Source organism: Pleurodeles waltl, chromosome 10, assembly GCF_031143425.1.
Source record: "Pleurodeles waltl isolate 20211129_DDA chromosome 10, aPleWal1.hap1.20221129, whole genome shotgun sequence".
NCBI classification, from domain to species: Eukaryota; Metazoa; Chordata; class Amphibia; order Caudata; family Salamandridae; genus Pleurodeles; species Pleurodeles waltl.
This window is the reverse complement of record NC_090449.1, coordinates 76,311,948-76,580,397: the sequence shown is the minus strand read 5'-3', so window position 1 is coordinate 76,580,397 and position 268,450 is coordinate 76,311,948. Positions and strand designations below refer to the sequence as shown.

The window sequence follows — 268,450 nt, the reverse complement described above, 5'->3', positions numbered from 1 at the left end:
GGAATTGGAGTACAGATCACCCACCTTCAGCATATTTATGTCACGTGTGTTATGATGTGTTGAAATAATTTGGGTGCCCGGTAATTGAAACAGCGGTAGCAAGGGGGAGTAAGGGGGGAAGGGGGTCTTGCCACGGACATACCTATGCCAACAAAAGCGAGCTGCCTCCATCAGTATATATTTCGAGGATAGGGAATGAGGGGTAGATAACAATGTGAGCAGCAGCCCCTGTGGGGCCACGCATGACTGCAGCATTACGCCCTCATTGGAAGGGGCATCACGCAGCCATGCAGTCAGCCACGACAATTGAGCGGCCGCGTAGTATCTTTCAAGGTTAGGCATGCCCAGCCCGCCCATTTCCTGCGGATGTTGTGTTATGGTCAACGCTACTCTACGTCTATCTTTGCCCCAGAGTAAGTCGGTTAACATTGAATGTAATTTACTAAAGAAAGAGCGTGGCAGACACACTGGAAGGGCAGTGAAGTAATATAGGAACCTCGGGAGGATAAGCATCTTGGCGATTGCTACACGGCCCATCGGGGAAAAGGGGAGTGAGCTCCAGAATGGTATCGAGCTGCGGGTGGATCTCACCACTCTGTCGATGTTGCCCTCTTTTAGATCTATAACAGAGTGGTAAATCTGCACCCCGAGGTATTTAATGGTCGTATGCGACCACGGCAGTTTGTACTGCGGTAGTGTCGTATGTGTGTCATCCGGAATGGGGACAAGAGGGAAAATACTGGACTTAGACCAGTTGACGTGTAGTCCAGAGGCGAGGGCAAAGGAGTCCAGCAATGCCAACACCTCTGACATGGAGGTAGAATGATTACGCAGATAAATCAGGGCATCATCTGCATATAAAGATATGACATGATAGGTGTTAGATTCCGGGATGCCCCACTTATGCCCACAGCTACGTAATTTGATTGCCAATGGCTCCATGGCAATGGCAAACAGCAAGGGGGACAATGGGCAGCCTTGCCTGGTGCCTCTGCTTATGGAAAATGCTTCAGAGATAATACGACCATTTTTTACACGTGCTGTGGGCTTAGAATACAGTGTTTTGATCCAGTTTATGAAACCGGGTCCAAAACCGAACGCCCTAAGTGTGCAAAGAAGATAATTCCAGCTTAGAGTGTCAAACGCTTTTTCAATATCTAAGGAGAGGGCGACCGCTTCGGTGTTTGTGCTGTTGTGCATTATATGGAGCAGCCTCCTAATATTTAGGAAGGTGCTCCTACCAGGAATAAAGCCGGACTGGTCTTGATGTATCAGACTCGGTAGGTGAGGGAGGAGCCTGTTCGCTAATATTTTCCCTAATAATTTGCAATCTGTATTTAGGAGGGATAGCGGTCTGTATGATTTAACATCCAAGGGGTCTCGGCCAGCTTTTGGAAGGACCACTATTAAGGCTTCACGCATAGAGTCTGGCAGTTGTAAATTATGGTACGCCTCATTAAACACTTCTACGAGCGGGGGCAGGAGATGACTCGGATAAGAGTTAAAGTATTCTACCGGTAGTCCATCCGACCCGGGGGTTTTACTGCGCGCCATTTGTGCTAGTGCTGAGCGCAGTTCTTCAATGGTAATGGGGCCATCCAGAATAGGGGAATTATCGAGGATAAGTTGGTTTTGAGAGACAAGTTGTAATATATCAGTGAGGTGTGATTCCGACGGAGGAGATGTGTAAAGTGTGCGGTAATATATGAAAAAAGCTTCATTAATGCCTGACTGAGTGTTAACGATATCGTCGGGGTTTAGGCGTATCGCGCCGATAGGCGTTGGTTGTGAGGGCTGTCGAGTCAGCCAGGCTAATAGTCTACTGGATCTATCTCCTTCAGCATGCTGTTTTGTCATATAATGTCTGTAGTCATGTTTGCCCAGCCTAGTATCTGCTTCGTTATGGGCAGCCCTGAGTGAGTTCAGTGTTGTTAGTGTGGACTCGTCTCTGACAACCACATTCTCTGCGTTGCGGATTTTTACCTCTAGTGTTTGAAGCTCTTTAGTAAGTGCTTTTCTCACCCCCACCGTAGCTGCTAGGCAGTGTCCTCGTATCACCACTTTATGGGCATCCCACTCTATAGAGCGGGATGATGACGAGTTTTTATTTAGCAGGAAATAATCAGTTAATTTTTTAGCTATGTCTGTTTGAAAGGGGGGGTCTAAAAGAGCTTCCGGCTGTAAACGCCACGTTGGTATGCGAGTGTGCATATGACCCCAGGCTATTGTTACACATAAAGGATTATGATCTGATATAGTGCGAGCTAAGTATTCAGATCCGCACACTTTCTGAATTACTGCCGTGGATACAAAGACCATATCTATTCTGGTATATAACTTGTGTACAGGGGAATAATAAGAGTATTCCCGTTGGGTGGGATGGGCCGTCCTCCATACCTCACTCAGGCCGTTATTTAAAGCCCAACTTGCTAGTGCTTGAGAGGCGCGGTTGGAAGGAGCTGAGGTAAGCGGGGGGAACGATCGATCTATTTGAGTGTCTAAGACACTGTTGAAGTCTCCCCCCCCAAACGCATTCCGACGTAGGGTCGTTAAGGTTGCCGGTAGAAAGTGTGGATAGGAAATCGCGTTGGTCTGCATTTGGGGAGTACAGTGCAACTAGGGCTAAAGGGGACCCATCCGGTATGCCCTCAACTATCACGTGTCGACCATTTGAGTCACATTGTGTGCGAGATACCGAGAATGGGACCCCGGGGGCGATCCAAATCGCTACCCCACGGGCAAATGATGAAGAAGTTGTGCCATGCAATTGCCCCTTCCATTTCGAACGTGTGTTTTCTAGCGTAATTTTAGAGAGATGTGTCTCTTGCAATAGAGCTATGTGTATCTGATGTCTCTTGAGAAAGGCATAAACCCTTTGACTCTTCCGTGGAGTTGCCATGCCTCTAATATTCCATGTGAGCATCTTGTATTTTACTATGCTCTGATTAGTTTGAGTGGCCATAATATTTTTGTGATTTTCGTATATTCCAGGGAATGGGTGTCCGCTGACCACGGCGCAAAAACATTGTGATATGCACGCGCTAAGATTGGGTAACTTGTACCTACAATATTACGAGCTTCAATCCTGTTACTATAATAACTATGACATATACGTTTGCTGCTGCATTTGCGATTAACTAGCATGTGACAGAACCAACGATTAAATAAAAAGGTGCACTCTAAAACCACACACAATAACAACTGAATCAAAAGATAAAGATCAATTCCAGCAATTGCTGGCACGAGAGAATGGTCCATATGGAGTAGGGGGGTGTCGGGGAGCATTGTTGCAAAGTCTAGGGTTTACCCTGCCCTGTTCGCTTGTGATGTAGAGTGTGCCGCCCAGGGGCACATCCGATTCACGCGGCACAGCAGGGAGATGACGACGGCGCCCAGAAGGAGGTGTGGTAGAATTGTGATGCTATCTTCACTCTGTAAGAACCAGTAGAACCCAACTGCTTAGCAAATATCGTCCGCTGTGCGTGGTGTGAGGGTAGGGCCACGTGTGGATTCCGCTGAGTCAGAGTTTGGATCTTGCTCCTGCTCAGCGTCTGCTTGTGTAGAGGAGAAAGTTGGTGAAGCGTTAACAAATCTGGATGTGGCCCGCAGGAGTCGGGAGCGTTCAGTTTGCGCTTGTTCAGGCGAGGGCTTCGCGCCTTGTTTTTTGCGCTGTCTGCGACCCAACGTGGAGGAGGGTCTATTGACTCCCAGAGCATTTGTATCTAACGGGTCAGCTAAACCCTTGGCATGTAGCCAGGTCCAGGCGTCCTCCGGAGAAGTAAAGAAGAGTGTGCGGGTGTCATCTTGTACTCGAAGTCTGGCAGGGAACAACAGCGCATACTTAATGTGTTTACGGAAACACGCCTTAGCATGGTAGAAAGAGTTGCGTTTCTTCTGTACTTCTGCTGTAAAATCTGGATAGGCTGTAATCACACCATCTTCGAAGTTTACCGGACCAGATTTACGGAATAACTGTAGGATAAGGTCTCTGTCACGGTAGTTGAGGAGTCTTACTATAAGCGGACGTGGTTGTGAGCCAGGAGGGGGAGGCCTGGCGGGAATCCTGTGTACCCTTTCGACAGAAAAAAACTTCGGGATGTTGTCCTTCAGAATGGTATCGGTAAGCCATTTCTCTATAAATAGTTCAGCACTGAGGCCCTCGGCTCGCTCGGGAAAACCTACCATACAGATATTGTTGCGGCGGGATCTGCCTTCTGCATCCTCAGCCCTACGTTTTAAGGAATCCACCTCTGTTGTTAAGTGAGCTAACTGCGATTGAAGATCTTTCACAGAGCGGGGGAGGACCCCAGTGTCTTTTTCAAGTTCTGATACCCTATCAGCTAGTGCGTGTTGGTCAGTGCGAAGTATGTTAAGATCTTCTGTTACCGAACCTATCTTAGCTTCTAGAGTAGTTTTAGTGTCTAGGATGGCTTGTAGTATCTTTTCAAATTGTGATGTGTGTGATTGTAGGGTCAGTTCTAGCTTCTGAAGTGCCACTTGCGTGGTGGCGTAGGGTTCTGAGGAGGATGAGGTGGCATGTTCCATCGTGCCCAACGGTGCACGTGAGGTTTGTGGTTTGACCATTTGGCAAGTGCGGAAACTCTTAGACGTTAGCGTGTTGAGAAAACGCGAGGCAGTGTATACGACCAAGTCAAGTGTCCTGTCAGTTCAACCTGGACGCCGAGGAGGAGCAAGGCGGGGATCAAGCGAAACTGCTAATAGATGATAGCCTGGCGCTTTTGCTATCATATACGGATCTTAATAATTACAGTACTGGTGTTAGCTTGTAAGCCTAGTTGGATAGGGAGCAGCCCGCTGTTTAGTATAATGGATGTTGCAGCCGCACATGGTATCTTGTGTCTCAAAAGAGATGACTCCTGCGTATGCACCCTACAGTTCGGTAACTGTCACCAATAAGCACTCCATTTATAAACGACCAGGACCATTTTACGTTTTCCCCACACTCAGATAGCTGACTACTTGTCACCTCGAACTCTTAAAGATGGAGCACCGGCCAATACAGGGCAAGGAACCGTGCAGCAGGGGCTGTGGCCTCTTATGCTGGTACAACATTTCACATTAATCCAGTGCGTTTAATTGCCCATGATTAATAATCCAGCGCGGCCTGCAATGTTGGAGCTGGTTGATTTGTAAGACCGTTCCCGCAAGCCACTCCATGCAGGGAGCAGGAATGCCACAGGACTGTGCCGCGACTCAACAACGCTCCAGAGTGAGTTTTCAGGGTGTGCGCTCTAATGTATTTCACTGCTGTGTTCGCCTCCAGCGCTCTGATGGGATTTTTATGGCAGAGCTCGGCGCTGTTGTCTGCTAAGGACGCAGCAGTAGAGATCACTGGCCGTTAAGCAGAAGCATGTTATTGTAGTTTTAAAAAGGTAACAGTACTTAACTGCAATGTTTAAATCGGTTTAGACATATTTAAACCTTACCATCTTTCTAAATTAATTGTGAAAAATTCTGAGGGGGGGCCCAATGATTTTTATTTTTCAACTGGGGGGGCGCGGCATTAAAATGTTTGAAGACCACTGGTATAGAGGATCAAAGGGTGATGTATTAGCCTTGTGAGGACTATAGTCAAATTGAACATGGGGGGAGGAGGCACTCTAGCCGGTATAACCCTCTTGACACTCCATGAAGGGCTTAACAACTAAAATTATAAAGAGGGGTTAATGTACCCTATTCTCCGTGTAGGCTGGAAGAATATGCCTTATATGGTAGGGACTATATCTAGCTGCATATTACTTACCTTTGAATTTCCCAGGCGTCAGTTTGAATCCGGAAGCTTTTTGTTAGCGTAAACCCTGCGAGCTGACAGGTGGCATCAAATGGCTCATCGTGCACTGTCGGCATCAGCATCATCTGTGCAGAGTGACGTTGCGGTATCTAAGCGCCACCCGGGGCGCTGACATCAGTTACATTTTTTGACTTTCCACTCTACAGCCATGAAGTGCACTGACCACTTGTGTGAACTAGGGCCCTGATAGGGGTCAGCCCTATCCCTAGAAATACGTACGCAGAGCAGGGAGGATGGGTGGATTGCTAAGAAATCTGCAGCTACCAGATAAGGCCTTCCTGAAGGTAAGTAACTACTTCATCTGACAGACTTCTAGCTGTAAATTCCTTACCTTTCAATAGATATCCAAGCAACACCTTCCCAGAGGTAGGTCTGTGGACCAATTTCAAACAAGGAAGTCCTGCAGGACCAAATGGGCAAAGTGCACATCCCTGTGGTCCTGACTGTCCAAGCAGTAGTGTTTGGTAAACGTATGCAGAGATACCCATGCTGCTACCTGGCAGATTGTCCAGGACCGGAACCCCACATGCTAACACAGTGGTCGCAGTTTTAGCTCTGGTGGTGTGAGCTTGCAAGCCTTCAGGAGGTTGCTTCTTTCCCAGTACGGAGCAAATTTTAATGCAGAGCATGTCCCAAGAGATGGCCCACTGTGCACTGCTTGACCTTTCTTCGGACCAACATATCCCAAGATGAGTTGGTCACCCACCCAGAAATTTTTTGTGCAATCAATGTGTACACCAACACTCTTTTTAGGTCCAGATGGTGGACTCACTCCTATTCTTTAGTGGAGGAGCAAAACATGTAGGCTTTGTGATTGAATGGCCTACATGAAATCGGGTGACAAATTTCAGTATAAAGGAGGCTCTTGTGCAAAGCACCAATTTGTCAGGATAGACAGAGGAGTAAGGCGGCTTAGATGATAAAGCCCACAGCTCACTCTGCGGGCAAATGTAATTGCCACAAGGAAGGATGTTTTCAAAGTTAGAAGCCTGGGCTGGACTATTGTGGAGAGGCTCGAAGGAAGGAAACATTAAGAATGCTAAGATAAGATTGAGATCCCACTAAGGGATTATAAACAGTGAAGGAGGGAAAAGGTTAACAAGATCCTTTAGGAACCTACGTACAATAGGGGACTTGAACAAGGAGGGTTGGGCAAGCAGCTGCAGGAAGGCAGAAAGAGACGATAGTTAGCCCTTAAAAGGGCCCAGAGCTGTGCAAGGGAAAGAATACAGAAAAGGACTTCAGAAAGGGGGCAGAGAGATGATCAACATGTTTCTTTGTAGACCACGCCACAAATGTCTTCCAACGCCTGGCATACACAGTCTTGGTGGAGGGACATCTGGTGGCCAGAATAACATGACAGACTTTGGGAGGAAGGTTGAAAGCTGTCAACTGCCCCTGCTCAATCTTCAGACAATAAGGTGGAGAGTGAACAGGTTCAGGTGAAGCTCCTGCTGCGACAGAAGATCCTCCCAAAGGGACAGTTTGATGGAAGGATCAGTGGTCATGCTCAGTAGCTCGGGGTGCCAGACTCTCAGTGCCCAGTCCAGCACCAAATTGTGACATGCTCGGTGGTCCTGATCTTCTTGAGAACTCTGTGCAGGAGTTGTATGAGTGGAAAGGTGTACAGAAGGCCTGAGCTCCACTTGAGATGAAAAGTGATTCCGAGCAAAAGCTGCCTTGGTACCGCCACCGTGCAAAACTCTGGACATTGTAAGTTATTGGTTGTGGCGAACATATCTAACCAAGGCTCTCCCCACTGCTGAAAGAGACCTTTCATCTCCTCCAGATGGAGATGCCATTCGTGATCCATTCGTGATCCGCTAGGCTGAGTTTGTCTGCCCTGGTGTTCAGAGAGCCCGCTAGGTGTAACCACCAAGGAAATGCCCTGTTGTTCCAGCCAAGTCCAGAGATGCAATGCATCTCAACAAATGGTCCACAACCCCACCTCCCCTGTTTTTTTACGGTACCACATGGTGGAGGTGTTGTCCGTGAATGCCTGCACTAGCCTTCCCATGATGGAGGGTAGAAAGGCTAGTTGGATCACTCGGAGCTCCAGCATACTGATGTGGAGTCCTACTTCCACCAGAGACCGGAGTTCTCTGATCTCCACCTTTCCCAGATGGCTGCCCCATTCCAGGAATGACACATCTGTCACTACTGTGAGATATGGTTGGGGACGGGAGAGGGGTCTGCTTCTGACCCAATCACAGTTTGTTAACCACAGCTATAGGTCTTTTACAGTTCCCCACCAAGATGTGGCCAATGTCTGAGAGATTCCCCTGATGCGGAGAGCCCGCATATGCCAGTGGGCATGTGACACTAGCAGGGTGCAGGAGACGATGAGGCCTGGCAGCCTCAGAGTCCCGCTGTAGAGCCCACATATGTCAGTGGGAATGTAACACTAGCAGGGTGCAGGAGGCCATGAAGCCCAGCATCCTCAGTCTGTCTCACCGAAATACAGGATAGCAGCTCAAACATCAGTATCATACCCTGAATATCCTGGACTCACCATTCGGGAGGATATGCCCGAAAATGCACCGTGTCCAGAACAACTTCAATGAAAGGGAGCATCTGAGAGGGAGCCAGGCGTGACTCTGGCATGTTAATAGTGAACCCCAGCAAATGCAGAAGGTCTGCAGGACTCTGTAGGTGGGAGGCAACATCCAGGGGTAAGCTTGCCTTCAACAGGCAGTCATTGAGATAGGGGAAGACTGGCACCCCTGATTTCTGCAGATGAGCTGCGACCACCGTCATCACCTTGATGAATACCCGAGGGGCACTGGTAAGGCCAAAGGGAAACACGGTGAACTGAAATTGCTCATTGCCAACTGTAAACTGGGAGTAATGTCTGTAGGTAGACAGGATGGAAATGTTGAAATATGCGTCCTGAAAGCCCAACGCTGCCATCCAGTCTCCTAGGTCAGGGGCAGACAAGACCTGAGCCAACATGTGCTTTTTGAATTTCTCCTTTTTTTATATATATATATTTTTATTGGCATTTCAAAGTTACAGACATCATTTGTGTAGGAGGGAAGTGCTACATAATCAACATTAGCAGTAAAGTCTCATCTGCACAGACTACCACCCTACTGTCCGCTCGGCTTCCCCCGAATGTATCCCACTTTATACAATCTCCGCTTAATGTGGTGCCATTCAACAATAGTATAACTAGAACATGTGTATGAAGTTTAACATGTCTCAATACAACTCCCCCTCTTCCCCTTTAGCTTCCGTAGGTTATTGGATGTGACGGAATCATTACGCTTCTGTGCTGAGGGTGTTACACGGCTTTGGTTATGGAGCACATTCTAGTTAAGGTGCCTTTATCCCTCCAATCTGCAGATATGGTTCCAGGTATGGTTGAGCACCTTGTGGGTTAAAGGCTGTTTAACTGAAAGGGTGGATGGTCATCCAGCAACCTCGTCAGGTCTAACACCACTTAGGAGATGAATCACAGATAGAGTGCCTTCCATTCAACAAGACAAATGGAGATACTCCTGTGGATGAATGGGGAGAATTATGGTAACTCCATACTCTGTCTTGAACAACTTTAAAGACATCCATCCCAGATGCCAATGCCACTTCGATATAGTCTTTCAACACCCTATTCACCCTTTCAACCATTCATTTCCTTCTTGGTTGTAAAGAGCTACCGTAAGGTGCCTCAAGCCGTGGGTGTTAAGAAATTCATGCATGCTACACAACTTGAAATGCACCCCATTGTCAGTGACAATCACTTGAGGATAACCTTTTCTGCTAAACAAATAGGTGAGAAAGTCAACAACTACCTCCTTTTTGGCCTCTTTCCAACATTTTCAAATGTGCACTCTACACATTTGGAATGGTAGTCCACTACTACCAAGGCATACCTTTTACATAGCTCCAGTGGCCTAGACAGCTACGACTTCCTTGCAGAGAAGGGACAGATGATACTTTGTCAGCCGGTCATGGGATGGTGGCTTGGAGGGAGAGGTTATCTTCGGACAATCTGCAAAACCCAACTGTCCGATGTTATGGACTGAGAGTGTGGCAAATTATGGTAAACCCTGCTGCAAACTGGGGGCCCATGATGGTTCAGGGGCAGATTAGGAAGGCTTGGAGGATGCCGGGTCGTGGACTGACCAGAGTGTTGGCTACCTGACCCATGAAGCCACACAGCGACTGGGGAGCATGCGTGGCTTGGATATAATTGGCACAGCTGTAAGCCCCTTCCATAGCCGCAAAAGGAGGGAATGGCAGATTGGGCAACATTGGGGTGCCTAGAGGCCCAAGAACTTGGCCATAGTCCGAGAGTCCTTAAAGAGCTCCAGCACCCAATTTGCCTCGTCTCCAAAGACGGGTGCCATCGAAAGGCATGTCTATAAGGGAAGCTTGGACATCTCCCGAAAAGCCAGATGTCCGCAACCAGCCATGGCGCCTCAGGGCCAAGGCCGATGAAACCGCTCTACCCAGTGTGTGTATCATGTGGAGTCAACTTTGCTGCATCTCTCCCATCGGCAACAGCCTGAGAGAGTACAGTCTGGACCTCCTCCAGGACCTGTAGCAGCACTTGAGCAACTGTGTCCCACAGAGCATGCAGCATACACAGACCGCAATACAAGGCTGGCAGAATAATAACACCTCTTCCCCCAAAGAGTCCAGCCCTTTAGATTCCCTATCCCTTTGGAGAAGGGGGGACTGTCGGGAATGCACCTTAGGATGTTGAGGCTTGGACCATCAAGTTCTCGAGGGTAGGGTGTTGGGTGACAAAGTTTGGGTCTCCTGGGGCGGGGAAGTGGGTGATCATCCTATTCACAGGAGCCCCTGCCCACTGTGTTGGTATTTAGCAAGGTCCAGCGACCCCTCACATCGCCCCCGAGGGCTTTCCCCTGGGGAATAGGGACCAGGCTCCGATCTAGGGAGCAAGGTTCCTGCTGGGGTCAGATTCATCCCTCCGGCTCTGTGTCAGAATCGAGGATCACAATGGGGATGGTGCTGCCAGTGGGCGCCGGAAGCATGGACATCGGGACCCGCATTGGGGAAGGTCAAGTTGATACGAACATCGCTGGTCAAGATCAAAGAACGGATCCCTGGGAGCCCACTGGAGCAGAGGCCAAAGCCGCCAGCGTGCAACCAGAGGAGGCCCCACCTGACCCATAAGGGGTCCTAAGGCAGTTCAGATGGGTCGAGCTGCCCAAAAATCAGGAGCATAAAACACCTTCAGTTGGACACAGATCTCTCTGGCTCCCAGAAAGGCAGGGAAGCATGGTGTTGGGCAAGGTGCAGGCCCCGAAGAACCAGGCCGGGAACATCAAAACTCTCTCGCATCTGACAGATAAGACGGAAGACCTCTTCAACTTCTTGTGCCTCAACTTACCTGACGTCCCGAGGACTTGGAGTTGGATGACAACGGCTTAGGGCGCCATGACTGGTCCCGGGACCTTCTTCTCAACCGGGGCCTGGATTTGCAAGGAGTCGCATTCCGGGCCACTATGAGTTTTAGGGACTGCTCCCTCAAAGCCTTTGGTTGCGCAGTGGGGCAATCGGACCACGACTTTGAGTCATGTTCACGCTCCAGACACCACTGGCAGAAAGGTGTGGGTCTGACACAGACATCAGCCAATGACAGGCTTCACAGGGACCGAATCCTGGCTTCCTGGATGACATGATCTGCCGACCAGGAGTCCTAATAAACTCTCGACAAAACATCGAAAAACGCCAGTCAAAAACATAAGTGAGGGTTAGTTCTTCTCCTGATCAGCGCTGGCATGTGCGTAAATAACTGACATTAGCACACCTAGGTGGCAATTGTACAGGTACCACTTGGCATTCAGGCGCGGACGATTGCGACAATGCAAATGGGAGTCGATCAACGCCTCCTGACGGTGCACAGGGGTACTGCTTACGAAAATCTTCTGGGTCCAGACTGATGACTGTGAAAGGTAAGGAATCTGCAACCAGAAGTCTCTATCATATGTTTTGCTAAGAGTAGGCGGATGGAAGTGTAGGCAGGGTCTGCTTTTTTGCAAATGCCAGAGGTACCCAATAACATCCTGGACGGAACGGGCCTAAAAAGGTCAGATTCTTGGAAATAGTGAGTAACAAACCTTTCTCATTTCGCAGCATAACATTTGCTTTATGCCACTGAACATCTTTAAGATAAACATACACTTACGGGTAAGGTTGAAGTAACCAAATTCTAGGAACTCAGGTGCCAGACCGTAAGGTAGAATTTTCTGGGTTCTGGATGACTGATCAACCTTCCCTCATCGTGAGGGCTAACCAACATCTCAAGGAGAGTGTAATAGTAGTATTGTGTTGGCCAGGTTGGAGCAATGAGAATGAGCGTCAAAGATATTTGACACAACTTCCTCATCAAATCATCTGCGCTGGGACAGCAGAGAAAAGTGTGTGCCGGTTTGTTTCGGTAGGTGGTACACGGCAGTCATGGCTGTCTTGATAAGGACTAATTTGCCCTGAATGGCCAGCAGCTCCAGATATTGATGTGGTGACTGTTGAGATGGCCACATTCCCTCCACTAGTGTATTTGTCACAATGTATTATGAAGTGCCTATGGTAATAGCCTGTGAAACACAGTAAGAGGTCTGTGAAATGGCTGCCTTGCAACAAACTGTTGCTGTTCCACAACCGCAGAGAGTAGTGTGCACTGGCCCATACCAATTCTAAATCTTTCCAATGATACTCTGCTTGGGACCACTGAACCGCTAGGCAGTCTTGTAGGGGGGGGGGGATCTATGGTGCATAAGAAGCAATGGTACGCAACAACATCATCACTAGAAGGTGTGTGACAGTGCTTACCATGAGTCGATGATTCGTCTGAAAAAGATGGAACTGCTGTTGAAAGGCTGTCACTCTCTGTTTGGGCTAAGCTTTCCCCATTACTGCATCCAACAAGCAGTCTAGAAATAGTTGGATCTACAGAGGCTGTAGGTAGGGACTTGATAGAGTTTATGGAGACCCGTTGGCTGTGGAGCAGGGATACCTCTGTGTGTTTGGGCTAGAAACTGCAACCTGCTGCTACTATTGATCAGGTAATGATCGAGTTTGGGTAAAATGTGAATGCTCTCCCATTGTACGTGTGCATTAGGCACTGAGAGGCACTGTTGTAACACCCTTGGAGCAATGGGGACCCCAAAAGGAAGTACTCTGAATGGGTATTGTTGTCCACTTACCACAAAGTGAAGTGGTCGCTGATGAGTAGGATGGATAGGTATATGGAAATTGGTGTCCTTGAGTTAATGAAATCTCCCTCTTTTAGGAGGGGGATGATATCCTACAGAGTTGTCATGGCAAAATGTTTTGATAGGATGTAGCAGCTGAGAGACCGGAGGTCAGAGATGTGTCTGAAGGAGCTGACCTTTTCAGGGTTGAGCGATAGCATGCTCTAGCGCATACATCTCACTTACAAGACTTAAGTTAAAAGGGCTTGGAGCCCACCTGCTCTTTATCATTTGTTGCCTTGCATGGCACTCTTCTACGCAGCCTTCTAATTTGTCACAGCCAGTCAAGCATCATATCAGTTCCTGTCTGTGGAGCAGGGACCAAGCACAGATCAATTCAACTTAAACAGTGCCTGTCTGCTGCTCCTGACGTGATTGTTTTTTTTTTATTTTTTTTATTTTTTTACTTCAGGGCCCTGCAAACACAAAGCACGTGACTTGCAAATACATGGCAAGCAGGAACAAGTTGTAACATTTTATTTTCTGTTGTTATCTCTTTTTTCCAAGTTTTCTTTTCCCACTTTGCACTAATGTTGTATTATGTTTTTGCTTCTGGGTGCTCTTTCTCAAAAGATTATTTTTATCCTGTTTTTAATATTGCTAAGAGTCATTGTTTCTTTCTTATGTATAATTTCAGAAATTATGCTTCAAAACATAATCCACACCACTCCAATCCGAACCGCCCACTCCAATCCATGACACCACCCCACCCACACCAATCCACCCCACTCAATCTAATCCATCCCAGTCAATCCAATCCAACCCCTTACCCTACACCTGTTTGCCCCACTCAATCCAAATGACCCCAGACCAATCCACTCCAAACCAAACCACTCACCTCAATCTACTCCAATCTACCACACTCATCTTCTCTCAAAACACCCAACTCCAATCTGCCCCACTCCAATCCAAAACAATCTGCCCGACCCCAATACCAATCTGCCCCTCTCCAATCCAAAACAATATGACCCACTCCAATATGCCCCACTCAAATCTGTCCAACTCCAATCCAAAACAATCTGCCCCTCTCTAATACAAAACTATCTGCCCCACTCTATTTCAAAGCAATCGGTCTCACTCCAATTTATCCCACTCCAATTTGCCCCACTCTAGTCTAACAAAATCTAACTCCAATCCAAAACAAGTCGGCCTCACTCCAATCTGCCACCCCCCTCCAATTCATCCAGCCAAGCCCAGTCTAAGCCACTTAAACTTCTTGTCCTTACAGCACGAACAGTCCATTGACTTAGTTCAAACTTCCCAGAAGACAGTGGTCTGACCCAGGGACAAACCCCGCGACTTTGAATGGTAGCAGTTCCCACTGTTTAGTGAGCATCCAGTCCCAATTTGTGTTCAGTAACATATAGCTGCACCTCCTGCTCCCGGATTGCATTGGGGTCATCAAGGAGCATTTACCATGGCTTTGGGTTCTGCACTAACCCTCAGACATATGTCATGTAGATCCACGACAAACATCTGCTTCCTGCAGTTGTAGCACAGCTTGAAGTCTGCGATTTTTGGAGGGGACATTTCCTTAGCACACTCTGGGGGAAAAATACAATTGTGGTGAAAACAAACAAAAGTGGGAAGCGGCTCTCTTGATACACATCGAAGGGAGGGGAGATCAAATAACTGACGTAATAGAACTGTGTTTGCACCTATGTAGCTCCACACCCCCTCTTCCAAAAGTTGAGCAGGATCGCTGCAGAGTTAATAGCACCTCTAGCAGGCATGCAGGAGCTATAACTACGAAAAAGTTCTGGATTCAGTGTAGAACTTCAGAAAATTCAAACTTTGAGTAATCTGCAGTTATATGTATTCATCCAAATGTTAAACATCCTCTTCCTCTTATACATGCAGATGAACATTATGGTGGGCTGCTACCGTAACTATTACTGGAGGGTAAGCTGAAGTATTATCAGGTGTGGAAGTCTTAACACGGTAGGGTTCAAAGAAAAAGTTGTTCTGAATTTATCTACCCCATAATCATCCCTTGCATCCATTTGTTTCTCCGTGGGTGCTGTTTCCTCATACAGAGATACCTAACCGGACTTTTCTTGCCATATTAAATGAAAAGAGAAAAAGTACTATAGAAACCATACGGAAAACATGGAGCCTTGTATGTTTTCAGTAGTTTACCGGTGCTCTTGAGGAGGGCTAAACACTGGAAAAGGCATGACGTATGCATGCCTTTCACGAATGAAAACAAGTGGATTTTAAAAGGCAAGCCCACAAGCCAATGAAAGTGACTGACGTAACATGGGTGTAGTTAAAATCCCCCTAAACAGAGATTAGAAGTGTGACAGAGCACTTTGCGCTCACCCCGAAAACCAGCTCATAACATTCTGAGCCCAACATGTGGTTACAGGAGAGTTCACAGCGTGTGATCTACAGTCGAATTGGGGGTTGGGAACACATTAAATTCCTAGCTGTGCCACAGAATTTGCATTTCTGGAGATAGTCCAGGAGGAAGTGTATGGGTCTTGTAAGACAAATCCCTGTGGTGTTAGAATATCATACAACAAATCTTAGCCACTTACTCCCAACATTCAAAACGTATGTCTGTTGGCTTTTATTTTGGCCCCTCTTCTATTTGGTGTGCTAAAGTTCAATCTACAATAGTAGGTAGTAGGGAAGAAGAGCAAATGAACACCTTTTCAATGGGTTATATTTTGCTGGAAATGCTGCTCTGGTTGTTCAAAACAAATGGTGTGGCCATGAGGGAAGGAGGAATCCTTGGTCAAGGTAAGGAATCTGATATGGTCTGAAATTGGGCGTTAAGACTTTTTTTTTCCGCAATCCCACAGCTTTTATTGTGGTGGCATCCACCATCCTAAGATATATATTACTTTCAATATGAAAATCAAAATTCCTAAAGCCTGGAAAGGAAAGGCTCACACATTTGGTTTGGTGAACATCTCATCTGCAGACCATTAGCCATAAGAGCGCTAAGACTCCATGTCAGTGATCCCAAGTTCAGAAGTCTGGTACATACAATGCCACCCTAACAATTAGTTTTGCACCAGCACACACTTGTGCACTGAATGCTAAAAGCCAATCTTTGCTCTCTGGAAAGACTAAAAGTTTGAACTGAACTTCATAATGATATTTCACATTCCCCTACAAGTGCAAACACTGCTGCGAATCTCATGAAATGGCGGATGACCAACCTGTACTGGTGCCTCAGTCAATCTTTCTACTTTCCGACACGGTCGAAATGCCGTTTCTTTTTGACTTTGCCTAAATGAAGTGCGAGCAATTCCAAATACTGTCTGTTTGGATGAATTCTTTCCAGACGAGTGATTTGTCAAAATGCTATTTGCGCTCCGTTGGACAGGGTAAAATAAATCACCACACAACCAAAAGATTACAGCAAGGCAATTAAGACTAGGACATGGAGACACACCCCTGCAAGAGCCTTGATAAAGTCCAGAATAGGACGAAACACGTGTCGGCTGGAGTATTTGGCTGTTTTTTCCAAGCAGAGTGAACTATATGGTTACAAATGGAACTACTTCTGATTGAATCTTAGGTTTGGATGGAACTTCTTTGTCACCAACAGGATTTTTTCTGGATGGACTTGTTATGGATACTATCTTCATGTTTGTTTTTGATTCATGTATGTCTAACATAATCATAATCATAAACATTTATAAAGCGCGCTACTCACCCGTGCGGGTCTCAAGGCGCTAGGGAGAGGGGGTTACTGCTGCTCGAAGAGCCAGGTCTTGAGTTGTCTCCATAATGCGGAGTGGTCCTGGGTGGTTCTGAGGTTGGTGGGGAGGGAGTTCCAAGTCTTGGCCGCCAGGTAGGAGAAGGACCCCCCACCCGCTGTGGTGCGGCGGATGCGGGGGACGGCGGCGAGAGCGAGGTTGGTGGAGCGAAGAGGACGGGTGGGTGTGTAGAAACTGAGGCGGCGGTTGAGGTACTCGGGTCCCTTGTTGTGGAGGGCTTTGTGTGCGTGGGTGAGGAGACGGAAGGTGATCCTTTTGTTGACGGGAAGCCAGTGCAGGTGTCTTAGGTGGGCGGAGATGTGGCTGTTGTGGGGTATGTCGAGGATGAGGCGGGCAGAGGTGTTTTGAATTCGCTGCAGACGTTTCTGGAGTTTAGCGGTGGTTCCTGCGTATAAGGTGTTACCGTAATCTAGTCGGCTCGTGACGAGGGCCACGGTCTTTCTGGTGTCACCGGGGATCCAACGGAAGATCTTTCGGAGCATGCGGAGGGTGAGGAAGCAGGAGGATGATACAGCGTTGACTTGTTTGGTCATGGTGACAAGTGGGTCCAGGATGAATCCGAGGTTGCGTGCGTGGTCTGAGGGGGTCGGTGCGGTGCCAAGGGCCGTGGGCCACCAGGAGTCGTCCCAGGCAGTCGGAGTGTTTCCGAGGATGAGGACTTCCGTTTTGTCTGAGTTCAGTTTCAGACGGCCGAGTTTCATCCAGTCTGCGACGTCTTTCATTCCATCTTGCAGGTTGGTCTTGGCGCTGGTGGGGTCCTTGGTGAGGGAAAGTATCAGCTGAGTGTCGTCGGCGTAGGAGGTGATGATGATGCTGTGTTTGCCTATGATGTCGGCGAGGGGGCTCATGTAGACATTGAAGAGAGTCGGGCTGAGCGAGGAGCCTTGTGGGACGCCACAGATGATCTGGGTGGGGTCTGAGCGGAAAGGTGGGAGGTAGATTCTTTGTGAGCGGTTGGAGAGGAAGGAGGTGATCCAGTCCAGGGCTTGTCCTTGGATCCCGATGGAGCGGAGGCGGGTTATTAGGGTGCGGTGGCAGACGGTGTCGAAGGCAGCCGAGAGGTCGAGGAGGATGAGGGTGACTGTTTCTCCGTTGTCCATCAGGGTGCTGATGTCGTCTGTGACTGAGATGAGGGCGGTTTCTGTGCTGTGATTGGCTCGGAATCCGGACTGAGAGGGGTCGAGTAGGTTGTTGTCTTCAAGGAAGTTGGTAAGTTGCTTGTTGACGGTCTTCTCTATGACTTTGGCCGGGAAGGGGAGGAGCGAGATGGGGCGGAAGTTCTTCAGGTCGCTTGGGTCCGCCGTAGGTTTCTTCAGTAGGGCGTTGACTTCAGCGTGTTTCCAGCTCTCGGGGAAGGTAGCAGAAGAAAACGAGCTGTTGATGATGGTCTGGAGGTGCGGGGCGATGATGTCGTCGGCTTTGTTGAAGATGAAGTGTGGGCAGGGGTCCGAGGGGGCACTGGAGTGGATGGAGTTCATGGTTGCTTCGGTCTCTTCCGAGTTGATGTGAGTCCAGGCGTTGAAGGTGATGACTGGGGTTGGAGGTTCTGTGGTGGTTGGCTGGGTCTGGTGTCCGAAGCTGTCGTGAAGGTCGGTGATCTTACGATGGAAGAAGGTGGCGAGGGAGTTGCAGAGGTCTTGTGAGGGCGTGATGGCGTTGGCGTTAGGGTTGGAGAGCTCTTTGACGATGTTGAAGAGTTCTCTGCTGTTGTGGCTGTTTTTGTCCAGTCTGTCTGTGAAGGAATTTCTTTTGGCGGCGCGGATCAGTTGGTGGTGTTCGCGGGTAGCGTTCTTGAGGGCAGTCATGTTATCTGCGGTGTGGTCCTTGCGCCAGGCTTTCTTGAGGGTGCGGCAGGTTTTCTTTGATTCCTTAAGGGTGTCCGTGAACCAGAGAGGTTTTTTGGTGTTGGTTTGTCTTGGGGGGCGTCTGAGGGGAGCGAGGTTGTCTGTGCAGTTGGTGATCCAATTCGTGAGGCTGTGTCGTTGGGGTCGGAGGAGAAGGTGGGTTGGTTGTCGCTGAGAGTGGAGAGAAGCTGTTCCTCTGGGATTTTGTTGCACTGTCGGCGTGGGATGGGTTGTGTGCGGAGGTGGCGAGTCTTGCGTCGGAAGGTGAAGTGGACACATCTGTGGTCGGTCCAGTGGCTGAAGGATACGTGGTTGCTGGTGGAGAAGATGGGGTTGAGCGTGTGTCCGGCGATGTGGGTGGGGGTGTTCACCAGTTGCTTGAGACTGAGGTTGTCGAGCAGGGCGGTGGTGTTGGGGTCGTTGTTCTGTTCCAGGTGGAAGTTGAGGTCACCGAGAAGGGTGTAGTCCGGCGAGGCAAGGGCGTGCGGGGAGATGAAGTCAGTGATAGAGTCGCTGAAGAGGGCGCGTGGTCCAGGGGGTCGGTAGATGAGAGCTCCTCTGAGGGTGGTCCTGGGGTCAGTGTGGATCTGGAAGTGCAGGTGTTCGGCGGCGAGGGGGGTGTCTTTGGTGGAGGTGGTGACGTTGATGGAGTCCTTGAAGACGATGGCGATTCCTCCACCTACTTGGTTGGTGCGGTCTCTCCTGGTGATCTTGTAGCCGTCGGGGATGGCTATGGCGATGTCGGGGGCCGAGGAGGCGTTCATCCAGGTCTCAGTGATGAAGGCGACATCCGGTGGAGTCCAGGATGTCCCATAGTTCGGCGGCGTGCTTGTGGACGGAGCGTGCGTTGATCAGGATGCATTTGAGGTGGTTGTTTGCGCGTTGGCTGGCGGGCGTGGTAGTTTCGCGGTGGAAGGTGAGTTTGCAGGTGCGACATACGAAGGGTCTGTGGGTGCGTTTCGGGTTGGCTTGGAAGCAGGTGCTGGAGCGCCCCGGGTTGAAGGCGTGGAGGGTTTTTGGGGTCGTAGCGGTGCTGCAGGGTTTGGGAGTGCTGGGGGCCAGTGGTCGTGGCGCTGGGCGCAGACGGGCTTGCGGTAGCGGCACGGCCGCCATAAGAGGGAGGAAGGGTCAGCTGGGGGCGGTGACGAATGGGAGCGGGGTGGCGGGGCGAGCAGGAGGTGGCGGCGGGAAAGCGGAGGGTGGGGGGCTCAGGTAGAGGGGAGGGGAGAGAAGATAGGGGAGGCGGGTTAAAGGTGGCGGGGAGTAGGAAGAAAGATAGGAAGATAGGGGAGGGGGAGTTACAGAGGTGGAGGGGAGTGAGGTAGGTCAGAGAGAAGAGTCAGGAGTAGAAGAACCGAAGAGAGAAGAGCCAAGAAGAAGGTAAAGAAAAAGAGGAGCCAGGAGCAGTAGAACCGAAGAGAGAAGAGCCAAGAAGAAGGTAAAGAAGAAGAGGAGCCAGGAGCAGAAGAACCAAAGAGAGAAGAGCCAAGAAGGAGGTAAAGAAGAAGAGGAGCCAGGAGTCGGGAGCAGAAGAGCAGAAGAGAGAAGAGCTGAGAAGAAAGGTAAAGAAGAAGAGGAGTGGAGAGTCAAGGAAGAGGAGAGACCTGAGAAGCAGAGGATACGAAGAACACAGAAGAAGAACACAGATGAAGAAAGAAGAAAGCACACGCAGGTCGTGGTGCAGAAGAGAAGGAAGAAACACAGATGAAATACACAGAAGAAGAGCGCAGAAGAAGAACACAGAAGAAGGACAAAGAAGAAGAGAGAACACGCAGGACGGGGTGCAGGGAAGAAAGAAGAGCACAGAAGAAGAACACAGATGAAGACAGAAGAAAGAACACGCAGGACGGGGTGCAGGGAAGAAAGAAGAACACGGATGAAGAATACAGATGGAGAGCACAGAGGAAGATCAAAGATGAAGAAAGAAGCAGGAGAAGAGGTGAGTAGCACGGGGCAGGGCGAGGGGCTGGGCGGGGGGGGAGTACTTACTGTAGCTTCGCAGGACTTCCTTGGAGGTTTCAGGAGCCTGGCTGGTGGAGCTGCAGCGGCAGAGGGAGCGACCTACCCTTGGGTCAAGGGTCGCTAACTCTGTTGCGCAGCAGCCGCCATAAGAGGGAGGAGGGGGGGAGGAGAGGTCACCTGGGGGCGGGAGGGGGCGACGAATGGGAGCAGGGGGGCAGGGGCGAGCAGGAGGTGGCGGCGGGAAAGCGGAGGGTGGGGGGGTCAGGTAGAGGGGAGGGGAGAGAAGATAGGGGAGGGGGGGTTAAAGGTGGCGGGGAGTAGGAAGAAAGATAGGAAGATAAGGGAGGGGGGGGTTACAGAGGTGGAGGGGAGTGAGGTAGGTCAGAGAGAAGAGTCAGGAGTAGAAGAACCGAAGAGAGAAGAGCCAAGAAGAAGGTAAAGAAGAAGAGGAGCCGGGAGCATAAGAACCGAAGAGAGAAGAGCCAAGAAGGAGGTAAAGAAGAAGAGGAGCCAGGAGTCGGGAGCAGAAGAGAGAAGAGCCAAGAAGAAAGGTAAAGAAGAAGAGGAGCGGAGAGTCAAGGAAGAGGCGAGACCTGAGAAGCAGAGGATACGAAGAACACAGAAGAAGAACACAGATGAAGACAGAAGAAAGAACACGCAGGACGGGGTGCAGGGAAGAAAGAAGAACACGGATGAAGAATACAGATGGAGAGCACAGAGGAAGATCAAAGATGAAGAAAGAAGCAGGAGAAGAGGTGAGTAGCGCGGGGCAGGGCGAACGGCTGGGCGGGGGGAGTACTTACTGTAGTTTCGCAGGACTTGTTTGGAGGTTTCAGGAGCCTGGGCTGGTGGAGCTGCAGCGGCAGGGGGAGCGACCTACCTTTGGGTCAAGGGTCGCTAACTCTGTCTCGCAGCGGTCGCCATAAGAGGGAGGAGGGGTCAGCTGGGGGCGGGAGTGGGGCGACGAATTGGAGCAGGGGGGGCGGGGCGAGCAGGAGGTGGCGGCGGGAAAGCGGAGGTGGGGGGGTCAGGTAGAGGGGAGGGGAGAGAAGATAGGGGAGGGGGGGTTAAAGGTGGCGGGGAGTAGGAAGAAAGATAGGAAGATAGGGGAGGGGGGGTTACAGAGGTGGAGGGGAGTGAGGTAGGTCAGAGAGAAGAGTCAGGAGTACAAGAACCGAAGAGAGAAGAGCCAAGAAGAAGGTAAAGAAGAAGAGGAGCCAGGAGCAGAAGAACCGAAGAGAGAAGAGCCAAGAAGAAGGTAACGAAGAAGAGGAGCCAGGAGCAGAAGAACCGAAGAGATAAGAGCCAAGAAGGAGGTAAAGAAGAGGAGGAGCCAGGAGCAGAAGAGCAGAAATGAGAAGAGCCAAGAAGAAAGGTAAAGAAGAAGAGGAGCGGAGAGTCAAGGAAGAGGAGAGACCCGAGAAGCAGAGGTTCCGAAGAACACAGATGAAGAAAGAAGAAAGCACACGCAGGTCGCGGTGCAGAAGAGAAGGAAGAAACACAGATGAAATACACAGAAGAAGAGCACAGAAGAAGAACACAGATGAAGAATACAGATGAAGAACACAGAAGAAGGACAAAGAAGAAGAGAGAACACGCAGGACGGGGAGCAGGGAAGAAAGAAGAGCACAGAAGAAGAACACAGATGAAGACAGAAGAAAGAACACGCAGGGCGGGGTGCAGGGAAGAAAGAAGAACACGGATGAAGAATACAGATGGAGAGCACAGAGGAAGATCAAAGATGAAGAAAGAAGCAGGAGAAGAGGTGAGTAGCGTGGGGCAGGGCGTGGGGCAGGGCGAGGGGCTGGGTGGGGGGGGGGGGAGTACTTACTGTAGTTTCGCTGGACTTGCTTGGAGGTTTCAGGAGCCTGGGCTGGTGGAGCTGCAGCGGCAGGGGGAGCGACCTACCCTTGGTACTGATGTCCAGTTTGTAATGTTTAGTTTATATGTTAAATGTTGTTCAAACTGTCAGAAATACTGAATTATTAGACTGAAAGTAAACATTTGGTTTCTATATACCGCATCCCCTAATGTGTTCATTTACATTCTTCTAAAAATTGTATATATTTGCTCGATCTTCATATACATGTAATTGCATTGGTTTCTTTTCCATGACTACTTAGAGATGACTTTACTAACTGAATAGGAGTGCCCCACATATTTTCATATTTGATAATCATTTCACTCACCTGGTCTGAAACTTTGAGGACAAAACCCATGAGGGTATCTTTTCCTCACAAGCTGAATGGGTGGGTGTTTGTGTGTCAGAGTCTGCATGCACATACGAGACCTCAAGAAAAGGGGATCTTGCTCTTTGGGCCTCTATTTTTTTGCAAGTGTGGAGGATGAGCCTCTCTGGTTCAAGGTCTTAAGATATTTTGATGGTAGGTGCCCACTATTTAAGAACCAACATCCAGAGCATATCTGAAGTGGGAGTGCGGCATGTAAGGAACACAAAGATCTAATCATCTCTCCTAATGTGAAATGGAAAACAGAATAGGTAATGCTCCTGGTCCACTGTGCTGAAGTCATATTATAATGAGAAACACGTATTATTGGAGGCATTTATACACAAATGTTATCATTAAGTTTATATTACTTAGTTTTAGTTCTTTTGCACATCAAAGCAAATGTTGTTGTGAAGAGCCACCATGTTTTGCAATCGCAACATCGAGTAACTATACCATCAACATATAGATTAAGAATAAATTAGCTCTTACATGCCTCCTAATAGAACCCAGCCTCGCATTTTACCTCGACAGCCATGTGGTTATGCCACACATGTACAAATGTTTATGGAAATATTTGTAAAGATCGTTGTGGCCAATGGATTCTCTCTTGCACCCCTTAAAAATCTATGCACCTCGGCTACAAGCTGTTTTCTCCGTGATAATTAAAGTATATGTTAAAGCCTTTACTGGCAGCGCTCTGAGGTTCACGGTATATAAACTGTAGAACAAAAACAAAAATATATATATATGGAAAATGTCACTTACCCAGTGTACATCTGTTTGTGGTATTAGTCGCTGCAGGTTCACATGCTTTGCCCATCCCGCCATCTAGTGTTGGGCTCGGAGTGTTACAAGTTGTTTTTCTTCTAAGAAGTCTTTTCGAGTCACAAGATCAAGGGACTCCTCCCATTTCGGCTCCATTGCGCATGGGCGTCGAATCCATCTTAGATTGTTTTCCCCGCAGAGGGTGAGGTAGGAGTTGTGTATTATAGTAATAGTGCCCATGCAATGGAGTGAGTATGTATGTACATAATGTAGTTTAAAGTGATATATTTACAAATTTACACATGTTCAAGATCAACTTCGAAACGGCTACAGGCTCCCGGGGAGGCGGGTGGGCGCATGTGAATCTGCAGCGTCTAATGCCACGAACAGATGTACACTGGGTAAGTGACATTTTCCGTTCGATGGCATGTGTAGCTGCAGATACACATGCTTTGCATAGACTAGTAAGCAAAAGCGGCGGTTCAGCCTGTAGGAGTTGAAGTTGTTTGAAACAATGTTCGTAGTACTGCTTGGCCTACTGTGGCTTGTTGTGCCGTTAACACATCCACGCAGTAGTGTTTGGTAAACGTATGAGGCGTAGACCATGTGGCTGCCTTACATATTTCAGTCATTGGAATATTTCCTAAAAAGGCCATGGTAGCACCTTTCTTTCTAGTCGAGTGTGCCTTTGGTGTAATAGGCAGTTCTCTTTTTGCTTTGAGATAACAAGTTTGAATACACTTAACTATCCATCTAGCAATACCTGGTTTTTTAAATTGGATTTCCTGTATGAGGTTTTTGGAAAGCAATAAATAATTGTTTTGTTTTCCGAATTTGTTTTGTTCTGTCAATGTAGTACATTAACGCTCTTTTGATGTCTAATGTATGTAGTGCTCTTTCAGCTACCGAATCTGGCTGTGGAAAGAACACTGGTAGTTCTACTGTTTGATTCAATTGGAACGGTGATATGACTTTTGGTAAGAATTTAGGATTTGTTTGTAGGACTACTTTATGCTTGTGTATCTGAATAAATGGTTCTTGTATGGTAAATGCTTGTATCTCACTTACTCTTCTTAGAGATGTGATAGCAATTAGAAATGCAACTTTCCATGTTAAGTATTGCATTTCACATGAGTGCATAGGTTCGAAAGGTGGACCCATGAGTCGAGTTAAGACAATGTTGAGGTTCCACGAAGGAACTGGTGGTGTTCTTGGTGGTATAATTCTCTTTAGGCCTTCCATAAACGCTTTTATGACTGGAATCCTAAATAATGAAGTTGAGTGCGTAAATTGCAGATAAGCTGAAATTGCGGTAAGATGTATTTTAATGGATGAAAAAGCTAGCTTTGACTTTTGCAAATGTAGTAAGTAGCTTACAATGTCTTTAGCAGATGCGTGTAATGGCTGGATTTGATTATTATGGCAAAAATAAACAAATCTTTTCCACTTATTTGCATAGCAATGTCTAGTGGTTGGTTTCCTAGCTTGTTTTATGACCTCCAAACATTCTTGTGTAAGGTCTAAGTGTCCGAATTCTAAGATTTCAGGAGCCAAATTGCTAGATTCAGCGATGCTGGATTTGGGTGTCTGATCTGTTGTTTGTGCTAAGCTAACATATCTGGTTTGTTTGGTAGTTTGACATGAGGCACTACTGAGAGGTCTAGTAGTGTTGTGTACCAAGGTTGTCTTGCCCAAGTTGGTGCTATTAGTATGAGTTTGAGTTTGCTTTGACTCAATTTGTTTACCAGATATGGAAGGAGTGGGAGAGGGGGAAAAGCGTATGCAAATATCCCTGACCAACTCATCCATAAAGCATTGCCCTGAGACTGATCCTGTGGGTACCTGGATGCGAAGTTTTGGCATTTTGAGTTTTCTTTTGTTGCAAATAGGTCTATTTGTGGTATCCCCCATCTTTGGAAGTAAGTGTTTAGTATTTGGGGGTGAATTTCCTATTCGTGGATCTGTTGATGATCCCGAGAAAGATTGTCTGCTAACTGATTCTGAATCCCTGGAATAAACTGTGCTATTAGGCGAATGTGGTTGTGAATCGCCCAATGCCATATTTTCTGTGCCAGGAGACTCAACTGTGTTGAGTGTGTTCCTCCTTGTTTGTTCAGATAATACATTGTTGTCATGTTGTCTGTTTTGACAAGGATGTGTTTGTGTGTTATTATGCGTTGAAATGCTTTCAACGCTAGAAATACTGCCAGTAGTTCTAAGTGATTTATGTGAAACTGTCTTTGCTGAGTGTCCCATTGTCCCTGGATGCGGTGTTGATTGAGGTGTGCTCCCCACCCTATCATGGAGGCATCTGTAGTTATTACGTATTGAGGCACTGGGTCTTGGAAAGGCCTCCCTTGGTTTAAATTTATATTGTTCCACCACAGAAGCGAGGTGTATGTTTGGCGGTCTATCAACACTAGATCTAGAAGTTGAGCCTGTGCCTGTGACCATTGTGATGCTAGGCACTTTTGTAAGGGCCGCATGTGCAATCTGGCGTTTGGGACAATGGCTATGCATGAGGACATCATGCCTAGTAGTTTCATTACCATCTTGACCTGTATTTTTTGTTTTGGATACATGGTCTGTATTACATTGTGAAATGCTTGTACCCTTTGTGGACTTGGAGTGGCAACCCCTTTTGTTGAGTTGATTGTCACCCCCAAGTATTGCTGTGTTTGACACGGCTGAAGGTGTGACTTTGTGTAGTTGAGTGAGAAACCTAGTTTGTGGAGGGTTTCGATTACATACTTTGTGTGTTGTGAATACAGTTCTTGCGTGTTGGTTTTTATCAACCAATCGTCTAGGTACGGGAACACGTGTATTTGCTGTCTTCTGATATGCGCAGCTACTACTGCCAGGCATTTTGTAAAAACTCTTGGCGCAGTTGTTATCCCAAATGGCAAAACTTTGAATTGGTAATGTACCCCTTGGAATACAAACCTTAGGTACTTTCTGTGTGAAGGATATATCGGTATATGGAAGTATGCGTCCTTTAGGTCTAGTGTTGTCATGTAGTCTTGTTTGAGCAATGGGATTACGTCCTGTAATGTCACCATGTGAAAGTGATCGGATTTGATGTAGGTATTTAACGTTCTGAGATCTAATATAGGTCTTAGAGTTTTGTCCTTTTTGGGTATGAGAAAGTACAGAGAGTAAACTCCTGTTCCTTTCTGATGAATTGGTACTAATTCTATTGCTTCTTTTCGTAACAACGCTTGGACCTCCAGTTGTAGAAGATCCATGTGTTGTTTTGACATATTGTGTGTTTTTGGTGGGACATTTGGAGGGAAATTGAGAAATTCTATGCAATAACCATGCTGGATAATTGCTAGGACCCAAGTATCTGTTGTTATTTCCTCCCATTGTTTGTAGAACTTGGTTAGCCTCCCCCCCACAGGTGTTATGTGTTGGGGATTTGTGACGTGTAAGTCACTGCTTGTTCTGTGGAGTTTGGAACTTCCCTTTACTTTTTTGGAACTGTCCCCCTCTATATTGTCCCCGAAAACTTCCCCGCTGATATTGGCTCTGATAAGTGGGCCTTGTTTGTGAGGTTGTGGGTTCCGTGCTTTGTCCTCGAAACCCCCCTCGAAACTGTGTTTTACGAAATGTGCCTCTGCTCTGTGGGGAGTAGAGTGCGCCCATGGCTTTGGCCATATCAGTGTCCTTTTTAAGCTTTTCGATGGCAGTGTCCACCTCCGGCCCAAACAACTGCTGTCCGTTAAATGGCATATTCAGCACGGCTTGTTGTATTTCCGGCTTGAATCCTGATGTACGCAGCCATGCATGTCTCCTTATTGTCACTGCTGTGTTTACAGTTCTAGCAGCTGTGTCTGCTGCATCCATTACTGACCGTATCTGATTGTTTGAGATACTCTGTCCTTCTTCCACCACTTGCTGTGCTCTCTCTTGGAACTCCTTGGGCAAATGTTCTATAAAGTGTTGCATTTTGTCCCAATGAGCCCTATCGTATCTGGCCAACAAAGCCTGTGAGTTTGCAATACGCCACTGGTTTGCTGCCTGTGCCGCCACCCTTTTCCCTGCTGCGTCGAATTTATGACTCTCTTTATCTGGAGGTGGTGCATTTCCTTAAGTGTGTGAGTTCGCCCTCTTGCGAGCTGCCCCTACTACCACTGAGTCCGGTGTTAACTGTTGTGTGATGTACACTGGTCTGTTGGTGGCGGTTTATATTTTTTCTCTACTCTTGGAGTAATGGCCCTTCCTTTTACAGGCTCCTCAAACACTTGTTTGGAGTGTTTTAGCATTCCAGGTAGCATGGGGAGGCTCTGGTACTGGCTGTGTGTGGACGACAGTGTATTAAATAGAAAGTCGTCTTCAATCACCATCTGTGCGTAGGCTGTACTATCTTCTGGTGGTGACGGTCTAGCTGGATAACAGTCGGGACTGTTATCTGACACTGGCGCATCATAAAGATCCCACGCGTCTGGATCATCCTGACTCATCCCTGTATGAGTTGGAGATAGCATCATTGGTGGAGAGGCTACCGGTGACAGTTGCGGAGAGCGTTGTGGAGACGGTGGCGGGGTTACTTGTTTAGCCACCTTTGCCTGTGGCTGCTTGTCTTTCTCCTGGAAGGCAAGTTTGCGTTTCATTATAATCGGAGGGAGAGTGGTGATCATCCCAGTTTCCTTTTGGATGTGGAGCCTTTTTTGTGTGTAGTCTGGCTCCATTGTCTCCAGTTCCTGTCCAAATCTATGTGTTTTCATTTGTGAGGACAGGCCTTGTTCCTCTGTATAGGAACTTGATTTAGTTTCCGAGGCCGGATGTTTCGGTATCGAAACCTTTTCGGCTGCTTTTTTCGGGTCCGACTACACTTTTTTGCTCTTCGGCGTACAGATTTCTCGGTGCCGACTCGTTTCGGTGCCGCTCTCTCGGTGCCGAGATTACTCTGACCCGGCGTCTCTGGGTCAAGTGTGCTCTGACCCGGTGTTTCGGGCTCGAGTGTGCTCTGTGCCGGTATCTCGACCGGAGTCGGATGACTTTGACACATGCATGCCCTTTTTCGGTGCCAATGCCCGGTCACCTATTTTTCAGGTTAAGCCATGGCCTGTTGGCGGTGGCGTCCCCTGGGCTTTACTGATTTTTACGTGAGTCTTGTGTCTTACTCACGGTTTTCGGTGTCTGTTCAGGATCGCCCTCTTCCGAGTCCGAATCCTCGATGGAGAAGGCTTCCTCTTCTTCCTCCATGTGTTTTAGTCCTGTCGGCACCGACGCCATCTGTAATCTTCTTGCTCTAAGGTCCCTTAAAGTTTTTCTGGACCGAAATGCTTGAAAGGCCTTACAGGTATCCTCTTTGTGTTCTGGCGATAAACACAAATTACAGACCAGATGCTGATCTGTGTAAGGATACTTGTTGTGGCATTCGGGGCAGAAGCGGAATGGGGTCCGTTCCATTAGCCTTGAAGACGCACGCGGTCGGGCTGACCAGGCCCCGGCGGGGAATCGAAAACCCCGAAGGGTCGCCGGAGCTCTTCTGTCGATCTGTTGTAGCTAACCCGATACCGAACGCAAACAATACCGTCGAATTTTCCGAGTTTTTCACTAACTTTCCGAACCGAAGCGCGGAGCGAAAAGGAACACGTCCAAACCCGAAGGCGGAATGAAAACAATCTAAGATGGAGTCGACGCCCACGCGCAATGGAGCCGAAATGGGAGGAGTCCCTCGATCTCGTGACTCGAAAAGACTTCTTCGAAGAAAAACAACTTGTAACACTCCGAGCCCAACACTAGATGGCGGGATGTGCAAAGCATGTGTATCTGCAGCTACACATGCCATTGAACATATATATATATTTAGTGTCTATTAAAGCTTTTACTGCATTCAGATAAAGTGGACAAGCCTTGTAAAGTTGTTGTGCTTTTCTTACCTGAAAAAATGCAAATATCATTCATACGGAACATTCATCGCAGCGTTCATGAATAAAAAGTGAACTCTCCGCAGGGCTCGATTGGTTAACGAAGGCATATGATTGGAATAGAACACATGAAACAGACAAAAAGTAATGCTCCGCAAGGTTTATTGTTTGAATACGCTTTGGGGAAGCCTGTGCCGTCTTAACCTGTGCCACCCTACTGAACAAATGACAGCAGCTCTTTCAAATACATTTCATTGTAATCAATTGTTCTATACAGAAAAGAAATGGCCAAATACTTTACACTACAAGCAGACTGCAGGAAGAATTATGCTAAGCAACAAAAAGGTCAATTTTATTTTTGTGTTATACTGTTTCATCTTGTATTTCTGGGATGGCCACAGTTTAATGTTTTCAGTATTTCTGGATAAATTCTTAAATCAGAAATATAATTTTAAACCCCCTAGCTTTCAAATCTGACTCTTGCTTTAACCCATCTCTGTGCCTCCATGAGGCAGTGTTTAACTGAGCATGGTGGCATAACCAAAGTATTTTTTTTATCTTGTTGAGCACATGACATCCTCCACCCTGCCTCTGCTCGGGGCTCTCTTTTTAAAGGGTCAAGTAGCAGCCTCCTTCTTGGGTGCCCTCTCCTCAGATTATTGATTATTTCTGCGCACCTGGATTCAACATCTTACTAGAATCAAATACTGCTCTTCCTCTCCCCACCAGACACCAACAGGTGTGCCTCTGCTAGAGTGCCAGCATGTGCCTGGGAACAAGTGCAAACATTAGTTTGGTGGCTGCCCTGTGAGGTTAGCTGATGATCCTGCTGATTGCTTGCAAGGATGGAAAGTCATCGTCCTCAAGGTGCAGGGTTTTGTGTGCGGCAGTGTCCTGCTGGGACAGTACTTGCTTACAGGTGGGGCAGGTGTAGCAGTCAAGTTGGTAGGAGGTGGAATTCTTCTGCCACACATTCTTCTTGTTCTTCTTCTGTTTGTTGGATCCTTGTTTTTCTTCGATGAGAAAGTCATGGTGGGCAGACAGCAGCTCTTGTTGTTTGCCATTATCGGGAAGGAGAACCAACAACTCGTTAAAGATTCTCATGAAGTTTTCTCCTAAAAGTTCACGGCAGCACTTGTAATACTTTGGGGCATCAATCAGACCCTAACATATAAGGGAAAAAAAAGCTGTTACGTCCCCACAGTGGCAATTGTTGTAAACACCATCATTTATATTGAGTACAAATTCATTTGAGCCTTTGGCATCTGCCTGAAGACAAAAATATTAACTTTTAAGCTCTAAACATAAATCGACTGGCACTTGCACTAGCATGCCCCTTGTACACAGACACTTAATACTGTAAGATAATTGGGATATTCTAAATTAAAGTGTGATTACCTGGCTAGAATTCAATATCCCTTTCTGTTAGTCATTTATGCTGTAGCTAGCATTTCCAATTGTTAATATCTTCCACAATCCGAAGTCAACACTTCCTAGTTACCCTGACATTCACACACTAAAACACCTGCTCCATATCCAACAACTTCTAGGCTAGACTCGCTAGGCTTTTGGAGATTTATGTCTTGTAAAGATACAAGAAACTAAACATCAAAAAGGATTGTTACCCTGTAAGCGTCTGTTCGTGGTAGTGCTGGAGATTCACATGCTCTGCATACGCTTGCCATCTCATGTTGAACCCGGATGTGTGCAAGTTCTTTTTCTTTGAAGAAGTCTCGAGTCATGAGGCAAAAAGACTGCTCCTCTCAGTGATAATGACCATGGGCATAGACTCCATTGTTAGATTGTTTCCCTGCAGTTGGGTGAGAAAGGAGGGCAAGTGTTGGTAAAGAGATGTCCATGCATATGAAAGTATAAGAAGGTATAAGAAGGTACTGCAACGATCACAGGTGTCTGGGGAGGAGGGCAGGCATGTGTGAATCCATAGCACTACATGCCAGGAACAGATGCTTACAGGGTAAGTAACATAATCCGTTCGATGGCATATGTGGCTGGAGATGCACACACACTGCATAGACTGTAGTGCCTTCCAGGAAATGGTGGCTTACCTGTAGGTGTTGCAGTTGTTTGAAAAAGTGTACGAAGCACTGCCTGTCCTAATTTGCTTGTTGGCGTGATAAAACATCCACACAATAATGATTAGTGAAAGTGTGTGGAGTAGACCATGCAGCTGCTCTACAAAACTCAGCTACAGGTATACTGCCCAGGAACGCCATAGAAGTTCCTATCTTATGGGTAGAATGTGCTCTAGGAAGTGTGGGTAAAGTTCTTTTAGCTTTGGCGTAACAGGTTTGAACCCATTTAATTATCCATCTGGAGATACCCGATTTAAAAATAGGCTTTCCTTTGTGAGGGGCTGAAAAGGCAACAAAGCGTTGCTTAATTTTACAAAACTCTTTAGTTCTGTCAATATAGTATATTAAAGTTATTTTTACATTTAGCGCATGAAGGGCCCTTTCTGCAACTGAATCAGGTTGCAGTAAAAATAGGCAATTCAACTGACTGCTGGAGGTCGAAAGCGGAAACCACTTTTGAAGGAATTTTGGGTTAATTCGAATGACCACCCTATCTCTGAGTAGTTGGAAGAAAATATCTTCCAAAGTTAGTGCCTGGAACTCACAGACACGTCTAACTGAAGGGATTGCTCCTAAAAAGGCTACCTTCATAAATAGAAAATGAAGAAGGCAGTTATGCAAAGGTTCAAATGGGGACCCATAAGTCTGGTAAGTATAAAGTTAAGATTCGAAGCAGGTGCAGGGAGAACCCTGGGTGGAATTACTCTTTTAAAGACTTCCATGAATGCCTTAACAACTAGTACTTTAAACAATGATAAATGTCTGGTTTGCAGGTAGGCAGCTACTGCAGCTAAATGCAGGCGTATTGAAGTGTACACTAGGCCAGAGGTCTGCAAATTAAGTAAATAGCAGATAATGTTTTGAACGGTTGCACTGAAGAGGTCAATGTGATTATCATAGCAGTGAAATAAAACTAATCTTTTCCACTTAGCAGCTGGTTGAGGGTTTATGTGCTTCCTTGAGAATGGTCATACATTCTGGTGGGAGATTCAAATAGCAGAATTCTAGAACTTCAGGAGCCAAATCACAAGGTTGAGTTCCTTTGGATTTGGGTGCCCGATTTCTCTATGATTCGGAGGGAGAAGATCCAGGTTGAGGGGAAGTTTCTTGTGCTGCAATACGGAGAGCTTCAATAGTGTGGTGGACCATGGCTGTTGAGCCCAAGAGGGAGCCAGCAGAATGAAGTCGAGAGAGGTTTGCCTCAGCTTCAGAACCACAAATGGAAGAAGTGGGAGAGGAGGAAAAGCATAGGCAAATATCCCTGACTGATTCATTCACAGTGCATTGCCTTGGATAGTGGGTGTGAGAGCCGTATGGGAAGTCTCAACATTTTGCATTGTCTGCTGTTGCAAACAGGTCTACTTTGGAAACCCCCACCTGTGGAAGTATGGGAGGACAACTTAGGGGTAGAGTTCCCACTTGTGGACTTGTTGCTGCATCCAGCTGAGGAGGTTGGCCAAGTTGTTGTTTGTCTCTGGGAGGCGTTCCCCTAGTAGGTCAATGTTGTGATGTATTGCACAACGTAAAATTGTCTGAGATAGGCGTGATAACTGTCGAAAGCGTGTCCTCCCCCACTGTTTTTGTAAATAGAAAATAGCTATTGTGGTGTCTGTCTGAATCAAGACAACCTTGCCTTTTAGGTGAACTAGAAATGCTTTCAATGGTAAGTGAACTGCTTAAAGCTCTAGGTAGTTGATATGGAAACTTTGATGTTTGGTGTCCCGGAGACCCGGAACTGTGAGATCTTGTATGTTCCAACACTGCAGAGAGTTATGTGTGCAGTAGTCTACCAACACCAGATCCTGTAACTGAGCCAGTGGCTGACACCAGTGACTTGCCAGACATTCTTGCAACGGACCCATACGTAGTCAAGCATATGGCACTAATGAAATATAAAATGCCATTATGACTAAAAGTCTTTGAACTGTTCTGACGGTTGTGTTGATAGGGGTGAAACTGATGTAGCAGCGTGGTGATGTTGTGAATCCTGGGCTGCATTTGGGTGGGTTAGACCCAACTGTGTGTTGAAAATAGCCCCTACATAAGGCTGAATCTGTGAGGGATGAAGGTGTGACTTTAGTATGTTGATTGTGAACCTCAGTTTATGAAGAAGTTGTAAAGTTGCCTGAGTGTGTTGCAGACACAACTGATGCATACTAGCTTTGATGAGCTAATCGTCCAGATACAGGAAGACATGAAGGCTCTGTGTAGATGTGATGTGACTACCGCTAGACATTTGGTGAATGCACAGGGTGAGGTAGTGACTCCAAATGGGAGCACTTTGAACTGATAATGTGTTCCTGTTATCACAAACCTGAGGTATTTGTGTTGAGCTGGATGTATTGGGTTGTGAAAATAAGAATCCTTTAGTTCCAATGCAGACATAAAATCACCCTGTTTTAGTAGAGGAATTAGATCCTGAAGAGTTACCATGTGGAAGTGCCCTGATAGGATGCAAAAATTTAACGGCCTGAGGTCTAAAAATGGGCCGAAGTGAACAGTCTTTTTTGGGAATGAGGAAGTATAGTGAATCTTCTTGTTCTACAGGAACAGGCTCTATGTCCCCCTCCCCTTTTGGAAGAGAGCCTGTAATTCTTATTTGAGAGTTTGTGTCTGCGAGGTGGGATGTTTGGAGGAGTTTAAAAGAGCTCCAGTCAATAACCATGTTGGATACAATCCAACAACTACTGGTCTGTTACGTTTTTCCATGCAGGGAATTAAAGTTGAGAGCCGACAGGTGTTAAATGGTTGGGGGGTTGAGATTTGAGTCAGTGTTTAGAGGTGGAGGGTGTGGTGCGGGTGTAAGCACTTTTCCACTGCCTCTGGAATTATTCCCTCTGTATGTATCTCTATAATATCTTGTTGTGGAGGAGGTGGGATGCCACTATAGGAAGAGTTTGAGGCATTTGATGATGTTTTGGTGCCCTGTTTCAATGTGGGACGCCAAGAGGAAAAAAGAGAAGTGGGTATTTGAAGCATCCCCTTTGATATGGCAACTTCTGGATCATTTTTTCTAATGTTTGTTTCACCTGAGGACCAAAAAGATATTTTTGTTCAAAAGAAGCATTCTGCTGTACCATTGGCTTAAAAACAGATGTGTAGCCAAGCGTGTCTGTGCAACGGTATGCTTATAGTTTATGACCCTAGCAGCTGTGTCCGCTGCATCAAGGGTGCATCTGATCAAGTTATTTGAGATTAGCTTCCCCTACTGGACAATCAGATGGCCTCTTTTCTTGCACTCCTCAGAGATATGTTGGAGTAGTTCCTTCATTTCATCCCAGTGGGACCTACTGTACCTTGCCAGCAACGCTTGGATGTTGGCAATTCGCCAATGGTTGGCTGCTTGTGCCGACACCCTTTTTTTTCCTGAGATATCAATGAGTTTATACTCCTTATCAGGTGGAGGGGCTTCTGCTGATGTCTGAGAATTAGCCTTCTTATGGGTATTGGATACCACCGGCAAGTCTGCAGGGAGTTGGGCCTTGATGTAGGGTGGGTCTGAGGGTGAAGATTTGTATTTCATTCTACTCTTGGTGTAATAATACATGCGTACACTGGATCTTTAAAGATCTCATCTATGTGGCAAAGCATCCCCTTTAACGTGGGCAGTTATTGACATGTTCTAAGGTAGATTAAAGTGTCTCAAAGAGAAAGTCATCCTCCATGGGGTTTTTGTGCAAGGGGACCTCGTGATGCAGCTGCCCTAGCTATAAGCTCCTGGAAGGATGTAGCCTCATCTTGGGGTAATGGCTAAGCTGGATATCAGTCTGGGTTGTTATACCTGTGGGGCTGGTCAATATCGTAGCTGTCCCATGGATCTGAGGGTTACTGATCATTAGCATCCCCTTCCCCTTGATCCCCTGCATAGGATTGTGGGGAGCCCTGTGGAGTAATGTCCCCTAAATCACTGAGAGTGATGTGGTGATGAAGGAGGTGGAGGATGCAAAGGTGGCTGTAGAGGACTGGTTGTATTGTTCTTTTTCTTAAGAGGTACAGGCAGGTTGATAACCTTGTCAAAAGACAGTTGGTGCTTGGGTGGAGTAGGCGCTGACTGGACTGCTTTTGCCAAAATTGGGCCAGTAGAAGGTTGGATATGTGTCATCATCTGCTTCGGATTGAGCCATTTCCTTTGGCATCTCAAGGACTGGTTCTGGTGCTGAAATGGAAGGTTTCGGTGCCGAACTTTGTTCTTGAATGGGTGCAGAGGTGGTCGGAATCAAAGCGGCTGAAGCCAGAGTGCTTAGCGCCGATAAGGCAGATGGTCAGCTCGGAGGCAGGAGGTTTTGGCATGGCTTTTGGTGCCAGGCCAGAGGGCAGGGCATCCCTTGTAAATGTTAGGTGTCTACCATGACCTGTCAGTAGTGGTGGCCCGGGAACCAAAGTTTAGGTTAGAACTAAGTGCTGTCCTGAAGGAAGACCCTGCACCTGTAGACTGAATTCTGTGTCTGAATCAACGCTGGAGTCTGGTATGGAAAGGGCCTCCTTCTCAGCTGCCGAGGCCTCATGCAGTTCCTCCTCTGCCTGTTCGACCTCGTGAAGGCCTAAAATGTTGGGTGTCTTCCAGTTCTTTTTGTTGCATTTCTTTCCGAAGCGTCCATAGTCCTGCAATGTTTTCTTTGCTCAGAAAGATCAACAGGCCTCACAGTTTTCTTTGTTGTGGTCAGGAGAAAGACAAAGGGTGCAAATCTGATGGAGGTATTTCGCGTGGCATCTGGGACAGAATTGAAAAGGAGTTTGGTCTATTAGCAGCAGATTGTTGGTCAGAGACGCTGATACGAAAAAGAAGGGCTGAAGGTCACGACCAGATAACGTCTGATCGACAATCGAAGGACTGCTTAGGTTTTCAAAATATGACAGTGGAACACAAACAAAAACAAAACAGTTAGGTATAAAGAATAACAATAAACCGAAGGGGAACCAAAACAGTTTGGAACAGGAGCTCCGAAAACAACCCCGACTCCGATGGCGAAATAAAACTATCTAACAATGGAGATGATGCGCATGTGTATAATCACTGCGAGGAGGAGTCACTTAGCCTTGTGACTCGAGAGACTTCTTGGAAGAAAAACAACTTGCACACAACCAGAGAAACACTTGATGACAGTCCTTATTTTCACAGAGCTATTCACTGATTAATGCTAAGGTGAATACCAGGCACTGGTTTAACATATGCAGTCGGCACTCAGGAGTTTCGTTAAGCTTATTGCAACAAGCACTTGAGAATAGAAAACTGCACGCAGGGTAGCAAGTTCAAAATGTTTTTTTTTAAAACATACACAGAGACAATGCACCATGCAGGGCACACATTCAAACCAACTACAACATGCACACTCCACCTTCTACCACTAATTTCACATCAGGTGCAAACCCTCACACCATCTGCGTTTGACAAACACACAAACAGGAATCTCACACCACACAAACGCACATGCAAACGTGTAGAACATAGACATACATCAAGTGTGCTTTAAGTGTACGAATGCGAATCACACATCACATTACCATATCGGGCAAAGCTACCTGTCTGAACTTTCCAGAGTGTGTTTTGAACTCATTGAATTTAGACTCATCGCTCTGTAGGAACTCCTTAATTGATTGAATCAGCTGAATGTTCCTCTGCTGGAAATGATCAGGAACAAGGTAAGATCCTGTAGTAAAAAGTGGCCTGAAAGGGAAGAAGGAAATACATTTTATTGATTAGAACTGGTCTCATGTCTTTTTCAAATGTGTGAGCAAGCTGTCGCACTAACCGCCAACAAAATTCCAAGTCTGAACTGTGCTTCCACATATCACCAAAACCTCCAAAGCCATTACTTTGTCAATGATCCATGACATTCCAAAATAAAGCCAACTCAACTTATGGCACAACCAGACCCAGGCACTTATCACTATACATACCTGGTATTTGGCTACAAGTACCATCTATCCCACCATACTTACAATACTGGGAGATTTGGGGACTTGCGTACAGACTGCGTGAGAATCAACTGATGCCAGGGTAAGACTTTGAAGCATACCACCATTCCTTTTCTCTAATACTAAGATACTTTTTGTACTGCTAACAGAAAATGCTCTCACTTGGAGAGTAAAATGTGGTTATAAGATTTGCAACTGAGCAGGAACTTGTCTCTCCTGGAATGGTAAGAACAAGAGTAGCCTTGAAAGGCTGGAGGCTCTCTTTTAACTCCTGGTTTTGCTCACACCTACTGCTGGATCTATATAACTGCTGTTATTCACATTCTTGCAAATATACCTGTTCATCTTAAGCTGCTATAACATGTATAAGCAATACAAATGTGAGTGTATGAAATGTGTTAGGGTAAGCTTTGGAAGGGCTGTAACTTATAAGTTCCTGAGGGTCTGTATGACTTCTGTCATTGTAAACCATAAGTAGGATGCAACAGTTCACCCCTGGCTAATCAAGGGCACTGAGATTTATTTAATCAGTCTGAGTGTATGAGTGTAGGGCTTTTATTACTGTATGCCCTGCAATGTAAACTGATTACACTTTCCTCTGAACTTTATGAGTTATGTTAGCATGTGCAGGTGGCTCACCCACTCTTCAGGCACGCCTGAGCACTACCTGCCTTTATCATCAACCGAATGCCTGACACAAATACATGTAAAGCTAGTGCTGTTCAATCTTATGTTATTGTTTATTGGAAATCACAATAAAAACACTTGGTTAAAAAAAAAAAAAGAGTTTTCTTAGTATACACACTACAATGGTTTTACTCGATGCTTGTGGTAGTCTACGTTTTAGGTAAAGGCCTCCGTCCACAGGTGCAAGAAACTGGTTACTGACCTGTAACAATAGTTTTGCTACTTGACGTTCCTCCATATTTACAAGCTGTGTATCATTTCACCATGTAGTGAATGGATCTGGAAACAACTTGTATACCAGTTGTCCTTTGGGCATCGATCTTAGGAAGAGTTGCGATGAATCACTAAGATGTTGCGCTTAAGACCACAATGCCATAGCACAGCGATCATCTTCAGATTTTTTTATTGCTTTGATCAGTTTGTTTCACCTGGGGTATACTTTGCAATATTTAAATTTATTAACCGCTTAGGAAAGACTCTTTTTTTAATTTTTATTTCAAGAGGGTGGTAGAAGGATCACATGTGAATCGCCTCTACAATTACGTACAGCAATTACACAGAAGTGTTAACTGTTGTTGAAGGAACAATGTGAAAGTGATTTGTTGAAAACATCATCTCCTATCCCACTAAGATCTCCCTTCTTGAGTGTACATCCACACAGTATTGTTTGGTAAAATGTGCACTCGTGAACAGAGTTGCAGTCATACGTATGTAGTGTAATAAGGCATTGCCAATGTATGCTAACTGTGACTCCTTTTTCCTTGTATAATGTGCCCTTAAGCTTCCCTTCGAATGTTCATCCTGCTAGGGAGTAGCACAATTTTATTGCTTTGCTATCCATTTGATATATCTCCCTTGGAGACGGATAACCTTCTTGATTGTGCAACACAGATCTGATCTGTCTTTCTTAATGTCTTACTCATCTGTATGTAGAGCACAGCTGCCCTAACATTTAGTGGGTGGCATGCTCTTTCAGCCTGCTTCTCTGGTTGCTGAAAAGACATGAAACGACCTGGGTAGATTAACAGAGTGGTCTACACAAAAAAGGTGAAAAACACAATGGAGAAATGCATGGGTTGGTTTGAGTTACCACCTTATCCCTGGGAAATTGTAGGCATGATTCTTGAATGATTGAACTACAGGCTTTAATCACACAGTGTAGGGATCTGATTGCTTTGAAGAAGGCTGTTAGTACGAGTTGCGTTATTCTGACTGAGGTCTGGGTCAAAGGATTTTTCCATCCTTTGGGGGTGTAAGTGACTGATGGGGATATACTCTTTGTTCCTTCGAAAATTGATTGCTTGCCTGAGCAGTAGAAAGATTTCTCGGAATAGTTTTCCCCAATGTATGTTACTATGGTTAATAGACGCATTCTTGCGTACGACAGTTAATAGTTTAGCAAATGCATTAGATATCTGTTATAAGCATAAACAGCGAAATGCAGGAACGAGAGAGAAAGGATTTATTCGGTAAATAACAACCCAACAAGAACACATCTGCTACTCAGTTGCCCAACCATCTAACTGAAACAGAATCCAACATCGTCAGTGCCTGGAACATCGGCATCAACCAGGCTCCAGAACGTGAGTCTTGATGTCACCGAGGTTCCATGCCTAGCGTATGCATGCAAGGAATAGAAGTAGGAAACATTTAACATCGCAACACATCCCCCTCCCACACAATAATCCATTAAACAAAACTATGTAAAAATAGAGTCAAGTAATATAGTCCTTCATCCAGAGTGGTTTTGAACGTAACCTGGATGAAAACTCTGAGTGTGGTGATGAATCCTTGGATGTTTCCATGAAATCTCTACTTTGATCTTGCAAAGTGGGAAAATTTGAGTCTTTCACCAGACCTTTCCACCTCACAATTCTAGACATGCTCCAAGCATCTCCATTATCAAGAATCACAATGTTTCCCTTTATTTCTTTAATACAAAATGGGCCCTTGAAGACAGATTTTCCCTTGGTCGTAAAACAGGGATTCTTCACTAACACCAAATCACCAACCTTCCACCTAACACCAGAAACACCATGTTTAGTATCAAATCGCCGCTTGTAGTCACACTGATATTTTTCCCTGCGACTGGGTGCCATATCAAATTTCTCGTGATTGAGGTTGGTCTGTGCTACCTTGTTATTAAACCATACTGGAAATAGTTTAGTGCAACCCAACCTTTCCCTCATGTATTCAAAAGGAGCTATGTTGGTGACACTGTTTGGGGTGTTACGATAAGCCCACCACAGATCCCTTAAGAGGTTAGTTAAAGAAGTTCTAGTCTCAATAGCTTCCTGCACACAAGCCTTGACCATCCTGTTCATGCGCTCAGCTAGACTATTGGCCTGTGGTAGATATAAGGCCGTCTTCAAATGCACAATAGCCAGGGAATCTAAGAAATGTTTCATGTCCTGCGAAGTCAATTGTACATCATTGTCAGTGACCAAATGGCTAGGTATACCTTCCTTAGAGAACTCCTCTTCAAGAAACTCAATTACTGTACGAGTATCGATTGAATTCACACATTTGGTCACCACCCACTTGGACGTATAATCCACCAGAAGCATGACATACTGTTCATTCGCTGGTAAAAGATGGGAAGGACCCATAAAATCAAAACCTAATTTCATCCAAGCTTTCTCTGGCACTTGTACGGGAGACAATGGTGCTTTCGCCACAACCTTGCTTTTGTCATTGCTTGCACAACTCAAACAATCCCTCACAACCGCCTCAGCCTCACGGTCTAACCCTGGTCACCAATAAATAGCCCTAAGTCTAGATTTGGTCAAGCTCCTTCCCAAATGCCCTTCATGAGCCTTTCATGACTAATCCATTGTGCTTTGAACGCGTGGGTTCGGATCCCATCCTCGTTGCCAGTGTTATAAGCATAAACAGCGAAATGCAGGAACGAGAGAGAAAGGATTTATTCGGTAAATAACAACCCAACAAGAACACAGCTGCTACTCAGCTGCCCAACCATCTAACTGAAACAGAATCCAACATCGTCAGTGCCTGGAACATCGGCATCAACCAGGCTCCAGAACGTGAGTCTTGATGTCACCGAGGTTCCAGGCCTAGCGTATGCATGCAAGGAATAGAAGTAGGAAACATTTAACATCGCAACAATATCTAACAATAATAGTTTTTCTTATTAATGCCCCTAGTTTTGTTGACATATAATCCCCATTTCAAAAAGGTGTCCAATCCGTGGCACAGCACTTACACATGGTTAGTATTCTAGCCTCTTTTGATCTCTTGCACTTTAGGCAGAAGAAAATGACCACATTTTGTCTATAGGAGTCAAGAAGGTAGGAGGAGATTTCCCTGCTGCATTGTTGGTGACCAAGAATAATTGTCATGTGGGTCTGTCTGCACTGGTGACTCTCAGCTCGCATCAGCAGCTCTGTCAAGAAAGGTATAAATATTCTGTAGGGGCTTTCGAACAGTGCGTTCATCCTGGACTGGGGGTGTGGCTATTCGAAGGTGAAGTCCAGGGTTTTTTGTTATTGTTCATTAGAAACAGATCTATTTCAGGTGTCCCCAACAAGTCTTGAAGACTATGTTTACCACTTCCTGGTGCAACTCCCATCCCTGCGTTATTCCTTCTTGCCTACTTTGCCTATCCGCTTCTGTGTTTTGTTATCCTGGTAGGTGAATCACCACCCACCATCACGAGTTGGCCAAATGCCAAAGTTTCCTGGGGTAGCTAAAGGAGTGTTTAGGACTTTGTCCCTTCCCACAGATACAGGGAGGTAGACACTGATGTGGTATATCTCGACAGTTTTCTCTGACTGCCATCTGTGGAAAACCTTGGCATCCAGAAATACATGTTTAGATCACCTAGCCTGAGTGTGATGCACGGAGCATATTGGGTCTTTGAACTTTCTATCATCATATCCTCTTGTGACCACCACAACAGTTATTTTGTAATTTGCTAAGGCTAACCATCATGCCCAACATCTTCATTACCATGCTGTCAGATGCTGAGGCATGCACTGTAGGGTGAACCTGTTCCTGTGACGCTAAAGTTCTCTTCTGAATGGGAAAAGCCATTGCTTTGAGTGTGCCCATCTCCAACACATAGAAACACTCTGGTCTGTGATCGATGTGAAAGTATTGATTTTTTCAAGCAGAACATGAAACCTACAGTGAACCAGGTGTGTATGCCTTGGTGCTTGCCATTCTGGCGCTGTTAGAAAGAGTTTCTCTTTAATTTGACAGTTGTTCAAGTACACATGTATCACATGGCGTCTTATGTGTGCCGCCCCCACTGGTACACATTCTGGCAACATCATTAATGCTGGCGTTATCCCAAAAGTTAGCACACTGAATTCACAGTCAGTGTCCACCAGTTCAAAGCGGAGATGCACTGACGAGAGTTGATTTTTGAGTAGGTGACAGGCATGACTTTCCATTCCAGTACCACAGCAGGTCCCTTGTCTTGTATTTCCCTGCTGTGTACTGAAAAACCAACTAAGTCTTGTCCTTTTGCTGCCGCCAATATTTAATGAGGAGTGCATTTCAGTTAGTAATTCTCTACTCTGTTGCTGTTTCCATTCTCATATTGTTACCAATGGCAACTAGCTCCTTGCTGTCATTGAAGGGGGAGGGACAAACTGTGGCTTCAAGCAGATTGCCCTTTTGCGTGCAGTGAGGACGAGTGATCTGGGGGTATGTTAATGTTTTTTTCAACGCTATGAAACAATGCCTTACAATAAGCTGCTTGCCCTAAGGCCTACCCATCCTGCTGGGTTACACTAGATAACACTCGGAAATACTAATTTATCCCCTGTAGAGAATGTAATGTTTCCAGAAGGCAATGGTACTCTTCTGATTATTCTTCTGGCTGTACCCTACAGGAAGAGTTATTATCGCGATAAGGGCAGGGTGCAGGGACTACGACGACGTATGGGGATGCTTTGGAGAGACATGGATAAATACCCTTCTGTAGTGAATCTGCTTCTGTGTCCTGCCATTTGCCCCTTCCTGTTCTGTACGCCCGTGAGAGGGCAGTGATGTGCCTTCCTCAGAGTGGCCCTGCTCCTCCTCCTGTGGCTCAGGAGATGTTGGTAGGATACAGTCTTCCACTTCCTTATCAAACTCTTCCGAAGGTGCTTAAGGATATGCCTTGAAAGGTATTTTGTACAAGCTCAGTATCTAGTCTAACTCTTTTTTTTGTCTCAAAGCACCAAGTTATTGCTTTCTTCTTTTTTTCCAGTCGATTTCCTTCTCTTTTGATTTGAGGTCGACCGTCAGTACACTCCTATCAACATATACAGTTCCTTTTTCATTTCTGCTGCCCTCAACTGCTTATTTTTAACTGTCTGCTTCAAGTGAACCTTTTTTAGCCCTAGAATTTGGTGTCCTACGTTAGCTCTGAAAAGGTTTTTCTGCATCCAGATTATCATTTTCTTAGGCCGATTTACTTAATTTAATCTCGTTCAGTTTTGATTCTTTGATGACACGCCCTACTGTTCTCCTTGAGGCCTCTTCGATGTCCTCATCTACACTGGCGTTCTCGTCCTCTAAAAACCCAAAATCCTTCTGGGAGTATTGCTTGACTTGTGCCATGGCGTAATAATCAAATGTTATGTTTCTCTAACTTTTAGAGTCTTGGTACATGTTCAACACCCTTCAGGCCTATGGTCCTTGGGTAAGAAGAAGTAGCACACTTAGTATGTGTCCTTTCAAGTCACTTAAAGGGTGTGATATCCATTTATTCCTCCCACTAGACAGAAAAGAGACCCAGAAATTTGAGCAGGTTTCGGACTTTATATTTTCCAACCCCCAGGGTCAAACCTAACAAAAAAACATCTTGTTTCCAAGATGTGTTCTTGTCACCAACCTCAAGCACATTTGTGCTTGGCCTTTTTAGTCAACTTCTTGATATCTATTCCAACTTTGTTATCTTCTTTAATATCTTACATCCGAGCCTCAATGCCATCCTGCAACTCCTAAATGTTTTTGACACATATCTCCTAACCCTACTACTGAAACCAACAGTAAAATAAATAATCTAAAGATGGCTACTATGTGCTGGGCACTGCAGACTTGCACTCATGATCATATTGAGCTACATGACTCCTCCTATGGTCGACGCCTGAAAGATAAGTATATTTTTAAGGGATGCAAGAAAGGTTTCTGGTATAAAGAACCTTTGCACATAGGTGGACTGTGAACTTTTAAGGTCTGAGAGGGAGCATGGCCTATTACCTAAAACCACCTTCACAATGCACTTAGAAGTGACTTCACAACTAGCACCTGACGCTTATGTTAAGTGGGACAGGAAACCCCATTACTGCCTCCGACTACTGTAGCTGCAGACTACTCCAAGTCCAACACTTTCCCATTAATAACTATCAAAGGCCACAAGGATGCAGCTTATGAGAGCTGTGCTAGCAAATATCAATGTGCTACTTACTCTTTTGGGCTTGTGACCACTGGTTCTGGGACAACAGTTGCAGGCTGGATGTTAGAGAAACCTGGCGGCGGTTTGCTGACTGGTGCTGATAATCCAGGAGGTGGAGGAGGACGCGATGTTAAGACTGCCACGGTTGAGAATCCTAGAAGAAATAAAAAACTAATCAGAGTTCTACTCTGAGAAAAGCAATCTGTATTAACAACACATTTATTACTGCTGCATCCAATGCAGCCTAAAACATCAACCCCACTGCATCTAAGATGCTACTCTCCTTCAAGAAGATCAGTGGGAACCAGAAACCTATCACTGCTTTATGTATAGAGGAGATTCACATCCCATACAAATAGGTGGCGTGAATTTGAGTACACAACAACAACCTAGAAAAGGCACAAATAGAAGCCACAGCACTAACAGTCGAAATGGAGATAACAAAGCACATGTATTACAAGTTGTTTTTAAAACAAACATCTTTGGACCCTTATAGTGAGAGCTTTCTGCTCTCGGGAGGCCCAGAAAAAAAGCATCTCCAGGAAGATGGTGTAACACTCTCTCCCACAGGATGACCTGCTGATTAACCTTTCTAAGGTGGCAAGCCTCAAAGGGCTGCTGCCTTCGAGATGCGAATCTGGCTCCCCTCACAGGAGGGGATGCCACAACCCCCTGTCTAGAGCCCTTTGGCACTGGGACAGGTGGGAAAATTAGCTAGTCAGGTAGGTGAGCCACCTCCAGGCTAGCAGCACCCCTAAGGTGGGCTACTGCGAAGTGGACACCATTTTTCAGAGGTAGCCATCTTGGAGATGGCATACCTAGGAATTTTAGGACAGGGTTATGTCCAGTGGGTTATGTCCAGTGGTCATAGAGGGGGCTTAGTGACCCCATTGGCTACTACCCTATGCACCCCTAACGCCCCTAAATTCAGTATTTAGTGGATATCCTGGCACCAGCGAAGCAGATTTTGTTGACCTAAAGAAGGACACCCCAGAGACACAAAAGCGAGAACTGAATACCGGTGACGGACTCCCCGCCAACCCTGCCATCCTGCCTACTTCGACAATTGTGCCAAAGCTGCCTTGTCTTCCAACTGCTGAAACTTCCATAAGCCCGGGAAGACTGCCAGCCTTCAACCCAGCACCAGGAAACTTCCATGGAGTAGGTGAGCTGCTCCCCTGCATCCTTGCAGGCACTCAACAACCACTTAAGTGTATTACGAACCGCCAAAACCACAGCCTGACAGCACCACTGCATTCGAGCCTCATAGTCTATGTTGAAGTGGGCCAACGGTACCCATGTGGTCCCAAACCTCTCCAGAGACAAGGTCCATTGTGGGTTTCTCCACTGCGACCTCCACTCTGAAGTCTGCAGTCTCTTTGTGCAGGTCCCCCTCCACCGCCTTCTTTGTCAGCAACCCATATGGTCCACTGCACCTCTGCACATGGACTGAAAAGAAGAGGACCACTGGTGTCGCAACGTCCCCCAGGCTCCTGAGACTTGAGCCCACTTATTGGTTCACCCGGAAGGGTCCCCCAGTCCTCACCTTCAGCCTGTTTCTGTGTGCCCCTCTCCACCGCGAGCGCCACCAGTGACGGACACCCGAAATTCCAAGAACACTCTGTATCCAGCCACCCCAGACAGAGGAGAATAGACCACTGGTGTCCCTCCATCCCTAAGCATTGCAAGACCCGAGTCCACTTGGTGGCTCACCCAAGCCGGACACCTAGTCCTAACCTACAGCCTCTTTTCGCAGTGACTGATCTCCATTGGCACACATTGGGTAGCGGATGTTGTTTTGCACTCTGCATCTGGCCACCTCCATGCCACTGAGGGTGTACTGCTGGTGCTGCCGTGGACCTTGCCCACTACTCACATTTACTCCTGGAGATTGGTCTTGTAAGACACTGTACTTTACCTGTTCGCAGAACTTGTTTTTCACTCCCATAATAAAACACTGCATACACAGAAATTGTACTGTGTCTGCTTTTTAAAGTGAAAAGAATTCCTATTTATCTGAACGGTTTTTCTCTGATGCCTAAACATAATGAAAATGTCACTTACCCAGTGTACATCTGTTCGTGGCATCAGTCGCAGTAGATTCGCATGTTTTGCAATAGCTCGCCATCTGGTGTTGGGCCGGAGTGTTACAAGTTGTTTTTCTTCGAAGAAGTCTTTCGAGTCACGGGACCGAGTGACTCCTCCTTTTGTCTCCATTGCGCATGGGCGTCGACTCCATCTTCGATTGTTTTTCCCCGCAGAGGGTGAGGTAGGAGTTGAATTGTAATAATAGTGCCCATGCAATGGAGTGACTAAGTATGCACCTATTTAAGGTTGAGATGATACATATATAAATAGTTGAAGGTAACTTCCAAACTGCTACAGGCTCCCGGGGAGGCGGGTGGGCACATGCGAATCTACTGCGACTGATGCCACGAACAGATGTACACTGGGTAAGTGACATTTTCAGTTCGATGGCATCTGTCGCTGTAGATACGCATGTTTTGCATAGACTAGTAAGCAGTTATCTCCCCAAAAGCGGTGGATCAGCCTGTAGGAGTGGAAGTAGTCTGAAATAATGTTCTTAATACGGCTTGACCTACTGTGGCTTGTTGTGCGGATAACACGTGTACACAGTAGTGCTTGGTGAATGTGTGAGGCGTAGACCATGTGGCTGCCTTACATATTTCTTGCATTGGGATGTTTCCTAGAAAGGCCATGGTAGCACCTTTCTTTCTGGTTGAGTGTGCCCTTGGTGTAATGGGCAGCTGTCGTTTAGCTTTAAGGTAGCAGATTTGGATGCATTTAACTATCCATCTGGCTATACCTTGTTTTGATATTGGGTTTCCTGCATGAGGTTTTTGAAATGCAATAAATAGTTGTTTAGTCTTTCTGATGTTCTTTGTTCTGTCAATGTAATACATCAATGCTCTTTTGACATCTAATGTATGTAGTGCCCTTTCAGCTACGGTATCTGGCTGTGGAAAGAACACTGGAAGTTCCACTGTTTGATTTAGATGGAACGGTGAAATAACCTTTGGCAAAAATTTAGGATTGGTCCTTAGGACGACCTTATTCTTGTGTAGTTGTATAAAAGGTTCCTGTATTGTAAACGCCTGAATCTCGCTTACTCTTCTTAGGGAAGTAATGGCGATGAGAAATGCCACCTTCCAGGTTAGGAACTGTATTTCGCAGGAGTGCATGGGTTCAAAAGGTGGACCCATAAGTCTAGTTAGGACAACATTTAGGTTCCATGAAGGAACAGGTGGTGTTCTTGGTGGTATAATTCTCCTAAGGCCCTCCATGAATGCTTTAATGACTGATATCTTATATAGGGAAGTTGAATAGGTAGTCTGCAGATATGCAGATATTGCTGCAAGGTGTATTTTAATGGAAGAGAAAGCCAGGTTAGATTTTTGTAAGTGAAGCAAGTAACCCACTACATGTTCTGGAGTTGTGTGTAATGGTTGTATTTGATTAATATGGCAGTAGCAAACAAACCTCTTCCATTTACTTGCATAGCAGTGCCTGGTGGATGGCCTTCTGGCTTGTTTTATGACTTCCATACATTCTTGGGTAAGTTGTAAGTGCCCGAATTCTAGGATTTCAGGAGCCAGATTGCTAGATTCAGCGATGCTGGATCTGGGTGTCTGATCTTTTGGTTGTGTTGTGTCAACAGATCTGGCCTGTTGGGCAATTTGATGCAGGGTACTACTGATAGGTCTAGCAGCGTTGTGTACCAGGGTTGCCTTGCCCAAGTTGGTGCTATTAATATGAGTTTGAGTTTGTTTTGACTGAGTTTGTTTACCAGGTAAGGAAGGAGAGGGAGAGGAGGAAAAGCGTAAGCAAATATCCCTGACCAGTTCATCCATAGGGCATTGCCTTGGGACTGTTTGTGTGGGTATCTGGATGCGAAGTTTTGGCATTTTGCGTTCTCCTTTGTCGCAAACAAGTCTATCTGAGGTGTTCCCCAGAGTTTGAAATAAGTGTTCAGAATTTGGGGGTGAATTTCCCATTCGTGGACCTGTTGGTGATCTCGAGAGAGATTGTCTGCGAGTTGATTTTGGATCCCTGGTATAAATTGTGCTATTAGGCGAATTTGGTTGTGAATTGCCCAACGCCAAATCTTTTGTGCTAGCAGGCTTAACTGCGTGGAGTGCGTCCCCCCTTGCTTGTTTAGATAATACATTGTTGTCATGTTGTCTGTTTTGACGAGAATGTATTTGTGAACTATTATTGGTTGGAAAGCTTTTAGTGCTTGAAAAACTGCTAGAAGTTCTAGGTGATTTATATGCAGTTTTGTTTGATGTACGTTCCATTGTCCTTGTATGCTGTGTTGATCGAGGTGTGCTCCCCACCCTGTCATGGAAGCATCTGTTGTTATTACGCATTGTGGCACTGGGTCTTGGAAAGGCCGCCCTTTGTTTAAATTTATGTTGTTCCACCACAGAAGCGAGAGGTAAGTTTGGCGGTCTATTAACACCAGATCTAGAAGGTGACCCTGTGCTTGTGACCATTGTGATGCTAGGCACTGTTGTAAGGGCCTCATGTGCAGTCTTGCGTTTGGGACAATGGCTATGCATGAAGACATCATGCCTAGGAGTTGTAGTACCATCTTTGCTTGTATCCTTTGTGTTGGATACGTGTGTTGTATGATGGTGTTGAAATTTTGAATTCTTTGTGGACTTGGAGTGGCTACTCCTTTTGATGTGTCTATTATGGCTCCCAGGTATTGTTGTACCTTGCGCGGCAGAATTTTGGATTTTGTGAAATTGACGGTGAACCCTAGTTTGAAGAGGGTTTGTATGATATGATTTGTGTGATTTGAGCACTCTATTAACGAATGGGCCTTGATTAGCCAGTCGTCTAGATATGGGAACACATGTATTTGCTGCCTTCTTATGTGTGCAGCGACTACCGCTAGACATTTGGTAAAGACTCTTGGTGCGGTTGTTAATCCGAAAGGCAGTACCTTGAATTGGTAATGTATTCCCTTGAATACAAACCTTAGGTATTTCCTGTGCGATGGGTGTATTGGTATATGGAAATAAGCATCCTTGAGGTCTAAAGTTGCCATGTAGTCGTGTAGTTTTAGCAATGGCAATACTTCTTGTAGTGTGACCATGTGAAAGTGGTCTGATTTGATGAAAGTGTTCACTACTCTGAGGTCTAGGATTGGTCTCAGCGTTTTGTCCTTCTTTGGTATCAGAAAGTACAGTGAGTAAACTCCTGTGTTTATTTGTGTGTTTGGCACTAATTCGATTGCATTCTTTTGCAATAGTGCCTGCACTTCTATCTCCAGGAGATTGGAATGGTGTGTTGTCAAATTTTGTGCTTTTGGTGGTATGTTTGGAGGGAATTGTAGAAATTCTATGCAATAACCATGTTGGATAATTGCTAGAACCCAAGTGTCTGTAGTGATTTCCTCCCATGCTTTGTAATAATGACTTATTCTTCCCCCCACTGGTGTTGTGTGGAGGGGGTGAGTGACATGTGAGTCACTGTTTAGTAGTAGGGGTTTTGGGGCTCTGAAATCTTCCTCTATTCCTAGGGAATTGCCCTCCTCTATATTGTCCCCGAAAACCTCCTCTATACTGTCCCTGGTAACTGGACGGTGTTGCTTGTGAGGTGCTGGCTTGTGTGCTCTGACCCCGAAACCCCCCTCGAAAGGGTGTTTTACGGAATGTGCTGTAATTCCCTCTGCTCTGCGGGGAGTAGAGTGCGCCCATGGCTTTGGCAGTGTCCGTATCTTTTTTGAGTTTCTCAATCGCTGTGTCCACTTCTGGACCGAACAGTTCTTTTTCGTTAAAAGGCATATTGAGAACTGCTTGTTGAATCTCTGGTTTAAATCCAGACGTTCGGAGCCATGCATGCCTTCTGATAGTTACAGATGTATTAATTGTCCGTGCAGCTGTATCTGCAGCGTCCATGGAGGAGCGGATCTGGTTGTTGGAAATGGTCTGTCCCTCCTCAACCACTTGTTTTGCCCTATTTTGTAAGTCCTTGGGCAGATGTTCAATGAGATGTTGCATCTCGTCCCAGTGGGCTCTGTCATAGCGCGCAAGTAGTGCCTGGGAGTTCGCGATGCGCCACTGGTTTGCAGCTTGTGCTGCGACTCTCTTACCAGCTGCATCGAACTTGCGGCTTTCTTTATCTGGGGGTGGTGCATCTCCAGATGTGTGGGAGTTGGCCCTTTTCCTAGCTGCTCCTACAACGACAGAGTCTGGTGGCAGCTGTGTAGTGATGAAAACCGGGTCTGTAGGAGGCGCCTTATACTTTTTTTCCACCCTTGGTGTGATTGCCCTACTTTTGACCGGCTCCTTAAAGATTTATTTTGCGTGCCGGAGCATACCAGGGAGCATAGGCAGGCTTTGGTATGAGCTGTGGGTGGAGGAGAGTGTGTTGAATAAAAAATCATCCTCGACCTGTTCTGAGTGGAGGCTTACGTTGTGAAATTGTGCTGCTCTAGCCACCACTTGAGAATACGCGGTGCTGTCCTCTGGTGGAGATGGCTTCGTAGGGTATGCCTCCGGACTGTTATCTGACACTGGGGCGTCGTATAGGTCCCATGCGTCTTGATCTTGGTCACCCTGACTTATGGTGGTGTGAGCTGGGGAGTGTGATGGAGTTTGTGCTGGTGAGACGTTAATCACGGGCGGAGGAGAGGGTGGTGGGGTAACTCTTTTCACCACTTTTGGTTGTGGTGTCTGTTCAGTTTGGAACTCCAACCTTCTCTTTCTTCTAATGGGGGGAAGGGTGCTTATTTTTCCTGTCCCCTGCTGTATGAAAATACGCTTTTGCGTATGGTCCACATCAGTTGATTGTAGCTCTTCCTCAAACCTATGCTTTTGCATTTGGGAGGTTAGCGAGTGCTCTTCTGTATAAGAGCCTGAAGCTGGGTCGCTTGCAGTTTGTTTCGGGACCGAAACCCTGTCTGCGTGTTTTTTCGGCTCCGAGGTGACTTTTTTCTTTTTCGGGGCCGAAACCTCTCGGCGGCGATCTTCTTCGGTGCCGCTGTCTCGGCGTCGAGCCGTGTCCACACCGGCATCTCGGTGTCGAGGCTTGTCTCCAGCACTTTCTCGGTCCCGAGAAGGCTGCGTGCCGGTGTCTCGACCGGAGTCGGACGATCTCGGCACTGTTTGGGCCTTTTTCGGTGCCGACGGTCGGTCACCGAATTTATGGGTGGAGCCATGGCCTGATGGCAGTGGCGTCCCCTGGGCCTTGTAAATCTTCCTCTGTGTGGTTTTCGACGTCTTACTCACGGTTTGTGTATCGTCGAATCCTTCGGAGTCCGATTCTTGGATCGAAAAGGATCCCTCCTCTTCTTGTTCCTCGAACTCCCGGTGGGCTGTCGGCGCGGACGCCATCTGAAGTCTTCTGGCTCGACGGTCTCGGAGAGTTTTTCGGGACCGGAACGCACGACAGGCCTCGCAGGTGTCTTCGCTGTGCTCAGGTGACAGGCACAGGTTACAGACCAAGTGTTGGTCTGTATAGGGGTATTTATTGTGGCATTTGGGGCAGAAACGGAACGGGGTCCGTTCCATCGGCGTTCTTCAGCACGTGGTCGGGCCGACCAGGCCCCGACGGGGGATCGAAAAACTACCCCGAAGGGCACCGGAGCTCTTCGATCCTTCGACGCGGTGTTGAATCTAACTACGCCGATCCCGAACGCAACAATACCGACGAAAATCTTCCGAAATTAGCTATCTTTCCGTTCCGAAACTCGGAGCGACAGGAACACGTCCGAACCCGATGGCGGAAAAAAAACAATCGAAGATGGAGTCGACGCCCATGCGCAATGGAGACAAAAGGAGGAGTCACTCGGTCCCGTGACTCGAAAGACTTCTTCGAAGAAAAACAACTTGTAACACTCCGGCCCAACACCAGATGGCGAGCTATTGCAAAACATGCGTATCTACAGCGACAGATGCCATCGAACATATACTTTCTATATTTATACACTGGTGTGAATCTCCTTCTTGAGTTGTGTCTCATTTATTGCCTACTGTGTATTTGTAGGTGTCTTGCACTCCTCTGTGTTAAAGCTACTCGACCACACTATCCCTAAATAGAGCACTTTGAGTTTGCATAGCAAGCCCGGTCCACTCACTGGGGAACCCGTGGACCCTTTACACAGAATTCACAAACCACATAAAGAGCCAGCTTTCTACAAATGCCCTGTCAGAGGGCGCAGCAGGGAAGATGTTGGGGTTGGTTCGGCTAGTGGAAGCTTGCACCACCAGACTTCTCAGGAGAGGAGTACTATGATAAAAAGGCTGGTCGCCTCAAGCAGAACGGTGGCACATGGCAATTTGCAGATTAAGTGGAAGGCTGGTGCAAGGCTTAGCCCAAGCCCAAAGAGGTTATCTATCAAGGCCCGAATGAATGGGAGAAGAGGTTCAGAGGCAGTCTGGTCAGGCTGTAGGACTACCATCAGGACATTCGTTTTCACCTCCACATTGGGGAGGTGAAGGTCAAGGACTTTGGCCAACCTACGCACAAGATGCAGGTTCTTCCATGGCTAGGCCAGGAGGAGAGAAAAGAGCTGCCTCTGGGGAGGTACGTAGGCGACTAGCTTACTGCAAGTCCTCACACCAATTGCCATCAGCAAGGACTGAGCAAACTCATTACGTGGTCATAATAGGTATCAGAGTCTGTTCCGAAAAGAGAATGTAAAGAATGTTATCTGACACAAGAGCTGGAGCAAAGCTACGCAGAACTCTTTGATCTGGTGCAATGTGGCTGAAGCCACAGAAATTCCAGTTGGCCCACAACCAGCTGAAGCTTCGAGAGTGGGAACGGAATCGTTGGTGCCACCCACTCATTTCATCCGGGGAGTGGGAATGGCATGAAGGAGCAGAACTCTGCTTTGACTTTTTATGTTTTTTGTGCTTACTGGAGGGTTAAGAGCATGATGAAGACAGGCCTTGAGTGGCTCATTCACTTCTGGTAGTAGGAGTGGAACTGGAATGGATCTTTGGACTTAGAACGCTTCTGGCGCTGCATCTTCTTGTACTTCGCGATAAAGTTTTGCATTGCGTTTCCTGATTGCACCCTGGTTCATCAACACACAGTCTCTGCAGGTCTTGCAGTTGTGGCTCAACCCCAGTCACTACAGGCAAACCTGGTGGGGGATCGATCTCAGACAACTGTTTGCGAAAGTTCTTACAAGGTTTAAAAACACTAGACTTAGGGGGTGACATCCCCTGAACATTTTGAGAAATCTGGAAAAAAAAAAAAAAAAAAAATCACAAAATGGTCTTTAAGAGAAGGGACACTCAAGGTCTGCATCTAGAGGTGCATAAAGTGAGGAACTGATGTCAAAGCGCAGGAGTAAGCTTTTATAGGGCCTCCACGCAACTTCCGGTGAGGAATGGAATCAGTATAGCGCTGCACAGTGCCGTCTTCCAGTGCGCAGCGGTACTGTGAAAAAGTTACCTAGATCCAGGCTGATGCATAGGTTAATATTCAAAAAGGTGGGGAAACTGCAGCTCGAAGTCTCCATCATGAAAATTGACTGTAGTAGTTTTTCACTGCTACGACACATAAAAGTTAAACACACGTCCTACTTTTTAAGTACAATCTACCCTGCTCTTTCAGCCTTTAGGGTCTACCTTAGGGATGACTCGTATAAAAAGCACACTTCTGGCCTGGTAAACGTTTTAAGTTGCTAGGTTGAGGGGGCAATTTAAAACCGTACTACAGGCTGCAGCGTCAGGCCTGAGAAATGTTTTAAAAGGCTACATTAGTGGGTGGCACAATGTCTAATACTGCCCACAAGTAGTATTTAATTTACAGGCCCTGGGTGCAAGAGTGCCACTTTACTAGGGACTTACAAGTAAATAAAATGTGCTAATTAGGTGCAGTCCAATTTCACTAGGCCTGAAAGGGAGAGCACAAACACTTTTTCACTTGTTAGCAGTGGTGAAGTGCACAGGATCATTGTGCCAAAAAAGCAGATTTAGGAGGGGTGATGGCAAAAAATTTGGATGAATATCATGTCAAGGATGTCCGGTATAATAATTATTTTCCAGGTATCTCTGGTGAGGAACCCTCAATGGTTTGTGTGTGTGTGGTGCACTTGAAAAGCATGACTTGTCATATAGCTCTGGCTTTATGTCATGCACACATTTATTATTTTGAAAATGCTAATAAACAACCACGTAAAAAATAATAATCTAATTTGCAGGATATTGACGGTTGCCGAACATTACTCGCCTTCTATAAGGCATGCAAAAAATTAACATACCTGTTAATTGTATGTAAGGAAATGCCTCCTTGGCATGGTTACCCCCTGACTTTTTGCCTTTGCTGATGCTATGTTTTGAATTGAAAGTGTGCTGAGGCCTGCTAACCAGGCCCCAGCACCAGTGTTCTTTCCCTAACCTGTACTTTTGATTCCACAATTGGCACACCCTGGCACCCAGATAAGTCCCTTGTAACTGGTACCTCTGGTACCAAGGGCTCTGATGCCAGGGAAGGTCTCTAAGGGCTGCAGGATGTATTATGCCACCCTAGAGACCCCTCACCCAGCACAGACACACTGCTTACCAGCTTGTGTGTGCTAGTGAGAACAAAATGAGTAAGTCGACATGGCACTCCCCTCAGGGTGCCATGCCAGCCTCTCACTGCCTATGCAGTATAGGTAAGACACCCCTCTAGCAGGCCTTACAGCCCTAAGGCAGGGTGCACTATACCATAGGTGAGGGTACCAGTGCATGAGCACTGTGCCCCTACAGTGTCTAAGCAAAACCTTAGACATTGTAAGTGCAGGGTAGCCATAAGAGTATATGGTCTGGGAGTCTGTCACACACGAACTCCACAGCACCATAATGGCTACACTGAAAACTGGGAAGTTTGGTATCAAACTTCTCAGCACAATAAATGCACACTGATGCCAGTGTACATTTTATTGTAAAATACACCACAGAGGGCACCTTAGAGGTGCCCCCTGAAACTTAACCGACTATCTGTGTAGGCTGACTGGTTCCAGCAGCCTGCCACACTAGAGACATGTTGCTGGCCCCATGGGGAGAGTGCCTTTGTCACTCTGAGGCCAGTAACAAAGCCTGCACTGTGTGGAGATGCTAACACCTCCCCCAGGCAGGAGCTGTAACACCTGGCGGTGAGCCTCAAAGGCTCACCCCTTTGTCACAGCACCGCAGGACACTCCAGCTAGTGGAGTTGCCCGCCCCCTCCGGCCCCGGCCCCCACTTTTGGCGGCAAGGCCGGAGAAAATAATGAGAATAACAAGGAGGAGTCACTGGCCAGTCAGGACAGCCCCTAAGGTGTCCTGAGCTGAAGTGACTCTAACTTTTAGAAATCCTCCATCTTGCAGATGGAGGATTCCCCCAATAGGATTAGGGATGTGACACCCTCCCCTTGGGAGGAGGCACAAAGAGGGTGTACCCACCCTCAGGGCTAGTAGCCATTGGCTACTAACCCCCCAGACCTAAACACGCCCTTAAACTTAGTATTTAAGGGCTCTCCCTGAACCTAGAGATTAGATTCCTGCAACAACAACAAGAAGGACTGCCTAGCTGAAAACCCCTGCAGAGGAAGACCAGAAGACAACAACTGCCTTGGCTCCAGAAACTCACCGGCCTGTCTCCTGCCTTCCAAAGAACTCTGCTCCAGCGATGCCTTCCAAAGGGACCAGCGACCTCTGAATCCTCTGAGGACTGCCCTGCTTCGACGACGACAAGAAACTCCCGAGGACAGCGGACCTGCTCCAAAAACACTGCACTTTATCCAAAGGAGCAGCTCTAAAGAACCCTGCAATCTCCTCGCAAGAAGCGTGAGACTTGCAACACTGCACCCGGCGACCCCGACTCGGCTGGTGGAGAACCAACACCTCAGGGAGGACCCCCGGACTACTCTACGACCGAGTACCAAAACCTGTCCCCCCTGAGCCCCCACAGCGCCGCCTGCAGAGGGAATCCCGAGGCTTCCCCTGACCGCGTCTCTCTGAAACCTAAGTCACGACGCCTGGAAAAGACCCTGCACCCGCAGCCCCCAGGACCTGAAGGACCGGACTTTCACTGCAGAAGTGACCCCCAGGAGTCCCTCTCCCTTGCCCAAGTGGAGGTTTCCCCGAGGAAGCCCCCCCTTGCCTGCCTGCAGCGCTGAAGAGATCCCTTGATCTCTCATTGACTTCCATTGCGAACCCGACCCTTGTTCTAACACTGCACCCGGCCGCCCCGCGCCGCTGAGGGTGAAATTTCTGTGTGGGCTTGTGTCCCCCCCGGTGCCCTACAAAACCCCCCTGGTCTGCCCTCCGAAGACGCGGGTACTTACCTGCTGGCAGACTGGAACCGGGGCACCCCCTTCTCTCCATTGAAGCCTATGCGTTTTGGGCACCACTTTGAACTCTGCACCTGACCGGCCCGGAGCTGCTGGTGTGGTAACTTTGGGGTTGCTCTGAACCCCCAACGGTGGGCTACCTTGGACCAAGAACTGAACCCTGTAAGTGTCGTACTTACCTGGTAAAACTAACAAAAACTTACCTCCCCCAGGAACTGTGAAAATTGCACTGTGTCCACTTTTAAAATAGCTATTTGTGAATAACTTGAAAAGTATACATGCAATTGAAATGATTCAAAGTTCCTAATGTACTTACCTGCAATACCTTTCAAACAAGATATTACATGTTAAATTTGAACCTGTGGTTCTTAAAATAAACTAAGAAAATATATTTTTCTATAACAAAACCTATTGGCTGGATTTGTCTCTGAGTGTGTGTACCTCATTTATTGTCTATGTGTATGTACAACAAATGCTTAACACTACTCCTTGGATAAGCCTACTGCTCGACCACACTACCACAAAATAGAGCATTAGTATTATCTCTTTTTACCACTATTTTACCTCTAAGGGGAACCCTTGGACTCTGTGCATGCTATTCCTTACTTTGAAATAGCACATACAGAGCCAACTTCCTACATTGTACAATACAATATGCACAAATTAATATACAGTGCAGTTGTTAACCTAAAGTTGGCTTTGGCACTCAACTAAAATCCGTATGAGTCTGCCCTATTATCTCAGTAGACACAAATATTAAACAAGAATTGGCAAAGCCAATAAATTTCAGCTGTACAAGCGCTATTGGCTTTGGCAATGTGGTTTCGCCATGTTGTACACCAGTGTGGCTGCTGTTCAGCATGACTAAAAGTTAGTGGTGTGGAGTGTCAGAGTGGAGTGGTGGTACAGTGCCAGAGCGGATTTGTTGGAGTTTTGTACAGAGAAGTAAGGGGAGTAGAGATCAGTGGCAGAGGGTGTCGTAGAGTGGAGTGGGTTGGAAAGGACTGAGGTAGTGAGGTGGATTAGACTAGAGTGGGGTGTATTGGAGTGGGGTAGAGTGGGTGGATTGGATTAAATTGGATTAGGATGCGTGGATTGGAGTGATAAAACTGGTGTTGGGTGTATTGACTGGGGTGGTGTGGACTGGAGTGGGGTGGAGTGGATTAAATGGAGTCAGTGGATTGGAGAGGAGTGGGATGGATTGGATTTGAGTGCGGTGGGGTAGGGTGGATTGAATTAGGGACGAGTGGGGTGGATTGGAGTAGAATGTGGCATAGTGGGGTAACAGCAGTTGATTGGTTGGGGTGGATTTAACAGGGGTGTGGTGGGATGGACTGGAGTAGGGTGGGGTATAGTGGGTGGAGTTGAGTTAAGGTGGGATGGATGGTAGTGGGGTGGACTGCATTGAGTTGGGATGGACTGGATTGATGTGGGGATGAATTGGATTTAGTGGGGTGGACTAGAGGGGGTGAGTTGGATGGATTGGGGTGGGCTGAACTGGCATCGGGAGAGGTGCACTGGACTGGGATAGGTTGTATTGGAGTGGACTGGATTGGCGTGGGCTAGGCTACATGGGTTGCATTGGAGTGTAGTGGACTGAACCGGGGTGGGTTAGACTGGATTGGGATAGAGTGTGGTGGACTTGAGTGAAGTAGCGTGAGGTGATGTGGGTGGAGTGGACTGAAAGGGGGTGGAGTGGGGTGGATTGGATTGCGGTGGGTTGGACTGGAGTGCATTTGAGTGGGGGGACTGGAGTAGGGTAGATAGATCTGGGGTGGATTGCACTGAGGTGGGGTGAACTGGATTGGTATGGCGCGGACTGGATTGGCACAGGGTAGATCAAATTGGGGGTCATCAGAATGGGGTTGGGTGGACAGGATTGGAGTGAGGTGGACTGGATTGAGTGAGGTGGATTGGATTGAGTGGGGTGGGTTGGACAGAGTGGGGTGGGTTGGACAGAGTGGGGTGGGTTGGACAGAGTGGGGTGGGTTGGACAGAGTGGGGTGGGTTGTGCTGGAGTGGGGTGGGTTGTGCTGGAGTGGGGTGGGTTGTGCTGGAGTGGGGTGGATCGGGGTGGGGTGACTGGTGTCTGGTGTACTGGAAGGGGGTGGATTCAGGTTCACTGGAGTGGGGTGGATTGGACCAGGGAGGATTAAGGTGGACTAGAGTGGATGGATTAAGGTGGATAGTACTGGAGTGGAATGGATTGGGGTGGTGATGGTGGATTGGAGTGGTGTGGAATTGATTTGAGTGGGTGGTTTGAGGTGGGGTGGGTTGGATTGGAGTGGGTTGGAATGACTGGAGTGGAGTGGGGTGAACTGGAGTGGACTGAAGTGGGGTGGTTTGGACTGGAGTGGGGTGGTTTGGATTTTAGGGGATGGGAGAGTGGATTGGATTGGGTTGGGGTGAGGTGTACTGGATTGGAGTATATTGGACTGGACTGAATTGCAGTGGATTGGAGTTGGTTGGACTGGATTAGAGTGGGGTGGATTCTGGTGGCTTGGAGTGGGGTGCGTTAGGATAGAGTGGGTTGGAGTGGATTGGGTGAGGTGGACTGGATTGAAGTGGGGCAGATTATTTTGGATTGGAGTGGGTTGGTTGAGATTAGAGTGGGGCAGACTGGAGTGGGGCAGATTGGGTTGGAGTGGGCAGATTGGGTTGGAGTGGGCAGATTGGGTTGGAGTGGGGCAGATTGGACTGGGTTGGAGTGGGGCAGACTGCTTTGGGTTGGAGAGGGGCGGACTGCTTTGGGTTGGACTGGGGCAGAATAGAGTGGGGCACAAAAGCCAACAAATGTTAAGTAACAAATGGGCTCCAAAGCCCTTTACTGTAGAGAAGCGACTTTATCATTACTGGAACCCAAGAACCCCCCATTAATTATTATTGGAATCCAAGGACCCTCTACTGAGTCATTACTGGAAGCTGGGGACCCAGGCCTAAACATTGTTGATGATTTGAACCACAAAACACAAAAAATGCTCCATTCCATCAAAAACATACACAAATGATAATTAAATAAAATGCTTTTTCACACTTATAAAATAAAAAATAAACATTTTAATAGGAAGTTTTGAGTTTTTCTAAATTCAACTGAAGCTACACATTGTACATACTGTATTTGTTTGATGTACCTGCACTGCTCCCCCTAATCAATCTGAGGATACTTATTACGTTTTTAGCCTCCAATGTAAAATTCATTGACATTTACAGTACATTGTAAAGTATTCAATTGCATATTTAGTAATTAACCTGTTTTTTTTTTAAATATATTTTTATTAACATTTTGTTATACAGCTACATGCTTGTTCGTATTACATTTCCGCATTTGTTACACATGCTTTTCTTTTTTTTTTCCTTTACCTTTTAACATTTCGTTTTTATACCATACTTTGCTTTTTACTCATTGTTTGTTACTTTTATGCTATTAATCTTTCTGTTCCTTATTTAGTAAATTGTGTTCATTTACTTGCTATAGTGTATTTACTTTTTACATTTCACTGTTTTGTATAATTAACAATCAAATAATAAACTTAAACCCCTTCCTTCTTGTAACTTGGGTGGGAGGTGGGGATGTTAAAGGCGAGATGGCAAGAATAGTGAGGGAGTAGGGGAGGGAAGCGGTAGGAGGGGAAAACACGAGGTGGAGGGTATAAAACTACAGAGGACATTGATGTTGGTCTAATTGTAGGTAGGGAAAGGAGGAAAGGGAATAAAGACCCCGAGAGGTCAACTTTACGGCTTTGTGTGAGTGGCTTTTGTAGTTGTTAGTGCTTAAGGTAGGATAGTGTAGCAATTTTTGGGCGGGAGAGGGGGTCAACCCAGGGCGCACCGGCGTGCAGCGGGGACGGCAGGTCACTCACTCTTCTTGCTACTTCTGGTGGTAGAGTGTGGGTCAGCGGGCTAATTTTCTTCGCATCCCCACTCTCGGTGTGATTTATTTGTGACTTGGGCCAGTTTTGGGTGTCTGTTTATGCATTTTCCCCACTTGGTTCTATCCTTGGTGTGGGCTGGATTTCACTGGTTTCTCCGACTGGGTTTGCCAGCCTCTTATTTATACTATATCCCAGTTCATCATTAAATCTTCCCATCCCGGGGCAATGGGAACCTGGCGGATATTCCTGGCTTCTTCAGCTTTTAGGACCTGTAGTTCAGCTCTGGACCATGCTGAGATATCTTTCCCTCTGCAACCACTCGCAGTCTTGCTGGATAGAGCAGCGAGTACTGTATCCCCTCTTTTCGCAAGATTCTTTTAACCGCCAAGAAAGAGGCGCGCTTGTTCTGGACTTCCAGGGTGAAGTCAGGGAACAGTGTCGCTTCGCCATTGGCTACCTTCAATGGGCCCGTTTCCCTGGCTTTCTGCAAGAGGATGTCTCTGTCTCTATAGTGCAGGAGTTTAGCAATTACTGCCCGCGGGGCCTGCCAGGAGCCAGTGGTCTAGATGGCACACGATGTGCTCGCTCCAGTGAGTAGAAGGGGGTCAGACATCCTGGTGCGACGACCGTGCTTAGCCATTTCTCCAGAAATTCCACCATATTCGACCCCCTCAGGGAGGCCCACCACGCGCACATTATTCCTCCTGTTTCTACCCTCTGCGTCCTCGGCTCGCTGTTCAAGATTTGCCACTCTGCTAGCCAAGGAGGTCACCTCTGCTGACACAACATTTTGTTTTGGGACGACTTCCGCCAATATTGCTTCCGTTTCCTTTACTCTGTCCGCCAATTTATGATGATCAGCTCTCAGGAGGCCCACCTCTATCGCCACTTGATTGATGTCACGCTGTAATGTTGATTTGGTGTCTTTGATGGCACCCAGTATCTTGTCTAGGGTGTCTTGCACTTTGATTTGTGACTGGTTCAGTATGGTCGACTCATTATCCCCCGGTGGTGTTGTCGGGTCCATGGCTTTGTTCTTATGTCTGCCCTTGGGGGGCATTGGTCAGGCAGGGATAGGCGTCCCAATGGGCCCGGTACGTAGTCCAGGCGCCTATGCTGTTCGCTGCTGATTTGTCCACTGATCTAGGCCTCGGTTGTCTCAGTCACTGAACCCGGGTGCTCCAGGGTGAGCCCTAGGTGTTCCGCCAACCGCTCCCAGCGCGTTAAATGGCAGGGCCGTAGGTCCCCGTCAGCGCTGTGCAGTCCGATCCCGCCGAAAGTCCGCGCCGGGTCCACAGCCGCGTCCCAGCGGTTCCGCTCGTCCATGCGGGTCACCGCGTCTGCCCCCCGGTAAATGGTCACTCGATCCAGCGCGTCCGGCACTAGGTTTACTGTCGGCCCTTTCAGGGCTGAGCGATTAAGCGTGTGTCGTGTTCAGCTCCATGGTCGCGTCCCATCTGCTCTTTGCATGAAGAAATAATTTGAGTTGATCCGGAGTAGCTGGGTTTCATGAATTGAGCTGTGATGTGTTTAAGAGGCGGGTGCAGTAGACCCCCGAGCCGGTGGTGACCCTGCCGGCCAGGGGGAGCCCCGCGCCTGACGAAATGGGCACCCAACCTTCAACTTCGATGGGACGTGTTGGTTGGTGCGGGCAGACTCTATGCTACTCTGCTTCCCAAAGGACGAACAGTTTTCAATTGGAGCTGCTTAGGATAGAGAGAGTTCCGTTGTCTATGACCGAGGGCCCCTGGGCAGCAGCCACGGCAACGCCGGTTATGTGTCCCCATGGGGGATGTGCTTGAAGTTGTCTCCTCGTTGGATAGCCCCGGGGGATTCCCCACGTTCGTACAGCTGTAGCGCCGGTGGTCCCACAGTCGGTGGGCACCAGGCTCCGCCCCCAGCGAGAGAGGCCGGCCCGCCACCGGGAGGTATTTTCCCCGCTGCTGTTGGTTATTAATCCTTGTGGCGTTTCTCTCGCACCCAGCCCCGGGCACAGCCCGCGGCCCCGGCCTCTGTTTGGCGGTAAGCCCGCGGGCCCCCACCAGCGCCGGGCAGCCTGAGTCCACCGGGGGCCCGCGTCCCAGTGGCCCCGTCCGCTCGCGCCGGTCGTCTCGTCCGCCTCAGAGTGGGAGATCGCCCAGTCCGGCACGCCCTGCCCTCGATTAGCCGCAGGGCCGCGGCTCCTCACCAGCGCCGGGCAACCCGAGCCCGCCGGAGGCCCGCGCCGGGGCCGCGACCGCACTCCAGCAGCTCTGCCCGTTCGCACAGGTCGTCGTGTCCGTCCCGGATGCGTGACCGCTCGGTCCGGCGCCTCCAGGATACAAAATAGTGTTGTCCCCTCCGGAGCTGAACGGCGAAGCGTGCGCCATGTTCAGCTCCGTGGCCACGCCCCCTTAGTAATTAACCTGTTAATATTTATTTAATTTTCTAAGTCATGGACTCCCTGAGGAGGCTTTGTGGTCCCCCAGGGGTCCCTGGACCACAGGTGGAGAAACAATGCTGTAGACAACAGTCTCACAAGTAAGACGTATGAGCTACCATAAGCACTTGCAGACTCGACTCTAAAAATAACAATGTAAATAAAGTGAGGAATACGTTACTTGACCCTTAAAGCACCTGCAAACGGCATGTAGTGCTGTAACTAAAGAGATATCTATGTGTACACAAAGTAAACTACAAGGGCCACAGGAGTCCAGGGAGGAGGATGGGCGAATATGGATCTAGAGCACTACATGCCACGAACACATGCTTACAAGTTAAGTAACAAATTCCGTTCGATGCATATGTGGCTGTAGATGCTTTACATAGACTAAGCAGTGATTAACCAGTGGGTGTGGCGTTGTTTGGGAAAGTGTACGCAGTACTGCCTGAACCTACATTAGCTTGTTGGCGTGCTAGCACATCCACACAATAGTCTTTAGTGAGCGTGGGTGATGTAGACCATGTAGCTGCTTTGCATATATCAGCTATTGGAATGTTTCAAAGGAAAACCATGGATGTTCATTTCTTCAGAGTAAAGTGCGCTCTAGGAGGTGTAGGTAGAGTTATTTTGGCTTTAGCATAACATGTTCGAATGCACTTAACTATCCAACTTGAAATACCGAATTTGGATATTGGTTTTCCTTTATGAGTTGGTGAAAAGACAACAAATAGTTGTTTAGTGTTTCTAAAAGATATGGTTCTATCAATGTAGAACATAAGAGCTCTTTTGACATCTAATGTGTGACAAGCCCTCTCCACAACTGATTCTGGTTGAGGGAAAAAAAGGCAACTCAATTGACTGAGGTGACAGTCAGACAACTTTTGGGAGGAATTTAGGGTTGGTGTGGAGGACCACCCTGACTGTGGAGCTGGAAGTAAAGTTCTTCCAAGGTTAATACATGGAGCACCCTAACATGTCTAAGTGAGGTAATATCAAATTAGATACTGAAGGGGGCAGGAATGCACAAATGGAGGGCCCATGGGCTTAGTAGGTAAATAATTCTGAACAATTCATCCATACATGTGGGAGCCACTAGTATTAGTGTGCAAGACGATTGCCTGAGCTTCTGAAATAGAAGGGGGGGGGGGGAGGGGGTGAGGGAAAGCTGGTTAATAACTCTGATCAACTCATCCATAGGACGTTGCCCTTCGATAGAGGGTGTGGGAACCTAGACTCAAAGTCTGGGCATTTGGTATTGTCCACAGTTGCAAAGAGATCTATTTAAGGGAACCCCCATCCGTGAAAGTATGGAAGGAGGACTTGGAGGTGGAGTTCCCACTCCTGGACTTGCTGCTTTATCCTGCTGAGGAGGCCTGCAAAATCGTTGTCTTTTCCCAGAAAGTATTCCGGTAACAGGTGAATGTTGTGATGTACAGCCCATCTCCAAATGGTCTGAGATTGGTTTGATAATTGTGGAGAAGGTGAACACCCCCACGCCCCACGTTTTTGTAGATCATACATGGCTGTCATATTGTCCATCCAGACTAGGACAAACTTGGCAATTAGGTGTCATAGGAATTCTTCAATGCTAGGTGAACAGCTTGAAGCTCTAGGTAGTTGATGTGGAGACCCTGGTGTTTGGTGTACTGTGATATCCTGCAAGTGTGCACCCCATCCAGCAAGTGATGCATCCGTTGTGACAGTGATGTGGGGAACAGGGTCGAGAAAAGGCCGTCCTTAAAATAGGGGTTTGGTGTTCTGCCACTGCAGAGTGATGGGTGCGGTGGTCTATCAACACTAGATCTTGTAACTGACCCTGTGACTGAGACCACTGTTGAGCTAAGCATTTCTGTAAAAGACACAAGTAGTCGTGCATTGGGTACCATGGATGCATCATTCCTAAGGAATGCATCAGTGCCCTCACTTTAAGTTGTTGATTAGTCTGGAATTGGGTTAACAACTCTTCCAAATTCTAGATTTTTAAAAGACTGGAGAGGCTAAACCTATTTGTGTGTTTAGAATAGCCCATAGATATGGTTGAACCTACAGAGGTTGAATGTGAGCTTTTGTGATATTGATGGTGCACCCTAAGCGATGGTGCAGCTCTACTGTAACCTAAGTGTGTTGTTGACACTGTTAAAGCGTGTTGGCTTTAATAAGCCAATCGTCCAGATAAGGAACTACAAGGACATGCGTAGATGGACTGCTACAACAGCTAGGCATTTGTTGAGTACACAATGAGCAGTAGTCACCCTGAAAGGGTGGACTTTGCACTGACAGCCATCCCTCACAAACCTGAGATATTTGCGATGTGCTGGGTGGATTGGTATGTGTAAATAGGCATCCTTTAGGTCTAGTGTATCCATAAAGTCACCTTGCTGGAGAAGGCGGATCAAGGCTTGTAAGGTGACCATGTTGAAATTCTCTGGCAGGATTTACTCATTTGAGGGCCCAAGGTCTAGAATTGGCCATAAAGACCATCCTTTTTGGGTATTAGGAAAGATAGAGAGAATATCCCTGAACCCCGATGACGTAGATGGGACAGGTTCTATAGCTTCTTTAAGAAGGTTTGATGGTTCAGTGATAGCCTGTGAACGCAAGGTAAAATGTTGGGACGTGTGGTAATGAGATCTAGCCACGATGGATAACGTCCAACACCCACTAGTCTGACCTGATAGCCACGTAGGTAAAAAATCCTGTAAACCCGTTTCCACAGGGGCTATAATGTTTCCCTCTGCAAAGAGACTGAACACATGAAAACAAAAAAATCAACAGTAAGCGTGTTGTTTTTTAAGCAACAATAAAGTATTGTATACTATCACATTATTAAAGAACATATCAATAAATTTGAAAGGCAGTGCACAGAAATAAATCATACAAGGCGCACTTATGTCCTTTATGATTCCCTATACACTTTCACAGGGGACCATTAGGTGGACTACTTCCTCCTAAATAAAAATATATAACTTTCACAGTCCTTAAATAAATTTCAAATGTTTGAAGGTAAACTGACCCAATGTTATATAGTAAATTCTATCATAGAGGACATGAAGTTCATGTTACGGTCTAAAACAGAACTCCACAAGACAATCATCACGACAGTTTCGAGATGGAATCAAACCTCCAAGCACTGCACATAAGAACGTCACAAAATCAATTCAGTGATCTTATTCAGCCGGCACCATATAAAGATATGAGGCAAACTTCAAAGTCAGATGTGTCAATTTGAACCGTCGGCACTGAATCAATCAGAGTCTTTTCCTCTGCTAATTATCCAACTAGGGAAGGGAATGTCACACAATCAATGACAAAGTTCCTATAATTATCAAAAGCGCCGACACGTGACTAAATCAACTTCTGCCACTTTGCACTTATTGCCGTCCACCAGAAATCTGAGATATCTGCGATATGCTGGGTCTACTGGTATGTGAAAACAGGCGTCCTTTAGGTCTAGTGTAGCCATAAAGTTTCCTTGTTGGAGAAGAGGGATCAGAGCTTTTAAGGTGACCATGTTGAAATTCTCTGGCAGGATTTACTCATTTAAGGGCCTGAGGTCTAGAGTTGGATTAATACCCAAAATCACTGTCCTTTTGGGGTATTAGGAAGTATGGAGCATATACCCCTGAAACCTGGTGACGTAGAGTGATAGGTTCTATAGGTCCTTTGTGAAGAAGAGCTTGGGCCTCCGGTTTGAGCAATGTTTGATGTTTCAGTGATAGCCTGTGACAGCGAGGTGGAATGTTGGAAGGTGTGGTAATGAGATCCAGACAATAGCCATGTTGGATATTGTCCAACACCCACTGGTCGGATGTAATTTTAGCCATGCAGGTAACAAATCCTGTAAATGCCCGCCAACAGGTGTCAAATGGTCGGAGATAGAAAAGGGAATTCACTGCTTGGTGGTGGGTGCTGTTATATTTTGATAAGCACCCTTACCTCTGCCTTTGGCATTTTTAGCACTGTGGGAGCCTCTGAAGTAACCTTTCGGAGAGCTATGTTGACCCTGATTATGGTGGTAGGAGGTGGAGGCGTGGGAAGAGGCCTACTTGGAACCTCTAAGATGGTTAGGCTGCGAAAAGAGCCACATGGAGTAGATGTCTAAAGGGTCCCCATTGCTTTTGCTGACCATGTTTTTTTATTTTTTATAGTGTTTGATCTACTTGGGGACCAAACAGATGTTCCTTATCAAGAGGCATATTAAGGGCATTTTGCTGTACTGCTGGTTTGAAAGCAGAAATCCGATGCGATGCATTACGCCAGATCAAGATGCTGGTGTTGATACCTCTAGCTGCAGTGTCAGCAGTGTCCAACGCACAGCGTATTGAGGTATTTGATATAAGTTTGCCTTCAGAGACAAGTTCTTGTCCTTGCTTTTTGTGTTCTTTTGGGAGTTACTGGAGCAGATCCTCCATTTCATTAAAGTAAGCATGATCGTAATGAGCAAGTAGGACCACTGAATTGGCAATATGCCAGTGATTGTTGGGCCCTCTTCCCTGCCACATCAATATGCTTGCTTTATTTGTCTGACGGCGGAGCATCTACACTAGCCTCGAGTTGGCACACTTGCAAGCAGTGGTAATGACAAGAGAGTCTGGTGGTAAGTAGCCCCGGATGTAAATTGAATCAGATGGGGAGGGCTTATATCTTTTGTGTACTCTTGCAGTTATAACCCTAACCCTAATAGGGTCTTTAAAGATGCCCTCTGTGTGTATTAACATGCTCTTTAGTATGGGAAGACACTGTGTAGCCCTATGATTAGTGGAAAGTGTTTCAAAGAGGAAGTCCTCTTCTTAAGGCTCTTTATGGAGCTATAGGACATGAAATGCAGCAGCTGCACCTATAAGCTCCAGACACAATGTTGAGTCATGACAAGGTGAGGGACGGGTGGAATACAGATCTGGGTCTGTTTCTCCTGGTGGGTCAATATCATAAGTGTCCTAGGGGATGACATGTGGTGGTGTTCCAAAAGTGTCTTGTCCCTCACCCTGCCAACCTGTATAATAATGTGGAGAGCCCGGAGATGAAATATCTAGTGGGTCTTCTACAGACTGTGGTGGAAAAGGTGTGGCTGGTGGTGGGGGTGGAGGTGGTGAAGCGGGTGAGGGTGGCAGATGAGGCAAAGGGCTGCTGGCCTTGCCAACCTTTTCCGGTGTTTTGGTGGTACCGGTAAGTCTTAAGTCTCCTGGAAAGACAGCAGTCTTTTGGGTGGTAGAGGACTCGGAGCTGAATATTTGGCAAGGATATATCCGGTGTGAGGATGGATCAGTTGCTCTTGGGAGTCTGTGGAGAATGGGCTCCAGTGGCCTCCCAGAATAAGGCTTTGAAGTCTGTTTCGAAGATTTCGGGTCCGCCCCAGGTTTCAGTACCGAAGCTCCTTCAACATCAAAGCAGCGGATGTCGCTGACGATATTTGGCTCAGCACCGAGGGTCAGGTAGTCGTAGCGTTCCAGGCCCAAAGTGCTCAAAGCTGAAGGATTTGGTTGGTGTTTTGGTGCAGCGGAGGAGGACAGGGGGTCTGAACCAGTCACTGGGTGCCTGAAGGCAGTGGTGGACAGAGGGCCTCAGTATGTTGTTTGTGAAGGGCAAAGTGTCTTTTGGTGGGTTCAAAACAGGGATAACCATACTCGCAAATTGTTGAGCCGGTTAACTTACTCCATCTCCAAGTCGACCTCAAGATACGAGCCAGAACTGCTCTCAATCGACAACGCCTCTTCTTTTGTAGCTGATAGCTGAGGATGTTTTTCATTTCCTTCAACATCTTCTGGACCAAACATTTCTGGAGTATCCTCGATTTTCCTGAGCGATATTTTGGGGCGACTTGTTTAACGGTACTGAAGGGTTTTCTTCAAGCAGAAGGAGCGGCAGGTGTTGCAATCCACTTCACTGTGCTCTGGTGACAAACACAGATTACAGACCAGGTGTTCATCGGTTCGTGGATACTTCCTTTGGCAAAGAGCAGTAACAGAATGGCATCTGTTCCATCACGGGCAAACCATTCTCTGAAGAAGGTGATGGAGACCAAAAAAAGGTCCAGACGGGGCTGCGGCTGAAGCAACTGGACAACTGATGGAGAAATAACTTGATACGCAGCATGGCAAATGCGATTGAAAGGATACCGGCGAGGGGAATATTGTTGCACAAACCGAAAGGAGAACCGTGACGGTGTCAAACCGGAGCACAGACACACACATCTGAACTCGACAGCGGAAAGAAAACAATCTAACAATGGAGTCGATGCCCATGCACATTATCACCAAGAGGAGGAGTCACTCTGCCTTGTGAGTCAAAGGAGTTCTTCAAACAAAAAACAACTTGCACACATCCGGACCCAACACTAGATGGCAGGGGTATGTAAAGCATGTGTATCTACATCCACATTCCTCGAACATCTGGGTTAAAACATTTTAGGCTTCTGACAACTGCCCCATTTAAAAGTACACACACTCTATGATCCTCTGGCTTCCTTTATCTAGGTTCCATTAGACCCTTTAAATTTATAGCACATTTGTTACGATTCTGCTGCACTAGAAATGTTCTCTGAAAATCACCACAATATTCCCTACTCTGTGCTACATCAAATATGTTAAAATGGAAAATCCCAACTCCAATTTTCTTTTGTTTATTATGAAAGTGGGCGTTTTGAGCAGCTCAACTACCGGTTAAAACTCTCTTCGTACAATGGAAATGTTTAGGGCAATATCTTACCTGGAGGAGGCATTCGAGGTGTGACATAATTTCCCAAAGCTGGGAAGTCTTCATCAGCCAACGTACACAAACTTGGCATGGATGGCTTTTTAAGACCAGGTGGTTCCTTGGGCACACTGGTCTTCTCAGAAGATTCTCTCTTTGTATGCCCATTCACTACCATATTTGAAGCATCACTCAAGACTGAATTTGCAGGCGCGGTAGGTGTATGCTCAACATGTGTAGTGTTTTCCTTTACAGAAGAGTTTGTGACCTCTTTGTTGGAGGTGGGCACTGGGGAGGGTATGCCTTGGCGGTCAGAACCCATACGCTTTTTCTTGCCCACTTTGGCAACAGTGTGAGAAGAAGGTGCTGCAAGAAGTGAGGATATGTCCATCATCGTTGGTGCATTTCGGAATTCTTGTGCAGTCATTCCACCACTATCATCTTCTTCATCAGAAAAGGATGCTTTGCTACTAGCCTTATTGCTTGTTTTGCTACTGGGCATACTGGCCTTTTTGGCTGGTGGATTTGATTGTGTACTGCTCGCTATTTTGGGTTTTACTCCCTTTTTCGTGGAGCTACTGGCCCACGCAGAAGGAGCAGATGTAACAGTTTTACTAAAAGGGTTCGATTTTGAAACAAGAGCCGGAAAGTCCTCCTCTTCAAACTTAGAGGTTTTTCTTGCATTTACAAAGGTAGGTAGGGGTTTTGCAGAGACCGGTGCTCCAGAGGTTGTAGTAGCTGGTGTTAGGCTTGGAAAGTCTTCTTCCTTGAGCTTTGCTGCCACCGGCTTACCACAACTGTGAGTATAAAGAGAATAAGAACATGTAATTAGGGTTAAAACAGCCAAATGTGCCAACACACATTTCTGAGTAAATATGCTGCTGTGTAACTTGTATGTTTAATTGCCTATAAATGAGACTAACATAAGACATAAACCAAAAAGTTGTTCCATTTTTTTAGGAATGTGACACATCCTCTCTGGCTGTATCAATCAAAAAAAGGCCAATCACCTGAAGGGAAAGCTTATACATGAAATCGTATTTACCTGGAACAATAATGTCTTCCATAAGGAATATTCAGTTTTTGTGTTAGGCAGATATTTATAAGATAGCTGTCTTTCCGGTTCTGCGTATTGACGCTTGAAGTAAAGTGCCCCTTTTGACATTGTCACTCCCACTTTTTCTTGAAACCGGTACGGAGGTTGACTGAAGGGGTACTGGGTTCCTACTAAACAGGTCCCCAGTGCTATTACTCATTCCCTAAAATTAGGTAAGGGTTAATTGGCATACACTCTAGTACCTCTGTAAACCCCCAGTAAATGGTCCCCCTGGTAACTAGGGACTGGGTACTAGAGAAAGTCCTTAAAGGCTGCAGTATGCATTGTGTCACCCTAAGGGACCCTCCTCAAAATTGCACACAGATTGCCTGTCATATGCAAGCCATGAGTGAAAACATGACACGGCACACTCACTGTGTGCCATGCCCAGGCCACTGCATCTAACATATGTAAGTCGCCCCTACAGCAGACCTTACAGCCCTAATGCAGGGCGTATTACATCTGATGTGAGGCCATATCTGCATGAACAGTTAAGCCTCTGTGATGTCTAGTTCACTTACTAAAAATTGCAAGTGAAAAGAGAAGCCAGTATGTACTGGGCACTGGTAAATAAGCGTTACCCAGCTACATAATGGCTGCACTAAAACCGATGGTGTTTGGTATCAAACACTTCGTTTTAATAAGCTGAAACTGATGCCAGTATTGGATTTATTAAGACATGCACCTAGAGGGGACCTGAAAGGGGCCCCCTAAAAACCTACTAGTCCTCTAATGTGCTGGCTGACTGATATCGACCAACCTGCCACCACAGGCAAATGTATGACCCGTAGAGGTGAGAGTCCATGCTCTCAGAGGCCAGAAACAATGCCTCCTCCAGCAGGATGGCTAGCGAATCTGCATACCAAGCCCGGGGACTTCAAAGTCCCTTCCGCCATTAATATGCAACCACGGCTTCCCCCAGGCCAGCATGCAGGCAACAACCACAACGTCTGGCTCACCGTTCTACTGACCACTGGGCCCACCAACACAGCAGTCACCCTGACGGAGGTCACCGTGCTTCAGGACAGACCTGTCTCCCCACTAAGGGAAAAGATGCCAGGATCCACCGGAGCTGTCCTTCTCCAATACCCTGGCTACCGAATTCCTTGTAGCAACCAAAGCTTGTTTGAGCCCAAGCAGGAATCCAACGTCGCAAAGATCAACCAGCTGTCGAGGATGTCAGCAACAAAGAGGCCAGCACTGAGAGTGACCCAGCAGTCATGCTTTGTCCCCCTCTTGCAGGTCTAACCAAGAACTGTGGGAGCCTTTGATGCAGGAGCACCTGTCGACCAAAACACTTGCCATGCAAGCTCTCCGGCCCAGGTCCACAACAGCTGACAGTGTTCCCCTACTCAAAGGACCCCCACCGACTGAGCCCTCCATTGGGAGCCCCCGGACTTGTCCCCAAGTAACGGCTCACCCACACTACCACAAAAGAGAACATTTAGGGCTATAAATTAAAGCATCTGTCTACCAGTAAGGATTGTCTGGCCTATCTGTACCCCTAAACTGGTACACTGCATAGATAGCAAGCTTTCTACAATGCTCTAGATTCTACTCCAAAAATAATGCTGCATTAAATTTATGGCCTGTATCAGGTTTTACAATCTGAAAGCAACAGATAGTCTTTAGTTGTTCTAGAGAAAGATATGACAGGGGGCAATGCAGTCTCAAGAAATTCTATGAGCCTTCTCTTTCTGGTTAACAAAACTGTATAATAAAATAATGGGCTAAAATGTTTTATGCACATGAAAGGCTGTACACAAATTTGAGGAGCAGGATTCCAAAGGATACAGTTGCAACACTCCATCAATATGTTTCATTGTGTTAGGCTTCAGTGATGGATAAAACACATGGAGGAGGCTTTGGTGGATTCATATTATTTTCAAAAGGACCAGGATAACTTTGCGGGGAATAGTGCACTTCACAAATACACATGACATTAGCATTTACTTTATAGTGTTTCAGGTGGAATTATTCCCAGCAGTGCAGCCTATGGCAGCATTTCTTTTAACTTGCTCACCTGGGCATATACCAGTTTTTAGAGAGCCAAGAAACCAACTTAAGTAATGTTAGGGAGGGACAAGCAATCAGCCCTCCCTGTTGAAAGAGGAGATGTAGAACCTGAGGACATTTCCGGCAGTTGCTATGCACTAAGACAGGGTTCCACAAATAAACTGTTTAGGCAAGAAAGGAGGAATAAACATCAACTGAGTCACTAAAACTCTTTATTTTCTGGAAAGTTAAATGTATGAGAATTGGTGGAAAGCGTACAGATGGTGAACATGTGGTGGAAAACATCCTTTAATGAAATTCCCCACCTCCAAGTAAATGTAAATGTAAATTAGCACTTGTATAGCGCACTACTCACCCGTTAGGGTCTCAAGGCGCTGTACTCATACTGCTATGGAACCCCTCCTGGCTTTTCCCTGTGAGGCGCCCACTCCTGAGCACCCCCAGGGTGAAGCCAGGCATCCAAGCACTGTTGGGGCCGTTGTGGAGATTAAGCAAGCTATTGCCCAGAGTTGCAGAGTGGGACCCATGAATTAGATTAGGCACCGAGGCGAGAATTATCTGGTCAAGGGGAATTGAGCCCAAGACCTGCCGAAGCAGGACTTGAACCCTGGTCTTGAGCCAGATCTCTGCTTCAGGGTCTGCCGCTCTAACCATTGAGCCACACTTCTCCACTGATGCAGTAGGAACCAAGCTCGGAGTAATGACTGCTACCCTGAGTGACAGAACAATGCTTGGGATGGCCCATATCTTGGAAACTGTTAGTACACTCAATGATTGCTTTCTGGACATGACTGCAAAAGAGGATTTCCAAGGTGACATTCCAAGAGAACTAGTCCTCACAATTTATTGGCGGCATTAAAAGTGCCCTACGACGGACACTTGGAATTTGAACAACCCTTCCACATATGCCAGATAGAAGGATTTGAGGTTCAGTGCATTGGCCCCAAGTTGTAGGTGATTGATAAGAATCGTGCTGCACTCAACACAACTTCATTCCAACAGTTTAGACAATATATAGCACCACCCCTCAAAATGAAATTATCTTTATAACCACTGTGATGTGAGGTAGTGGAACCTGTAAGCAGAATTCTTTAGTAGGAATCTATCCAGAGCTGGAAACTGTATAAACCAAGGCCAGGGAAACAATCTTGTGTAACTGAAGCATTAGTGACTGATCGCAGCTTACAGCTAGAAGTTGTGATAAGAGTCCTCATTACAAATTTTGCTCAGCCAGAATATGAATGCCTAAGGCCACACAGCATAGCTGACTCTGGAACTACCAGGTGTTCCTTATTCTATGTGTGGAGAAAAGTTAAACTGCTCAACTCAAAAGCCCAAGCGTCTGATTTGGTGCTTGGCGGAAGCGTTAATCAGTCACAAACATGACGGATATCCTGCACAACTTATTTTATGTGCCATAGGATATTATGAAATTGTAATAAGGCAGACAGGACATCCGTAACGTTTGTGATGGTGTAATCCATTCAGATACATCTAAATCAGGCCAAAATTTTCACTGGGTGAAAAATCATCAGCCCTGAAGATAAGTAGACTAATGTCCATATGAATGGACTTTTTTTCCAATATTTTTTTTTTTTTTTTTTTTTACAGGGAATGAAATAGGACATCTGCTGACAGATGCAGAGTGTAGATCCTGAAGGAATTTTTCTGGAGAATGAACCACTTCTAGGGAAAGATAGATGGGGATGGACATTGCTTAGATGATTTCATAATCCTTCTGGGAACCTGATTAGTCCCAAAAGACCAGTATCTCTATTAACGTCATTAACCGTCAATGGCAAACCATTGTTCTTAAACTTCCTCTGAGTCAGGCTCGAGCTTTCACTATTATGTCAGGAATTTGAGCATCTACAGTAGTTCTCACTACATCATCCGGGTCCTTTTCCCTCCTCCCCAAATACCTAGGTCTCCGCTGCAAAATACTGAACCAACGCTCAAGGGTTACAATAGAGAGGAAGAGGCCTACTATTACCGCTTTAGAGAAAGTTCTTATCGGCAGGGATGGAGTAAATATTGGCTGCCATGTGTCTACAAAGGAAGGCCATGTTTAATGTGTGCCAGCCACTGAGATTTCTGAATCTTGGAGGGAACTATGCAACTCGCCGGTATTACAGTTATACCTAGTAAGTACCATCCAGTTACAGCGAAAGACTTTCCCTGAAAACAAAACCAATTCCAAAACATCCTGAAGCCTCACAGAGAAGCAACTTTCAGCAAAAGGATGAGCAACACTAAGTTACCTGGTAGAAGCATTGAACAATCTGATCTGGGATCAGGTGGCGGTAGCAGCAAAGGCATCTCATTTAGCTGTATTATCTTGGTGTAGAATTTACCCTGACTTTTTCCCCCCCAAAAGGACTGCTTTGTGAAGACAATACGGACCTCATGGTGACAGTGAGCAGCTTAAAAGCTAAGTTTCCCACATAGATAGTGAGGGATTTCAGTTTGGTAATTTCATTAATTAGAATTGAACATTGTCTTACAGCATTGTGCAATTCCGATCCAACTTTTCACCAAATCAAATCCCCACATCGTTACTCCCACCTGATACCGACAGACTCAAAGTTCCAGTCTGGCTACCTAGTTAACCACAGATGCACAAAACATAGCTCTCCGTTCCCTCGCCCTTACATCAGTATAACAACCCCTGCCCCGACCGACTCTTCAACCTCAGAACCATCTGCATCAGCACCAAACTCACCAGCATCAACACCTCCATCTCCATGGCAGCCTTCCCTGCAGATGGAAACACGTAAAGGTCAGACCCCTCCTAAAGAAACCCTCTGCCGACCACAGTGATCTAAAAAAATTATCGACTGATTTCCAACTCACCGAATACCTGGAACAAAACCACCTGCTTGACACCTCACAAGCAGGTTTCTGCGCCGGCCACAGCACTGACAGTTGCCACAGACAACATTAGATCTCTGCTTGACCGTGGAGAAACTGTGGCCAAGATCCACCTCGACCTCTCTGCTGCATTCAACACCGTCTCCCACCACAACCTCATTGACAGAGACTACAACATAAGCATACAGCAAAACACCCCCAAGTGAATTGCTTCTTTCTTACAAGTTGCACACAGAGCATGCGGCTGCCTCCCTTCACCTTCAAACCTATGGACATCATATGCGGTGTACCCCAAGGATCTGGTGAATATTCGAGGTGCTGAGTGAGTCTTAAAGAAAGTTCCTTGAACTGATATTGCTGACCCACAACTGAAAATCAAAGGTACTTTTGCTGAATGGGTTTGGGAAGTATGCATCCCAAAAGGTCCAGGGAGTTCATAAAATCCCCTTCCTGAATCATCAGGAGGACATATTGTAAAGTAATCAAGGAGTCGAATTCAGAGTCTTATATTTTTTCTCTAGACTAGGTATCACCACTGGAACTGTAGAAGTGTCTTCATTAATTTGAATCCATCCGACCAGACAGTCAAGAACGGGTATGGTTTTAACAGCCATGCGAGGTTGTTCTTTAAAATCATAAGGAAAACATGGTGGATCTACAGACATTATTGATTGGCAGGTTTCATTTCTTGGCAGCTCTAGTAATTAATGATATTTAGAGATAACATCTGCAGAAACCTGCGGATTCGGTCAATCATCATTTCCACTTGGGACAATGAATTCCACTCTCCATCATCTTCTGAAAGTTTAGCCTCCTTCCCATCCATATCTAAATATACTGGAACCATTAGCGCTAACAGCATCCATGTCCTCTAAGAGAACACATCTGGAAGATGGGTCTCTTGGATGTGGAGGAGGAGGTAGCAGTAACGGTTTCTAAGGAGATGAAACCAGCAAAGAAGCAGATGGAGAGGATGGCAGAATGGGTGTAGCAGGTAACACCATTTTAGGATTATTTGCTGCATATGAGGTAATAACTTGGTGAAAGTATCCATCATCTGTTTCAAAGTTGATAAAAAGGTGATCAGCACTTGAACCATAGCTGGCTTCCTACAATATTTTGGCAGTTTCTCTCTCATATCAATTTGATAGCCATAGTGACGGTTGTCAAGATAAAAGGCCTCCTTGAGCTAGAAAATAGTAATCTTCCCTAAAAACAACACACAGTACATCTCTGCTGAAGTCAGGGCTGGCTCAAACCCAGGGCAGACCAAAATAATAACTGCAGGTTTACTGAAAGGTCAGAGCAGAGCTCTGCAAGGGGACTCACCCACATATGATATGCGGAGATGATACATGGTGGCCTATAGGGGGAGTAGGAGAGCTTAAGCTTCCACCTTACTGGTTGAGGTTTTGGTTCTTTTAAAGGAGGTGGATGTGCTACTAAAGAACCTGGGGGTCAGACCTATGGCCTGTTTTGGAATGTATTTGATATGCTTAAAGTTTTTATACTGTTTACTGCTGCATTAATATACTGGGATTCCCAGCCTAACGACCGGGAATGATTCAAAATGTGAATATATGAAGGAACCAATGTTGGAGAAGTGTAGGAACTGGTTCAACTGTAGGTTTGATTATTAGCAAAGACGTTAACTTCTAAGTGATGGATAGCTGGAAATTTGGAGCTAGATTTGAGAGAACAGGCAGTGGAGAAGCCTTGAAACGTTGTACTATCCATCTCCTACCATGGTCAGCATACAGTTATCCTTTGTGACCATTCTCCACTCTTTCAGAAATCACGATGTTGCTCCCTCCATTGGAATGGCTAATGGAGGGGAAAGGAGAGAGTCCTCGTTGACAACCATTTAAGAGCTGTCACATCCTAAAGTACCCTAAAGTGCTGGCTAGCTGAGTTTGTGCCGATTTTCCCTTAGATCCACTACTTTGCTAAAGGTTTGCTGTCCTTCATGTGAATGATGATGCTGATGTGGCTACAAGGGTATTGAACCCTTTGAGGACAATAATGGCAGTCTCTAGGCCTATACTGTGATGTGACTTGAAGAGTTTCCTCTTTTCTTCAAGACCCACTGTTTGTAGGGTCTCAGCTTCATTCATTATCCTCACAATTTCTTATTCTGTGTGTTAATCATACAATGCAAATGGAAGGTTGCTAATTTTCAGTTGCACATCCGGTTTCAAAGTAGTCAAGCCCTACCAGGTAAAACAGCAAAAGCAGTGGCAATTGGCACATGCTGTCAACTCAGCTGAATGAACAGTGGCAGTCATAAGAGAACTTTGCTGGTTTCCCTTCAAAGCTGAAAGAAAGGGAACTGACATCAGGCCAAAGGGGTGGCCCTACATTGCTCTGATGTAATGCTTGGGCTAATACCCCACATAGAGAAAGAGCTGAATGCCATCTCTCACCGTAGGAGAGCTATTGCAAAGTTTACAGATCCAGTCTGGCAACTGAGTAAAATCAAAAGGTGAGGAATTTGCAGGCAGACTTATCCTTCAAAAGCTGCCTTTACAATGGCCAGTGTTTGGCCTCTGCAATTGCCAGGTAGCAGTGAAAGAAGGGGTTTTGGAGATGCTAGAGGCTGTAGTCTCTCGCCATCATAACCAACACTTCTGTTTATGTGACTCCAGTAGAATGTTTAATTTAGATGTATCGCTCACAAAACATGAAATGTGGTGATGTCATTCACTCCTAAGGTCCTCGACTGTGAACCTCTTAGAGAGATGGATTTATATGAGGATCACAAGTCCATTAAGTGAGAAGGAGACGATGAACAGACTCTACTACACTTCCTTGGTGTGCATGAAGACTCTGAACCACTCAATAGAGACTGAGTGGTCTTAGGATGAAAAATGCCATATGAAAAAGCAGTTGGCAGAGGCAATTTGCTAGTGCAAGTCAAAGTGCAGGGGGCCAAGGCTAGTCAAAGTGCAGTGACCCAGAATAAGCAGAGCATAATATGGCCCAAAGTATTCACAGCTACAACCAGTAGAGTGTATAGAGGAGGAGCCCTGAATTTGACACTCTTACTTTGTTGTTCAGAATCTTATTTAAACTACACAACTCACACATCCTTACATACTTGATAATAGACATGTTAAATTATAAAAACTAGTTTTAAATTACGAATGCAGTCAGTTGTGAACAAGCACCTGATTAACAACTGACACACTGCAACAAGTTCTCCATTTACCTTAAATTTCCTCAATTTCAGTTAAAACATTAAAAACGGTTTAATCAGTGCACGTATCAATGAAGTTCATGTTTGGATCCTTCTTAGGAATTACAACATCAGTAGAAACCTATCAATACGTTGTGGCTTAAAGAATTTATCAGCCACTGGATTTCTGCTCATTACATACCACTGAACAGGAACAGCAGTGGAAGAGCCGAAGGCTGGAAAATCCTCTAGGTTTAGGGCATCAATTTCAACTGCCAGCTTTGTCACTTCCTTTAAAACTTGCACTGGAAAAAATGAAAATATCTTTGGTTGTGCTATCACAGAAAACATTCTAATCTTGCTATTAAGTTCAGCCCTCCCTTTGACAAGGTTTACATTTTAGTAATAAACATCACCAATGACCACCAGTCAGATGTATAAGATTTCTACTTCAAATGCTGACAAGAAACCCACGTCAAACTTCAACCATACTGACGGACAGCAATGAAATCACACATTCTGCAAAGCAATAACATACCAGTTATCTATGAAAATTTTGTAAAGCACGCAATACACAATAAGTCAACTTTTTACTTACATACGTGGATAGTCGTAAATGGCACTAAGCTTAGTTCTATGATACGGTAAACTTCAGCCTAGTAGTGTTTAGAAGATTACTTCAACGGTAAGATACTTAGACACAAACCAATGGAGAGAAATGACACAAGGTGCCACAGCGAGGATGAGTAAAACAGTCTGGCTTTGTTTGAAACAGAGGTGACCACTGCTAACCGCCATAATATGAGGGAGACTCTCAATTACTAAGTTGATTCTGGACACTAGACAGGCAACCATCAGCAAGGTGTTAGGAATGTTTTGTTTTTAAGAGATGGAAGGTTTAACAGCATTTTGAAATTTCAAGAGCAAGGAAAAATATATTTCTGTGATGTTAATTTCCAGTGCAGTACAGTAGTTGAAATTGCCAAATTCCAGAAGCCAAAGTTAATAACTTGGGACAAAAAGGGAAAAAATAAATGTTTATCTACTACATTATTTTCAATCTCAGTCAATTTGGAATGTGCCTTTGTCCAAAACTAGAGTGTTCAGACTTAGAGAAGATGTGATGGATAATGAAAGACCATGATTAATTCTGCAGGCTGTCCAAGCTCAATTTAAATAGAAATGTAACTAATTTCGTCCTGAGAATGGATGCATAGATTTAAATGTGTAGCAGTCAAACACTATTAATTACACAATTGAAAGTTTAACTACTAGGATTGTCAATCCTAAACAGAGTGTTATGAGGGCTCACTTTCCAGGAGCACCTGGTGGTGCTAAACATAAGCCATTTCGAACTAGTCCAAATAAATACAAAGTGATGGGTTTCATTTCCTAAACAAAACTAACTTATCTCTAGGTTCTTCAAAAGAACTTAAAATACAAACTTTAACTAGTAATCCATGTGGGAGCACAGCCACAGTGAACTGTGGGTCATTGCTATTTATCAGTTAACATTCTCCAGGAAGCGGACTGTGTGGACTCTAGAAAGCGCAGTGTTCCTACTGTTATCAATTCTCATCTTAAAAATTCAATGGAGAAGCTTTCTGGCGAGAGCCGAACCTTTGGCGATTTTGCATTTGACTGTTGGTTAAAAAAAAAAAAAAAGCACAATCCAGATTATTAATTTCATGATTTAGTAATTGTCTGATTTTAAGACCTTTTTTTAACTTGTGTCAGATCATACCACAGGGCAGCTTTAAAAACAAATTAAAACTAAAACCTTTTGCTGTATATAAATAAAATACAAATCTTACATAGTAGTTTCCCATTCTGTCAAATGTGGATTTATGAGAAGGTGCATGCATGCTAAGTAGCACCATGATCACAGAAGGCAGCTCATGGTCACTGGAAAATATCAGATAGTTGGGTGGCACCTTGAGCTCCCACTCCCCAGATCTTATATTTACGGCCTATGTTGTGAATGTTTTCTGTAGTGAATTAAACTGTGGGAAAGGTGAACAACTGTTATCCTGTGAGTTTTTCTGTGTGCCGTTTTTCTAAATCAAAAAAATATTTTTCGATTTGTTAGGTTGTGATAGGTTTGTAACTAGTTTACAGTCCTGTGTGGGTTTATGGTTGTTGTCTTTTATACTGTAGCACTTGACTATGTTAAAATGATCCCAATTGGAATTTGATCCAAGCTCCTTAATCAGTTGTGTGATTAGCAAAATAATCATTTGTTTTCTGAGAGGAGACAAAGGCTTAAACTATGGTAATCCAATTTTGTTTTCAAGATGTTCCAATCGTGCACATTGGTGCTTACCTTTTACCGATTTCCTCAAAATCTTCCTCTCGCTCTATTATACATGTCAAAAGCAGCAAGGCAGGAGCCTCTTATTTCATTTACCTGGCATTTGGAGGTCCAGCATCCTTGTGGCTAAATAAGATTTCTAAAGGTAATCACTTACTAGTGACACCTTTGACTTCAATTCAGCCTCTGTTATTTTGGTTTCTTCCTCATTGCCTTTCTTCTAACAATAGCACAATCAGTGAGTGCACATAAAAGTAGATTGTTTTGCATCAACTTTAGATTGGAACAACATTCTAATAAGCGTTAATGTGGTAGCCAGAAAAGAGGTCTTCATCAGCTTTGGTGGTCGCTGTATTAGGGTATCTCTTGGCAACAGCAGCTGGTGAAACTGTGGTCTTCATTACTGAAATTGAGCCAGCAGAAAAGCACCAAATGCAGTACTGTATACACTAACAGACAACTCATAGTTTTTGTGTGTGAGGGTGGGGACTTTATGCTGAAGAGTGCAGGAGCCAGAGCGGATAGGCTCAGCTAGGCCATGTCCCCAAAATCGCCATTAGTCGACATCTAGCATAGTGGTGGCCATCTTTGGTATGTTGAGGAGATCTGTGGCAAGGCCGTGCTCATCCCAGACATAACATCCTTAAATAAAGCAGGCATTTCTGGTATTCTGAAACTCATTGCGGATGCAGAACTTGGCATCACATAAAAGAGATCTTCCCTCACATACTGTGGTCATCTGAGGCACAAAAGTGGTATATTTTGGTAAGAATGTCCCGCCCCTCCCCAATTAGCCATTAACCTAATCATAATCCTTGGAATATTGTAGTGTTCACTGGAATTATGAGGAGAATCCTTGGCAATAATGGTGGATCTTACATAATGGTGCGTACCCTGTACTGACATAACTATGGTCTTCCCTGGTATGATAATTACTGGCTGGTGATGAACAACCCTTGCATTTGAATGTGACACAATAACACCTGAAGCAGAATCTGTACATATATAACAGCAGCATAAGCTAATAATAGGGAAAACGACAAGTGTAAGCTTAGGGGAAAGTGCGTCTTTTACTAAAAAAGAAACAGCTTGAGATTTAAAGATAATGTTTCATGAAAATGGTAAACTTCTGGTTGTCAGAACTTACTTTATTTATCCAAAATAAACATTTATTTGAAAGCATGTGGCAAGTTGACATTTATGGTCCAAATGGTCAGATTTCCAAATCTATACATAAAAACCTGTTAATCAAGTTCAGGAGGGGATGCTGTTTTTGGAAATTTAAACAAGATCAAACCTAAGCTCTCTGCAACTTAGTTTAACCTAGAAACTGAATGGCATCAAAAGGTATATCTGCAGTCTTCTAAAACAAAAATGACATCAATCCAGCACACCTTATTGTCCTCAAAAGGACACACCTAAACTCAGTTAAAAGATTGTAATTAGTAGCCATCCTTAAAGGCTGCAAAGTATCCCCACTGCTGAGAGCCAAAAATACATTATTCCATGCATCACAAAATGCTCCAACCCCTTATCCCTCCTTTCCAGTGCTTACACTGTACAGAAACAAACCCACATAAATGAGTACAGATTTTTTAAAAAGACAAATCAAGACTCATTACTGTTAAATCCAAAACCACTGATCTCCGACCCTGCTTTGAGCAGGCAGGGCGCTCCCTTCGCTCCTCGCTACTGCCAGCTGCCTCCATTTGCTGCCAGACTCCTGGTATTTTATTTCTTTTGGCTTCTCTCCCATGCCGCAGCCGCTTCGTCCCTGCGGCCCGCCCCCCTCCCTCCTCGTAGCCTTGCCTTCCCGCCCTTGCTCCTCTGCTGGCTGTCCCCCCCACCCTGCCATTGGTTACCGCCACCCAACCTCCCAGCTGACCCAACCTCCCTCCTCCCCTGTTATGCCGGCCGCAGCGCGGCGATGACAGCGACCTCCGACCCTGCTTTGAGCAGGTAGGGTGCTCCCTACGCTCCCCACTGCTGTCAGCTGCCTCCATTTGCTGCCAGACTCCCGGAATTTTATTTTTTGGGGCTTCTCTCCCATCCCGCAGCCGCTTCGTCCCCGCGGCTCGCCCCCCTCCCTCCTCGTAACCTTGCCTTCCCGCCCTTGCTCCTCTGCTGGCCCGCCCCCGCCCTGCCATTGGTTACCGCCACCCCACCTCCCAGCTGACACACCCTCCCTCCTCCCCTCTTATACCGGCCGCAGCACGGACACGCTGCTGGCACGCCAAAGGCAAGCCCGTCTGCGCCAAGACAGCGCCTAGCGCCAGACCCCCTGGCCAACATGCCCCCCCCACACTACCTTTCAACATTATACTGCCGATGAACCCCACGCCATAAACCCAGGTCGTTCCTCCGCCTGCTGCTAGTCCACACCAACGCGCACCAGAGGACCCTTCTCTTGCAATGGCTGCAACTTCACCTGCAAGCCAACCCCGAGCACCATACCAAAACAACAGACTGCCACCTAAAATGCATCCTGCTGAACACCCGCTCCCGTCCACAAACACCCAATTGAACTCTGGGACTTACTGACCACTCACTCGCCGGACATCGCATTCCTCACCGAAACATGGATGGACCCTGCCTCGGAACCAGACATAGCAATAGCTATTCCAGATAATTACAAAATCACCAGAAGAGACCGCAACAACAAACTAGGAGGAGGAATCGCAATAGTCCATAAAAAAAACACCATAAAAATCTCCATCACCTCAGACGACATCATCAAGTCCGCCGAGCACCTCCACTTCACAATCTACGTAAATGCCAACAACACACTCAGAGGAACACTGGTCTACAGACCCCCCCGGCCCGAGACCACAGTTCTGTGACGATATCGCGACACCATCAGCTCCCAAGCCCTCGCCTCAACGGACTACATCCTCCTAGGCGACCTGAACTTCCACCTGGAAAATAACAACGATACCAACACCACCACCCTAATCCACAACCTCGCCAACCTCGGCCTCAAGTAACTTGTCACCTCACCAACCCACTCCGCAGGCCACTTACTCGATCCCATCTTCACAACCAGCAACCACGTCGCCTTCAGCCACACCACCGAACTCTACAGGACAGACTACCGCTGCATCCGTTTTTCCTACCAGAAACCAGTCACTCACCACCACCGCACACAGCCGCCCCGACGCAACTGGAGCAAAATATCCACGGACCAACTTATCTCCACCCTCACCCAGACACCACCCCCCACCCCCCAGGGCCTCAGACCCCAACACAGCCACCACCAACCTGCACCACTGGTTAGAAGACTGCACCAACACCCTCGCACCGCTCAAAAAACACCCAAATACCCCGGCGCAGAATCAAGGCCAGCTGGTTCACCCCAGATTTACAGGAATCCAAACGACGCTGCTGCAGAATTGAAAAAACTGGCGCCGTGACCCCACCACCTCCAATCGCTTCACCTTCAAGGAGGCCCTATGCAGACATCACCAATTGATACGCACCGCCAAAAGGACCCACTTCAAAAACCGCATAGACACCAACGCTCACAACATCAAAGAACTCTTCGGCATCATCCATGAGCTATCCACCTCGAAGGTATAATCCAACGAACCCCGCCATCACAAGAGCTCTGCAACGCACTCGCATCCAACTTCCGGCGAAAGATAGAAGAAATCCACAACAGCTTCAACTCCAAATCCCACCAGCTAACTACAAACCCCCTTGAACCCTATGCTCCAAGAAACACCCACCTCCTCCACACCTGGATCCCGGTCAACACAGAAGACACTGCGAACACCATGGCCACCATCCACTCCGGATCTCCATCGGACCCCTGTTCACACCACATCTTCAACAAAGCCAACACCATCATCGCCCCCATCTCTGCCACACCAACAGTTCCTTCGAATCAGCCACCTTCCCAGAGAGATGGAAGCACGCAGAAATCAACACCTTGCTAAAGAAACCTAAGGCAGACCCTGATGACCCCAAGAACTACCGACCGATCTCCCTCCCCCCCTTCCCAACCAAGGTCATCGAAAAAATCATGAACAATCAACTATCCTGGTTCCTGGAAGACAACAAGGCACTCGACACCTCCCAATCCGCATTCCGCAAAAACCACAGTACCGAGACCACACTCATTGCTGCACCAGACGACATCAGGACCATGCTAGACAAAGGAGAACCAGCAGCACTCATCCTCCTGGACCTATCCGCAGCTTTCGACACGGTATGCCATCACACACTCTGCACACGCCTCCACGACGCTGGAATCCGCGACAAAGCCCTGGACTGGCTCTCGTCATTTCTCACGGGCAGGACCCAAAGAGTTTGCCTCCCGCCTTTCCTATCAGAAGCCTCCAATATTACCTGTGGCGTCCCTCAAGGATCTTTACTCAGTCCCACACTTTTCAATGTATACATGGCCCCCCTCGGCAACATCGCACGAACACACCACATCAACATAATCTCCTACGCAGACGACACTCAGCTCATCATCTCCCTCACGAAAAATCCCACCATTGCAAAGGACAACCTCCACAACGGACTCTACGCCATAGCCAGCTGGATGGAATCAAGCCACCACAGGCTAAACACAGACAAGACAGAACTACTCATCTTAGGCACCAACCAGTCAGCCTGGAAAGACTCCTGGTGCCCCACCTCCCTAGGATTTGCACCCTCACCCACCACGCACGCACGCAACTTGGGCTTCATCTTGGATTCCACACTCAGCAGGTAAATGCCATCTCTTCTTCCTGCTACAACACCCTCCACCTGCTCCACAGAATCTTCAAATGGATTCCCATCGAAACCAGGAAAACCGTCACACACGCCTTGGTCAGAAGCCGATTGGATTACAGAAACGCCCTATATGCAGGAATAACAAACAGAACTGCAAAGAATCCAGAACGCATCCGCCCACCTCATTCTGGACACCCCACGTAGCGACCACATCCCACCCCACCTCAGAGACCTACACTGGCTACCAGTATCAAAGAGGATCACCTTCAAAATCCTCATCCACGCACACAAGGCCCTCCACAACACAGGTCCCACATACCTCAATGACAGACTCACCTTTCACACCCCCACTCGCAACCTTCGCTCCGCCAACCACGCCCTCGCCTACGTTCCTCACATCCGCCGCACGACCGCCGGAGGAAGATCATTCTCCCACCTTGCCGCAAAGACCTGGAACTCCCCACCATTCCTCCTCCGCCTGACCAATGACCTTCCATCTTTCAGGAAACACCTCAAGACTTGGCTTGTCAACCAGTAGCTCCACCCCGCCCCCCCAGCGCCTTGAGACCCATCGGGTGAGTAGTGCGCTTTACAAATCCCTGATTGATTGATTGATCACACAAAGACCCCAAGAAAAATGTTATAACCCACTAAACCCACCTCTGGATGCTGCCCCCTCCTCCAAACTTGCACTGCACAAACCTCCCACTCCCTAGAAGGTATCCTCCTTAACACCCACACATCTATACATCCTTACTACTCGCATAGGCTCCCCCTAACCCATGCATAAATACACTTAGTCCCTCCTCTCCCTTATGTTCACCCCCTGCAACATCACATACATCACTAGCCATCTCCTAGGTTTTATCTCCCTCAAACACCTGTCCCCAATCTTTCCTGCAAGAATCCCCCAACCACACCAAGCAGCTTTTGCCTTAAAAACCCCTGCTAGGCCTCTTGAACTCTTTCGTGTTCATCACCTCAACCCCCATGTTCATCTCTCTGTAAACCCTGAATATAGATTAATCATCTAGAAAGCATTATGTGCAATGCTGAATCCTCTATCAAACACAGTGTCTAGCACAAATAGCTTGCATTCCACAGAAAAGGAAAAAACCAACCTGTAGCTTCATCCTCCGTTTTATGGGCTTTCTTTGTGATACGACCCTCCTCAGTTTCCATAACATCAGCTCTTCTGAGCTTGATGGCATTTTTATCCTCCATTGTTTTTCTCTCCTCTTGTCGCCTTCCTCCCAATACTCGCTCATCATTCTCTTCCAGTAGCCTTCTCTCCTCCTGTTTCCGTGATCCTCGCACATCTTTGTCATTTATTAGCCTTCTCTCTTCTTGATGGTTCAATGGTTTGATATCTTTATTGTCATTCGGGATCCTATCTTCTGCCCGTTTTGAAGTTCGAGCTTCTTTATCTTCTACCATTCTTCTGTCTTCTGGTCTTCTAAATGTCCTTTCATCTTTATCTTCCTGAGTTCTCCTCTCTTCTTGCCGCCGTGTAGGCCTTCCATTTTTATCATCCACAGGCCTCCTCTCCTCTTGCCTACTCGCTGCTATTGATGCCCTGACAGCAGCTGCAATATCTGGATTCTCTTCTTCCCTGTGGAAAGACAAATAAACTGTTTAAGTTGCTTATGATTTTGAAACAGTAATGGTTCTCGCTCTCTTTGGACTACTGAATGAAAACTCTAACAACAAAGTTACAGTTGTTAAAGCTGGTAAAAGTATGTTAAAGAAACTAACTCAGATCACAAGGCTAAAGCCTGCCTCGCTTCATAAGTCACAATTCTTTAATTCCATACACTAAATAAAAAAACAAATATTTAATGCTATCACATACTAGATTTTTGGAAATTCCCACTTTGCAGAGTTGTTTTGAAAAGTTCAGTTTGAGTATCCATACTGAGTATTTGAAACTTAAAGCTTCAAGAGTCGTCATTCACACAAATGTCACATACCGAACAAGATGAAACAAGTTATCAACATATAGGGGCTCATTCCGAGTCCGGCGGGCGCCGCCCAAAGCGGAAACCGCCCAAAGACCGCACCGCGGTCAAATGACCGCGGGGGTCATTTTGACTTTCCCGCTGGGCCGGCGGGCGATCTCCAGAAGATCGCACGCCGGCCCAGCGGGAAAGCCCCTGCAACGAGGAAGCCGGTTCCGAATGGAGCTGGCGGAGTTTCAGGGGTGCGACGGGTGCAGTAGCACCCGTCGCGATTGAAAATCATGGTGGGGCCCTGTTAGGGGGCCTCACGACACCCGTTCCTGCCATCCTGTTCCTGGCGGGTCTTACCGCCAGGAACAGGCTGGCGGGAAGGGGGTCGGAATCCCCATGGCCATGGAGGATTCCCTGGGCCAGGGGAAAACCGCCGGTTCCCCTTTTCTGACCGCGGCTTTACCGCCGCGGTCAGAATAGCCCTGGAAGCACCGCCAGCCTGTTGGCGGTGCTTCCGTTGCCCTCCACCCTGGCGGTTTGAAACCGCCAGGGTCGGAATGAGGGCCATAGTGTAGTAATGCTAACCATTAGATGACATTATCTTGTACAGCTTATGAATTTACAATTTCACACATCAAAACAATTGTATTCTATTTTTTCAAAGCTTGTCCAGCACACAACAGTCAGCCGTCCACAAATTTGTCTTTCTGAGGCTCTCACCTCTTAGATTCGTGAAACGGTTTCTCATTTTACATTTAAACTCTTTATTTTTATTACACCAACATTAATAAAGTAAAAAAAAGGTTGCTCAGCAATTTAACTGCACTTTGTATGGTTGCATATGAGTGACCTGAAACTGAAGCAGTTCTCTATACAATGGAGGCAGTGGGCTCCATTCCCCCCTTTTTACAGTACAGCTATTATTACAGAGCTTTGCATTGCTGCATTTCTAAATCTACACTAGTTTTATTAAATAAATATTCTCCGAGTCTTTTCTATATAGAAATTCTGCATCTCTTCCAGTCTTCAGATAGGTTTTATGGTATTTTATATTGAATATGTCTCTTGAAAATGAAACTATTTTATGATTTAAATTGCTCTGCCGCATCCCTATGTTGACAAGCTGGTATACAGGAGGAAGGAAAATGAAAATGTCACTTACCCAGTGTACATCTGTTCGTGGCATTAGTCGCTGCAGATTCACATGTTGTGCATAGTCCGCCGTCTGGTGTTGGGTCGGAGTGTTACAAGTTGTTTTTGTTCGAAGAAGTGTTTTCGAGTCCCGAGACCGAGGGACTCCTCCTCCTTTGTTCCATTGCGCATGGGCGTCGACTCCATGTTAGATTGTTTTCCCCGCAGAGGGTGAGGTAGGAGTTGTGTATGTTAGTAATAGTGCCCATGCAATGGAATGAATAAGTATGTACCAACTAAGGTTTAAGTAATATATTTACAAATGTACAAATGTTGAAGATAACTTCCAAACGGCTACAGGCTCCCGGGGAGGTGGGTGGGCACATGTGAATCTGCAGCGACTAATGCCACGAACAGATGTACACTGGGTAAGTGACATTTTCAGTTCGATGGCATGTGTAGCTGCAGATACACATGTTCTGCATAGACTAGTAAGCAGTTATCTCCCCAAAAGCGGTGGCTCAGCCTGTAGGAGTGGAAGTAGTCTGAAATAAAGTTATTAGTACAGCTTGACCTACTGTGGCTTGTTGTGCGGATAGCACGTCTACACAGTAGTGCTTAGTAAATGTGTGAGGCGTAGACCATGTGGCTGCCTTACATATCTCGTTCATTGGAATGTTTCCTAGGAAGGCCATGGTAGCGCCTTTCTTTCTGGTTGAATGTGCCCTTGGTGTAATGGGCAGTTCTCTCTTTGCTTTAAGGTAGCAGGTTTGGATGCACTTAACTATCCATCTGGCTATACCCTGTTTTGATATTGGGTTTCCTGTATGAGGTTTTTGAAATGCAATAAACAGTTGTTTTGTTTTCCTAATTTCTTTTGTTCTGTCAATGTAGTACATTAGTGCTCTTCTGATGTCTAATGTATGTAGTGCCCTTTCAGCTACTGAGTCTGGCTGTGGGAAGAACACTGGTAGTTCTACCGTTTGATTTAAGTGGAACGGTGAAATAACTTTTGGTAAAAATTTTGGATTGGTTCTTAGGACCACCTTATTTTTGTGTATTTGAATAAAAGGTTCTTGTATAGTAAACGCCTGAATTTCACTTACTCTTCTTAGAGATGTGATGGCAATGAGAAATGCAACCTTCCACGTTAAGAATTGCATTTCGCAAGAGTGTATGGGTTCAAAAGGTGGGCCCATGAGTCTTGTTAAGACGATGTTGAGGTTCCATGAAGGAACAGGTGGTGTTCTTGGTGGTATAATTCTTTTTAGGCCTTCCATAAACGCTTTAATGACAGGTATCCTAAATAGTGAAGTTGAATGGGTAATTTGCAGGTATGCAGATATTGCTGCGAGGTGTATCTTTATGGAAGAGAAGGCTAGATTTGATTTTTGTAAATGTAGCAAGTATCCCACTATATCCTTTGGACATGCATGTAATGGTTTAACTTGATTATTATGGCAGTAGCAAACAAACCTTTTCCAATTGCTTGCATAGCAGTGTCTAACGGATGGTCTTCTAGCTTGTTTTATGACTTCCATACATTCTTGGGTGAGGTTTAAATGTCCGAATTCTAGGATCTCAGGAGCCAGATTGCTAGATTCAGCGATGCTGGGTTTGGATGCCTGATCTGTTGTTTGTGTTGTGTTAACAGATCTGGTCTGTTGGGCAACCTGACATGGGGTACTACTGACAGGTCTAGTAGTGTTGTGTACCAAGGTTGTCTTGCCCATGTTGGTGCTATTAGTATGAGTTTGAGTTTGTTTTGACTCAATTTGTTTACTAGATATGGAAGGAGAGGGAGAGGGGGAAAAGCGTACGCAAATATCCCTGACCAGTTCATCCATAGAGCATTGCCTTGAGACTGCCTGTGTGGGTACCTGGATGCGAAGTTTTGGCATTTTGCGTTCTCCTTTGTTGCAAATACTTCAAAATTTGGGGGACACCTCAAATAGACCTAAGTGTTTAGAATTTGGGGGTGAATCTCCCATTCGTGGACCGGTTGGTGATCTCGAGAGAGATTGTCTGCTAGTTGATTTTGGATCCCTGGAATAAATTGTGCTATTAGGCGAATGTGGTTGTGAATTGCCCATTGCCATATCTTTTGTGCCAGGAGGCACAGCTGTGTCGAGTGTGTTCCACCCTGTTTGTTTAGATAATACATTGTTGTCATGTTGTCTGTTTTGACAAGAATGTATTTGTGGGTTATGATGGGTTGAAATGCTTTCAACGCTAGGAATACTGCTAACAATTCGAGGTGATTTATATGCAGCTATGTTTGATGTACGTCCCATTGTCCTTGGATGCTGTGTTGATTGAGGTGTGCTCCCCACCCTGTCATGGAAGCATCTGTTGTTATCACGTATTGTGGCACTGGGTCTTGGAAAGGCCGCCCTTTGTTTAAATTTATACTGTTCCACCATAGAAGCGAGATGTATGTTTGGCGGTCTATCAACACCAGATCTAGGAGGTGACCGTGTGCATGTGACCACTGTGATGCTAGGCACTGTTGTAAGGGCCTCATGTGCAGTCTTGCGTTTGGGACAATGGCTATGCATGAGGACATCATGCCTAGGAGTTTTAATACCGTCTTTGCCTGTATCTTTTGTGTTGGATACATGGCTTGTATAACCTTGTGAACATTATGAACCCTTTGTAGACTTGGAGTGGCTATTCCCTTTGTTGTGTTGATTGTCGCTCCTAAGTATTGCTGTGTTTTGCACGGCAGAATGTGAGATTTTGTATAGTTGATGGAGAAACCGAGTTTGTAGATGGTAAGTATGACATAATCCGTGTGGTGTGAACACTTTGTTAGGGAGTTGGTCTTGATTAGCCAATCGTCTAGGTACGGGAATACGTGTATTTGCTGCCTTTGATGTGTGCAGCTACTACTGCCAGGCATTTTGTAAATACTCTTGGTGCGGTTGTTATACCGAACGGCAACACTTTGAATTGATAATGTATTCCTTTGAATACGAACCTTAGGTATTTCCTGTGCGAGGGATGTATCGGTATATGGAAATACGCATCTTTTAGATCTAACGTTGTCATGTAGTCTTGTTGCTTTAGCAGTGGTAACACGTCTTGTAGCGTGACCATGTGAAAGTGGTCTGATTTGATGTAGGTGTTTAGTGTTCTGAGATCTAGGATTGGTCTCAGTGTTTAGTCCTTTTTTGGTATTAGAAAGTACAGTGAGTAAACTCCCGTGTTTTCTTGTGTACATGGTACCAATTCTATTGCGTCCTTTTGCAGTAATGCTTGAACTTCTAGTTCTAGAAGGTCTAGATGTTGTTTTGACATATTCTGTGTTTTTGGTGGGACATTTGGAGGGAGTTGGAGAAATTCTATGCAATAACCATGTCGGATAATTGCTAAGACCCAAGTGTCTGTTGTTATCTCCTCCCAAGATTTGTAAAACTGACTTAGTCTTCCCCCCACTGGTGTTGTGTGAAGGGGTTGAGTGACTTGTGAGTCACTGTTTGGTTGGAGGGGTTTTTGGACTTTGAAATTTTCCCCGGTTTCTAGGGAATTGTCCTCCTCTGTACTGGCCCCGAAAGCCTCCCCTTTGGTACTGTCCCTGGTATGTAGACGGTGTTGATTGTGAGGTGCTGGCTTGTGTGGCTTGACCCCGAAACCCCCCTCTGAAGGTTGTTTTGCGGAAGGTGCCGAAAGTGCCTCTGCCCTGCGGGGAATAGAGTGCGCCCATGGCCTTGGCTGTGTCAGTGTCCTTTTTCAATTTCTCAATTGCCGTGTCGACTTCGGGTCCAAACAATTGTTGTTCATTGAACGGCATATTGAGCACCGCTTGCTGTATTTCCGGTTTAAAGCCAGATGTGCGCAACCATGCGTGCCTTCTTATGGTTACTGCGGTATTTATTGTTCTTGCAGCTGTGTCCGCTGCGTCCATAGAGGAGCGTATTTGGTTATTGGAGATGTTTTGTCCTTCCTCAACCACTTGTTTTGCCCGTTTTTGAAATTCCTTGGGTAGATGCTCGATGAGATGCTGCATCTCGTCCCAATGGGCTCTATCATATCGCGCTAGGAGCGCCTGAGAGTTGGCGATGCGCCACTGGTTTGCAGCTTGTACTGCGACCCTTTTCCCAGCTGCGTCGAACTTGCGGCTCTCCTTATCCGGAGGTGGTGCCTCGCCTGATGTGTGCGAGTTGGCTCTCTTGCGAGCTGCCCCTACCACGACTGAATCTGGTGGCAGCTGTGAGGTGATAAAAGTAGGGTCCGTGGGCGGTGCTTTATATTTTTTTCTCCACCCTTGCAGTTATCGCTCTACTCTTGACAGGTTCTTTGAAGATCTGTTTTGCATGCCTTAGCATTCCTGGAAGCATAGGTAGGCTTTGGTAGGAGCTATGGGTGGAGGAGAGGGTGTTGAAAAGGAAGTCATCCTCGACAGGTTCTGCGTGTAACGACACGTTATGGAATTCTGCTGCCCTAGCTACCACCTGTGCATACACTGTGCTGTCCTCAGGTGGTGAGGGCTTGGTAGGGTACGACTCAGGACTATTGTCTGATACTGGGGCGTCGTATAGGTCCCAAGCGTCCTGGTCGTCTTGGCTCATGGTGGTATGAGCCGGTGAATGTGACGGAGTCTGTGCCGGTGATGTGTGAGTTACAGGTGGAGGAGAGGGTGGCGGAGTTACCTTCTTCACCATTTTTTGTGGTGTTTGTTCTTGTGTTTGGAACTCGAGTCTCCTTTTTCTCCTGATTGGGGGAAGAGTGCTGATCTTCCCTGTCCCACTTTGTATGAAGATCCGCTTTTGTGTGTGGTCTACATCAGTGGTCTGTAACTCTTCTTCAAATCTGTGTTTGCGCATTTGAGAGGACAGTGATTGTTCCTCTGTATATGAGCTGGCAGTTGGTTCAGTTGCTGGTCGTTTTGGCACCGAAACTGTGTCTCTGCTTTTTTTCGGCTCCGAGGAGAATTTTTTCTTTTTCGGCGTCGAGCTTTCTCGGCGTCGATCTTCCTCAGTGCCGCTGTCTCTGCGTCGAGCAGCTTCGGTTCCACTGTCTCGGCGTCGATCTTTTTCGGCAGCACTTTCTCGGTCCCGAGATGGCTGCGTGCCTGTGTCTCGACCCGAGTCGGACGATCTCGGCACCAGTTCGGCCTTTTTCGGTGCCGATGGACGGTCACCTACTTTATGGGTTGAGCCATGGCCTGTTGGCAGTGGCGTCCCCTGGGCCTTGTCTGTTTTCTTGTGTGGTGCTTGCTTCGACGTCTTACTCACGGTTTCTTCTACGTCGAATTCCTCCGAGTCCGATTCATGGATGGAGAAGGCTTCCTCTTCTTCTCCTTGTCCCTCGAACTCTCGGTGTCCTGTCGGCGTGGACGCCATCTGCAATCTTCTGGCTCGCCGGTCACGGAGCGTTTTTCGGGACCGAAACGCACGACAGGCCTCACACGTTTTTCTTGTGCTCGGGCGACAGGCACAAGTTACAGACCAAATGTTGGTCTGTATATGGATATTTATTGTGGCATTTAGGACAGAATCGGAACGGGGTCCGTTCCATCAGTGTCGATGTTACACGCGGTCGGGCTGACCAGGCCCCGACGGGGGATCGAAATTACCCCAAAGGGTTACCGGAGCTCTTCACGATTCGGTGTCGATTCTATTCTTACCCAATACCGACGTAGTTTTCCGAAGTTAAGACTATCTTTCCGTCCCGAAACCCGGAGCGAAAAGGAACACGTCCGAACCCGATGGCGGAAAAAAAACAATCTAACATGGAGTCGACGCCCATGCGCAATGGAACAAAGGAGGAGGAGTCCCTCGGTCTCGGGACTCGAAAACACTTCTTCGAACAAAAACAACTTGTAACACTCCGACCCAACACCAGACGGCGGACTATGCACAACATGTGTATCTGCAGCTACACATGCCATCGAACACATTGTTTCTCCAAAGGTTTCTTGCTTACCTTTTGTACCTCCAGCTCCCTCTTTTGTTGGGTTGTCCACCTCTGCTTCCTCCACGAGCAGACCTCCCACCAGGTCTGTTAAACCGATCAACTTCATCGTAATCTTCCCCGCCTACAACACCTGAAAGAGATGTACTTTTTTTAACTAAAAATATACAATTGCATCTACACATATCTCCAAGCAAGCAAAGACAGAAAGACCCTTCCCTCTTGAAACACATAAATAATGATGCAAGTTACTGGAGTATAGTAAAGTCCTTTCAGGTGCATAATTGGGTCTATGCTACAGCGACACAGTCTACGTGAGGAATTTTAGTAAAATGGGTTTGCTTGAAGAGAGAAAATGTTGTGTATTTTGATACTAAAAATTATTATTGTCTATTTTTAGCAACTTAAGATACATCAGCACTAAAAAGCCGAATTGGAAAACAGTTGAAAAGAATGGCAAAATATTAAAAGTTACCAGAAGTTGCAAACAATCACCAATAGGACCACATGAACAAAATCTTATAGGAAAGGGATTATGGTATTTAAACTTATGCTTATCTACAAAATGTAAAATTATCCTAGTTATTTATTCAAGATGAACTTACTCTGGGCAAATTCCAACAACAGTAATTGCAGGTACCTCAGGGCCCCAAATTTCTGGGTCTGCAAATCCCAAACCAATGATTCTGGGCTCTGAAACACTGAACCTCTCTTTCATACTTTGGGTGCAGGCAGCATTGTTTTTAGCCAAAACACTGCATGTGACAGAGTGGATAATGCTCCCCTTGTTCAAGTTTAAATCAGAGAAGGTTTAAGCCTTCCCTGAGTTAAGTTTGTCACCAACGTGCTGACAAGCCTTTTTTCGACACAGCACTCCAGGCTCAGGAGTCACTACCCTGACTAAATAGAACTCCCATTGGGGGTATATAACCACAATTTGGAGAGGACTTAATGACGAAGCATGCCACACAGCATGGATGACAGTCCAGCGTTTTTAGAAAAAGTATATCATACTACTATAATAAGGTAAAACGTAGATTAAAATACACTTGAAACCTAGTTTTGAGCTACAGGACCAGGTAACTGTTGAGTTTATTCACTGTCCATCAGCACCATCTCTATGTACACTCTTTTAAACACAACACTTACCTTTGTCTTTTGAACAACAAGGATCTTACCTTCGTTCCGTCGCTGGTGCCGGGAGGCGTAGTTGAACTGAAGATCAATCTGTCTATTCTGCCGGGCCTCAGCGCGATTCTTGCTGTGGCAGCTGGTTTTGTGTGCTTTGTAGTCTATTTCGCTCCTGAAGGCATGTGTAAACTGTTCAGTGCTGCAGCTGCCCTCCTCACACAGAAAATGAGATTCTCTGAAATGTTCGCGAAGGTAATCGTAGTCGCTGCAAAAGGACAAATTCAACCATTATTTTATAATAACCTCTGGTTCAAAGATGTTTCTAACACATGCAAGGAAATAATAGAATGAAAAAAGATACTTCCTTCTAAATAAAGGTTTGTAGTTGTCATCTATCCTAGATTCACCTACTGTGTTGAGGTTTACATAGCTTCCACCTGGAATGTCAGGTTTTTTACTTTAAGGTTTTTAAACATAAGCTAAAAAGGAACATCCTTAGCCAAAGATAGGTCACTATACATTTAGCTTTGCAGATCTCTCAAAGGTCTTTAACAGACACATTTTGAGTTTAGGCCTATTTATGGCAGCACCCAGGCCAATACATCCATATAAAGTAAAAAAACAACAACAGTATGACGCCTCTTGCTACCTTGAAATGGGACTGAGAAAAAGGAAAGGGAGAGGGGGTCACTGGCTGCCAAATTTCAGGTGTTCGAGTTGGAAAATATGTTACAGAAAGTGCAGTAAAAATATAAAAGAACTGGATGATACAGAGATCTTATGTTGTGGGCCAGTCACTGGCCAAATATCTGGTGATTGGAACTTCATCTGTGATATACTGTACTGCCTTTTACGAGACAGAATGTTCCAAACACAGGATCACAAAATAACTTGTCAGCAAGTTATTATTAGAGCAACTTGCCATATATTATTTTTTAAAGATCACATTCCAAAATGAACCCTTTCCTTTGCCACCCATCACTTAATATCCAGAGAAGCAAAGATTTAGAAAAGACTGCATTATTCTGTAACATGTTCAACAAGGTGTATATTGTATGCTATGGCTTGAGGTCAGAGTATGCATTTCTATTTCCAGTTTAATTTTCTCAGCAGCTTAATACATATAACTATCAACATGGCTAGACTACATGTACCATGAGTCTTTTAGAACTTGTAACACCATCACCAATAAAAATGCTTCATGCTCTTTAAAGCATTATTATATGAAAATTCTGCAAATTACAAATATGAGAACCAATTAATCTGAGTTTGTTAAAAAGTAAATTGTAGACACTGCCCTAAGCTCTGATTTATTTGTTCTGTTGGACTTTTTTGCTTATGCAGGGTCAACCCCAATCATTTTGCCTCCTACCTCCTATTTTTTTCTGACCTGTTGCTGTTGGCTTTTGAGCTCTGAGCACTTTACCACTGCTAACTAGTGCTAAAGTGCATATGCTCTCTGTGTAAATTGTATGTAATTGGTTTATCCATGATTGTCATATTTGATTTACTAGTAAGTCCCTAGTAAAGTGCATTAGAGGTGCCAGGGCCTGTACATCAAATGCTACTAATAGGCCTGAAGCACTGGTTGTGCCACCCACATAAGTAGCTCTGTAATCATGTCTCAGACCTGCCACTGCAGTGTCTGTGTGTGCAGTTTTAACTGTAAATTTGACTTGGCAAGTGTACCCACTTGCCAGGCGTAAACCTTCCCTTTTCTTACATGTCAAGACACCCCTAAGGTAGGCCCTAGGTAGCCTCAAGGGCAGGGTGCAGCGTATGGTTAAGGTAGGACATATAGTAATGTGGTTTATATGTCCTGACAGTGAAATATTGTTAAATTCAATTTTCACTGTTGCAAGGCCTGTCCCTCTCATAGGTTAACATGGGGGCTACCTTTAAATCTGATTAAAGTGTAGATTCCCTTTGGGAGCGGATGGACAAGTGGAGTTTAGGGTCTCTGAGCTCACAATTTAAAAATACATCTTTTAGTAAAGTTGATTTTAAGATTGTATGTTTGAAAATGCCACTTTTAGAAAGTAGGCATTTTCTTGCTTATACTATTTCTGTGACTCTGCCTGTTTGTGGATTCCCTGTCTGGGTCAGTTTGACAGTTGGGCTTGTTGCACATCACACTAGACAGTGACACAAAGGGAGCTGGGGTGTAGCCTACATATCCTGATGAGCCATCTGTGCTAGCAGGGAGGGGAGGAGTGGTCACTCACACCTGAAAGGGCTATGCCTGCCCTCACACAATGCAGTCTCCAACCCCCTGGTGAGTGTCTGGGGCCTGGCCTGGGCAAGACAGGATTTCACATTCAAAAGAAACTTTACTTTGAAGTAGGCCTACTTCAAAGGAGAAATTGGGTATAAGAAGGGCACCCAAAACCACAGACTTTAGAAACACTTCTGGAACCAAGAGGAACCTCTGTCTGGAGAACAGCTGAATAGCTGAGGAAGAAGAGCTGCCCTGCCTGTGACTGTGCTTTGTGGAGCTATCCTGCAGTTGCTGATTCTGCCAGAGTAAGAGGGCAAAGACTGGACTTTGTGTGCCTTCCATCTTGTGAAGAAATCTCCAAGGGCTTGAGTTAGAGCTTGCCTCCTGTTGTTAGAAGTCTCAGGGACAGCAAAGACTTCTCTCTGTCAGCACCTGGAGTCTCTGGAGAGACTCCCTGTGGTGCCCATCCAGTTCCAGGGACCCTGAAAGGAGAAGCTGCCAGCCTAAAGACAAGAAAATGCACGCACAGAGCGCCGTGCGGGGAAAAGATTGGCGCGACTCCGATCTGCGGCTGAAAAAATGACACTCGCAGGAAACGCAACCGAAGAATCGACACACTGAGCAGGCGAATCGACGCAAGGAGCAGTAGAAACGACGCGCAGCTTCGCTGTCGGACGCTGGGAGATCACAACCTGTGCTGCAGGGTTTTCAGATCATTGTGGGGCTGCATTTCTGACTCACGTACCACTGTGCAGAGTTATTTTTGACGCACACCAGGTACAAGTTCACGCTAGCAGCGCTAGTGTGTGTTTAAAACTACTTAAATACTCTTTTTGCATTTTTATTGATAACTTGACTTGTGGATTTTTGTCGTTTTGGTCTTGTTTTGTTTGGATAAATATTTCCTATTTTTCTAGACCTCTGTTGTGTCATTTTGTAGTGTTTTCATTAAGGTACTGTGTGTGTTGGTACAGGTACTTTACACCTAGCACTCTGAAGTTAAGCCTACTGCTCTGCCAAGTTACCAAGGGGGTAAGCAGGGGTTAGCGGAGGGTGATTTCTGTTTTACCCTGACTAGGGTGAGGATCCTTGCTTGAACAGGGGGTAACCTGACTGTCAACCAAAGACCCCATTTCGAACATGTTCATTTTGCCCATATAGCTGGAGAAGATAACCATAGGAAAGCGCATATTGAATTCCCAATTCTTTACGCAAAGCTCTCCAAAACTTGTGAGATATTTAATTTCTATCAAAATCAGAAAGACATAACACATCAGTCAAGAAACACTTAGCCACTTCTTCACGTTGGCTCAGTTGATTAAAGGTGAATATTGGGGCATCTCTGAAAAAGTATCTACTATAACAATGGTCACACAATAGTCTTCTGAAAGTGGAAAATCTACAGAAATCATATGCCGCAGTTCAGGGGCTACCGTTAATGACTGCAGGTATCAGAATATACAGATTTATGCTGAGCACACACTGGAAAGCCCAGAAAAAAAGTGCTGAAAATCAGAATGCACAGTGAGCCACCCAAAAAGTTATAAGAGAGCATCCATAACTAGTCTCCATTCTTCTATGAAGAGAAATGGCCAGGTCATGGCACATTTTTGTCACAACCAACTGCAATACGTGGGCCGGAACAAAAATAGGTTTAAGGTTAAAATACAATTCATATTGTTAAACTACAGAGGTCTTTATATAAAAATAATCTTCAGTACCTTCATATCCATCTGATTTTCAATCATCTTACCTTTGTCTAAACCACTGGCTTATAGGAAATTAGAGGATGATCATAAGTGAGTGATGGTTTAGGTCAGTGACACAATACAGTATCTCCAAACATTTTCTTTATATCAGGAAATAAGAAGATAGAGAATCATACTGGACAAAAAAAACGACATGCCAATGAGGTTTGGTGACTACTTCTGCAATTATGTTTTGCCTGATGGCCTGTTCAAACTGCAAATGGTTCTCTAGTATGCCTCTCCACTAACTGCAAGCCATGTTTGTAGCTGAATGTTCTCTTTCAAATACTGAACAGTTATGTTCAGATTCAGACACTACATGGCATAAGTAAGAGACTGGCTGTTTTTGTTAATCACATTCTAGATCTTGTAGTAGATCTGCTCCAACAGCTCAGCCAGCGGTGTTTAAGGAAATTTCTTTGAAATAAGAGGATGACATAAATGGGTGCTTGATTACACCTTTAAATGTAATAAAGCCTTCCCAGCTTGACACTTGCAGTTAAAACCCTTTGTCATATTCTTTTTCAAAACACGACTGTTATCACTAGTTAACTCAGCAAAGTTCATGATGAATGGATGGTAGAACTTTGTAAATATAAGGAACTCTTGGTCTCCTTAATGTTTGTAGGCGAAGGGCAACCACAAATTGCCTTACCTTTTCTAGATCTACTGATAAGTTGGAGACATTCAATCGGAACACAAGAGACTAAACTACTTTCTTAAACTTACACTTCTCAGGTTTGCAAGATAAATTATATTGCTGAACACCAAGTCATGTGTGTTTGATGTTGATCATCAGTCTTTCGGAACACAGCAATGCCACTCTAATATAGAAATAAACTGAATCAAGATTATCTACGAATACTGAGCAACCGATGTGCTGAAAGAAGGCAGGAGCACATCACAATTCAAATGCATTACACAATATCTAGTAAGCAAAAGAACATTTTCCACTCATTGCATTTTTTTATTCCCAGCAGAGGGGCGCTTCTTAAATTAAATTGTATGCTCCACAGATGGGCTTCCGAAATTTCCTTAATAAGAGGCACTGAATCATATTGTGTTTTAAGTCTTTATAATCAATATAATGTTGAACAATGTGGTCTTTTGTAGATGCAACAAATAATGGTTCTCAGCAGATGAACGTGGTACAATTAAACTATCCTTTACATTCATATGAACATAAGCTGCTGAAGATCTCAGTTTCCACCATCAAGGAATAAATACTTCCAAAAGGAACAATGGCTCAAGAATCAGTTCATATTCTACAATCATACTCCCTGTGAGGATAAACAAACTTCAGGCCATGTAAACACTGGACAAAAAGTATGGTACTGCAGTGTTACTAACAAAAAGGCGCTGAAGATGTATATTAGAAGTGAAGTCTCCCAGTTGAAATATACATTGTGCCTCTTGAATCAAGGAGTTCCAAAAATAACACCATAATAAGCAGCGGCAATAATGTCAAAATATAGTATGGCTAAATGATCTCCAAATGAGACTTGTAATGAAACAGAATTCTAGTATATTGCAGCAATAGGTTAATTCACTTCAGGAGTCTACTTAACTCTCTTACGTAAGGGTATTATTTGTGGCTCATTCATGATCAATAAAACATTCCACATCCACCACAATCGAACAAAGCAAAAGTGTTACAAAACCTTTGTTCTTGTGTTCTTATAATAATTGCTTCAAGGAACAGATGTTGATCAGTATTATTCACAGAGGAGTCAATACAAGGGAATTCATCTTCTGCTCAGAAGGTGACAGAGTGTCTGCATAGTTATACTGAGGGCAATTAATACAGGCTTAAATCGGGTTCTGCTTTGCCATAATATAAACACAGTCCTGTGTTACATCAATGATCTCTTTCTCAGCAAAGGAACATTCAAATTGTAACTGTACAGGCTCTTCTTGAAAAAAGCCCCCAGAAATTTCCATCCTTCCAGATATAAAAACTCTAGGAAAATCAACATGGCCTTCTGAGACTTCCTTCTTTCCTGCAATCCTTGTACAATCTGCAAGATTAAAATCAGTAAGTTAAAAAAAAAAAAAAAAAAAAAAGAAAAGACAGCTGCACAAATCAAATGCATTTGTCCCCAATTTCTTTCCTCAGACCATATCAAGAGAGCATCATCTAAGGCATTTCAACCCAAGTAGTTTCAGCTGCCAACTAACTAAAAAGAGACACACAAAGTCACTACATACAATCCACTTAGCTGGGTATAACAAACTTCAGCAGAATCCTCCAAGTCACAACATTCAAGCATCTAATTAAATGCTAGCAAGAAAGTACTATAAGAGTGTAGATAAGTATTCAAATTAGTTACTAACAGAGTATCTCAAATTAATGCTGACCCAGTAAGGCAATTACAGAAGGCACCTCCTTTGACTTGGGCTTGTCAAAACTGTGGGATGAAAGGCAAAATGCCCATAATAAAAAACAATAATTATCTTAACTTCACTGGATCCCCACAAACACAGGGGGCACTAGAAGGGTCGACTGGGATGTTGGTAGCCCATGACAACTGGGTCTGCTTTAACACTGAATTCTCATGGTACAATTGTTGTAACTCCATGCTAAGTCCTGGAAAGGAGCCACAGTGTTAGGTCTTGTGCTAGGTTCTGTGAAAGATACACAAAATTACCAAACAAATGGAGTGTGTCACAATTTGTCAAGGATACAACTTGGAGGTATGTAAAGTTGTTTCCTTGACCACCCTAGGAAAGGGCAAACCAACAGAGGAGCAAATGTGTCCATATTTACAGAATAGTAAATGTGGAAGGTGTCAAGTCTACTTAGAAGGGTCCAATTTAGGAGGAAAACCTACAAAGGGGAATATTATTGGGAAACAAGTAGCTCTTGATTGAAGATTTGTATTAGAGAAATCAGCAACGGACATCCTCCTCCTGACATCATGAAGGATGAGAAAGCCAAAAAGAATCCAGACAAAGGAGAGAAAGTCAAAAAGGTAGAAGCAAAACTCTGGGGAACAAATAGTAGCAAAGGGCAATAAACATGGCAAAAAAAACAAGGAAAGTAATGTGTAGTGCCACATCTAGAACTTGCGTAAACCTCCTTTATATCATCACAGGAAAACCTATGTTCTGCCCCGGGTTTGAAAGCTCTGTTAACCGTTTATAAGCAACCCACCAGCTTTGAGAGGGGTGTGTAAACGGCTTAACCATGCCTCCTTTCTGAAAATAATGCAGTTGTACTAGGGACACAGAAAAAAATCCAGAGTTTGATATCTCGGTCTGCTATTCAGACTGGGGCTCCTGCTAACTCACAGAAAACCCCTCTGGGTTGCCATGACCATTGGGACCCAAGTGTTGTTCAGGCAGTGTGGTCACTCAGCATAAATATATTTGCGGTATCTCCGACCACGCTACCTGTAAATACAGAGCACGACCCATCCAGAACCCCCTCTGGGTTGCCATGAGCATGGAGACCCAAGGGTGGTTCAGGCAGTGTGGTAACTCGGCATACGACATTTGCAGTATCTCAGATCACACTACCTGTCAATACAGACTAAGACCCACCTCCTTCGGCCAGTGAAGGTCCTGTTGTAAATTCCCAGTTCTTTCTCCGCACAGTTAAAATAATACAATTAACAGGTCTGATCTATTTAGTGTGAAAAACATACTAAAAGCTAATCATCCTTTAATGGTGTATTTTTATTACACTATCTTACAGTCTTTAGACAGGTAGGTTGTTACTAGAAATCTCAGATTACGTATTAGGAAAGCGCTCCTGTGTAGGTTTCATCATCTGCCAACTTTAGGTGAGAAGATTGACAATGCAATAATCCTTAACAGAACATCTTACAAGAGGTACATTATTTAGCCAACTATAATTTTGCGAATATTTATAATCTGAGTATTGTTTAGCTGTGTGTGTTGTAAGGTAGTTTTAATTGTCTGACAGGCAAACAATGTTGTCTGCCTGCCTCTTGTAATAATAATAATTAAAAAAATGTTAGAATATACATACATGGAGAACTGTGCAGTGCCATTCACTAGCTGCTTCTGCCAATGACAACCCAAAGCATTGGGCAATGGAGTAGACCACTTTAGCAACTGACTCTATTGCATTGTTAGTGATGGCATTTTGCCTTTTCGCATATATATTTAACCTGCTCTGCAGCAGGACAAAGGGAAGTTGCCTCCAGTAACTAGTTTTCTACCCAAGGATCAAGGTCAACTACATCCATGAACTTTAAAAGCAACCAAGTAGCTGAAAGCAGTTGCAATGGAAGAACTGAAAATTGGAAAGGACAGTTCCACATAGAGAATCAAAGAAGCTTTCTGTGGCACTGAAAGGGAGTAAGCCTCGTCCAAGGTGCCATAAAATAAGGGAAATCATTTCTGTTTTAAAGAACTCCACTGGGTCCCTCTCAAAACCCAAATAAACTTCAAAATTGCCTGCAGCAGATACAATACACTTCACCTAAAATATAAACGCTAACCTATGGGATGGAAAGGAAAGACACTTTATACAAAACAAAAATCGTAACCGAAATCCACACTCTGCCCCACTGAAAAGGAAAAGAAGAAAAAAAAAACTTTAAGAGACTTCTCAATTTTTCTGCCCCACATCCACTCAGCAAAAAGCTCAGAATCAATTCAAAGTTGCAAGCCTGAACCACGAGGGTCTAAAACTCCCTTGCTTACACTACACCTACAGACCAAAGAATGATCTCCATGTAGCTTCACCAGTTCAGCTGTCATTCTAGTTTGCTGTACACTGTTACATGTTGTCCATGTCACTAAATCTGCACTATATTGTTATCGGTACAACACAAATAATAAAATACAATTTTCTGATGTCTTAGCACACTATCAAAATTCTTTGTGACAATATCCTCTAAAATTTGCTTTGTATTCTTTGGGTGTTTCCTCAGTGGCCTGAGCTGTAGAGGTCCATAAGCTCACAGTCTAAAAGTATCATTTTATTTATTGAAACTCCCTCCCAGCAGGTAAAGAGCTAACTTCACCATAACACCCCTCAGTACATGTGGGTAAATCCCTCACCTCCAGTCAGCACATTCAACCTAAATCACTCAACTACATTCAGGCATCTGCATGCAACACCTTCCCCACAATACAAAACCAGAGGACTGTAAGAATAACATTTAACATCCAGTTACCCCTAGCATATGAAAATCAAATCCCTTCTAACTTTGGTCTCCTGGTGCTCTGGAAAAGTAGAATGCACTAAATCAGTCATTTCCAGCTTGCGCACATTAAGCCTAACAAATCTCTTTTAGAACAAAACAATACTGACTAACCCAGCAGAACACTCTCCTTTAAAGTGTCTGCAGATTACGTCACAGCACTTAACCCAACCCGAACAGACTACAAAATAAATCATTACCTGTTCTTAAGTACAACGTAAGGCCATCAGAACCTAAACTGAACCACTCCATCATAACAGATGACATTTAAATCTCACTATCCTCCTGGAGAATAGGCTTCATCATGCAAATGAAACACTAGGCACTCCTATCAAATACAAGATACATCGTACCACTCTATTGTTGAAACACAAAAACTGTCCAAATTATGCAGGCTTATTTCCTTCACCGCAGCGCAAGCACAGATTAAACATCACTGAAAAATCCCATGACATACAGTTTATTACCTCCCTTCTCTCAGTTGATGGAAACTTATCCCAATCAGTCCCCCTTCCTGCAAGAAAAACAGCCTTGCCGCCTAAAAGACTTCATGCTAAAAGTTATTCCTCTCTTCACCACATTCTGATTAAATCTGGGTAATCCCCCTAAGACTTCAACTGCCACCACATCCTCTGAGGACTCACACAATCAAATGCTTACTCTTCACTAAACGCATGCAGATTAAACAGCAACTGACTGGAGGACAAATTCCAGAAATTAAATTATATTGCATAATATCCGTTCCCCTGCACGAAGCCCCATCCCAGTATAACAAGTAAAAGCAAACCAAGTGTATTGTTCAGCTTGTAATTTGTCAGTCACCCAAAGTGAACAGTGGTTAATAGAATAAGATGAACACTGCTAGTTGAGATACTCAATCTGCCCCACAGCAACCACAGTCTGTGGTAGTTATTGTCTTATAATTAAAAGACTGCCAGGTATTGTATATAGAACTATCAATACAAATCCAAAAAGCTGTAAATAATGAAGACACAGTAAGACAATATATGTTGCACTAGCCTGACTAAAGAAGGTAGAGAAACACTAAAAAGGGGCGTAGGGCATGTGGTCCATCATTTGGTACAAAATCTACCAGGGAAGCTCACAACCAATCTACTAAATGTTCTGGAAACAAAAGAAAACTGTCATTTTGAGGAAATTATTTGGCAGCAAGTATTGTACAGGTGCTCAAAAAAACAGGGACTACGTGCCCGTCACCCAATATAATATAATATAAAACTTTCCTTACTTTCGTTATAGAAAGTTTCAATTTTATTAAGGGCACAGGGCGAGGATTATGCTGTCCTTCTTTGCTTTAATTCTAACAGCAGCTATCACAGAAAAACACAACTAGAACTCCCATGAACATCGGGATAGATTTCATACAAATGCACCAATCAGCACGTTCCCAGTCCATAAAGGTTGCTGTCCTTTTGTTTTGTTCCTTTTTCTCCAAACTACGAGCAGCCAGAGTCATCCACTACTCCCGTTTGCCCGAATCGTTACCTAAGAAACAAAAGAGGAACTAAGCAGTCCGACCAAAACTGGAACTACTGCATGAGATAAGTAACCCAAGAGGACATATACACATTACCAATTTCAAGCAATACATTGGAAATTTCGATATGGAGCTTTACTTATACGAGGGATGGTTGCTCCCCGACCCCAGGTGGGAAAATCCTTACCTCCGTGTCCTTAATAGGATTTAAACTTTCCGTTATGAAAGCTACAAAATATTATATTCTATGTCAGGACCGGAGGCGAGGATTATGCTGTTCAAAGCTTACATGCCACCAAAGATGCCATAGAATGGAGCGGCTTAAAGTAAAAATGCTTAATGAGAGTCTGAAGACCAATCAGCTGCACTTCCAGGCGAGAATCCCAACGTAAATGCTTTAGAGGCCATGGCCCGTCTGGTGGAGTGGGTGCCAAAATACAGGGTGTTGATACCAGTCTCTTGCATGGCCCACCTCAACTAACGGGTGATTGTCGGGGAAGAGACTGTCTTGTGAGGCTTAGTGAGAGCAATGTGAAGTTGACCTTCCACTGGGGGACGAAAGTCTTCTGTCATGGCCTTGTAAGACTTAACACACTTAACGACAAAAAGCTTCGGAGAACTCCGAAAAGCCGGATAAGAGATTGCCCTGGAATCTGTGTTCGTACCCCTTGACAGGTAGAAGGTAGGAGTGAAAATCCTGCCTGTGATATTCAGGGCTCGGACATCCGAAACCCTGCAGCAAAATATCAAGCATAGGAGTGATGCCAGCTTGGCACGAAAGTCGCTAACGTGAGAAATATATATTATTCAGCCAAGAGAGAAAAAGGTTCAGTAAGATGTTTACGTCCCAAAGAGATGAATAATGTGGAGCTGGGGAGATGAGCCCATCAGAGACGTTTTCGAGTAAGTTGGTGTTCTCCCACCAGGTAACCATCAATGGGAGGGGGCTGCCAAAAGTGCGGAACGGAAAGAGTTGACTGTTCTCTAGGCCATGCCGTCAGAGGCTAAAAAGGCAAGAAGGTTCAAGATATGAACGATTGAACCTCCCCGCCCCCCCCCAATCGGATCCACGTGTCATTGACGACACCAACACAGCCATCAGGACCAAGCTGATGGATACTACTTAACAGCGGAACCTGCCCACGCTTCGGAGAGGAGATCTGCAGCCTGGCATGAAAGGCCTGGGACATGCCAACATCCATCAACGATAGGGACCCGCCCAGAAATTATGGGGATTCCGGAGGGATCTCGGAGCAGGTGAGAAAATCGGGGTAGGTGGATGCGAGAATCCCAAGAAAGTTCCATCAGAACTGGAAACCACTCCTGAGATCTCCAAAGATCACTATGACCGCCGCGCGATGGTGGAGCACCTGGGCCAATAGTCTCATTATCATCGGAAATGGAGGGAAGGCATTACCTTTCTCTTTACCCCAAAACTGTTGAACACCTCCATCGCCAAGGCTAACGGGTCTGATCTCCAGTTGAAGAACCTGTCCAACTGATGGCTCAGGCAAGAGGCAAAGAGATACATTGAGAATGGGCCCCATCTGCTGTTCAGCTCCTGGAAGACGGAGGGGTCCAGTTTCCAGAGAGTGAGGTCCTGTAGGTATACACATCCACATCCCTGATTGTCGAACCCGGAAGATGTTCTGCCATGACAAAGATCTGGTTCTCCAGGCAGTATTCCTAAAGGCTTCTGGCTAGATCCGACAGGGGTTTGGAGCCTAACCCCCTCCCCCGTCCCCCCACCATCAACTTACGTAACGACCACTGCAAAATTGTCCATCTTGAGGGGGACGCGACAACAAACTCGGTCCTTCCCCCAACATTGGACCGCAAAGGAACCGGACAGAAGCTCCAAGCAATTGATGGGCAGCGAGCCCTCAACATCGGACCGCTGGCATCAGACTCTGTGATGAGGTCAGAATGGGATGGCGGGGCCGTTCCACGCCTCTAGATGTGTTAACCACCAGAAGAGCTCCGCCCTTCACCTCGTCCGTAAGTGGAGTGCACTGAGAGTAAGTCAGCCCCTTGTGGGGGTGTGCGAAATCTTCAGACACTGAAGGGCCCGATAGTGTAAGGGACTAGGGAAGATAGTTTGGATGGAGGATGAGAGTAAGCCCACTACTCGGGTGATCTGCCCCACTACCCGGGCAATCTGCTGGAGAGATGTCTTTGGTTTGGCCAGAACGTGGGTAATCTTGTGTCAAATCTTGGGGACCTTTCTGCAAGCCAGGCTGAGGGAGCCAAGGACCGAATTGACCATGAACCCTAGAAACACCAGGGATTGAGAGGGGGATAGCACAGACTTCTGTACATTGATATGAAACCCCAGAGACTGGAGGAAGGTTATGGCGCACTGAAGGTGAAGGATCACAGTCCGCCTCTTGTGATGCATCAGGAGGATATCTGCCAAGTCCATTATCAGACAGATGCCCCGGGACCTGAGAAGCTCCACGACTGGGCAGAGAAGCTTGGTGAAGCACCACGGGGCAGAGGACAAGTCGAAAGGAAGTGTTGTGAACTAACGGGTGACGCAGCACCACTGGAACTGGAGGAAGTGCCGGTGGGGTGGAAAAATAGTGACCGACAGGGAGGCGTCCTTTGTATCGAAGCAAGCCAATCAATCGTTTAGTAAGAGGGTCACGCAAGAGGTGCTTGCACTCCATTTTGATGTGGCAATACACCATCCACTCTTTGATGTGTTTCAGATTGATAACTGGGCACTTTCTCCCATGCCTGATGTCCACTCCAAAGAAGTTGTTGGTAATCCCATGAGGGTGAAGGAGTGATGGCTCCCTTGAACAGGCGCTCCCGAACCTTAGCTTGGACTAGAGAGGATTCCTCTGTGGAAAAAAGAAGTGGAAGAGAAAACCTTACCTGGGCAGGGGAGTCATAGGACTCTTTCCAAAACCCACAGACCGCCTGCAGAACTCAAACATCTGAGGTAAAGGCCTGCCAATTGTGAATAAAATGCGCAATTCTGCCTCTAACCGTACTCCCAAAAAAGGAATTACACTCACAGTGCCAGGCTCCTGGCTGGTATCTGCCGCAGGAGCCCCCTCTGGCACCTCTCGGTCTACGGTACCCTCGTGTCGGATAGAAGCCTCCGAAGCTGGATGAGTCTTGGTAGTATCCAAGTTGGAGAGTTGAGCCTCTGGAAGAAGCACGTTGCTGCCCGCGGACAGCCGAGCGCCCCCTTCCTCGATAGGGCCTGGAGAAAACCAGAGGAGTAAAAATCTTCTTTATGGAGGATTGAGCCTTATCCAGGGATTTAAAGGCGGCTAGACATTTGCTGAGTTCCTTAATGAAAGGCTCAACAAACAGTCCTCCCTGTGCCATGGGGCCCGCCTCCGAGGTGGCCAGAGCTCCCTATTTGGGGTCTAGCTTTATCAATTGGGATCTCCTCCATTCCGAGGAGAGGGCACAATTGGCATTGCCAAGAAATATAACGGCCCTTTATGCCCAACCCGAAAGAGGCTCAGGAGATATCTACGCCTCAGAGGTCTTGGAATCCTCCACCATATCCAGAATCTTTCTAAGTGGCCCGATAAGCCCAACAGTTTAGCCTGGCAGAAGTGGCAGGACCTGTTGATCCCTTTTGGGGGGGGGGGGGTGGGGGGGGGGGGGGGGTCTTTGATGTATTTCGCTAGGAAGGTTGCCATGCGCGTATCTATGTCCAGAGTCATGGACACTTTGTCTGGGAGAGAGAGATGGGGGCACTCCACCCTGAGGCGGTTGCGAACCTCCTTGTCAAGAGGTTTCTGCAAACGCTCCGATACGTAAGCGGCCACCTTATTCAGAAGGGACCCAGTCCGAAGATCGCAGGTGTAAGAGCTGATCAGGGTCCAGCATGTCAGCATCAGGCGTTGAATTTTGGGCACCATCTGGAGAGAAAGGGAAAGGTCAGACTGAGGGTACCAGGGCCGGTCTGGCTCTTGCTCTCTATCCGAGGCTGGGAAATCACAGGCATCTGAGAAGTGGGGAGGGGGACAAGGCAGGTTAAGAGTAGGCAATGGGCGTGAGATGGCTGCCTTATCGGAGGGAGGCTGCTCTAGAAAAGCACGTTCAAGGTGGGCAAAATCGTTGAGGTACACGCCAGTGCTCTTCCGGGAAGACGTCTTGGGTAAGCCCTAGAGGCTGAAGGGGAATGAGCCCCTTTAGGTCTGCCCTCAGATCAAGAGGTGTAAGGCACTGTGCCGTCAGGTTAATCAATTTTTTCTCCAACGGTGCCATAGCTTCCAAGACTGCATTATGGATGGAGGCATCCATAATGTCACAAGTGTTCGTCGATGGGGACGTAGGTGATGGCCTCCTGCGAAAAGGAGTCATGAATCTCCAGCAAAATGCAGGCGTTATGGCAGTGGCAGAGCCAAATATGGGGGCCCAAGGCACCAATTACTATGGGGACACTACTACCTTAATATTGCAGTGCTTAGTATCTCCTGTAGGCAAACCAGGCTGGCAGTCTTGTATAGGGGCGCCTGGGTGGTGTCCCCGGCTAGTAAAACCACTCAAGCATTAATGCACGTCAGAGGCAGGGTAGAGGCCTCACTTAAACCTGCCTGTTGGGTTTAACAGAGTATGGCCAGGCTCAAGGCTCCTTAATTCCCCTGCGTGAGGCCGCAAAGGCTCCTGTATTGACCCCGGGAGGGGCGTATTTCACATAAACAGGGTCTTTGACCCATTATATTGACCCCTATGGGTGTCTGTGGGAGCACTTTCACTTTGAGGTGAGTCCACACAGGCCGATACTGACCCCTGAGGGCATCGCACTCCAGGTCGGGGCGTAGAAGAGGTTGCCCACGGGCATCGGTGCGTGCAAGTCTGAAACTGGCTCGTTGCGCGCGAGGCTCCGCGACCACCGGAGCCGAGATAGACTCCACAATACATGCAGGTGAAACGCAGCGGTGGGGAGACCACACCGCACAGCCCCACACACAGCAAAGGACGCTTTTGCTGCATATAAGCGAAGCACACTTCTGCGGCGGTAGAAGGCCCGAACAGGGCTTCAGCAAGTCAACAAATCACAAAACTGTAATAAAAATAGTACCATTATACAAGATTACACATTAGAACAAAAGAGCAGTACTTATCTCAAGGCTGCGAGGAGCAGCAAAGAAAGAGGAAAGAAACGGAAGGATGACTACCTTTATGGACTGGGAACATGCTGATTGGTGCATTTGTTTGAGGAAATCTATCTTAATGTTCATGGGAGTTGTAGTTTTGTTTTTCTGTGGTGGCTACTGTTACAACTAAAGCGAAGAAAGAAAGCATAATCCTCACCTCCGGTCGTGACATAGAACACAATACTCAAGCTTAAACAAGAGCTTTACCAAAATCTGCTAATTGCTCCAAACTGAAGAGACCGCAACCAAAAAAAATTACTTGTATGGACCCAACATGTAGTCATCACTTTTACACACTTGATTTTGAAATGCTGACAACCATAGCTCTTACAAAGAGCATGTGCTTGTATGATGCAGCTTGTTAAACACTGTACTTAATTCTTAAAGGAATTAGAAAATTAAGGCACCCCTACCAACACACAGTCTTGGATGAATTAATTCTATTCCTTTTACGAAATACATCAAATCAAAAAGGTTTGTTGCAGATCTCAGTAAACATGGTTTGAAAACAAAAGAAAAAACCTGATAAAAATCTTACTTTTATTACATCAGGTGAGGCCCACTTTCGAAAACAGGGATATTAAAACCAGTTAAGCTGGCCTAACATAATCCTTTTCTGACAAAAGAGGGACGTTTCGCTTCAGAAAAACAGTGAGTTTCACATACCTGTAATACTCCTGAGCACCATCCGAATCACAGAAGTGACAGAAATAGTGGTCCCTTCGCAGGTGTTTTAACAGCTCATCATTGTCCAAGTAACGTTCGTCACAGAATTTGCATAGGGGGTGACCTCTGTGGGAAGTGTCATCGGGGTCACCAGCTATCCGATGTCGAGCAAGGTCTTTGCGGGAATACCACTTTCGCTCGTATGTGAAGTTCTATGGAAGAGGATGGTGCAAAGGTGATTTTAAGTGGTGAAGAAAAATATTCACAACATACAAACTACACAGAAACCAGGGAAAACAAATTATTTAAATAGTGATGCAGTTTAAGGCTCGTCAACTTTGCTTTGTTCAAAAAACTATACATCAATGCATTTTTCGTCTAGAATGCATCTACCTGACATTTCTAACTATTTAGCACAACTAACCTTGGAATTTCAAGCATAAATAAGTTACTTATGAAAAGCTGGTTTGCAATAAATGATCAGCAAGATAAATGCAAAATATTGACACCGTCTAGACTTTACATCCGAGGCGCGTATTTTAGCATTCTTTCGATTTTATGAGATGTCTATTTGAGCTTAATTTTAACTAAGAGTGGAAAAGATTTGTATATCTGGAGGCAGGTACATTCCAGTTGAGGAGACCTTGAAGGTGAAGAGATTGGAATCTGGATTCAGTGCAAGGTGATTTTGGTGTGACAAGCAAATTGGTTGGCAAATTGCAAATTACTGAACATATGTAACTGGTCAAATCAGCAAGAGAATGTGGTTAGATTCCATCAACCACAGTGAAAACAACTGTCAATAGCTTATACAGTGCCCCGTTATCGAAGAGCTGCAACTATGAACAGGGGGAAAATGGAATACTGAAAAAGGTTCACAAGTGGGTGATTACAATAATGTAATGCATTTAGTAGCAGAGAATTATCTGGAGCATTAGCATTATGGAATGGTCGACAAATATATTCTTCACCCATTCAGTATTGTGCCAGTGTGTTAGTGGTAAAAGTGAGAGCAGGTGAAGATCCTGATTTGTGGGGGAAGAGGATCAAGGTAAGTAAATAGATGGGAGCAGAGGAAAAGAAACAGTAGAGAGTCTATATTTAGGAACAGTTCAAAATAAAAGCCATCCAATATTGAATTGACCTGAGACTATTAGAAATGCGTTATTGGAGGTAGTGAGCGAATGTGGGAATACAGAAGATAGGTGTGTTGTGTGCAATGTAGAGGAGGAAGGAGAAACCATAGGAGATGTTAACATTTTGAGATGGTATAGAAAGAGAATATGAGAGGTCCTTGATAGGTTTCTTGTAGGATTTAAACAAGAAGAATGGATGAGGAGATGTCTAGCAGTTATAGTCCACTGCGGAACAGAGAACAGACACAAATAAGGAAAACCAGCTGTAGGAAGCGGACTCTTTATATAATATATCAAAATGAGATATATTGTGCAAAGAGTCCAGGGGTTTCCTTACATGTTGAGAGGGGCTTGCTCTAGCAATCCCAAGGTGCTCTTTTAGGGGGTAATGAGGTTGAGCAACCAGAGGCTTATCAGAGAGGAATGTTAGACATCTGCAAAGACGCACACAGTCACTAAATGAGACACACAAGGAGGAGATCCACACCAATTTACAAAAATAACAAGTATCTTTACATATGTTTAGGCACCAGAATCAATACGATCAGGTATGTTTTGCAAGAAAAATACTTTGAGGCTTCAAAAGTTGACAGTGCAATTTTCAGAACCGGCAATGTTATCTTATGGAGAGAAAAACAAGTACTGCATTCAGGTATAGTACAGCGCCTTACAGGACCAAGCTCCTGGACCTAAGTGGGCATGGGTAAAGTCCACACCAACAGGTCACACTGGACTCCCCTAGGGCGGCTGGGGGCAGAGGTGCAGTATGCGTCAGGCATCCAATGTTAGTCAGTGGGGATCAGTCTGGTTGAAAAGATGCTGCAGGTTAGGATCAGGGATGCAATCAGGGTGAACAAACGGGTGTGTTCAAATCTTGAGGTGCTGGGGAAACCTTAGGTCCTCTTTTCCATGGGCCAGGGACAATGTGTGCAGAGGTGTCTTGAGGCATCTGGTTTTCTCCACCGTAGCACTGACGGTTGAGGGGGCATTCGGGCAGAGGCTGCAGCCAACATTAGTGAGTCCACAATGGGCAAGCCCTCCAGCTGCGGGACCACGCTGGCACAGTTGGTCCACTTCACCTTGGTCTGTGTGGTACGGGTGCAGTGGGGCTCTCAAGTGTCTGGTTCCCAGCAGACCGGAGGTCTTGCAGTTCTCCTGGGGTGCCTGCAAGATGCAGGGAAGCAGGTCCACTGCTCCACATGAGTTCCTGGGTCTTTGTTGAAGGCTGGCAGACCTCCCAGGCCTTGAGGCACAGCAGCTTGCAGGACGAGTCAACTTTGGTGCAAATCAGCAGAAAAAACAGACAGGCCAGTAGGACTGGGGCCAAGTCAGGTGCTTCTTGGGCTTTGCTGTTGAGTGTCCTTTTTCGTAGGTCAGCAGAAATCTGATTTTCTGTGGCCCGCGGATGCCCTAAATACAGAATTTAGGGGTGTTTCGGGGAGTGTAAGGTAGTAGCCAATGGGCTTCTTACCCCTGGGGTCACTACACCCCCTAAATGACCCTTTCCTGTGGCAATGTGGCATAACCCTGTCACAGAGTTCCTAAATCTGCCAACATCAACATGGCTGATTTCTAAATGATGTGTCACATCAGGCTGCGACCTTAAGGGTGGGACTGAACTGAGGGGTGGACACACCTCTCTGAATATTAAATTTCCCACCTGGTCATGTGTCAAATGGGCCCATAGGGTGGGGGAGAGGGAATGGGGCTGGCATCTCTCCTTTGAGTGAAGCCAGCTCTGCAATACCAAGGGTGGTAGTCTTCTTCTCAGAGAACAGGCCTTGTTTCTGACTGCCCGCGAGCAAAGGCTCTCACCCAAGGGGGTCAGAAACATGTCTGGTGGTGGCAGGCTAGCTAAAACTAGTCACTCCGCACACAGGTAGTTGCTAGGTTTTTTTAGGGGGCACCTCTAAGGTGCCATGTGGGTCCGTGTATTAATAAATACATCACTGGCATCCGTGGGGGTTTATTAGTACGAGATGTTTGATACCAAACATTCTTATTTTCAGTGAAAAAATCAGGCAGCAGGGGAAACTCAGTGATCAGTGTCCAGCATGTGTAGTTAAAATGGCTTAACTGTCCACTCACTACGTCTGAGAATCGACAAAGACATAGCAGGGGCATATCTGCTCTTGCAGATATGCCCTCACATGCAACTTTGTGCACCCTGCCTTAGTGCTGTAAGGCAGGCTGTAGGAGTGACTTACATATATTGCATGCAGTGTTTAGGGGACCTGACACACACGCTGTATGCACTGTCGTGTTTTCACTTTTAGCTGCACCAAGACACACAGCCTGCAATATGCTTTAAGTGAGGGGTACCTGGGGGTGGCACAATACATGCTGCAACCTTTGGGGACCCTATTTGGTACCCATGCCCTAGGTCTCCGGGATACAATTTACTAGGGCTTATTAAGGGGCCAAACGTATTGCCAACTGGGGAACAATTGCACAGGTTTAGGGATCAACATCTGGCACTGGGGACCTGGTCAGCAAGAACACAGTGCACTTTCAGTCAAAATTGCATCAAATGCTAGGCAAAAAGTGTGGGGGGGGGGGGTCACCGTGTCAAAAAGGAGCACATTCCTTCCGCCAGTGACAAGCCAGAGGGTTTACAGGAAGGAAATGAAGTGGGTGGTGAATGGGGTCATAAAGTGCATAAAAGTTCTAAAAATGAGAATATGGGTGGCGGTGTGGTAAGCAAGCAAAGTAAAGCTTCTGAACCAAACCCCAGCATTATCAGGTCACTGGTGCACCAGCTTCAATATGAGAGGATGACTGGCACCGATGTCGGAATGCAGTAGTTGCAAAAGTGTTAATCGTCCAATGTTTATTACCCTAATTGCTGTCCATTAAACCTAATTATGTTGTACCACCGCACCATAGTAGGAGAAAGGTCAGAGGTCACAGGATCCACAGAGTTGGATTACAAACAATGGCCACAGAAGACTTCCAGAGAATACAGGGAGTGCAGAATTATTAGGCAAATGAGTATTTTGACCACATCATCCTCTTCATGCATGTTGTCTTACTCCAAGCTGTATAGGCTCGAAAGCCTACTACCAATTAAGCATATTAGGTGATTTGCATCTCTGTAATGAGAAGGGGTGTGGTCTAATGACATCAACACCCTATATCAGGTGTGCATAATTATTAGGCAACTTCCTTTCCTTTGGCAAAATGGGTCAAAAGAAGGACTTGACAGGCTCAGAAAAGTCAAAAATAGTGAGATATCTTGCAGAGGGATGCAGCACTCTTAAAATTGCAAAGCTTCTGAAGCGTGATCATCGAACAATCAAGCGTTTCATTCAAAATAGTCAACAGGGTCACAAGAAGCGTGTGGAAAAACCAAGGCGCAAAATAACTGCCCATGAACGGAGAAAAGTCAAGCGTGCAGCTGCCACGATGCCACTTGCCACCAGTTTGGCCATATTTCAGAGCTGCAACATCACTGGAGTGCCCAAAAGCACAAGGTGTGCAATACTCAGAGACATGGCCAAGGTAAGAAAGGCTGAAAGACGACCACCACTGAACAAGACACACAAGCTGAAACGTCAAGACTGGGCCAAGAAATATCTCAAGACTGATTTTTCTAAGGTTTATGGACTGATGAAATGAGAGTGAGTCTTGATGGGCCAGATGGATGGGCCCGTGGCTGGATTGGTAAAGGGCAGAGAGCTCTAGTCCGACTCAGACGCCAGCAAGGTGGAGGTGGAGTACTGGTTTGGGCTGGTATCATCAAAGATGAGCTTGTGGGGCCTTTTCGGGTTGAGGATGGAGTCAAGCTCAACTCCCAGTCCTACTGCCAGTTCCTGGAAGACACCTTCTTCAAGCAGTAATACAGGAAGAAGTCTGCATCCTTCAAGAAAAACATGATTTTCATGCAGGACAATGCTCCATCACACGCGTCCAAGTACTCCACAGCGTGGCTGGCAAGAAAGGGTATAAAAGAAGGAAATCTAATGACATGGCCTCCTTGTTCACCTGATCTGAACCCCATTGAGAACCTGTGGTCCATCATCAAATGTGAGATTTACAAGGAGGGAAAAGAGTACACCTCTCTGAACAGTGTCTGGGAAGCTGTGGTTGCTGCTGCACGCAATGTTGATGGTGAACAGATCAAAACACTGACAGAATCCATGGATGGCAGGCTTTTGAGTGTCCTTGCAAAGAAAGGTGGCTATATTGGTCACTGATTTGTTTTTGTTTTGTTTTTGAATGTCAGAAATGTATATTTGTGAATGTTGAGATGTTATATTGGTTTCACTGGTAATAATAAATAATTGAAATGGGTATATATTTGTTTTTTGTTAAGTTGCCTAATAATTATGCACAGTAATAGTCACCTGCACACACAGATATCCCCCTAACATAGCTAAAACTAAAAACAAACTAAAACCTACTTCCAAAAATATTCAGCTTTGATATTAATGAGTTTTTTGGGTTCATTGAGAACATGGTTGTTGTTCAATAATAAAGTTAATCCTCAAAAATACAACTTGCCTAATAATTCTGCACTCCCTGTATGTACATTCAAGCACACTCAGACTTAGGAATGAGAATGATTTCTCAGCACGTACCCGAAAAATCTCACCCAACAAGGAGAAAACTAACCCAGAGTGTGAGTCAAACATCTAATTCTTGTACAGGAACCCTATTGGTGAAACTGAATCCATCAACATTTTGGGAAAGTCCAGGGCGTACTTTTTCTTCTATTCAGTTTATTTCCTAAGCAAAACAACCTCACAGGCCAAAGATATGGTCCACACCAGCCTATTTAAGCTCAAAGACCTGCTCTACCAGAGTCATTTTGTTCTGGATGCCTGCTTGTAAACCTGTTCTACTGTCTATCAAGCATACTTGGTTCTCCTGGAGCCAGGAATGCCTTGCCGATTCCAGGCAGGTTCCATGAAACTTGATTCCTTCATTTTTGATGTATTAAAAAGCCAGGCTGTTCTCCGAAATCATTTACTTATATATTCATTTTCTTAACAGCAAATCTTCAAATGAAACAATACATGGAAAATTAGACAAAATACACGAACAAAATGAAAAAGACACTAACAGTAAAGCAATAATTCACTATGATGCGATTACACTGGGAGTCAAAGGAGGCCCAACAGAAAATCTTATTTCTGGATCCTTCCATAAACCATGATTAAGAGGTATCTGGAAGATAACAGATATCACAAAAGAAGAAAGGATGCCTGTGTAACTAGCTAGTTATGGATTTTTAGGCTAGCCCTAGAGTGTACTGGCAACTTTTTGAGGCCAATCCAAGCCAAACTAGTATTAAAGTGCCAAAAATAGGAAAGCACTTGTGAAAAGCACTGTGTACTGCACCCAGAAAAAGTTTCTAGGCTGGTCTCTGAAAGTATTCAGGTACAACTCACCTTCAGGTTGTGCACACAAAGCCTACAGCAAAAGAGCTCGTGCTGTTTCCTCATGTGCTGCTCCAAATCCATGAAGGTGAGGAAAGGATGAGCATCTGCACACATCAAGCACTCATGCTGCAGCAGCTTCCTGCGGATTCAAAACATGATCTAGTGTCAAACTGACATGGCATCCTCACAATAAAATGAAGGTATGAAAAACGATATAATGACTTCACGTTAGATAATTTACTTGCCTCCTATAGGGAATGGCATTCACACAAAACAACAGCAGCACTCTATACTACTTTCTGGGTAAAAAAGTTAGAGCATGCATGAAAAGGTGAGTGGGTACAAGTAGCAAGAAAAACATTGAAGTTAGTAGACTTTGTAGACAAAACCATATATTAGCACTTGTAACCTCTTGTTACTATTTCATTTGAGAAAGTCATACAACGAAATATTGTACATTTTCACGTGCCTTGCCACAGACGCAAAAAACAAGTCCTTGCTTACTGACTCGTTCCTGAAGACTCAAGTGGCCAGCAACCTTGGGCTTAAAAAAAAAGTCTGACAAGACAAAGCTTTTCTGGGTTCCACAATATCACCTAGATTCTGCATCACTTCCCAAAATGGACATGCCAATACTTTCATAGTCATATACTAGTGTAAATGTGATTTTTCGGCAATACCCATGTGTTTTCAGAACTAGACTGGAAGGAATTTTCAGACTAGTCTTCCTAGGACCGAACTGCTGCTCGGCATTGCAACGTATGCTTAATCTTCCAGATGATGTAGATAATTCCTTTTTCTTTCATGAGTTTCAATATAATACTCCCATACTTTTCTATTAAAGGTTTTCCTGATACATATTTCTATTTAAGTCTATTCGGAAAGCACATGCTGCTTGCTCTGTTTTTAGACAAGAGTTAAGCTATTGCTTTTGAAACGTTGAAGGCGTTATGTTTAAAAGATAATCTGAAATGCACTCAAACACAACTTTGTAGACCCAGTTCTAATAAAACAGATGCATGATTTTATTGTAAAAGAAAAGGGAGGTATATTTTACAGCACAGAGCTTTATCCAATAGACACCTAGAGAAACAACATTATCGCTCACACTCACAGCCCCCAAAAACCCCAACGAAGATTTTGAGAGAGAGAAAAGGACGTGGCAAGGAAGGGACACGAGTAAACTGAAACTGTTTTGGAAACTATTTTCAAAAGAAACACAAGCAGCAGTTTTAGCAGACAAAAAAACTTATGAATAATGGTGCACATTCAGTGTTATATCTCAAAGGGATCGTTGTATTACTCGACCAACCACTCATCATCAGAGCAGGAGCATAGAACAGAAATATATTAGCTGTTTCACCCTGAGTGAATACATAATTCAGGGTGGCATGTGGCCATAGTAAAAAATAATTAGTTATGCAACAGGTCTGTACATGCATGAAGGTCATACTCAAAATTTCTATTAGTATGAGTCCAGATAGTATATCATTCCTCCATCACTAGTATGCATTTGTTTCATCACTAGTCATTCACCGATAACTTTAATCCCCAACTGGATTAAGAAGACTGCAACCAATGAACTCCCAAGTAGGGTTTGTTGAGAAAGAGGCAGAGGACTGTCAATTTAGGGATAGTTTCCCACTCTGTTGCTACTGGAATCCATCCTATTAAGCATTGCCTTAGGAAATATTCAATAATCTGACCTCTGGATTTTTGATAAAAATTTAGTCCACTGAACGATAATCAATGGGAATTGCCAGACCATATAGAGTAACGCCGGCATCTTCTCCACAAGTGAGGCATATTCTTGGGCATTCATCTGCTGTAATGGGTTGAAGCAAAATCTGAATGATATCTGAACAGATTAATGGATGAGGAGAAAGAGAGAAAGGGAAACAGCGTGTTTTTTATTATTATTAATTTCTTAAGAAACAAGGAGGATATTGACACACCTACCATTGTCTCTAGGCCAGATCTTAAAGATACAGGAACTGAAGTGTTTAATATACACAGTAACAGACTATATTTAAATCAGAAGTACCACCATAGTTTCTACTCTTACCACTCAGGTAGGTGTATTTTCAAAATAGAGAGCATAAGTAAAGAGCAATGCGGCAAAGCACTCAAATATTTAATAAATAAAAGTATCAGTACATAATATGTGGTTAGAAACCGAAGACAAATACGGAAGGTTCCTCTTTTCACACTCACAGAACACTACACATTACAAATAGCAAACAATTTAAAAATAAATGTGTATCACAAACTGATGAAACAATTTTCATTGGCTGATCACGAAAAGTAATAGAGTTTTGAACCAGCAAGACAGAGTGGGACGAGTGAACAACAGACAGTGAGCTGTAGAGGAAAATAAAATGTACATCACCCAGCAGCCAAGACTGATGTGCCGTTTGTAGATGGCACAGCCATTTACTGGGAACGACTAAAACCAACAACTATTTGGTGCTTCCACTCTGCATGAGCAGTTAGTGAAAATAGACGCTATTTGGTCAGCTGCTCAACCGCTGGTTTTTTTGTAGAAAAGTAGGACATATGCACAAGAAAGCAAAGTAACAAGGACTTGTGAGCTATATTTTTACTCAGAGCTGCATAGCAACAAATTGAAAATTAAAACAATTTACCCAGTTTCCAAAGTCAATACTGAAGATGAAAAAGCACCCCTGTGAAAAGTGTGTGCAAGTGCGACGTCACAGAGATATCAAGGTGAAGTTGATACTGTTAGAGAAACTATGAAAACATAATAGTAGAACCTTCAAGTTGTGGTCATTAAAAGTTATAAACAAATGCCACTACATTAACAGGATTGTATTCTCTACCCATAATATATTCATCAGAAAATGGACTTAGTCTATAAAATTGGGCACAATTCAAAAGGTCTTCCTTAAGGCGTGTGACAAGCACTTGGACATGAATAATGCATTCAGAAAAAAGATAGACAATGTTGCAACTGCCTTTTAATGCAGTCTCAAGAATGTGAGTTGAGGAGACCACATGATCCTATCACCACAGAATTCAGTGGTCGGTGAGAGAATGGAAGCCACAAAATATCAGTAGACAGAGGCCAAGGAGACTTCAGAAAGCTAAGGCAAGTGCTAACAGGCTATGGACACACCCCTTCAGATACTGTATTACTAATACTACACACAAATTAGACTTAAGAACAAGGTCCAAGAAAGATCAAAGCTCTGCTCAATAGCGGTCTGAAAGCAGAAGTAACTTGAGCAACATTATGTAAGACTTCAACTACAAATCGTAGACTTTGTCAAGTTTTAGGATGAGATTCTGACAGACAACAATATAGTTATAAAGGAGGTGCTGCCAAGGGCCCTGCACATGCTTGGGGTAGGCTTAGAAGACAAATTCTAACTCCTTCTTGTGGCAAGATGAAGACGACCACGAAAAACCTGTCAAGGATAATGACAGAATAAGCTGACACACTTCATGAACACCTTAAATCTGTTCATAGTTTCATTTTTACCCTACTAAAACATGTCCTTAGTGAGAAAGGCAACATGCCCTAAGCACCGACAACAGAACCTTTAGGAATAAAGCAGACTAGACATTTTGAGACAGCATTAAATAATACATCCATCCATCTTCTGACCCAGATAGAGCTGAGATACCATGTCTATCCTGGTAGTCAATGATACACTCTGAATTACTGTAGGAAGAGACCCCTGCCTCCAGGTGGTGCTGAACCAGTCTGTAGCATTGGACACAATCAGCCATAAGTTCCCACTGGTGCTACTAACTTTCTGCTCACCAACAATTGCCCGAAATGGTAATTTTCAGATCCATCCACCATTCAGTACATTCCTCAAAGCTCTATTTTATAACCCATCCTACTAAAAAAAAAAGTATAGACCGTTTGGTGCCATGCGGTTCCCTTCTGCCATCAAAATCCATCAGCACACCAAAGACACACAGCTTTACCTTAGATGTCGTCGCCATCGGTCATGCAAAACCCTCAGATTCTGTCTCAGGTACTGCACATAGCCTAAGCTACCCACTATACAGATTTATGGTTGTGCAGACACATTTTTGTAAAATTACAAACAACAACCACTAACCCTCAGTCAGCAACTGTATACATTGCATCTAGAGAGCCATGTCGTGCACAATGAAGACCTCCACGTCAAACTGAAGGTCCTAAAAAATATTTGTTCTCTTATGCAACAGCATCCGCCAAATATAAACCAGGCCATGATTTAAACTTGAAGGCTTGTAATCAGCCATGAAGTCCTTCAGTTTTAATACTGACTCTTCTTGCTCCCTCGGGCCTACATAAAGAAGACTCAAATTAACTAGCTAAGATAGAACCTCCTTCCCAATATCATTTATCCTGCTAACTTCTGAAATCATAATAATGTTATAAGACTATCTGTAAGGAAATGCCTCCTTGGCATGGTTGCCCCCTGACTTTTTGCCTTTGCTGATGCTATGTTTACAATTGAAAGTGTGCGGAGGCCTGCTAACCAGGCCCCAGCACCAGTGTTCTTTCCCTAACCTGTACTTTTGTATCCACAATTGGCAGACCCTGGCATCCAGATAAGTCCCTTGTAACTGGTACTTCTAGTACCAAGGGCCCTGATGCCAAGGAAGGTCTCTAAGGGCTGCAGCATGTCTTATGCCACCCTGGAGACCTCTCACTCAGCACAGACACACTGCTTGCCAGCTTGTGTGTGCTAGTGAGGACAAAACGAGTAAGTCGACATGGCACTCCCCTCAGGGTGCCATGCCAGCCTCTCACTGCCTATGCAGTATAGGTAAGACACCCCTCTAGCAGGCCTTACAGCCCTAAGGCAGGGTGCACTATACCATAGGTGAGGGTACCAGTGCATGAGCATGGTACCCCCTACAGTGTCTAAACAAAACCTTAGACATTGTAAGTGCAGGGTAGCCATAAGAGTATATGGTCTGGGAGTCTGTCACACACGAACTCCACAGCACCATAATGGCTACACTGAAAACTGGGAAGTTTGGTATCAAACTTCTCAGCACAATAAATGCACACTGATGCCAGTGTACATTTTATTGTAAAATACACCACAGAGGGCACCTTAGAGGTGCCCCCTGAAACTTAACCGACTGTCTGTGTAGGCTGACTAGTTCCAGCAGCCTGCCACACCAGAGACATGTTGCTGGCCCCATGGGGAGAGTGCCTTTGTCACTCTGAGGCCAGTAACAAAGCCTGCACTGGGTGGAGATGCGAACACCTCCCCCAGGCAGGAGCTGTAACACCTGGCGGTGAGCCTCAAAGGCTCACCCCTTTGTCACAGCCCAGCAGGGCACTCCAGCTTAGTGGAGTTGCCCGCCCCCTCCGGCCACGGCCCCCACTTTTGGCGGCAAGGCTGGAGGGAACAAAGAAAGCAACAAGGAGGAGTCACTGGCCAGTCAGGGCAGCCCCTAAGGTGTCCTGAGCTGAGGTGACTCTGACTTTTAGAAATCCTCCATCTTGCAGATGGAGGATTCCCCCAATAGGGTTAGGATTGTGACCCCCTCCCCTTGGGAGGAGGCACAAAGAGGGTGTACCCACCCTCAGGGCTAGTAGCCATTGGCTACTAACCCCCCAGACCTAAACACGCCCTTAAATTTAGTATTTAAGGGCTACCCTGAACCCTAGAAAATTAGATTCCTGCAACTACAAGAAGAAGGACTGCCTAGCTGAAAACCCCTGCAGAGGAAGACCAGAAGACGACAACTGCCTTGGCTCCAGAAACTCACCGGCCTGTCTCCTGCCTTCCAAAGATCCTGCTCCAGCAACGCTTTCCAAAGGGACCAGCGACCTCGACATCCTCTGAGGACTGCCCCTGCTTCGAAAAGACAAGAAACTCCCGAGGACAGCGGACCTGCTCCAAGAAAAGCTGCAACTTTGTTTCCAGCAGCTTTAAAGAACCCTGCAAGCTCCCCGCAAGAAGCGTGAGACTTGCAACACTGCACCCGGCGACCCCGACTCGGCTGGTGGCGATCCAACACCTCAGGAGGGACCCCAGGACTACTCTAAGACTGTGAGTACAAAAACCTGTCCCCCCTGAGCCCCCACAGCGCCGCCTGCAGAGGGAATCCCGAGGCTTCCCCTGACCGCGACTCTTTGAATCCAAAGTCCCGACACCTGGGAGAGACCCTGCACCCGCAGCCCCCAGGACCTGAAGGACCGGACTTTCACTGGAGGAGTGACCCCCAGGAGTCCCTCTCCCTTGCCCAAGTGGAGGTTTCCCCGAGGAACCCCCCCCTTGCCTGCCTGCAGCGCTGAAGAGATCCCGAGATCTCTCATAGACTAACATTGCGAACCCGACGCTTGTTTCTACACTGCACCCGGCCGCCCCCGCGCCGCTGAGGGTGAAATTTCTGTGTGGGCTTGTGTCCCCCCCGGTGCCCTACAAAACCCCCCTGGTCTGCCCTCCGAAGACGCGGGTACTTACCGGCAAGCAGACCGGAACCGGGGCACCCCCTTCTCTCCATTCTAGCCTATGTGTTTTGGGCACCACTTTGAACTCTGCACCTGACCGGCCCTGAGCTGCTGGTGTGGTGACTTTGGGGTTGCTCTGAACCCCCAACGGTGGGCTACCTTGGACCAAGAACTAAGCCCTGTAAGTGTCTTACTTACCTGGTTAAGCTAACAAATACTTACCTCCCCTAGGAACTGTGAAAATTGCACTAAGTGTCCACTTTTAAAACAGCTATTTGTGAATAACTTGAAAAGTATACATGCAATTTTGATGATTTGAAGTTCCTAAAGTACTTACCTGCAATACCTTTCGAATGAGATATTACATGTAGAATTTGAACCTGTGGTTCTTAAAATAAACTAAGAAAATATATTTTTCTATATAAAAACCTATTGGCTGGATTTGTCTCTGAGTGTGTGTACCTCATTTATTGCCTATGTGTACGTACAACAAATGCTTAACACTACTCCTCGGATAAGCCTACTGCTCGACCACACTACCACAAAATAGAGCATTAGTATTATCTATTTTTACCACTATTTTACCTCTAAGGGGAACCCTTGGACTCTGTGCATGCTATTCCTTACTTTGAAATAGCACATACAGAGCCAACTTCCTACATTGGTGGCAGCGGTGGGATACAAGACTTTGCATTTGCTGGACTACTCAGCCAATACCTGATCACACGACAAATTCCAAAATTGTCATTAGAAATTCATTTTTGCAATTTGAAAGTTTTCTAAATTCTTAAAAGTCCTGCTAGGGCCTTGTGTGTTAAGTCCCTGTTTAGCATTGTCTTTTTAGAGTTTAAAAGTTTGTTAAAAGTTTGAATTAGATTCTAGAAACAGTTTTAGATTCTTAAAAAAGTATTCCAACTCTTAGCAGAATAATGTCTGATACAGAGATGCAGGTGGTGGAACTCGACACCACACCTTACCTCCATCTTAAGATGAGGGAGCTAAGGTCTCTCTGTAATATCAAAAAAATAACCATTGGCTCCAGACCTACCAAAATTCAGCTCCAGGAGCTGTTGGCAGAGTTTGAAAAAGCCAACCCCTCTGATGATGACCTCACAGAGGAAGAAATTAGTGACTTGGAGGCCAATGTCCCTCCTCCAGTCCTAAATAGGGAGAACAGGACCCCTCAAGTCCTGTCTCCAACTGTGTTAGTCAGAAATAGTGAGTCCCTCACAGGAGGGTCCCACATTTCTGAAATCACTGAGGATGCTCTCAGTGAAGATGACCTCCTGTTAGCCAGGATGGCCAAAAGATTGGCTTTAGAGAGACAGCTCCTAGCCATAGAAAGGGAAAGACAAGAGATGGGCCTAGGACCCATCAATGGTGGCAGCAATATAAATAGGGTCAGAGATTCTCCTGACATGTTAAAAATCCCCAAAGGGATTGTGACAAAATATGAAGATGGTGATGACATCACCAAATGGTTCACAGCTTTTGAGAGGGCTTGTGTAACCAGAAAAGTGAACAGGTCTCACTGGGGTGCTCTCCTTTGGGAAATGTTCACTGGAAAGTGTAGGGATAGACTCCTCACACTCTCTGGAAAAGATGCAGAATCTTATGACCTCATGAAGGGTACCCTGATTGAGGGCTTTGGATTCTCCACTGAGGAGTATAGGATTAGATTCAGGGGGGCTCAAAAATCCTCGAGCCAGACCTGGGTTGACTTTGTAGACTACTCAGTGAAAACACTAGATGGTTGGATTCAAGGCAGTGGTGTAAGTAATTATGATGGGCTGTACAATTTATTTGTGAAGGAACACCTATTGAGTAATTGTTTCAATGATAAACTGCATCAGCATCTGGTAGACCTAGGACCAATTTCTCCCCAAGAATTGGGAAAGAAGGCGGACCATTGGGTCAAGACAAGGGTGTCCAAGACTTCAACAGGGGGTGACCAAAAGAAAGGGGTCACAAAGACTCCCCAGGGGAAGGGTGATGAGACAACCAAAACTAAAAATAGTAAAGAGTCTTCTACAGGCCCCCAAAAACCTGCTCAGGAGGGTGGGCCCAGAGCCTCTTCACAAAACAATGGGTACAAGGGTAAAAACTTTGATCCCAAAAAGGCCTGGTGTCATAGCTGTAAACAGCATGGACACCAAACTGGAGACAAGGCCTGTCCCAAGAAAGGTTCCACTCCAAACTCCCATCCAGGTAACACTGGTATGGCTAGTCTCCAAGTGGGATCAACAGTGTGCCCAGAGCAAATCAGGGTCCACACTGAAGCTACTCTAGTTTCTGAGGGTGGGGTGGATTTAGCCATACTAGCTGTCTGGCCGCCTAACATGCAAAAATACAGACAGCAACTCTTAATTAATGGGACTAGAATAGAGGGCCTGAGGGATACAGATGCCAGTGTCACCATGGTGACAGAGAAACTGGTTTCCCCTGGCCAATACCTGACTGGAAAAACTTACACAGTCACCAACGCTGACAATCAGAGAAAAGTACATCCCATGGCAATGGTTACTTTAGAATGGGGAGGGGTCAATGGCCTGAAACAGGTGGTGGTCTCCTCAAATATCCCAGTGGACTGTCTGCTTGGAAATGACCTGGAGTCCTCAGCATGGGCTGAGGTAGAACTAAAAACCCATGCAGCAATGCTGGGTATCCCTGAACTGGTGTGTGTGAAAACCAGAGCACAATGCAAGGCACAGGGTGAACAAGTAGAGCTGGAGTCTGGAAGAATGGCCCAGCCTACCAAGAGGAAAGGAAAGTCAGTTGGGAAACCAACTGCAACACAGCAAAAGAAAGGGAACCTCTCTTCTCAGGAAGAAGTTCTGCCCTCTGAGGGAACTGAGCCTTTGGAGCTTGAACCTTATCAGGTTGAGCTCTTAGGCCCAGGGGGACCCTCAAGGGAGGAGCTGTGTCAGGGACAAGAAACCTGTCCCTCTCTTGAAGGCCTTAGGCAGCAAGCTGCTGAAGAGTCCAAAGGCAAGAAAAATGGAACACATAGGGTCTATTGGGAAGATGGACTCCTGTACACTGAGGCCAGAGACCCCAAACCTGGTGCCACTAGGAGAGTGGTAGTGCCTCAGCTGTTCAGGAAGTTCATCCTAACATTGGCCCATGACATTCCCCTTGCTGGACATTTGGGACAAACCAAGACGTGGGAGAGGTTAGTCAACCACTTCTACTGGCCCAATATGTCCAACATGGTTAAGGAGTTTTGCCTCTCCTGCCCCACCTGTCAAGCCAGTGGTAAGACAGGTGGGCATCCAAAGGCCCCCCTCATTCCACTTCCAGTGGTGGGGGTTCCCTTTGAAAGAGTGGGTGTGGACATAGTTGGTCCACTAGAACCTCCCACAGCCTCAGGAAATATGTATATCCTGGTAGTAGTGGATCATGCTACCAGGTATCCTGAAGCTATTCCCCTTAGGTCGACTACTGCCCCTGCAGTAGCCAAGGCCCTCATTGGTATCTTTACCAGAGTGGGTTTCCCTAAGGAGGTGGTGTCTGACAGAGGTACCAACTTCATGTCAGCATACCTAAAGCACATGTGGAATGAGTGTGGAGTGACTTATAAATTCACTACACCATACCATCCACAAACTAATGGCTTGGTTGAGAGATTCAACAAGACATTAAAAGGCATGATCATGGGGCTCCCAGAAAAACTCAAAAGGAGATGGGATGTCCTCTTGCCATGTCTGCTTTTCGCTTACAGAGAGGTGCCACAGAAGGGAGTAGGATTCTCACCCTTTGAACTTCTGTTTGGTCATCCTGTAAGGGGACCACTTGCCCTTGTTAAAGAAGGCTGGGAGAGACCTCTCCATGAGCCTAAACAGGACATAGTGGACTATGTACTTGGCCTTCGCTCTAGAATGGCAGAGTACATGGAAAAGGCAACCAAAAACCTTGAGGCCAGCCAACAGCTCCAGAAGTTTTGGTATGACCAAAAGGCTGCACTGGTTGAGTTCCAACCAGGGCAGAAAGTCTGGGTTCTGGAGCCTGTGGCTCCCAGGGCACTCCAGGACAAATGGAGTGGCCCTTACCCAGTGCTAGAAAGGAAGAGTCAGGTCACCTACCTGGTGGACCTGGGCACAAGCAGGAGCCCCAAGAGGGTGATCCATGTGAACCGCCTTAAGCTCTTCCATGACAGGGCTGATGTGAATCTGTTGATGGTAACAGATGAGGATCAGGAGGCAGAGAGTGAACCTCTCCCTGATCTTCTGTCATCAGACGCAAAAGATGGCACAGTAGATGGAGTGATCTACTCAGACACCCTCTCTGGCCAACAGCAAGCTGATTGTAGGAGAGTCCTACAACAGTTTCCTGAACTCTTCTCCTTAACCCCTGGTCAGACACACCTGTGTACCCATGATGTGGACACAGGAGACAGCATGCCTGTCAAGAACAAAATCTTTAGACAATCTGACCATGTTAAGGAAAGCATCAAGGTGGAAGTCCACAAGATGCTGGAATTGGGAGTAATTGAGCGCTCTGACAGCCCCTGGGCTAGCCCAGTGGTCTTAGTCCCCAAACCTCACACCAAAGATGGAAAGAAAGAGATGAGGTTTTGTGTGGACTACAGAGGGCTCAATTCTGTCACCAAGACAGATGCTCATCCAATTCCAAGAACTGATGAGCTCATAGACAAATTAGGTGCTGCCAAATTCTTAAGTACCTTTGACTTGACAGCAGGGTACTGGCAAATAAAAATGGCACCTGGAGCAAAAGAGAAAACAGCATTCTCCACACCTGATGGGCATTATCAGTTTACTGTTATGCCCTTTGGTTTAAAGAATGCCCCTGCCACCTTCCAAAGGTTGGTGAATCAAGTCCTTGCTGGCTTGGAGTCCTTTAGCACAGCTTATCTTGATGATATTGCTGTCTTTAGCTCCACCTGGCAGGATCACCTGGTCCACCTGAAGAAGGTTTTGAAGGCTCTGCAATCTGCAGGCCTCTCTATCAAGGCATCCAAATGCCAGATAGGGCAGGGAACTGTGGTTTACTTGGGCCACCTTGTAGGTGGAGGCCAAGTTCAGCCACTCCAACCCAAGATCCAGACTATTCTGGATTGGGTAGCTCCAAAAACCCAGACTCAAGTCAGGGCATTCCTTGGCTTGACTGGGTATTACAGGAGGTTTGTGAAGGGATATGGATCCATTGTGACAGCCCTCACTGAACTCACCTCCAAGAAAATGCCCAAGAAAGTGAACTGGACTGTGGAATGCCAACAGGCCTTTGACACCCTGAAACAAGCAATGTGCTCAGCACCAGTTCTAAAAGCTCCAGATTATTCTAAGCAGTTCATTGTGCAGACTGATGCCTCTGAACATGGGATAGGGGCAGTTTTGTCCCAAACAAATGATGATGGCCTTGACCAGCCTGTTGCTTTCATTAGCAGGAGGTTACTCCCCAGGGAGCAGCGTTGGAGTGCCATTGAGAGGGAGGCCTTTGCTGTGGTTTGGTCCCTGAAGAAGCTGAGACCATACCTCTTTGGGACTCACTTCCTAGTTCAAACTGACCACAGACCTCTCAAGTGGCTGATGCAAATGAAAGGTGAAAATCCTAAACTGTTGAGGTGGTCCATCTCCCTACAGGGAATGGACTTTATAGTGGAACACAGACCTGGGACTGCCCATGCCAATGCAGATGGCCTTTCCAGGTTCTTCCACTTAGAAAATGAAGACTCTCTTGGGAAAGGTTAGTCTCATCCTCTTTCGTTTGGGGGGGGGGTTGTGTAAGGAAATGCCTCCTTGGCATGGTTGCCCCCTGACTTTTTGCCTTTGCTGATGCTATGTTTACAATTGAAAGTGTGCTGAGGCCTGCTAACCAGGCCCCAGCACCAGTGTTCTTTCCCTAACCTGTACTTTTGTATCCACAATTGGCAGACCCTGGCATCCAGATAAGTCCCTTGTAACTGGTACTTCTAGTACCAAGGGCCCTGATGCCAAGGAAGGTCTCTAAGGGCTGCAGCATGTCTTATGCCACCCTGGAGACCTCTCACTCAGCACAGACACACTGCTTGCCAGCTTGTGTGTGCTAGTGAGGACAAAACGAGTAAGTCGACATGGCACTCCCCTCAGGGTGCCATGCCAGCCTCTCACTGCCTATGCAGTATAGGTAAGACACCCCTCTAGCAGGCCTTACAGCCCTAAGGCAGGGTGCACTATACCATAGGTGAGGGTACCAGTGCATGAGCATGGTACCCCTACAGTGTCTAAACAAAACCTTAGACATTGTAAGTGCAGGGTAGCCATAAGAGTATATGGTCTGGGAGTCTGTCACACACGAACTCCACAGCACCATAATGGCTACACTGAAAACTGGGAAGTTTGTTATCAAACTTCTCAGCACAATAAATGCACACTGATGCCAGTGTACATTTTATTGTAAAATACACCACAGAGGGCACCTTAGAGGTGCCCCCTGAAACTTAACCGACTGTCTGTGTAGGCTGACTAGTTCCAGCAGCCTGCCACACCAGAGACATGTTGCTGGCCCCATGGGGAGAGTGCCTTTGTCACTCTGAGGCCAGTAACAAAGCCTGCACTGGGTGGAGATGCGAACACCTCCCCCAGGCAGGAGCTGTAACACCTGGCGGTGAGCCTCAAAGGCTCACCCCTTTGTCACAGCCCAGCAGGGCACTCCAGCTTAGTGGAGTTGCCCGCCCCCTCCGGCCACGGCCCCCACTTTTGGCGGCAAGGCTGGAGGGAACAAAGAAAGCAACAAGGAGGAGTCACTGGCCAGTCAGGGCAGCCCCTAAGGTGTCCTGAGCTGAGGTGACTCTGACTTTTAGAAATCCTCCATCTTGCAGATGGAGGATTCCCCCAATAGGGTTAGGATTGTGACCCCCTCCCCTTGGGAGGAGGCACAAAGAGGGTGTACCCACCCTCAGGGCTAGTAGCCATTGGCTACTAACCCCCCAGACCTAAACACGCCCTTAAATTTAGTATTTAAGGGCTACCCTGAACCCTAGAAAATTAGATTCCTGCAACTACAAGAAGAAGGACTGCCTAGCTGAAAACCCCTGCAGAGGAAGACCAGAAGACGACAACTGCCTTGGCTCCAGAAACTCACCGGCCTGTCTCCTGCCTTCCAAAGATCCTGCTCCAGCAACGCTTTCCAAAGGGACCAGCGACCTCGACATCCTCTGAGGACTGCCCCTGCTTCGAAAAGACAAGAAACTCCCGAGGACAGCGGACCTGCTCCAAGAAAAGCTGCAACTTTGTTTCCAGCAGCTTTAAAGAACCCTGCAAGCTCCCCGCAAGAAGCGTGAGACTTGCAACACTGCACCCGGCGACCCCGACTCGGCTGGTGGCGATCCAACACCTCAGGAGGGACCCCAGGACTACTCTAAGACTGTGAGTACAAAAACCTGTCCCCCCTGAGCCCCCACAGCGCCGCCTGCAGAGGGAATCCCGAGGCTTCCCCTGACCGCGACTCTTTGAATCCAAAGTCCCGACACCTGGGAGAGACCCTGCACCCGCAGCCCCCAGGACCTGAAGGACCGGACTTTCACTGGAGGAGTGACCCCCAGGAGTCCCTCTCCCTTGCCCAAGTGGAGGTTTCCCCGAGGAACCCCCCCCTTGCCTGCCTGCAGCGCTGAAGAGATCCCGAGATCTCTCATAGACTAACATTGCGAACCCGACGCTTGTTTCTACACTGCACCCGGCCGCCCCCGCGCCGCTGAGGGTGAAATTTCTGTGTGGGCTTGTGTCCCCCCCAGTGCCCTACAAAACCCCCCTGGTCTGCCCTCCGAAGACGCGGGTACTTACCTGCAAGCAGACCGGAACCGGGGCACCCCCTTCTCTCCATTCTAGCCTATGTGTTTTGGGCACCACTTTGAACTCTGCACCTGACCGGCCCTGAGCTGCTGGTGTGGTGACTTTGGGGTTGCTCTGAACCCCCAACGGTGGGCTACCTTGGACCAAGAACTAAGCCCTGTAAGTGTCTTACTTACCTGGTTAAGCTAACAAATACTTACCTCCCCTAGGAACTGTGAAAATTGCACTGTGTCCACTTTTAAAACAGCTATTTGTGAATAACTTGAAAAGTATACATGCAATTTTGATGATTTGAAGTTCCTAAAGTACTTACCTGCAATACCTTTCGAATGAGATATTACATGTAGAATTTGAACCTGTGGTTCTTAAAATAAACTAAGAAAAGATATTTTTCTATATAAAAACCTATTGGCTGGATTTGTCTCTGAGTGTGTGTACCTCATTTATTGCCTATGTGTACGTACAACAAATGCTTAACACTACTCCTCGGATAAGCCTACTGCTCGACCACACTACCACAAAATAGAGCATTAGTATTATCTATTTTTACCACTATTTTACCTCTAAGGGGAACCCTTGGACTCTGTGCATGCTATTCCTTACTTTGAAATAGCACATACAGAGCCAACTTCCTACACTATCCAACACTGACAATGGGAATACCCTTAGCACATCGCTCACAAGCATCAACACTGACTTTCCGTACCAGCAGGTATTACATTTGAAACTCACGGTGTCACATTTTAAGACTCAGAAACATCTGTATTAGGTTGTTTTGCCTATAAGATCAATAACTCTGGAAACCACAGACCTTCAAGACAAATGCCTTTTTCATGCTGTACATCTAAACTTGGGAGTAACCCAGTCCATGTCAAGACCTGTTCCTTTCTTACACTTTCCTTTTTTTTATTTATTTATAATTTTCTATTTTCCTTTATTTCCTTGTTTCTTGCTAATTTTTCCATATACCTCGATTTTACTTTACATCTTTTCCTTCTTTTTCGTTCATCATTCTATCCTTCGTTTTTCTTCTGAGATATTTTTGTTTGCTTTTTCCATACTTCTTTTCTGTTCCTTTCTTTCCATCTTCTTGAATACCTTTCCAGACACTTTTCATTTTTCTTCCCCTTGCTTATTCATTCGATATAGCTTCCAATATTTCCATACTGACATTTTCCCACTTCTCTCTGCTCCCTTCTTTACTCTTCTTTCTATGCCTCTCCTTCGGCACACTATTTCCTTGCTCACTTCTTATTTGTTCCAGTTTCTATTATTTCACTTGCTCGCTATATCTTGGTCAGTGTGTCTGGCTTCTTTGGAACCAGTAGGCCCTCCCTTATCAGCCCAATCATGCCACCATTTGACGTGGTATTAATGTATTCATGGCTTCTGTCCAAAGATCTTCGAGTCTCATGTCAAAGTTGAGGAGATTGGCGATGCCCTAGAATCACCATAACTTCTAGTATCCTGACGTTTTATCGGAAAAAAAGGCCTCAAAATAAACAATTGATATATTTTGATACGGAGGGAAAACTAATCATTCCTAAACCATATGCTGGTTGGTATGGCAAAAAAAAAAAAAAAAAAAATCAGTGGATAGCAAGGGGGTCAGTTAACATGCAAGCAAGTTCTTAGAAATCCATAGCAAATTTAGCATGAACGAACTGCTTTGACACTAGTCACAAAACTTGTATTAACGAAAGCCAAAAAAAAAAATATATATATATATATATATATATATATACATTTACCTGAATTGGGCGGAAACATCTGCATCCTCAAAGTAAATGTCGTACTTCTTCTCGTATTGCATATTGTGGGTGTCTATCATTGAAAAAGCCACTCTCTTCTTGACAAAGACCACCTATGAAACAACGGAAAGGTCTTTAATTTACAATGACTCCTCTTTTCACGTTCAGTGAATATTTTTGCCTATAGACTAAGATAGCACATTAAAATCCTCAAAAACAAGCCAACATAAACTGAAGCATTTATATATGAATGGTCTCTGTTTAAAATTGAGCTTGCCCATAGTGTTCTTTGCTGAAACATGTTTTCACATGTACTGGCTGGTTTGCTCATAGTTAGTTGAAGTGATACTCCTAAAATGAGCTTTAGGGAAAATAAAACATAACAGGGGTCTGCCACACTTCAATTTTCGATTTTCCTTGTGCCTGTGAGAAGGTCATATCAGCATCTTATATTAGTCTATACACACACACACACACACACACACACACACACACACACACACACGTAATTGAGCCCAACAGTACAAATAGACACACATTCATTACTACAAGGTACAGATCAAATTTTAGTTCTTACCACAGAACAGCACAACTGACATTAGAAGAGCACTTCTGACTGCCATATAGAAAGTGTCTAGTTGGACCTTCCGCGAAGGTAAGGGACACAGCCACAATACATGTTTGCTATCCCTGGGAGAGGTCCGGCACAGATTGTGAACCCAAGAGCAGGCTTCGCAAGCTCTTAAAATAAACAGGTGCAGGCAGTCTGTGGGCCAAAAGGTCATGCTGACCTTAAGGTTGGCTAAGGGTTTGGCCAAAAGCCAGTCCACACTGAACAGTTTACAGTATGCTTTCATATACAGTGGACGTAATGTGTGATCAAAGAATGCAGAAATTGGCTGAAAAAACAAGATTTAAGTGACCATTTCTTTACTGGGAAAGAAAAACTACATTTGCCAAGTCATCCTACAACCACTATAGAGACACAAATTGATGTCTGGACATCCGTTGCAACACATTATTATTAATCTCAGATTACAGCAGCCATCTATCATCTGAAAAAATATTAACAATTGTTCAGTAGGCAACAGAGCTATCTTCAAACTCAATGTATTATTTCCGGACAGAACAGTTTAGAAAAAATGTTTTTGACAGAGGTGATGAGTGGCTTTATATTATGGTGGAGTGGTTTTCAGTTGACAGTGCTTGAATATGTCCTTTCAACCCTTTAACCGGATAACACCCCAAATGTGACCAAACTGGTATACAATCAGAAAGGAACATCAACCCTCCCTGTAAAGAAATGGCTCCCTGTTGCACTTACCCCCCACTTTTTGCCTGATAATGACTTGACTGAGAAGTGTGCTGGGACCCTGCTAACCAGGCCCCAGCCCCAGTGTTCTTTCACCTAAAATGTACCGTTGTCTCCACAACTGGCACAACCCTGGCACCCAGGTAAGTACCTTGTAACTGGTACCCCTGGTACCAAGGACCCTGATGCCAGGGAAGGTCTCTAAGGGCTGCAGCATGTCTTATGCCACCCTAGGGACCCCTCACTCAGCACAGACACACTGCTTGCCAGCTTGTGTGTGCTGGTGGGGAGAAAATGACTAAGTCGACATGGCACGCCCCTCAGGGTGCCATGTCAACCTCACACTGCCTGTGGCATAGTTAAGTCACCCCTCTAGCAGGCCTCACGGCCCTAAGGCAGGGTGCACTATACCACAGGTGCATGAGCACTATGCCCCTACAGTGTCTAAGCAAAACCTTAGACATTGTAAGTGCAGGGTAGCCATAAGAGTATATGGTCTGGGAGTCTGTCAAAAACTAACTCCACAGCTCCATAATGGCTGCACTGAATACTGGGAAGTTTGGTATCAAACTTCTCAGAATAATAAACCCACACGGATGCCAGTGTTGGATTTATTAAAAAATGCACACAGAGGGCATCTTGGAGATGCCCCCTGTATTTTACCCAATTGTTCAGTGCAGGACTGACTGGTTTGTGCCAGCCTGCTGCTGAGAGACCTCGCCCCTGCAGGAACTGTAACACCTAGCAGTGAGCCTCAAAGGCTCAGGCTTTGTGTTACAATGCCCCAGGGCACTCAAGCTAGTGGAGATGCCCGCCCCCATGGACACAGCCCCCACTTTTGGCGGCAAGTCCAGGAGAGATAATGAGAAAAACAAGGAGGAGTCACTGGCCAGTCAGGACAGCCCATAAGGTGTCCTGAGCTGAGGTAACTGACTTTTAGAAATCCTCCATCTTCCCCCAATAGGATAGGGATGTGCCCCCCTCCCCTCAGGGAGGAGGCACAAAGAGGGTGTAGCCACCCTCAAGGACAGTAGCCATTGGCTACTGCCCTCCCAGACCTAAACACACCCCTAAATCGAGTATTTAGGGGCTCCCAGAACACCGCAAGATAGATTCCTGCAACCTAAGAAGAGGACTGCTGAACTGAAAAACCTGCAGAGAAGACGGAGACACCAACTGCCTTGGCCCCAGCTCTACCGGCCTGTCTCCCCACTTCTAAAGACACTGCTCCAGCGACGCGTTCCCAGGGTCCAGCAACCTCTGAAGCCTCAGAGGATTACCTTGCATCTAGAAGGACCAAGAACTCCAGAGGACAGCAGCTCTGTTCCCCAAAGACTGCAACTCTTCAACAAAGAAGCAACTTTGAAACAACACACGTTTCCCGCCGGAAGCGTGAGACTTTTCACTCTGCACCCGACGCCCCCGGCTAGACTTGTGGAGAACAAACACCACAGGGAGGACTCCCCGGCGACTACGAGACCGTGAGTAGCCACAGTTGACCCCCCTGTGCCCCCACAGCAACGCCTGCAGAGGGAATCCCGAGGCTCCCCCTGACCGCGACTGCCTGCTTCAAAGACCCGACGCCTGGTAAAGACTCTGCACCGCAGCCCCCAGGACCTGAAGGATCCGACCTCCAGTGCAGGAGCGACCCCCAGGTGGCCCTCTCCCTTGCCCAGGTGGTGGCTACCCGAGGAGGCCCCCCCCCCCTTGCCTGCATCGCTGAAGAGACCCCTTGGTCTCCCACTGAATTCTATTGCGAACCCGACGCTTGTTTGCACACTGCACCCGGCCGCCTCGTGCCGCTGAGGGTGTACTTTCTGTGCTGACTTGTCCCCCCCCCCCGGTGCTGTACAAAACCCCCCTGGTCTGCCCTCCGACGACGCGGGTACTTACCTGCTGGCAGGCTGGAAACGGGGCACCCCCTTCTCCATTGAAGCCTATGCGTTTTGGGCACCACTTTGACCTCTGCAACTGACCGGCCCTGAGCTGCTGGTGTGGTAACTTTGGGGTTGCCCTGAACCCCCAACGGTGGGCTACCTTGGACCCAAACTTGAACCCCGTAGGTGGTTTACTTACCTGCAAAAACTAACAAACACTTACCTCCACCAGGAACTGTTGAAAATTGCACTGTCTAGTTTTAAAATAGCTATATGTAATTTATGTGAAAACTGTATATGCTATTTTGCTAATTCAAAGTTCCTAAAGTTCCTAAGTGAAGTACCTTTCATTTAAAGTATTACTTGTAAATCTTGAACATGTGGTTCTTAAAATAAACTAAGAAAATATATTTTTCTATACAAAAACCTATTGGTCTGGAATGGTCTTTGAGTGTGTGTTCCTCATTTATTGCCTGTGTGTGTACAACAAATGCTTAACACTACCCTCTGATAAGCCTACTGCTCGACCACACTACCACAAAATAGAGCATTAGAATTATCTCTTTTTGCCACTATCTTACCTCTAAGGGGAACTCTTGGACTCTGTGCATGCTATTTCTTACTTTGAAATAGTACATACAGAGCCAACTTCCTACACTCCCCATGACTCTGTGTCTTCTTATGTCAATAAAAATATTTATTTTAAATGAAAACTCACTTCATCAAATGACAAAAAACTGTTTATAAATCAAGATGGCCCAAAATTATGATATGATAAAGTATGCTGCTGTTACTTCGGTCTAAGTAATTGCCAAAGACAGCCTTGCTGGTTGTACCCAAATTCAAAGATCTACCTTTAAATGGCTGTGTTCGTCCCAATTATGGAGAAACGGGCCTCAAATTGGACCGAAATAGGCAAGATCTGTGTAACTATGCATTTTAAATGTTGATAATTTATCAGCCTTCCAAATTTGCTTATATTTTTCATTCTGGGTTAATTACAGTGATATAGCTACGATGAATCCAACCACTGTTTGAATTGGATAATTAACAGTGTAACTCAATGGTAATATTTTAACAGCCTGCCTACGACCTGTTGTATCCCAGGGCTCAGCTATGTACCCAGCCAATAATAATATTACAGTAGGTCTAGTAAAGAGCTTCCACATTTCCTCCTACCGGAAAAACTGACAATATTAAGATTCTATTCCACCTAAAGCACAGTGCAAATATTCACCCGTATATTGCTACCTGAGGCAATGCCGGATTAGGGCAATTAGACATTGACCCAATCAGGGACATGTTGGAGTTTGTTAAAAGTCTATGTTATGGATGACATTTGTACCGCTTTAACGTCACATATCAGTACAGCCTCAGTGTTTTTAGTGAAGGCAGAAAAACAGAGCATCAACTATGAATTGGCCTTCTTACAAGATGGCCATTTTCACTGCGTGCCTTCAAATTCTGCATTTTTAGCGTATGTACATGGGGGAAGGAAGATCTACACCACTGGAGTGACAGGTGGAAAAGACACACCATAATCATCTTTACAACCGGAAGAAAAAGTTCCAATTGAATAAGAAAGTGGAGGCTTGAGGAAAACAAAAATCTTTAAGCAACATCTAAGTAACATCTCCTTCCCCCGGCAAGAAAAACTGGAAAAGATATGGGCACATACAAAACAACAGACTGAGGCATCTTATAATTATGTCTTTTTTTTTAAAAGCAAACATTAACAATTTTCAATACAAACGTCAGTTCGCTACATTCTAGCACTCATTAGTAATATTTTGCACCCATGCCAGTTTATTGAATCTTATCAAATTCTAACTCTTATTAATAATAATTTACACATAAGGCAACTCACTGAATGTGCCAACACGTTTTGTGACCTTGTTAGTAATTTAATGCTTCTTAAGCGCAATGAATTACATTGCTCAAGTTTGATGTTGTGCTATTATTAATCCCGAACAACCAGAGAAGTAGTGAAGCGAATTTTCTGAAATTAATCGCAATACCTCTTAGTAAATAAATAGGACGTAATCAGAGAGGAGAAAACGTGAAAGGGTGTTTCACACAGATCCAGCCAGCCGACGATTCCACAGATGCTGCAGGTATTTTTTTGGTTCCAACGTACAACACAAGTTTTGAGGAATAGTTTAAATTCTGAAGGGGAGTTGTTACTTTACTATAATGCGTCCATTCACAGAAGTACTCAATATCAGGTACAGTAGTCCAAGGACAATGTTTGTACTCTAGGTAGACTGCTGACTACTTCAAGCACACACACGTTGACCCAGAAATGATCACATGCAGTGTTTTGCGAATACGAGTCATCTTCTAATGTCTGTTCTGATTTTCATTGAAATCTGAAAATATTTTCTCTTCTATTAGTTGAGATTTCTTCCACAAGCGACACCAATGAATAGGCGGCAAGAGAGCATGCTGGGAATTATTACAGACACTACATTTTACTCCGATTTTAAACTGGAAACAAAATACGTGCATTAGGAGAAAACAAGTAACTCAAAGCCAACATGACTGCTCGTTTGAATTGGAGATGTGGGAATGTAAGAATTGTTTTGCCCCCAAATACAAATGGTACTTCTTGTGAAAAGAAGTACCTCTTAATGATGTAGTGAGCCAAGCATGTTCGGTAAGTTTCATTTTCTCGATGGTGCCGTTTCATAAACTGCAGCAGCAGGCGGTGAATCAGTAACTGGGAAAAAACTGGAGTGACAACAGTACATACCTTATCATGACACACTGTCGGCCAGGCAGACAGCAACAGAATACCCTACATTCACGACTCGCAACGTCTCCCTCCAGAGGAAGCAAGTATCCACTGCTACAAGACCTATCACGCTTTCCACTGGTAACTTCCTACCCAACGCCACTCTCTACCTATTTTTGCCCAAGATGATCGAAAGCTAGAAAATCTCTCTTTAAAATATTGGAAACTCTCACAAAAAGCCAAAATATTTACACTCATCCATTTTTCCTATACATTTCTAAATCATTTTAGTGGAAAATCCGCAAAGATTCTAAACTCCTGTGGCGTCTAATCCGTTACAGTCACCTGCAGTTTTATCACTTCAGCATAAAACTAACAAAGAATAAAAATATCTGTTAAAAAATAATTGAAATTTGAGTTTTATTAATATACCAGATACAATGCTAGACTAAAAGAGCACTGTGCAGAAACAAGGAACTACATTTTAGTATACTTTTGTAAGTCCCGCAGCTTGACGTGATGTTGCCAAAGGAAATTAAACTAGAAGGTAGATATAGATCTGGTGGGCGGCACCACCGAACACCCTAGCCTGGTAAAAGAAATGTTTGACATACAAAAGAAAAAACAGCAAGGCTAGTAGAGGCCACACGGAAGAGGAAACCTGCAACAAGGAGGATAACCCCCCCAAAAAAAGAGAAAAAGGTAGCTCCTACATGTGAGAACCACACACCACAAGAAGAGTAAGCCTGATACAAAGAAGCACAGGCAAAAACATCTCATATAAAGAAGCCAACCAAGCAATATAAGTTGGCAGCCGGGCTGTCAGAAGAAGCACAGACCAGCATGAGTGGGGTGGGGGGAATACTTTTAGGAGGTCAACATCGGACAGGGAAAGAGTGAGACTGCCTGCTGTGGCAAGAGAAAGGGCTACCATACATACAGATAACTGTGTGGGAGTGGAAGACTATCTACATAGGAGGACAACTCGGGACAGAAAGAGGAAGCATGTAAGAAAATCAAGCACAGAAAGCCCACACATATGAAAGTCATAAATATATATATATATATATATATATATATATATATATCTACCAAACACGAAAAGCCCAGGCACCAGTCCATGTTAAAATCCAAGCATTTTGTAGCAATTCTGTGCAGCAAGACAAAAAATCCTGATGCGTTTCGGCAACAGCATGCCTTGTTCACAGGTAAGTAAGAGCAGGTGTGAGTGAGCCAGTGCTTTTTAAAAACACAGCCATGTGACTTCAATAACCAAACTCCAACTCCCATAATGCACAGTTCCATATAAATAACTTCCTGAGCTGGAGCGCTTAATTTCCATATAGCTGCAATAGCGTCACAGGCACTTCAGATCACCGTACAAATGTTCTTATGTGCATTAGGTATCCATTACTTGATTGTCCACTTGCTTTTACAGTTGCTGCCCAGCATGATAACAGCAATACAAGGAATGCATGAAAAGTAAGAGGAGAGGCACACTGTCTCCCCTCCTATCCCTTGCTTACCTCCATCACAATATATTTCTCTGATAAATGCCTTGTTTGCATGAAGGTGAGCGGGTCGGGCCCCTTCCATAAAACTATCATTGTCACCTCCTGCTCCGTTAGGGGCCACAGACCCTGCAGGGCGGCCTGGGTTACTGGGACGAAGCATTATATTATTATATATATATCACATATATATACACACATATACATATACATACCTACATACATCTATCAAGAGGAAGACCTTTAAAACAGGATAGTAAAGAAATGGGGTACTGCACACTCCAGCAACAAAACCTACGGAATTAGCAGAGTTCACATTGTGGAGTGAAAACAAGATGTATGTGTTGTAAATTGTAATGGGCTTATCTTTGGGGACCTACAGATGGGGCAGGAAAATATTTAGATTGGTGGAATCTTGTACTTCACTGAGGAGGAGATGGAGAACTGTCAAACTGGAGATAAGCCAGTATTATGACTCTGGGAAGAGCATTACATTATCACTGGAGATAGGAGGGGGAAGAAACCAACAGTTTCAATATAGAGAGATTACCCTTCCACATGGGCTGCACAGGCCAATACTGCAGGCATAAACATGTATGTATCACAGTGCGCAGGAAACAATGGGGAAATGAGGAAGTCAGAATTAGCAAGCCCCGACGGAATAAGTCAAGAAAAAAAAACATGGGGAAGTAGGCTGCATAATGCAAAACAAATGTCAACCCAAACCAGTACAGTAAGAGCTTCATGCTTCCACCAGCCTACTATTATGGAAAAAATGATGCCATCCTTATTAAGGAAGATACTACAGATATAACAAATGTTTCTGTTGTCTTGGGGACTGCCTCACTGACCACTAAAGCAATTGCATTTGGTCCAAAACGCAGCTGTCTCAGGTACTGCAGAGCTTGGAGCACAAAAATAAGACCATATTTTCTTCCATCTAAGGTTCTTGTATTGGCTCCCTTGAAAGCATTCCTTTAATGTAGCAAGACTGGGCATGAAACTGCACGGTTTCTTCTACTGGAAAAGCTATAAGCCTATAAACCCGCTTGTGACTTGCATTTGGCACTATAATACCTTGACTGGATCACCCAATTCCATCAGTGGATGGATAACGGCTAGTACTTTAGCCTCTGGATTTCAAAATAATCATCCATCGGATCTTTGAGTTAAACACACTCGTCGTTGTTTCCAAACAGCTTATGAATCTTGTATGAATCTACAAGTGCTGAAAAAGACCTCATCACACTGCGGATGGAAACAAAATGCTTGTTTTTTATTTTATTAACAGCAATTGAGTTCGCCACATCAGCAAGGGGTAGTATAGTACATCAGTCTTGAAGAACAAGGAGTAAACACTGCCTTTTCTGTATTTGTGGGGAGTAGGATGCAAGAACTATCAATATATTTGGAAACCCTGATCTGGAATGCTCGAAAAAGAGTGCAATCCAGAGTGAGTTTAAACATGCAAATCAAAAAGGAGAGCCTGACACAGAGGGAAGGATGTCTCCTCATGCTGGTGTTGGCAGATATTGAGGTGAGTGGACCAAAGGCAGAGGTTGATTTATCAACTTTAGTGCTAACAATTACAAGCAGACGGTGTCCCGATTCAAATGTATTTTACAAAACGATGCAAAGTATTCACTCTGAGTTGTGGAGTGTCTTCAAGAAGAGAACTTATGGATGCAGGACATCATGATCTTTTTGGAGTAAAAACAAGAATGAAATCTTGTTCCTAGTCTGTCCTTAGCCTGTACTCTTCTTTTTCTTTGTGCCCTCATAGCTGGGCAATGCTCCTATTCAGAACTTTGCTGTGACTTATCGCAGCAAGTTATCATTCGAACCACAGGTGGATGCAGTTGTTAAACTATCTCTCACCATCATATGCATTTGCTCGATAGCACCTGCATACTACTGGGGGTAGGATTTTTGTGGTATACGCAGTCGTTTCGAGTTGACAATACTAGAGGACTATTTACCCAAGTACTTCAGTAAGCTACGAAACAAACTGTGATCACAGCAGAATAGACGAATAAGGACTTCTTTTCACGTTAAAATACAGTATTATTTGGCTTAGTGGAGCAACATCTTTCAAAGTTCCTTGGAGGGACAACCTGGAATTCCCATGCAGAGAGTTTTAGGGATAACTCTTGCCCGCACCTTGTGCAAGCAGCTGAAAGATTATCCATTTCATATAGACCTCTTGGTAGAAGTTAACTAGGTTTTGCTCTTTTTTTTTTTTTCACTTAGGTGGTATTTCATTTTTATCTCGTATGGATTTGCATTTTGTCTTATTGATTTCTATGTTCATGTTTGAGCTTTATACCGCCACAAAGTTCTACTCAGAACAGCACCTGTGCAGTACGTGAACAAAAACAAAACATGGATAAGAAAATGAATGTTCACAACGAAGAAGGAAAGAACCTGACAGAGTAGATCCTACCCATTTCACACATGGAGAATACTAAACAGTACTTATTTGTTCAAGGCTTTCAAAACTCTAATCACCCGCTCTCTATGGCGAGTCTTCGAAGGGCCGACTGGCTCTTTCTGGTTGACAAAGAACAGATGTTCTGTTTATTTAGAAATTGAATGAGAAATAAATATTTTATTTATCTTGTAACATTTGCTATGTGTTCAAATACAAAGTTAGAATATTAGCTTATATCTTTCTTATAAATTGCTGCCTATTTTATACTGCAGATTGGGGTTTACTTTTCTTTGTATGGCTGCAAAGTTAGAGGATTTTGTTAAGCGATCTGTTTGGGGAGGCGAGATTGTGAAATGAAAGGTATATGACAAAACCCACACCTCATCTCCTACAAAAGGTTTTCAAACTGACTGAAAGGCTATATGATGGCAGTTTTTCTTCTAAAATGTAATTAGCTTGTAAATAAACTGCACATATTTCACAATTTGTATCAAAGAATCTGGAAAGTAGAACGCCGGCACTCCAGACAACTTCAGTGTTTATTTAATGGCTTTTAAATCCTTCAATAGTAACAAAGTAACAGCTTGAGTCGGCTACGCGTTTCAACCATTGCAGACTTCTTCTTAGCCCAAATCTTTACAGAGGCCCCCTATCCCATAGAAAATATATCGTATGGTTTGCTAGACATAGAAAATATATAATATATATAAAACATACTATATAAATCTAGCATATTGTTCAAAGCAAACAAAAATTATGTATAAAAATATAAACAATTTTGTTGTGAATCACAATTTTATACTACTTCATTACCAAGCCAAAATCACCTAATAATACTATATACCATCCTGTTATTGCAGTATTGGTGCTATAATTATCTAAGACAATTACATTTCCATTGTTAATATAATATAAAATGCCAAGTGGCTCAAAGATGATTCCATTTGGAACTGATACATCTGTTTGTTATATACCATCCTGTCCTTGCTACCATTATCCATAACAATTTAATTTCCATTATTTATATCATAGTCATAGCATTTTAATGCCAAGTCGCCAACACTAATATAACATCCTGTCATTTTTAGAGTTGATACATCAGATTGGGATCTTATCTTTGTATATAGTCTCGGGGGTACAGACCAACCAATGAGATGCAAACCAACTGTTATCATATAATTCCAGAACCCCAGAAATCAAACATCAAAAATCAAAGTATAATCAAATTTCAGTGACACTATTTGTGAATTATCCAAATCAACCTACATGAACATAAAGTTCCTCATCCTGGTTCAATTCCCATGGATAACTACTGTTTAGTCGAATTATATACTCAGATTCCATTTTCCTAAGAAGCCGTTCCCTATCACCCCGTCTCGGGGTCACCAGCACCCTCTAAATTCAATATATATCTGTAATTAATTTTGAAGCATGATGGAACAACGCTTTTTTACAGGATTTACTTGGTGACATGCACGTGATAAATATGTAATGAAAAACAATTTCCAGACATTATCACGTATACAAAGTAGTTTCATCAGTATAACTGCATGTCAGTGGGAACTTTTATGACTATTTCAATTGAAAATGTGCTGTCTGTAAATGACAGCGCACTGCCGAATCAAGTTTTAGTGATATATTAAAAGTGAGAATAAAAATAAGGGGGGCGTGGCAAAAATGGCGACCAGAGCGGCAGCATAATCTGCAGCTCCACGGACGGCCCTTATAATTATCCTGTTGACGTTGCCTCTAGTCCTACTCGATGCAGCGCCGCTCAGGACCCCCAAGGGAAGCTGCAGCTTTAATCTTGGCGCAGCCTCTGCCTGACGAAGCGAACGATGGCCGGGGAGGAGGTGCGCCAGGACCCGCGGCCCGCGACTGTGGTGGGCGCCGATTGGGGCCGGGGCCGAACGTCGCCCCCAAAAAATGGAAGCACCAGGGCGCCAGGCTCCACTCCGACACAAACAATGACTGGCGAGGAGACGAGCCGGGACCCACAGCCTGAGACTGAGGTGGGTGCTGGTCAGGGCCAGAGCCCAACTCCGCCCCCAAAAATTTGAAACACCAGGGCGCCAGGCTCCACTCCGAAACAGACAGCGGCTGACGTGAGGGTGAGCCGTGGCCCACGATCGAGGAGGGCGCCGATCGGGGCCCAATATCACCCCCAAAAAATGTAAGCAACAGGGCGCGGCCTGCGACCGGTGAGGGCGCCGATCGGGGCCGGAGCCCAATATCGCCCCCCCATAAAATTGAAGCACCAGGGTGCTGGGCTCTGCTCCGACGCAAGTGGCAGCCGTCGCGGGGCTGGGCCGCGATCTACGGACCGTGACCGGGGTGGGTGCTGATCGGGCCAGAGCCCAATACAGCCTCCTCCCCTCTCCCCCCACCCCCCCCAAAAAAACAACAATTGAAGCACCAATGCGCCGGTCTCCACTCACGGGAAGAAGCAGGTAAGGAGACGGGGGACGGGAAGCTCCTTGTTTGGTCCCGGGCGCACATAAAATCTTCTGCGGCACGCACCGAGCCGCAGGGCAAATACAGAGGCCTGGTTCCCGCCCCAAACGGAGGGAGCCGAGACGATCGTGGTCCCGAAAATACACCGCTGCAACCACCTCAGACCCCCAAGCCACCACAAGTAACCCTCTTGTATGCAACCGCCTATCTCTGGGCACTGCGGCCGCTCTGATCCACAATCCTGCTCGTCCCTTCTCCTGCGGCCTTCCGGTGCCCTGACTGGCCGACAGGCCCGCCGTGGATTGAGACGTTGAGTCCTGGGGTCCCCAATTTCGGACCCACAGAGCAGGCGCTACACCAGACCCACAAAATCGGGTTAGACACAGCTATCCACACCACTCCATGCAGCGGGGCGAACTGGGCCCCCACCCCTGCCGGTGCCCAGGTGCGCGGCGGAGAGTCGGGTGTGGGGACAACACGTTGCGAGTGACCTTGAGCTGGTCTGGCCTGCATATATGAACGCCAATTTCTTGCCTCACTTCGCGACTGGTGGACGACCACCCCGGTCCTCGCCGGGCATACCATTAGCACTGACGCAGCAACATGGGCCTGGGTCTAACACCCATGGACATAAAACAGTAGCCCAACCTGTATAGCGCCACAGATCTCTAGATGTGTCGTTCAACTTAAGTTGAATCCAACCGGGTACACGTCACCTTAAGCCTCCTACTGCCGTGGACACCAAATGGGCAAGCCAAAAACACTACGTGCACCCCCGGGGACCATGGAATCAACTGATGACCACACCGCGACGCACCAGGCACTGCTGAAAATGGAACTTACCTTACATGCCCATACAGCACAATTCAAAAAGATATTACAGGCCATCCTGGACACCAAGACCACCTTGGAAGCCAAAATAGGATTCTGTCGCAGCAGACGTCAGCATACTGCGGGCAGACCAGCATGCACTGTCAGATCGTGTGACAGAACCGGAAAAGGACACTGCAACCCTTCCCCCGACAGTAAAGGAACTACAAACACAGATGAATCACCTGACAGCTGAAGTAGACGACCCAAATCACAGAGCCAGGGACGCAGAGGGAAGGTCATGGCGCAACAACATCCGACTAGTGGGGTTCCCAAAACGAGTCGAGAACAATGGCTCACAGAGACAATACTAAAAGACAATATCCCGAAGTTCTTCTCAATAGAGGGTGCCCACAGGGTCCCAGGCAGACCCCCCCCCCACCTGGAGCACAACCCCACCCTCTGATAGCAAGGCTCCTCAAGACTTTATCCTGCAGCTATTCCGCAAAACAGGCCCTATACGTTTTGAAAATGAAGCGATCACAGCCTACCCGGACTTCACTACGGAAGTGCAGAGGAAACGTAGTTCTTTTTATTGTGTTAAGGAACGCCTTCGCGAGCACAACATCAAGTATTCGCTGATGTATCCGGCCAGACTCCTTGTGCAGGACGACTTCCGTGTCCTTTTCTTCACTATACCAGAAGACACCTGGTTGCATGCCAAGGGCCTGGCCGGCCCGACAGACGTTGATAATCCCAAGGAAAGATGGTCTACCCCTAAGGCAAGACGCAGGCAATGCAAAAAAACAAGGCACTAAACCCACACCCAAGCAGTCTTGGGTGGAGTGCTCCCTCCTTCTGCAGGCCACATCTCGATTTGTTAATGTATCACCAACAACTTGGTCCAACCAAACAGATGGCGAACTAGACCAAGATACGCACTCGGATTCCGCTGATTCTACCCGGGGCCCGCCCCTTACTACGCGCACGGCAGACAATATATGAAAACTACTCGGAGCTTGGCTACTCAAGTGCCCCGAGATGCGACCAACCCGCAGCAACATGGTTTGACTCAAATAGTCACCTAGGAATCGACTGGGCGATACTGAAGACCTACGATACTTTACATCACAGTAGGTTATGTAACTGTGGTCCTGGGCGGCGGACCCAGTGTCAGTTGCATTATGGGCCGGGTACCTCAACGACTTGTTTCCATCAACCCTATGCACACCCTGCTCTATATGGACCGTTCACTCAAGCTGGCAATCGGTGGAACTTTACCCGCCCTGATACAACCAAAGTTAATGTTTTATATTGTTATTAACTCTTATCACCCAATGGGTCTCCCCCATGTCTTTCACATGGGCTTACTCTTTCAGTATTTTACGTCACATTTGCTACACTAGTAATATCATGACCAACAGAATTAGGGGCATAAATAGGTTGTTACCGGGTGGCAATGGGCACATCACTATTATGAACGTGATGAGGATCATGTTTGTCCTTCGATTAGTTAAACCTACAACCTCACATGACCTCCCAAGCTCAACAACATATCCCAAGATATAATGTGCTCACATGGAATATAAGGGGAATGGCATATTCGTGCAAGAGGCAGCGGGTATACACTTATCTCAGGAGACACCAGATACACCTAGCCATGTTGCAAGAGCCACACCTCTCAATCACTACACTTGAAAACACACGTGTAAAATGGAAAGGGCAACTATATGGAACTACATCCTCCTCATTCGCTCGGGGGTGGTGATCTGGATCGCCCGGTAGTCCCATTTGTCATGACTTGCACGCAGATTGATCCCAATGGTAGATATGTGGTCCTGGAGGGTGACCTTGACGGCTCACCCCTAGCGTTGGTAGCATTATATCTCCCTAACACAAATCAACGAGATTTTTTGGGAACACTAACAACCGGAAACCTTAACGACCCAACAGCAGATAGCATATGGGGTGGCGACTTTAACTGCGTCCTAGAGACCCACAAGGACCGCTCCTTCCCCCCGCTTGACACCGCCCCGACCAACCGTGCCTCACACGACCTAGTAACTTGGGTTTCCAAAAATGGCCAGAGAGACATCTGGAGATTCGGACATCCCACACATCGCGAATACTCCTACTATTCCTCAGTGCACAGCCTACACACCAGGATAGATATGCTCCTCGCATCTGTGACTGTAATCCAGAAGATATGCTCAGAGTATCTAGCCCGCACCATCTCAGACCATAGTCCGCTATACTCAATTCTAGAATGGGGCCACACACACACACACATGCATACCAACATGGCACCTGCAAACAGAGGCGCTCGCAGACCCCCCCCCCCCCCTCCTTCAACGCAGAATTGGCCAAGTGCTTGTCTAACTATTTCTCCTTGAATAATAACACAACCACATCATGCACAACCGAATGGGACTCCTTTAAGCTGTGATACGAGGTCATTGTCTCGCAGCCTCAGTGAGGGTAAGACAGACACTAACCAAAGAATTGCAAGTACTAGAGACTAAGTTGTGCAGGGTATAGGTTGTGGTCTCCAGAAACGAGACTCCGTTAGAGGAACTGAAATCGCTAAGGACCAGCCACAGAGAGGCAGATACTAGGCTTTGTAAACACGATTACAGACATTTCATGGCACGACAACACGCAGAGGGAGACAGATCGGCCGATTATTGGCATGGCTGACCACCTATAGGTGCGATCCGACTGCACTCAGGTAACATTATTAACACTCAGGTGGAAATCAACGAGGCCTTTTAAACATACTATCGCTCCTTATATTCACCCCTTCCCCATCAACTGAACAGCAAATGGCTGAACTACTGTCAATAATCCCCCAAAATCGACAACTAACTGAAAACGCAGACGCACTGGAGGGCCCTATTACTATAGATAAGGTACGCCTAGCACTGTCACAGATGGCACACAGCAAAACACCTGGCTCAGACGGTCTGCCAGTAGAGTATTTTAACTCCCAAGCAACCCACCTCTTGCAACCACTTCTAGATGTGTTTAACGAAGCACACACCAGGGTGCAACTACCCAACTCCATGTGTGAGGCCTTGATAGTTGTGCTCTCAAAACCGGGCGGTGACCCTCTAGATGTCAGATCGTATAGCCCACTCTCCCTACTAAATTCGGACTGCAAACTTCTTGGGAAAATCCTAGCAAATAGGCTGCTCCCCTACCTACCAAATCTGATACACACTGATCAGTCCGGATTTATCTCAGGGAGAAGTACCTTTTTAAATATCAGAAGACTAATCTGCATAATGCACAATGACATAGGGGAAGAAGCGGTGGCCCTATCCTTAGATACAGAAAAAGCATTTGACACACTGAGCTGGGACTTTCTTATGCACACACTCATTGCGCTAGGTTTCGGCAACGGCTTGTTCAGATGGATTGAAACACATAGCCAAAATGCCCATCTTCCTGAGATTCCTATATTAATTCACTGCGCTCCCGATACTCCTAACACTCTCGTTCTTTCACTCGCTGCACTCCTTGCTGACTGATCTGCTCTGGGGCAAAGACAGGTGCAGAGGAACATTATCTACAACACAATACCCACAGGACGCAGGTGGATTGGGCATGCCAAATTTCGAACTATACTACGCCGCTGCTCAACTGCAATGGCCAACCATGTGGCTTAGCGAGCCCCCCCTAGGAGAAAGCAAAGCACTGGGAGAACACACAGTACCACTGCTGATTATAACCTTGCTATTAGCTAGCCCCCACCGCCCACAGAAAAAGACCCTATTGCTGGATGTAGCCAGATCTTGCTGGCGCAGATATGTCCAAGGCAAGGCACTCATGCCTCCTTATTCCCCCTTGCTGCCGCTGACAACTCCCGGGAGCCCAAAAACTCTCACTACACCACGATACACGCGACATGAGACTATTAAACGCAGGAGACTGTTACATAAGCTCCACACTGCGCTCCTTCGAGGAACTAGTGAACACCGGGGTTACTCATACCGGGGCCTTTCTGACATACTGTGCAGTGAAAAGTCTACTCAATAACCTATGGGGGCTCGGCAATGTTGAGCCACAAGAATCTCAGCTGCTCACAGCAACCCTCACTATAGGCAACACAAAAGGCATCATAACAAAACTATATAAAGTGCTCCTAGCAGAGGCTTGCTCTGACTTGGCACAAGCTAAATCCCGCTGGGACGCCGCCCTCCCCTCACCATTACCCCAGATAACTTGGGCCGCAGCACTCTCTATGGTCAAGAATGTATCCCACAACACTAGACTGCGCTACACCCAGGTCAACTACATTCATCACTCCTATCTCCAGCCCGCATTAAAAAAATATATCCAAACTCAAACCCAGCATGCCCTAGATGCGCTACCCCTGCAGCAGACTTCTATCATATGATTTGGATCTGCCATCCAATGAATACGGCCTGGCAACGGATCACTGATACCACAGCGGACATCAACGCTCACACCCTAGCATCCACGCCGGAATCATGATTACTTGGCATACGCCGACGCGATAAAGGTGAAACACACCTCCATAAATTTATAGACATTGCCTTCGTAGTTTACAAGCGCCTAATTGCCATGCATTGGAAGGCCCCACACGCCCGCCACATGCTGCCTGGCTCCGGGATCTACATAGCCGCTCGCAAGCAGAGGCTCAGACACTGTGCCAGCTACAATATAGGGGACTGATCCAGGGCGGCGCTGAAATCTGGGATAATTTTGTGGTAAGCATTGAAGCCAGAGACGATACATACCCCCCCGAACATTGTGTAACCCATGTGCTACATCCCTGTCAAAACGCCACACTGCGCACCCCCCGGAGTGCTCCAAAAATTAGCCCAGACATCATCACGTCCACCAGATGCGCAACAATAATAGGGTAAACAAACTCCCCCTAACAGCGGTCCCCGGATCTGCCACGGAGCCATGACACCACCACTTTCAGAGCTGCGCGAACTCCTGCCTCGACCAGCCCCCCTCCCACAGACCACAGACACAATAGAAGTGCCACCCCACCCTTCAGGCAAGTACTGCCCGAACCACACCTCACTCCCGTTTATTTACTCCTAGAACACAAATGTGACATCAATTGTAAGTTGTACAGTTATATGTTGCATTACAGTATGTCAAAATACAAACCGCATTGTACAAAATGACATATGCGTGTAAACAGACTGCAAAACCGTAATGGTGAAATGTACTGCTGCTTGTTTATCATGTTTAATAAACAGATGAAAAAAAAATAAACAAACATAAAATGAGAAACACCTGCCCCCGCCTTGGTGGCAATGCTATTAGTGGTCTAAGAGGCAAGAAAAGTGTAACGAGTACCCTTCATGTTGGGATTTTTACTATACACGGAGCACACGTTTAGTATGTTAAATAAAAAGAAATAGTTTTTTGTACACCAGATATGCTGAACTCTTGTATTTGAGGGTGCTCTCTTGTATGATAATAATGAAGAAACAGGCGGCTCAGTGAAATAAAATATTTGTACAAGATTACACAATTTGTGACCACTTTATAGATCAAGAGCGTTATAGCTAGGCCGAGTAGACTATCAAGTCCCTAGACCTTCAGGTCTGATAACATTTTTATGATTTTTTCGGAGCCCGTTCATACAATAGGGACTGATAATGTTGGTTATCTTCAGGAGTGGTCACATGAGAGCGACAAACTGAGTCTAATATTAATAATGTTGACCTGCACAACTGGACAGGCATACTGGGTAAAATAATACCTTTTAAAGTGTGAGCTGCACGCTAAGAGACCCTTAAAGTGATTACTGGCATACTGAGGGGGTACTTTTCACACTGAAGGTTGATAAACTGAATTAAAGGTTATCCAGCACAAGAGAATCGTATTCCGGCTCACTAAAGTTGACCATCCGAAGGATGACTCAGTGCCCACGCTGGAGTAATTGTAAGATAAATCATCTGTCATCGTTGGGGTTGATACATCTGGAAAACGCCCATTATAATGTGATGTAGAGAGAAAAATATCTCTTACGGTGTGGGGTGCTTTCTTACTGATGAAGGAATGATCGATCACGCGGGGAACTAGCAGGCTAGGAGAAGGTTTAGTTCTTGAACTGGGGTAAATATTAGTATATTGGGGCAGGTTCAACTGTCAGACTGGGTGAAGGACAAAAGGCATAAGACCACTCTGTAAAACAGTCGATTGCCTTAGTGGCAGGAAAACTGTTTTTTTCTTATGATCGAGAGCAAGCCGACCTCTGCCGATAGCTGAAAACCAGAAGGACTGTAAAGACAGATAACCATCTTTCGCACTGTTGAGTGACTTGCTGATTACAGCTAATGGGTAACAAAGTCAGCTGTGGAAAGTCTGAGTTTTTACCGAAAGGGGCACAATGATCGAAAGTGGCTTTGTCAGACTGCAAACAGTCATTTTGAAGGAAGGCTGCCCTGTCACACTGGGGTTGACGGAGTGACATATGGGCACGCTTGGTGAACGTAGGGTATGTCACACTGGCGAGTTAAAGGTCGAGCTGTGACTGGGAGAGTGGACATACCAAGTCACATCGAGAAATGAGATCTACACTTCTATACAAATGCAGACAAGTACTGGGAGTGATCTGTTATGATACAGTGACAGTCTAGCGCATTGAAGTAACTTTGGTCCTTCAAGTGGTAGGTTACACCCCCTCTCCCCCCACTCTCCCTCAGAGTGCCGTTTTGACAGCTGTCTCTACCCACCCACCCGCTCACTTACCTTGTCCAGCTCCTCCCGGCACACGGCGCAGTACCTCTGCTCGCAGAGCACCCGCATCTTGGTGGAGCATCGGAAGCAGACTGTGTGATCGCAGCGGCCTAGCGCCAGGACATCCAGCTCCTGGCAGCATAGCACACAGCTCCGCTCAGGCGCCAGCTCCGGGTGGATGGTCTGGGGCAGAGGCCGACCGGCCGTGGACAGAGAGGTGGGAGGTCGGTGAAACTTCCGGGAACCACGGTGAGCCTCGGGGCCCATGCGGGATCCGCGGGGCGGTCCGGGGCCCGCTGACATCTCGGCACTGGAAGCTGTCGTGCCTTCGCTGCTGGCCGGCGTCAGGGGCGGCCCCGTGGCCGGGCTGCGCTGAGCGGACACAGGGAGCCGAGCCCAGCTTCGCCGGCTCAGCCTGACGTCACCGGTCCTAGCAACAGCACGTCCGGAAGTGAACCACACCGGATCCTAGAATTCCGGACACGTGTTCCAGAATAGCTTCCGGGCCGAGGCTTCATCCACCATCATGGATATAAATATGGCACAGGGTAGCGTGGCAATTGGCCGCAGAGTTAAAGTCGTCGTTTTTCGTCTAGTGATCGGTCTACAGCTGTCAGGGTGCACTAAAAAAGGGTTGAAGGTAGCAAGGCTTTAGGTTGTTTGGGTCCTTCTTGGTCTCAGACCACGTAGTAATTAAAAACGGACATTGAAACAGGTCTCTTTCGGCCTTATATGGATGTTCTTAATTTTACAGGCGAAACACTGATTGATTTCTGAAAACTCTGTTTACAAAAGGGTAAAGTAATACATGTAATTCCTGTTTATATTTCACATGCTTTACTTAGTCTCGCGTTCCCCGAGAGTGTTTGTTTTTTTCCTGGATGTTGTGTTACGGTATGGTTTTTTACAAGCAGGGCATTATTCTTGAATAGTGTATACTTTGAATTGAGTCGCACCCACTTGCTTTTAATGGGGTACTATTGAGCCGTGGCCTGAGGCTGTGTCAGTTTCTCTCACTGTCTGCCACAGGGTCAAAAAGGTGTTCAGAATACATGGTCATCCAGTTGCAAGCATGCAAACCCACAACTTGGTTTACTCCTGGGCACTCTGATTTTCTAATACAGGGAGCAGCATAGTCCAGATATGGGGCTCCCCGATGGACCAGTCTCTCTTGGAAATAGAAATTCACTTGTGCCTTGTTACACAATAATGACAGAGACTTACGAAAAGGACAGACAAAAGAGTCTCAAGTTGAAAATTTAGGGGCATGTATACTATTGCTGGGATATACAACTCCCTAATTGCAGCTCTTTGTGATTTGTAATTAGGAATTCTCACAATTGCAATGTCCAACTCTGTCTCGGACACTTTGCGATTCCTAAATGGGTTGTAGGAGACCTGCCTCCTTAATATTCATGAGGCAGGTCGCAATCATGCCACAGTCACAGGGATGGTGACCTGCTGGGGGTCATAAGACCGCCATGTCTGTTACTGCTTTTTAAATAAAGCATTTCTTTTTTAAATACAGTCCACTTTCGTTAAAGGAAAACGGGAAGTGTTTTAAAGACAAAAATACAAAGTTTCATTTTCATTTTTTTTAAGGGTTGACAGTGGTCCATGGGAAGACTGCCCGCTTTAAAAAAAATGCTGTTGACCCCATTCACAAAGTGGAAGGGATCTCTTGGGGACTTCTTCCTGTTTGCGGATGGGCTACCACCTCCTTCACAGAGTCAAGAAAGTGTGAATGTTTTGCAACCACATTCTGGTTGCAAAACATTTATATATGCTCCTGCAACTCGCTGTTATGAAGGGCTATCTTTTACACGCTCCTTCCTAATAGTGACTAGCAACCCCTATTTTGCGAGTCAGTAGTAGGTTACTGACTTGCAAAATAGGGTTGGTACATGTCAAAAGACAATTAAGCGGTCGCAAATGCCCAAATTCACCATTTGCAACCACCAAATCTTTTTGTACATGTGACCCTTACTTCTAAAATTTTCAAAGTGCAAAGACAGAAATTACAGGTAGTCAAATAGAAATTCAATTAGCCTACTAGGCCCAAAAAGGTTCAGAAAAAGGTGAATTCAAGAAGATTCAGAAATAAAACAGGTTGTCATTCTAAGAATGGGGAACTGGCTTCCACATTGGATCGTAAAATTGCACTCTTATAGGATTTCAGAAAAAAAGGTTCATACTTTCACTAGATTATTGCATAGCTCTCATGCTCCTAACTAATATAAATCAAGCAAAGTGATACATTTACAGGGTGCACATTTGAAAATGTTCTCACTATTGCACTGCATGAGATTCTGTATTCACTACAACAGATACATGGGAACACAATAGTTACAAACAATGTTATGTAGCTGGGACAATTAAATTGAACCTTGAGATAATAACAATTTGTTCAGAACATTCCACAAAGTCTTCCACTTGCTTTTCAGAGCCTAACAACTTTTATTCTAACAGAAAATAAAACAGCAACATTAGTCATGTGGTGTAGTACAACGTCACACCCAAATAAGGACAACAGATGCTCAGTTAGCCTAATTTACTTAAAGCACGATTTCTGCAGTTATCAACATTAAACCTGTACAATTCTACATCCGCAGCCCCTCCCTCTGATGATTCCCAGTATCATCACACTTCTCATATATGTTATAGTAGAACAGTCTTCATTAGCTTCAGACTTTTTCGATTGAATCCTTCCAATTCCTTCATGTTGTCATCTATGCCACTTCACATTTCCTTTAGTTTAACTTCCGCTCTTTTTGTCCTTCTTTCACTCCTTGCTGACAACTTCTTCATTCTACTTGATGACAGTTTTATGCAGCACATTAGAAAAAGAACTATGCATGTAGCACCTTTTAGTATGATCAACAAAGGGATCAAAAGCAACTTTAGTGTTCCTCCCCCACACTTCTTATCCATTCACCTATTCTGAAAAATCCCTTTCCTATAGAACTAAATACAGGTTCTATTTTCATCCCCAGCACCTGTTTCTTCTAGTTCATTTACTTCATGTGTGATGTTACTAATGATAGCAATATAGCTATTAATCCGGTAATCTGCTTTGTGCATGTATACACAGCATTCTCTGCCTGACTGAGAAGACCACCACCATCAGAACCAACTTCACCAGCTGCATGACGGAAGTACTGGTTGTCAAAAAGATCTCCCTTTGGGACTCTACCTGGTGGTCATCAGAGCTAGGACCAACACCGATAGCACAGGCAAGAAATCTAGGGATCATCCTAAACGACAAGCTCAGCATGACGGCTCAAGTCAATGCTGTGTGCATCTCCTGCAGCCACATCCTGTGCATGCTGTGAAAGGTCTTCAGATGGTCGCCTCAGAATACCAGATAGATCATCACACAAGCACTTCTCACCAGTAGGCTGGACTACTGCAACACTTTATATGCCAGAATCTCCAAACTCCTCCTACACATATTCCAGACCATCCAGAACACTGCCACAATACTTATACTTGACTCCCACTCTGCACTCACATAACACCACTCCTCAGGAAGCATAACTATCTCCCCATTCTCAAGTGCAGCTGATTCAAACTTCTAACGCACACATAAAGGCCCTAAGCAACACAAAGTCAGAATACCTGAACATCTGCATACACTTTCACCAGCTCACCAGGCACCTATGCTCTGCCTCACTCGCACCTCCGCAAAGGAAAACAGGTCAATCTTCTCCTACACCTCACAAAGACATGGAATGACCTCCCTCAACATAACAGAGCCTCCTCCTCACTTCTCCAGTTCTGCAAGGAGCTAAAGATCTGGCTCTTCATATAAGCACCTTGGGGCCCACACACCTGCACGCCTGCCCAAGGGCCTGGATACCCTCTCAGGTGATTAGCGTGCTACACAAATCAACACAACGTAACATTCTATAGCATGTATTACCCCGCAAACTCTGCATTACTTTGCGAGAAGCATGTCTAAAGCAAGCCATTTTTTAATTATCATGGTTCTCATTGCAAGCAGCTCTTTGTTAATAACTGTTAGTGCATGTCACTAATCTATTTACCAAAGTGAATAACTTTCTAATCTTTGCATTGTTTATTGCCACTCACAGTGGGGGAATCATTGCACTGAAAATATCACCCCACACCTGTCCAAAACTTTGCCTACTCCTCTTAAGTATTGGTTGACTTTGCTGTCTACATCATTAGTGTGATATATTTTTGGGAATACCAGAGCTACATAATAGCTTCTCACCTAGTTGTGCAGCAATTGAAAGTATGCTGCTTTGCCAAATACATAATAAATGCCTTAAATACTAACTCCAAGATCTAAAAAACCCTTTCCTATATTTTGGACTGTTTCGTTCTCTTCATGCCTTACACTATGCATAAAGTTCCCTTCTTGGCTAGATCTAAGCTCAAGTTCGAGTGCAAACTCTTTACTTTACTCTTCTTCCTTTTTTCCTTGTTTCTGGTTTAACCTCCTTATTTGCCTTCTCTTCGTCCAGTCTATTTTTCTCATTCAACTCATTTACTAATATTCTTTCATTTGGACTAAGATTACAGGTTAGTTCATGCTGCTCACCGTTAGTGAGGTTTGCATTAGTCAGGAGGGTGAAAAATTCCATCATACACTCACACTTGTCCATTCGCTTGTAGGTTTTTGAAAATCAGTAAGTATGTTTACTTGCCCATATATACATATTCAAACCATTGGACACAGGAACATTCTCTAGAGGACACACATTGTTAGAGTAAAACTGCATCTTCAAATACTGATAATAAAATAGGTTCTGAAACATGGTGCAAAAAAAAGCATACAAAAGGAGTAGGTGAAGCCAGCAGGTATGAACAGGAATGACAATTTTCTATCTTCAGTAATTTTACAACTCCAGACACCATTTGGAAGTAACCATTATAATCATAGACTCTCCCAGAATGAGGAATATGTGAAATTCTACCTACCTGGGTTTCTTTATTAACAGAGATTGTTTTGGTTACATTAAACAAGTTTGGTGAAGCATTTCCCTCCAGGAAATAGAAATCTAATACCCAGGCAACTACAGACACTACTATGGCAACTATGAAAACTACTAAAACAATTTTATAGCTTTTATGCTCCATGTTAATCTTTCTCCGGGTCTAGGGAAAGTGTTATCTTCTTGCCGGTTGCAACGTGTCAGTCCTCTATTCTTACCCTATTGGCTCTAGTCTTTCTCAGAGTCTACTGTGACAATGAGCTACGTCAGCTGGATGCCTAAAGTTCTAAGGTCCTCTTACTGTTACCCCAATCTTGTTGATTTACTCCTTGACTTTTGTCAGTCATTAGTCAGAAGGTCTGTGACATCTTCAATGCCTCTTGCCACTTAGGCTCACTTAATGGAGGTTCATCAGTGTCAGTCAAGCAGTCATGTGATTCATTGTCATTTTTCACAGAATAAGTCTGATCAGAACCTGTGTACTTCTGATTGAGGTTCTCCTCTCTCTTAGGTCTTTTACTCCCTATCTGTTGCCTTTGGTCTTCTAGGTCTTGTCACTTTGCGGAGCACTCTTGTCTCTCTGCTTCCAGTTTTTGGCCGTTTTTTGCCAGTGTGCTCTCCCTTCTGTCATGCTAGATATTTCAGGCTCATGAGACACAAGTTTGCCGTCAGACGCCGGACCTTGCCTTGGGGTTTCTCCTGCTCCATTCTCTGCTCCAGAGGAGCTCTCTTTACCCTGTTCTGCTTTAGCTCTTCAAGTAACTCTATATTCTCAGTATATTTGAAGTCTTAACCTGTGATCTCATCTGTCATTTGCTGCTGTGGATTCTGCTACCACGATGTTCTGGATTCGACCGTGACTCTGTTGCATGGGTTCGAGGATTCTCAGGCTGACCCTCTACTTTGTCTTCTGATGCCTTAGAAACTTTAAATCGAGGTGGACGTGAGGAATTAGTGGACTTTGGCTCCACTTCTTCCTATTCTCGCCCTCCTTGTATGTGAAACTCAAATCCAGTTATGCAAGCCTGCACATTTCACTGTGGTGTTGGTCACTAGGCTGACCTGGTACAGCCCTTGTCAATGTTCTTCCAGGTGTGACATGTGAACATGTCTTCTCACATGAACCTAGTCATCAGGTTTCAGGTCATGGCAGGGTGCTGTCTTTACAGCTGGTGTTTGTTAGAAATGGGGTCTCTAGTTGGCAGTGGTTTGCGCCCCCTCCAAGAAGGGATCCTCACTGTAGTCAGGATAAGGGAGACACACAGCCAAGATAACCCCTGCTCACCCGTTGGTAGCATTGCACGAGCAGTCAGGCTTATGTCAAAGGCAATGTATAAAGTATTTGCATACTCACACACAGTAACACAGTGAAAACACTACAGAAGTAATCCACACCAGTTTAGGAAATTGCCAATATTTATCTCAGTAAAACGACCAAAACGACAAATAATCTAACATACACCAGTAAAGATACAAATTTTCAAAGATGACATCTTAGTATAGCACTTAGAAACACAATAGCTCCAACTGGAGCTATCATAAAGTGTTGATGGAGTTGTTCCCAACAGTCTAATGCCATTCACAAGGGAGTGCAGGCCAGTCATGTTCTCGCATGGATCCCAGGTACAGTACCTTGGAAATCAAGGAAACAAAAATGTCACACAGGGCGGGTAGGTGAGGCATTGCTCAAGCCGGTGCGGCGTTGGTTCTCTACGGCTACCGAGGAGGTGAGGCATTGGTTCCTTACTGCTAGGCAGGGGAGGTGAGGCGTTGGTTCCTTATGGTTACAGGGGAGGGGATGCAGCATTGGTGGTGAGGCATCTGTTCCTTACTATCCAGCAGAGTGGAGGAATCCAGCAGATCAGGACACAAGGGGTCGACTTTGCTGTGTTACAGTCACACCACAGGGCGACAGATGCTGCGGCGGAGTCGGGCATCACAGACTTCGGTGGCACGGCACTCAGGACTCAGGCTGACACAGCAGATAATTGCTGTGTCAGTGTCTGGTCTGGGGGGACCACTCAGTGGGGACCACTTTCTCCTGTGCATGCAGCAGTGCACAGTTGGACAGCAACGCTGGTTCTGAAGTCACTCTGGAGTATATGTACTTGGTTTCTTCTTGATTACACCACAACTCACTTCCAAGGGCCCAGTAACTGGATTTGGCACCACTTGGCAAGTCAGGATTCTCAGCAAGAGAGCCCCAGTGCTGAAAGATGAAGTCTTTGATGTCCCTGAGACTTCTTAACAGGAGGCAAGTTCAGTCCAAGCCCTTAGAGATCCTTTGGAAGCAGGATGTAGAAAGCCAAGTCCAGTCCTTTCACTCCCAAGGACAGAAGGAGCAAGCAGCAGGTCAGCATAGCAAAGCAACAGACAGAGTGGCAGTTCCTCATACAACATACAGCTCTTCTTCCTGGCAAGATGTCCTCAGTCCAGAAGGATTCTAACTCTGTGGTGTCAGAGATCCAATACGTATACCCATTTCTGTTGAAGTAGACAAACTTCAGAGTGAAGTCTTTGTAGTGCACAAGACCCTGCCTTTCCCTGCCCTTGCCCCAGGAACACCCCAGGGGGTTGGAGGCTGCTTTGTGTGAGGACAGGCACAGTCCTATTTAGTGCAAGTTTCAGCTCCCCCCACCACTCCAGCTCAGGAAGACCCATCAGCTTAGTGATGGGCCACCAGGATCATCACACCTCAGCTCCCTTTGTGTGACTGTCTAGAGTGAACACACAAACAGCCCAACTGTCATCCTGACCCAGGCATGTATTCAGCAGGCAGGCAGAGGTACAGAATGGTTAAGCAAGGAAACACCCACTTTCTAAAAGTGGCATTTTCAAACTTACAATTCAAAAAACAACTTCACCAAAAGATGTTTTTTAAAATTGTGAGTTCAGAGACCTCAAACTCTATATCTCTATCTGCTCCCAATGGGAAATTGCACTTAAATGATATGTCAAGGCAATTCCCATGTTACCCTATAGGAGAGTTAGGCCTTGCAATATTGAAAGCCAATTTTGCAGTATTTCACTATCAGGCATGCACAACACAACAGTACATATCCTAACTTTTAAATACACTGCACCCTACCCATGGGGCTACTTTGGGCCTACTTTAGGGTTGACTTACATGTACTGAAAGGGAAGATTTGGGCCTGGCAAATGGGTGTACTTGCCAGGTCGACATGGCAATATAAAACTGCACACTCAGGCACTGAAGTGGCAGGCCTGAGACATGCTTGCAGGGCTACTCATGTGGGTGGCACAATCAGTGCTGTAGGCCTACCAGTAGCATTGGATTTACAGGCCTTGGGCACACCTTGTGCACTATACTTGGGAATTACTAGTAAATCAGATATGACAATCACGGATAAACCAATCACCAATACATTTTAGACACAGAGCATATGCACTTTAGCAGTGGTTGGCAGTGGTAAAGTGCCCAGAAGCCTACAGTCACTCAGAAAAATTCAGAAAAAATAGGAGACAGAAGGCAAAAAGTTCAGGGATAACCCTGCAAAAAGGGCCAGGTTCAACAGCAATCTCAACATGATGTAAGACAGAGCGCAACATATCAGCCAGTCCTTTACAATACTCGGGAACTAGGTCACCTGTGATAGTCACAAGTGCTGCTGCTGGAACAGAGGGAATTCTCTTTGCACTTCTCATCAGTCCTTCATGTGGGGAGAGTCCAGTCATTCTGCATGGAGTACTTCAAATGCTCATGAGTACCAAGGCAAGTGCCTGTATCCAATTGAGAGTTATAGAAATGCATGTTTTAGCTAGTTTTGCCTTGATCTGCCCATATACTTTCTCTACAAAGACGGAGACTTCTGGTCTGTAACTACAATTGTATCTTTGATCAATCCCTCAGATTATAATAAAAGATGCATGACTTCATTCTCGAAGTGATTCAAGATGAAGTGGCATTCTGAATCGAAGGATCAGTTCTCTTAGGAGTAGAATGACAACTTCCAGACTATCTCCTGGTTGGGTAGATGTAGGAACATTTTTGCAGATGTCCCTACACTTTCTGCCCTCTTTACAACTGCAGGATGCTGTTTTTTAACTGTGACAGTGCACTGTTGCCTGCTAATCAGACCTTGGTGCCAGTGCTCTTTCCTTAAAAACAAAGTATATCTGATTGTTCCCAACTGGCATAGGACCTTAGCACCCCTGAAAGTACCTAGTAAATGGAAATGCATGGTACCTAGGGCATGGGTACTAAAGAGGGTCCCTAAGGGCTGCAACATATCTTTTGCCACCCTAAGGAACCCATACACATATTGCACACAGCTCGCCATTACAGACAGCGTGTCAGGGTGCAAGCTCTGAGTGAAAACACGACATGTCAAACTCATTGTGTGCCATGTCAAAGTCTCTGCATGCAGTATATATGTCACCCCTACAGCAGGTGTTGAGACCCCTAAGGCAGGGTGCATTATAATACATGTGAGGGCATGTCTGCGTGACCTCTATGACATCTGGTTCTATTACCAGATATTGCAAGTGACTGAGCAGTCATTTTAGGGCATATACTGGACACTGGTCATCACAAATACCCCAGCTACATTATGGCTGCACGGAAAATAACTGTGTTTGGTATCAAACTCCTCATCTTAATAAATCAATTCTGATCCCAGTATTAGATTTCTTATGACAAGCACTCAAATGGCACCTTAGATGTGCTCCCTTAAACCTAGTAGTCCTCTAGTGTGCTGGCTGACTGATATTGACCAGCCTGCCACCACGGATGAGTTTCTGACTGTGACGGGGCGGCCGCCGACAACAGGTCCACAGTGCTGGCCGCATCCGTAGCAACATACCCCCGGGGCACCAGAGAGAGCCTAGGGGGTATGACGCCTGACGCAGGGGGCGTCGGGACGTTTAAAAACAGAGAAGACGGACAGAAAGGGAGCGCAAGAGAAGAGACGGAGAGAGACGCGCTGCGGAGACAAACCGAGGACAGAGAAAAAGGAGAAACGGAACCCGGCCGAACAGAGCCTCACGGAAAGGAGAGGAACCACAGGGCGCCTACCGCCCCTCTGGAAGAGAAGCCGGGAGACCGCCAAACAGCCGGCCGCGTCCCCAGAGGGGCGTGGCCTCCTCAGGTACGTGTGTACCATAACTGGGGCGCTCTGACAGAGTGGCTGTCAGGAATAAGGGGCGGTTGGGGGAATAAAGGGAGGACACCGGGGAGGTCCTGCAGGGCAGGGGAGACCCTCTAATAGAAGGGAAACCTAACCTCGAACTCCCTAACCCACAGATAGGAGCGCCGCTACAAGAACTATCATGAGAAAGGGAAAGTCCTGGGAACACACCAAAAGAGCTAAGAGCACAAACAATTAAAGATTATCCCATCACAACCGCCACCCCTTCTACCTATCCCCGCACTACCCTACTAACCCTGTAGAGACTTTTTTCCCCGTACGCCCCACTTACCTGCTTTTGTTCTTCTTTTTCGTTTCTGGGAAACCTGGGCGGCTGGACCAAGGGGAAGACCGGACCTCTCTCAAGGTTGGACCAAACCACATCTGGATCACCGCAAGAGCCCTGCAAGGAAAAGAAACGGGCCTTTAGTGAATGTAATCGGACAAATCTTGTGAAAAGAACAAGAGATTAAAACACTCTGCAGTAATTAGAAATTAAATAAATAGTTTATCCCCCTCAAATCTTGCGCCTGTCGCATTTTTCCAATATCTCCCTCTCGTGGGATAACAAACCCATTACAGTGGTGTCAGAAGTGGGATATTGGAACGGGCGACAGGATAATTCAAGAACATGGAGGGTACTCCCACAATAGCGGACATGATGCAGCAGTTAGCTGAAGGACAGAGACATCTACAAATTGTGTGGGAGGAGCAACAGAAAGAAGCCAAAGTGGAAAGGGAGGCACTACAAAGCGCTCTTAAAAGTCAGGCCACTATCATGGCCAACAACCAGTTGGTACATGAAAACGCGATAAAAACCCTGACTGATACTATTGCAGCCACCCGGGTACATCCTAATGTACCCAGTTCAGTTTTACAGAGATATCAGGAAGGCGAGGATCCCGACGCCTTCTTTACTAACTTCGAACGCGTTGCCACTTCAGCCACCTGGCCGCAAGATAGATGGGGTCAGTATATCGCTCCTTTGTTAACAGGGACTCTCCAAGCAGCATATCAAGCGGTTAACCCGGGAGGAACAACGCCCTATCAGGACATCAAGAAGAGCATCCTGGAACGGGTGGGCTTTGACACAGAGCATTACCGGGTTAGGTTCCGTAAAGCCAAGTGGGGCCCCTCCGAGAACCCTCGAGCGTTATACTTTAGGATCAAAGATTTGGGTCTCAAGTGGCTAGGTCCCATAGGGACGAATAGGGAAGAAAATATTGAGGTCGTCCTCTTGGAACAATATCTAGACGCCCTACCTACCAATACACGCAACTGGATCAAGCAACACCCAAACCCAGATACGAACACTACCATTGAGCTAGCCTGTGCCTTCCATCGCTCCCTTGAGTTTAAAACGCCCCTCCCGCGCACATTGCCTAACCCCCTTAGACCGAGCCTGGGACAATCCTCGACCATGGGGAAAAGACTAGTAGAAGAACCAGGAAAACCACGCGGGACGGAGAAGCCCTATGTGCAACAACCCCAATGCTTTAGTTGTGGGGAATGGGGTCACATTGCCCGCTTCTGTCCTCTAAAATCCGAAAAACCTGAACCTATGGAAATAGGGGTTACTAGGGGCAGGGTATTCTACACCGGGGGAAGAGAAACCCAGTACAAAAAGGAGCTCGTCATCAGTGGAAGAAAAATGGTGGCCCTCATTGACTCAGGGTGCAGTCAATCCGTAGTGAGGGCAGATTTAATGGCCGACCTTACCTTCACTCCGGGACTCACAGTATCTATTTGCTGTATACACGGGGAGACAAGAGAATATCCCCTAATATGGACCACCCTTTCATGGGAAGGAAAGGAGATCCCCATAAAGATGGGGTTGGTTGAACGTTTGGTTGAAGAAGCCATAATAGGAACAGACTTTAAAGATTTCCCGATACTGTTAGACAGTACACAGAATAAGGAGGACCTGAATGCCTGGTGGAGAAGTGCTCCTTTTTCTAAGCTACCCATACAAGCCCCTGTTGGTCGCTATAAACCTACTAAAAGAGAAAAACGAGAAGCAAGGAAGTCCTATGTAAGAGGAAACGCGAGCCACGCTAGGGTACTTACACAGGTACACACCCTCACGGGTCTTCCCCCTTTCCGTAGTAGTCAAAGAGAAGATCCAAGCTTGATCAATGCCTGGAAAAATGTCATACCCCGAAACCTAGATGATAAGGGCCCCTCCTTTACGATAATTAAAAACTTGTTATACCGAATCACCAATAGCGGCAGAGAAGAAAAGAGACAACTACTGGTTCCTGAACCCTATAGACAGCAGGTGCTGCATCTAGCTCACAACCAACCGGGGGGTGGTCATTATGGGAGGGAGAAGACAGAAGAGTACCTGTTAAGGAAGTTCTACTGGCCTGGGGTCTTTTCTCAAATCAGGAAATTCTGTCAGCAATGCCCTAAATGTCAATTGATCGACCCTGGACCTAAGAAAAGAGCCCCATTACATCCCCTTCCCATTATTGACATACCTTTCTCTAGGATAGGAATGGACATAGTAGGTCCCCTGCTACCCTCTTCCAGGGGTTACCGTTATATTTTAGTGCTGGTCGATTACGCCACTAGATACCCTGAGGCCATACCCCTCACCAGTATTAACACCAAAAGTGTTGCCAATGCCATGATAGGGTTCTTTTCCTGAATCGGCTTTCCACGGGAAATATTAACGGACCAAGGTACCCAGTTTATGTCCAGTTTGATGGCTCAGATTTGTCAATTGCTAGGGATCAGACAGTTGAGGACAGCGGTCTACCATCCCCAAACAGACGGGTTAGTGGAGAGGTACAACCGCACCCTAAAGACACTCCTAAGGAAGTCAATTTCCGAGTCAGGTAAGGACTCGGACAGGAAACTACCCTTGGTATTATATGCCATCAGGACCCATGAACAAGCTTCAACAGGTCATAGTCCATTTGAACTGCTGTTTGGACGGCAGCCTAGGACATTACTAGACATGGCAGCAGAGTTATGGGAGGAAGAGGAGGATGGGGAAAAGTCTCTTCTGGAATACACCTGGAAATACACCTTTAAAATCCCGATTACAAACGGTATGGGAAGATGTAAGGGGGCATATGGAAAAAGCTCAGGAGAAGCAAAAGCGTTATTACGACAGGAATGCGCAAATGCGGACTTTTGTGGAAGGAGACAGGGTATTAGTGCTTCTACCCAGTTCAGATAACAAACTTTTGGCCAAATGGCAGGGGCCGTATAGGGTGATAGGAGTGGTAACTCCTGTTACATATAACATACAACTCGCAGTTAATCCCAAATGATCGCAGATCTTTCATGTTAACCTGCTTAAAAGGTGGGAAGAACCGCAGGTAGACCAGACCACGGGCTGTTTAGTTAATACGGTCAAGGAACTGGAAATAGGATGGTGTCCCACCGAACTTCCCTCACGAGACGATGTACCCCATCGGAATATAGAAATTTCGGTTCAACAGAACAGACAATTAACCCAACTCCTCAACATTCATAACCATGTATTTTCTCCGATACCGGGTAAAACCGAACTAGTGCAACATCGGATTATAACGCAACCTGGTAAGGTAGTCAAGCTACGGCCCTACCGTATTCCCGAAGCTAGGAGAGTCATAGTTGAAAATGAAGTAAAAAAAATGCTAGACCTGGGTATTATAGAGCCTTCCCAAAGTCCCTGGTGTTCCCCTGTGGTGTTAGTACCAAACCGGATGGGTCTATACGCTTTTGTATTGACTTTCGGCAAGTCAATGCTGCATCCCAATTTGATACTTATCCCCTTCCAAGGGTAGATGAACTCCTAGAAAGACTAGGTAAAGCTAAATACATGTCTACCCTAGACTTAACAAAAGGGTACTGGCAGATACCTTTAGGCAAAGAAGATAAAGAAAAAACAGCGTTCTCCACATCCTCCGGCCTATATCATTTTAATGTTCTCCCTTTTGGACTACATGGGGCCCCCGCCACTTTTCAACGACTCATCGATACCATCCTACGACCTCATACAGGATACGCGGCCGCCTATCTGGATGACATCGTTATTTATAGCGAGACCTGGGAAGACCATTTAACGCATTTAGACAGAATCCTTACAGCACTACGAATGGCTGGACTGACAGCCAATCCCTCAAAAAGCCGACTAGCGTTTAATGAAATTCCCTACCTGGGATATCATATCGGAAAAGGGAGCATTAGACCCCAAATGAATAAAGTAGAGGCCATCCTACGCATTAGTACCCCCACCACAAAAAAATAAATCCGTTCATTCTTGGGCCTGGTGGGGTACTATCGGAGATTTATACCGCATTATTCCACCTTGGCAGCCCCTCTGACGGATCTCCTAAGGAAAGGTCAGCCCAAAATTATTTCAAGTCTAAACCCGGTACAGTTACATAGTTATCACACCTTACAAAAGTGTCTCACTACACAACCGGTTTTAAAATGCCCTGAGTTTGATCTTCCATTTCACCTTCAAGCAGATGCCTCGGACGTAGGTCTGGGGGCTGTGCTTTTTCAGAAGGATAAAACCAATGTAAACCATCCAGTAGTCTTTATTAGCCGCAAGCTTTTTCCCCGGGAACAGAAATATCCAATAATAGAACGTGAGTGTCTCGCCATTAAGTGGGCCATTGAAAGCCTTCAATATTACCTCCTAGGGAGACCCTTCCTATTGTACACGGATCACGCTCCTCTTACCTGGCTCTCGAGGTATAAAGATACCAACGTTCGCATTCTGAGATGGTTTATGGAGCTTCAACCTTTCTCCTTCCAGGTTTGCCATCTCCCTGGAGATCTTATGGGACAGGCTGACTATTTGTCTCGGTATTCGGAGCTTTTGGGGCTCGAACAGCCCCATTCAAGGGAGGGGATGTGTGACGGGGCGGCCGCCGACAACAGGTCCACAGTGCTGGCCGCATCCGTAGCAACATACCCCCGGGGCAACAGAGAGAGCCTAGGGGGTATGACGTCTGACGCAGGGGGCGTCGGGACGTTTAAAAACAGAGAAGACGGACAGAAAGGGAGCGCAAGAGAAGAGACGGAGAGAGACGCGCCGCGGAGACAAACCGAGGATGGAGAAAAAGGAGAAACGGAACCCGGCGAACGGAGCCTCACGGAAAGGAGAGGAACCACAGGGCGCCTCCCGCCCCTCTGGAAGAGAAGCCGGAAGACCGCCAAACAGCCGGCCGCGTCCCCGGAGGGGCGTGGCCTCCTCAGGTACGTGTGTACCATAACTGGGGCGCTCTGACAGAGTGGCTGTCAGGAATAAGGGGCGGTTGGGGGAATAAAGGGAGGACACCGGGGAGGTCCTGCAGGGCAGGGGAGACCCTCTAATAGAAGGGAAACCTAACCTCGAACTCCCTAACCCACAGATAGGAGCGCCGCTACAAGAACTATCATGAGAAAGGGAAAGTCCTGGGAACACACCAAAAGAGCTAAGAGCACAAACAATTAAAGATTATCCCGTCACAACCGCCACCCCTTCTACCTATCCCCGCACTACCCTACTAACCCTATAGAGACTTTTTTCCCCATACGCCCCACTTACCTGCTTTTGTTCTTCTTTTTCGTTTCTGGGAAACCTGGGCGGCTGGACCAAGGGGAAGACCGGACCTCTCTCAAGGTTGGACCAAACCACATCGGGATCACCGCAAGAGCCCTGCAAGGAAAAGAAACGGGCCTTGAGTGAATGTAATCGGACAAATCTTGTGAAAAGAACAAGAGATTAAAACACTCCGCAGTAATTAGAAATTAAATAAATCGTTTATCCCCCTCAAATCTTGCGCCTGTCGCATTATTCCAATATCTCCCTCTCGTGGGATAACAAACCCATTACACTGACCCCCTGGAGGTAAGAGCCTTTGCTCTCAGCAGTCCGGAACGGTGCCTGCTCTGGCAGAAGGTGTTATCAACTCCGCCAACAGGATGGCTAGTAAATTTGCATACCAAGGCCAAAAACTTCAAAGTCCGTACCACCCTTGATATGCGACCCCAGCTTCCCCAGACCTAGGAGAGGCAACCCCGACCCTGAGGCCCATTTGGCACCAAGATAAGTGGAAAAATTAGCTATGCTAGGAGGCATGTCACACTTACAGGGTGAGCATATCCCTAAGGTGGGAAGCCTGAAGTGTACACAAAAAGAAAATTCCACCATCTTGCATATGGTGTAATTAGGATTTCTGGGACAGGGTGATGCCCACTCCCCACATCAAGTGATTATTTTTGGTGTTATAGTGACCCCAATGGTAAATAGCCCATTGGCTACTACCCTTTACTCCCCTTAATGCCTCTATATTGAGTATTTAGGGAACCCCCTAGCACCAGGAAAGCAGGTCAAGTCAAGATTCGACTACTGGGAACCAAGGAAGAAAGAAGAAGGACCGTAGAGATCAAGAACTGAAGACCTGCACCAAAGATTGGCGCAAAACCCTGCCAGGCTGCTTGAACTTCGACAATCACTGGACTGACTTCGCAAAGAGCTGGACATCCTCCACAAAACCCTTGGAGGATTGCTCATCACCTCAACAACTGGAAAAGGTCTCCCTTGGAGCAGAGGAGCTGTTCCCCTGCATCTGCAGGCACCTCTTGCAAAGTCTGGTACTCTGTCACGTTGGTCATCAGGGTCGCTGAGGGAACTACGAGCCAGGAGAAGATTGTTGGGAGCTCAGGAGATCCACATGCCACTTCACCAAAGTCCCAAGATGCTGACCGCTCCCAAAGTCTTCCTAAGAAGTCACCCTTGCAGCAACTAAGGCTGGTTGGTGGTTGAATCCGGACTGGAACAGCACCAAAGCAGACCTGCCGTTGAGAACGACAAGATACAAAAGGCCGGTCAGGAGTGTGGCTCCACTGCCCTGTTTCCCCTCTTCACCAGGTCACCAAGAGAGAGAGTCTCTCACCACCGTGACCCGATGCCTCAAAGTACCGCTGCACCCGAGCCCCACAGCCTGGGTCTGAGTAAGGCGAAGGTGCAAAGGGAGTTCTGAGACCCCCAGAAGCTGAACCCACCCTTGTGTTTGCCCAGGTTGGTCCCTCTGTCGCTGCCTGCAACTTCTTTCTGCAGGGATCAATAACTGTGAGTCTTCAGCAGCACAACCCGAAACCCCAAAGCACCACCGCACATGAGCCCCACAGCCCAGGTTTGAGTAGACAACAGTGTCCCTGCATGCCCAAGACCCTCAAGACCTGAGCCCCCTTTGGGTTCAGCCAGACTAGTCACCCAGTCCCCATTTCCAGCCTCTTTTCCCCAGGACCGTTTCCCATTAGAGTGGATAGGACACCCAACACTGTAGAGCACCTCTGCACCCAGACTCCCCATTGCCTCCTGAAGTAAACTCTTGGTGCTGTCCTGGACCTTGCCCCATACTCACCTTAACTCCTGAAGACTGGTCCTGTAAGTCGATGCAATACCATAGGATTACATTACCGCTTGAAACTCACAGGATAAGAGTATTTTACTGTGACTTACAAATTGATAACTTGAAAAGTATTTACCTGATTACGATGATCTTGGTGTCTAAATTAATTAAAAAATCTGTGGTGTTTTTCATAAATTGTTGGATTTCTTTATTGCGTGTGTGTCTTGCTTACTGACTGTGTGTGTGCCGTAAATGCTTAACACTATTCGCTGATAAGTCTAACTGCTTGCCCACACTACAACCAGAGAGAGCTTTTAGGGTTATTGTTTTAAACCCTGTCAGCCAATAATGGTCACCCTAGACTATCTGCATAGTGTCCCATTACACTAGTACACTACATACATAGCCAGCTTCCTTCAATAGGCCAAAACCCAACAAGAAAATAAGCATACAATGACTATTATATACCTTAGTTGATTTCATCAAGTCATTTCCAAAAATATCGATCTGGAGATCATTAAAAGGACCATCAGACTTCCCTATCTGACTCATTCTCACAGCAACTCTTTTTCCCACATTCTGTCTCTGACATTTCATACATCTCAGACACCATTTTTTTAGCCATTATCCGAAAGTGAGGATTATACCAATAAAGCTTGACAGTCTGGACCATTACTTCTTTACCAACATGGGTCGGGCCATGCATGTGTTTCATCATGGTGGGCAATATTAAATCAGGCAATACAATTTTTCCTTCCCCAGGCACCCAGATATCTCTGCTATCCTTTACTCAACCCGGCTTTTCCCATCCAATCTTTTCAGTTTTGGGTGTTTCATGCTGTAATTCTCTCACTTCTTTAAAGGTGTCACTGTGTTTTGCATTGTTCGTTCAAGTGGAATGTGCTAGACCCAAGAGCACATTATTGGGCAACTTTGTTTGTGCATTGATTAGTTCTGGTAACAGACTCATACCCAATCTTGTGGGCAACACACTTCACAACAGTTATATCCCTTGGCAACTGGAGTGCATTTAGTAAATTTAAGATATACAGCCTGTTCCAAATGGGAGAAGCAGACAACGTAAAAAGTTCTCTCTGTGACTGCAGCTGTTGGGAATCATGCATGATACCGAACCCGTACTGGCTGTCAGTATAAAGGGTGACTCTTAATCCATCAAAGGTAAAACAGGTTCGGGTAATGGCAATCACGTTTGCTACTTGTGCTGAGGTTACATGGCACAGATAGGATACTTCCACAACTCCTCTCAAGTACAGACGGCACAGGCTGCTCTTAAAATGCCTTGTTTGTCTCTCAAATAGAATCCGTCAACAGTGTATGATCAGATGGGGCTAGGGACACATTAAAAACATCTGGTCATGGTTTGGTGCACTATTCCGTCACATGTATACAATTGTGGTTGAACTCATATTCACTATCTTCATCAGGTGTGGGCAAAAAGGTACTAGGATTGAGGGTATTACATTTAAGTGACACATTCTCTGAAACGAGAGTGATTCTATCATAGCAAGTTAGATGGTTATTGGTCAGATGCTTTGTGCCTGTTGGGTATGAGAATTGTGATGGAATGAGGAAACATAACAAGCAAGTGATGGCCCATTACAATGCCCTCAGTCTGTTGCATGCTCTGACAAATCACTGGGAATCCACTTTTGACAGTATCCAAACATTCCCAAACACATTCTCACCTCTCTTAGTGTTGTCGGAAACTTAATTTTCAGAGGTTTCAATGAGATCCTGGGACACTGTCCTTACTCCCTTTCAATCTGATGTCCCAGATACCTGACTTCCTTTTGGCAAGATTGTAATTTCTCTGGGGAGACCTTATGCCCATTTTCAACAAGGTGGCTGAGCTGGGCTACGGTATCTTGTAAGCAAACTTAATTTGTCATTGACACCACAAGCAGGTCATCAATGTACTGAACTAGAGTGGAGCTAAATGGTAACTGCAAGCTCCTAGGTTTTTCTTCAGGATCTGAGGGGCCTCCTGTATGCCCCTGAGGAGTACAGCACCACACAAGAGTTTTCTCTTTAAACCTGAACACGAAGAGGTATTGACTCTCTTCTTGAAAGAGGATACAAAAGAATGCCAAACATAAGTAAATGACCGTGAACCACTGGACTTCTGAGGGAATTTAGAACAGGCAAGTTAGGTACCACAGGATAGCATTGAACAAGTATTTTGTTTGTTTTACAGAGATCCTGCAGTACTCACCACTTACTCAGACTCCCAATAACTTATTTTAGGATGTCCTGTTGAGGGGTTTAAATGGTGTCTATCTTCACTGGAAGTGGGGCTGAAAACCGGTTAATGTGCCGCTGATTCGTGATACTTAAAACTTTTACCAAGAGGGGTAGTTTTGGGACCTCAACCTGTTCTGACAGTTGAACAAGTGGTTCTGGTGTCAACCAGAAAGGACGTGGGATGTCTGTTAATTTCACCTGCCTCATACGGACCACTCTGATCAACTTCCAGAAATGCACCAAGTATACATTCCCCTGCCCCAGGTGCTGTCATTGGGCCTGCTCAGATCTGACAGGACTCTGAAACATGATGAGAACTTGCAAAACAGGAGTCACAAATGGGTTCTGATGAGCTTTTGCTTTGGGCTGGAATATAGTGCTTCCACTCTCCATCTAGGAGGGTATCTGCAGAACTTGGGTTAACCCTAGTCTTGGACCTTTTAAATTCATCCCATGGGGCTTTGGAATCTGGCAGAACGCTTCCTGGAACATTGAGTTGGTGCTTGAGAGTTGAACTGTACGCGGTCCAGACTGTTGCGATATTCCCTCTTCCAATAGCCAACCTTTTTGCAGATGTGACAAGGGGTGACTTTCTTTGAAGGATTGCTACTTGTGCCATTTTAATTTCCCCTTCCTCCTCCTGGCATTGAACCACTCCCTCCATAGGGCACATCAGCTCCTAGCATTTCTGCTCCTACACTACCAACAGGGTCTTACTCTGGATTTATCGTAACCCAAACCTCTTGCACACCACTCTATCTGACTTAGTCTGTGCAGTCATACATTTCTCCTTTGGTCCCTTTAACATTGCCTCTAGTGTGTCACTGCAATATTTTGTGCTCTGGAAAATCTCATCAAATGGCTTCAATTCCTAACAAAGTACTTCCCGATGTATCTGAGGACTAATCATGGGTCTCAATCCATAGGCAAAGTATGTTAGGAAACCTCCAATCTTTTCACTAAGCAGCCATTCATCCCGCTATGCTCCCTGTACACCTACATTGGTCTGTCAAAATATGCATGCACAGATTCCTTTGGCTCTTGTGTCGTCCTAAAATGTTTGGGCCAATTCATCTCTTTCTGTGGGACCTTTGTTTTGAGGTGGGCAATGACTGCATCTTATTTGGATTTCACTATGGTTACTACTCTTGGGGATTCCTGTGTGGGTCAATCAATGGCTCATTTACTTTCAGCCCAAGGTCTTTCAGGGCCACCACTTTGAAAAGTATATTTAGATCTCCTCACAATACCTTTGACATAGTGATAATCTGATTGGTATGGATGTTACCATTTATCTTGATTTTCTCTCAGCTTGGGACGGTGTTTTTGAAGTGAAAGAGATCTGCTTGTGACCAAGGGACGTTTATGTAAGCTCCTCGCTGTACCTCTCTCAACGGATATTGTTGCACTGTTATTTCTGCACTGTCTGCCTTTTGATTCTCTACAGGTTCTGATTTCCATTTTAACTTCCATCTCTCTTTCTGAGGCCACTGCTTCCTGAGGTTCTTTAAGTCACTCCACTCGCTGATGGATTCATTCAGCTCTTTCACGTGCACTGACTTGACTTCCAGATCTTGTCACTTATGGGCACCCTGAAATTCTTTTGCAGCTTCTTTCTCTGAGTCAGATCAAAGCCACCTTCGTCCGCCAATATTTTGATCTTTGCATACGCCTCATGCACCACTCTTGTGGCTTCCTGGTTCAAATGGGCTAACTCGTGCTCACTTGAATGACCCCAAAATTCTACATTTCCCAATCTCTTCCAGCTCGGACTTTAATTGTGCTATGTTTATTCTCATTGATGGGCCTGAATTGTGCTGCAGTGTTGTTCTTGGGGCTACAATTGGAGCAGCTCTTCCTGCAAAGGGGTTTTGGGAAGTCTCTATTCCTGATTTCTAGGGGTCGCAATGTCTGATGTGTCTACCGTCATGTGAGGATTACTTAGGGCAGGTTGGATTTTGGGAGTACTTGTGATTATGGGCATAGAGAGAAGATTCATGATAGTCAGGGTCTGCGATGTAGTCATGCTTTTTGTTGCTGTGGTCTGTGAAATTCCTGCTGCCATATAACTTAGGGACACACTAGCCTCAGTAGAGGTTAGTGTGCAGTGATTTCATTTTTGAGGGAATTCTGAGGTGTCACCTCTGTTCCTTGAATTACATTAAATAGGGGCAGTCTTGTCCTCAAGAGTCATCTAAAAAGCGAATCTCCTGATCACTCTCTAGGCCTGTCTGTATTTCTGGATCCTTTTTTGCTGAATACTTCTCCCTCTCTAGTATTTTGCTGTCTCTTGTGGGGTAAGATTCAGTTTGAATCTTTGCACACGAGTGCTTGTACAGCAAAGGCACAGTTCTTGGACCATAAAGCCTGTTTGCCTCTGCAGGTCCAATCAGTGCCTGAGGGATCCCAGCAGAACCATCAGCTTTGCTACTAGATCTGCCAAAGCACAAACCCACAACTTGCTTTACCCCTTGGTGCACTGATTTTCTCAGACGAGGATTGGCATAGTCTTGATAAGGACTTTGGTGCTCCCTGATGGACCTGCCTGTCTTGGGAATAGAAATTCAGTAACACCTTGATACTCAGTCATTACAAAAGCTAAAAAACAACTGACACAAAAGTCTCCTATATACTCAGGATATTGTATTGTATTGTATTGTATTGTAATCGTATTTATATAGCGCTTACTACCCCTGACGAGGCGTCGAAGCACTTTTCGATGAGTAGCACGCTACTCTGGAACCCAACAAGAATTAGTGATGGATTAGTATCATTTAATAATGAGTAAAGTTTTAGTATTATTATGAGTTAATTTGAGCCGCGGATATGAGAGTTTGTTAGTTAGATTGACTGGAGTAATGAAGGGGTGGAGGAGGAAAGAAATCCAGAAGTGTTAATTGGGAGTATATCCTTCATTTACTCAACCCAAAGGCTTGGGATGAATAAAGGGGGGCGGAGGGGGAAGAGTATGTTGAAGGGTTAGGGAGATATTCAGCTACTTGCAATAACGAATCTAAAACCAGTGATAGAGGAAGGGTGCAGATCCCTTCAGAGATGGATGTACCTTCCCCTGACATTGGTAGGGAGGGTTAATTTGGTAAAGATGATGATTCTGCCTAAACTCAATTTTTTGTACAGCTCTATACCTTTGTTAATACATAAGCAGTATTTGTTAAAGCTTCAACAGGCTATTACTTCTTTTGTTTGGGCATCAAAGGGATCTAGGATATCATGGAAAAAACTGAGGAGAAAGAGGGAAAAAGGGGGGCTAGCGCTCCTGGATTTGAACTATTATGCCTGGGCTTTTCAACTGAATTCAGTAAAAATGCTGTTTTCTATTCATGACGCCTTGGCAATCGGTGTAATGTTTAAAGCTATGTTGAGCTCGGTTGAGGGAGCCGTTAAGGGATATCTTTTTAAGTTTGGAGACCCAAAATTCTTTAAAAAAATAATATTGAAAATCCTCTGCGATCTCGCATCAGGTTGGTACTATTTGAGGCTGGCAGCAGGAGTTAGTTATTACAGTCCATATGCTCCAATTTGGGACTCTCCTGGTACCCCTGAATGTTTTAAGGATGTTTTAGCATTACCATTGAAGAAGGCAGGGATAATGTCCTGGGGGGATCTGTTTAGCGATGGAGTGCTAATCCCTCTGGAAGATCTTGAGGTGAAGCTGGGGTGTACCTTTTCTATATTGAAGTGTGCTCAAATAAAAGGCTGGTTACGAGAATCACAACTGGCATGTGGGACTGCTGGCTTTTTGGAAGAACTTGTGTTATCTGAGTCCCCCAATCTTAAGCGGGTCTCAAGTTGGTATTGGGAGATATTAGAAGGTCTGGATAGGGAATTTACATTGCCCACCTCCCAATGGGGGAAGATTATGCCACAGGGAAAAGTTGTGCAGTGGTGGGAATCCTCTATGTCAACTCTGTTTAGGATTGCCAAGCGGGCATCTCTTCGGAGGAATCATTTGTTTAGGATTCATAGAGCATATCTTTCCCCAGGGAGACTCTCTAGAATAGGCAGTAACAAGGTAATTAAGTGTCCCAAATGTGACTTACAGCTTGCCTCTGATCTTCATATGTTTTATGAGTGTCCAGGGATGGAGCTTTTTTGGAAAGATCTTTGTAAATATCTCTCTCATGTGTTGGGATGGGAGGTTTTGGTAACTCTCCCTTTGATTATTTTTGGCCAGACGCAAGGGGCGGCTGGAGGAAGGCATAACATTAGTAAAGCACACAATGACTTAATCTTCTACTCCATCTTGGTGGCCAGGAGGTAAATTTGTCGAAAATGGACAGCAAATACGCCTCCCTTGTTCAAAGACTGGCTACAAGCCCTTTTCTATTTTGCAAAAATGTACTTATCGGTGGGAGGCTCATGCAAGAGGAAAGAGGGAATGTGGGCCCCCCTGCTTGATGGGCAAGGAAGATGAATATGGTTATAGTCTAACAGGGCGCGTATAAAAATGGTTTGGTTTCTCAAGGTCCAATGATTAATTCTCCTCCTCCCCATCTTACGTTGACTGGGTGGCGCGGGTACACCATTTACCGCTTGAAGCCTATATGAGAGAAATTGGGGGCTACTCAGCAGGATCAGGTCTTTTTGGGAAGTGGTGCCAGGATCAACCATGGGGCTGATATAGGAGTTTCTGTGAGGTGTCTGAGGACAAAAAAAAAGGTCTTAAGTTGAAGATTTACTTCTAAAATGCTCAAAATTCAAAGGCAGACATTGCAGCTAGTCAAATAGAAATTCAATCAGCGTACTAAGCCAAAGTGTTACACAGAATCACGAAATCAGGAGAGTTAAAAAACAAAACTGAGTGATTTGCCTTCTAAGATTTGGAAAATGGCTTTCTCCTTACCTAGTAAAATTGCACTCTAATAAGATTTCTGAAAACAGTTTCTTAAAGTCACTACATTAGTACATGGTTCTCATAGAAATCAAGCAAAGAGAAATATTTACAACAGAATACATTTGAAGATTTTCTTACTATTACGCTGTATGAGATTCTGTATTTACCGCATCAGATACATGGGGATACTATGGATACTTCCGCCGTCCGCCAAGGTACCGCCGACAAATGACCGCACCGCGGTCAAAAGACCGCGGCGGCCATTCAAACATTTCCGCTAGGCCGGCGGGCGCTCTCCAAAAGAGCGCCCGCCGGCCCAGCGGAAATGCCCCTGCAACGTGGACGCCGGCTCAGAATTGAGCCGGCGTAGTTGCAGGGGTGCGACGGGTGCAGTTGCACCCGTCGCGTATTTCATTGTCTGCAAAGCAGACACTGAAATACTTTGTGGGGCCCTCTTACGGGGGCCCCTGCAGTGCCCATGCCATTGGCATGGGCACTGTAGGGGCCCCCAGGGGCCCGCTGCACCCCCTACCGCCATCCTGTTCATCCTGGCGGTAGGGGGTGTCTGAATCCCCATGGCGGAGACCGCCGGTTTACCCTTTCTGACTGCGGCTGAACCGCCGCGGTCAGAATGCCCTTGGGAGCACCGCCAGCCTGTTGGCGGTGCTCCCGTGGTCGGTGACCCTGGCGGTCACCGGCCGCCAGGGTCAGAATGACCCCCTTAATATATTATTTCGTCTGGGTCAGCTAAATTCAGCCTTGAGAAAATCACATTTCCCGTGGAACCTTCAATAAAGTGTTCTACTTCTAGCAGAGAATGAAACAGCAAAGTTAGTTACATGGTGTAGTACAATATCACACCAAAGATGGACGACATATGCAAAGTTAGTCTAATTTACATAAAGCATGATTTTGCAATTATCAACATTAAATATCTACAAGTCTGCGTACTCACAGTCCTTGGCTTCTCTGCATAGCGCACAGAGCAATGGTCATGTATGCCAGTTTCAGTCTTGATTCTTTGCAAATCTATGGGTAGGGTGGCATTCTATGGAAATGTTAGTTTACTTGTTTAAGCCACACCCTTAATTATATAGGCTATGCCCTTTCAGGCCCCACCCTTTTTCCCCATACCACTTAAAGCCCTAGAATGCAGCAAGCGGGGGCAGACAAGAGCAATGAGTGGAGTCAGGGTCTGCCTTGGCTCTAAGAAGCAGGAGTGCAGTCATCAAGACTTGGCATGTAAATGACACAGCAAACATGTTGAAATGTCCCATACCTTTTTTGTAATTAAAATTCTTCATCAGTCCAACGCCTAGGGAGATATTTTTCAGGTGTTTGGAGAGGTTTCTGGGTTTGCAGTGAACTGGGATAAGTCCTTGTTGCTCCCCCTTCGGACCTGGGAACTGAACAAAGCACTGACATTGCTACTTAGAGTGGAGCAAGACAGGTTTAAATACTTGGGGCTCTGGGCCACTAAACAGTCCACTCAATACTATGACGCTAACCTGCCCTCCCCTGCTGCGACGTTTCGAGAAAAAAGTCAAACACTGGTAGGCCCTACCGATATCTCTGATGGGGATGGCGGCGTTGTTCAAAATGATTTCCCTATATCCTTCAAAACTCTCCATACCATATCCCAGATGCTTTCTTCACCAGAGTGGAGGCCGTAGTTTGTACATCAATATGATCGAGCGGGCACAGGTTTGCGTGGTTAACCACTCGGCATTTGCCCCCTGAGGATCTAGCATTTAGGGCCGATAGAGAAAACATGAACAATCACAGTTATCTATACTGTCTCTATGGGTGGAGGGTGGTTCCCACAGTATGCCCAGCAATGGCTATAGTTATCCGGATATGGAGGAAATTGAGAAGGGAAATGGGATGGGCCAATCGTCTTATCCCGAGGACACCCCTCTGGGAGGGCACACAACTTCCTAAGGTGCATACCCCACAGGGATTCCGAGGGTGGGATGCTATAGGGATATCTACTCTGGCTGAGGTGTGGGATGCCAGCGGGGTAATACCCTTTGCATAACTACAACAAACAGTGGTTGCGCTATGCACAGCTGAGAAATGCCTTGAATCTTAGTATTCCTGCCGATGCGGAAAAGCAGGTGGACGCTCCGCTGGCACTGAGACTGACTATTAGATGGGGTAGTTCTGGAGAAATTAATATCACTTACATACGGTACATTAATGAGGAACACACAGCCCCCGAATGCTTTGTATGAGAAATGGAAGAGGGTCTGTGGGGACTTTGAGGAGGCTGATTGGTGGGAGGCGCTTATGTTCCCCGCTGAGGTGGCCATACCCGCATTGTTCAGGCTAATCCAGCTTAAAATATTGCATTGGGTTTATTACACCCGTACACTACTCCATAGGTTGGGAAGGACGACTAGAGCAGAGTGCCTTCGTGGGTGCAGAAGGGATGGCACATTTGACCACACACTGTGGAACTGCCCCAAGACTGAGAAGTATTCCGCGGTAGAGGCAATGAAAAGAAGTATGCGGAAATGTGGCGTGGATGGGAGGCAGTGCTGGCGACATAAAGCTATTCGCAATGGGCCCACAGACCAGGAAGGAGACATGCATATAGGGGAAGATGGAAGTCCTACAATGAGCCCAGGGGGCATTGAAGGCCCTATGGAGCACTGTGGGGTACCCAACCCATTGGAACCCCATGTTTATTGTTAATGTAAATAGAAAACTACCATGTGGAGGGGATGGGGGGAGTTTTATTACACAGTTGAGAAGGCTGCATGTTCTGTGACAACTTCTGTCGAACTAATAAAAATGTTGTTCCCAAAAAATGTTACTCATTGAACTCATCTTGCTTATATCATTATATTGCAGTATATGCATCTATTAAAAGCGGTACTGGAAAGTATGGAGATCCTGCCAGTCTATAGTTCCGGCAGCTATTTCTGGGTTGGATCACCTGACAGAGGGAAACATGCTGAACTTAACCTGGGACATAATTCAGTTGCGCCCGCATGTAGTCTGCATTCTGTTTGGAGCAGCCACCTGCAGGCAGCTTTCTTATTTTAATATTTAAATAGGCTGAAAACAGAGGCCTGATTTAGAGGACCATCAGCCCTTCATTTCTTTAAGTATCATTCTGGCTGTGAGCCACGTGGAGCTTAGCTCCTAGACGCCAATGCAGTGGAAGGAAACCAAGGCACCCAGCTTATCCCTTCACAAGTACTTTAGAAAAACTATAACTTGGAGGCAGGTTGTTGACCTTATTCAACTTCCTATTTAACAGATGTGCACGCACTGTAAGAATGCAAGTTTTCTCTGGTTGTATGAGTGATTGCACAGATAGCGATTTAAATGGCACCTACTCATTTTTAACATTTTCATTCTTTTACAGATCCTCTAGCCCAGCAGGAGCTAAGCCTGGCCCTTTCCACAAGGTAAAGAAGCGAAAAAGCAGCAACCATTCAGCCCCTCCGTTAACTAATTGTCCCTTTGCAGTGCACTGGGTTGGTTTATTACACCAGCAGCATAATTCATTTTATTCAAATGCAAATTGGTGGACAACGCCTACAGTGGCACAATGGTGTTAAAAACGTTTTGCAGGACATAGGCGGCGAGGACCATAGTCTGCTGCTCAGTCACACAAATAAATGATCCTTCCCTAGCCCATGATGAAGTTCTCTTCCAAACCCTTAATGGAATTATGACCACATGCGTTGAAGACAGGAGTTTTGTTTCAAACGGTTTGCAAACTCCCCCAACCACTTTTTTTCCTAATTTTAGCCAATAAACGAAGAGCTGTGAAGATGCCAGGTTTATTTGACTCTGTCTATCTGACTTTACATTTTTGTAAGAGAGTGGTAACAATAGGGCACTCTTCCTTCTCTGGTTGCATTTTTTTATCAGGGCCGTTAAAATATGGGAAATGGTTTCCAACACGTGGATAGAAATAAAGATTTTCAAAATGGGCAACCCACTCACATGGCAGAATAGATGTCTCCACTGGCCTGGGGAAATTCCCACTGCATTGGCTCTCTAACCTGCCAAAATGTCCTTGAGCCATTGTTAGTGGATGCTTCTAAAAGATCATCCGATTTGTTACTCACTCAATTTGCCTTGGCTTGCCTTAATACAGATCAATATAGAATTCTGCACTCCCTGATCTCATGTTTTACTCTTTTTTCAGTTGTTGCAAGAAGGTCATTCTTAGCCTCTGAGCACTGTTGGGAGAACCATCCAATCTGACTGGCCTTCTTTGGAACCTTCCTAAAGTTCTGGAGAAAGGTGTTTTTAAACAAAACAAACACTTTTACATGCTCAGCAACAATCTTCATTACCCCCTAACTGTCAGACATTGCAGCCATATGAGAAGCGACAGTGGCCTACATGCCTGTATCCACCTCTGGGGAGGAACACACAGCTTCCCACTTCACATTCTGTACATTGTTGGTATCCTTCAAGAGATGCAATAAAACAAAATAATTCAAAAAACCCACAAGCAACCAAATTCAAAGGAATTGATCCATTACTGTAAAAATGTACATATAAACAATAATAATGGATAGATTAATTTGAATGTGTTTTTTGTTTTTTTTGTTTTATTGTGTTTATTTCTCCTGCCCCAAGAACCAGGAAGTATTTCAGTGCATCCCAATAGATATTATAGACATACCCACAACTGGTCTGAGCGGGACGTAATTACTTATGTTATACGAACCTCACTCGGGTCAGGACCTTGAGTTATGTTTGGTAGGTATCGACTACTAATTTGTCTACTAACAATTTGACACACTGCTACTTTACTGATCAATATGGAAAGGCTCAAGTGTTTTGGCTTGAATAATAGGCAGTACAGTAGGTTTCGACAACCAATCTACTAATAAAACCACCAATAATGAGGATGTAAATAAATTGTTACAATTCAAAAAGAAAATTAAGAGGATTGAATGTCATGGAGAATTTGTGCTGGAGTATTTACGGGCAGGGGTGATACCACAGGGCCTGAGAGTAAGAAATATCGCTGGACCGCTTGTCCATATACGACAGTTCTTGGAAAATGGTCGCTTATAGGCAATCCTTGCTATACATAATTAACAGCCATATGTTTACAATCAAAAATGATGAATTGATCTTTGATGTAATAGAGTGCAGGTTGAATGAAATTGTATATAATATATTTTGAATTATATATACATATTATAAACCTCCAAGAGTTGGCCATGAGGCTGGGAGAGTAAAGGTGAGACACGGGGAATCAAGTCCTCGCCGTCCTCCCTCTCTATCACTTTCATGTCCTCCATCCACCACCATATCCGGATTTCTAAGATAATATAATCAATTTAAGTTAAATAAGTCCCTCTTTTAAAGGTAGGGGTGGGAGTAGCATCAGACAACGAGCGGCCATTGCAGGCCCGCAGGCCGTATGTTAAGGTAAGGTCTACCCTTTGAAGGGCAAACCTTGGGAAGTGGCGGTTCACTGTAGATATTAATTCGGAGATACCCCAGACTAAGGCTTCATTGTGTCACAGGTCCTGAATGATACCATACAGTTAATACGTTGGGTTCAGGTCCTCTGCCACAATGATGTAGTGATACTTGGACTACAGTGTTAGAACCTCGTCTAATAGATAGAAGGTTGGTGATTCCTTCCTGTCACCAAGGCTCCGATTGTACATATTAACAGGAGAGGGGTTCCCTTAACTGAAAATAATAATTAGCCTTTGAATATAAGGTGATGCTGAAGGGAGCTCCACTGTGGAGCTGGACAGTATGGTCTTCACCCAAACAAGCAGCCCACCCTGCAGGGTATCCTGCAGAGGACCTAATTGCAGGAGCACCGTAGCTTTTAAAGCCCTTCTAAAAATGTTATCAATTGTCCATGTTTCCTGGAAGCAACAAATCACATGGTTATCTATAAATTGACTTCATCAGTAACTATCCCTTCCCGACCCTTCAATAATAGAGCAATATTACTTACCTATCAGGACAACTCTGTGAAGGATCTAATGATCACATGCTTCAAGCAGTATTTGTGGACAAGTTTCCATTCCACCTACTCAGGCTCCTAAGGTTAGTATTTCCTTTCCTTGATTCTTGCACTGCATTTAAGCTATCAAATTCATGTACTGTCTCACCTGAAGAATGCCAACAAAGTCTGCCTTGACGCACTAATATGGTTACTCTGTAGACTCCAATGGGCTTGGAACAGATCTCCACCATCCTTATGTTATCACCACTCATGGGACCCTCCACCATTGCAAACCCTCCACCGGCTATTTGTCATGCATGCAATCTCACTCAAGGCCTTGAACTCCAAGTGCTCCATGGAATCAGACAACATGATGGTATACCCAAAAAGTTGTACAGCTACCAGCCCTGTGAAAGTCTACACTTAAATACCCAGCATATGATTGAGATTACGCGATATTACAAGTCAGTCTGGGAGGTTCCGTCTTCTTAACCAAGACTCTAAAGCTATAGAAAGCTGTACCATGATATATCCAAACAATCCAGGACCATCTTTTCTTCCATAGAGCTCTTAACAGTAGACTGTTGCCTTGTGACTGCACTGAAGCACTCCGTATTTGTCCTATTTACTAAATTCTAGGACCACCTCTCTACACAGAGCGCTCTTATGTTATGGCCAAATCCTTCATCTAGAACTTGAGCCCCTTGATCCTCCACACTATGTCCACCAGACAATGCATCCCTTCATTCTCAGATATGCTTCAGGGAGACCTCACCAAGGGAGCTATGGAATGCACAGCAACTATACCAATCTAATATATATCTTCCTGGCATAAACACGTCTAGATTCAGCAGCACGTCTGATGTGGAATGATTGGAACAGATCTCTTGCCTTCACACTTCATGCCAAACCTTTCCACTGTAGGACATCCTCCCATATGCACCAACATGCGTTCAGGCTTAGGCATGCAAATGGTTCTGCAAACCCCAATAGCATTCCGGTGCCGCACTAGTGGCACTTTCATACCAGATGAAATATTATACCCTTGTCCCAAATGTTTCGGGGTCAAAGTAAGTGTATGTGACAAAGTTAATAAGATGATTTATAAGAGGGCACTAAGATGCAAATGGCCGTCATCTGAACGTCATCACAATCTGCTGCTTACAATTGCGCGGCTTATTCCAAAGAATGTGAAGAAGGTTTGAGGAGATTTATTTTGAGAGGCATCCCAAAAGTAAGGTAGTTCTTCTTGGATTGGATACCAAGGAGACTATTCATTTGTTTTAACAACTTCCTGATGACCATTTAAAGTGGGGGACTAATAACAGAAATGTGGTGGGCAACATTGTAAGGATAAGGGTGGGTCCAATCATGAGAACAGTCGATGGTCTATTGACCAGGACTCATGCAGTACAGGTTTTTCACAGCCAACTTTAAAGCCATTTTGAAGTCAAATGGCTGTATAGAGTTTGGTGGCACAATAAAGGTGTACATAGTTGTGAAGTTAGGTGACTTGCAGGTTTTTCTTAAAACTATCAGCTCCTTCTTTTGAGGCTGTACTGAGGGCCTTCTTCTGTTCCCTACCCACCCACCCTTTGTTTGATAGAGTAATGTTTCAATGTTGTTCCGTACAGGTAATACGCTTTCTTTTGGGCTTCTGCCTTTTTGTCTAATTGTCTTATTCATTGTCCGCTTGGTGCCTCACAAAAAATAGGGCTAATAAAATGCCATTTTCAGTTGGACCTCCAAGGGGGCATGTGCAGCATTTCAAAACATTTTACTGCTGGTTGGATCAGATGCTTACAAGGTGCTTAGCTGCCTTTCATCCCTGGTCCTTGGTGGTTGCTCAAGTTGTCGGTGGCCCTTTAGAGTGGTGGAGGATGCACCATGGGACCAGGTAATGGCCCAGTTGCTCAGCTCATCTCTCCTGTGGGTGCTAGGACTATCCAAGGAGGGTTGCTCTGCTCTGGGGGTTGTGGGGAGGGGGGAATTGACTTCTTGCATAGGTAAATAGAGACAGGGTTTGCAGAAGAGCAGACTTCTCTGGGGTGCGGCTGATGTCAGGCCTAGACAGCCTAGGGGTGCTCTGGGCACCAAGTGCGAAGCCAAACCATGAGTTCAAAAAAATGTTTTGGAACATGGGACGATATTGGCTTGCCTGTTACTTGATGTCTAGCTGACTATATATTTGGGGAAATAGTTTTGTGCAATTTTAGTAAGAACTGTGCCTATGAGATTTGAGTTGTTTTTGTTAATAAACATGGCCTGAAAAATTATTCTCCTACCAAGCAAGACATGGTTCTCATGCTATCAGTGATTGTGTGGTTATGGGTAGGGGTTACTCGAATCGGAGCAATGTCAAGGGGCATAGAACATGAATGTGTCAGTCTGTGCAACGGGGCACATAAAATATATCTGTATAAGTCTATGCAAAGGGGCATAGAAAATGTATGTGTCAGTCTACGCAACGGGGCACAGAGAATGTATGTATATCAGTATATGCAATGGGCACATGGAATGTATGTGTATAATCCCAATCTTCCCTTAAAAGAATGTTTAACCCAATTTTTGGATGGGCCGGTCGATTTCGAGTACGCTCGGCTGGCCGAGGTTTTCAACAAGGTCCTGCAAGAGGAAATTATTCAAGACGCAGGGGTTACTCCCAAGACCCTTCACAAGCAGGTTTCTACCCCTCCAGATATAGAGGAGCATGCAACCACAACAATTAAGGTGCAAATAAGGGTTACAGAGCCATTGATAACACCCCCCCAGGTAATAAATCTTAATTTTCCTTCTATCCCGTTAGGAGGCAGACTGAAATATTTCATTAAAAAATGGGCCTCCATTTCCTCAGACACATGGGTTCTAGATACTGTTCAAGGGTATTCCATAGAACTTTTAAGTGCCCCTCGACGGCAAACCCTGCCTCCTCCTATCCTTTTTTCCCAACTAGACAAATCCTTTATAGATGGCGAAATTCAAGAATTGATGACAAAGAAGGCTAATTCTCTCACTTCCCATCACCCAAAGGGTTTCTGCAGCAACGTCTTTTTGGTGCAAAAGAAAAGGGGCGGGCAGAGGTTAGCACTCAACCTCAGAAACTTCAACCCTTTTGTGGTGTACTGCCACTTCAAGATGGAGGGCATCCATCTGTTGTGAGATCTACTTCCGGAGAGAGACTGGATGGTTTGTCAGTTCCCGTAGCTCCTTCTCACCGGCGGTTTCTTCAGTTTCATTGGAGAGACAGTGGGTACGAATATCTGATGCTCCCCTTCGGGCTGTCTTTAGCTCCTTGGGTTTTCACCAAACCTTTGACTAGTAGTGGAAAATCTTCACGAGAGAGGCATTCACCTGATAGTCTATCTACATGACATGATTATCATGGCACAGGATCAATCTCTGGTATTGACTCACTTGCTATGGGTAGGTCCTCTTTTCAAAGAACTGGAGTTTGTGATCAATCACAAGAAATCTTGCATGATTCCGTCCCAACAAATGAAGTTCTTGGGATTCCAGGTGGACTCAGTAAAAGCTCAGCTGTTCCTTCCTTCTCAGAAAATGAAGTCGATCAAGAGGGAGCTGAGATTGTCATTATCGAAACAGATGGTTTCTTTGAGATCCCTAGCACGGATTGTAGGCCTTTTGACCACTTCGATTCAGGTGGTCTTTCCGGGTTCTCTCCACTACAGAGCCTTGCAGAGATTAAAAATCCAATTCGTACAACAGGGTTTCTCATATGATCACCTGGTTCTGCTCTCTCTAGAAGCCCGAAAAGAGTTCAATGGTGGCTCTCTCACATGGAGGCCTGGAACAGCAGGGCCATATTTGGAGAAACACCTGAGGTGATGATAGAGGCAGATGCCAGTCGCTGGGGCTGGGGAGCGAGATGCAGTCCTTTTTTGACAGGAGGGCGTTGGTCCTCATAGGAACTGCAACTCCACATCAATTGTCTGGAACTCTTAGTGTGTTAATTTGCCATCAGATCTCTTTCCCCTCTCAGGAGCAATTGTTGTATTCTTCTGAAAATGGACAATGTGTCCGCAGTCCGGTACATGAACCATTTGGGGGGAACGAGGTCTCTCCTGCTGGCGAATATTGCCAGGGAGTTTTGGCTTCTTTGTCTGGACCGTAAGATCATGGTTTCCTTCCAGGCAAAGACATCTAGTGGCAGATTGGAACTCTCGGTTTTTGAGGGATTCCACCGATTGGAAACTTCTTCCTTCTGTGTTTCAGAAGGTCATGGTGTTGATGGGACCGTGTCAGAAGGATCTGTTTGGGTCTCGCCTCAATTTTCAGATCCCAACATTTTTCAGCTGGAGACCAGATCTGGTGGCTCTGGCAACAGATGTGTTTCTGCAGGATTGGTCAGCTCAGATGAATTATGTATTTCCTCTGTTTGCCATGATTCCACGAGTTGCAACGTGCTTGTGCCGCCAAGCAGCATCTGCAGTTCACATCACCCCCTTTTGGAGGAGTCAACCCTGGTTTCCATCCCTACTGGAACTCTCGATTGCTCTTCCTCTACAGCTCCCGATTTTTCCTCAACTCCTTCTGGATCCAGTGGGATCCTGGCACCCTCTTCTTCTATCGGGTCTGCTGTGTCTCATGGCCTGGAAGTTATCAGGAGACATTCTCAAGTGCAAGGCCTTTCGGCTTCAGCTTCCTCATTTATACGACAAGCTTGAGCTCTTTCCACCCACAAACGATACTCTTTGGCATGGAAAAAGTGGGTGGGTTGGTGCCTTCGAGAAGAAGTGGATCCCGTGAGATCCGAGGCCAAGGACATTATACATTTTCTGTCTGAGTGTGCAGAAACAAGTCTATATTACAGGTCAGTAAATAATTTTAGATCGTCTATTTCGGATGGACACTCATGGATCAATAAAAAACCAGCTGGTCAACATCTATTGGTATGTAAATTACTGAAGGGTATCAGAGTGGCAAACCCACCTAGACCACGCTATTCGCAACTTTGGGATGTGAATGTTGTTTTATCTTTTTTGACTAATTGCCCTGATAACCATCTGTTATTTATTAAACAATTGTCGGCAAAATTGACCATGTTACTCTGTTTAACATCTTGTCGCAGGGTATCAGATGTAAAAGCGTTAGATTTATCAGGCATTTTGTTTTCCCCTTCTGGTATTTTGTTTCTTATTTCCAAACTTACAAAATGCAAATCTTCTTCTGTGGATTACCCAGCTTTTCCGCATAATGTGAATCTGTGTGCGGTCAAGTGTTTAAAGGTTTATGAAGAACGCACTGCAAGTTACAGAGTGGATCTGTTTGGTCCGCTTCTTATTTCCACTCAGAAACCCTTCAAACCGGTGTCAGTGGCTACTTTGGCCCACTGGGTTTGTTGGGTGATTTCAGAAGCAGGCATTGATATGTCTTTATATGGGGCCCATTCCACCAGAGGGGTTATGGCATCTAAAGCTTTTCTTCTGGGTTCTAGGTTAGAAGATATTCCTAGGGCGGCTGACTGGTCCAGTGATTCTATGTTTAAAATGTTTTATTATAAACCAATAGTGCATTTTTCTAATTTGGTGGTGGATCAGTTTGAACCAGTAATAATCAGAGCCTCAGGTCCTGACATAGAATACAACATTTTCTAGTGTAGCGTTAAGAATTTTAGATTCTATTAAGGACACGGAGGTGAGGATTATCCCACCCAGCACATAAGTTGAAATAAATGTTATTACGCAATATGTTTTGTGATATAATATTTTTCCCACCCTGGAAATTACTGGTTGTAATATTCTTGAGTCTCATAATGGTTTTTTTTCTTTCAGAATTGGATTCCAAACAAGGGTGAAGTTTTGACGGAACTTCAATTTGTCCAAGAGACTGTTTATGGACTTCGGCACTGAATGGTTTCTCTGAATATACAAAGAAAGAGGACGTCAGCTAGTGCCTCCCCAGTTTATAGACTATGTTGGTCTGCTATTGGTGGTTATGGGAGGCGGGATTCAAAGCCTCATTAAGTGTTTACTGCTTTTTCATTGGCTGCTGTTTATTGAGTAGTAAAGAATTGAGAAGCATAATCCTCGCCTCCGGGTGCTTAATAGAATCTAAACGTCTTAAAGCTACACTAAAAAGTTTTGTATTCTCCAGAGCACTTTTCTGCACTGCTGAGGATTGCATTCAATCTTGCTGTTGGACACGTTCGCCGAAGGCACCCCAGCGTACTGGTCTCTCATGGCCTGGCTCCTAAAGGGGGCCTGATTCTGCTGCTGAGGGCTTTGTTTTACCCACTTCTTGTTGTCACCTACCTTTTGCCCAAATACTGCATTTCAGTAGAGTCCACATTAAGTCAACATCCGTTATGTGTTTGTACTTCTTATCCAAGTGGCCTACCCTGAGCTGGCCCCAAAACTATCCCAACCGTACGATGGTTGCCCCAAAAGATCCAAATATATGGTTCTTGTACATCCGCCTTGGGACCCTCACTGGTGAAAATTGATAGACAAAATAATGCATTCATGGAGGAAACTCTCCATGTTGAAACCTGGGGGGTGTTCCAGATTACGGACTGCCCACTCCACCGCAATCGCCACTGGCTGTTATGGGATGACACCAACCTGTTCGCCATTGAAATAAGGCACACATAGTTGGCACTCCTGCAGTTAAAGGCTGTTGCCAGCCGTGGCACAAGCCGGTGATGGGTATGAGAACGAGACCGCCTCAGCAGAACACACATGAGCAGGGGAGAGGTAAGCTATGAAACACCTTGGCTGCCTTTTAAAAGCCTCTTTCCTTGCACCATGTTTGAACTCTGACCTATGTTCGAGAATCCCATGTTTCACCGCAGTACTGTTTTAAGTGTTGCTTGCCCAACAATTGCTGTCTATTATTATTAAATTTGAAATTGTTCTCAATTTAATTATTTATGTAAGTATTTATTTTAGATGTAGGCTCTGAATACACTTGAAACCTATATCAGGATGAAGTCATTAGAATCCATCAAGAAAATACAGTACTTTTAGGTCATGGTATTTCTTCAATATAATCTCCTTTAAAAACCTAGGGACATATTTACAAGAAAGTGGTGCATCAGTCCCGATGTTCCACTTTTCTTGCGTCGTCCCCGCCCCACCTAGTGACACCATGGTTCCGCTGTATTTACAACACAGCACACCATGGCGGTTGTTAGGACAATACTGTCAAACAAGTTTACGCTATTGTGGCGCTTTGCTGCACTAGTGTCAAAAACATTTATTCATACAAATAGCATTAAAATGTCAATAACAGTCATCTTCTCATTAATGGACTGTGGAATCTTGATGGCATTGGTTTATGGAGCTTCTGCAGTTGTGGCCTCTGTCCTGCTTGGCTCACCGCATTAATGGAGGAGTCTAATTCAAATTCACTGTTTTCCTTTAATATAATAACAGACAGTGGGGTAGAATATTCCCCACTCAGAGGTCTACAATTTGAAAAGGACTCTAGAGTGTCTCACTGCTTCACTATGCACTGTCCCTTATGTCAAGTGGAGGCATGGTGCATGCAGAAGGTGACATTCATGTACTGCTCTGCTCTTTTGATGGACAAATATTGGCTGCGGTTAACTTTAAATGTGTATTCATAATGTTTACGTTCACTCTTGAGGCATCTTGGCACTCAATAACAGATGTTTATTGTAACCCAACTCAATTGTACTCATTGTATTGACCTCAGAAAGCGGAAAGGCTGAGTGGAATCTCTTGCATTGGAACCTGTGACCATCAGATCAAACTGAGATTGCTGAAGTGGATGTATTTGCCCACTGAGCCACCTGACTCGCCCCTGTGTTATCATCAGGGGCGTAACTCTGGTTAATGTAGCAGGTGTAGTACTACTGGGGTTCAGAAGTGTGAGGAACCCACTGCACTCCAAGTATGATTGCCTTTTTCTATCCAGCTAGGGAATGGGGGCCATTGTCCTTTTTGCATTAGGGCACATAGCATCCTTGCTACACCTGTGGTCATTATACAAGGTGCATATTCAAGAGATCTGTGGAAATTTGGATGCCGATGCGTAGCTCAGCACACAAGGCTTAGGGTTACCGTAGGGCTCCATGTCATACCCTCTGGTGCTGTCCCTACACCAATGGCAGAAAGAGTGATGTAGAACTGGCTTCACCCCCAGGTCCCTTTGGATTGGAAGCACCTCTGTTCAGCTGGCAGGGAAATCCTATTTGTAGGAAGAAGCAGGACAGCAGTTGAATGTCTATGGCTTGGGAGTGCCAGTGCTTGTTCAGCAAGTGTAGGGGGCACTGCTTTGGAGGAGCAAGTAAGTGATGGGTAAACATCTTGCTACCAGTATAATGTTGGCAAGTAGCACACAGAAAAGAGAAATCCCAGATGGAAGTCGCCATCTTTTCTAAAACATCAGACACTCACTTGCCTATGTGCTCCTCCGTACAGCACGTGTGCCACGGTCTCAGCATGGCACAACAGCATCACCTCCTCTAATGTGAAGGAGCTGGGATGCCCTCTAGGACTGTGAATACATTTCCGTACACTAGAGAGTGATTTACATGCCAGCCAATAAGGTAAGCTATCACATATAAAGCATAACTGCATAGCTTTATATGTATGTGATTTCCAATAAATCATTACTTGGAAACCCCAAACCACACCATGCATTCCCCTAGACCACCACTTCAGCAACAATCAGCACCACCACTGCCAAAAACTCAACAAAGAGTAGGTGATGCTCAAGATACTCCTTTACTGGGACGCGGTTTAGTTGACTCCCAGCACAAGCAGATATTCCAAGATACCAAAAGAGGCTTGGTGTGTGTATGTGGGCAGTAAGACAGGTATACAAAGTGAAAAGTAACAAGTATTCAGTCTCACCAGCTGCCTCTGGAAGAGGGAACCTTTGTTCCAAAACAGGAAGGAGTGATCCATCAGACAGAAGCTGTTGTGCATTATTAGAGCTATTTACAAGGATCTTTCATGTGGACGTTAACTGAATTGACCAAGGTGTAACTGGCTTTCTTCCATATGTCTCAAATGATGAATGAGGGATAAATGATCTCCATGTTCTTTATCCACTGAAATCATATTAAAACAATGTCCTACAGTTGAGCAGTTTCAGGAATACAAACGTTTGTCAAAATGGTACAGATGTGCTTAATTCTACGCAAGTGACCAAAGTAAGGCAGAGCAGGAGGTCACTATATCATGGTAGAAAAATATAGGCCTACAAAAATATTTAAACCGCAATATAGACTTCTATTATATCATCCCTGGAAGCACAAGTGAAATTAACAATAGTAAATCTATACTTCCCTGTGTATCCAATACTGTGTCAAAACCCAGGATTCCAAAGGACAACATCTAGCAAAGATTCAGTGCTTCTGGTAGGTCCAGTCCCCTCAACCCTTCAGGAAACGATGGCTGCTGCATGATGGAAAATGTTAAGGCATTCCTTTGAGGCTGTCTGCTGTGTCATAAGCAGAACCAATGAATGAGACCTTCTATAAGTGTCAATGATGAGTAAAATGTTAAATGCCCTTGGAGCTTGTGGTGGAACTCTGATGGCTAAATTTGGACAAATAACCACACTATATTGTCCCCAGAGTTAAAGTCCCATCCCAGCACTATCGATTGTATAAGATGCGGGGCCAGTCGTTCAGTAAGTTTTACAAAAAATGACCAGTGATCTGTATTTGGCTCGTAAACATTAATTAGAATCAGATTCTGACCCTCCAATTTCCCCTTCACAGCGGCATAGTCCCCTTCGGGGTCGATGAGACTGTCTATGGGTTGGAGCGGGACCCCAGCCCGTATCCAAGTCAGGGTCTCTCTGGCATATGCTGAGAAAGTGGTATAATATACCTGATAACTCCACAGCTTTTGTGTAGCCCTCCCCTCAAAGGCTGTCATATGAGTTTTATGGAGCATCGCCACATGGACGCCATGTCTCTGGAAATAGGAGAAGACCTTATATCTTTTTGTCATCGTATGCATCCCACAAATGTTCCATGAGATAAATGTATAAGTTCAAGTACAGTCATATCTTCACGTCATTACTGTGCCCCATCCCCACCCCAATCTCATCATGTAACCGGTAATCCACCCCAACCCTGATTGTTTTGTCACAAGATTGTATAACTCAAGATACCCATTACAAACAAACCAAATATAAACTTCCCAACTTCTCCTGGACATTAAGACAACTGTCTCTCATCCAAACTAAGAATTATCAACTGTTCTCACTCAGTTGGTAGTGGGCCACTCTTCCATTATAAGAATGCAGTGTCACCACCGGCATACCCCCCCAGTCTTACGATCTCTTAAATGTCACGTCTCCTGGAGCCCCAATCCATGATCCTCTCAGCAAATCTCTCCCACTTCTTGAGGTATTGCTGGGCAGGTACGCATCCGTCCAAATGCTGGCATCTGAGTTACACATAGGTCCCGGGGATAGGTGTCGTGTGATACTGTCCGACGTCCCAGGTGCCACCTCCTGCATGCCATCTTCAGGCATATGTGTGGCGAAGGAATCTTAATCTGACCCTGAATGTTCCTCTTCCTCGTCAAGCGCTGGGGTTGGGCTCTGGTCTCGACCACTCAGAGAGGCCACTGTCTCAATCACCTTTTGGTGTTCGTGCCGTGCCTCCATCCTAGAGCGAGCATATGGCCTACATTTAGGATGAGTTTATGACCATCTCCATTCGGTGCTTTTGAGGGATTCGGCGTCTGTTCCAGATGACAGATCAGTGTCGATCCATTGCCATTGAGCTTTCGGGTATGAAAGAATTGTGCCCCATCCACCACCATCATGTGAATTCGGGCCGGGAACGTCATGCTATATTGACCGCCCAATTGTCGTAATTTTATTTTAGTCTCTCTTAAGGTAGATCTCTCTTTCTGCACCTCTCGTGAAAAGTCTGGGAAGAGACGGACCATGCTGGTATCCACTATGCATTCTCTTTTCTCCCTTGCCTGCCCTAGGAGGTCATCTCTGTCCTTATGATGTAACAGTCTCGCTACAACCGGTCGCAGTGGAGCTCCCGGCGGAGGAGAGGGCGCTCGGACTCTATATGCCCTCTCCATGGCAAAAAATGGAGAAAGGCCATCTCTTGCTATTGCCTCTCAGAGCCAACGTTCCAGAAAGTCCACCATATTTGCCCCTTCTATTCGCTCTGGTAGGCCAATCACGCAAATGTTATTTTTTTATTATTATTTTTTGAAATAGTTGGGTCCGAACTGGGAAGCATATGTTTAATCCTGGCCGGGGAGAGATACGCTTGATGTGTGTAATTAAATTGCGTATAGCGGAACCTGGGGTTTCTTGATACCCCTTGTGTGTGGTGCAACGCATTCGGCCATTCCTCTTGTGAAATCGGGGTTGGGAGGACTGCGTTCCACCTTCTCCGAGTATTTTCTAAGTTAGGTGTGGGGTGTTTGTTCAGAGTTTTGTATAGGTTCGATACTACTTTCGACTGGCTGTCATATTGTAGCATGTGATGTAATGCTGAGGAGGTCGCAGGTTCTTGGTTCCCTGCTAGCCACAGCTTCTTGATGGAGTGGCATATAGCATAATATGTCATGAACTGACCAGGGTTTACAGAAGAGAGGTCCCGTATCTGTTCGAAGGACATTAATTTCCCTTCTTCAAAGCAGTCACCTATCGTCTCTATGCCCGCCTCCGTCCAGACCGATAGTGAACATTTTCTTTCTCCTCTTTCCCAGCCAGGAATTACGCCCAGCTCTATGAGGGGTGGGTAGGGGAGCGCGCTACGACCGTTTTGAATATATCTCTTCCAGCATGCATGCGCCACTAGCATGAGTGGTTTATCGGATACATCCCTCTGGGTCCTGGTAGCCAGCCATGCCACCAAGGGTGTGCCGCACAAGTGCATCAGTGCCCGTTCCGATTCTCCCAGTGTGGGCCTGTGTATCCAGCTCAATATCCACTGCAGCTGTGCAGCCGCGTAGTAGCGTTCAAAGTTAGGGGCGCCTAGGCCACCCTCAGACACTGGCCGCTGTAGTATAGTCAGTGCCACGCGCGCCCTGCCTCCCGCCCATATGAGTTCCGACAGGGCTCCGTTCAGGTCCCGGAAGTAACTCCCAGGGATCAAAAGCGGCAGTGCCGCAAAATAATATAGTAGCCTAGGTAGTATCAGCATGTTTGCTATCGCCACTCTGCCCACCGGTGATAGTGGAAGTTTGCACCAGAAACGTAGCAACCCTGTTATAGAAGCCAGAGCTCTCCCCAAATTCCCATCTCTGAGGTCCTCTGAGCTATGATATATTTGTACCCCCAGGTATTTGAATGAGTCGAAACACCATTTCAGTTGTCCGGTCTGGGATGTAGCTCTGTTTAGCAGCGGTCGTGGAGACAGGGGGAACACACATGATTTACCCCAGTTCACCGCCAGGCCAGATAACCCTCCGAATTCAGTCAGAAGTGAAACCACTAGTGGAATCGTCTCAGTTCCCTTCTGCAGGTATATTAGGGCGTCATCAGCATATAGAGATATTATATGTTTCGCCCCATTCCTGAGTATGCCCTAGCTGTCCTCCATCATCCGCAGACGGGTCGCCAATGGTTCCATTGCTATTGCGAACAGCAAAGGGGACAGGGGGCACCCCTGTCTAGTGCCCCTGGCAATCGGGACACTGTCAGATACGACTCTCCCTGTCTTCACGCATGCTTGTGGTCTGGAGTATAGTGTCTGAACCCATTGTATATATTTAGGGCCTATTCCCATTTTCCGCATGGTATCGAACAGAAAGTCCCAACCTAGCGTGTCGAATGCCTTCTCAATGTCTAGTGCAAGCACCATTTCTTCAAGCGCCTCCGGTGGTGTGCCCCCCAACACTTCCAATAATCTGCGAATATTTAGAAAGGTGTTGCGCCTGGGGATGAAGCCATTTTGATCGTCGTGTATTAAAGTGTGAATGACAGGTGCTAGTCTGTTAGCCAATACTTTACCCAGGATTTTACAGTCAGTGTTTAATAATGATAGCGGTCTATAGGATTTAACGTCCATGGGGTCCCTACCCTGTTTGGGTAGGACCGCTATCATGGCTTCTCTTTGTGAGGGGGGCAGCACCTTGTGGTTCCAGGCTTCTTCAAACACTTTTAGTAGATGAGGCTTTAAATAATTCGAGTATTTTGTGTAATATTCTAGTGGGAGGCCATCTATTCCCGGTGCTTTATTCCTGGGCATCTGTGTTATTGCTACATTTAACTCCTCTACACTCAACGGGGCCTCCAGTTTCTCGGCGTCTCCCTGGGACAATTGTGCTAACTGGGATCCTGCCAGGAATGCGGTGAGCTGTGTGGGCGTACAGGCAGTTCTCTTGGCGTAAAGGTTAGCGTAATATTCCCTGAATGCCCCATTTATCTCCTGTTGTGTGGAGACCATCTCTCCGTTGTCTAGTCGTATGGCCCCTATTGGGGGTTGTTGTCGGTCTCCTTTCAGGAGCCATGCCAGTAGCCTGCCTGACCTGTCTCCTTCCGACTGCTGTCACATCAAGTAATATTTGTAATCATGCCTGCGAAGGCGATCATCCGCTTCTTTATGTTTTGTGCGTGCCTCTTGCAGTGCGGTGTAGGGTACCTCCTGTCTTGCCACCGCTGTTTCAGCGCTCTCAACCCCTTCTCTAGTTTACTGATCTCCGAGTATAGTGAGCGTCTAACTCCCCAGGTGGACGACATACAATAACCCCTGACCACCACTTTATGTGCCTCCCATTCTGCTGCTCTTGTGCTCGCGGAATTTATGTTGGTTTCCCAATATTGTCTCAATGCCGTGCCCAGACCCTCTGCATATGCCTGATCTTGGAGTGCCTCTGGTTGTAGCCGCCAGGTGGGGATCGCTGATCGAGTTCCGCCCCATTTTAATAACATTTTGAGCGACGAGTGGTCCGACAGTGTCTTAGCCAGGTACTCAGGCTCGCTCAACATTGTACATATATCTGCAGTGCCCCAGAATATGTCTATTCTAGTATACACTCCGTGGGGTATTGAATAGAATGAGTATTCTCTTTGTAGGGGGTGTAGTATGCACCATACATCATAGAGTTTCATATTTTCCACCCAGGTCTGTAGGGGGCTCTTAGTGCTTCTATCTATTGTACCTTTCTTGGGTGGGGTTGATCTATCCAGCGCTGCATTCGGTAAGCCGTCAAAATCCCCGTTAAAATCCCCTCCCCATATGGCCGGGGCCGCAGGATTTGCTAGTAGCGCCGGGGTGAGTGTTTCTAGAAAGCCCGCCAGTGCGCTGTTGGGGGCGTAAATCCCTATGAGCGCCAAGTGCCTCCCGTCCAATTGTCCTTCCACTATCACGTATCTGCCTCCTGGGTCTACTTAGTGTGAGGTTCATGTAAACGGGACGCCTCTTGCTATCCAAATTAAAACCCCCCTAGCGAACGCTGAGTAGGCTGTGCCTGTTATCTGCCCGCCCCATCTCCCACGGATTTCCTGCAGCTCGGTTCCAGTAAGTGTGTTTCTTGTAGGATAGCTACGTGTGCTCTCTGGCGTCTGAGGCGGGCGTGCACCTGCGCCCTTTTTCCCGGTGTGCCCATGCCCCTCACATTCCACGTAATTATTTGGTATTGGTGTTCATGTGAAGTCATATGCCCAGACATGTGTCACTGTCGATCCCGAGTCTGAGCCCTCCGAGTGGCGCTCCCTGAGTGTCTCGAAGGAATTCTGTGTTAATAACTGAGTTTCTTTTAGTACTTTTGCTCTTTCCTCTGCTGCTTGCTTCTCCGTGGGCTGTCCCTTGTGGCGTTTCTTGTTGCGTTTTCTCGATGTGGAGAGCATCCATTCCTCCTCTTCATTCGCTCCCTCCCTGGGCAGTGCTATGCCTTTGGCGTGCATCCAGGTCCAAGCATCTTCGGGGGATGTGAACACATGGGTACGTTCTTCAGAGATCACCCTCAATTTGGCAGGGAAAAGAAGAGCATATTTGATGTTGTGTTCCCGGAGCCGTTGTTTGACTTTCAAAAAGGAGTTCCGCTGTTTCTGTACTTCCTGAGTGAAGTCTGGGTAAGCATGGACCACTGAGCCCTCCAGCCGGAATGGGCCTTTGCCGTGAAATTGCTGCAGTATCAAATCACGGTCTCTGTAATTTAGTAGCCTCACTATTAATGGTCTGGGAGGTTGACCCGGTAGAGGCGGTCTGCCCGGGATTCTATACGCTCGCTCAACCGAGAAGAACTTCGAAGGGGCCCCGCTCAGTACTTCTTTAATTAGCCATTAGTTCTGTTCTGGTGAGTGATTGGGGAACCCCACGAAGCGGATGTTGTTGCGACGGGATCTACTTTCCACTTCCTCGGCGCGCCTCCATAGGATCTTCACATCTGCGTCCAGGTGCTGGAGTTGTTTCCGGTTGTCAGAGGCCATGGGGGTCGTCTTACTCAGGGTATCCTCTGTAGTTTTCACCCTCTCAGTTAAGTTCCGATGATCCACTCTGAGTAGGTTTAAATCTTGTGATACTGTGTCTATTTTTAGTTCTAGAGTGGATTTAGTGTCCATGATTGCCTGTAGCACTTTTTCGAACTGCACAGAGTGGGATTGAAGCGTGCTTTCCAGTTATTGCAAGGTTAGGAGTTGCTGTTGGACAGTGGGCGGCGACGGGCCGGGCGCGGTTCGTTCTTGGTGTTTCACTGACTTAGATTTCCCGGCCATTGTTATTCTTCTTCTGTATTTCCCGTTGTCAGAGATCAGTTAAACTATGCGTTTCTAAAGCGACAAAGCGCCCCGGGAGTACCAATCTACCTTTCGGCGTGGTGTACTTTGTTGAGGCCCCCAGTCTCTGTTCCTGGTCCCTCCTTTTCTATTCGATCTGTGAAGGAGTATGCTGGGTCAAGTGCAGCTGTCGGGGGGGATCTTGGTCCTGCTAGTTGGGCGCTCCGGTCCCAGGTCGAGCGCAGGTGCCTCCGCTGAGTGTCCGCCCCGTGCTGAGCCCCCGTCGAGGGGGGGGGGGGAGTGAGGGAAGAGGCAGGGCAATCCTGGTGGGCACAATATTCCTCTCCAGCATCCCCTCCGTGTGTGTCCGCAGGCCCCAGCCCGCGCGATGCGGGAATGTCCGATGAGGGCGCAGGGGGGAAAAGGAGGGGAGGGGGGGGGAGCCCTCCGGTTGGGCTGTCCCTCTCCTTAGTTTTTTTGTCTGCTTGCTGTGTTGCCCCCCTTGCCCTCCTCGCTCCCTTCTGTATCCCCGTCCCTGGATGAGGGGGGGGGAAGGGGAGCAGCTGTTAGTCGGTTTCCTAGTGATGAAGGGCCTGTCCCCTGTAGCGCCTGGGCGTCTCCCCCTCGGGTCAAGTGAGCCTTCAAGTGGCTCTTGCTGCTTACTCGATGTGGCTCCTTTAAAATTTCTTCATGTCCGGGCCGGATACCGGGCCCGGACACAGCTGCTTTTCCTGCTCCTGTGTCCCCTCGCTGTTTAATGCTTCGGGCGGCTCATTCCCCGCAGCGCAACCCGCTGATGCCCGCTGCACCGCTCAGCCGGCACAAAGGAGGCAGGGAGGGAGGGGTGGGGAGAAGAAAGAGCGATACAGCCGCGGGGGGTCGCCCCAGCACCTGGGCCGCGGCCCCCGATGCTCCCCCGACCCAAAGGCCCCCCGCCTCCTACCTCCGCTCCCGGTTTCCAGCTCCTCTTGTCGGAGGCACGGGGCTCCAGGGCGCCGCCATTGCGCGACTCAGTGGCCGCGCCCTTCCTCCGGCTCCCTCGCCGGCTAAATCTCTCCACGCGTGCTCGAACAGCCCCGCGCGCCCGCGCGCCTCCCAGGGACCGGGCGCACACTACCAGGGAACTGCCTCCGTTCCACGGGAGTGCCCTGCAGGATGTTTTTACCAAGTCCGAGTCGGAGCTCCTCAGGCGCCCGACTCAGTGGCCATCCTGGCTCCGCCCCCACGCAAATGTTATTACGCCTGGATCTGTTTTCAGTATCTTCCGCCCTCAGTTCTAGATCATGAATTTACCGCTCCAGGGTATGCAATTTGTTAGTTGAATCGGATACTACTTGCAGAACCTCTTTGATGTGTATCTCCAATGTGGATACCCTTTCTGCCAGCCAGCGGTGATTGTCTTGCAGTATGGTCAAGTCTGTCACCAGTTAGTCAGTTTTGCTTGTTAGGGCTTCGCAAGAGCCTGAAGAGTGTCTTGGAGGGTAGGATCTCCAGAACTCTCAGCTGAGAGGGTGCGTTTTGCCTCCAGCTATGATGTTGAGAGGCCCACAACAGTCTCCTCCCTCAACTCGGGGTCCCGCTTGCGTCCTATCTTCCCCATTGTTGACTCCCACAAGGGGCTCGATGAGGTCTTCAGGCCCCTGGGGCTGCGGATTCCTATAGTGTGTGACAGTACACGCAGTTCAACTATTCAGTTTGCCACTGCTGCCTGTCAGTAGTGAAAAGCAGTCCTTACGTGGGGTGGTTCAGGCAGTACCACCCCTATTGTATCGCGCGGGTAACCCTGAGATGCTGCAGGTCCGCACCGACCGAGGAGGGTCCCCTCCTTGCCAGCCATCCATCTCTCCAACCCCAGCTGTCACGTGACTGGGCTTATGCCTTCTTCTCACCTCTATCAGAGAACCATATAAGAATGTGGGCCCCAAGAGTGTATGGCCCCTCGTTATGGCTGAGGAGCCCAGGTACTCACAGTCAGGCCATTGGGTGATCCTCCCAATTTGGGTGCTCGTCTATCTGGGCCTCCAGGGATTGCCGTGCAGGCACTCACTCCTCTGAAAACCACCTAGCAGCTATGCAGGCATGGGCTCCCAGTGCAGGGCCGTCTCCTCGTTTAGCCCACTGCACTCAAACATTGTCTGTGGCCCACAGGAGGCCACTGCCCGGTGCACATGATCCAGGTAAGCAGCACGGGCATCTGCCTCCTCTGCTCCTCCGTGGCTCCCATATTCCACAGCCGAAGGCGCCCCTTGCAGCTTCTCCACTTTGTATGCTCTCCATCCCAGACAGCTCACACCTCCACGGCCGCATGGCTCTGAAGCATTCACATGGGAAGGATATTCCGTTGGGAACACACCGACTGCGGCCAGCCACCGCAAGCTTCCTGTCGTCAGACCTGGCTCCACGATGTTCTTTACTGGAGCCGCTCTAGTGATATTAAAGGGCCGTAGCCACCATCTTGGCTTCAGCGCAGCCTTGGCCATATCGGCATCTATTTCTTTTTTTACCACTCCGACGCCAGTATTGGGCAGCCTCCCACTCGTGGGGGCTGTTGTGGAGCATCAGCAGCAATTTGGGGGCCTGTAAGTCTTATTATAGATCAGGATGGCATGGGGTGGAGGATCACCGGCAGGAGCCTCACGGAGAGGCTTCTTTCTGAATTGGCGTGAGGCCATACCCTCCCATCAGCCCATCTGTGTTGTGAACGCATGATGCAATATTTTGGAGCATCACTGTTGTAGGACCTAGACAAAAATTGGTCATTGTCATTTAGACCAGTTCTCCATTGTGTGTAGCCCATTTTCCATTGCTTGTGTTACCCTTAGGAAACACACTGGAAGCGTACTTGCCTTACCATATGTACGTTCTTTGGATGTACATCTGCTAATGTTCCCGATGAGGGCTCATTGCCGGACTTGTTTGAGATTGGGATTGTTGTGGGAATGCCTTCTATGAGCTGCACTTTGTGGATTTGGTGGCTCCTGTTGCTTCAACACCTAGCAGAGCACGGAATGCTTCCCCCTCGGCTGGAACTAAGGCTGAGATATTGAATCATATATGCTCCTTCCACTTTTTGTCTGACAGTCTGGTGGATTTATCACTTGCTGAAGTGGGGTCCACACTGGATTTCCTTTCCATTGACACGCTTGGAGACCTCCTGCGGGATCATGATTATTAATAAATTGGTATTTTTGAATGTTTTTCTAAATCTCTAAATTACACTGTTTTAAGTTGGCCGCATAATTAGGACTGGGATGTTTGTCAACTTCAACATTTTTATCTCTTTTATGTATATTTAAATGAGCTTTTAGTTAGTAGGCTTAGTATAGTTCTTTTTAGGTCCTGGACCTTGCAAGCTTGCACCGAAATTGGGGAGGGTGTCGTGGGTTCCTTTTTAGTGCCTAGATTGGGCACCCATATTTTAGCCCTTGGGCACATCGTCTGTGCCTTTAAGACACACACACATTTTTCTTGCTTTTATTCATTTTATTATATTTTAGCACAGCTCGCTTTTCAGCTTGTTGTTTTATATTTTATCAGCTGCCTTGCTCAGAAAACACATTTGTTCTTGTTCTATATTTATCTGCTCATTGTATGCATTTTTTTCTGTGATTTACTCAAGGCAGTTATATTTATGCACAATATAGTTTACTCAGTATTGCCTCTCCAAGAGTACGGAGTCAGCTTCTAACCATGGACACACAATCACGTCAGGCCTGTTCTCAGAACATAAGATGTTTTGTTTTATAAACACTACAAAGGCCTATGCGGGTTAGAGGGCATTCCAGCCAGCAAGCCATCTTATGGTAAGTGCCACTTCGTCAACAGCTTTGCTAATCTTGGCCTTGTCTTTCCAGCCAACTGAGAGGACTGCCAGCAGACCAACAGGCATATCCTGGCCTGTCATTCAGGTATGTGGTCAGGGATCCTTCATTGTGACCAGGACAGCAACAGGGCTAACACTGCTACTCTCTCATATTAGAGAATAGGGTTTAGGTAGGAAATCTTAGATTCCTAATTATCTCAGGGTGTTGGGACTGTTTATATGTTTCACCCTAATGGTCACAATCATCACTGTATTATGTTTCATCCTCCTAATAATCACAATATCAAAGAATGCAGTCATTTCAATAAATACATTGAAACTTGTCCTGCATCTTTGTCTGCCTTCCCATGTGTGAGGCATTGTGTGACTGAGAGGAAAAGGGTTGATCTGTCAACCACAACTTCCCTGAGAGGTCAGAGTGTCATGTTTCAGGCTGCCACAAATCACCTTAACTTTCCAGGATTTGGTGAGGTGCTGCTAGCCAGCTAAAGAGGTCAAACCGGCAACTTCGAACCAGTGCGGGACTGACTGAATCAGCAACATGTGGTGGTGCTGCCACCCAAAACCAAGCAGTCTTACCTTCAAGGTAAGAGTCCTATGACAAGATCTTGTATTTTCAGGCTATAGTTGTAAAGAAAGACCTACCTGCGCAACTGGAAACAGTGACTGTGATCGCTAGAGTGCTGGTGCTTGCCTTTGCTGTGGTGCCCATAGTTGTTGTTAGGGTGATTGTTGTCCTGGGAGTGTTGGTAGTCTTTGAAGTGGTAGAGGATGTTGTTGCTCTGGTGCTGGTGGTTGTTGATGGAGTTTTGGTGATTGTTGTCAATGGAGTGGTGGTGGCCTTTTCAGTGGTTTAGGTTATTGCCCTCATGGTGGTGGTTGTTGATGGATTTGTGGGCATCATCGTTATGACACTATAAACATAGTGCTAAACATGCAAACATAATAAAACTGTGATGAAGAGATGAACCTTAGGAGGTACAAAAACGAAGGAACTGTTTTGCTTTCAAAATCACTACGAAGAGGTTCCTCGTTGTTTAGAACAAAATGTTTTAGATGTTTATTTTTCTGCAGCTGTTATTACCAATGAAAAATAAAAGAAAGTTTTGACACTTGTGTTTATGGTGTTGGTTCATTGGTGTTAAGAGTGCTCTCCAAAACTAATGCCACTGATGGCTTGGCTATGTGCCATAGTCTGGGTTACCAGAAGACTCAAAGTCAAACAGGCCATTAATATTCCTTTACTGGGGTTTTACGAGAGGAAGATAATACATTCTGGTTGTTGTAGTCTTGGCTCACTTCAATGGAACAACATCAGTATCACAAATGATAAAATTCAATTAATTGCTAAATAAATGCCTAGGACTGAATAGGTTGGGTCTCTGTGACATGTAGCCATAAGGCAACCCTAAGAATTGTAAACTAGTCATCTGCCCATTAGCACCAAAGTTGGAAAGCTCTATGAAGCATAAAAACGCTTTTAGACCCAAGTGTCCGATGATAACAGAGAACTGGTTACAGTACGTCCATTGCAAAGCCCTGCACTGCTGTATGTGGCACTCATATGTTGGCACCATGAAACACATTTACGATTGGCACAACAAATACTGAGGAAGAGAGATATTCTAGAAGACTTTTTGAGTTTGGGCCTTCAACCAGGAACCATTCTATGCTATTCAGAGCTCTTAAGTTCCCCAGGTCCATCCATGAGTAGCTCATCCAGTCCAGGTTTGCATTCTCTGGCTTGTAGTCCTGATTATATAGTGGGAGAAAGATAACAGAACTACAAACGCCAGAATGCAAATCATAGATCAAGGCAGAAGATATCACACATGAAAATAAAGAAACTTGAGTGGTATGAATTGCCTCTGTTCCTCCACAAATTAAAGGAAAAACTTGAAATTGCAACTGGGCTCCTCCACTCATAGCTCATGCCAAGGGGTGCCCCCCCCCCAAAAAAAGAAATGTTACGGTGCCCTCAAGGGATGAGGGAGAAGACTGCTCCGAGCTGTGCTTGGCTGGATAGTCACAGCGCTTGGTTACCTTAGAGTCCCAGACCTAATGCTGCCCTTCTGAGCAAATATCAAGATGGGAAGGGGAGGCGAACAAGACAGAGCTGATAGGGAAAGTGCGGGGAAGAGAGCTCAGGGGATGCAAGTGAAAAGAAAAGTGTTTATTACCCCACTTAATTCTTCTTTTTATCCACTTTGGAAAGATGCAGGGTGGGGTCAGCCTGACTGGGGTTCACAGATCTCTCGATGAATGCATCCACTCACCGAGCTATCTCATCAGGAGTGAAAAAAGGTGAGCCGAGGGAGTTGGAAGAATAGGGAAGTGGGAAACGTGGTAAGGATAGAAGCAAGAAGAGATGTATTGCGAGACCTGAACAAGGGTAGAGAAGAGAAGGGGGGTGGAAAAGTAAGAACATGAAGAGAGATGGGGGAGCGAGAGGGAGGGGAGAACGGGAGTGAGGAGAAATGTGTAGGACAAGTGTAGGCAGAGAAAGAGAGAGCAGGCTATAGAAAGGATCAGCTGTAAAAAGACCTATTCAGCACTGGTTCTTACAAATGTAAATACCTCAGGAGAGTCTACACAAGATTTCATGTCAGCAGGACACCATGTTTCCAGTCTTGGGCAGCCACTTGCATTCTGGTACTTATGACCATGCTGCCCAAAGAAACCAACTGGACTACAGCACCCATAATGCATTCTTTTTTTAAGCTCTAAATGCAAGGCTGGGACTGGAAACATGGTAGCTGGGTGATAGAGCGCCTTATGGTCGCCCCTTCTACACTGTCACATAACACTGTTTCTACATATTTTATAACTAAATACCTCAATACACCTTTAAACATAAAGCTATACTCACATTTAGGTCTAGATGGGTTTTGCAGCCCCACGGTGATTCTTTATTTTGTGCACCAACCTATTGGTACATAGGTCAGTTCACAAAATAAAATACTGGTGGGAAAAGTTGGCACAGAATTTGCAAATGCTTTTTTACAACTAGTATGTAAGTAAATCTGTCTCTTAGTTTAATAGCGAAGGGTCAAATGTGCATCTTAAAAGCAAATTTGAAAATAAATTTGACATGGCTCTTATAATCTTCAACATTAATTTATATTCTCCCCAAATATAGAACTGTTCTTCCAAAATATGAATTAACTATAGACACATATCGTGCTAAGAGTTGCATTACCTCTTACTGTTCTATATGATGTTAATGGCAGGTTGCACATATTACCACTTATTTGTTATTGGATCACATGGATTTAGCTGTTGGAAAATTAAGCCTAAAGGTTGAGGGAGATGTAGATTTACCTGAAGGGATTTTAGGCTCACAAGATTGAAGAACAGGCATTACACCTCTTTGGGCATTTCTGGTTATGGTAATGTGCAGCCATTTTTTTCTGTATCCTAGAATGCACCCTGAAATGGATCTCCATCATTGCTACCCAGCATGCTTTATATTTTGTGTTTTAAAACCATTTATTTATTAAAATTTACTATGTGAATCACTTATTGTTACATGGCATAACATTTATACTGCTAGGAGCCACCCCTAACATTTACAATTGTGTGGTAGGTAAGTGTGTGTGGATGTGTGTGTGGCAGAAAACATTCGCTGCAATCGGAATCGGATTATAGGAGATTTGTCACTTGCATGCTATTATGGAAAAGTCTCAGGCATAACTGGGAGATGCAGAGGTAATACTACAACAGAATTGAGTAATGCTACACATTTCTATGTAATTTTCGTAAATATCTCCAGTAGCTTCTAGCTACCTGAGAAAGGTTGAAGAATTAGGAATGGAAATAGTGTTTTCACAGTTAGTCTTCTAGTCCCTGGCTCATAAAGTACAGCATAAAGTGTTTCTAGAGACAGCATTACCAATGCAGCTCTCTCTGCCATCTTTGTCAGCAAACTTCGTTAAAAGAATAGTTATTTTCCCTTCATGCACTCCGGGGTGAAGGCTGACAACCTAACATTATATGATGTACTTTGTTATTTGAATCAGTATTTTGATTATACATCCTCTAATCTTCTGATTGATTATCATGATGCCTTGAGAAAGCCCTAGGCGGATGCACCATAAAGGGTGAAACACGTGTCGGCTGTACCCGTTTGGTTGTATCTACATTGAAATAATTGAATAAATGATTCAACTTCAAGGACAGTTTTGCAAGTTTTCAATTCAGTTAATTTGGACATTATAACAAAATTACAAGTGGGTTCTCACTCTCAATTATTTTGGATGCACTGATTTCTGCATCTTCTAAAATATCTCTTCTGATCTCTGTTCAGTTTTCTTTTAAAGATGAAAGCAAGGAATTTGTGAAACAATTAACTTCATTATCTGGTCTGCATTGCCTTGAATCTGTTTTTTTACATGACTACTGTTCGGGTATTGCATAGCACATCCATGGGTGTACGAAGGAAATAGCCCACATTGAGCTGACACAAGTGGCAGACACTGCCATGGAGGACTGACTTCAACTTTGCATGTTTGCTTCATGTTTTTCCCTATGTGCATATGTCTTATTTTAATACTATGCACGAGTCCAATAAACACCTAACAAGTTACTCTTACCAAGGTTCTTCCTACAATGGGAGGTACAAGCTGATTAGACACTTAATTTAGCATAAAATGTTGATTTTACACATAAAATAATCTAGTTTCAAACTCGGAAAGAAATTACCCTATCAATGCTGGCTGAGGCTTTCTGTCCGTGTTATTTGACTGGCAGATTAGGGGGGTGGGGGTGGAAGCATGAACTTTCAGCAGTTTTTGCGTGCCCCAGTTTCTGAAGGTTTAACATATAATTCAGTATTATTTGGCATCACTGAGGGTTTGAATGAGCTAAAAAGTGTAATAAATTAGATGCTGTTCTAAACAGGTAGCCACAAATATATCTTGCTAGAGGCCCCAAAGATTCTTAAGACATCACTGGTTGCACCTGTTCGAATGGATTCCTAATATGATTTGGGTTTAAGAAAGTGAAGTAACAGAGTGAGGGAATGGTAGATTGTGATTAAATAGGGTGTATAGTGAGTTGTGACAGACATCATTTACCATACTTGTGTGAATAGATTGCCATTAGTGGAGAGACTTGGGTTACGGAAAGGGGTACATGAGTGTAGAAAGGCTGGAGTAGTTAGAGACAGAGAACTAGTATTTGTGCTAACCAGTCTCCACTCCAACTGGAATTGCGGCAGTGCCTTCAGTGAGAACTATGAACAATACTTCCTCTTCCCAGGGCATGAGTTTGAGCGGGCAGGGAGACACCACCAGTTGCCAGGGCATCTTGGAGGGCCCTGGACCCAAGGGAACAAACTCTCTCAGGCTGGCCGCTCCACAGCTTGTGGATGTCCTCCTGTGCATCCCAGGTATTAGACGCAGCATTCAATATATCCTCCATTCCGGCCCACATTTGTCTTCTCTAGCACATGGTGGCTGTCTGGACCAGGGCTCCAGACAATTGTATCAAACTTAATTATCCAATCCACCATAACAGTTAACACATTTTCAGAAAATATAGGAGCTTTTCCTCCAGCCATCTTTATAAATTTGTAGCCAGAAGCTGCACTGCTTGTGCTTTGTGTTGTGAATGGTAAAACGTTTGTGTAGCTTGAGGAGTTTGTTTGTAGTGGGATCTGCAGGTGTTGTTTTTGAGTTGATTTCAACAGGTGTTTGTTGACGGATGCATCTTTCTTTTTGACGACGGACAACTCTAGATATGGTGGACACATGTCCACAATACCTAAGTTGCTGGAGTGAACTGGGGAATCAATGAAGGAGGACTGAGGATCAGTCGATGGACAGTCCTCCAATATAACTGACGGCGGCCGATTTAGGCCATACCCTGAATAGACATAAGTATGTAGGCCTGACGGATGGATACGTCCTCTAAGACAGAGAAACAAGTTCTGTCCGTTAAACTATAAATCAGGCAGCCTTTGTGCCCCAATTACAGGTCGGTTTGATACAAAATGACAATGTTATTTTAAATTGTAATAATGAAAACGCATAACTGATTGTTAGGTTTCTTGCTCTGCCTAGTGACTTTACAGAGCATTTTGTGTAAGTACGTATGGAAAGGCCTAAACTGTATTGCACTATGGGAGAACTAGTATATTTGTCTTTCCTATAGATAATGAATAATATTTGCTGAAATGTGTCAGTGTTTTCTATTGTTAACAGTACTTATAATTAATACTATTTTTTATTATTTAAAGTCCATGGTTTAGGCCAGTGGTTCTTAACCTGTGGTCCTGGGACCCCTGGGATCCTCAAAGCCTACTCAGGGGGTCCGCGACTGCTTAAATCAGTTAAATGTATATGAATAAAGACTCAACATGTACATTTGAAAATTTTAAAAAGTTCTATAAATGTGAAGAATTTGAAGGTTAAAAATTAAGTTAGTATCCTCAGATTGATTCGTTGGAGCAGTGCAAGTGCACCAACAGAACATAGTATGCACGAGTGGCCTCCATTTAAATTAGAAAAGCTCCGATCTCCCATTAAAATTTTAATTTTTTGTATTTGTGTGTGAGTTAAATATAAAATTCAATAATTGTGTATTTGGCTGATGAACGCTTATTTCTGTCTTTTTGTATGTTGTTTTACGGTTCAAGTCATCGAAAATGGGGTGCCCGGCTTACAGTAATGACTCAGTTGGGGTCCCCGGAATCTAATTCAATTCGAAAAGACAAAGGGGGTTATGCTAACTTTGGAGGAGGTGTTAATACGTCCCAAAAAAGTGACGGAAAAGTGACGGATTTACCACCAGCCGTATTACGAGTCCATTATATCCTATGGAACTCGTAATACGGCTGGTGGTATATCCGTCACTTTACCGTCACTTTTGGGACGGATTAACACTCCTCCAAAGGTAGAATAACCCCCAAAATGTTAAAAAACACTATTTGAGACAATAATTTACTGAGATTGTCTTCACATTCTCCAACACAAGATGGCACTGCAGGAGAGGATTTGAGAGCCAAAAGCCAAGTTGCCTTTGAAAATGCAACAGTTTTCATAGCGCAGATAGTAAGCCAATGAGTCCTCTCTCGCCGTAAGCGTTCCTTGGGCAGAGTGATGCTCTCAGTAGTGCACATCCTGCCCCTGCAACATTTCTTAATAGTGAATGGGACAGTTTTTATTAGCATTTCTCGAATCAGTTCCATGTTGTGCTCCTCCCCTCTGAACCTCACATGTTCTGCTTCTCGTATTTGGAATGGGTACTATTACAGGTATTTTCATTTACAGTTAACTTTTATGTTGCTCTGTCCTGTGCTTGCTCATTGACGCCTGCTCTTAATATTACTTCTGTTTTATTTTCTCGGATTTAACTCTGACATTGAAATATGGGGGTGTGAGTCGTGGATTTCCTGACAAACGCTCTGAAGTTCGTAACTGAAAACAATCACAGGCTCTATTCACAAACAAAATCGAAAAAGCCGCAAAGAAGATCTTTGCCTCCCCGGAACATACTTTTACAAATTTTTGCTCTTCATCAAAATTTACAGATAGGTCACTTTTCTGGCCGACTACTACTTAAACTATATATGCTCTTTTTTTTCTCCATGTGAAAATACCTATGATTCAGCATAGCAGCGCACAAGCGCTGCTCTTTTCGACCTGTTGTAATCTAGTCTGAGGGCTTTAACCACGCCCAACTCACACCCACCACCACTTTCATTCATTCGTGGGCCTGCCTTTCAAAAATCCCTTGATGTTGTTGGTAAATGCTTTACGTTTGTCACGCCTTGAGTCGGTTTTATTACTGCCTTGGAGACTGACCATGTTGCATGAATTATTGCGCAGTCAGCCAGATAGCTTCGTGTCGGTGCACTATTTTTTCTTTTTCCTCGCCACTTTGCTCATGGCAGTATGTTGTTTCTTCGTCTTCCTTGGTTTCGGGCATCTTGCTGTTTCTTTGCGATGTCTGCGTTTTTTTTTTAACAGTTTTATGTAGCGCAAACTCAACACAAAGCTATTGGAGCTCTTTATTTTATTTTTTGCAGGTTTTTATAGAGTAAACTCAATACAAAGATATTACATAAGTTAACATGAGCATTGGTTACATTACACAAGAACACAATTATTGTTGGTGCTTAGCCCAGAACCACAGGATGTTGAGCCGGCGCCGAGACTCAAAACGTGTTCTCCAGCTCCAAAGTCGGCAGCTCTGGCCCTTACATCACATACTCTTCCCTAGTGTTCTTTGTGTGGTTCATGTTGTGGCAGTCTGGGAATATTTTTTTTTTCTTTTTCATATAGCACATAGGGTTGTTCTAGGCAAGAAGATGGCGAAAGGTGTTGTCTCTAAAATTGTGGAAAAGGAGTCGTGACCCCATAACCAAGCACTTCACGGCCTCAAGCTCAATAACAAAAACCATCTAGCCTTTGGATGTAAATTGGGACTCTTAAAATAGAGTTCAGTTCGGGCGACTCAACACAAAGGTATTACAGCACTTTACATGAGTGATTTGCCCAGAATCACAGGATGTTGAGCCGGCTACGAAACTCGAACCGTGTTTTCCCGCTCCAAGGTCGGCAGCTCTGGCCCTTAGGCAACATTCTCTCCCCTAGGGTTCTTTGTCTGGTGCATGCTGGGGTACTCTGGGAATAACTTGTTTTTTTAATAATGCACTTGGTAATACAGGTTTGTCATTTAATAGCGCTGCAAAGTAGGTGCCATTTTTAACAAAATCGCTATAATTAATTTGTAGTTAAGCTGACTCTTATGTTATTCTCTTTGTATAGAATCAATGTTTTTAAACGTAAGGGTGCTGTTGCCAATGTTGATGAATGCTTCCGACAAAGTTTAACTCTTTTGACCCCCTCATTCTCTGGGTTAAATGCCACAAAGGTGCCTCTTTGTGGCTTGTTTGGTGCTATAAAAGTTTAGGTAAACACACTAGAAAGGGTTGCATCCCTAGGGTATCACAGAAACACTCCCAAGATGGTGGCCTTGTTGTGTCCTCTCTCCTGCAGCGAAAGGCCTGGGAGGGTTGCTGAGGCACCTGGCATACATCCACTACACTCCAACTCAAACCACATAGGTAAAAGACATTGTATTTTACAATGCCAACAGCTCTAACTCTCGCAAATGCGAGACTTATTGCATTGCCAATACTTGTTTTCTTTGGTGAAAACACTTATCTCTCAATCTGGCCTCCAGTCAGGCACTTGGTCAAAAAGTAAGCAAGTGAAAATGTCTCTTTGGACAGAAAATGCGATTAACAGCAGACATTAATTTATTAGGCTGGGACACCCCGCAAACACCCTCTTAAAGTATGTGTTGGAAATTGCCCTTCTGCAGGGTTATCCCCAGACTTTTTGCCTTCCTCCTTCTCTTTTTCTGACCTCATTTTTGCTGGTTTTTAGATCTCTCCCTTTAAACATGGTAAACTTGGATCACACCAAACTGGACTATTTGATTTACTTATACGTCCCTAGTAGAGTGCACTATGGGGGTCATTCTGACCCCGGCGGTCTCAGACCGCCGGGGCCAGGGTCGGCGGGAGCACCGCCGACAGACCGGCGGTGCCCCGCAGGGCATTCTGACCGCGGCGGTTCGGCCGGGGTCAGACAAGGAAAACCGGCGGTCTCCCGCCGGTTTTCCGCTGCCCTTGGAATCCCCCATGGCGGCGCAGCTTGCTGCGCCGCCATGGGGGATTCTGACACCCCCTACCGCCATCCTGTTCCTGGCGGTTCGCCCGCCAGGAACAGGATGGCGGTAGGGGGTGCCGCGGGGCCCCTGGGGGCCCCTGCAGTGCCCATGCCAATGTCATGGGCACTGCAGGGGCCCCCATAAGAGGGCCCCACTGTGTATTTCAGTGTCTGCAATGCAGACACTGAAATACGCGACGGGTGCAAACTGCACCCGTCGCACCCCTGCAACTACGCTGGCTCAATTCTGAGCCGGCGTCCTCGTTGCAGGGGCATTTCCTCTGGGCCGGCGGGCGCTCTTTTGGAGAGCGCCCGCCGGCCCAGAGGAAATGTCTGAATGGCCGCCGTGGTCTTTTGACCGCGGTGCGGTCATTTGGCGGCTCCCTCCAGGCGGGCGGCTCCTGCCGCCCGCCGGGCTCAGAATGAGCCCCTATATGTGCCCAGGACCTGTAGATTAAATGCTACTAGTGGGCCTGCAGCACTGGTTGTGCCACCCACTTTAGTAGCCCCTTTACCTTGTCTCAGGCCTGCCATTGCAAGGCCTGTGTGTGCAGTTTCACTGTCACCTCGACTTGGCATTTAAAAGTACTTGCCAAGCCTAAACCTCCCCTTTCTCTACATATAAGTCACCTCTAATGTGTGCCCTAGGTAACCCCTAGAGCAGGGTGCTGTGTGGGTAAAAGGCAGGACATGTACCTGTATAGTTTACATGTCCTGGTAGTGTAAAACTCCTAAATTCGTTTTTACACTACTGTGAGGCCTGCTCCCTTCAAAGGCTAACATTGGGGCTGCCCTCATACATTGTTGAAGTGGTAGCTGCTGATCTGAAAGGAGTAGGAAGATCATATTTAGTATGGCCAGAATGGTAATACAAAATCCTACTGACTGGTGAAGCTGGATTTAATAGTACTATTTTAGAAATGCCACTTTTAGAAAGTGAGCATTTCTCTGCACTTAAATCTTTCTGTGCCTTACAATCCACGTCTGGCTGGGTTTAGTTGACAGCTCCTTGTGCATTCACTCAGACACACCCCAAACACAGGGTACTCAGCCTCACTTGCATACACCTGCATTTTGAATGGGTCTTCCTGGGCTGGAAGGGTGGAGGGCCTGCTCTCACACAAAGGACTTCAACACCCCCTACTGGGACCCTGGCAGACAGGATTGAACTGAAAGGGGACATGGTGCACTTCTAAGCCACTCTTTGAAGTCCCCCAACTTCAAAGGCACATTTGGGTATAAAACAGGGCCTCTGCCCTACCACCTCAGACACTTCCTGGAGAAGAAACCTGAACCAGAACCTGCACCCTGACAAGAAGAACTGCCTGGCTGCCTAAAGGACTCACCTGACTGCTTTCTACAAAGGACTGCTGCCTTGCTGCTGCCCTGCTGTCTTGCTGCTCTCTTGCTTTGCTGCAGAATTGCTCTCCAAGGGCTTGGATAGAGCTTGCCCCCTGTTCCCTGAAGTCTCAGGACCAAAAAGACTTCTCTCTTGCAACTGGACTCCTTGTGCGGCGAAAAATTTTACGCACTGCTTGTTCCATGGTGAAAAATTCACTGCACGCCGGACCGGAAAGATGCCGCTTGACTTCGCGAGGAAAAGATCGACGCAGCGCCTGCGGTGGGACCGGAACTTCAACGCACGGCCCGCCTGGACAACGCCGCCCGACTTCCAGAAGGGAAATCGATGCAGCGCCTGCCGTGAGGGAGAAAATTCCACACACAGCCCACCGGAACGGCGCGCAGCCGGACAACAAGCCCAGGATTCCACGCACAGACCCGGGGTGTCTGAAAACCCTGCGACCCACAGAGGAGACTTGTTTGCGCGCCGGAAATCAACGCAACGTCATCCCCGCATGAAAAATAGCGACGCAAGTCCTTGTGTGAAGGGGCGTAACGGACGCTCACACCATTTTCCGCACATCTCCTCCTCTGTGGGCCTTTGCAGGGATTTTGTGCTTGAAAGAGACTTTGTTTACTTTTTAAAGACTTAAGACACTTTATATCACTTTCCAGTGATATCTTTACATTTTCATATTGCATCTTTTATCGTTTTGACCTGCAAATATCCAGATAAATATTATATATTTTTCTAAACACTGTGTGGTGTATTTTTGTGGTGTTATATTGTGTTATTGTATGATTTATTGCACAAATAGTTTACACATTGCCTTCTAAGTTAAGCCTGACTGCTCAGTGCCAAGCTACCAGAGGGTGGGCACAGGATAATTTGGATTGTGTGCGACTTACACTGACTAGAGTGAGGGTCCCTGCTTGGACAGGGGGTAACCTGACTGCCAACCAAAGACCCCATTTCTAACAGTATGCATCTGGTTATTTACGGTGGCAGGCTCTACTGAGGTAAGTAAAAACAATCAACCCTTCTAAGTAGCTCAATAAATGCTTGTGAGGGAGTGCTTCAAGGATTAATATGTAAAAGCTCATACTTAAGATATGTTGATACCTAGAAAATTCTTCTATGAAAGAACATAGAACTGTTTTTATTAAGTCATCTGAATAATCCAGATCTTTGGGTGTGCTCAATAGGACAGTATGTAAATACTTCTGAACCTAGGGAGCACCTTCTATAAGGATACACAAATACACCTGATCCTTAGAAACAACTCCTATGTGTGTATGTGAATACACCTCATCCTTGTTTGGCCTACTTTGAAGGCACATGCACTCTCCTGATCCTTGGTTAGCCCTCATATAACAACATGAATATTCCTGAGCCTTAGGAGGGCCTCCTGGTACGTACATCCTCCCGATTCATGGTTGGTCCTCCTATGAAGGGACATGGATACTCATGAACTTTGTTTGCCCTCCTATAACTGAACATTAATATTCCTGATTCTTAGGAATGCCAACTCCTAGGAGGGTATGTGAATACTCCTCAGCCGCACTTGGACTGCCTATGAAGGTACGCACATACTCCTGATCCATGCTTGGGCCTCTTTTGAAGGTACTTGAATATTGTGAATATCAGGGAAGGCCTCCTATAAAAGGGGCATGAATACTCTTGATCGCATTAGGGACATCCATGAAGGAATGTGAAAGTTCGTGGTTCATGTCTTTCTTCGAATGCACGTCAGTACTCCTGAACCTTAGGAAGTCCTCCCATGAAGGCATGCTAATACTCTTGATCCTTGAGAAGGCCTAGTATGCAGGTATGAACATACTGCTGGTCCTTGGCTAGGTCTCCAGATGCTCCTGATCCTTGACCAGGCCTTCTATGAAGGTGTGTTAGTACTCCTTATCCTTAGTTGGGTGTCTAATGAAGGTATGTCAATACCCCTATTCCTAGGGAGGTCCTTCTATGAAGGCAATCATGTTACCACAGAGTGCCTTCTGTGATTTGAGAACACATCTTCTGAAACTTGGGAGAGATCGTGAGAGGGCCTCCCATGAATGTGAAGAGTAAAGTTGCTAAAGACATTTATGAAATTTCTAGGAACTCTTGAGCCGTATGTGGGATTTATATACTAGTGGGGATGTTAAAACTTTTCATGCCTAGGATCCTCATCATCGAATGTAAAGTAAAACTCTCAAAGGTAGAGAAGCTCTGATACTTGTAGAGAAGCTCTGATTCTTGTGCATATTCTCCTATGATATGCTTCTGATGAAGCACAAGAATACTGCTGAACCTTTGTAGGGCTATGATAGGACTGCAAATTAATTGGGTCTTTGGGCGAGCCTTCCGTTAAAGTATGTGAATATCCATGATGCTTTGTAAGGCCCTCTATGAAGGTACATTAGTACTCCTGGTCCCTGATAGGGCCTTCTGTGAAGATATGTGCATACTTTTGATCTATAGTTAGACCTACTACATAAGGGTGTATGAATACTTTCGATCTTGTTTTACTCTTCTGCATGAAGGTATTAGAATATTCCTTATCCTTGGTAGGACTGTCTGTGAATGTATGTCTATATTTGTCCTTTTCATCTTTAGGTGTCTCTTCTATATGCATATGGGTATGTGTCCACAAGTCCTGCCATGCTTTGTATAAAAAGCCTAGCAGAACTCCCAACAGATCCATCCATTAAAAGTTCCACCATTCTCGGTTTTTGCTTTGCATTCTGGAGCTTGTAGTTCGGTATGTCCCACCAAAGGATTAGAATTACAGTTTGCAAAATGAATTAAAAATCTTGACTAGATGAGATACTCGGGCATATACCTGGAAAAGTTGCTAGCTCTATGATTGATGAGGGTACCAGATGGCTCCATGTCTTCAGGTACACCACGTTCAAGTCCTGGGCTGTCATTTTATAAATTGTTGTTTTAAGGTTTGCTATTCCAATTAGGTCAATTGAAATGAAATAGGACTACAAAACCCAGAATTCATATGTTGGGGAAGGACAGCTCAAGAATAAATGATTACATGGAGTTATCTGCTTGACTTATGAACTGGTGATGTTGTCACATACAGGCTACTTTGCAACTCCTTGTCAGCAAGTATACAATGCTCTAGTCCTCTGCTTCTTTTTTAAAACTGTTTTCAAGAAAGTAAAAACCCAAGAAGGTTTTGGGGAAATGGAATTTATTGCCCAGTATTTGTCTGACGCTGCCTTTGCTCCTTGTAGGCAGCATCCACAGCATCAGGGATTTCAGTAGCCGATGGGAGGCTACTGTGGCTCAAATTGTGGAATATGAACGGTAACAAAAGTCTTTGATTTATCACCTTCTATTTTTGGGGGACAATTTATTTGCTTCTCTGTTTGATGAGATAGTAATAAAGTCAAAGAAGGAAAGGAAGATGCTGTTTCTGTTTCAAGCGCATTTTGCAAAGAAATAAATTTTTCAGAAGAAGCCAGAAATGGCTTTGCAAGAAATGGAAACCCCTTTCCAAGGCAGGTCTCAAAGTCAAGGTGATATGCCCTTTCAAAATCCTGACCGCAGTTTGACACCAAGCAGTCTTGTAAATCCTGACTATATGGACAAGGTAATAGAAGCCCACCTAAGGGATTTCTATTCTGAATGGGTTTGATAATTTCCTACCAATGTGTCCTGGAAGTAAAAAGTGAGGGATATGCCATAGTGTTTTCAAGGCAACCTCTATGACATTATTTTTTGAGTCCTCCAATGCCAAATGTCCTGGCAAATAAACAAACAATGCTAGAGAGAGTACAGACGTTGCTCCAGAAAGGAGCCATGGTAAAGATATCAGACTCAGAAAGAACATGTCAATGTTTTCAATTGATTTCTTACAGTGGAGTCCAGTGTGAAGAAGGTATGCTCCTGTAGGGAATATCCTGGATTGACAGTGAACTATCAGAAGTTCAGTCCAGCACCAGAACAGTTAAATACATTTATTGAGCATTCATAGGCACACAGAAGGGGCAAGTGTTCTTGTCGGAGAGCAGGATTCAATTATTACACACAAAAGTTGATGTCAGCAACAACTGCTGTATTCCCTTGGGCATGCCATCATTTGAAACCAGTGGGTTATCAAATTCTGGATCATTGGTCTCCGAGATACGGATGCCAAGTCTGGTCTCAAGGGAGTTGAAAGCTTACTTACATTACAGTAGTGGTTGAGTCATAACATTCAACACAATTGCAGAGGGATTGGGTGCCATTCTCGGATGGATAGAAGAAAATGGAAGTGTTATAGTAGCTGAATTCCTCAAACTGGAAGGGATCGATGGCAATATGGAATGCAAATCAGAAGTTTCCTCCATACATATAGAACGCCTCGGTGTTGATAAAAACTGAAAAGTAATGTCGAAAGCCTACCTGAACAGGGAAAGAGGCACAAGGAACAGGAATTTGGCAGAGATAGTCACATGGGCAGAGGTTCACCTTAGAATGAGAGCAATTCCCAGGGTTGAGAACATTCAGGCGGACAGGTTGAGCCACAATCTACCAACTAAGGGCCTGATTTAGAGTTCGAGGAGGGGGGTTTAGTTTACTCTGTCACAAACGAGACGGATATCCCGGCCACCATATTACGATTCCATCATAGCCTATGGAAATCTTAATGTGGCGGACGGGATCTCTGTCACGTTGGTGACAGAGTAACCTTCCCACCAAACTCTAAATCAGGCCCTAAATCTCATATCATCTGAACGGGGACACCTTCCAGTGATAGACAATACGATCTGGAGTCCATGGCTGGTCCAGTGTGCCTCTGCAGCCAAAGTTCTTCTACCTCACTTCTGTTTAGAGACCTAGCATCAATATATGTGGGCAGTGGACACAGTGTTGTTTCCGTGGGTATCAGGAATTCTATTTACAATCCCTTTAGTACTCCTCCTTCCAAAGATTCAGTGCGAGCAGGTGCAAATAATACTGGTGGCTCTGTTCTGGTCCAGGGATGCCCGGTTCCCATTGCTGAGAATATCTTCAGCTTCCTCTTACACCCTCACCTCTTCAATTTCTACCCCTTTCAGCAGCACCGTTAAAGACTTTGTGTCTCAAGGGTAGGAATTTGAGCAGCAGGTGGCAACAATCGATATTGAGGCTTGTAGGGAGATTTTCTGGAACTGTGTGCAAGGCACTGAAAACAATTTAAAATTGGTACCAAAAGAATGGGGTACATGCAAGGTCTTCTGACCAATACCTTGTATTATATTTTTAAAGACATGACTTAGTGCTAGGGCTATTTCCTTCAACACTGCCAGCCCAATAGGCAAAGGTTAGAGTTATGAGAGAACCACCTGGAAATATTTCAAAATCATTCCTTTAATTTTTAAGCTATTGAAGAGTTTTAGGTTGAAGATGTCGGTGACCCATACTCCTGCACGTACCTAATAATTGTCTGTGGTTTGTGAGGGGTTATAGGGAAGCCATGTGAACCTTTGGATCTGCAGGCATGGCTTGGGTCTCTGTAACGTTGACGTTTTTTAATGGCTATAATGTCAGCCAAGAGTCTAGGGGAGGTAGGTCTGTTGGTGATTAATTACCTCTATCTAAAGTTCCTTCCCAACAGAATGATGTTGATACCTTATTCCATGTTCAGACGTAAGGTCCAGAATCAGTTCATTGATCACATGACGTTGGATGCCCGTTAGACGTCAAGAGAACTTTGGTGATTTATTTGTCCGGAAAAAATTGAGTTTTGTTCTTTGAACACTTTATTGGTAGCTCATGCGGTGACAAATAAAATAAAGTGGCAATTACAGCCTTGGGTAGGGGATAAATATGCCCATGACGTATGTTTATGTTTCTGCTGGGTGGCTTTTCCCAAAAGGTCTGTAAGGTCTCTGTACCTGGGCAGGTTCTAAATCCTGGGCGGAGTTAGCAGGCATGTCGCTGCAGGAGATATGTAGGGCAGCCACTTGGTCCACTTGTAACACTTTTGTAGCTCATTGTAGGTTAGAAGTGAACAGGAGGAATTCTTAGAACTTTGCTAAGAGTGCTGTGATGTTGAAAGCTGCAATGAAGTAATTGTTGGAAAATTTCTGAGATCTATTGGAGTGGATGTATTTGACAAAGTGTATGTGAAATAGTATTGATGCCTGAGAGGTTTGTTTATATCCTTTTATATTATGACTGGGATGAGGAGGGATGTTGTAGAGATGGTGAACCTATGACTTACAGGTGATCTCGTGCTGAATCAGGAGCTCCTCGTCTCAGTGCACTTCCCAGACCCTCCTCCCGTCTTGGCACTAAGAAGTTTGGCTTGTGAAGACAAGCAGTGCCTGGGGGTGGATAGGACCTTTTGAGTAGTCTGGGAAATAGAAAAAGGACTATTTTTTGGAAAAGAATGGACCTTGAAAGGCGCTAGTGAGCGGCACATATATTGTGACTGGCACAAAGAGCTCTTGATTCGGAGTAACAAAGCTTACCAGTAAGTAATAACTTAATTTTAAATTGAGCCCTCTTCTTCCTCCACTGGAGTTTTTATAGAGGTCTACCACCTTGTACCATGCTGCCAGGGCACTGCTTTCTGGCCCTGAGTTTTCCTATCATTTCTTCACAGATGGATCGGTCCAACTGGCTCAGTGAAAGCAACCCAGAATGTAGGATGTCATATGAAAACTGCCGTCTTAACAACGTGGGTATTATCGGCAGATGATGCCATGTCACGAAGAGCTTTCTTCAGACTTGGGTTTTTGTGTATCAACCTAGTGCATTCTGGGAGTTGTGGTCCTGGCCAACCAAAGGTGATCAGTTTGAACTAGCACACCTGGAAACAATGACTTGTAAAAAAAAAAAAAGTTTTGGACCAGAGCACTGTATCCTGGGTGACACAGAGTCATCTGGGACGTTAGGCATGAAGTGAGGTGGCCACCAGGGTGGGCTTTTCAGTCTTTGTGCTCTTTTAGGGGTCGCTGGTAAATGTTACTGGTAATTGGTGACTGAAGCAGCCTGTTTAACCTTAGAGCAAAGCACATCCCGGGATGGAGTCCGTTCTCACTGAGCGCCTGTGGCTGCTAATTTCGGCCTCTCTGCGCTCACGCTCATTAGTGGCTTCTTAAGCATGTCAAGTGGCCGTTTAGCGTTAATTAACAGAATTAGTGTGAAATGAAAGAGAAAATTGCTCCACTTCAAACTACTTTGCGGAAGCCATTCTGGGCGGTCTTTGAAAATGGAAATGGGGTTTCATCGCCGAACTGTTGCAGTGTGTGTTGACCTTCTACCTTGAAGGTCATCTGGTAACACTTACATGTGGATGAATTATTTATGTACACAAATTAACCATTATACCGCTAATCTGCACATCTGAAAAAAGGGTTTAGTTCACATTGGCATGAATGTTGATGAAACAAGCGTTGTCTTATAGTTAAAGTCCTTGGGCCTAAGCTATCGATCGTTGGTGGCCCCGACGCAACCCTAAGATGAAACCAGCTGCAGTTTCCAGCGAGGCTTTCCATATGTACAGCAGGGTCACGCAGCTCCTGAAAATATTCTACATCCAGAGTAGGGACGGGCAGCTGGACCAACCATCGGCTTTCACCCAACCACAAAAAACTAACGTCAGCCACAGAGGGCTTCTAGGGACAGGTCAGTGGCTAAGAAAGAAATTTGTCATGTTTCTCATATTTTTTGCATTTCCCGTTGAATTACATTAATGCCCTTTTCCGATGCTTTTCTGTGAGTCTGTGTTTTTTTAAAATTTATCATTTGATCCGTGTATCTGATCATCTTTGTTGTTGTTAGATTTTTCTTGGTACATTTTTGTATTTTTAACTAACGTTTTTAAGGTCTTTATTTGAAGACTGTCTTGCGGTTTTGGGTAGGTGTGTGTGTGCGCGTTTTAGAAATCAATGTTGGGTGGTTGGATGTCAGCCTAATTTGTGCAGGGTCTTTATCCCGAACTTCTTCCAGTTTGGAAACATATCATATGCCCGAGCTCAGCTGAAGTGCATTTTAAAAGGGATAAACATTGCTGTCTGTGATCACATCTCGTCCCCACATTCTGGAATGCTGTGTCTGCAGTATGCCTCTTAAAGGACCTGCCCACTGGATGAGAGACCAACAATCTCTGGAAGCTGCCAAGTGCCAAGCCGCCATAGACCCCTCTCTCACACAATGCTGCCCTGAGCCAGGCACTCAGGAGGCCTGGACTGAGTGCTGCAAAGGGGAGAAAATCTTCTGTGAACTCCTGCGAGCTAGAGTACAAGGCTCAAGGCTGGGGATGGTAGACCGCAGAGAGTTCCACACAAAAGAGGGAGGGAAGCAGCAATTTATGTTTGTTTTGGCTGGATGGGGCTGATCTATTGCTACAAAGTTTGTTATAATAAATTGTAAATTGTGGTGGCAAAGCGCTCTGCGGCGAGTAGCGCGCTACTCTGAAGCCAACTTAGTGACTGGTCAGTCAACCTGTTATTGGGGTTAGTTGTGCAAGCTCATCCCAAGCATTCTGTGGTAATGGCCGACATAGATGTGATCATTAGAGGGGGACTAGGTGAGACACAATTTGTAAATGGAATTAATAGATATTATTATGGTTTCCAAAAAGCTTTAAGGCAGATAGGCATGAGATTTTTTTTAGAGTGACAGAAGGTAGAAAGAAGCAGAGGACGACTTAAAAAAGTATAAGCGATGGCCAATTTTTCATGCAGGATTTTAAGGGTTATTACAGGTTCAGGTTGATGAGTTTTGCAGGCACATTGTGGCTGTAAATCTGTTGAAAGAAACAGTTTCAAAGATACTTCTCACAGTAAAAAAGGAAACATAAGAGACCATATTTAATACCATGCTCTAAAGTATTGTTAGTTTATGCAAATTACATGCACCATAAACAATATATATTATAAGAAATGTTACGTAAACACCCCACCAATTAAAAAATATAACAAGGCAATTAATATAGACACATTGTGGTAACCATCAGCATATCCAATGCCATGTTTGTCACCCATTTAATGTCTGCTTTGGCAGGTGCTGCCCCCTTCATTTGCCCCATGAGCACCCCTACAGGCCAGACACCAGGCCCAAAGAATGGATGTGTCTGGGGTCACCTTCTGCTTCCAGCATCCACCTTACCTCGCAGTGAAGCACACCCAAAAAGAAAATGGATTGTTTTCCTGAAAAATACCTGAGTGCCAAGATTACTATCCTTATTTCAGGATTGGCTAGGATTTGTCACTAAACGCTGAATTATTTACCTGCTCTTCAAAACTTGCTGAACAGAGAAAGGAAGAGAGGTCTTCCCTGCCTGCTGCACTGAAGAATTTCTATCTGACTGAGTACTGGAGACAGGTGTCTCCTGCTCTGTCTTGAAATTCTGGTCCTGCAGTTTCTTGTACTTTTCCTTGTGGAACGGCTGCCTCCTGCTCGCCCAGAATGTGAAGGTGTGCAGGTGTGCAGGTCCTGCTAGAGAAGGCTGCACAACTACCCTTGTCCTGAGGATATGAAGCTGGTCAAGCATTTCAGTGGGCCAGTTGGAACTGGACATTTATCTTGTTTGCCGAATCCAACTTTGTGAAGCTGTGCCCTACTAAAGGTTCCAGACCTGCCCACTTAGGATTTGTGACCTCCAGAAAAAGTGTCTGAAAAATGTAAAGACGTTTAGTGGGACCGTTCACCAGTTTCCACCGCAGGTGAGCCTCAACGTGTGCCGAGGTGTCACTGTACAACATTGAAGACCCTTTGACATCTTTTGAAAAATATTTTAGAGTTTTGCATAAGTTCACATTGAATCCCATGTTCCAATGATTTTGTGTAAGGCTTTTTTTTACTACCGTTTGAACCCTCTGCCTTCTTTTTTTCCTTTTGTGGCATTTTTCTCATTACAGTTTTGCCTTTTTAAATAATGTCAATTAGACATTTTAGGTTCTTTGTTCCTTGGCTGTATTGTTGCTTTGGATGGCTGTTTGGATGCATTTTTCCTGAGTACAGCCTTGCTGCTACTTCCAGGCTACTAAGGATTGGCCAGAGAATCCATCAGGAAAACAATTTGACTCTATCTATCATATTATTTGGGATAATCACAGCTCACAGCTAACATTAAGATTAGCATTGGGCTAGCTATTGAAAGCTCAAGTCACGCACGAGGCAGATGCCTGGTTCTGGCCAAGCTCGAGGCCTTCTTGAAATACTGAGCCTAAAACAAGCTAAGCTTTAATGCGAGGCAATGTGGCCTATTGATTACAGCTGAGGACCATGCAGCATTCGCGTGAATCCCAGCCTCAGCATCCTGCCTGTGACTCACAAATCTCCCTGGGAGAAAAAATGAGTGATGTAGATTCTGTCTGTTGTGGAATGCTCCTATGCCCTTGGCCAAGGTTTGCACTATGTAAAACTGCCAAAGATAAAATGTGGGTTCTGCCTCCCTTGATCTAACCCAGATGTCTTCAGACTGTGAGGTGCACACCCCTGGCGGGCCGTGGCTGCATTACCGGGGGGTGCAAAAGGCTCAACACTTATTTGGAAATGAAGATGGCCTGGAAGGTACCTTGGCACATTTCCAGGCTGTCTTCCTGTGAATGCCATCCCCAAAATGGTTAAGAAAACATACATGGGGAATCTCATAATGTATAAGAATGTATTTCCATTCGACTAGCTTAACTTGCTTTTATTTTTCAAGGTTTCTGTATTTTGTTTTATGCAGGTAACTCAAAGTGGAAAAAAAAATACTTACAGAGTATTTGGTGTATTTTAGAAACATGGTGGCAGGGTAAAAAAAACTGACTAAAAAGAACAAAATATTCTTCCAGTGTTTTGTTTTTCGCTTTCAGTTAATTGCATATAAAATAATGCAGAAACCTTAAACGGAGAATAAATGCAAGTTAATCTAATCCGATAATAATACATTCTTTACGTTATGAAATTTCATTTGGGTAATGTGACCAGTGCCTATGTAAGGAAAAGTGCCTTGTATACTTATAGTACCACAAGCTACCAGCCTGAAGCAGAAAGCACTGTGGATGTGCAAGTCATTATTTGAAATTTGAATTGTACACATTGTATTGTACACAATATAAGGTAAACTGCTCCACAATGATTTGATGTTTTAAGATAAAATACATGCTTTCAACATATATATTTTAGCAATCGGTAAACTATATCGAATGCAAACATTTGTCTATGAAAAGTACACTTTCTAGAACTCAGCTTATCACACCTTACATTAAGTTTCAAAACAAATAAATCATTGTCCCCCTGAAGCCTCAGGTGACCATCCATTAAAGCCTAAACTGGCTTCCAAACAGGCCTTTACATTTGGTGATTCACCAATCGCACACATTTGCATTCTTTCAGGCTCCAGGCACCCTGGTGAGATTGCCTGTTTTGTTCTTAGCTCTGTGTCCTTCACTGAGCTTCACAGCACATGAAAACTCCTCCCCCCCCCCCAACCTCACAATCTTTCACTTTCACTCGGAGGCACTTCAGGAGCCACAACAACTCTTCAGGGATGGTTGTTTTTAAACAGACAATATGGGAACTACTTTTGTAAAATTAAAAAAGCATGGGCATGTGGGTCTCCATAGATCCCGTCCGCTTCGACCACCGTATACTTGCACATGTCCTTTAAGGTGAGTCGTGTGGGTGACGAGGAGGATAGTGGAAGGGTCATGTTCAGATGGAGCGCTCTGATCGTCCAGATGCCTTGGGCCTCAGAGTAACTGTCCAGGAGAAAGAGGAAAATCGTGAGATCCTGGGATAGCATCAACAAGATCAAAGAGGTAACCTAGAGGAAATGGAGCTATATGGGGTGAGGATAATTGTTTAGATTACACATGATAGAGGTAGCTTCCTCAGAGGGATGCCTTAAGGAAGGTGGGGAATTTTGGGCACTTTTTCAAAGGAGTTTTTTTTGCAGCAGGTGCAGTTGCATTGGGAATCAGGCTCAAAAGACCCCAATTATGAGGTGTTTTGTTTATGGTCAATTTCTGTTTTGGTTTGATATATTTGTATGTCTCACACATATCGTATATTATGAGCTACAGAAACATACCTCTGAAATGATCTCCTAAGCGCTGTCCCAGAGTTCAACTCTACCTGCCCCACTCTCCCTATTCTTGCTGTACATTTTTGGAGGTGGGGGGGCAACTTCAAAAATTTTACTCCGGTGGGGCTCAGAGCTTAAAAGTTTGCAGACCTCTGATCTAACCTTACATTCCGAGAATTAAGGAAAAAGCATTAACATTTGATGCGAGAAGGAGATACCCATCTAGTGGCTTAATTGCACAGTGTCAAACTGGAAAATCTGCAATCAATCCCAGCTTCCCTGGTGACCAAATTGCATTATCCTAGGCGAATATTTTATTTCATCTAGCCTCCTTTTTTCATTACCACTTATGAGAGGACCTTCAAATACGTGTGTTCAGGATGTGTACAGTACAGAAACCTCTCTAGTGTTTGGTTGAATAGCCTGGAAATTCCTCTATAATGGGAACCTAGATCACATAGAGGCTACACATGGCCACTGACTTGCCTCTTACTTCACTAATAGCTTTATCGACATGGTGTGGGACGGAATGTTTCTCAGTAGTTGTTTAAAAACTCTCACTTTTAATAAATGCTTCTCAATGCCGTGACGTCATGTGGTGGAAATGGTTCAGTATGTTGAAGAATGCACTATATTGAATTTTTAGGACACTGTATCATATTGTTACATAATGTTGCACGATTACATGCAAATATTTTCACAGGCTCGGTTCGTGCACAGACTTTTAGTGCCAGAGCCAGCCCATGACTTGGATTTGGCTCGTCTCTCCTTCTTAATTTGTTGGCTTGCTCACCTCTAATTATGACTGTGGCTTCTCTTCCCCCTTGCTGAGGACTGGAATTCCTAATAGACCCCAAAGAAGTACAGCCTATGTTCCAAGAGAAAGCTTGGAAGCTAGGAGATGGGGACTAATAAACAGCTGCCTGGAGTATTGCAATTCTTCCTTCATTGAGTTATGATATCACTTCCCACGTCACTAGCTCAACTTTGGCACCATTTTCGAGGCTGGCACCTGGTGCAAACCCTTGTATACTACAAGGAATCTGTTTAAGACACAAAGGTGGTCATTCTAACCCTGGCGGTAAAAACCGCCAGGGCGAATGACCGCAGTAGCACCGCCAACAGGCTGGCGGTGCACCGCTGGGCATTCTGACCGCGGCGGTTCAGCCGCGGCCAGAAACGGAAAGTCGGCGGTGTACCGCCGACTTTCCGCTGCCCTTGAGAATCCTCCATGGCGGCGGAGCGCGCTCCGCCGCCATGGGGATTCTGACACCCCCTGCCGCCATCCTGTTACAGGATGGCGGTAGGGGGTGCTGCGGGGCCCCTGGGGGCCCCTGCAGTGCCCATGCCAATGGCATGGGCACTGCAGGGGCCCCCGTAAGAGGGCCCCAAAAAGAATTTCAGTGTCTGCCTAGCAGACACTGAAATTCGCGACGGGTGCTACTGCACCCGTCGCACTCCAGCAACTCCGCTGGCTCCATTCGGAGCCGGCTTCATCGTTGCTGGGTCTTTCCCGCTGTGCTGGTGGGCGGCCTTTTGGCGGTCGCCCGCCAGCACAGCGAGAAAGCCAGAATGGCCGCCGCGGTCTTGTGACCGCAGTGCGGTCATTTGGCGGTAACCGCATGGCGGGCGGCGACCGCCGCCCGCCGCGGTTAGAATCACCGCCAAATTGATCTAATCTAGCCTAATCTACTTAACCTTTGAATTGTAAGCCTGTAGCTGCACCACTGTTCTGAAGGCTCATCTGGGAGGCCAACGCACCCTCCCATGAACCTGCAGGAGGTCACTGCGTTATGGTGTACACTAGTACATAGTGCAATAAATTAGAATTTCATAAATGTGGTGAAAACTATAATAACGCCACATTAAAAAATGTATTCTAACGTGTACCTTACTTTCTTTCGACCTACACCTCTTCTGCCAGTTTTCTTTCTTCCTTTTCTACCCTGCTTTTTTGCTTTTTTTGCCTCCTTTGTTTCTTTTATTTCTCCATGTGTTTCACATCTTTCTCTCTCTTTTAATTTCCATCTCTTTCTCATCACAGTTTTTGTTTTCCCATCCATCTATCTATCTATCTATCTATCTATCTATCTATCTATCTATCTATCTATCTATCTATCTATTGCTGTACACAGGTAAAAAGGTTGGGTGTCTCTGTGAGTGGCGTGACCAAAGAAGGAAACCATGAGTCCTTTCCAAGAGGTGTGGCCTCTGCACTTAAGAGTGTACACTAAAAGCTTGTGCTTCACCCATCATGCCACTGGATTAGTACTTGACTGCATCTCTTTGAGAGTTATTGCATCCAGACACATCAAACAATTTCAGACATATGCCTAAAACAATCCAGATGTATTGACTTGGCCAAGCATTGGTATTAGAATCAGATATATGAGTAACAATGATATTGTTGTAAAAAAAAAAACAGTTAATTGAAAATATTTCAATTTTGAAAATGTGAGATTGTGAATTAAACATTACAGAGGTCTGTGGAAGGAGTGTGCTCTCTAGAGTGCCTCAATAACTCCTGTTCTCCCCTTCACAGCACTCTCCTCTGCAGTCTCCTTGTTAGACATTTACACCCTTTTTCTCCCCACAGTCCTCTTAAATTTTCTGTATGGATATGTCACCTATTTCTTTCCTCCTCGCCCTCTTTTCACTCTGTCCTTCTGCGGGTGCCTTGCATCTCATTCGCCTCACCATCCCCTACACTTGCACCTGTAAGCACTTCATTTAGTTTTATTTTCGCTCTGCCAGTATTGCGGCAGCCTTTTACCTCTTTCACACGCTTTAGCGTAGAATCACAATTACAATTAGCATGTCACTGTTGTGCTGTGTGCTTTACAGAGAGGCCAAAGATTTGATGAGCATGCATTCAGAACACCTTTATGAACCACTGACAGGACTAGGAGAACATCGCCCCGCCTCCAGCCTCAAATCCACAGCTCTCAGTGGTGGCTAGGCTTAAATTCCCACCCACAACCAGATCTCACACAGACACCTAGAGGTAACCTGGTCACACTACGCGCAATACATGATTAATAAGCTCTATGTGAAAACTACAGAAAACGGGCATCCTAGAACAAGCGAATGCACTAATGGAAATAAATTAACTAAAATGGGAGCTACCTCACTTTTCTTGAGTAGGACATCAATATAACGCACGAAAGGGGGTCCTTTCACAGTAAGCTATTAATTACTGTTGGGTCTAAGACGCGGAGGGACTCGGCCCACTTCATTGTAGTGGATTTGTATAGCGCTTACTACTCCTGACGAGGCATTGACATTCTTTGTGGCAAGTAGCACGCTACTCCGGAACCCAAGGTTAGTGGCTAATCTAGTGGTTATTGTGGGTATTGCAATTAGTTGCGTGCTCTCAAGAAAAAAATTGCATGTATATACATCAGTTACTTTGTGATATATTAATACCAGGTAGCTGTGATTATTAGCGGGCCACGTGGTTTCAGGTGAATGCATGGTGACGTAGGTAGGTTGGCAGAGATTAGGCAATATTAGATTACAGGGTAAGGTTTTAAAGAGGCGAATTTATGATGTAAGCAATGAGGAATCAGCCAATTGCAAAATTACAATAAGGAGTGAGACAGGCGGGCATGAGACAGAGAGAAGGCCATAGTCGGAAACATAAGGTATGCAGAGAATGGAAAGTAAGAAGAGGATCACTCTGAAGTAAGAAAGTGTATCAAGGTCAATTTGTCATCCAAGATTTTTAGGAGTTTAGTGGGTGAAGGATTTCTGGGGCAGCAAACAATCGGAGAAAGTAAGATTGAAAAAGAAACATTATACATAGTGCTCCATATCCTGGGCAGACAGCTTAAACATGTGCTTCCGAGTGCACACATCATTTATATACTAAGAGACCTAGCCTGCTGTCTGCCAAGCCTAGGACAGTCATTTTTAACATTTTCTGAAGTATCCCAACCTTTGTGCAAGGTCAGGACAGAGCATAAGGGTGGATGGCTCAGAAAAAGAAAAGGTCTCATTTAAAAATCTTCCCTCCTTATTCTGTAAATTAAACTTTTTTTCACTCACTCACTAAAAATGAGTCATTTGGCACCGGCAGAGAGTATCTTGCTAATGGGCAGTCGGATTTATACCCTGTTTGGTCATCTAATTCAATCAAAGTGCATGTTGTGTGTGTTTGTGACTACTGTAGTATATGCATTGTACGTATAAGCAAAGCAGAGTGATGAACGCGTGTGGTTTCCATTTTAAAAGTCCCTGGCCGGTTCCCTGTGTAAGTTGAGGGTGATGTGGTTTTTCCACAAAATGGAAATGTATTACAATGCAGGCGGTGGAGACCTAGGCAGTGAAGTGAGGACAAAGGAGACAAGGCTTCTATAGAAATTCAATTAGGTCCTTCCTGTAGCACCCCTATTTGGGAGATAGTGGGGGTGAAGGGGTCTGCAGTCTGTTGTTCAGAGTGAGAAAGGGCTGTTAGGTGAGGCCAGACTTTTGTTTCTTTCCTGACTGCTGCCTTTGTGGGCTGGTGCAGATAGTTCCCACCTCTTTATGTCTCTGTTCTGGGTGCTCCGGGCTGGAGACTAGCTCGCTGCGAGGAGCATCGTCCCACACAATGGCTGAGTCTACAGAACTGCAAAGAGAGGTATTTGGAAAGGAAATCATCCCAACCACAAGTTCTGTCTGCAGAATTCTGAAAGTATCTATCTATCTATCTATCTATCTATCTGTCTGTCTGTCTGTCTGTCTGTCTGTCTGTCTGTCTGTCTGTCTATCTATCTATCTATCTATCTATCTATCTATCTGTCTATCTGTCTGTCTGTCTATTGATCTATCTATCTATCTATCTATCGATCTATCTATCGATCTATCGATCTATCGATCTATTGCTCTATCTATCTATCTATCTATCTATCTATCTATCTATCTATCTATCTATCTGTCTGTCGATCTATTGCTCTATCTATCTATCTATCTATCTATCTATCTATCTATCTATCTATCTATCTATCTATCTATCTATCTATCTATCTATCTATCTATCTGTCTGTCGATCTATTGCTCTATCTATCTATCTATCTATCTATCTATCTATCTATCTATCTATCTATCTATCTATCTGTCTGTCTATCTATCTATCTATCTATCTATCTATCTATCTATCTATCTATCTATCTATCTGTCTGTCTGTCTGTCTGTCTGTCTGTCTGTCTGTCTGTCTGTCTGTCTGTCTGTCTGTCTGTCTATCTATCTATCTATCCACTTTTATGAACCACAGGTTCATAATATCGCGAGAAGTCGTGCTGTCGTCCATACCTCCCAAGCATCTGCTTGTCCGGCCATCAATAACATATACATGTGTCAGCAGCGCCCCCTGTTTATAAACTCACGCAGGTTCTGGAGCCTCTGCTGAGAGTGGGGGCCGGGGGAGATTACAGTTAAGCACATCTGACTCAGGGGGATGAACACAGTAATTGCGCTGTGAATTACGCTGGTGAACTAATGATAATGTTGAAAATGTTTTCATGTTGGAAGAGCGTAATTCTAATCTCTGAGTGCAATTAGCATGAAATGAGATAGCAGCCGCCGACGCTAATCGTCTGTCTGAAGTGTCCCTCTGCCAGGTAATAATGGACGCAGCCGGCGTACCCGTCCAGCAAGCGGAGACTGTGAAAATGGCCCATTAGCTCCTTGACTGGGCCCACGTCAGAGGCACACTTTTGATCTGATATTTACAGTACACAGTGAAATATATGTTGAGCAACAGGGATCTTCTGTACTTCCTCCTTGCTAAGGTGATAGCTCATAAGGAGGACCACCGGAATTATGCGGCCATGGAGTGCCAAATTATGTGGCAGGGTTGAAAATATTGTGCTGCAAGAAAAGACTTATTATGTAGCATAATGCGGGACAGTGTGTTGTGGTTTTAGTTCCTAGTATTGTGATTATTATGAAACACAATTTATTGTATTTATTCACAACATATTTGCATAATTACATGAGAGATAAAATACCCCCTACCTTACATTATAAGGATATTGCAGGTCACCGAGGACTTTCATAACCATATAGAGGAACAAGGCCGAAGGACCAGTTCCTTATGAGGTTAGTGAACTCAACTGAAATACCATATAGTCGGAAACTGAGTGCACCACTAATAAATAGCCTACTATAAAGAAATTAGAGATGTGCACTTATACAGGGATTACAGAATCTCATATTACAGTAATACCATTGTAATGCCAGTATCCAAAGACCATCAAGAGCACAGCTATAGGCACAGATAGAAAATAGACATTTGAGCTTTAACCTGAGGACTAGCACAAACTGAGGCTCCTAAGAGCACAATAGATTCACCCTTGTGAGGTGTGGGAGGGTTCCGTTATACTAAATTCATCTCTCCTCCCCAGGTGTATTTCTGTCATTTCTCACCCCTCCTGTAGATCCTCCTGCAGCTTTTCATCTGTTCTCGCCATCTTTATCCTGAGTCCTCACCTGCTTGGCTACAGCCCACTCAGACACATCTTTATACCACAGTTGCAAAGAAAGGCCTTGCAGCTGTTTCCAGTGAATCGTGATCCCATGCTTGGCTAACACCAAGAGACAGTATTAACATAAATATTTCCCCTTTTATGTTTGAGTTGTCATCCTAATATGCAATGTGTCAAAGAGCATTCTATCGGCATCCTTGAGTCCAGAGACAAAGCCTCCACCACCGGAGGCCAAAATTCATTACCTGAACCCACTACCGGTCTGTAAATGGGGCGGTCCAATCCCTCTCCCTCTTGATCTGCAACTTCAGAGGCTCCAACATCCGATCTTGTATTATCGAGAGGGATCTGCCCCATCGGTAAGGGCCAGAATCGCCTGTGGTGTACCGATTCCTGGGGATGTCCCAGGAATCCTCTCCAGCACACCATGCCATCCTGGCAAACGTAAGAAATTGTCACAGACTCACCAAGTATTTTTCTTCTTGCCTCATAAAACGGGGCAAACCTCTGTCTCTTGTTATTCACCCACCATCAGTCTATCCTGCAGTTTCCACAGTTCTTTTTATTTTGTGGAACTGAAGGAAATCTCATATTCTCATACACAATAAGTAATATGGTCTCCCCACCACACATTTACTGTACCTACCAAAGATCTGTGATATCGAGGTATGGTGCTCCCTGATCCACCTGTCTCTGTCCCCAGAGACGTTTATGGGTAACATCCCACCCAGTGGCGTAGCGTGGGTTGTCAGCACCTGGGGCAAGGCAAGTAATTTGCGCCCCTAACCCGGGGCAAGGCAAGTAATTTGCGCCCCCTAACCCGTGGATTTTAGCACTCAAGTCTCTTCCAAGATGTTGCGCCCGGTGCGGCCGGCCCCCCCTGCATCCCCCACGCTACGCCACTGATCCCACCAGAAGGTCACACTGTCTGATGGCTCACACATGTCCCAAACTGGCAGAAGTTGCATCCCGGATGCTAAATGATAACACTCAAAGTTAGGCAGTGCCAATCCTCTTTTCTCATGTGGATGCTCCAGTGTGGTAAGCTTAATCCTAGGGCTTGATCCACCCCATAGGAGGAAGGTGAATAGTGTATCTGTTCTGCAGAATGAAGCTCTGAGTAGCAGACGCATCACACCCTGAAAAGTGTAAAGGCATCTTGGAGACAGTATAATTTCACTCAGGGCCACCCTTTCCATGAGTGACAAAGGGAGCTTTTGCCAAATGGAAAGGGCCCGCTCCAGGCCCTGATGACCTTTTCGATATTAAGGTCTATGTCTTCCTGCGCTGTAGGGGTAATGTGTATTCCCAAATATTTAAAAGAGCGTGGATGCCACAACATTCCCAAGTCTGGCAGTGCCCCCGCTGGTCTACAGGCCAGACCCCAATAGGTCATTGCTGTGATTGGGATTTATTAGCAGCTAACCCAGACATCTCTCCAAAGTCTTCCATTTGTTTCAGTAGGCCTGGGACGCATCTCTCATCCGGGTTTCTCATGTAGACCGTGGTGTCATCAGCGTACAGCAACACCACATGCACTATATGTCCTATTGGTATACACCTTCACTGTTCATTTCCAGTCTCAGAATACCAGCCAGTGGCTCTGTAGCCAGGGCAAATAGCAGGGGCACCAATGGGCACCCCTGCCACATACCTCTTGGCGTTGACCGGGTATATAACATTTGCACCCTGTGCATAAAATAAAGGCTCAAGTTCCTAACCTCAAGGACCCAGAACATATAGCCCAATGCCAACCGTGTCTCAAGCATTCCCAATATTGAGAAACGCCACTGCATATTTCAGGTCGTGAGTGTGCAAATAATGCTCCACATGCGCCAGCCTACGAAGATCACATCTGGTGCTCCTGTTTGATATGAATCCCATCTGATCTTCATGGATGAGCACAGGCAGGACTCTTGTCAAACGTCCAGGTAGTAATTTACTAAGGATTTTCCCAAGGACTTATTGTGAATTGGAGGTAGCCAGCACGACCTGCCTCTTCTGCCACCTTAAGCAGTCTGTCCATCAGCTGCCCTGGAGCTAGCCCATAAAAGTCAAGGGGAGGTCCGTCAGTGCCAGGAGTCTTTCCATTTTATACATCTTCCAGCTCCGCCGCTATCTCTGCGCCTGTCCTAGGCTGATCCAGTTGATCCCAAGCAACCTGAGACGATCTTCATAGCTTCGCTTTGTCTAAATACTAATGCAGGGTTCCCTGTCTGGCACAGTCTCACATGTGTATATCCCTTTACGGTGTTAAAAGAAAATCTGCATTTATCTGTTCCTGTGTGTAATAAACATGTCCCCAGAGCCTGCAATGGACACCATAGTAGCCCTGTTGTGCTCTCTCCAGAGCAGCCAGGATATCATAATTTTCAACGTGTCTCCTTCTCTATGTAAACGCTGCCTATACATTTTATGGGAAAACTTGCCCAACCTATCATACCCATCCACTAGTAGACGCTTTTGCTGCATTTAGGCCTGGGCATCCCCTCCAGTATGTGGCAAGGCAGCCTCCATGTCCTGAACCTTTTGTTCCATGTTCATGACTTTCCTGCGGAGCTGGCCAGTAAACCCCACCATTTTACTAATGGCAGCCACCAAACAACAGCATTAATTGCTTCCCATTCAGTGATTCCCTTGTTTGTCAAACCCCGAATAATGTCAATATAGGCGGTCATTCTGACCGCGGCGGGCGGCGGTCGCCGCCCGCCATGCGGTTACCGCCGAATGACCGCGGCGGCCATTCCAACTTTCCCACTGGGCCGGCGGGCAACCGCCAAAAGGCCGCCCGCCGGCCCAGCGGGAAAGCCCCTGCAACGAGGAAGCCGGCTCCGAATGGAGCCGGCGGAGTTGCAGGGGTGCGACGGGTGCAGTGGCACCCGTCGCAATTTTCATTGTCTGCAAAGCAGACAGTGAAAATCTGTATGGGGCCCTGTTAGGGGGCCCCTGCACTGCCCATGCCAGTGGCATGGGCAGTGCAGGGGCCCCCAGGGGCCCCACGACACCCGTTCCCGCCATCCTCGTTCTGGTGGTGAAAACCGCCAGAAACAGGCTGGCGGGAAGGGGGTCGGAATCCCCATGGCGGCGCTGCAAGCAGCGCCGCCATGGAGGATTCCCTGGGCCAGGGGAAAACCGTCGGGAAACCGCTGGTTCCCCTTTTCTGACCGCGGCTTTACCGCCGCGGTCAGAATAGCCCAGGAAGCACCACCAGCCTGTTGGCAGTGCTTCCGCTGCCCTCCGCCCTGGCGGTCACAGACCGCCAAGGTCGGAATGAGGCCCATAATCTTTTACTATAGTCTGTCTAGCAGTGCCTTTAATCTCAGTCGCCATGTAGGTATATAGGGTCTCCGCTGACCCTGTTTGAGTGGCAGTATCACAGGAGAGCGGTCCAAGAGAGGTCTGCGCATGTAATCAACATTCAGACATGGAGCACTCAAGTCTGGACTGAGAAACAAACAAAGTAGTCAAGTCAACTAAAAGAGCCATGTGGTGGTCAGTGAAAGGAACATGTTCTGGCTTCTGGGTGTCTACCTCTCTAATACGTCTTTCAGTTGTAACTGACCAGCAACATTAACCAGCTGGCATGAGAGCCTATATTAGGGATCCTGTCTAGGTGGATGTCTGTCCTTCTCAGGAGACATGGCACAATTAATTAAAATCTCCCTCCCACATCACTGGTTCACCCAACCAAGTTAGCATCAAGCCTTGTAGACTTGGAAAGAAGTTTATTTCCTCTACATTTGGGGCATAAACATTCAACATGCATATTGGGCTACCATTCAGTGTCCCCCCAACCAGGAGATGCCGCCCCTGGGGGTCACTTTGTACATCTGTAAACAAAAACAGTTTCCCCCACCACCAAAATGGGGACCCCTTTAAGTAAGAGGCGTAGACCCACAAATATAGTTGGCCACTCCACGTCAATGCCATCCTCATATGTTCTCACAGTGCCAAATGTGTGCCTTGGAGAAACGCTATCTACGTGGTGCTGGTTGATGTAGGAAAATATTCTATGCCTCTTATCGTAATTCTTAAGGCCTCTCACATTCCAGATTCATATTTTAATGTTATTCATACCATAGCCTTTTCACTTATGTTAAACGAGAAAGGATCCTGTAACCACAGGTGACACACATCAACATGAATAATGGTGCCTGTATCATTTATTTCTGTGTATAAATTATGTGGTCTACTGGTCAATTCAGCACTTATCATTATGTGACGGTAACCCCCAGCATCCAACCCCTGTAATATTTTGAGAGCTTCCTCAATGGGGGTCCCAGTTCACATAGATGCCAACAGATCTGATTCAGGCGAGAGACTCTCAATTTTTGGAGCTAAAAATTGCTTTATTTTGGCTGTCCCTCACCGGAAATTGCCTTTACTTCAATGGAAGCTGATGAGGGAAATATATTCACCCAAATTATTTAAAAAAAATATCCCACTTATCTCTTCTAAAATAGTAGTATATGTGCTGGCTCGTCACCGGGGCGTGCCTCTTCTCCACGTTACCCAGAGAAATGCCGAAACTTGTAGGTTGAGGGACGCTTCTAAGTAAGTCCGGCCCGAGAAACCCAGACAGGGCCTAAACAGATCCCCTTGAAGGAGCCCTCACCAACATCAAGGAGTGACTGCTCATGGAGGTCCCCACTGGAGTCACTGTGTTGCTCGAAGCTTTCCAGTGGCGTAACATAAGCCCCAGCAGTCCTGCGGTGCGGGGAACCACCGACCTCCAGTGGCCGCCCCAGCAAACTGGAAGGTGGTGGGCCTGGGAGGGTGGGCCAGGGAGGGTGGCTGGGTCCCTCCATGTACTTTGTAGGGAAGGCCCCCAAGTTTTGTTACGTCACTGAAGCTCTCAGATGGAGTCCCCACAAAGCACCAGTCTACCCCTCTCCACTTCGGCGAATGTGGGGTCCAAAGCCACACACGTCAGATACTCTTTCCCCGGGCCACAGCCAAACCACCACGGAGGATCCCCTCTCTTCCCATGGCACCACTCCAGTCCATCTGGCATTATCTGCAGGAGGCATCGCGGCCGAGGTGGGCCACCATTTGGGCCCAGCCCACAGAGCGTAAACTGCATTTTCTCAGCTCCTCGTCCAAGGAGCCTTTAGTGGAGCCGTTATGTTTTCCTTCAATAAAGTTTGGGCTGGCAGGAGATGTGTTGGGTTTTGTCTGCTCCGCCATCTCGCCAGAAGTACCCCCATTATTTTTTTATTTTAAGACATACCACATGGCCAAATGTTTCACCTCATTAATACTGGCTTAGCTCGTGGTTCAGAAGTCAACAGCTGAAACGAGGCCAGGCCACATTTGCAAAAGGTCTGCCACTCTGTGGCACCAGGTGTGGCGCTTTTTTGGTAACTCTTGACTTGTCTGAGCAGGAACCACATTTGTTCTTGAAATCTGCAAATTATTTAGCAGATGGTAAATTAAGGTGCCAGTGCTGTGATTACGTAAACATCCAGAGAATGCAGCAGCCGCAGAATTGTATAATTCCAGTGGCCCAGTTCTTAAATTATATGATGTGCATTTGTATAGTGTATTTGTGCTTTCAGAATCTAAGCTCCTTTTAGAGTTCTGGAGTACTCGTTGATAAGAGTCAATGTGGTCTGCAGATTTTGAAATTGGTTGTTTTCTTTTCTTTACATGTGGTGCTGAAACAATTTCCAGTGGTGTTGATGCCATGAATGTTCTATCATAGAAGTCATAGGGATTGTGAAAAATCTATGCAGCACATAAAGAACAAGTGTAGCAAATGAGCCTCTCCCATCCATCATGAAAGTAATAAGGGTGTAGTATGTGCATTACGGAGCACATTTATGCAAATATACTACTAAAGCATGGAGAGGTAGTCTACTGGCAATTATGGACAGCACATTTCCTATCAAAATAGATAAGCACATTGATATGAAGGGGAACTGATAAACTATATAGCGCACAAACGATAGTGTGGGGAAATCAGGCTTCAGCCAATATTTATCATTTGTGCATCAATCAATCAATCAATCAATCAAAGAGACTTATAGAGCGCGCTACTCACCCGTGAGGGTCTCAAGGCGCTGCAGGGGGGAGAAAGGAGAGGGAGGGAAGGGGAGATCACTGTTCGAAAAGCCAGGTCTTAAGGCTCTTCCTGAAGAGTAGGAGGTACTGGGTCTTGCGGAGGTGGGTGGGGATGGAGTTCCAGGCCCTGGGGGCTAGGTAGGAGAAAGATCTGCCTCCAGTGGTGGTGTGTTTGATGCTAGGAACAGTGACGAGAGAGAGGTTGGCGGAGCGGAGGTGGCGTGTGGGAGTGTGGAAGGTCACTCTTTCGTAGAGGAAGGTTGGGCCGGTGTTGTGGAGCGATTTGTGTGCGTGGATGAGGATCTTAAAGGTGATCCTTTTGTCTATGGGGAGCCAGTGGAGGGATTTGAGGTGTGGTGAGATGTGTTCATGTCGGGGGAGGTCGAGGATGAGTCGTGCTGCTGAGTTCTGGATTCGCTGTAGTTTGCGTTTGAGTTTTAGTGTGGTGCTGACGTAGAGGGCGTTGCCGTAGTCAAGCCTGCTGCTGATGAGTGCGTGGGTGACTGTCTTTCTGGTCTCTGTGGGGATCCACTTGAATGTTTTTTTCAGTGTGCGGAGTGTGTTGAAGCATGAGGAGGTGAGGGCGTTGATTTGTTGGGTCATCAAGAGGGAGGAGTCCAGGATGATGCCGAGGTTGCGTGCATGGTTTGCGGGGGTGGGTGCGGGGCCGAGCGTGGTGGGCCACTCCCAAGTGTTTTTGTGTGGGCCAAAGATGATTATTTCGGTTTTGTTGGAGTTGAGTTTAAGGTGGTTGGCTGTCATCCAGGCAGCGGTGTCAAGGAGTGCAGTGTGTAGGTTGGATTTGGCGTGTTGGGGTTGCGGGTGAGGGAGAAGATGAGTTGTGTGTCATCAGCGTATGAGAGGATGGTGATGCCGTGGGGTTTGAGGATGTTGGCTAGTGGGGTCATGTAGATGTTAAAGAGTGTGGGGCTGAGGGATGAGCCTTGTGGGACTCCACAGGTGATTTTGGTGGCAGAGGATTGGAAGGGTGGGCGACTGACTTTTTGGGTTCTGTCGGTAAGGAAGGAGGTGAGCCAGTCCAGGGCTTTGTGGCTGATCCCGGCGTCGTGAAGACCCATGCGGAGTGTGTGGTGGCAGACAGTGTCAAAGGCTGCGGAGAGGTCCAGGAGTATGAGTGCTACAGTCTCGCCCACGTCGACTCTGGATCTGATTTCGTCAGTGCATGTGATGAGAGCGGTTTCTGTGCTGTGGTTCTTGCGGAACCCAGATTGGGAGGGGTCGAGTGTGTGGTTTGTCTCGATGAAGTGGGATAGGCAGGAGTTGACTATTTTTTCTGTGACCTTGGCTGGGAATGGGAGGAGGGAGATGGGGCGGTAGTTGGAGAGGTCGTCTGGGTCGGCTTTGGGGTTTTTAGGAGCGCGGTGACTTCCGCGTGTTTCCAGAGGTCTGGGAAGGTGGCGGTTTCGAATGAGCTGTTGATTATGGCTCGGAGTATGGGGGCGATGGCGGGGCTGGCCCTGTTGTATATTCGGTGGGGGCATGGGTCGGAGGGGGAGCCAGAGTGAATGGAGTTCATTGTGTTTTCAGTTTCTTCGTCGGTGGTGGGGGCCCAGGTGGTGAGTAGGTTGGGGGGTGTGTGTGTGGTGGGTTTGTGTTGGGTGGGTGGAGGGTGCATGTGGAGGGTGTGTGTGGTGTGAAGCTGTTGTGTACGTCCAGGATTTTGCGATGGAAGTGATTTGAGAGGGAGTTGCAGAGGGTTTGTGTGTGCATGGGGTCGCGGTTGCTGGCTTTGGGATTGGAGAGCTCTTTGATGATGGTAAAGAGTTCTTTGCTGCTTTGGGAGTTGTTGTCAATGCGTTCCTTGTAGTGTGCTCTTTTGGCGGTGCGTATGAGTTGGTGGTGGATGCGTGTGGTGGTTTTGAGGGCGGAGAAGTTTGTGGTGGAGGGTTCTTGTCTCCAAGTTTTCTCTGCTTTGCGGCATTTGCATTTGGACTCGTGGAGTTCAGTGGTGAACCAAGGGGCGTTCTTGATATTGCGGCTGGTGATGTTATTTCTAAGGGGCGCAAGAGCGTCGGCACAGGTGGTGATCCATTTGTTGAGGTTGTGTGCGGCGGTGTTGGGGTCAGTGATGTTGGGGGGGGTTTGTGTCAGTTGGGAGTTCAGGAGCTCAGTGGGGATCTTGTCCCACATGCGGTAGGGGGTGGTGTGTTGGTGGTGGTGTGTGGGTGGTTTGTTGAAGGAGAAGTGGACGCAATGGTGACCCGTCCATTGGAGTTTGGTGGTGTGGGTGTAGGTGACGTGTTGGCTTGAGGTGAAAATAGCATCGAGTGTGTGTCCAGCCGAGTGGGTGGGGGCTGTGACCAGTTGTTTGAGTCCCAGGTTGGTGAGGTTGTCCAGGAGGGAGGAGGAGTTGTGCTTGTGACGGTTTTCCAGGTGGAAGTTGAAGTCGCCGAGGAGTATGTAGTCTGTGGAGGTGAGAGCATGCGTGCTGATGGTGTCAGCGATGATGTCACAGAATGGGGGGCGTGGTCCTCGGGGTCTGTATATGAGTGTGCCTCTGAGGGTGGTGGTGTTGTTGATATGGATGAGGAAGTGCATGTGTTCTACGTTGTTGAGGGTGTCGAGAGTGTTGGTGGTGACCTTGATGGTGTCTCTGTGAAGGATGGCGATGCCGCCTCCTGGTTTGTTGAGGCGGTCTTTGCGTTGGAGTTTATAGCCCTCCAGGGTGGCTGTGGCTATGTCTGGCTCGGATGTGAGGTTTGTCCATGTTTCTGTGAGGAAGACGATGTCGGGTGAGTGTGATGTGATGAGGTCCCAGAGTTCTATGGCATGTTTGTGTAGGGACCGAGTGTTTAGTAGCAGACAGCTGAGATGGGTGCCGGTGGTGTGGTTGTTGTGATGTGTGATAGTGTTTGCGGAGATGCTTGTGGTGTTGAGAGGGTAGAGGTGGCATTGGGGTGTTGCTTGCGTAGGTTGTGGGATTTATTGGTGGGTGCAGATGTTGTTGTGTGGAGGCTGTTGTGTTTGGTGTGGGGTGCGTGGGGGGTGGAGCAGCAGAATAGGCAGGTGCGGCAGGAGAAGGGGCCTTGTGTGTGTGTGGGGGTGGTTTGAAAGCAGTTGGGGCGGGCTCCGGGGTTGAGGGAGAGGAGCGAGTGGGGGTGGTAGTGTAGTCTGGGGGGATTTTGCCTGGTAGGGCCAGGGGAACTGGTGCTGGGCGCGGTCCGGGCGCGGACGGGCGCGGCGCACAGCGACCGACATTAAGAGGGGGAGGTGGGAGGGAGGGGCAGCTGGGAGGTGGGAGGCAGGAGGGCATCATGAAGTGAAGTGTCTTGATTTTTTTTTTATCCTATTAAAATCTTTGTTTCCATCACACTTCAGAATTACAAAAAATGCGCTTCATTTGTGTTTTCCTAACTGCGATATGTATTAAATATTTGTACAGGTAATTTTGAGGTATTTAAAGTTGATGTTCGTTTTACAGACTTTCCTTTTATACTCCCTGTACCTCAACAAAGTTGTTAGATAGTTCACTTTACAAAATCCTCTACCTTTGAAGTCAGGGAAACACCGGTCTGCATGTTAAAGTAATAAGCTGTGACGTGTCAGAAGATACAGCCTGACATTTGACCTCTGTCTTTAGAAGCATAGCACATAGGAGGAGATAAAATCTAAATTTAAAGGCATCTTTATTACTCATTCACCCTCTGAACTATATCATATTCATTTTGACGATACTGCAGCACCCCAGCACCCCTAATGCCTGCACCTATGAAGATGTGAGGCAAAATGGATAGTTATCTGCAGTGCTACCTGGAAAAGACTAATGTATTGGTTACTGGTGGACTGTACTAGACAATGGCTGGCCCCTTAACAAGCAAGAAAAATGGGACACTTACCTCCCAATTGCTTAGTGACAGGCAGCCACAATTGTCGTGCTGTGTGTCCCCCCTCGGTAGTTATTCTACGGTGGAGGAAAATTGGTCTTAATGCTTATACATTAGTGATCCATTAGGACTGCATTCTTTCTAGCTTAGATCTAAGGGGATTTAAGGGGACACTCATCTGAGATGTTTTTATCTCGAAGAAGAAGAAGGCAGCTGTCTAACAGATGCTGCCAGTGGCCATTGAAACCTTTTCAGCCCATTGTAGATAAAAGAGTCACAAATGCTGAGGAATAGGAGGCAGATGTAATAGGCACAGAAGTGGTAATTTCAGGTACTCAGGTTTAGGGGTTTATGTGACGGTTCATCCAGGCCACCCCAGCTGCCTACGATGAGATTCGCAAACACAGGTATTGTGAGTGTGAGACATGACAGATTGCACATGGCGTTCGAACCACCAAAATGTCAAGGCTAGTAAGAGTGAGATCACCCTATGACATAACTGTGTTGACAACTGTCCCCCAAGCAGCATGGATGTCACTTGTCCTTTGCTACCCCTGGCCTCGGAGGTGGCAAAATCAGTGCCAGGAACACAGTGTAGGCGCATCCTTATGGACGTCGGTGAGGGCTCCACTCTTTGTTTTCTGTCAATTTATTTATGAACCTAATAGTGAATTACAATATATTATTCACTATGAGTGTAGTCAAAATGGGGTACAATTAGCTGGAATACGCCCTCCCATTGTAGCTGAGGTAAGTAAAAATGCTTTTAAAGGTATGTTGTGTGCGTTCTTGATGGTGAGAATGTGTTTTATTGAATGAGGGTGTCTGTAAGTGTGAATTTGTGTGTATGTGTGAATATGTGTGTGTGTGAGTGAAAGTGGAGGTCAAAGGGTGTGTGATGTCACTTCCACTACCTGGAAACGTAGGGGAGGATGAAAGAAGAGAGACTTCAGGAAGTAAACAGGGCTGGCAGAGGTAAGCCCCCTTCAAATTATTCTGAAAGAAGGTGGGTGTCTCACATTTTTCTTTAAAACTTATTTAGTGTACATGCGCGGTATGGTGTGTACCTCCGTAAGGATGGAGAATGGGCGAGGGGGGTGTGACCCAAGTAGATAAGAGGTCTATCCGGTTCCATCAGAAGAGGCTTAACTTAACCGGTGATGAAGCCAGTGCTGGATGCTGGATAGAGTATTTTGGATCACAGCGCGGTTTCAACAGTGGATCAGTGAAGGGATTAGATTCTGTCACATGCACAAAGTGGAGTCATACCTGTCCATTCATGGATGCTCGAATAACAGTTTGGTTTATGAATTACAAATTGATTAACACTTGCCTAACAGTTTCTGCAACAAAGTAGAATTTGGATAAAAGACTGCAAAGTATAAGAAATTATGAATAACCTTAAGTAAAAACTCCTAAAAAAAACTCTAAAACTGCCTTCTCCACGTCCAACCCACTCACAGCCACCAACTTCCCATCACCAATACAATGGTACAACACGACAGTGTGCAGTTAACAATGCATACGCTGTGGATAACCTTGTTTTGTCCTCTAACGTAAAATCACCTGATCCCATAAACCCCAGCCCAACAAAACACAAAATTAATGTACCCAAAAGCCCATTTCAAAACAAATTTAGTGATGGGGTTAAGTGCAGGGAAACAAGGTGGGTGTTCCAAAAGTGAAGAACGAGGTCGAAGAAACCTGAGGCGTCTGATATTTGAGCAATTTCAGAACATCAACCGGTAATTGGTTCTTGCTTTAGGTCGCGGGCATCCCATGGCTACGAGGACTATCACCAGTGTGGGACTAATGTGCCGCAGTCAGTGCCAGGAGGCAAGACTGGCTGGCATGCCATTAAATGTTCCCCCTAAAGCAGTAAGGGTGTCAGCAGCATGAAAAACACTTTTGATCACCAGTAGTGCAAATTTAGGGTCTAGTTACCAAGCTGATAGCACTCTGCAGGTAACCCATAAATACTGATACTATGCAGTGTTGCATTACAGGGTGTTACATCACTGGACATTTTCCAATTTTATATTCTCCACCATACCATGGGGTTACCGTAGAATTAGAACGCCTTTTTAACTCTCCTGGGCTGCAAAAAGCCAAAATCAAAATATCAAGATCATCTACTTATTTCTCAGTACCAATTCGATTATGGTTTCGAGCATGGTAAAACCTGTGGGGTGCAGTAATGTCAGCAGATCTTGGACTCACAATTCGGACACAAATTCCATTTTGCACCCAAATGAGATTTCACAGGCCTTGCAATGATCCAAGTTACATTTATCAATACTGCATTTGACCATCCACATTGGACGTTATCACCCGAGACTCAGCCAAACAGTATAAGCTCAAAAAGACCAAAAAGGCTTGAGCCATCTACAAAAAGTCAACCGATATTGCGTCATTGGTTCGGATTCCTCAAAATGCGCAGAGAGTGACAATGTAGATTCTAGAAGAGTTCCTGATGAGTCGGCAGGATTTACCATTACAGGTTATGCCTTCTTTGGTAAGAACAGTGAGCCAGGATAGAGAAACAGGATAAGGTTTTCCTGGAGCACAAGCAGTGTGTATGTTATTATAGAATTGAATTTTAGACATTCACCCATTTTCTAGGTCTCAACCTCTCCAGGAGATGAGCAGTGTCTTTTGTTGATACTCATAAATACAACTGTGTGCCATCAGTGTATTGATGAATTGGGACCCTGCTGCCAGCCCCATGTCATTCAGTCAGCCATATCTATGCGAAAGCGAATGAAGACAGGATAAATCTGTCTGGCACCTTCATAGCATACATCACCACAACAAGATCTCCACATACTCTTTGCAGCCAGAGCCTCGTACTGCTGAATTTCAACATCAACAGTATATATCGAGGACAAAATATAGAGGGGCAAAATATCTAAAGGGGAGTGCGTATAGGGAAGTATAGGGTTAATGTCCCTAACTCTCCATCAAAGTACCTTGAAGATATGTGCAACACCTGGGTACATATTTGTGGCATTAGATACAGAAAATCCAGACTTAGTTACCACTAGATATTTTATTTTTTATATTCTGGCCTCGATATTGTGTCCCAATGATACTGTGGTTTTGATATTAAAGGGGCACGCCCAACCAGTGAAGGAAGGTGTAAACCAGCTGAGGACTACTCTACAAAAGGCCACCCAACCAGTGAAGAAAGGTGTAAACCAGCTGAGGACTACTCTACAAAAGGCCAGCCACATGGCTAACAGGGAGATATTGGCCAAGGTTGACTGTATGAAGCACATCTCATTGATCCAGTGCCCAAACAGAGAGGGGTCACTGGAGATCAGACAACAACCCTTCCTAACTTCAACGGGCTAGATGCACCTACTAAGCTCGATTGGACTCCTCACTAAATGATACGGTTCAGAAATAGAGCATTCATCAATGATTGTCTGAAACCCACCAAAATCCTCAAGAGACTACTTTACAACACTAGGAAAGCTCTTCCCAACTCACACTTAGTCAAAGTCCTTTTCCCTTCCAGAATCAAAGACCTCACTAGTCACTAAAATAAATACTCCTGACATCATCTACAAAATTGCTTCCCTTTCTGTACAATCCTGGGGGCTGTCAAAGAGTGGAGCCACAATAGAAAAACCAAATACTGATCAGAATATTTCTTTAACTCATGTATCAATACAATTCTTAAATGATGTCTTCATGGAACAGTGCAAAGGCCACATTTATCACGACATCAGTGCAGCGTTCTGTTCAAACACCCAGGGTGAACAGCTAATTGAAAGCCACCAACTAAACTCATATACAACAGTCTCCTTGTAATAAAACTATTGGTAAATCTCTTGCCTAGTTCATATTCCCACCATTACTCCCAGGAGAGCGGAAAGGGAAAAGTTTAAGTAATTTTGCATGTGTGACTAATACAATCTGTAGAACCACATATTGTAAAAAGACATCAGACACTTGCTTGAGAAACTGAACATTTATAGGTAACAGCCACCTGTAAAAAGCACTATTAGTTGTACTATAAATCTATCCTCCTCTGCCCCATCTTGCATTTTGACATAAGGACAGGTCTAAAGGCTTGAGCAGCAAATAATGTCTGAAAAGTGGCAAATTGAGTGGGAACGGCAAACACTTGTCTACTTATAAGTTCTATAGAAACAGAGAAAATGGTACAAATATATTTTACTTAATTCCAAAGAATCTAGCCAAAAATACACTATCAGTACTCTGTCAAAATGCTTGCCACACTGCTGATTTATTTCCTAGAAATATCTGAACCTCTCTAAAATGTCTCTTAATGGTAATCTATTCAACTACTGGTCTTACCATTCTTACTACCACTTATGTCATGTTTAACACTTTCATTTAGTGCTGACAACTCTATTACAGCTAAGATAGCAAAACAATGCACTAGTAACCTGGCTCGTGTACACTTCAAAATGTTAAACAGTTACCTAATAATAGGGACATCTTCATCTTTACTAACATCTGGTTGCATCGCTCCATTATTCAGGGAGGTGAGCCTTGACTTCCTTTGCCACCAGGATCTCCACCCTCTCTACAAAATTCCCTTTATTGGTAAAACCATTGCAATAACTATGTCATTCCATCTTCTGGGCAATATATCCAACCCTAACATTCTGACATCATTTAAAACTGACTTTTTCCCAAGATGCAACATGGATTGTAATGGGTATGCTCATGGCTGAACTCCTGGAGGAGAGTCACAAAGCTGGTTGAAAAAGCCTTTCAAGAATAACAGAATTTCTAAAAGAATTATTGAGTAAGTCAAAGCGGGAAACCAATTCCAAGGCAAACCAGAAATTGGAAGTAGGAGAGCAGGCCTGAAATCCAGAAGGACATGCAGAAAGAGACAGGGTGTGGGTTCTAGTAGAACTCCAGGACCTGGTAGCAGCAAGACAGAGACAAAACACATTTGCTATTAGGGAGAGGATATCACCAACAAACAGCAACGAGAAGCATGTGTGACACATGGTTCAATGCCAAAATACCAATGACATCCCACTGAGTAATAAACTCAAAAGCATTTGTTGTGGATGTTTTTGGTGCAAGAAAACCCTTAGCTAGGTAGGCAAAGTAAACATGAGGTTCTGAGTGTTGGCTCCGCCTTCACATGGGGATGAAGATGGTCATAGTATGAAAGCATTATTATGGGTTGGACTATTTGTCTTTTGTACTCCTGAATATGTCCTCTGGATGAAGGAAGACAGCCTCAACAATGGTCTCCTCAGGCTACACTAGAGACCCCACATGGCATGGAGACTTGCAGCAAGAACCCATGACACATTCCTAATCTCAATCAAATAACAACAGGCATGAATGGGCATTTTTCACCTTCCAGAGCAGTAGCTTCTAAGTCTCCATGCCGATTCATGAAATAAAGCATGCTGATATCTGCACAGCAAACTAGAGTCAGCAAAGCCAATAGGTCTCCCCTAAGCAAGAGCTATTAGCTTTGCCATTGTGTTTTAGCCATGTTGTACACAAACATGGCTGCTGCTCAGCATGGCTAAAAGTTAGTGGCATGGAGAAAAGTGATGTGGCATGTCAAAGCGTGGAATGGCAAAGAGTGGAGTAGAGTGTTGTAGAGTGGGGTGTCAGAGAGCGTCCTGTAGTGGAGTGGCATAGTGTGGAGCCACATACACTGGAGTGGCATGGTGTAGAGTGAGCTGGTGTAGGGGGCATTGCTGTAGTAGAGTTTTATAGAGCATAGTGGTATAGAGTGCAGGGGCATTGAATTTAGTAGCATACAATGCAGCCTCAGAGTAGAGTGGAGCAGATTAGAATAGAGTGGCAGAGATGTGGTAGCATAGAGTGCGGTGGCGTAGCACGAGAGAGGCCAAAAGAAACATCTATCTAACCTCCGATGTAGGAGCCTGGGAACAAACACTGATTGTCCATGAATTATATAGACATTCCTTTTTACTTGTAACATCCAGAAGTTCATCCAAAGTAGCCACCACCTTTTAGTAACTAGATTATCCTTTTCTTCATTTATCTCAGTTGATGACTAAACCTTACAATGCTACATCATATTGTCTGAGTTATTTTACATGGCTACACAATTTTGAACAAAATATGATTTGCTTTTCTTAATAGCACCTTATCTATAGGCCTGGTTCACAACCGTTGTAAGTTTACGTTTTTGGGGGATTTAGAAAAGACCAATTTACAACTGTGGAGACTCCGCAGTCGAGTGGAGAACTCCGCACATAGAAAGATAGGCCTGCCCTATCTTTTTATGTGCGGAGTTCTCCATCTCGACTGTGGAGTCTCCACACTTGTCAACTTCCTATTAACTCTTAGCTTGTGGATACCCAAAAAACCTAAACTTACATGAAAGTGTAAGTTTACCTTGGTGAATCAGACTATATATCTCTATCTTCGTACTGCCATTATCTACTTATATTACGCTTCAATATTTTACACATATTCCCAAAAACATAAATACAAGGTAAAAACAGAAAAGGTAAAGGAGAGTCAGAGTCCAGGGTCCCTTCCTACTTCTTTCATATAATCACTCAAACATATTTGTGTTATCTAAGACGTTACTTGTTATACTAATTCTGATATTCACTCACTACATTCATCTTTCCACAACATCAATCCATCCTGAATGTGAGGAATGGAGAAAATAAAGTTTCTCACCTAATTCATCCCAGCACAGAAACATAAATTTATTATTTAGAAGTCTTTTACTTTTTCCTCTATTACCTTCCTATTCAGACCCTTTTCCTCAAGGTTACAAATGGAAACTCCAGTCTTGTTCAATTACTTTGCCCTTTCTGACTTGGTCTTTCACTTGATGGTAAGCTGATTTTAAATCTAATGAGGTAAAGTAAAGCACACTCTGCAAAATGACTGAAAGTTTCTGATTTTTAGGGAGCGGGCGAGAAATAATTTAGATTTTTTTCTGAGGGTTCTCAAATCAGTTAATCTTTTTTTTTTTTTTTTTTTTAATAAAAACAAGTGGAGCAATCCATTCCCTTGAATCAGCCAGCACAATGACCCCCTTGTGCTTGCAGTTCTTCAAACACAGAGCTTATTTCACCAGTCCCACTCAAGGGTATGTCTCTCAATTTGTGTATGATGGATATAGCATTATCTTTCAGTTCAATATTGTGAGAGAATCCTAACAACTTTCCCAGACCTTTTTGAAATACAGGCTTACATTTTGGAAATGTCATTTTCTATACCTGTTGCACAGCCATAGAGTGTATAAGGATGTTTGTGGATTGAAACAGGTTAAACGCCCAGTATACCTTAGTACTATGAATAGTAATGGAGCAGTACTAGCAGTGGTTAGATGTTCCACATGGGGAACAAATAGTACGTATGGAGAGTATGGCACTAGAATATTGAATTCTAAATTCCATGCAAGAGAAAATATAGAAAACATTTTTAATGAGCACTAATATATTATAAATTTCTTCAAGATAGGTTAATAATAGTCCTAGACGTCCAGACATATTGGTGCTCTCTTACGCTTACTTTAGGGGGGATCTACACCGTGGTTACTCAGTAATTGTCACTGTAGCCGACATGTGCATCTCCACGTTTTATTTTTACCATTTGGTATCCAAAATGGAAAGACGTGTCCACGTGGAGGAAAGACTCCTGAAAATATTGCGCTTTCTCAGAATTTTTAAATCCCAATTTCAACACTTAATTCAGAAACGTAAGTAATAGGGTTAGGTGCAAAGTTGGGAGTGGAAAGCCACTGGGAATATTTGTGAATACTCACAAAGTTACATGGTAGTTGGTGTTCAAAACATGTTCAGTGGCCCCCGCCTGCTCCTGCCCACATGACAGCCATATTCCCACCAGAACCCCATGAATGAAATGAAAAATAAGGCCCATATTTATACTTTTTTTGCACCGCATTTGCGTAATTTTTTGACGCAAAAGCGGCGCAAACTTACAAAATACAATCATGGCACTGCGGCACAGAAAGAACTTAGGGACTGATTACGACCTTGGCGTCTGGGATACTCCGTCACAAACGTGACGGACATCCCGCCCTCTGTATTACAAGTTCCATTATATCCTATTGAACTTGTAATAGGGCGGACGGGATATCCATCACGTTTGTGACGAGCATTCCCCTCGGCCAAGGTCGTAACCAGGCTCTTGACCAAAAAAGAGACCCAAACAATACTAAAAAGATCAGAAGAGGAAAGCAAAGAATAAAGACTAATGAATGAGGAAAAAGTGACGTCTGCAAACTTTCTTCAGTTGCACATGACACATATATTTCCCGAAATGTCCACTCTGTGAATGCAAAAGAAAAATCACACAGGTTGTGAAACAGGGGGACAATGTCTCTGAAAAGTCATAGTTTATCCAAATAAATGTCCCTATTAAGAGTTTTGCATTACTCACTGCAGAGCTCCTGCGTCACTGGGCTGGCCCGCTTATTACTGCCTGGCTGCCATCTGATTGTAGTGTGTGCTTTCAGTGACGTCAGGCCGTATTTGTGTTCTGTAATTAGGCGGTACTTTAGCATTGCCGAAAGGTAATTGACTAATCACGAGAATTACCCGGTTGTAATAAGTTTGATGATGACAACCGGGCAGGTAAAATGTACATTAAGTGCTGTGATAGTCATGGTACATCTTGAACGTCAGTTCTGGGCATGAAGCGCGCACTGCCAGGGTGTGGGGGTGGTAAAAGCTGGCCTTGTCTCACACCAGGTGCCAACATTCATGAAGGCAAAAGCACCAGGGATGAGAGCTGGGGACTTTGAGCTGGAAAAATGACTCTGCAGTTTACTGGAAGCCTCCAAAAGCTGCCACTCCAGCCTGGCGAAGCAGAGCTCGCAAGCATGGACCCCAAACCAGCATGGAGGTTGAACCAAGGCGCTGCCTGCTCACTGGTAATTGTCATTTTTAGAGGGCACAGTGCAATTCTGGTAGTTTGGATACAGACCCAAGGCTGATTCCCATGCCATAAAGTCCACCTTGTCTTGTGACAGACATGGCAATTGTAACAGAACATGTATTTGTAAAAGTTGTGTTCACCCCGAGAGATTTCTAGGCGCTATACAGCACATATTTGTTTCCAAACTCGGTGGCACTCGACCTTCAGAAGGATGGAATCTGAGTGGGTCCCCTGCAATTCGGACCAGTGACTATGGAAGTCAAACATATATCCTCCAGTGGATACTGTGGGCCACTGACGCCCTCATTACAACGGATTTGCAAATACCAGTTCGGCGGTAACATCATTTACCGCTGAATTAAGACTGATGTGGTCGTAAACTCTCGCCTTCTGATTTTCCCTACTAGGAGCAGCCAGGTTATAATCACCAACATGTTTTGGAAACATGGAATAAGATGCGGAAAGCAGGGTGCAACGTTAAGCCCAGGGGTGTTCGCCGTTCCCTGCGATAATAAAACAACCATGGATTGCCATACCCTAAGCATCGGTAACTCCAGGTGAGGTATTACTGATGCAGCTTTCCTGTAAGAGCCCGAGTCATCAGATCCACAGAGACATGTTGTCCCAAAAGGCTTTTCCATGAGAAATATCTTGATGGACACCTGCCAAATGTGTTCAAAAACACACAAGGCCAATAAACAGTGAACTTGTAAGACTTAAACCGTCTCATCCATGGATGATAATTCACCAAAATGCCAGGGGTAGCGGAAGTGACATCACACGCCCTTTGACCTCCACTTTCACTCACGCACATACTTACACATACACACAAACCCACACTTACATGCACACTCTCTCATGTAAACACACTCTCACCCGCAAGCATGCACACAGCATACATTTAAAAGCATTTTTACTCACCTCAGCTGCCATGGACGGGCATATTCCAGTTAATTGTGCCACATCAATAGTGAATAATATCTTATTATTCTCCATTAGTGTCATAAATAATTGACAGAAAAGAAAGAGTGGAGCCCAAACTGATATCCATAAGGACGAGTTGCCCCTGTGCTCCTGGCACTGATTTGGCCACCTCTGATGCCAGGGGTCGCAAAGGCAGTGCTAGGGGCAGCCAGGGGCTGCAGCTGCGACCCCTAAGTGACGTCCATGGTGTCATCTTCTGAATGTAAACATGTACGATGCTGTGGCATATTAAGAGTCAAACTTCTTGAACTTATTTTTAAGAAAAGTTACCAAGAATAATCTTGTGTCCTTTTGTTACAGACACTAATTGAGCTGCCCCCGAACCTGGTAGTTCTCTTATGATTGGTTTCCAAATATGGAAACATAATATGCTAATTTGTGTTAAGTTCTCAAAAAAATGGACCCACGGAATCTGTAAGTGTGACCTACCTAACCCTCACAAAAATCTTAGGGACACATACTTTTGTTTTGCTCTTATGTAATTGATTTTGCAGTTGGAGGTCATTGGCTCAATAATTATGTTTTACCTGACTTGCAAAAGTCAGCAAAAAATGTATTAACCGAAAAATGGGAACCCGGAAATATATACATTTTTAAAACCAGGCAGTAGGTTGAATTCAAGAAAGGATGACGTTCCAATTAACAAAATAATATCTTCACTTAGTATTAACCAACAGACAGAGAAAGAAAAGTGCAATAAAAACAAATTTACTCACAACTATCTATTGTTAGTTAACTTTAGGAACTGAACATACTTAATAACATTAAAACAAACATTTTGGGTTGTTCAGTTAAAAAATGTTTCAGCATCCACCCTAAGAGCATTACTAGACGCTTCATTAAAATATCAATGGCTTCTAAAAACAGAATATGTTCCATTCTCTCAATCACTTTATAACACAGTCTATCAATCTGACGAGACCGCTACCAGATACAATATAGGAAACAGGAAGTGACAAATGTTTTGCAACAGAATATCGTTGTCACAGTGTCATGGGAAATAAATATTGTGTCCAAAATATAGTTTCCAAACATATTACCCCTTTGGAGTGAATAACAGAAAATCTCCACCCAAACATCTAACCCAGCGATATTTATGCCAGATGATATCCTGAGTTATTCTGATGTACAACCGTTCTACTTATATTTGTGTTTTTAAAAATGAAAAGCCTAAAACTTTGCTAAAAAAAGAAAAATGAACAATGAAAGTTTGAGTCAATCTGAATCACTAATTCATTCCTGCTATCCAGTGGCTTAAACTGCGCACCACGCATGTGGCCCAGCAAGGGCCAGGGTCGAACTGAGGCAAAAAATAGACCCTGGCCTGAAAAAAAGTTGCCCCTGTTAGTGAACCAGATAGGTAAAAAGTGGCCCACAATTTCAAATCAGGCCACTTTTGAGCTTTGAAAGACATGCTGTATGGGAATTTTGCAAGGTCTGAGAGACTGCATGCACTGTGTTTGCTGCAATGTTTGTGGTAACATAAGGGAAATCAACAGTAGAAACCGGCCCACCCCTGTATAAATCAGGCCCATAAACTGCTAAAACAATGGCCCACACACTGTTCTGTCAGGCCAGCTCATTGGGCTCTGCCTCATTGCCCGATAGGCCAACCCAACCCTGGCAAGGGCTAGAAACATGTAGGAATGCCACTATTCCTGTTTAGAGGGGGTGTGGCCTAGTAATACAGGCTGCTCAGACCCTTCAAAGGCAGAATCATGATTAATTCATAATAGGGTGGGGCTACCACCACAGAGACCCGGTGAGCTTGTGGTGGACTGACACCTGGTCTGGGTTATCATCTGCAGAGCCAACTCAAGCTCCCCACCTCCAAACTAGGTAATGGAATAATAGGCTTTGCTGGATGGGATAACTAACACTTTACAGTTTTCCGCCATTACCATAAAACGCTAAACGAGGCAATTTTCTCTCTTGTTTTGGTTCCTCTGATCCCTGGCCTTGGCTTCCTCAGGGAGCCGAGGCTAATGCCCTCGGAATGCGTACTGCCATAGCAGACAGTGCACATTCCGAGGGTGCTGATGGGGGGGCCCTGCACTGCTCACGACATGGTCGTTGGCAGTGCAGGAGCCCCCCTGTGTTCCTCAATTCTGCCTTTTCGCTGGCCTTTTCATGGCAGGGACCCCACCATGGAAAGGAAAGTGGTGATCAGCATGGCAGTGACGAACTCGGCACCACCACGGCTGGCCATGACTTTGACCGCTGCCAACCCATCAGGATCCCTGATCGTAATGTGGCGGTCGGACCGCCAGGTTAGTGGCAGTCTGAGCGCAACCACTAGTTTGTCACTCCGAGGAATGGCAAACTCATAATGAGGCCCTCAGAACTGCATTTGTATGGTCTGTAGATGAAAGGGTAGCTCGTTCCATGTCTTCGCTGCTAGGTAGGAGAAGGAGTGATCTCTGCATCTGCTATGTTGGATGCAGGTGGTAAGGGTTAGAGTAAAAGATGCGGACAATGGGCGTAGCTCCAGGGGAGTGTTTTGGGGGTTATATCACCCTAAAAAATGTATTATGTAGTAAATAGTTGGGTTCAAGTGCTTTTAGTCAGTAATGTGAAGTGTCTGTCTGATTTCACCTGGAATTTTATAAATGCCCACATAACAAAAACACACACACTCTCTCTCGTCTATGTTTTGAAGACCTAAAAATTATGATTAATTTAAAAATGAATACCCCTAACCATCCGCACTTCTCTCTCTTTCCATTGCCCCTCAAGTCTCTTTCATGTCCTGCTTCTCATATAATGTGCTTTAACTAGATCTCCCAGCAGGACTGTTAAGAAATTTGAAGCTCACTGACCAAGCTACACCCCTGTACGTGAAGTAGAGGTGACTGGTGGGCTGATGGAATTTCAAGCAGTGGTTTGAGTAGGCCGTCTGCAGTTGTATAGGGCCTTGTATGCGTGGGTCAGGAGCTTTTCTGTAAAGGGAGCTTGTGGCGCTCCCTGAGGTAGGGGGTGATGCGGATTCATCTGGGGAGCTCCAGGACGAGTTTGGCTGCAGCTTTTTGTTTGGTCTTTAGTCAGTGGAGGAGGTGAGGTGCGATCTCTGCATAGAGAGGGTGTTGCCATAGTTTAGTTGGCTGGAGATGAGGGCCTGGGTGATGGTGCATTTGGAGCTTTGGGGTAGCCATTTGAATATTTTATGAAGCATTCGGAGGATGAAGAAGCACGAGGAGGAGACAGAGTAGACCTGAGTCATCATGGTTAGCTTGTTGTCCAGAATGATGCCTAGGTTCCTAACGAGTTCAGTGGGGGTATGAGTAGGTCTGTGCTCTGAGGGTCACCAGGAGATGTCCCATGGGGGACTTTTGCTTCTGAAAATCAGTACCTCTATTTTGTTTTGCTTCAGGCATGTGTCCTTCATTCAGTTGGCGGCGTCTGTCGTGCAGTTGTGGAAGTTGGTATAAGTGGTGATGGTCTCTGTAGAGAGGGAGAGGATGGGGTGTGTGTCATCAGCATAGGATATGATGTGAGTCCATGGATTTTGTCCTTGCTGGATAGAGAGATGATTTCCTTGAGTTCAGAGGTGAAGGGAGGAAGGCGGACTTTTTGTGATCTTCTGGTGAGAAAAGAGGCAAATGAGGGCGGCCTTCGGGAAGACTATGTTGTACAGCCTTGTGATGAGTGTATAGTGAAACACCATATCCAAGGCTGGCAAGAGGTCTAGGAGGATCAGAGATTTGCTAGGTTGAAGATGTGGTGAGAGCATGGGTCGGATGAGGTCCTTGAGTGGACCGAGTTCATGATGCAGGCAGTGTCCTGTGGGGCAAGCTGGCTCCATTCGGTTAGTAAGATGTCTGTGGTGGTAGTGGGGTCGTTTTGTTGCTTGAAGAACTTAGTGACCTTGGGCTAGGGTTTGAAATTTCTGTAGATGTTGGCAATCTTGTTGTGGAAGAAGTTTGCAAGGTTTTCGTAGAGTTCCTGTGAGGGGATAGTGTTGTTTATTGCAGCTGAGGAGTTGGAGAATTCTTTGACAACTTTCAAGAGATTTGTTTGCTGCTATTGGAGCTTGATTTGATGCGGAGGATAAGGCCTTTTCTTTGATTCTTTCAACTTTCCGTGGTAGAGGTTTGGTTGAGGGCTGTCTTGATGGCAGTCTTATCAGTCCTTCCCTCCTGGTGCACCATCACATTTCCAGTTGTTTAAAGTGTTGTTTAGCAGTTCTAAGCTCTTCAGTGTACCAGCTAGCCTGCTTAGTGGGCCTTCTGTGGATGTTGTTGCCAATAGGAGCAACACTGTTGGCACAGTTGGTGACCCAGTTATTGAAGTTTCTGACATTCTGGTTTAGGTTCTTGGAGGAGATGGAGTGGTTGATGTTGAGGGTGTTGATCCACATGTCCTTGTAGACTTTTCTCCATCTGTGGTAGAGGGCATTGGGCATACTTAGGTCAGTGGTCCATAAGCTGGTGATATTGAAGTGAACAATGGAGTGGTCAGTCCAGGTGAGTTCTGTGGTGTGGCTGTAGTTGATGAGGTCACTGGAGGTGAAGATGGATTCTTGCCTGTGGCCTGCAGTGACTAGTTGGGTGAGTCTGATGTTGTTCATTTTGTCAAGGAAATGCAGGTGGGACAGCAGAGTTCATCTGGGCCTTATGAATGTCCCACACCAGTGATAATTTGTTTCTTGTTGCTTGGGATGTGCCCCCCTCCTCCATTGTGGTACTCTATGAACAGGGAAGCTTGAGTCACCGCCCTAATGAAGTGAACATCCGTCTTATGAATAACACCATATGTCTTCCATGAGTATGTTATCTATACAGTATTGTCTTCAAGCATTTCACTTGTACTAGAGTCACACAACACTGATCACAAGGAAGAAAAATATCCCAGTTAGCCACCGCTCCAAAAAATAAAGGTGGAGGTCACTGACAAACACATAGCCTAGGCATCCTAGACTTAACCACTTAAGCCAGCCCAGTCATACATTTCATGATTTCATGCCTTGTGTGTTAACAGTTTATCAATCAGACAGCATAATACTTTGCAATATCTTTCCTTTAATACGTTTTCAGGTGAATCTAGATGGTTGGGTTCACCCTTTTCACTCCTTCATTAGCCCACTTGCTCCAGTACAGCCAAAGGCAAATCCCTTAATGCTCATATGAATGTTTAGCAGAATAGAAAAACATTTGAGTGCATCAAGTCTGAAAATGTGTAATGTAAGGACAGCCAATGCCAAATGTACAACCCCAGCAAACAAGTAAGTGGCAATGTATTTGAGTCAACGGACATGTCTATTGAGCAGTGAAAAACTTAAGCCCATATTTATACCTTTTTAGCGCCGCATTTGCTTCATTTTTTTACACAAAAGTTTGCGCTGCATTTGCATCAAAAAATGGCACAAATATGGCGCTAAAAAAGGATAAATATGGGCCTTAGCTTTTCAACTAGTTCTAGTCTGATGATGGTTGCTGTGCTCATGCCTTCCTCTCAGGACAAACGGCCCCTTGGGCAGCTGTTGCTCTTTGTAATTGATCTCATTCATTCATTCATGCAAGACAACCCTCTAGATACTTCACTAAAACTTTACATCATTTTGCAAAGAGGAAAAAAGCTTGAACGATTTTTTTTATGTCTGCAAAATACACAAAATTCAACCTTTTTTTGTTCTGCGACTTTCGGGAAATGTCTTGATCTTTGCTCACAGAAGCCTGGTTCACTTAGAAAATGTATTGCGGGAGAGATTTTCGACTGCAACCAGTCTCCTGCCCATACCCTTCATGCCCTTTGTTTGCAAGGTACGCCCTCATGTTAGGGTACCAGCAAGTGAATTTCACAATTTTAAACCTCCACGAAGACACGAGGGATTGAATATTTGATTAATATATTGTTACTGAAATCCCTTCGTAAGAAACCTTACACTACTAACAATTAAAATCTTGACATAGGCATCTTGAATAATTCCTCTTTTGCATCCTGCCTCCCTGCAAGAAAAGTAGTTCTTGGGATGGGCCCTTGCTGATGATCATCACTCTCTTTCTCAGTAAAATACAGCTCCTTTCCAGGTAACAGCAGAATGCACCACATGATAAATATGTATCTTTTCAGAATAGTCAAGTATTTTTCACCATGTCACATTTCATTGAAACTACTTCAATGTGAAACCATCAGAATTACAACAGACATTTGAGTAATTTGTTGAAGGACTAGGTCAACATTAGGGCTAAGGGTATGACCATGGATCACTATGGGGCATATTTACAAGAAACTTGCGCATCAGTGTTGATGCACCAGTTTTCTTGCATCACCCCTGCCCCACCTAACGACACCATGGGTGCGCCGTATTTACAATAGCGCACGTTAGGACAATAGCATAAAAAGTTTTGATGCTATTGTGGCACTTTGCTGCACTAGCGTAAAAAATGTTGATGCTAGTGCACAAAGTGCAAGGAGACCTATTGATTAAAATGGGTGCATCACTTTAACATCTGCTTTGAGCAGGCATTAAAAATGATGCCAAAATGGTGCAGTGAAATCTTGTCATTTTTACAGGCCTCCTAATGCTGGAACGCCCCCTTGCATACATTGTGCCTGACGCAGGCATAATGTGGTGCAATGCGTGCATTGCGTTACTTTGTGAATGTGGCATGACAAAAAATGCCTCCTTGAGCCACATTAGCATAAAAAAGTGACGCTATAGTGGCACAATTAGGCGCTAGGGCCTTGTAAATCTGGCCCTATGTGTTTAGCATCAGTGTGAATTATATAATCCTGATAAATGTTTGTTTATATTACAGTTAAATAAAACCATCTTAATCGTATATCATAACCATAGAGAGTGTATTCACAAAACAATTAAGGTAGTTTCATTATCAGAAAAAGGAGCAAATTTACCTAGTAATGCCAAACCCGTTCTTTAAAGAAGCTCCAGAGTTATTTTGGCGCCTACAGATCTCAGGGGCCCGGCAGGCCCGACTGCTCTAGTGAGCATGCTGCCATGTACACTGGGCCCCACCTGGATGGAGACAGCTTTAAAGTCCTCTGCCTAAGATACAGTGCTTGGTCAAGGATTGAGTACTTCTAGACATGTTTAGGGGTGTGAATCCAGTAATCTGATCCGATTCATCTTCTCGATTGCCTGGCGCTCAGGCCCTGATTCATTATTTGGCCACAGCAAGTTCTACCACCAGGGGAACAGAGTAAAGTACTCTGTCCCCATGGCAGAGGGACCATCCGCTGAAGTTATAAATGACCGCAAAGCAGTTGGCTATTTATATGCCAAAGGCAGGAACTGACGTTACCGCGGTTCCTGCCAATTTCGCTGTTTGGTGCAGGACTGCGTCAGCATGATGCAGTCCTGCATTAAACAGTTTTCTTTTTTTATTTTAAAAAATACATTTTTTTAACGAAATTTTCATTTAGAAAAAAAAACTAATATTTTTCTCGCCATGGGAGTCATTCCCATGACGGGAGTTGTCCCTCACTGCCAGGGTTCGCCTAGCGGTTACAGACAATAACAATATGGCTATATTTCCACCAATCATGCTGGGGGGTTGGACATATAGCCATTTCTCCAATGACCCTTACACTGTCGGGCCGACAGAGAGAACACATACAGCCAACATAAAAATCAACCCATTAGTGCCTGGAGGCAATGGCCTCGTTCTTTAAGGAAGCATTGTTCACTTAGCACCATTGGGGATTAATGCCATGATAGTCAATCACTGGGTGAAACCTTGGGCGAAGACCACAGGGTTTGCATTCTTCACTTTTGGGGCAGCTCAACCCCATGGTACAGAGTTGGCAGTCCTGCCGTCATGCTCTCCAGGGCGCAGACATGATCAGGGTGCACAGGGCTAATATCAATCCTGTCTATAGGCCTCCTAAACAATTGGGTACTCTTTCACAACCCCCACAAAGGTAACGTACAGGGATGACAGAAGAGGACCATTGAGCATGATACTCAAGTGCATCAGATCTCTGGGACCAGTCTGCAACTTTGATCATGCCAGTTACGCTGTCTGTGAAGATCTGGAGGATGGGCTCCTGCACAAGGGTCAATTGCTTCTACCCGATCCAATGATCAGCTCCTTGTGCAGTGTTGGCTCACTCCTTGCCCTGTGCACAGTACAAGCCAGGCAGTTCATGCTCCAGACTCCAGGGGATGTCCCTAAAGACCCCTGCTCCCTGGGATTCTGACTGTCAGACAGACACCACCCCCGGTTGGTTAATAGTCCTCTGGGTGCTCCATGCAGCACAGCCTCCTTTTTCAGAGCAAACTTGGAACTGGAAGTTCTATATGGATCTGGCAGGTAGGATTTGCATTCTCTGTTTGTCTTTGCCAAAATGGTTTGGATCGGTTCTCCTTTCACATGTCTTTCTCAAGTAGTCTTCCAGCTTCAAATTTTGCCTTGGCTGGGTGGGTCACAATGGTACACCATGCAGGGGACATTCCTCTGTTACAATCAACCACACAGGTTTTGTTTATATTTCTGTTCCAGGAATGTCAGTGTTCCACCAATATTTCAGAGAGTTTAAGGCATGGAGATATTCTGGAGTTATATCATTTGCTATAGCAAGTTTGTGAAGAATCTATACAAAGATAAGTTAGAAACAATATCATTCTTGTGTTTCGATACCCACCACCACCCAGTAAAAATCAGCACTCAGAAGAGGGACAAATTGTTAAATCTAGTGCCTCTGTTTTCTCTCTTATGCCAGTTCTTTTCTTTGGGCCTAGTGCTCACCATCATATTTCTTCTGTGCATGGTTGGCCGTGGATATGTAGAGGTAAGGAATAGCATATAATTTACATTGTAACTGAAAATCAGATGATTGAATTCTGAATTTCCAGCAGCATTATACATATTGACGATTATGTATAGGGTGAGGCACTACTGGGATATACCACAGCCTTGAATGCTAGGTGGACCTCAGAAAGGATTCCTTCATTCTTAGTCAATCCTTATATTTGACCTAGTAGGATTTGATCTGTCAATGTAACTTTAAAATTCAACAATGTGATTGGCCCTACTACTTCTTTTGAAAATAGAGATGATAATGGGCATGCTCCAGGACTGAGGAAACTCCAAAGAACCCGAATTGATCTAGAGGTCTAGGCTGCATTTAAATATATTGAGCGGGCCCCATTTAACCATGGACTCTTATCTTATGAGATGCTCTGCCCAGCAATCACTACTTCCTGTAACAAGAAAGACACATATTTCCTATTAGGTTTAACCACCACTGCTGATCCATCATCACAGTTAGAAGATCCAAATAGTCTTAAATTATCCATCCATCTCTCCGGAGATATGACCTTGTTAAGACTACTCCCAAATACTTTGCTTGCCACTATGTTCCAAAAATCCCTAGAGTCTGTGGCACTAAAAACAGCATGTAGCTTTGACCATACTGATCATCCAATTGCTAAGGTTCTTGCGGTAACTGTTTTTTGTAGATAGAATGCTGTGGATTTCCTTCTGATTGCGAGCAGAGCTTTCGGGCCTTCCAAAGCTAGCACTTAACTTTACTGCAAGTGGCACTAAAGTCCTGCACCTTATGTTCAGGAGGTCTACGCTACACAGTACTGATTAGCGTACTGAATAATCAGTATCTAGATGACACTGTAGGCTCCAGCTCCTGATTATATCTTCTAACCATCCAATATTTTGGACAACGTGGATGAGGTGCAGGTCTCCATAAATGGAGTCCTGTCCTGCAGACATGAAGTAATCCATTGCAAAATAATGTCCTGGTATATGGTAGGCCCAACAAGTGCTGCATGGCCTCAAGATCAATTTTGACATCTGTTGACTGTAATTTACTACGCATGACTGTAATTTACTGCGCAGAGCAGACAAGAAACCATCCAATGAACACTAGCTGATAAGCAGTGTTCAACACTCTACGGCTCTGCAAAACATGGAGACCTCCCGGACTGATATGCCTGGTGTAGACTTCTACATACTGTCACTCTTGTTGGACTTTGTAAAGGGGATGATGGCAACTTTTAAGTTTCATTACGTCTAGTGGGACCTGTTTGATACTTAGGTTGGACTCAAGTTATTTACAGCTTGCAGGTGTATTCACAAAGTGGTGGAGTGTATGCATCTCCTGATGAGCTATCCTAAGTACAAAAGAAAAGATGCGACAAAAAGAGTCTCTATGCAAAAGAAAATCAAGAGAATATCAGTGATCATGAGTGGGGAAACATAAAACTGTGATGCCCAACGACTCAATGTAATTGCTCAGATGAATCTGCTATGTTTATGCAATGCTACAATGGTCTAAGACTGGGTCACTAACCTTCCTGTGGTTTTAGGACATTCAAGGCCCAGAGAGATAATCATAGCACTAGGCTGGCACTAAAGTGACCCTCAACAGAGAAAATGGAGCACACAATGAGTGCAGTGAGAAGGAGCATAGAGTACAGACCAAGACACCAGGAAGGAGTAATTTAAGCAGCATTTAATCAAATCGACACCTTCAGGGAAGTACTCAGGTTGTCACACCCAGGACATCGTATAAAGTCAACACACCTCTGCTCCTATCACAATTGAACTACTGTGAAGTTTCCTACACTGGTGTGGTCAAGAAACAGATACCAAAAATCACAGAGAATGACAAATCAAGTGGCACAAAAAAAGGTTTGGGCTAAAAAGGTTTGGCCACAGCACTCCTGCACTGAAGACACAAATAAGTGTTGGGAAGTGCATGTACCCCTATGAATGGAATATTTTAACACAATGAGGAAACCCAACACAATGTCACGGTCTTTAAAAAGAGCTTCTCCACACTTTTCAGGCAAACCTTTGGATTATAGTTCACATATCAATGGAGGACCACCAGGCTCTGGGGAGAGAGACACTTTATCCAACATCCACAAAGCAACACAGCCACAACATACACCAGACATGTCCCTCTTTGCAGACCACTTACCCAAGTGGGAATCCAGCCCACACAACCTGGCACAAAAAAACACCAAACAATTCTTTGTGAACTTGGCATGCACAGCCATGCCAGAAGCCATTTTGATGTAAACACACTGAAGCAAAAAGGAGGACACCCTGAGGCAACATGAAGGTGCACAGAGATTGGGAAAGATCTTAAGGTCAGTTTCTCCAGGTTCGATTTTCTTTTAGCTTACAAGAAGCAACAGGACTAAACCACATTCATAAGCCAAGGCACCCCAGGATAACATTCAGTGCGTAGTAAGCAGGACATTAGAGCCCTTCAACCGTCCATTGTCTGGTACACATTTTGTAAACTTATGGTCTCAGCTTTTTTAGACTTTATCACTAATTGCTGGCATGCGACCATCAACATTCATGAAGCACCAACACACCACAGAGATGCTTTCAATTTTGAATAGTTGGAACTGCTGCCACCACCCCAGTCAACTCCTCATCCAGAGTTGATGTCACCATATCTACAAGGAGTAGCACACCAGTCTTTTCACCTTGGTAAGATTTGGTATAGATATTGTACGAGTCCCACCTCATGAAGGTAATCAGTTCAGACCTGGGACTCATGTCTCTCTATTCAGGCTCAGCCACCAGCAAAGACACAAGAAAAATCACACAGAACATCTGAAATGCACATATACACATCTACACAACTCTGGCAGTCACACACACAAAAGCAACAACAAAGAAGTGGAACCTTTACACTCACAAGCAACTGACTTATGCACTGTGAGAAACTGGGTTGTTGGTTGACTAAGGTGTGAGCCCCGGCCATGCAACAGCCACAATACCTTGCAAGGTAAATAACAAAAAGTCACTAGATTAACCTGTGCTCAACCCTGGGTAGCTTGGCACAAAACACAGTCAGGCTTAACTTAGAGGCAATGCGTGAAGTATTTATGCAACACACAATCAGTTATACAGAGAAAACACAACATAAGAAAAATACCAAACCAATTCCTGGGAGTTTCTTGCCTCCCCTGCCCTGGCTCCAAACTGGCTGTACTGACAATATAGGGTCGCTAAGCCTATTGTGAAGAGACAGGGCACAGCCTATTAAGGTACTCAGCTCTGCCCCACCCCCCTCCAAGCCAGTTAACAGCTCATTCAGGCTATGCTAATCCCACTATTGTGTGACTGTCTGGAAGGAATTCTCAGAGGGACTTAGAAGTAAATTAAATTGTGTAAAAAACAGTTAAAGCATATTTTTGGGAGAGAGCACAAGCACTTTAGTACTGGTTAGCAGTGGTAAAGTGCACAGAGTTGTAAGGCAATCAAGCAAAAACCCAGGAACACATAGGAGGAGGAGGGCAAGAAAATTGGGGGTTACCCTGTAGAGACAGTCATTTCCAGAAGCTGACCTCCTAATAAAGCTACAGGAACACAACAAGCTACAAGAGGCTTTTTATTGCAACTGCCCTTTTGGCCAATGGCATTTGGACCTGGAATGGACTCTCCTATTGGCCTCAGCCTGCCACCCTTTGAGTCTCTAAGGGACATATTTAAGAGCCCCTTGTGCCTCCTTGCAGTCATTTTTTTACCCTAAAACAGTGCTAATGTGGCTTTTTCCCTGTGCCATACTTACAGAGTGGGGCAGTGCATGCATTGCCCCACTTTGTAACCTCTTGCGCTACATTATGCCTGCTCCAGGCATAATGTATGCCAGTGGGGCATTCAGGCACTAGGAGGCCTGCAAAAAATGGTGTAGTGAAATTTAACAGATTTTACTGTGCCATTTCTGGCATCATCTTTAACACCTGCTCAGAGCAGGCGTTAAAATGACGCACCCATAGAAACCTATGACCTTCCTTGCACTTTGCAACACTAGCGAATACATTTTTTTACGCTAGTGTAGCAAAGTGCCGCAAGAGAGTCAAAAATGTTGACTCTATTTTGCTAACGATCGCCATGGTGCACCGTATTATACATACGGTGCAACCATGGTGTTGTTAGGTGCCAGTAGGGGGGAGCAGAAAAAGTAGTGCATCAGCTCTGATGCTCCACTTTTTCATGAATATGGGCCTTAGTGCCTCCCCTTAAGTCATGGTGTCTTTAAAAGTGTACTTTCGTGGTGGATTAGGACCTAAGGGACTGATGTCAGAATGTGAAATCTTTGACCAGAAAAAACCTGGTGAGAGTATCCGACCCGAGCTCCATCATTGTCAGCGTCAAATTGCACCTAGAGCTTGATCTACCATGACCACTGACTATCATGGGCACATTGTGCTTTCTGCTACAATTGAGCTCAGGTAATTTAGTGATCTGACCACTGAGTGCCCTGACTAAGGCAAGTGCTTGGATGGAGGGGAGTGTCAAAGAAGGCAACCCACTCGAAGAGATCAAGGATCAATGGCATGCTACTTCATGACATGACCATGGCATTCGATGATTAAGACAAACTAACAAAGTTAGTTGTAGAGTCCAGCCCAGTGGGGCTGGGATTCATGCTAACCTAGGAACAGGGATCAGGTGCCTGGAAATCCATTGCCTATCCAACCAGCACCCTGAGGGATACTGAGATCCAACTGCGAATATAAAAAGGGATGCACTAGTCATCAAGTGGGGCAGTCACCACTTACAGGAGGGAATTTCAACTAGTAAATATTCACAAACCACTACTTCCTATGTTAGACCTGGCCGCTCTCGACATGGTTTCCCTGTACTTTTTGCTTCTGACCTCCTGTTTTTGGACCCTCTGCTGTAATTAGTTGTTCTGGTTTTGATACTTGGTGCACTTTGCCACTTCTAACCAGTGCTAAAATGCAAGGGCTCTCTGTCTAAAAGGTATTAGTAATTGGGTTTCCCTCACTGGCACATTTGATTTATTGGTAAATCCCCAGTAAAGTGCACTATGAGTGTCCAGAGCCTGCAAATCAAATGCTATTTGTGGGCCTGCAGCACTGATTGTGCCACCCACATGAGTAGCCCTGTAAACATGTCTCAGACCTGCCACTACAGTGTCTGTGTGTGCAGTTTTAAAATGACAATTCTACCTGGCAAGTGTACCCACTTGCCAGGCCCAAACCTTCCCTTTTACTACAAGTAAGTCACCCCTTGGGTAGGACCTAGGTAGCCCCATGGGCAGGGTTCCGTGTATTTTAAAGGTAGGACATGTACTGATGTGTTGTAAATGTCCAGATAGTAAATACTGCCATATTTGGTTTTCACTATTGCAAGGCCTATCTCATCCGTAGGTTAACATGGGAACTGCCTTTAAATATCTTTTAAGTGCAGTTTCCTATTGGAAGCAGCTAGAGATCTGGAGTTTGGGGTCTCTGAACTCACACTATAAAAATACATCTTTCGGTAGAGTTGTT

The 268,450-nt window shown here is 45.5% G+C and overlaps 1 protein-coding gene across 1 annotated transcript; it reads right to left on the bottom strand.

The window, feature by feature from the left end:
• Nucleotides 1–29,592: 29,592 nt before the first annotated feature.
• On the bottom strand, nucleotides 29,593–155,394 carry ZNF598 (zinc finger protein 598, E3 ubiquitin ligase). Its single transcript, XM_069209775.1, has 12 exons — nucleotides 154,955–155,394; nucleotides 135,085–135,197; nucleotides 119,123–119,252; nucleotides 112,594–112,805; nucleotides 96,205–96,422; nucleotides 95,039–95,159; nucleotides 87,152–87,642; nucleotides 79,200–79,302; nucleotides 69,855–70,636; nucleotides 44,565–44,706; nucleotides 37,061–37,205; nucleotides 29,593–30,611 (listed from the first exon to the last, which is right to left on the bottom strand). Exons 1-12 carry the CDS (start codon nucleotides 155,243–155,245, stop codon nucleotides 30,261–30,263), a joined length of 3,099 nt encoding a protein of 1,032 aa, XP_069065876.1. The 5' UTR covers nucleotides 155,246–155,394; the 3' UTR covers nucleotides 29,593–30,260.
• Nucleotides 155,395–268,450: the final 113,056 nt, after the last annotated feature.

Excerpts from the sequence above, each read along its gene's own strand:
- ZNF598 (XM_069209775.1), bottom strand. The coding sequence starts at position 155,245 with ATGTCAGCGGGCCCCGGACCGCCCCGCGGATCCCGCATGGGCCCCGAG. Across the intron at positions 135,198-154,954 it reads GCCGGGAGGAGCTGGACAAG|GTGGTCTTTGTCAAGAAGAG; the intron begins GTAAGTGAGCGG and ends GTTGTTTCATAG. Across the intron at positions 70,637-79,199 it reads ACTGCTGTTCCTGTTCAGTG|TTGTGGTAAGCCGGTGGCAG; the intron begins GTATGTAATGAG and ends TTATACTCACAG.